The sequence below is a fragment of the Semicossyphus pulcher genome, unplaced genomic scaffold (genome assembly GCF_022749685.1).
Source record: "Semicossyphus pulcher isolate SPU_LCO1_2020_fin unplaced genomic scaffold, fSemPul1.0.p SCAF_25, whole genome shotgun sequence".
Lineage (NCBI taxonomy): Eukaryota > Metazoa > Chordata > Actinopteri > Labriformes > Labridae > Semicossyphus > Semicossyphus pulcher.
In genome coordinates this window covers 90,926-328,660 of record NW_027211699.1, presented here as the reverse complement: position 1 = coordinate 328,660, position 237,735 = coordinate 90,926, and the positions used below count along the sequence as shown (strand labels likewise).

At 43.5% G+C, this 237,735-nt stretch overlaps 13 protein-coding genes across 16 annotated transcripts; 3 read left to right on the top strand and 10 right to left on the bottom strand.

The window, feature by feature from the left end:
* Nucleotides 1-2,155: 2,155 nt before the first annotated feature.
* Nucleotides 2,156-19,888, top strand: LOC138604478 (disintegrin and metalloproteinase domain-containing protein 11-like). The gene is made up of 26 exons (XM_069676425.1): nt 2,156-2,328; nt 3,032-3,222; nt 6,284-6,360; nt 7,055-7,121; nt 8,851-8,933; nt 9,052-9,115; nt 9,251-9,311; nt 9,715-9,896; nt 11,118-11,189; nt 11,398-11,564; nt 11,671-11,755; nt 13,113-13,203; nt 13,647-13,698; nt 14,292-14,391; nt 14,637-14,708; nt 14,836-14,928; nt 15,014-15,094; nt 15,179-15,229; nt 15,310-15,373; nt 15,454-15,559; nt 16,121-16,240; nt 16,340-16,508; nt 17,282-17,393; nt 18,208-18,298; nt 19,460-19,477; nt 19,782-19,888. The coding sequence occupies exons 1-26, from the start codon at nt 2,268-2,270 to the stop codon at nt 19,795-19,797; spliced, it is 2,346 nt and encodes a 781-aa protein (XP_069532526.1). The 5' UTR covers nt 2,156-2,267; the 3' UTR covers nt 19,798-19,888.
* Nucleotides 19,889-22,116: 2,228 nt separating this feature from the next.
* Nucleotides 22,117-27,960, bottom strand: p3h4 (prolyl 3-hydroxylase family member 4 (inactive)). Its single transcript, XM_069676426.1, has 7 exons — nt 27,463-27,960; nt 26,248-26,397; nt 25,987-26,158; nt 25,774-25,902; nt 25,541-25,686; nt 25,040-25,123; nt 22,117-23,390 (listed from the first exon to the last, which is right to left on the bottom strand). The coding sequence occupies exons 1-7, from the start codon at nt 27,904-27,906 to the stop codon at nt 23,241-23,243; spliced, it is 1,275 nt and encodes a 424-aa protein (XP_069532527.1). The 5' UTR covers nt 27,907-27,960; the 3' UTR covers nt 22,117-23,240.
* A 1,821-nt stretch (nt 27,961-29,781) lies between these two features.
* Nucleotides 29,782-33,523, top strand: fkbp10a (FKBP prolyl isomerase 10a). The gene is made up of 10 exons (XM_069676107.1): nt 29,782-29,979; nt 30,560-30,705; nt 30,795-30,984; nt 31,074-31,219; nt 31,379-31,568; nt 31,651-31,796; nt 31,888-32,077; nt 32,312-32,454; nt 32,548-32,711; nt 32,809-33,523. The coding sequence occupies exons 1-10, from the start codon at nt 29,783-29,785 to the stop codon at nt 32,992-32,994; spliced, it is 1,698 nt and encodes a 565-aa protein (XP_069532208.1). The 5' UTR covers nt 29,782; the 3' UTR covers nt 32,995-33,523.
* Nucleotides 33,516-36,839, bottom strand: LOC138604230 (cytosolic 5'-nucleotidase 3-like). The gene is made up of 9 exons (XM_069676108.1): nt 36,727-36,839; nt 36,226-36,324; nt 36,062-36,131; nt 35,896-35,942; nt 35,419-35,504; nt 35,239-35,328; nt 34,966-35,128; nt 34,682-34,882; nt 33,516-34,575 (listed from the first exon to the last, which is right to left on the bottom strand). The coding sequence occupies exons 1-9, from the start codon at nt 36,727-36,729 to the stop codon at nt 34,465-34,467; spliced, it is 870 nt and encodes a 289-aa protein (XP_069532209.1). The 5' UTR covers nt 36,730-36,839; the 3' UTR covers nt 33,516-34,464.
* A 587-nt stretch (nt 36,840-37,426) lies between these two features.
* Nucleotides 37,427-41,460, bottom strand: LOC138604126 (kelch-like protein 11). Its single transcript, XM_069675978.1, has 2 exons — nt 40,948-41,460; nt 37,427-40,612 (listed from the first exon to the last, which is right to left on the bottom strand). The coding sequence occupies exons 1-2, from the start codon at nt 41,409-41,411 to the stop codon at nt 39,028-39,030; spliced, it is 2,049 nt and encodes a 682-aa protein (XP_069532079.1). The 5' UTR covers nt 41,412-41,460; the 3' UTR covers nt 37,427-39,027.
* A 1,075-nt stretch (nt 41,461-42,535) lies between these two features.
* On the bottom strand, nt 42,536-59,514 carry aclya (ATP citrate lyase a). Of its 2 annotated transcripts, XM_069675898.1 has the most exons (28): nt 59,395-59,514; nt 56,988-57,167; nt 55,933-56,055; nt 53,675-53,737; nt 53,363-53,553; nt 51,294-51,373; nt 50,670-50,800; nt 49,715-49,833; nt 49,199-49,335; nt 49,046-49,107; nt 48,836-48,953; nt 48,462-48,616; nt 47,619-47,712; nt 47,051-47,192; nt 46,778-46,946; nt 46,588-46,692; nt 46,305-46,501; nt 46,147-46,228; nt 45,949-46,059; nt 45,705-45,832; nt 45,517-45,610; nt 45,201-45,355; nt 44,960-45,110; nt 44,719-44,862; nt 44,372-44,485; nt 44,190-44,272; nt 44,005-44,081; nt 42,536-43,925 (listed from the first exon to the last, which is right to left on the bottom strand). In XM_069675898.1, exons 2-28 carry the CDS (start codon nt 57,144-57,146, stop codon nt 43,831-43,833), a joined length of 3,279 nt encoding a protein of 1,092 aa, XP_069531999.1. In that variant the 5' UTR covers nt 57,147-57,167; nt 59,395-59,514; the 3' UTR covers nt 42,536-43,830. The 2 variants fall into 2 exon arrangements, with proteins under 2 accessions (XP_069531999.1, XP_069532000.1); XM_069675899.1 differs by lacking the exons at nt 55,933-56,055; nt 56,988-57,167; nt 59,395-59,514 and adding an exon at nt 54,046-54,091.
* A 1,789-nt stretch (nt 59,515-61,303) lies between these two features.
* Nucleotides 61,304-66,429, bottom strand: cnp (2',3'-cyclic nucleotide 3' phosphodiesterase). Its single transcript, XM_069676000.1, has 4 exons — nt 66,385-66,429; nt 62,971-64,765; nt 62,770-62,897; nt 61,304-62,680 (listed from the first exon to the last, which is right to left on the bottom strand). Exons 2-4 carry the CDS (start codon nt 64,727-64,729, stop codon nt 62,222-62,224), a joined length of 2,346 nt encoding a protein of 781 aa, XP_069532101.1. The 5' UTR covers nt 64,730-64,765; nt 66,385-66,429; the 3' UTR covers nt 61,304-62,221.
* Nucleotides 66,430-67,538: 1,109 nt separating this feature from the next.
* LOC138604289 (outer dynein arm-docking complex subunit 4-like) lies at nt 67,539-70,121 on the bottom strand. The gene is made up of 10 exons (XM_069676184.1): nt 70,019-70,121; nt 69,734-69,896; nt 69,573-69,631; nt 69,241-69,394; nt 68,823-69,038; nt 68,539-68,746; nt 68,367-68,453; nt 68,076-68,272; nt 67,868-67,968; nt 67,539-67,777 (listed from the first exon to the last, which is right to left on the bottom strand). The coding sequence occupies exons 1-10, from the start codon at nt 70,085-70,087 to the stop codon at nt 67,742-67,744; spliced, it is 1,290 nt and encodes a 429-aa protein (XP_069532285.1). The 5' UTR covers nt 70,088-70,121; the 3' UTR covers nt 67,539-67,741.
* A 573-nt stretch (nt 70,122-70,694) lies between these two features.
* Nucleotides 70,695-73,866, bottom strand: LOC138604004 (dnaJ homolog subfamily C member 7-like). 2 transcript variants are annotated; one of them, XM_069675799.1, is made up of 6 exons: nt 73,797-73,866; nt 72,667-72,740; nt 72,410-72,556; nt 72,144-72,296; nt 71,902-71,976; nt 70,695-71,812 (listed from the first exon to the last, which is right to left on the bottom strand). In XM_069675799.1, exons 2-6 carry the CDS (start codon nt 72,734-72,736, stop codon nt 71,775-71,777), a joined length of 483 nt encoding a protein of 160 aa, XP_069531900.1. In that variant the 5' UTR covers nt 72,737-72,740; nt 73,797-73,866; the 3' UTR covers nt 70,695-71,774. The 2 variants fall into 2 exon arrangements, with proteins under 2 accessions (XP_069531900.1, XP_069531901.1); XM_069675800.1 differs by having other exon boundaries at nt 71,914-71,976.
* A 1,596-nt stretch (nt 73,867-75,462) lies between these two features.
* LOC138603942 (outer dynein arm-docking complex subunit 4-like) lies at nt 75,463-78,350 on the bottom strand. Its single transcript, XM_069675722.1, has 11 exons — nt 78,246-78,350; nt 77,943-78,074; nt 77,658-77,820; nt 77,497-77,555; nt 77,165-77,318; nt 76,747-76,962; nt 76,463-76,670; nt 76,291-76,377; nt 76,000-76,196; nt 75,792-75,892; nt 75,463-75,701 (listed from the first exon to the last, which is right to left on the bottom strand). The coding sequence occupies exons 1-11, from the start codon at nt 78,348-78,350 to the stop codon at nt 75,666-75,668; spliced, it is 1,458 nt and encodes a 485-aa protein (XP_069531823.1). The 3' UTR covers nt 75,463-75,665.
* A 247-nt stretch (nt 78,351-78,597) lies between these two features.
* Nucleotides 78,598-84,917, bottom strand: dnajc7 (DnaJ (Hsp40) homolog, subfamily C, member 7). Its single transcript, XM_069675802.1, has 14 exons — nt 84,844-84,917; nt 83,781-83,869; nt 83,537-83,661; nt 83,196-83,309; nt 82,925-82,999; nt 82,690-82,808; nt 81,951-82,104; nt 81,615-81,779; nt 81,034-81,125; nt 80,808-80,881; nt 80,551-80,697; nt 80,285-80,437; nt 80,055-80,117; nt 78,598-79,953 (listed from the first exon to the last, which is right to left on the bottom strand). The coding sequence occupies exons 1-14, from the start codon at nt 84,915-84,917 to the stop codon at nt 79,916-79,918; spliced, it is 1,482 nt and encodes a 493-aa protein (XP_069531903.1). The 3' UTR covers nt 78,598-79,915.
* A 10-nt stretch (nt 84,918-84,927) lies between these two features.
* On the top strand, nt 84,928-87,938 carry nkiras2 (NFKB inhibitor interacting Ras-like 2). Of its 2 annotated transcripts, none has more exons than XM_069675797.1 (4): nt 84,928-84,994; nt 85,415-85,531; nt 86,105-86,346; nt 86,504-87,938. In XM_069675797.1, the coding sequence occupies exons 2-4, from the start codon at nt 85,438-85,440 to the stop codon at nt 86,744-86,746; spliced, it is 579 nt and encodes a 192-aa protein (XP_069531898.1). In that variant the 5' UTR covers nt 84,928-84,994; nt 85,415-85,437; the 3' UTR covers nt 86,747-87,938. The 2 variants fall into 2 exon arrangements, with proteins under 2 accessions (XP_069531898.1, XP_069531899.1); XM_069675798.1 differs by lacking the exon at nt 84,928-84,994 and adding an exon at nt 85,050-85,093.
* Nucleotides 87,939-92,750: 4,812 nt separating this feature from the next.
* On the bottom strand, nt 92,751-144,215 carry znf385c (zinc finger protein 385C). Its single transcript, XM_069676258.1, has 9 exons — nt 143,801-144,215; nt 117,371-117,513; nt 110,709-110,819; nt 106,013-106,226; nt 100,207-100,584; nt 99,915-100,102; nt 98,608-98,706; nt 97,998-98,087; nt 92,751-95,883 (listed from the first exon to the last, which is right to left on the bottom strand). The coding sequence occupies exons 1-9, from the start codon at nt 143,808-143,810 to the stop codon at nt 95,653-95,655; spliced, it is 1,464 nt and encodes a 487-aa protein (XP_069532359.1). The 5' UTR covers nt 143,811-144,215; the 3' UTR covers nt 92,751-95,652.
* Nucleotides 144,216-237,735: the final 93,520 nt, after the last annotated feature.

Sequence of the window (237,735 nt, the reverse complement as noted above, 5' to 3'; positions counted from 1 at the left end):
TGTTAAAAGGATTTTACAGTTTTTAGTGCAATGATACGTTGTACATTTTGAGCGTTTACAGAGATGTTCTCCTGTCTGACTAAAAGCAGGGTTACACCTGTCCTTAAGACTATGGGGACTGTAGCTTAAACACTGATAAGTACAGTTGAAAAGGGACATTTACTCAGACTGACGTGACACAGTTGCAAATCATTAACCTTTGTTAGTGTGATACGGTGTTTTGTACAGCAGAGGGCAGTGTGTCTCTGCCTCACAAGGGCATTTAGAGCTGGCTGTAGCCGAGTCTGTTCACATTTAGCAGACATAATAACAAGCTAGTGTCTTAATTTTAAATACAGGATTTAAAAGGTAATGGTTGAGACGTCCTCAGTGTTTCCTTTACATTTAAAAGTGCAGATGTCAAACCTCTGTGGTTTCTCTCAGGGAACAAGGGACATGAAGGGACAGGCTGCTGTAAATGGAGAAAGTGGATTAAAGTCTTCATTATAAATTCCCACATTCATTTTGTAACACTCCTCAGGGTTCCCTGGAATTCCTGCGCCCTCACAAGAACTACTTATCCTAATATATTTCTTAAGTGAGTCACAGACAGCTTTTCTGTGAAGCCTTCACTCCTCACAGTTCTCTTTGTAGTTTTTGTTTCTTAGCTGTACCATCTGCTGAATTCTTGATTTAATGCTTTAGCGCTGATCAGCAGCCATTCTATGTGTATAAGATGAGAACCAAATAAAGGGACAGAGGAGATGATGCGCATGTTTAAACTCAGATTACCAGTAGAAAGACTAGTTTGTACTGACTAATGTATTTGAGAGCTGTTTTCTTCCTGTTTTTTAGGGGACATGAGAAGCACATATTTGAGCCCTGGATGCTGCCCTGCTCCTGCTGCTCTCCCCTCCATCTCTTCCCAGCTGACTCCTACTTCCTGCTAGTCTCAAACGGATGTAGATGAAATATTCAGAGGGGGCTGTCAGTGCACGATGTGCCTCCATTAGAGGGATGTGTTGCAGGATGGCTGCTGGAAGACTACAGCGTCACGGTGCAGGTCACAGGCTGAGACAGCAACACATGAAACGCTCCAGTTTCGATGTTTGATTGTAGCCAATGGTTTGTAAGATGGTTGAGCTTAATCACAGTTGACTATATGTTTCACCGGTGTAGACACAGTAATGTGGTTTTATTGGAGCTTACATTCTTACATGGATATCTACAGTATTTCTATTATGAATGGCTATTCATTTTAGTCAATACAAGTATTTTTCATTTCATTTCACAGCCAAGTGTCTGGTATTTGGCAGTGTTTTTGAATTCACGCATGAATAGCACAATAGACCTCAGGAGCTGCTCAACAGACACCAAGACACATTTATTTTTCCCAAGATGTCGTATACAAAACACTTGCATTTGTTTTTCTCCAGCTAGGACCCGTAAAAGCCCCCATGTAAGAGCAGTTACATGTCACACTGTTGTTAAAATATGAATTTTATCCTAAACTGTTTGAGTTGGTAACCACAGAAACAGAGTATCTGTAGCAACATCAGCCCTCTGGTGTTTTTATCAGGATGTTTTTGCGCTTAGCTCAGATCTCTCCCCGGTCAGGACACACCTTCATCCTCTGCTCATACATAGCTACATTCATACTTAGCTACATTGACAAAATAACTGCACTGACAATAATCTCGTATTCCCTTTAAGGCTTTTCTTCGGCAGCTCAGCAGCAGCCGCGCTGTCGCAGCCTCTCCCTACGCAGAGCTGCATGGCAACGGTGGAAGGAGGCTACCCGGGATGAGGGAGGGTACCACGGTCCCACGTGTCCTCCTCGCCGCAAACCCAACGCTGTTCTCTTCGCTTTCCCATCCCTCCGTTTCCGCATACCGCAGATTCGCAAATACACACACACTCGCACAACATTCATCCATACGCACCCGCGCAGCCCTGCGGAGCTATGCGCGCTCTCCCGTCCCTCACTATTTCCTCACTGATCAATCTCTAGGCCTGTATTGATCATCTTGGTTATGATTCATTTTTCATCATTCTAATATGCAAATTATGATTCTCAGCCGCGGTGTTGTCCGGAGCTGAGAGGGCGACACAGAGAGAGAGAGGCGTAGAGAGGGGGAGAGATGAGAGGAGGCGCAGCATCAGATGTTTAGCAGATTCACGCTCGATCTTCGCTATCGTTTCTGCTGCGCGCTTTTTGCTCTTTTTCCTCTCTTCCGTCGGCCGGGTTCGTGACTCGATGCTGTAATCCGGGGGAATATGTGAAGATCATGCTGGCGGTGTGGTGCTTCATGGTCTTTGCTGCAGTGGGCGAGAGGCTTGCAGTGTCAGGTAAGAGAGAGAGAGAGGAGAGAGGGGAGATTTGGATACCAGCCGGAGCACCCTTTCTGTTTTCTGTGCATCCACAATTTTTCCCCTTGCACCAGCACTTTTGTAACCCCGGTGCGGGCTGCGATTTTATTGTAGCGGATTCTCGGTGGCAAGCAGCCCAGTGGCCTGACAGCTCCCTCCGCTGCGGTACAATTGCTGCATCAACACATTTCCATCGCTGCCCAACAGTGTATACAACGCACCCAGAACCATCTCAAGCGTCGTTTTATCCTGTAAACATCCAAAAGCACTATAATCTAACTTGTCAATCAACAAGGGATGTGTTTTACAGCCGGATTGACGATTGCTGAGATTTTAAGCTACATAGGCCCTGTTATATGGGCGTCAGTCTATTATAATACACAGCCTATGAGCTCTGACAAATTAGTACATTATTTTCCTTTAAAACTTGAAAATGACCAATTATGTTAATTTCTTCAAATAGATCAGAGATCTGATAAAATGTTATTAACTGGTAAGCGTGATAAATTAGGTCACAAACAGTTTACAGAATTCTCACTCTAAACAACTTCTGCCTTCCCTTTGCTTTCTTCACCACAACCAAGTGCAAGTGAGGCAGGCTCAGGTGTGCTCCCATACCTGGCCAAGCCCTCTGCTCACTTATGAGCCTTTACTGAGTGTCCCTCTTTTTTTCTACATGCAGGTGAGGACAGGAGTCCGGAGCAGGATGGAGGAATGTGGAACTGGTTCACCCCGGCAGGGTGGCAGGACGGCGGGGACTCTGCATCCGAGATCATCTATCCGAAGCGGCTGGTGCAGCAGATCGAGTCGGAGGAGGAAATGGCTCATGAGCAACTGGATACCAGGGTGAAGAACAGCACAGGGGACAACTTGGTGAGTCGTTACAAGAATTAAACCACTAATTTAACTCTCATATGCCAAGTTCTGTTTGTTTTCACATTGGATCTCTCTGTTATGTGTGATTCCCGGCTCAGTGGTCTCAATTTTGGGGTCCAGAGGTGCTTGAAAAAGTTTTAGGAATTCCCAAGCAATATCAGGAATAGATTAATCTCACTGACGTTTTAGGTTCAAATGAACCTATGCCTTGTGAAGTAGAACAATTTCTGGATGAAATTGGGGTCTTAAACTTAACATGCAGACCATCAGCTTTAGGAAACATTGGGATATTTTAAGTCTAGAACTCAGCAGGCATTATACAGAAGATCCACTATTAATGTCATTGTAGCAGGTCTGTGTGGGCATATACGGGCGTAACGGAAACAAGGCTGTTTTTCTGCTTGTGGAAAACTAATTTTTCCAGCGTCTGTACCTCTCTGCTCCTCACGCTTCTCCTGCTTCACATGCATGACAGTGCAGGGTTGGGATCTTTGCAGCAGTCGCCACTCCTTTGGATTTTGACCCACTTGCGCACTGAAAATCCCCTCATATGTCCACACTGACGTAATGTCAGCTGGATGAAACCAAGCCGAACAAGTTGTTGTTTTCCGGCCACTTACTCCTGCTTAAAAGTTGCGTAACACCTGGCTACAAGTTCTGAACCTTGTGACCTGCTGTTTGTGCTGTGTGAGCTCTGTAGTAAATAGCTGTTACAGTGGTAGCGTGCGTGTTTGTGGCGGTCCTCTTATTCACATGACAAAGCTAAGCCCCGTCCTGAAATATTCAGTCATCATGTCCGATCATTCGGCTGCCTTGATGAGCCCCCTACTTCTTCATTATTCAGTGGTGTGTTGAAGTGTGTCCCCATTAATTATGAAGCAGGCCTGTGTGAGAAGTGCTGCATGGTCCAAGAGGCTGAGCACTCCCCATCCCTGCCCCCAACCTCTCGTTCTCTGTCATGCATTTATTACGTATATAGATCATGTAACTGTTATGACAGAGTACATTAAGCTACTTAAACACAGAGTTGCAGAGCATAGTTAAGTTGTTGTCCCTGGTGGGGAAGCTTTCTCAACCATACAGTTAACATAATGTACTTTCGTAACATTAAAATGCTGACACCGTTGAGGCAGAAGAGGTTTCAGAAGTCCCTCTTCCTGCTCCTGCTGTGTTTTGTTGTTTGAAATATTTAAGATGATGGACATCATAAATTTAGAAGCAGCTGGCGATGAGCTGAACTTTGTCTTTCTCTTCTGCCGCGTCGTGCTGCTTTGAAACGAGGTGATGCGTGTTTATGCCTCGCTGAGTGTGTGATTTTGTTTGATCTGTTGTCATCATTTTGTTGTGTTCAGGCGACACTGGAAGACAAATTGCAAGATGAAAGTTTTAAATGCTTTGGTATGAAGACTATATTTTTGAACACAGGTTGGATTACAGTAATTCAAAGATTTCAGGCTGAGGTTGATATTTCTATTTCAGGATATTGATTGGTTGGCAGATGAATTCTCCCAACCTCAAGTTCTAAATTGTTATTGTGATAGTGTTTACTATAAAAGAAACATGTAGAAGGACATCCTGGGGATTTAGGCATACATTATTGACACATATCGGGGCATACTTAATCTTTTTTCTTGCATACTCAATAGCATGGAAGTATTGATAATGGAATACAGCCCTGGTATGTAGGTGAATCTTTGAGAGAGGAAATGGATGATGTGATATGATTAAAGCTTCAGAACAGCTATTAGAGGAAGATTTTTTTGAGCTGGACTGATTTTAATAGACAAGAAGTTGTTAAAGTGGTAATCTCAAAGATCTCAGTTTCGTTCTCTTTGGCGGCACCTATGGCGATAAACGGTAATTGCGGGATCCCAGATATCCACACAGTGTCGCATGTGTGACGGCCACGGTTGGCTCCGGTTGTAACTCTTGATTTTCCTCGCTGACGGTCCGGTTTGCCTTCACCTGAGCGTCCAGTTTGTTTCTTTTTCTTTGGATTTTCACTTATTTTTGAAGTTGTATCTGTAGTCATCGATCATTTCTTTGTTTGTTCAGCCATAGTAGATTACTGTTTACGTGCAACACTTGCAGAGACTGGAAAAGCAGCCGCTTAGCTCCGCCTACCCTCACTGGCAGACCAACCACTGCTGGGTGATGGGAAACGCATCACTAACTGGGCGCCGCTTGTGATTGTTTCCGGGAATGTCGCCACAGACACCCAGTCCTTAATAATACCATATACTGCAAATGCAAAGGCCATAGGTTAAATCACCATTGTGTTACCTCCGGCGATAGATGGTGACTTAACAGACATTTATATACATGAAAATCTTGCAGCTACATAATGAGCAGAACACACATGCTACTAACGTATAGCTTTGGAACAATGTTATTGTACAGTCATAGCGCTGATGGACACCATGCATCAGCCTCTCCAAGACTGTAGTAAGAAATCTGTTGTCCATAGTCACAGGAGGAAACGATTCCTGGATGGTGATGCATTTATTGTAAAAGCCCAGTGATTCACTGCAGCCTGGTTCCTCCAGACTGAGATCAAAGCCACGCTGGCACAGCCGGAGCTGCTGAGGAGACGCGCTGTTTAGTCTGCAGCTATTCTCTCTCTCTCTCCCTCCTGGCCCTGCTGTGTCCTCACCTCTTCTGGCAGCCGTCCGTTGGGAACATTGGCACAGCATGGCTGATTATCGACGATACAAATCAAGTTCTCTTCTCCTCCTCTCCTCCTTCTTTCAACCCCCTGTCTATCCATCACCATCACCAAATTCCAGCTCAGCTCTTAAACAGCCATATCTCTCTGTTGTCATGGTGCCTGAATGCTGGCTGCCAATGTCGATCAATGCAGACTTTATCAATCACAGCATTTCAGCTGCTTATGCTTTTAGAGCATACACACTATTGATTGTGTTGAATTATTCATGCCACTTTCATCACTCTTGTGGCTTTTACAGAGAGGCAATCTTAACTACAACTGTTTTGTTACACTTGAATTCATCATCTATCTAATCTGTCTCTGTCAATGTGTGTGCGTTTTTTCTTTCAGCCCGTCCACTTGGCACAGAGCTGCTTCCAAGTGGAAGCCTTCGGACACACCTTCACCCTGGACCTGGAGCTCAACCAGTGAGTGTAACCGTCAAAAATCATCAGATCTGCCTCTCTGTGCGCGCTCGTATCAGTAGGTGCTCTTAATTTACTGCAGCTGTTCTCATTAGCATTTCCCCCGCACTCAAGCTAATGCACTTAGCTCCTTTATTGTGTTACATCACAACATGGGGAATACCAATGAGTCACACGCACACACACATACTACAGCTTTTTTATGAGGTTCCACTGATTTTATTAACACTATATAACATGTTCACTCACTCTTTGTGAAACACATTTTAGGCGAGAGCGAGAGGTGGAAAATATCCCTGAAGAAACCATTACATATGACATAGTTTTGATTACATAGCGATTGAGATAATCATAGATATATTACATCTAATATTTATTATATTCATAGAGATTAAGTTTTTAGAGATATTGTTGGGGCGGCTGTGACTCAGAGGTAGAGTCGGTCATATTTCTATCTGAAGGTTGGTGGTTCGATCCCCAGCTCCCTCAGTCTACATGAAGTGTCCCCGGGCAAGACACTGAACCCCAAACTGCCATCGGTGTTTGCATGTGACGACTGATTCACAGCTGGGCACTTTACGTTGCAGCCTCTACCATCAGTGTGTGAATGGGTTAATGTGACATGTAGTGTAAAAGTGTAAAATGTAGTGCTATAAGTACAGTCCAACTATTGATGGTCTCTCTCTTCTCTTTGCAGTAACCTCCTGTCTTCGGAGTACGTGGAACGGCACTTTAACAAGGACGGCAGACCCTCACAGTCAGTGGTAAGAGTGCGCGCGTGGGGCGGAGACGTGCGCTGACAGGATTTTACTAAGTGAACTTGTGTTTTCGCACACAGAAGGCAGCATATTAATGAGATGACCAGAGCGGCGTTCAGTTTTTTTAGCTGTTGAAACTGAGACTTTGTCACATTTTACACTACTGCTGTTGCCAGAGAATCTGAGAACAATTATAAAGTTTATTTTGTCAGAAGCAAGCATAGTCTAGAGCTCATTACGTCTCATAATTCCTGCGACTCATATATATTTAAAGGTCGTGTTGTTGAGATCTGTTTGGTTGAAGTCCCATTTTAGAAACAAGGACATTCTTTTGTTTGTTTTTATCTTTGACGGCATATTTTTTTGTTGTCGTGACGCTTTATTGAAACTTTTCCAGTTTGATCTCGTCCGTCCTCCTTTTTTGCTCACTGCTTAAAAAGTATGCTGCCATGTAACTATTATTATGTTTGTTACTGTGCTCAGCATGCATGGGTTTTCCTGTCAGTATGCATGCCCCTCTGTGCTGGCCTTTCTCAGACAGTCAAGAAAAAAGACATTCAATGCCTTTAGTAAAGCCACAAGCACGGAGACAGACACAAGAGATTACAGGGAAATGGATGAAAGCCTTGACATCGACTGTGATGTTCGCTTGTCAGGTCGGACCAGAGGAATGTCACTGCATTCTGCTAGCCAAGAGGGATGACTAATGGGTTTTTTTTCTGTACGATTGTGCCGCTCACTACCAGCACCAACCCACCCGCCCACCTACCCCAACCAGCACTGCATGTCCCCACCCACAATCGCTCCAAACTCTCTCTCTGTCCTCCCTGACCAATCGTGAGCCTGTTTCCATAGCAACCAGTTAGCTCAGCGGTGTCATTAAGTTCTTGGCAGCGATGAGAATGAAAGAAGAGCGAGAGGGGAGGGAAGAGCCGAGCCGGCGTGAGAGGCGGAGGAAGAGGGAACATGAAGAGTAAAATGCCGGTTATTACAAAGGCACCATGAGCTCCGACAGAGGGGAGGAGCTATTCTGGGTGTGTGTACATAGACAATCAGTTTGTTCCTACAGTAGCAGGAGGGAGACGAAGCTTGCAGGGCCGGGAATGGAGGCCTGTAGTCAGGACAGATTGTCGCTCAGCTGGATAGAGGCATCACGTAATGCTTGTGATGCTGCGTCTGGACATGGCAGGTGTGATGCATCAAAGCAGCACGTCAGCAGAGTAAGCTCTGTCGTCACACCCAAGACACCTGCTGAACTGCAAGTGAATCAGGGTTTCTCACCTTGTTCAGTAAAGCAGTGAATCTACTTTTGAGGGAGTGTTGGCAAAAGAAGAAAGCTGTGGCTCTGTTCTAGTTGTCAAGGTTGATTTAAGGGCAAGAAAGAGCAGCGCACTCTCTCTTTTTACTCTCAGCTTGTGATATTCAGTCACAGCCTTCCTACTGTTCATATGTTCCATGTGTGGGCAACATGAGTGTTGATTTATTGAAGAGATACTTGTCGAGGTTCCACCTGCAGCGCTATTATCAGTAAAGCAGAGTAGGGTGGAGTAAAATACAGGACACAAGTAGGTCACAAACTGTGCCATAAACGCAGTCGTGGGGAAAGATGGAGGCAGGGAGGGGAGGAGGGGGGGTGCATTTGCAGAGGTGGTGAGAGGGTTTTCCTCAGAGCTGTGTGCCTGTTACGCCTGAAGTGTGTCAGTAGAGGTTGTTTCATGAGACATTGTGTCCACAGGGAGGGGAGCACTGCTACTACCAGGGAAGGTTGAGAGGTTTACCAGAGTCCTGGGCCGCTCTCTCCACCTGCCACGGCCTGTGGTGAGCCTCACGTCAAACCTCACGTCAAAGCTTTATTTATAAATTCTGCACTCGTAATTTCCGCCTCATTTGTAATTTGTGTTTCTGCTGTGTGTCTCTTTGTGTTGTTTGTTCATAGCGGCATGTTCTCTGACGGATTCTTCTCCTACGGGATTGAGCCGGTTAACAATCGGAGCAATCAGGTAAATAATCAGTGGAGTGATAATTGAATTTAGTTGACCAGCATGATAAACAATGAAGTGCATTTTGGAGGGCGATTTAGCTGTCTTTTAAGGTTGTAAATTAACATGATGTCCTCTGGTTGTATTTTCTCTTAGGATGATGGTGCTCACTTGATCCGCAGGATGCCTGATGTCAGGCTTTCTCCCCGCTGCCCAGGTACATGAGTGCATTGGAAGAATAAACTATTAACACACATTAGAATACTGTTAATCTCTTACATTCTCATTATCGTCACATTCTAACATAATCTTCCAGTTAGTTAAAACTCGTATCCACTGTTGCAATCATTCCAAAATAAAAGTTACTTATTATTCTATGATTTATTTTTATGTTACGGCCCAATTAAACCCCAACACTCTTCACACCAGTGAGAGAGGACAGTTTGGAAAACACAAATGTGATAATTGAACAGGATGTAATGTGTTGATGTGTAATGTCTGAAGTTACACAATTCACAACTGATATTAAGTTAGAAGCATTTTGCACTGCACCTTGCAGTCTAAGACTAAAAAGTCGTACTGCTTTAAGTGCCTGCAGCTCTGCTCCTCTGTGTGTCCAGACTGTACAGAGGACAGTGAGTGGGAGAGCAGAGGAGGTGATGGTGATGATGACAGACCGAACCAAATGAGGGAGCAGCAGGAGTCTGGGGTGCTGAGACGATCTAAGAGATTTGTCCGTAAGCCCTCAGTGCAGACTGAGACCAAATATATTGAGTTGATGGTGGTCAACGACAATGAAATGGTGAGTCTGAAGTACATTTTGCTTATATTTATATGGACATCAGATGCCAGCATAGTTTACTTTAACATTGTTTGTACGCTTGAGTGATGCACAAATGTCCAAACACAAAAATAAAGCAGGCAGAGGCTGCACAGGCAGATTGATAACTTCCCGATACATCCACTGACATAAGACTGAACAAATGCCCTCAAATTTATAAATAAAAACTTGTTGACTCCAAGCTGTCTTAAAGGAATACACACCAAATATAGCTTAAAATAAAGAAATCAGGCAATTGACAAACATGATCTCAACATTAACAGCCTAAATGTTCAAGTTTTCGGGTGCAAAACTTTCAACCATGAAGTAAAACAGTGAAACACAATTTTATTACTGTGGTTAAGTTTTCCTTTTAACATGCAGATATATTGGCAGTCGAGAAAAATAGGGTATTGTCATTTAAAGACCTACTTCAGTCATGTTTCAATGCTCTACTTGATATGTTTTTTCTGCAAAATACGTTTTGTATCTTGTAAAAATCCTCCTAATGCATCTCCTCCTTTTCCCTCATTAAAAATTCCTGAATCTGCATAGGCCCCGCCCACTATGCAAATTACCAACCGCCAAACAAAACCCGTCTCTGCCATCGTTTAGTGGCAACTTGTTGAAACTTAGCTAGCTTGAAATTTACTAATTAGAAGTAGTAACGTTTGGCGGGCATTGCCGAAGTGGTTGCCATAGGTTACACATAATGATATGCATAGCGTCACCCATACGTTTCTTTCTTTTTTTCCATTCAAGTTATTCTCTTATTACTCTAAAAATAATCTATTTAAGCTTTACTTTTTGAATCCAAAGCTGATACTTTACCTTCTAGTATGTTGATGCTTATTGCCTCATTTTTACTTCACTGTAGGTTTAACTTTTGTTAGAGGACAGAGATGCATGATGTAGATGCAAAGATGCATACAGTACAGTACGTAGGTTCCATAATGTGATACTGTTTAAACTGAAATAAAGAAAATTGCCTCATGAGTTATCACTGTCATCATTGTGGGATGCTAAAAGATGTTATTTATAGAAGTAGAAGCAGTTAAACATTCCTATAAATGTATTCCTTATGTCTGGCTCCTTACAAGTATACAAGTACAAAAATGTGTGTGTGTGTGTGTGTGTGTTGTGTGTGAGCCAGTGAACGTGATCCATCCCTCACACCATCTGTGTATCTCTGTGTCTCCACAGTTTGTACAGCTGCGTCGCTCTAGCAGCCAAACCAAGAACTTTGCCAAAGCAGTGGTCAACATGGCAGATGCGGTAAGAGCTTTGTTTGTAGGATTTATCCTCCTACTCCTAAACTCTGCATACACACACCACCACCTGCCAGGAGGTTTGTGTGTGCCTATTTCAGCATTAGGAAATATTTTAGCTCAGATAGCACACAGTCCTCCATCCACAGAGAATTCACAGCGCAGGTGTCACGCCAAAACAAAGCATTTGATTGATGGGTGTTTTTGGTCCCCAGATCTACAAGGAACAGCTAAACACGAGGATTGTTCTGGTTGCCATGGAGACCTGGACCTCTAAAAATATGATGCCAGTAGTGGAAGATCCATTGATAACGCTGCAGAACTTCATGAAATACAGGAAGGACAACATCAGAGAGCAGAGTGATGTCGTTCATCTTTTCTCGTAAGCAGAAAAATATGTTGTATATTAAGAATTAAGGCTTATTACATGTTTGGATTCTGCTTAAAGTTATATTTGAAACTATGCTTTTCTTGCCTGTGCACATCAGAGGGCGAACGTTTCACAGTAGCCGCAGTGGGACGGCCTACACAGGAGGGGTGTGCTCTCTGACAAGGGGAGGAGGAATCAACGAGGTGAGGAAAATCTTAAATGTCTGTTACACCAAGTGGGATTAATTTAAATTAAGGAGTAGAATTAACCCCTGTCTTCTTAATGTAGATTAAATAGGAGTTTTGACAACTTAAAAATAAAAAAAGTTAAAGGATTTAAGTTTTGATTCTAGTTTAATTACTACAGTAACTGTAGTTACTACACAAGTATTTGTGTATGTGTCTTTTCTGTCATTTTAACTTTGAACTTGTTGGAGCAACATGGCTGGTTTTAATCTAGTGTTTGAGACTACTAGACCAAGATAAGAAGAATCATTCAATTCAAGGGAATTTTTAAGGAATATTTAGATGTCTTTATTTTTTTAATTTGCCTTCTTGTAGAGATTTAGATATGATTTTCACCACTCCCATGTTTGTTCAGTAAAAATGTAGCTCAACATAAACTCAGAAAATGGTTAGAGAGCAGCTCCAGTCATGTTTACAGACATATAAAATTCTCTGCTTGAAATAATAAATTGTGTCTGATGTGTTTTTTCTGCAAAATAAATTAAATTACCTTGTAAAAATCCTCCCAAAGCATCTCCTCCTTCTTCCCCTTTAGAAATTCCCAAATCTGCATAGTCCCCGCCCACTATGCAAAGCTTTTCCAACCGCCCCCCTCCGCCACAAACACAAAACAATTCTCTGCCATCATTTAGTGGCAACTTGTTGAAACTTAGCTAGCTTGAAATGTAGTAATTAGTAGTAGTAACGCTAACGTTAGTAGTCAGTAGTGAGTTTGCAAAAGTTGATGACGGTTACAGCTGGCTCGCGCATCGTGGTTGCCATAGGTTGCACATAATGATATGCGTAGCGTCACCCCGTCCATTAACGGGATTGGCTCCTTAGGTTTGTGATGTCTCAAACCTGCCAATCTGAAAACGTGTTGTTCAGCCTGTCCTTGGTACACTGCAGTTTAAAAGCAGACAGGCCCAGCCATGGAGATGACTGCTTGTCCCTGATATGTCTTGTAGCACATGAAAAACACCACATGGAGATGTTTACAAGGTCAAACACTGGATTTTCATTGGAGGGGGTCTTTAGAAACTTAGCCCGGCTCTTTACAAGGGTAAATATTTTATTGTAAACATGTTAATTGGTTTGCTTCAGAGGTGCTGAGGACAGAGCCTGTCTAGCTGTTGCGCTAAGCCAACTGGCAGCTGGCTTTAGCTTTTTATTTATTATGAAAACAAGAGAATAATATCAATCCTCTTGTCTAATTCTTGACAATTCTAACGATATAAACTCTTCCTTTACTTTTACCTGTAGGATTTTTATAGCAATGTTTTCCTCGTCATATAATAAAGCTCTCCTGTGTGGTTTCCATTTGTTTTCTTTCTAGTACGGGAATGTGGGTGCAATGGCCGTCACTTTGTGCCAGAGTCTCGGCCAGAACATCGGCATGAGGTGGAACAACGCTCGCAATTCTGCAGGTAATAACAAAAGGAAAGCCTGACAATGCAGGGGGGATGTGTGTGTGTGTGTGGGGGGGGGTTGTTAAAGAGAGTGATGGGTGTTGGTATCCCCGTCCAGCAGTTCTCTTCTGTAATTAGACTTCTCCATTAGGTGATTAGTCACCTGCGTCTGAGAAAGATGGGGGGTGGTTAGAACTTTGCTGCCACTGAACAATGGGCTCAATGATTAATGTTGAGGAGACATCAGGTCTATTATTCAATGCCAGGACGAGAGCTCAGTGCGCACACTGTTGGCTCCATACTTCTGTCACGAGCGATCAGATCTATGAAAGTCTCTTCTTGTGGATTCCAAATCGTTCTCTCTAGACTTGCCGCAGCTTGTGAAGTATCACAGCTTAATTTGTCCCTTTTATTTATTTACGTCACCTTCCCCTTCTCATCCCTCTGTATCTTCATCACAGGAGACTGCAGGTGTCCAGATGCCTGGCTGGGTTGCATCATGGAAGACACCGGGTAAAGATCACAAGCGCTCAAACCTGTAAAATGCACCTCTCTCAATTTGTAGACACGATTCAAAAGAAGACAGCAGGAGTGTTTTCTTGCAGCGCTCCCTCCAAGCTGTGATTTGTTCCATTCATTTCACTCAATTAGACAATTAAACACCTGGAACAGAGGGATGCTCTGACTTTTACATAAGTCTTTAATGAGCCGAGCCGGTGATAATCACAGCTTGTATTTGACGCTTTAAGCAAATTTGTTTAAACATTCGACATCAGCGTGACGACCAATGTGTATGAATCAGGACTGGAATAAAGAGTATTTACTGTACAGTATTTGGATTAGGCTCTCCTTACCAGATGGAACAATACAGATTTTAATTATTCATTTCAGTAATATCTTACTACAGATGGTAACATTTCTGTCAGATTGCAAATTGGTGGCGCAGACACCCACAGTGGATCTGGCATTCCTTACTGGCAGAAAAGAGATGTACTGTTTTTTATTTTTCATTTTATTGTTGTGTCCTGGTCTCGATCTTTGTGTGTCTCTGCGTGCGTGTGTGTGTGTGTGTGTGTGTGTGTGTGTGTGTGTGTGTGTAAAAACAGATATTATCTGCCCAGAAAGTTTTCTCGCTGCAGTGTCGATGAGTACATCCAGTTCTTGCTCCAGGGGGGAGGGAGCTGCCTCTTCAACAAGCCCAACAAGGTGAGTGCTGTGTGGTCACTTTATAAATTGGGGAGAGGGATTAGCATCATTTATGGACTACTTAATTATTCTTATAGTTTAAACTCCATAGGGGAACGTGTTTACTTACAGGACTAGTTTCCTCCTTTAAGTAAAGCCTCTATCTTTGTATCTGTACTCAGCCAACAGTCTCCTATAGAACTGTCACTTGTAATCACTCGTCCATCTGTCGTCCACTCATATTTACTCATATATGTCCCTCTCAGCTGTTGGACCCTCCAGAGTGTGGGAATGGCTTTGTGGAGCCAGGAGAGGAGTGTGATTGTGGATCGCAAGTGGTGAGAATCCAGTTTGACAGCTGTTCTGCCGACTTCTGTCACCTTTAGTCTCCTGATGAGCACCGTGTGAGTGTGTGTTGTTTGTTGGAACGTAGCTGAAGGCTTCTTTTCATGTCTGTGTCTGCAGGAGTGTGCCCGTAGTGGAGGAGCCTGCTGTAAAAAGTGCACACTCACTCACGATGCCATGTGCAGTAATGGGCTCTGCTGCAGTGGCTGCAAGGTGAGTCCACCGCTGTATAAAACAGTGATTTAACAATGAAAGAGTGCAGAGCCGAAACATCTGTGCCTTTTGTGCTGTGCCTCAGTATGAGCGGAGAGGCGTGGTTTGTCGAGACGCCGTGAACGACTGTGATATCCCAGAGACCTGCACCGGCGACTCCAGCCAGGTAGAGACGACTCGAATTAACTCGGAACAAAACTGCAAGATCAAGCAGAGCATCTACAACATTATGTTCTTTCTTCTTCTGCAGTGCCCTCATAATGTCCACAAGCTGGATGGCTACATCTGTGATAGCAGTCAGGTAAGGGCTCTTTTGTGGCATGCTTTCTAGTTTGCAGCTTCACTGATGTATACTTGATTATTGTTGTCTCGTTTCTTCAGGGCCGCTGTTACGGTGGACGGTGCAGGACTCGCGATGGACAGTGTAGGGGGCTCTGGGGTTATAGTAAGTACAGAAAACATGCCCTCAGAATGCTGTATACTTTGACATTTGTAGTCTCAACTTTGTCTTTGTTCTTCTCCCAGATTCAGCGGACAGGTTTTGCTATGAGAAGCTGAACGCTGAGGGAACAGAGAAAGGCAACTGTGGCCCGGGTCCTGAGGGCCAGGGCTGGCTGCAGTGCAACAAGCCGTGAGTCACTTTGTCACACCACCATGATTCTCCCTGGCCCTGACATTCTGTAAGAAAAAGTGTGTTCAGTCTAATCTGCAGTTTCTTACAAAAAAGTAGCACCTCACTTTTAAACTTTTTGGACAACTAAACCAACAACGAAACAAGTTTATTGAAGTCCTGTGTGTCTGCCAAGCCAAAGCAAAGCTTTTACCATAAAATGTCATCGGCGATAACAATCAAACATTTTTATACAACACATAAAAGAACCTGCTGGCGCATTGCAGTGACATATTCCTTTACATAATGCATGTGTGAGTACAGGGAATTTGGCTGATCTTCTGAGAGAAAACAGGACAACCGGAGTCATGTTGTTGTGAACAGCTTTTGTTGCATAAAAATCCTGAAATAATTTGTCAGAACTGAATCACTCTAATAATGATCCAAATCGTGCTTCATTTAAAAAGTTCAACTTTTTAAAACAGCACTGTCTCGTTTGCATTTAACCAAAACACTTTACATATAATATATTTCACTGATATTTGAGTTGTTGTTTTGTATTACTCACTTTTTCCTGCGTAGGGATGTTCTATGCGGCTTCCTCTTCTGTGCCAATGTGACGATGAAGCCAAAGTTTGGAGACCTGCAGGGTGAGGTCACCAGCTTCACCCTCTACCACCAGAACAAGTACCTTGACTGCAGGTAAGAGAGCCACATCAATCTGATCTGCAAACACTAGCCTAAATGAAGCTGACCCTTTCCCTTTCCCGCCTGTCTGACGTGTTTGGATTCTTTCCTCAGAGGTGGCCACGCTCTGCTGGAGGACGGCTCAGACCTTGGATATGTGGAGGACGGCACTCCCTGTGGGCCCAACATGATGTGTCTGGAGCGACGCTGCCTCCCTGTGGCCGCGTTCAACCTCAGCTCCTGCTCGGGATCCAACTTTGGTCACATCTGTTCTGACCACGGGGTAAAAATCTCCTGAGCGCAGTGATTTTCCAGATAGCATTGGTTTGGTGATTTTTGTTAAAAATACATTTAGAGATTGTAAAGTGAAAGTTTAGGAGACATATGAGATAGAAGCACTTAGTGGACCATTCATGTGTACTCTAATGTAATCCAATGCAACTATCTTCCTGGGACATCCAAACTCACAAGGCTCATGAGCTTCCGTTTTTGGTGACATATTGATAACATGTAAATTCAGTGTAATTTTATGTCCGTCCTATTTATATACCTTAGTGGAAAATATTAGAACCCCTTTTACCTACTGTAAATGTTATTTCATCAGCATAGGAAGTGGACAGAGCCACCGTGACATCATCTCTTGGTTTTCGGACTACAGGTTTGAGGCTTTGGGTTTCGCATTTTTGCCGTCACAATCTTTTTTTCTCTGGAGCAAGAAGTGACAATATTTGGACTTTAGGGTGGATACTATAATAGCTGTGCCTCTTTTCCGGTTGACAGGCTGCCTCAATAGCTATTTGGCAATTACAGGAAGCCATGCCCTAAAACATGCTGTACTGAAGAATATTTAAAACATACGAGCCGTGAGAAATAATGCACTTCCTGATTGGTTTAACTTTTGAAACCAAACGGCTAGATTTGCTCCTTACTTTTTTCATTCAAATTCAGCCCAGCTTTTGCTTGTCTTAAGATCAAAATCCTCGCGTACTTGCTTCAGTTTGTCTCTTTTTTTAGCAGCTACAGTCTTTGATTCTCTTTTCTCTGTCTCTCTTGTAGACCTGCAGTAATGAGGTGAAGTGTATCTGCGACAGGGACTACACGGGGAAGGACTGCAGCGTCTTTGATCCGATCCCTGAGCCAACAGTCCCGACGGGCCCGGAGAAGAAAGGTCCATAGCACCTCTCAACCTGCCCACATCTCTCTTTCTGTCTGCCTCTCATACCCCCCTCCTCATAGTCTCCACCCATCATCACTGTAACTTCTCTGTGTACTGATGTAGAGCACTGTATCTCCAAACACAAAGAGTAGTTCACCTTATTACTGTGAGAACATCAATATTGAGAGCACACAGTGTTTCCTTCCTGCTGAGTTTTGGTCTCAATGCTGGAGGAGTGTGGGTGTGTGTTGAGACACGTTCATTCATTAGAGCATATGTGCGTGTACAGATTGTTAGTGTGTGTGTGTGTGTGTGTGTGTGTGCGTGTGTGTGTGTGTGGTGGTTACTGTATATATGTTGCAGGCGCTGCCATCCTCAAGTGTCTCCCTTACTTTCTTGCAGTCTGCCAATGACACAGAGCAATAGAGCAGCTGCTCTCATAGGGCCAAAAGAGCCAAAGCCACCCTGAGCAGGAGGGTGTCCAGCTGAAAGAGCAGGAGAGGGGAAATGAGAACAAAGTAATACAACTCTCTCTCCTTTGTTTTTGTTTTGTATCTGTTGTCTCCCTGACTCCCCCTCGCTCACCCGCCCGTTCTCCCACCTTCACCCCACGTGCTGGTCTCCTCCTTTCTCTCTTCATCTCTCTCTCTCTCTGTCAGCAGGTATCTTACCATCTGCCTTTCTCTACCTCTAATTGATGTCGTTGATGTACGTGTTGATGCTGTCCTCTGACGTGTGTTTTTTAGTGGTGTTGTTTTGTTTCTGCCCCCTCCTCCTCCCCTTCCTCCTCCGCACCCTTACTCCCCCCCCTCCTTCCTCTGCGCAGGTCCCAGTGGCACCAATATCATAATAGGGTCCATCGCAGGTGCTATTCTCCTGGCAGCTATAGTCCTAGGGGGAACAGGATGGGGATTTAAGTAAGAGTTCTGGCATGCCTTTGTGTACCTGTCTGCTTCTACCTCAAGGAACCCCCGCCCCTTCCACTCTCACCCCTCTGAGATAGACGCCCGTTTGCAACCGCCTGCCTGGTTGAGGGGAAAACGGGGAGTTTAAGCTCGACCGTGCTGATTCTTGACTGACTTTTTTTGCGTTGAATCTTTACATAAAATCACACTGCTGTTGTTTATTTTTCTCTGATAAAACATTGAGCGACCCTGAGCTCCATCCTTCACCTTTCCTCCCTCTCCCTTGAAAAGACAGGGCAGGACTGAGATTTGAATCTGCCAGGAACCTCTGCAGCATTTCTCTCACATCCGATAGGATTGTTAGCCTTTAAAAAAGTGTAATAGTTACCCCTTTTTGAATACGTTTTACTATTGGTGCTCTTTTAGCCTGCGGTATTCTGTACGTCTCCTATAGGCAGCATCCTAACCCCTAATGCCCCTGCCGCAGCGCCTCTTCTGCGCTGATTCACCTGTGCATGCTTGCTATTGTTCACTCCTTATACTCTGACCTAAAAGGACTGCTCCTACACTGCTCACAGGTCCATTCATACCACAATTGTGGCTGGTGAAAATCCACAATTTGAAAAGCAACATTTGAATGAGCATTTAGCATGTAGTCAGTCCTTCTAGGGCCGAAGGTAAGTGTCTGTGCATGTGTGCATGAGCTGTAAGCAGGAAGTGTCTCCGCCTCAGAGGGTGGAAGTTACAGATCCTGGTGGCGTGCCTTGTTAGACTCGATGGGGCTGAGAGGGACAGTGCCGTGGCTACTGTAGACCTGCTGCATGTGATGTCATCACTATGAGCTGGCAAGAATGACTTTTTAGAGGATTGCTGGCTGATTCATGATGTCATCTTTGGATTTCTGTTCTTAAATCTGACAGTGTTTAATCTCAGCAGAGTAAAGCCAGTTTAATATTGATTCAGATTTTGTGTTTTATCGAAGTTTAAACTATGCTAACTCTTAATGATCTTTCTATCGTGCTGTTGTTGCATATTTGTCTGTTAAATCTTCTAATGCAATATGATCAGCTTCACAACATGCTTCGAAAACATCGTTTACAGTGTTAGTCATGATCTTTCTTTCTGAGTCTTAACATTTTCTCTTTTCTCTCGATGTGTGCTCCTGGGATGCAGGAACATTCGAAGAGGAAGGTAAAACCTTGCAGGACTACGACCATGAGATATCCAGCATAATATCCCATCTCATCCCAAATCCCCTCGGCATGGCTGCTAACTCCTTCATCCCCTATCTGAAGTTCATCCCTCGACTCATCCCCGCAGAGCAGCGTGTATCGCACTGCTCCTTTTGCTATAATGCTTCATCCTATTTCAGTTCAAGCACATCTCTCCATCCCAATCCCCAATCCCATTAAATTCATCGCTATAAAGTGGAATGCCTACCCCCCCCAACAGTTTGATTTTCTGTTAACCATCTTTGTTTTCCTTTTCCTTTCAGATCTGGCGGAGGATAAGACGCCTGTTTGTCTTTTTGTCTCTATGTCCTGTCTACTCCCGTCTTCCTCCTCGCACTGTGTCGTTTCCACATCGGAGAAGAGGGGAACAAAAAAAAAAAAATAAGTCTTCCACTCCTGTCCCAAAATCTCTCCAAACCTCTTCCCACTGTCGTCTCCTCCACGCTCCCTGTTTGCCCTGTCCGTTCGTCCTCCTGCCTGCACCGTTCCTCCTCCGGGCCTGTGGAGCTCCTCTCATCACACCAGCCCGATCGTTCTCGTGTGCCAGCGGGGCCGCTGAGGACTGTGCCCTGGCCACACCTGGAGCGAGCAGGTGGCTCTCCCTCTTAGAATGTGCTTCAGTGTACGTCCTTTTTTCACAACTTGGACAGTCTGATAAAGAACATATCAACGGTGGACCAATTTCATATGAGACTTGTCTTTTCAATGCCTGCACACAAACTAACTGGCCGCTAACTGAGTCCACAGGTAGATGTTGGACTAGCACACAGACTGTCTAAGTTAAGACTCAAAACATGAAAAAGGACAAAAAAAGTTACCTTTTTTCTTAAAGGAGAAGGACCAGAGGATCCACTAAGCCTGGCAACATGGATACACAGCTGAATGAAACTGGGGGCTGTTGGCATGTTTTCCAAAGAGAGAGTGAGGAAGAACTAATGATCATACTGAAGGAGCCCGGACTGATTACAGAGTTTATGTTCATTGTTAACTGTTCTTTCCACTTTTGGCATCCTACCTGCCCTCCCCTCTCCCACACAAGTTTTCAGGTACAAAAAAAAGGAAGCTAGGTGAAATGGTTTTGGGATCATTTTAAACCACTGAACTTTTGAAGCAGCAGAGACCGTAACCTAGTGTTTTCAACTACTGACCGACCAACATACATTCCACGATCTGTGTCCGTGCGTGTGCTCACTTCTTTCAGGCCCAAAGTTTGTACGGCTAGGAGGTTTAATCCGTGTGTGTGTCATGTGTGAATGTACCAGATTTTTAAAGGGAAGAAGAATGTATGCGTGTTTACATTAGTGTTAGGGGCAGTTGGGTTTGTGTACACCTTAACACTCGTCCTATCACCGGTAGATAGGCTGGTTTTTACCTCTAGATGATCATCTCTTTCTATGAAGTGTTGTGCGCTGCAGCCGTGGCACCATAAAGGCAGCACATTAATAAACAATTCAACAGTTTTTATGTCATAAAAAATGAGCACTAGCCAACTGTATGCACACCTATTTGTAAATATGTGCAAGATATACTGAATGTTAAATGCACTGTATGAAGATTTATTTGAAAGATATGTTAAATAATGAGTTATATCTGTTTCAGCTGTCAGTCTCTTGACTGTATCTGCAAATCTCTGCTGTAGTTGACGCTCTCCATGCATCTCTACATGTGGCGTAGCGGCTAAGCTAGCTGTCCGGCATCTCTCTTATCATTCCAGCTATCACTGAAATGTCCTGAATCTTTTGTACATTTGTTGATAGCCCCGAGCCCTGGGTGAACGCCTCAGCCCGGAGGCTTTGTAATGATCCCCGCCCTGTAAATAAGATTAAAGAGATCTGGTCTGGGGTCCAGGAGGCAGCTCGTCTGAAACTGTAAGCGTGTACGAGGTCAGTTTGGTTCATTTGAGCTTTGCACTATGGCAGATGCACTATTGTTATTATTACAATATGTACAGAGTTGGTATCAAATACAATCTGTTTGATTTGGAGTTCTGGGGAAGAAAGGAGAAAATAAGATGCATCCTATCCCATATTTTTAGACACAATCCTTTGAACCAAGACAGACAGACAGAATGAACTAAGGCTTGTAGTTAAACTGAAATGGAAGGAAAATAAAATACTAAAACATGAAACCATAACTCGCTCACACTCACATCTCGCTGACAAATGCTCCTGTTTAAGTATTTATTTTAATGGTTTTAATAGATGGTTAAATCTGGGAGTTTTATGCTTTGGTTTTCTGCTTCTGAAATTTTAATGTCAGTGAGCATGGGAAAACAGTAATCAAGTCCAAAAATATAAAACTATAAATCAATATTGTTTCTTTTAATTATATACAACTAGTATAGTGCAACTGTAATTTTTATGTAAAATAATTGATTTAGTTATTTTTGGTGCATAAGACTATAAAATCCAAGTACAGCAAAAAAAATCCCCATCATACTTCGTCAAAGCCACAAATGACATCTTCAAATTGCTTGTTGTCTGTTATAAACAAGCAATTCAGATAATTAACTATTGTTATTAATCTAATGATATAAACAGAAAATGCATCAAACCCTTGAACATTTGAAAAAGAGATTTTTTAATTCACTGTGAAATACTTAAAGCTCCTGTGAGGAGTTTTTTGCAGGTTATGAAACAGACTGAAATTAATTCTGATGCCTCTATATGAGCTACAAAAGCAAACCAGACCCTCAGCGACAAGATTGATTATTTCTATGTAGTTATTATTAATGCCTGAAACCACTGCCGGGGGGGGGGTAGGTGTCAGATGAAGCGATTAACTGCACACTGCCTTTGTTTACATTTTCCAGGGCAGAAATTTAAAGTGAGTGAAACATATGAGCAGGATGAGATTTTTTGTTAAAAACCACCACTTAAGCATGCACAGGACAAAATCAGCAAAGAGATAAGAGGTACTGCTTTGTCCACAGGGGGCGCCAAAATCAACACAAACAGAAAGTTCCTCACAGGAGCTTTAAATGATTAATTAATGGTATTCTATCGCTATTTATTAATAAAAACGTGTATACACATTATTTCAACACTATTTATATTCATTTTCATTTAACAAATTATTGCCTACCATCTGTTTTCTCCATGTCGAGTTTGCAATCCGCCTAGCTACTGGTGTGGTAGCTAGCTTTAGCCGGAGGGTAGGTGTCAGACGAGGCAAAGAGATAAGAGGTATCACTTTGTCCGCCAAAATCAACACAAACTTAAAGTTCCTCACAGGAGCTTTAAAGGGATTACTGCTTCTTCTGCATTTCTGATGATCTTATTGTGAAGAAAATAAACCAAAGAGATTAAAAGTATATTAAAAAATTACTTTAATTACGATCAAATTATTATAACAACAATAACCCAGGAGGTGGTTGAAAAAAAGTATAGTGTAAGAAAAGCTACATGACACCCTCCTCACAGAGGCATTCAGCTTTCATTAAATAAAGACTGTAGAAAAGTCAGTAACAAGTTTGGGCACTCAGGCCAACGACTGATTATAAACAGAAGAGTTTTAAAAGGCTGATGACAGCCAAGACAGAATATGTCAATCTCTGATCGTGATCAACATGATGAATTGGTCCTTTAATTCTCCAGCTGGGTGAAAGTTGTGCTTTTCCTCCTAAACACTGTCGGGGATGGAGGTTTCTGTCTGCATGGAGGTCAGCATGCTTTGGTGTGTTGGGAGTCGGATGAGTTCTGGACAGGAGACGAGCACAGATGTCAGTCTGCCACTTCTCCGGTGTCCCACTTGGTTTTGGGTTCTTGCCACCACTCAGCCAGGAAGGACTCCTCGTAGTCACCCATCCCCTCAAACTCTGTGTCAGGATGCTCTGAGTAAGAGGTGGCCATTTCTTCTGGACTCACTACGCCCTAAAAGGTAACACAAAACACTCACAGTCAACTGTTTACTGCTTTACTATCTAACTTCCTCTCTATCTGCCAAACTGAAATTTTTTCCTGTCTATAAATCTGTCATTTGTGCTCCCTATAATTCAGCCTAAACTCCCTCTCAGTCCTCCTCCCCTACACTCAGGTCCAGGCAGCGTGTTGAGATGGGAGGGACTGACCTGAGTTAAGTGGATGTGGCACAGTCTCAGTGGCCAACACCTCCCAGCCACATACCACACGCTGCTGGCGGAAAACACAGCCCCCCTCCTGCTCTCTCTTCCGCAGCCTTCATCCCCTCTTTCTTTCTCTCCCTTTCATCCTGGAAGACTTTTTTTTTCTTCTGCTGCTTTTTCCCCATAACTTCAGCAACAGCCGGCACTTAGTCTGCTAGTTTACTCCTTCAAAATAAAAGTTTATTTCACCAAATGTACTAAAACAGAAGAATGAAAATTGTTGTTCAGCCAAGTTAAAGTGTGAGTTCACAGCTGACATATTTTCCTTCTCTTATATCCTCAGGGATATCTGGTCATGCCGGCGGTTTGGGTGTTATCTTGAGGTTTTGAGATGTTTGTCTCTGAAACCTCTGCCGCCGGCCCTGCACAATCAAGGATGGTGGAATTTTGTTTGTGCTTTTGAAAAAATCTCAGTAATGAATATCTAAAAACGGCATCAGGTTAAAACAGCATAGCTAGATAGCACTCCTTAGAGTAAGAAAAACATGTCTGTTATTTGGATGAAATGATCTTTAAGCCGTTTTTTAACGTACTCTTAATTAATTCAATGCACGCAACAGTTTTTCTGCTAAAGCATGATTTGTCTGGTATGACCAGTAGCTTATTGTGGCTAACATTAGCTGCTGTTAGCAGACTTTAGGTAAAAATGAAGTATGTATAACAGAAATTACATGACGAGTTAATGATTTTAAGATTTTTCTATACTGATGCTACATGTTTTAACATTTAATGTTTAGTCATGATCGTCACTTGTAGCACAATTGTGCTGTTCAGGAAAAAAGCTAAACAGGCTGCTTTAAAGTCCAACTGAAAGTACATTCATTTTAATTTCTGATACAGCTTATATATCTGCTCTTTTTTCTTCTTTAAAGAAAATGTAATTTTTATATTAACCCTATATTTCATATTGCTCGTGTTAAGTAGCCAATCAAAGGCCTCCAACAGCCGCTTGGACCTCAAATGGCTTAAATGAAAAAGAGCATTTCTAATATTTCCCCCCAAAAACTCACTTTTTTCCCTAATGAAAAAAATTGAATATATTGAAAAAAAATTATTTGTCTTCTTATAGGTGCGCTGCTCAGTTGCACACTGCGTCTTAATTAAATATTTAAAGAGTTAAATCCCAGATCTAAAGAACGCTAAAGGGCCTTGAATACCGTCTTCTGTGTTGTTGTTGATGTTATGTCAAATGTATGTTTTTTGTTTCCTGTCCTTTTTATCTTGCAAATGGAGCTGCTGTGATGCAAAACAAATCTCTGACTTGGTCTGACAATAAAGTATTATCTACCTACTGTATTTCTGACAACAAAAGACTACATGTGATTTAAACCGATGTGATTTCTGTGCTCACTCTGCTGCCTATAAACAACGCCCCTGGCGACAACAGTAGCAACATACCTCCTCGTCTGTTTGTAGGTAGTTCAGTGCAAACTCCAGCATCTCTTTCTGCTTGTTCGTCTCGTTAAAATACTTCAGCGCCTCCTGGAAAACAAAAGTCACATCAGCTGTTGGGTTGACTCGAGCTGCTGGTGAGAACAAACCAACTTCTGACTGTTTTATAGTTTTATTGCTGCCTGTTATCCTTTTGCTTGCTTCTTACAGCTTTAAAGTACAGCAGCACCACGTTTATTTAGAAACTCGGGCAACTTCAGATGGCAAAGATGTTTATGGATCAGGTCGGAACCATACAGAGCTGGTATACTGCAGCTGCTGCTCTGCCTTTACGAGGGTATACGGGTTTCTAATTGCCACCCTTAGATTGTGCTAATGTGCACGCCAAAACCGCTTTCTGCAACAGTTCTCCTGCTTCGGTTGATACGGCCAGTGTGAACTTTGCAACACTCCTTGTTACTTCTAAACAACCCAAACAACATCCTACAAAGTCTTTGCTTCACTCACAGGCCGAGGCTGGAAGTCGTTTTCCTCGAGTCCCCACTGCTCCCTATAGAAGCGATAGTACGCTACATTCTGCTGCATCACTTGGTCTTTATTGTCAAACAGCATGTAGCTGGCTGCACAGGGAGCAGCGTTCTTCACATCGTTCACTGTGAAGGATCGCAAAATAAAACATGTTAAACAGTAGTGCACAGATTGCTGTAAAAGAGCCTGACTTCATGTCTCATCGCTCTTACATTTATAATAGGAAAACTGGAGGTAGTGATACATGGTGGCTACAAACTTCTCCACAAAGAAGCCCCCCACGCTGGGTGTCAGGTGCTCTTCACACTTCACTTTACATTTCAGCACATCAGTGTAGAGATCTGACGGAGACAGGAGAACATAACATACTCAGTTATCTAATAACATACTTTGGTTAAAGTGTTCTTGGATTGTTCTCCTCTTACCTGCCAGCGAGGGATAGAAGTCTTTGAACTCTAAGATCTCATATGAGCCCTCACAGCCTGCCAAGCAGGTACTGTAAATTTCAAAGTACTGCGTGATGGCCTGCTCCATGTTTCGGGCGCTGCTGCTGAAGTCTCCGCTGTTGTAAAGCGTTACACTCTTCAGGAAAACACTCTGCACGAAAGAAAGAGATGTTTCTGTAAAGTTTGAACAGCTTAGCAGACATTTGATTCGGTTGGGGACGACAGTGTTAGTCTACCAACTTCATACGGCTGCTCCTCATGGTCGATGAGATATTCCTCCACCTCAAACAGCGTCTTGTAGTAGTTCATGTTCTTGGTCAGGTGGGGATCAGTGGGGTTCTTCTTTAGGAAGGTGTGGGCCGCTGCCACTGCCTTCTCCAGGTTGTCAAGCTGTAGAAGAAATGATATAGCAGAGGCTATTTTGATGTTTTTAAAATATGAAACAGTCTCTCACTGGCACACAGGGCTTTTGAGCAGCTCCTGTCCTTAATCCAGTTTGCTTGATACATGACCTTTGACCCCGTCTTACAACTACTAACAGATGTAGATCACCAAATTCTTCTTGAGTCGATGAATGGAAAACTGATTTGCTGTATGCACAGACAAGGAGAGATCCAGCTTCTGCTGCTGATAGTTGCTCTTATTCGTGGTTCAGAGTCATAAAACAAACAGGAAGTTAAATCAAAGCACGTTTGTTGATTTGGGCGTCAGTTTGAGCATGATAGAGAGCTGTAATTCACCTTTTCATTCACCAGACAAAACAACAGACTATCCAATTTAAAGGTTTCTGACTGAGCCCTCTGATGTGGCATCTAACTTCTAAAGGTGTGTCTGGTGGTGGCTAATCTTTTATTGAATGAACAATAACATTAGGGGTTACCTGGGGGTCATATAACCCCTAATGAGAGTAAATCTGATTCAAATTAAGCTCAGTGTTTTTGCCTTGTGAGCAGACCTGGCCCCCAGACAGAGAAGAATACGGGGATTGTTTAAGGGGAACACTGGGGAGAGACGTGGCACAAGCTCAACTCCTGCTCCGCGGCAGGAGGGCGCAACAAAGCAGCAGGGAGATTATAGTGCAAAATTTCCCTGCCTACAAATTTCCTATCGGTGAGTCAAACCAAGTGGATCTGCCTCCGGGGACTGACTGCAGACACTTTTGTGAAGTGTTGGGCCGTTACGCACAGTTATGGCAATGCTAAATATGCTGCTGAGCTATATTTTCCAATCAGTTTCGAACAGTCAAACTGCAATTGGAGGTCATCCAATAACTTCACATCACATTTCTATAACATTCACCTTAATGTCCTTGAGATGGCTTTGACTTTAGAGCCGCAGAGTCATATTTAATTGTATTTTTGCAATAAAAGTTCCGCATTTAAAAGTACAGGCCTGTTTTTATTATGCACCCCACTTTGTCCTCCAACACTCAGCATATGAAGCCCTCTGCCTCACCTGGTAGTACGCATATTGTATGTATCGATACGGCGTCCTTTTCTCGAAAGTTTCCAGCATATCCCTGCGGGGGTACGCAAGTTTAAACACTGGAAAATCCGTCTTGCACTTTTTAAGGCACGCAGCCCTCAGCAGGATGTGGCGCACGACGCGGAGGGTGCTGTCGGCGAACAGAGTGTCGTTGTCCCGGCTGACGGAGCTGCAGTTGCGGCTGCAGAAAGCCTCGCTGTCCCGCAGCAGCCGGTGGAGCCGTAGGCTGAGCTCCAGGAACTTGATGCTCTCTGCCCAGTTCTGAGCCGCGTACTGCTCCAGCGCGTAGCTGTACGCAGAATCCAGCGGCATGATGTCCTTCTGAGGGAAACTTTTAAAGCTGTACTTCTCATACTGAGCCTCCACCAGGACCAGGAGCAGAGAGACCAGACACAAGCTTCTCAGGAGCACCATCACCTCCACCCGCTCCAGCAGGACACTTTTCTTGTTTTGAATGGATCAGGAAACTTCCTCTTTCTTTACCAGGGATTGCTCATGTCTGTCTGCACGTAGGCTGCGAGAGCTGCGTCCAAGCAGATGCTGAACTCAGGTATTTCTGGTCAGAACTTTCAAAATAAAAGCACTGGTAATTTGCACAATGCCTCCACTTGATTTTTTGTTGTTGTGCCCGTTTACTTTTAATTTAAAATATAGTAAGTACAAAGGCTAGCCACCATATAAGCATATTTTGCTACTTTAGATTTTGAATGTGTTTTTCTTCCTCCTGTATCATATGCTATAACTTTGGAGAAGTCACAGGGGAAACATCATGCCTGTGTTAATTTTGTTTAAGTAATGGTTTATTTGACAAAAAAACATACATATTCTGGCTCTGGTCATTTTAAGCATTTCATTTCTCGGGAATTTAAAATTATATAGATTTATGAACTGTACCTAACCTTGAAAGTCCCACACTTCCGGTAACTCTTGCAAGCTTGACACAAACGTCACAGTCTGGAACATAAGACGTACGAAAGGGTCCAGCTTCCCTCAGTGTTTTCCAGGGTCATAACACCCAACAGACCATGAGTGAACCAAATGTAACATGTTAACAGGGCTCTTTTGTTCTCTTTAGTAGTTTAATCAATTTTGCTTCCAGTTCTCAAACTGCAGGTAGAGTTGTAAAAAAAGAGCTCTTGTGTTTAAAGTCTGTTAACAATTTGTACCTACATTCCAAGAAAACAGACAAGCTGAGACATGGGTTGTGAGCTTCATGATCTATATGCATAGCCTAGTTGACACATCACATATTGGCAAATCTAAATGAATCTGAGATATCTGTAATCTTTCACAAATAATGTTAGCAGCCCTGCAGGCTTTTAGATCTCTGACTCTGATGCTTATTAGGACCCAGAGTCCATTTTTAATGAGGTAGACAGATGTGCCCGTGTATAATAACTGTTTAAAAAAGTAGAATAGAATAAAAAAAACTCCAGATTTTGGGGAGGCACATTATAATTCTCGGCTCATCTCATACGTGAGTGAAATCAGGGGGCCGGGCCTCTGAGCCAGGCATTACACGTTTGCAGAATTCCATTAAAAGTGGGTGGGGGCCCAGGGCCACTCCTCCAGCTGCTCGGTGGAGTACATGACCCCAAACATGCGTTAAGCAGGGAAGAGAGAGACTGCACAGGGCCGGAAGTTGTGTAAATTTTGTATACAGAATAAAAGCACGGAGTACATTTACCTAAATAGAAAGGTATACAACTTAGAGAGAACGTTTCCTCATAAGTCACTATTAGTTTAATAAAATTAACAATCAGTCCAGTGTCGTATTTGTTCTGCATCAGCTGGCTGTTTATTAAAGCTTCAATTTGCTTGAAAGTTAGGCCGACTCTCAAAATAAATAACTTGTCATTTGCACAACGCCTCTATTTGATTATTTTTGTTGTTGAAGTGAAATATTCAAACAGAGGACCCATATATATAATTTTTTTAACAAAGCTTATATAGCTACCCAGCATGGTTGAAGAGGCTTCACATGCTGCTTTCCTCAGTGAGTTAATAAGATTTTTAGCTAAATTAATACATATATGTATGTATTATTGGTTTATTTGATTATTTAGATGTTAAAAGTTGTCATACACAATGCAAATGTCAACTTATCCTTCACATCCCATTTTCATAAGGAATTTATTTTGTAATCCCTACCGGAAATAGTTTATCTTATTTCCAACCTCTTCATAGCACTTTTTGCGGTTCCCCTCTCCTCACTTCAGCCGCATCTCCCCGCTGGCAGACGGGTTCTCTGCTCAGCGAGCTTCCGTAGTTATTGTCACAACTTTCCCAAATGGATTTTACTATTTCTTTGGTGTTATTTTTCCTTCATGCAGTCACTGTGAATAGCAGCCCTGGGCCGATAGTGGATGTTGTTGTCGACCGGTACGAGATACCGAGAGTTTGTCCGCGAGAAGTGCAAACAGAAGATTTTATCCGCTATCATTTTAAAGGTAGCTTATATGCAGACGGGAAAAAGTTTGGCTCCAGGTGATGTAACTGCGAAATACACATTCATTGTCAGTTAATATATATACTAATTCTTTCATAGTCGTTCTACTTGCTCTCTCTCGCTCTCTCTCTCTCTCTCTCTCTCTCTGTGTGGGTATTTATATACATACAGAGATGATGACAGGGATGATTATGACAGGGATGATGACAGTAGGGCTGCAACAATTAATCAATTAAATCGATGAAAATCGCTGATTAAAATAGTTGGCAACGAATTTCATCATCTATTAGTTGGGTCTCTGTTATGATGCACGACATGTGCTGTGAAAACGTCACTGGGGGCAGCCAGCCAGTGCCACGGCTTGTGTATCTCACGTGATAAATTACAGAAAGTTAGATTAGTGTAGATTATATGTATGTGTATATAAGCATAATTTAGTGCTGTGGTGTTACACAGAGAAAGTATAGGAATTTACTATACACAAATAATCGAATGTAGAAAAAGGTTTGAGTTTTCTGGGGTTAGGGTGGTGGTTAATTGTTGCCATTTGCTAGCTTTAATTCTGACATTTCTACCTACATTGACACACTCTCTCTTCCACCTCTCTCTTGTCTACAGTTATGACCAGGGCAAAGCCGCCATCAGCCAGGTGGGTCTGGGCAGACTCATCACAGGGATGGACCGCGGTGTTCAGGGCATGTGTGTCAATGAACACAGGCGGATCACAATCCCCCCACACCTGGCATATGGAAGCATTGGAACAGGTTCAAAAAAACATGACACTTGGCACAGCAGCATGTTGGTTACATTACTTGGCTGGCTTTATTCCATCTGTGATTTTTTTCTCTGACAGGTGATGTAATCCCTCCTGATGCTGTGTTGGTGTACGATGTTCTGCTGCTGGACATTTGGAACAAAGAGGACAAGGTCGAAATCCGCACGCTCAGCAAACCTGCAGCCTGCAACCGCTCCTGTGTGGCATCAGATTTTGTGCGCTACCACTATAACGGCACCCTGCTGTCGGGTGAAGCCTTCGACTCCAGGTGAGGCTGCGGGCAGTGTGGTGCTGTAAGCTAAGAGATTAGACTTTAATATTTTACATTTTGAAGAACTTGTATTGTGTTTGATCTAGCTATTCGAGGAATGTGACCTATGACACCTACTTGGGACAAGGCGACCTCATCAAAGGCATGGACGAGGGCCTTCTGGGAATGTGTGTCGGGGAGAGAAGGGTCATCATCGTCCCACCATTTCTGGCATATGGAGAGACTGGCTCTGGTAATAATGTTCAACATATGACTAGTATATCTAGTAAGTTAACAAACCATAATATAACTACATAATAAAAAAAAGCCAGCCTGGGAGGTCAAGTAAATGTTTCTGTATCTCAAACTGTGTTAATAAGGCCCGCTGAAACTCTGACCTTTCTCCGAACAGGAACTAAGGTCCCTCCTCAGGCCACGCTGGTGTTCGAGGTGCTGATGGTCGATATGTTCAACCCTAAGGACGATCTGATCGTGGAGGTGAAGGAGGTGCCTGAAGGCTGCACCCGCAAGACGGTGACTGGAGATTACATCCGCTACCACTACAATGGCACCTTCCAGGACGGCACAGCCTTCGACTCAAGGTAAACTCTCCCTCCTTCCAATCTTAGAGTTCATTTCTGTTCACATTTTATTCTTTTCTGAGTTAAACACCTCTCCTGACAGCTACCAGCGAAACAGCACCTACAACACATACATCGGGATGGGAACCGTGATCCGAGGGATGGACAAAGCCCTGCAGGGGCTGTGTGTGGGAGAGAAGAGGAGGATTACTGTCCCTCCTCACATGGCCTATGGTGGAGACGGAGTCGGTGAGTTTGGCACTTTGCATTCAGGACAACCAACAGACCAATAGGATTATATTTATAACCCTGCCCTGTTCCCTTTTCTCTCCTTCTTTAGGAGACCTCATTCCTGGCTCTGCTGTGCTGGTCTTTGACATCCACGTCATCGACTTCCACAACCCTAAAGACCCGGTCCATATCGAAGTTACCCACAAGCCTCAGGAATGCAGCGCGACCAGTGAAGCTGACGATTTGATTCAGTATCATTATAACTGCTCCTTGATGGACGGCACCCTGCTGTACTCCTCGTGAGCGCGCTCTACTGTGCACTCTGCTACACTGCATCCTCCTCCTCCTGATTCATGCATGTAATCACTGCTTGCTCCTTGTCTGACAGATTTCAGTGGGCTTTCAACTGCATATATCATACTATTTATGTATCCAAGGCAACAGCACATAGCCTGCATGGCTCGAGGTTTTAGTACTCTATAAATTTAGCTTTGTCACTTTAAGATTAGTAATTTAACCATTTGCATTTGCAGGGACCAGTTCAACTCACCTTCTGTTACGACTCTCGGAGCAAACAAGGTGATTCCGGGTATGGAGGAAGGTTTGAGTGGCATGTGTGTAGGCGAGAGGAGGGAGGTGGTAGTTCCGCCACACTGGGGACATGGTGAAAATGGAGGTCAGTCATCTTTATCCTCCCCCCTCTGCACACTCTTTCTTTTCAGACCCTGGAATGACTCATGTTTTTCCTCCTCTGTGTTGGTGTCTCCAGCGGGAGAAGTTCCCAGCAGCGCTGTGCTCTTCTTCGAGCTGGAGCTGGTGGAACTGCAGAAGGGGGTGCCGGAGGGCTACATGTTTGTGTGGCTGGGAGACGGCCCCGATCCCCTCTTTCCTGCTATGGATCTCAACAATGACAAAAAGGTCCCTCTAGAGGAGGTAAGCAAATGTTTCTTGTAAAGCAGGTCAAACAGCGTGAGTACAAGCAGTGAAAATGTGATATAACAGTGCAAACCTATCACCTGTTGTCTTTCAGTTTTCCACCTTCATCATGCTCCAGGTTAAGGAGGGCAAAGGTCGTCTTCGGCCGGGGCTTGACGCCAAAGCCATCATTAAGGACATGTTCAATAACCAGGACACAAATAAAGATGGGAAGATTGTAGAAGATGAACTGATAGTTGAAGATAAAGAGTCTGAACAAGTGAGACGAGACGAGTTGTAAATAGGACACGTTCAGTATTTCAGTGGTGGGAAGAAGCAGGCGTGCTTGGCTGCGGTTACAATTTCATCTCAGCGATTTTTTTGTTTCTGAGATTGAAATTTGTCGTTTGTTCTTAAAATGAAGGCTGATTCCAATGGAGCTGAACGACAACCACAGCAGAAGAAGAAACCTGTATTTGAGGGTCAGTGTGTTGTTTACAGGAATCTGGTGTTTAAAATGTGACAGGAAGACACAGTGGTTGGTGTTTGTGTTCTGTTAAAAAAAGGGCACATTTGATTCAACCAAGAACTACTTAGAAAGCATGTGGGCTGGGCCCTTCTTCCAGAATAATTAATTTAATATAAATTAGTATCCCACACAGTGCCTCATAAATAATGAAAACCACTCACTGGTTGTACAGTATGTTTGGGAATGACTAGTTTGCAGAAATGCTATTGTACAAAATTATAGTAGGAGTGATGTACAGTGAAATGTCCATGTACAATCAACACAACATTCTTCATTAATAAAAACATCCAAACTTCTGAAACCGTCTTTTATTTTAGAAAAGTTGGAACATATGAAGAGTTAATGAGTTTGGACAAAATGAAACAACTACACTTGACTATGTGGCACATTGTGGACACGACAGATGAAAAATACCAAGCTTTCCCTTTGTTAGAAAGTGTTTTAACTCTTGTTTGTGGCAGTGCAGAAATAAGTCGTTTAAATGTATATTTAATTAAACTAAAATGTTAAAATGACTGAAGGTAAAAACATGTAAAACACTACAAAAGTGAAACTGTGTTTTGTTTCCTGTGTAATACTGTGACACTCCTGAGGTAGAGTTTAGTTTTTACAGGTTATTTAGTTCCAATTTTCTCAGTATAGTTATCCTAGTTTACAACGCCTTGATGTTACACAAGAGCATAGTTTCCATACGAAAATACAGCCTGTGCATGTTTGAAATCACAACCAGAAACTTAGCGGTAATAAAACAAACATATTTCATGTATCAGGTTAAAATTAGCTGTAAAAAAGTTATATTGTAACAAGCTGGAGATCCGCTTCAAACCTCATGTTCAGACAAGTGCTGCCATTTGAGATGTGCGTTTACTTTCCCTTTATCATTACATCCTATATGACAACCAAAACTTTCAACATAAAACCAACTTCCCCAACACTAACTTAAAAAAACACCCATAACCACACAGAGACTTCACATGCTGCACAGTAGGTGGCCTCCGTCACACAGTGTTGTCCAAAGCAGTCTCACCATACAACTGAGAACGAAAGCAATGGACAGAGATTTTAAAGGGTGACATGATGTACGTGAGGGGCAACTGTCGTTTGGACTTTTTGTAAAATAAAGAGAAAGGATCATGAACATTCTTAGTTGGGTGTAGCTAAGCCATCAACCGGCCCTTCTTGAACAGGGGCCTCCTTCAGCTGACGGCACTGGAGTATCACCTGGCCTGTGGTATTCTCAGTTCACTTGTTGCCAGTGAGGTAGAGCATTACAGCGTTAGGGACTTCCAAGGTCTCATCTTTTACCAACACAATATCATACGAGTCCAAGTAAGACTGCTTCCTCTCCTCCACCTGAGAGCAAAAAAATCAGATAGGTGAGGATATTAAAATGCGTTGAACTTTTTTCTCAGGGCGGCAGTCACTTTCATGAAAATGAGAGGGTGGGCTTTTTATTCACCTTGTCATTGAGGAACCCAATCTTGAGGATGTTTTCCATGTCCTGCACCCCATCAGCCATGGTCAGATCTCCCAGAGAGTCTCCCATTAGTAGCACGTTCGGCCGCGTTCGCAGCTCCTGGAAATGGCCGGTGTTGAGCAGCGCTCCTTCCCTTTTATTGTAGATGTGGATCAGCTCTCCCTTGAAAGCCTTCAACACTCCCTGTACCAGCAGACCAGGTCAGATACATTAGTCCAGACCCAGGACAGGGGATCAAAAAAGGAGTTTGTGGTGAGGCTACTCACGGATTCATCAAAGTCCATGTAGTTGGAGAAAACTTTGACGTTGGAGTGGAAGACCCCGGCCTGGTTAATAACCTCTTCCAGGATGTCTCCTATTCCAGCAGAGAAGATGAGCAGAGGGATGCTGTGCTCATGGAGGTGGTTAAAGAAGAGCTCGTAACCGTCCCTGCCAAAATATATCATTATAGAAATTAGAAAACCCATATTGACAACTGTTCTCACAACTGAAACGATCAAATACATTTTCCGGTCTTTGGATAAAGCATGCTTTCTGACCTCAGCATGGCTTCAGACTCCTGCACCGCCACGGCCAGCAGGTCTTTCCTAATCTGCTGCTGAACCAGTATTTCATGGGCTTTAGTCCACCTGTGAGGTTAAGGTACAACACAGTTCTATGAACACATAACAGTGCGAAATATCATATTAAAAAACAAAAAAGCTGTATTAGATACTCACCAGTCCACCATAAGTGGCAGCTTTTCCTCTATTGACCGTGAAGAGTCAATTTCTATAGGGTAGTATGTGTTGAGCAGCTCCTTCAGCTGACAGATACAAGACAATACTCAGTAAACTAACAGATAACTGCCTAGTAAACATGTAGAAAACTGTAGCATATTATCAAATTAGACTTGATTAGAGTGATCTATCAAATAATGCTTATGCAAGATAATTACACAACAGGAGGACTGTAACGAGTCTGAAGTCTAACCAGGTCTGAACACCAGGTTAAGGCTTACCATCCGGCATTGCTACTGAATCGTTTATCTGTTTGTTTTATTTCTTCCTATTGCCCACTAGAGGGCAGATGGACTACATATGAGAGAATGAATGAACTATAAATACATGTGGAGAATATATTAGATACCAAATATATTTGAAATGTATTTATTAATGACTTATTATGTTTACAGAAAACCTGTTTTACATTCTTACCTGTTCTTTGCACTCAGCGGAAATAAGTTTGCTGTTGTCAAGAATATCTGCAAATAAAATACATGGACATAATGATATATCCACAAATAAAAAAAGTTTGCCAATACCAACATTTACATGCATGGCCACCTCAAACTACAGCTTACTTGTTGGCTTGCTTACTTACTGTGACAGGTAGGGCACCTTTTACCATTGTGTGCAAACCTCGTTAGGGTCATGTCAAAATCTGAGATCACCTGGATGAAAATTAGAAAAATAATAATTAAATGTAGGGCACTTACTTTAGATGGAAATATGACACCTGTCGTAGATTTGTATACGTTATTATACCTGCACGGTGTTGGAGCCAGCCTTCACCATGGACTGCATGATCTCCTGTACCCTCTGAGGGTCCCTCATGCACACTGACGGGTTGGACAACTCTGGAATCTTAGCATTGAAAAGACTTGTTATTAATACAACAATTAGACTGTAATACTAACAACATGTCATGTTGGAGCTTTGAATAACACTTCGTCCAATTACACATCACTTAGGAATCTGGATGGACAGAACATGTTAGCTAGCCGTTCAGGTGTTAGCACCAAAATAATTAACACATTACTATAAAGCTAGCTCAAGTTTCCTGCATAATATTTTCCAGTTATAAAACAGCGACGCAAAAGACATTATAGTATGCAATTTACCGCACTACAATTTACTGAAACGATTTAGATACCAGACACCACACTACATTGGTAACATACATAGCTCGGCTAGGTATGTTTAGCTAGCAAGTGTGCAAGTTCGTTTGTGTTGGCATTCTCCTAAAATTTTGCTGAATAGGATTACCATTTTCTTGAATTACGTTGTTGGTCTGTTGATGATCTTTTGACAAAAGGCGTTTCGTCAGTTAAAGTCTCCGTTGACATGTAACGTTACTGTTGCTACTGTGCTAGCTTGAGTGGTTTCGCTGCCTTCCAGTACTGTCGAAAGTGTCGGGATTTTCAGTATCGCATTTTAAAAGTAGTAGAGAGTGCATTTTACAGAGGCGTCTACAAAAAAAACACTAAAGAAACCCAACCAGATAAGCTATGAAAAGTGAGGATAGTTAGATCTAATTTAGTCCATGCACTGCCACTTAACATTTATTTAAGTTTGATTTTGATTTCATTTTGTCAGAAATACGAGTGTATCAAATACACGTAAATGCAGCACCAATACTTGTATAACTTGAGGTGGGACGGTATGTATTGTTCCCCGGGCAAAGGCGCTGATGAAAGGTTCCCACCCCTTCTCTCCTCCGAGGTTTCTCTACGGTACCCTACAGTGATTATGGAGATGGTGATTTTTTAAATAAGCCATTACGACTGATAATGTTGCAGAGCGTAGACTAACTTTAAGACAAGTGATCACTGGAGCGTGATGTAACTTTGTAGCTTTTTATTATAACCGTCTTAAATAATTGCATATTACATCTAAACTGCTTGGAACTAAATCCTTTAATAAGTAAAGACCAAAAAAGCAGTAACACACCATGTATGCAACAAGCTGTCTTACAAAACAACTTTAATTGCAAGTGATGATATTAGCATTTGTTACATCCAATATTAGGACACAATGTCAGACTATCACATGCAAAGCAATTTACATAGCTTATTCCACTTAGTATTCGCAGTGCTTTACACCTTGGTCATAAAGTGAAATGAATATCATTTCTGCACCCTGTAACCTTTATTCTGGGATAGGTGCTGCAAGGACAGTGGGCATTTCTGAATGTCAGTCACAAAAACATTCATATAACAATCCTTTGCCTATTAGTCTGATTCCTTTAATCTCATTTCTAAGACATGTTGGAGGATGAAATAAGACCACAGAACATAGAAGATATCTTATATACACCCAGATGAAGTGAAGTGCATAACCCAAGGTTTTATGAGACATTTAATGTTGGAAACAAATCTGCAAATAATGATGATCTGTTTTATCTGGCTGAAAGCTAAAACAAAACATTTCCAAATACAATCACCATGTCTGATATGAAACAAATGAAATAAGCAAAGTGCAGTGGCAAATTATATTCCTGTTTTACAAACAATTAAAAAGGTCAAAAAGTGCAGATATGGAGAAGCTCTGCTTAACACAAATCATACACAACCCTTGACTCACACATTTCCAAAGGATTTTTCTTGAGTAAGTGGGAATACACCGAGCCATAGACTGCCAAAGTGCAAAAGAAAGGAATGATTGAGTCACTGCCAATGATTGGTGCTTAATGCAGTGGCTACATAGAATGTTTCAATGTTAAGATAACTTAAAGGAATTATTTCATTACATTACATTACATCATCTCATAACATCACAGTTCTCTCTTTGTTTCCCCTCTCCAGGAACCTGGAGAAAGAATACAAGTTTTCAAGTATTACATGAGCAAAAAAATATATATACTAAGTACGACTGTTGAAGGGAAACTGCAATCTAGAGCAAACTAGTCTACAGGGTTTTAAGACTAACAGCCTTTCTGAATAAATTATTTACTTGTTGAAGCTGCACAGCAACAAGCAGAGCTGTTCTAATAGATCTGTTATGATACTAAGTTCTTTGTGAGTGTTAGACTTTTGTACAGATGCTACACTTGCATGGAGAGATTGTCACAGTGTTACGATGGAATAAGACTTAATTTAGCGAGCTGGGTTGAATGTAGGAATGCAGCTATTAGTAATGTCACATTGCCGTTTAAGGACAGGCATACATTAAGGAATGTAAAATATCCATATAAATGTTTACATATACAGTTTTATACTATTTATGTACAAACAGATAAACAGAATCTACACCAACATATTTGACAAAAGGATATTTAGTTGTTGGCTGCTATATAACACTCTTATTCACATGTTTACATTCGCCAGATCCCTCCACACAGACCTCGCCTGCCTACACATTTCATGGCTTTCAACAAATCAGCCGTTAACACAACACATCATGAGAGTCGATGGCACAGAGTTCAGTTCAATGAAATCCAGAATGAAAGCAACACAAGACCTGCTGCAGCACGTTGTGTTATCAATGGAGGGGTTGATGAAAGTGGCTGCAATGTTATGTCCTCGGACAGAGCCGTGTAGTTCTTAGACAGAGTGGACCCCGACTTGCTCAGCACTCTATCTGCGACTGAAGCTGCCGGCGCAGGGTGAGCGTGCGCCGGTGAAGCTGCTGCATCTGCTGCATGCGGTCTCGCTGGCGGGCCAGGTTCTGGGGCATAGGGTAGCGCTGGCAGCCATACAGGAAACGGTAGGGGATCCGGACATGGCAGGCGGTGGCCCGGCAGCGAGGCTGAGGCATGGGCGGCAGAAGCATCCAGCGCTTCCTCTCAGCGCAGTAGCGGTACGCCTCTTTCCGGTACTGCTTGTCCACGTCATCGCTGTTCTTCCAGCCTCCGATGATGAAGACATCCTCATCGAAGTGGCAGATGGCAGCGCCCTCGATGCTGGTTACCTCTGGAGGCAGGCTCTCCAGGATTTCATCAGAGATACGCACGCTGATCTTTTGCTTGGCCACCTCATCCCTCACTGTGTAGCTCTTGGGGCAGCAGGAGGCTGTGTGGTAGAAGTTAGTGGAGGCCACAGCCATCTGGAAGATGCAATAGTTGTCAATAAGAGGCAGGGAGTCGACATCTTGCCACTGGCGGCTCTCTGTGTCATAGCGTGTGGTCACCGTCTTCAGTCCATCTTCATTGTCTGTATCGACAGGTGTGCGTGCTGTGACGTACACATAACGGTCCTCTACACTCACCGCCTTCACATCACGCAGAATTTTGGGGGCAGATTCCAGATTATGCCACTTGTCCTGCTCAGGCTCATACACACTGACATCTTTGAAACCTGGACTGAAGTTTCCATGGCCACCAATGCTGTACAGTATATCCTTAATGCAGGTGAGTCCAAAGGAGTGTTTGCGTGTGGTTAGGTTGCTCACCTGCTCCCAGGTGTTGCGATTTGGATTGTAACGTTCCACCGTCTTAGCAAAGCCTGGCTCCATAGAGCCGGCTACGTAGACGTGGGACTCTGTGGCAGCGATGGCGTGGCCGTCGAGGTGGTTGTGGATGTGCGGCAAGTTGACCCATCGGTCCTCGTAAATAAAGTAGCCCACGCACTCGCTCAGGTAGTCCCCTCCCTCTGACACTCCACCGACCACCATAATAACGTCCATGTTCTGGCCAAAGCGAGGCTGAAAGGAGGCCATGTGAGAAGACCAGAACTCCATGTCAGCTGACTTTAAGTTTTCAAAGCGGATGGCATGGCCCTCTACTGCCTCTGACACCAGCCGGAGACAGGCCTCGTTGGCGGCCACCAGCCGCTCATTTTTCACCACCCTGGTCAGGTAGGTGGGCTTGATTTGGGGTAGCCTCAGGAGACGGAACAGCTCCTCAAAGTAGCGGCCTCGCTCCTCTGGGTTTTTCTGCACCCACTTCACCACGGCCTCAAACAGCACCTCCTCAGAATCCACTGTGATCTCTGCATCAGACAGCCAGTCACGGACCAGGTGAAAGGGCAGCGTGTAGAACTCCTCATCCTGGATTACCTTGTGGAAGTTGCGGCGAATCATGTCTGCAGCACGTAGGGCCAGCTGGTCCAAGGTGTACATGTGGGCTAGACTGTGCACAGCCACACAGTTGGTCAGGCTCAGCTTTTTCTTAAGGAACTCACCACAGAAATCCTTCAGCTGCAGCAGCAGAAACCTATTATGGAGAAAAGAGAGAAAATACAGTTCAAGATATCAGAGAAAAACGAGCAGTTCATGCTAACTATACAATAATATTGTGTTTGGACTGGTGACGCTGTTTTCTGCAAGCAGAGCACAAAATCAACTATTTCAGACAACAGAGCAGCCATTGAAGGCCTCATGCTTTGACTATCAAAATCTCTCTCTCTCTCACTCTCACTCACACACACACTCTCTCTCTCTCTCTCACACACACACACACACACACACACACACACACACACACACACACACACACACACACACACACACACACACACACACACGAATGTGATTGTAAACAGATCATACCTGTCAGCTAGCTCCAGTACTTCATGTACGTTGCAGGTGCTAACGCGTATTTCCCCAGTGTACATGTACTGGATGACACTCTCCACCGTATCCGGGTCTGGCCCCAGTTCTGAGCTCCATTCCTTCATTTCTACCCGTCCGGACAAGGACTCAGAAAACTGTCCTCCCAGCAGGGGGGTGAAATAATCGGTGGCCGCAGCCAAGACAGACCTGTGGGCTGAAAACTCACAGCTCTGGACGCTCCCGGTAGCTACTCCGCTGCTGAAGGCCAGCGTCACGTCGCAGAACAAGCCCTGCTTCCTTTGCTCGTTCTGCCGCCGAGACAGCTCCGAGCAGTGGGAGGAGGAGGTGAAGTCCTCCGTTTCTTCCGCGTCCCCGTCTCCTGCAAGGGCGCTGGGTGTGCCGGTGCCGCCGCTACCGCTGCTCCTGGCGGAGTCCTCCGGGTTGGGAGCCGCCGCTGCCATTCTGCTGCCAGCGCTGGAGGTGCGCAGTGTTGGAAAATCAAGTAAACTAGTGAAGGAAAGGAGGCGACATACGCAGCCACACATACATGGAGTCAAAACAGAGCACCACAGTGAAGTGCGTTTCGTAATCGTAGCGTAATACCCGCGTCTTAAAGGGGCAACATGTTAAGCTTTTAAGTAATCTGAAATTACTCATTGTTAGGTTTTAAACGCATTATTTAGGGTAAATCATACATACGGTGGATGTTCATATCAATTTAGTTTTATAATGGCTTTGTCAGATAGAAAACACAAGTGTTATACATTAGATAAATAACAGCATCTACATAATAATAAAATAAAAATGACTAAGGTACTATTTTACATAGGCTATCATTCATAGTCAAGCTAAAACTCACCGTTTATCACCGTTTCGTGTGCCAAATTGATTAAAAAGATACAGTACGAATGGGGAACCGACTTCTGCTTGGTAAACAGACACAACTGCTGACCTGCGCAGTGGCAGAAAGGCGTCACCGCGTCGTTGACGTCGGTTGCAGTTCCCTCTGCTGAGCTCTGCACATGGGAAGGAACTTATACTGTCATGCATGTAGTTTGCTCTGCAGGCTCAGGGACGGTTGAACCACTCGAGCCTGAAGTAAATGCTCAGCCTCTTACCCCTTTGTATATGCCCTGTGACCTGAAATAAAAACCCCGTTAACTCACTTCATTTTATGTTAATTTGCATATTGTATTTGGTAATTAATATATAATATTGTGCTTTACATAGAAGGAAAAAAGAAGGAAACACAGGAGACAGGAAAAGAAAAGGCATAATAAACAGGTATAATTCCACCTGTGTGATTAGGTTTGCTTGTAAGGTGTGTAATTGAGGTCAGGTGCATAATAGCATGGCATACAGATTATTTTTTCTGTCTAAAGCATGTTTACATTTACTTAAAACAACTGGAATGTTTTTTGAGTCATAAAGGGTGTGCAGAGTTGTAAATCTTGGAAGCAATATAAAAGTGTCAAGGTCCTTAAATGTAGAAAGTAACCTAACTAACACATGCACTGAGTAAACAATGTAATCTGTGCAGAGGTTAACTTTATGTAGAGGAGATAACGTCGCACACAAGTTATTACATTATATTTTATTTGACTCAATTACACAGTTGTCAACAACAGATCCATATAGAGGCACCTTTAGTTCACACTGAAACAGTTAAAAACATTAACATTGTGGCAACACTGGTGAGGTTTCTGGTGATCCACAGAATTTTTCTAGTTTTGTAGCATTGACATAAATGGTGACACTAGTGATGGCTGCCGTATATTTCCGTTTAGACTGCATTAGTTGTGGAAAAAGGAATGATTCAAAGAGAATTGAGGAAAAGAGTTTTATCCTGTAGACTTTCCATGTAAAGGTTCTCTCAATCTGAAACGTGTCAAAGGAGTGTGTCATGGCATTTAACAGTTAAAATTATTTGCTACATTTGTTATAGAGCTGAAGCAGGTATATTCTGATTTAAATGATGTTTGTTGCAATTGTTTCATCTATGTTAACAATATCAAGACAGCGGACCTTTGATTAATGTTGAAAAACCAGATGTTTTGTAGCTAATTTTAAAAGTCGATGGAACTATAACTGCATCTTGGGGCTCATGGCCAAAAGGCCCTTATTCATTGAAATGACTGAGAAAAACATTAAAATGTACCTTTTATTTTTTTGTTCCTAAGACTAACAACACTCCCCTTCTAATTAAGAAATTCTCCAACGTTTTCTTACAGCTTTGAGAAAGGATATTTCAGGGGCACAGCAGCACCTGCACAAAATATGTGCCACGTTAAGCAGACTCATGTTTCAAAGACCAAAACATTCTTGTACCAGGTATTTTTACTATGAATACGACTATACATAAATAAACTCTGATCTACAGTATGTTCTCATATTATTAGCATTATTGCACTACATGTTTTGTCCCGTGTATCAAGCTCATGATTCTTAATTGGCACAATGTTGAGAGCTGCACAAAGACACCACAGTCTGTGATATTGACATACATGCTCGGTTAATACGACAATGGAGTATTATTTGTGGTAGTGGCTAACAGTTGAAAAATCCACTCTCAGTCCCTTAACCATATAACTTATATGATTTATCTCAAGATCCCCCTCACACATCATCCGACCCTGACTTTTTCTGACTGGAGCTTCACAGTTTAGCAGGTTTTACACACACACAGATTTGCAGCACTGACAGGTTTGCAAAACTAAAAACATACTCTTAAACTCTTCTTTTCAATATTTGCAATTTACAGCTATATTAATAGTAACGTCTTCTATTTTTTGCCACAGCGCTGAGGTGACAGATCACAGTATGGGCGGGGAAATAGGTATTTGGGGATAGTTGGCTGACATTCCAGTTGATTCCCTCTGATTACATGGACATGTGCTCTGGGAGCACGTAGGAGATGTCATCCCAGGGGTGGCGATACAGACCCTGCCTGAGCCTCTTCTGGTCCAGGTAGTGTCCTGAGGAAAAAGGAAAACCTGATGAAGTTTTGCCATCTTGCAGACAGACACTTCTTACTATGCATACAACATGACTCACCAATGAATCCCATGCTGCGACCCAGGACAAAGATGCCATTCAGAGCTCCAATTTCCACAAACTCATCAGCCTCATCCCTGTTGGTGAGTTGGAGTTGATGAATTTAAAATGTAGCTGACAATGAAGGCATAATAATCCTTATTTTGTAGATAAATTTAGACATAAATTTAGATTTATCAGCTCACCGTGTGAAACCACCACAAGTCCTGAGCAAGTCCACAAAGGCAACACCGATGAAGCCATCCACGTTCAGGATCAAGTTGGGTTTCTAACACAAAAAATAAACACAGGGAAAAGACGATTATATTTTTTTTAATATACAGGGCCACTATTTAGTAACGTCTTTGATTAATAGGGTGAATGTTACCTTGGACGTGGTGATCTTCTCTACATCCAGAGCATAGTCTAGCAGCTGGGTGGAGGGGAAGTGCTGCTTCACAAAATCTTTCAAGATCTGGACTCTCATGTCTGGATTGTTAATCTGGAGAAGCAAAGATAATTCACTTATATTTTAAATCTTACTTTTCCAACCCACTTGGACCCACCTCTATTTCTAGTACTTGTCCTTTACATTATATTTCTGGCCATAAAGCTACATTGGCAGTGCAGTACAGCTCTGTTTTTTTAAAGATTAGTCTTAGAATCACAGATCAGCTGTTTTACTAAGATCATCCTGCTGCTGTTACACACAGGCTAGGTAGCCATGGTACTCACAGACTTCACTCTGTGTCCAATGCCCATGATCAGCTTTCCATCTTTCTTCATCTTGTTGACAAACTCCATGGGCAAAATGCCGCTGTCAAATGCCTTGCTGAACTGCTTTGCTGCAGCATCAAGAGCACCTCCAAAGCGGTCACCCTGAAACATGACAAAAACAAACAAAAAAGATATGCTTATGGTGGGCTTTTGCAGGTCAGTAAATCCAGTATAAGAATTAAAGGTTTAAGTGTCGTACGATGGTGAGCAGGCCGGAGGTGAGGCTTGAGATGAGGTCTTTGCCTGCTCGAGCGCAGACGATGGTGTTGTGGGCACCGGAGACAGCAGGGCCGTGATCAGCAGTCACCATCAGGCACATCTCAATGAACTGACAGGCATATCTCGGCAACCTGCACACAAAGAAGCAAAAAACAATGGTTATGTTCCTGAAGGTTTTCTCAGGAGTTTGTCGATCACAGCTGCAGGGTTAAGAGGCCGACCTCCTCTGGAACCAGAGAAGCCCCAGAGTTCCTCCCAGGCCGATCTCTGACTTGAAGACCTCGGTGATTGGCATGCCTGCGTAGATGAGCTCCTGACCCCTCTCATCACAGATGCTGGTCATGAAGGAGGCGGGCTTACGGATCAGACCAAGCTCCTGCAGGGGAAGCAAAGGAAAGAAAGGAAAGATTTAAGTCCATGTACACGCTGTGATCCATCCGCCTCATTTTAAAAGAATACTTTAATTTGTTTCGCATTTGTTTGCCAGCTAAAGCGTGATACTGATCTTGTTCAAGGTGTGTTTAGAGGCATACTCACTCGGGCCCAGGAGTAATCCATCGGCACGGTGGGTGGAGGCATCTCTTCAGCTGGCTGGATAACTCCTTTGGCAACAAGGTCATCATAAACAGTTCTGCATGGATAACACAGAAGAGTGTAAGATGAGCTCACAAACATTTCTGCCCGCATGATGAACTAAAAGAATGAATGTGAGAATGTGCACAGACTTGATGATCTCTCCCAGCTCATCAAAGCTCTTGGGGACGAAGGCACCGGCCTCCTTCAGAGCCTTGTTCTTAGCTACGGCCGTCTCAGAGGCCTGGTTGGCACAGGCGCCTGCATGGCCGAACTGAACCTGAAGGAGGAACAATAGATGCAACACGGTTCAGAAATGTCATTTCCTTAAATCAACCATTATGCAGCAGCCTCATGGCGCATGAACTGCACCTGACTCTACATGTGCCCTCTCACCTCTGAGGAGAACATGGTGGCACAGGTGCCGATACACCAGCACACCACAGGCTTTGTGATCCTGCCCTGTTTAATAGCCTGGCAGATCTTGTACTCCTCTGTGCCTCCGATCTGTAACAAGCAGAGACAGATACAGGAAGTAGGAAAACAATACCTATTTAAAGCTGCAGGTGCTAGCCTGTGTTGATTATTCCTCACCTCTCCAAGCACAACAATCATCTTTACTCCAGGAGAGTCTTGGTAGCGCAGCACGTGGTCGGTAAACACCGAGCCAGGGTATCTGCAGAAGAATCCACAGTTACACACCAATCTAAACCAACATGCACACATACTGCAGGTAACAGAGAGTTACATACCTGTCCCCGCCAATGGCCACACCTTCAAAAACACCATCGGTGGTGCGGGAGATTATGTTGTTGAGTTCGTTGGACATGCCGCCTGAGCGGGAAACGTAGGCCACACTGCCAGGACGATAGAGCTTGGAGGCGAGGATGTTATCCAGCATCCCTCCCGTGTTTCCGATCTTGAAACAGCCGGGCTTGATTCCTCCAACCTGCACAAAAACAAACCAGAGATTTGCTGGTTTCCTCAGATAAAAGAAACTGTGGTAACTCTATAAAGAAGTGAAGCAGGACTCACGGTTGCTGGCCCGATGATCGTAACACCCTTCTCATCTGCTGTCTTGATGATCTTCCTGGTATGCGCTTCAGGGATTCCCTCAGCAATGATGGCAATGGTGTGAATCTAAAAGCAATTTAAAAAAAAACTTTAGACCCATTTCTGTATTTATCAGCTGTTAAAGACCGTGCAGATGGTGCAGGATGATTACCTGTGGGTACTGCATGGTCTCCATAGTGCTATCAAAGGCTGAACGCAAAGAGGCAAAGCTGATGAGCACGTCCACATCTGGGTGCTTCTTCATGGCATCGCCCATGTTCTTATACACAGGGATGAGGATCTCTTTATGGCCCCAGTAAAACTTCTGTTTGTGGTCTCCACTGAAAATGACATGACATTTTTATCACGTTAAATGACCAATAAACACTGATTACACTGACAGCAGTAGAGCAAAGATAACAAACTAAAGAGGAAGTGCACTTACGTGAAGGGGTAGACCATGGCTGCGACAGATGGCTCATCTCTGGAGCACACGTAGTCAAAGTCCAGCATGCCCTGCACCGCTCGAGTCTGCATGCCCCACACTATGGACTTGGTTTGTTTGCTGAAGAGGGTGGTTGCCTTGGCTACAGAGAAAGAAAAGCTGTTTGAATATCTGGTCAGTAGTATTTATTCTGTTTCTTGCTCTTTTTTTTTCTAAAAAAGACATCATACTTTTGAGGGGTTTTTTGGTATCGTAAACATAGTATAGTTAAAAATGTTTTATTGATTTTAAACATGTATTGGATTAAGTGTATTTTAGAAAGTGAATTGAGTGATAACTGAGTTTTCCTGCTTTGTGAAACAGGCCCCAGTATACGCTGAACAACCATGTTACTGAGTTTGGATTGCAGGGTCCTCCTGCTATCTGAAGGGGGAGCTACAACACCTGAACTCAACCGTGCATGATCACAAGGCTTCTACCAACATGCTTCCCAGCAGTGTACCCATGTATGAAAACACATCAAAGCGTCTGCACTGGTTTGTGTGTGTATGCGCGTGTGTATTCTCACCAACTGGTCCGCCAGTTTTGGCCTTCTTGGCTGGTGAGCTCTCAACAGTTGTTCTGTTTTCAGAGAAAGACGCAGTTCTGCTGGATGCCGGGGTCTGGAAATAAAAAATACATCCATTTTTAATTTTGCTGAGCACATCTAAAAAAAAACAAAAAAACAATTGATCTGCTCTAAACAATGAAGCAGTGCTCCTTTGTATTGTAGACAGAAGTGCATGGTAGCCCCAAGCCTGCAGGTTATATAAGACATCACCTCACACATTACACAGTTTACACAGAGTTCTACTTGTCTGGCCAACAATTGTAAACATCTAGGACACTGACCAGATTGTAGGTCTTTAAGTTTCAGAGTGAACAGTTCCAATCAATGATTTAAAAATCTGGCCATATTATGACATAAAAATGAACACTAACTATCTGTTCCATTTTGCAGCATACTACTTCACAGGATGACGACATGAGAGATGGAACAGCCGATATATTATGTCATAACTACCTTGACATTTGAAGCAAATAGGCAAATTCATGCCTCTATGTGCACACATGTTCAGGCACGCACACCCACTTTGTTTAAAGCACAGCTTTAATGGATACCTCGCGGCAGTTGCGGTGCAATGCTGACTCAAGACTACTTGAGTGAGAGCATTCCACAATCTCCCAATGCTCTTACACAAAAGAGCCATCGGGCTACTGATAATGTGGTTCAACAAAAGGACAAGACAGTTATAACTGAAACAGAGGCTGTGGCATGGAAGTCTTGTTGATGTGGTTTTGGCTCACTGTGCGAAGAATTTATATCATCATGACAGCCAATTTGTCTCTGTGGAGTGAGAAAGTGTCATACCGATGTGCTGCCGCTGGAGTTGAGGAGGAAGTTGGCAGTGTGGGCAGCAACAGGAGGCTGGTTGGGGATTGGCCGATGGCCCAGTGCCATGCCAACAATAGCAGTCATGTGAGTTTCTGTGCCAAAGACATGGATGGGAATCCCAGTCGTCTTTCCTGAGAAAAGCAGGCAGAAGTAAACAAAGATAAAAATTCAGATAAAAATGTGCTCAAGACATGCTTCATACTAAAGATATAGCGGCATAAACCAGTATAAAGTTTCCTGCACAGGGACTACAGATGCAAATTAGCTTATAGCTAACTCTGGTACAGCTAAGAAGCTGTGCATTGTCCCTGTCAAATAAACAAATAAAATAAAATAAAGTAAGAACATACCAACTTCTCCCATCACTCTGAGACCTTCCTGGTAGTTTGGCCCTCCACGGCGGACAAAAATGGTGACCTCATGCTCCTTCAGCGGCCCCTGATAGTCTCTCATAGCTCGCACAATCCCCTTTCAAAGGCAAGAATATTTTAATGGATAAGTCAAAATGAAATAAGTGATCTTACAGAAGCAACGTGAACAAAAAGCATGTGATTACATACCTTAAATGTTGCAGCAACATTAGTGAAGTTCGCAATGCTTCCGCCAATGATCAAAACTTTTCCTGGAAAACATGAAGATGGAAATAACATGTTCAGAACAGAAAAACACTTCATTGAGTACATTTAAAGAGTATCTGACAGGAGTTTTCCTACCATCAGGGTGCTTTTCTCTGGTCATTAGAGACAGGATGGTCTTAGCGTAATCATAGGTCTGCTGTTCACTTGGTGCTCCTGAATACTCCCCGTAATTGGCCAGCTCGTCGACGCCACCCAGGTCGCAGATTGTGTCACTGTGAGAGTTTAAGATGAGTCACCCACACAGTGGAAAGAACGTCAACATGGACAAATGGTTTAGAAAAAAAGATGATGCATTTTTTTTCCATCTGTACGCAGACAACTACCTAAGAGTGCACAGAGGGAATAATTAGTCACGGCTGATGCGTCTGCATGTCACGCTTTACACTCCGACAGACGGAGACTTGCGGGAGACGCCGCTGATTCCTCCAGACTCTCACTAAAATGGCAACATCTTAAAATCTAATTTAGCAGGCAGCTGAACAGACAGAGTCCTTTCTGCTGCACCATCAGTCTCACTGCTGCATCGCTGGCTCCTAATGCTAAACACAATTAGGTGTAGTCTGATCAATGTATCGAGGATAAAGCCTGTACCTGTAAACCACTGAGGCCCCTCCTCCTGCTACCATGGTCCAGATCCTGCCTCTGGGGTTGAGCAGGGTCAGTTTGAGGCTGGCGCCACTCTTGGCATCAAGGTCAGCAATGTAGGCCTCCTGTAAAAGACAAAGAGGAGGTGAAGAAAGAGGTGAGCATGATTGCTAAAGAGGGGTGGGGGATACGTGTGTGATTGCAGCCCTAATCAGAGCAGGACTTTCACAAGCACCATCTGGCCACATGTCATTCCCTGTGCTCACATTGATTTTTATAAAGCTATTAATAGGAAACATTGTACAAATATTAACAGATATAGTGGATATGATGTGCATCAGTTGTTGTTTTTGACAGTCAGGGCCACAGCTGGTGGCTGGGAGTAAAAAAGCTCCCAATCAAAGGCACCCGCTGTCCCTCACGCACTCTCCAGACTCACAGCAGCCCAATTAGAGAGACCCGTCTGCTCCACAGACAGCCTGTCTCAAATGAGCTCCTGCATGCAGCTGTCAATACTCGGAAAACACCCGGAATACACAAACACTTTATGGAATAGTCTTTTAATTTTCACCTACAATACATTAACTATTGAGCTCTGTCATGCAGCTGAGTTAGATCACATTATCCCTCTGAGAGTCTTCATCTTATGGAGGGCGCTGCATGCAGCCTAGGTTATAGATTACCTCATCAGTACATTGTCAATAATCAAATCCAAATGTCATTATTCATAGTAGATCGAGGAGATAGTTGGGCTATAACACTGACATTTTCTACACTATATGTAATTTGAAATGAGAGGAAACAGTCCTAAATAACCTCTAACACCAGTAATTTGCTTTACGTACTTCCTCTGAACACCTCCAGTAAGCTTTTTCCCCTTTAAGGAATAACACCAGCGATTAAGTGCTGATGGATTGAAATCTGATACACTTCTAGCTCCGTCTCTCCAGTCCTGCCTCACCTCCGGATAGGCCTCTCTGCCGAAGGGTGGAGGGAACTCCACGTCGCCCCACTTGGCCTTACAGATATAGTCAGCTGTGGCATCGATCTTGGCTGCCATGTCCAGCACGAAAACTCCATCTTTTGTAACCACTGAGAGAGAGAAAAAAAAAGAGCATTAACATCTGTACTCCAACAAGGCTCACAAACATGTCAAGGCACAGGTTGACCGCAGCCCTCTTGAAGTCCCTGCAGGAGGTGGAAGGAAAGTGAAGACGGGGAGGAGGACATCAAAGCAGGGAGAGCTGGTCTCAGCAGCCATGTTACATCCACAGGAACAGCTGCCAGAGGGCATGTGCTGGTGCCCAATTACTCCAGAATAAACACACGCTGCCTTCATCAAACAGCAAGAGCATTAACTATTTAATGTTTCCTCCCAAAGTGTTAAAAATGTGAAAGAATCAACTTATTGGATGCAGGATGATGCTTTATTATGCACTGATGTTTTCATTTCCAATTTCCTTTTGATGTCCCCTTTCCCATTACATAATCTAATAACATATTCATGAATCTGTGTTGGAATTCATTTGATATGGCATCAGGATTGCTGGTTTCAGGGATTTGAGAAAAGAAAAGACAAACGTACCCACTGGGTTGATCTCTAGATATGTGAAGAACAGGTCCTCATACAGGTTGAAGAGCCCGACGATGAAGCTGGCCAGAACCCTGCAGAGAGAGGATTCAACGCATTTTAATCATTTTGGTCTTTTGTTGCAGCTCCTGAATTGACTGTGCATGTCGGTTCAATCATATTACAATACCAGGAGTTCATAAATGACTGATAATTTGAGCTATTAGTGCAAGAAGCAGCAGCTTAAGTGCACTAAAGTAATAATCTCAGATTTTCATGTAAATAAATGTCTGTTAAGTCACTATCTATCGCCGAATGAGGCAACACAAATTGAGCCTATGGCCCACTGATGAACGATTTGCATTTGCAGTATATAGTATTATTATGGACTGGGGCAACATTCGGGGGAAAAAAAATCACAAGCGGCGCCCAGTTAGTGACGCGCTTTCAATCACCCAGCAGTGGTTGGTCTGCCAGAGAGGGTAGGCGGAGCTAGATCGACGACGTATACACCTGAAATTCCGTTTTAAATCGCCAAAGGTGCCGCCAACTACAACAAAACTAAGAACTTTGAGATTTAATCTTTAAGTTTCTTTTCTCCATTTTATATAAATGTAATATCTTTTTGTTTAAATATGTTACCTTGGGCTTTAGCGAAAGGTAAAAGGCATTTTCTGATATTTTGTAGACAAGCCAATGAATTAATCAAGAAAAGAATTAGGAGATTAAACAATATAGTCAACTGAATACACAAATACCCATTTATTTATCTACTAAATTGCTAAAGATTCGAGGGATAAAGGGGATAGTTGTTTGTTGTTACCCTTGGTTTTGTTTTGTTCTTTGCTCAGGTTTTTTTATTTTGCTTGCCGACTTGTGAGTTTTTGCTTGTTGTTTTCTTGAAATGAGGACAAATCTGTAATATTGAATGTTTTATCACTGCTTCCTCAATATAACACATTTAAACTAGCATTGTAATAAGAAACTCTTAAAAAGATAAACTGTTTTTATGACGCATTTGATTTCATGTGTATTTTTGCGTGCCTATTGATTTAAAAAATGTGATAAAATAAAAAGCTTGGCTATAATTCAAACCACGATGAACTACAGGCTTATCATCGAAAAAATTGGGTGAGCTGGAAAGGAAGCAGCCCACCTGTAAATGAGCTGTGGAAAAAGAAAAATCTAATTTACTTCCCCCTTCAAATAAAAACAGAGCAGTGATTGATGGGAGGTTGCTGGAGAAGGAGGGGGAGGAGAAGGTGGATGGGGCAATATTTTGTTCTCCTCTCCTGCCTGTCAGTTACCCAGGCAGCTCGGAGCCTTTGTAACCACGTCGGCCTGTTGTCAGGACTCCGACTGGCCCTTAGGGAGGAAAACTGTGACCCAAACCCTCGAGTGACTCAGCTCTCCCATGTCTGCTCCTGACGGGAGGGCAGGAAAACGGGCCAAGCGCAGCTCTTGTTTTGAATCCAAAGTGTGAGAGGAGGGTGAGGAGAAGAGCGTAAGGGGTGAGGAGCTGGCAGAGTGATTTCTGGGGCAGCTTCTTCAATGTCAGCCAAGACAGTGAGGAGGGGTTAGAGGGGGTGGGCGGCTGTATCAAACCCATCAAAATAAACGGACGTGCTCTGAATGTGGCTGCACTGTAAAAACTAAAATAAAGGGTGGGGGTGGGGGCTGATCGAAGAAAGGCGAGGCAGAGGAGGGAGTTTGTCATTTGTCTAATGGAAGCCCTCGGCCCATCTCCTCCTGCTCCCCCCACATTTACTGTCAATATCAAAGTGCGACACTTTTTTCCCTCTGTAGGCCAAGAATTTAATTATAGACAGGGAAAGTGCTCATTTTTTCTATGCGTCTTTCTTTGGGTATTCTTGATAGTTTATTGTTGCACTATCACAATATATTTAAATTCATAAAATGGATCATTATTTATAAGTATCACAGATCACTGTCACTATTTTTCGTAGGCCAAAAATGCACCAGGTCGACAACTGAAACACTCAGTATTATATTCAATGTTAACTTTGTAGACCGAGGTTAAAGCTGGAGTTCAGTACACAAAAAAACATTCAAGTCTAACTCACGATTTCCTTTCGTTGGAGACGTGGGTCAGCAGCTCTTTCTTCACAGAGTCCTCACTAATCTTTTCATCCACCCCAATTAGCAGCTTCTTTGCCTTGGCATCCACGTCTCCCACATCCACCCCGCCTTCATGGTGAAACAGCACGTGGTCGCCTTCCCGGGTAGCGTAGATGCACACGTAGAATTCCTCCTCCTGAACAATGGACAGTAAATTGTCAATGCAACTGTCTGTTTCTAGTGTTTGTATGAATGTGTCATCTTAAAACTGAAGGATGAACCAGATATCAGAGACAAGATGTGTTGGAGTGCTTTACCTGCTTATGGGGGACAAATGGTTCGATGAGGAAGTTCTTGAGAATGCCCTTAGCTTTTCCCACCTGAGGATGAAGAAAATAAATCTCTTGAGATAATGAAATGCTTGGTCAGTAAGAGAAACAGCCATGAACTCCTATGGGATGAAAAAAAAGCACCATAACATTAGAGTGATCATTATATTGTGGGTGTTTGTAATTAATACATACAACTTAACCTTTCTAAATTGCTAGGAGGACACAAAAGGTATATTAAATTACAATGATAGCAATAGTGACTAAAAAACAAAACAAGAAGACCACTTGGCACAAGTTAATGACGTTTCAAACCAAAAGAAAAAGGCTGTTGTGAAGAGAGCAATAGAAAACGTCACCATGTATTACTCCAGGAAAAGCCCCGCACAGCCACAGCTCATTTAGAAAGGCTGTCATCGTTCCTCTGTTAAAGGCCAACAGGCACAAAGTAACCAGGGACTGTCTGAGAGCAGCCAGCCGGAGAGAGAACAGAACAAAAAGAGGGAGGGAGGGAGTTGCCATTTCGAAGAGCGCTAATAAAAAGGAGGTGGAAGACGGGTGGAAATAAACTGAATGCCTATCACGAAGCCACAAGAGGCTCAGGCTAAACTAGATAAATGAACCGACACTTCCGTTGTGAATGCAATTTGTAAGTGAATGATTAAATTTAACCCCTTTAAATAACATGATTACACAAAATATGAAATACTCATTTCATTAAGTGAATCATGTTAGAAAACTGCAGCATAGAACAACACTGAGCAATGTGTGAATAACATAATAAGGAAGGAAGTTGCAGGATAAGTAAAGGTACAAGTTTTTTACAGCTGCAGGTTATAAATAAGACTTGTTCCCCTAAAACGTGCTACTCTGATGATCTCTCCAAGATAAGCTTACAGGCTAGCTAACCGAAAAGAAGCAGTACAGTAACAGCAGCAACTGGGAGTCAGACAATTGGCCATAAATGAAACAGTCTTTTTACCTATTAAAGGCTAAGACTGTACATTAAGTTAAAGGTGTCTTACACTTTAATGCACTTGTACATTTTAAGGAGCCGGAGTAAAGAAAAACACAGAGTCTACAGCGCATGCTAGCTATGAGCTGAGAGATGCAATACTTACATTGCTTTGAGCATGCCTAAATGCCAATGTTAGCACGCTAACATCATTTTGAACAGGTTCACTTTTCTCATTATCTTAGTTTAGTGTGTTAGCTGCTTAAATTTGCTCATTAGCACCAAATAAAGTACAGCTGAGGCTGATGGGAAAGTAATCTAGCTATAAAACAAAGTTCTGCACTGATTAGCTACTAGCATAGCTAAAACATAAGCAGGCTAGCAGTATGCTAGTGAGACAAACATTTTTTACTATGCAATTACATTCAATTTAACTATTATTTATAAATAATTAACTATCATAAAACAAAGAGGGGTACATTAAGTAACTGATCTATTCTAAATGAATACACTGATCAAATTTAAAGTAATTAAAAATAGCCTACATATATTTTTCCACAACTGTACATAGGGCTGTCACGGTAACCACATGACCGCGGTTATGTGACGCCAACCGCGGGGTAGCGTTGGTGTTTTACCATGTTAGAAAAATTCAAATAACTTGTATATTGTTGTTATTGTCCTCTAAAAGTATAAGTTTAAATGCTGCCTTTGACTTTTCCCCAGTGATACAGCTGCACCTTCATTTATTCTTATTTACTGCCACTGGCAGCTGCAGACAGTTTCAGCTCATCTGTGAAGAGATACATCCACGCAATTTTAGTGCTGCAACACACACAGTGACACTCTTCTTCAACGCTTCATGAACCATCCTGGTCTCTCCATAACTTGCTGTCTGGTTTATGAGGCACGGCAGCATCACAGTGGCACAGCGATGGATCTTTTGTGCTGTGGTTCTGCTGACTGGATTTGATAGACTGGTTGTTTATTCACGAGCAGCAAGCGCTTCAGCTGACTGGACTGATTTACTACCAGTGGACTAATACTGAACCCCCCCCAGCAATCCAAGCAGCTGTTTAGGCAAACATACATCAGACTAGAAACACACAAACAAAAAGCATCAGTGTGAAACAGGGCATGAGGGTGAAGGAAAGGGCAGCAGGAGGAGTGTCCGAATTAGGCTCTGGGATAATATTGATTGAGCGTTCAGCAAAGTGCACACGCTCAAACAGAAGGGTGGGTGGAGGTATTGGCTGAGAAACGGGAGAGAAGGAGAGGGTGGATGACGTACTGTCGTCTCTCTCATGAGGCGGGTCTTCAGCCAGTCCCTGACGCCGTTCAGGTCCAGGTTGACGCCCACTAGGCCCAGCTTCCCTCGCCTCTTGATCAGCTGGTCTGGTTTCACCACCAGCCTCTGGAGGAGGAGAAGAAGAATTGTTCATTTAATTATTTTTTTATTGTTTAAAAGAGCAATGACAAATAAAACTTACAAGTCCCAAGTACACTAAATACTTGAAAGTTGACTAAGTTAAGTACAGTTCTCTAAAAATCATCTCCTTCTGACACAAAAGCAAAATAACCGCAACCCCCCCCCCCCCCCCCCCCCCCCCCGCCCGTAACAGAGCCCGCCTTCTCTCGCTTGCACAGATAAAGAGAATGACTTATGACAGTGGAGCCATTAGTATCTGGGTGCTCGCCAGTGAGCCAAGAAAGAGAGGGTGCAGGGTGAAAGTTAATGCAATTTCCTAATCAATTCTACCGGAGCACATATCTCCATGTATCTGCCCTCCACATCCTCCTCGTACCTTCCAGATTAAAAGCTTCAGATGTGAGGGAGAGACAGGGGCAATGACATTTTATCCTGCAAGATGAGTCACAGACTAATTCAATTAAGTTCCATTACAGCCCGTCTACCTGCTACTGCTGCGTTTTGAGGAGCAGTGGGAGCTGATTCGAAAGTGTGGCTGTTTACCTGGAGAACAATTAAAAACAAAGAAACCACACATTGGCTGAGCTCTGACCTCCCTGTTACCAATTAAAACTGATTCTCAGGGGCATCTTTCTTGTTTTATCTTCTGCATTTCCACCTCAGTTCCACCAAGAATGTGACAGAGCTGCTGGATCACTTTGCTGTCTGCGACATTGCTAACAGCCGCCAGGAGACCACTCTGTAGCCAGCCTAAGTAATTGTCTCCATAAAGAGGAGCTCATTTTTCAGGGACATCGTGCTTCAGGCATTTATGGGCGATACATTTGTGACGTAACAACTAAACGTTCACTCAGCTTAAGAACATCTTACTTCTTCATCCACATTCAATCTTTGTCACACTGGTTCTCCTGCCTCACCTCTGTGAGCAGCCACGGGTGCTCTTGTGCCAGTCGCTCAAAGTCGGTCTCGGGCGTCACATTGGCAAAGCGGAATCTGTTCTGCACAGCTGCAGACGTGCAGATGTACTTGTAGAGGAACTCCTTTCCCGTCTGCTCTGAGATGGCTTTGGCCGACATGACTGCTTCGGCTAGACTGGCCTGCGAGGAGGGACAGAGAGAGATAGATTGGGAGATATACAGATGAGAGTGAGATGGATGAATGCAGGGCAGATATAGAGATGTGGAGAGATGGAGGATCCCAGAAAAGCAGACATGCACGATGGATTTAAAGGGAAGGTTTTTACTGGTTTCTAAATGTATGCAAGAAAAAAAAACACCATGTCCTGCTGTCAGAACAGTCAAGAAACGGTCTGGTAATCGGATGATGGAAAGAGAGCTTTGAGGGTTGTGTTTGCCATGAATTATATCAAAAACTGAGGAAAGAAGTCCCGAACTTAATGCAGTTTAACCGATCATTCCCACTAGCTGTGAGTCATATCACAAACATAACATCTGCCATAGAATCCCAATAAGATTTTTCCATATTTCACAGCTAGTAGGGAATCAGATTTTCGAGATGAGTCAGACCTCTTCTCCTTCTGCACGGTCAGATTTTATTTTGTTTGTCTCGTGCTGAACCAAGCAAGACTGAGACAGTGCAGCCAGTAAAGCTAAATCCAACGCGATTACCCTCTGTTTGTTTGACCTGCACACTAATGCGGTAATTGGCACTTGTTATTCACTCAAATAATCAGATTCCTTCTGAAGAGCGTGCAGAGTGGAGTAATTTGCCTGTAGCCCCCAGCCTTCAACTGCAGGTCAATGCAATCTGCATGAATGACTAATAGATTGATGTGATCAGTTATTAGCAAAATTAGAAAGTAGCATGGACACAGGGAGTGAAAGGAAATAGATCTTTTAAAGTGATTGGAGTCCTTTCCGTAAGTAGCAGAACGTGACAGAAGTCTAGCAAGAAGACTGTAATAGCGTCAATAAATTTTACAGCTAAAGTGGCGAGGCGTGACCTTTACACATGGGCAATAAGATTCATTAAAATAGGTCACTAGCAAACACAGCTCGCAACACAACATCAAGGTATAAAAAAACGACAACACTGATATTCAATTATAAAACATCTTTGCACCTATTTTCTGCCTTTTACTGCACTGAGGCTCCTCTATCTTGGATGAGACACAGACGACACCAAGTGTAATAATTTATCTATCAGGAAAAAGTCCTACATCAGGAAGGACAGGAAGATAATGACACTGTAGTTTTGGAATTTCACTCGCAAAAACAAAATGAGCAGTGGGATTGCCTCGTCGCTGAAACTATACAGTACATGTTGCAGAAACAAGGATTTTGCACGATGAAAATATTAATGAATTAAACAACGTAATATATTTGAAGTGTCCCGTTATACTTCTAATTTTTCTGGCTGGGGGATAATACTTCAACAGCTGATTGTTCCAGCAGATCCTTCACATCATTAAGGCAAATTGTATTCCTGCTTCTACCTCTAATCAAGTGAAATAAGGTTTCAAATGCTGCAAAATACCAAGGCTTTCACACGGATTGTGTGACATGTAACCTTGCAGGGATGGCGTACCCGCTCTCTATGCTTCTTTTATGCGCTTCATTAGGCTGAAAGCCCTGATGTCGACTCGAACAGGACTCCTGGCTCCACACTGCAGCCCACGCAATTTCTTCAATAGATTAATGGGACTGTTGTGGACCTTTCTAACTATTGATCATAGATGTCCCTGAGTCACTACAGTGCTGCACAGTGCTGGTTCCAGGCCAGGAGAACATCCAAAGCTCATCCAGGTACCATAAATCACCCACTTTCCTGTCAGAGGTATTAAATATCACTGCTTCACAACAGCAATTACACCGGTTCAGATGAAGCACAACAGCATTTCAAAACAAGGGGTGATGGATGACTGAGGGGTGAGCCACAAATCTAAATCAGCAAATTCAATCAAATGATTAAAGTCATCAAAAGTACCTAAAGAGAGTAAGTCATATTCACTATTAACTATGGGCTACTAATTCTGACCTACTTACTTATACAACAAAGCCTGCCTTGCCGAAGGTACTGAGTCACAGATCAGGATTCAGCCAACTGTTTCATTCATTTACAAACCGGTCAGACAGCATTATCATTCCTGGTACATATCCACATTAAAAGAGGAACTTTGGAAGAATAACTCAAACTTCACAACAGACATGATACAGATTTAAAAGGCTATTGGTTGTTGAAAACTGAGCAGTACAACTTGTTTTTATTTTTTTTGTCAGGGAGAAAGAGACAGAAAGAGACGGATTTAGAGGAAGTAGCAAAGACGCTTTAGTTTATTTAAAAACAAAACAATGAGTTATTTACCTTGTCTTAGTGTTTTTCTTTCTTCTACGGCTCTGGAAAAACGTGACGGATGGATGTGTGGCTTTTCTCGTCAGTGCTGCTTCACTCTCGCCGTCCGTGCTGACCAGAGGTGCCGGAGTGGAGAGAAGCGCTTCCTGTGAGTTTTGTCTCCATCGCCCATCTGCTGATAGTCTTGGCTGATGTTTCCTGGCCTCTGATTGGTTCATTCCATACCGTGCTCTATTGCTGCCTTCAAGGACATCTGGAAATTATCGGAAACAAGCGGTGGGACGCACAAGAACCAAAGGAACCGATGGGAAAATAGCATAATTCAACTGGCAAATAAAACATTGTGGATGTGTGGTGTATTTTCATACTATTTAAAATACTATATTGATATGAAACGCAGTGCTTTGACATATCATAGTTTGGAAAATTAAAACTTACTGGAAAATTAGGCTATGTGAGTTTTGTTAAGTTCATAATCAAATACAATTAAAACATTAAACCGCAAGCACATTGTTGTTGAACATAACTTGGAAAATTTGTACTTGCACTTTATTTAGGCCCTTCTCTTGGATCTTTATATTTCTACTCCAGTATCATGCAGGGGGAAATACTTTTTACTCCACTTCATGCATTTGATTGCTAGAGTAAATTCAAAATAAATATTTAATTAATGAAACAGGTGGTAGACTTATACAATAGAATATATTGTTATAGATTAACAGAATATAAAATACTTAGGCTATTAGCCTAAATAGCAACTAACTAAAGCAGTAAAATACTGCTTACGTCATATAAAATAAAATACAAAAAAAATAACTCAAAGAGGGCATTGGTCTTCATTTAGTTGCTACCTATACTTACTTCACTCCTTGAAAAAAGACTAGATTTCTATTCTTAGAAAAATGGCATCGATCGTTTGCCCCCTCCCAAGTGCTCTCACACGCACCACTCATGGAGAGAAAAGGTCAATTATCCGACGCTCATGTTGATTGGTTGACAGTGCTCTGCATGCACACAGCAGCCAATGAGAAAAGGACTTGATTTGCACACAAGTAACACTCCAAGCATCCCGTAATTACAGGTCAACGCAACCAGGTCCGACTGCTGCCCCAATTACACCGGTTCATGGTCTTCAACCTGTCCTTGGCCTATGGTGTTGGGTAGATAAACCAACCCCGTTGCCTATTTGTTTCTTGTTTCTTGAATTTTAAAAAAGACCCCAAATTTCAGTTAAACAAGCCGTTTATACTATAGTACAATATGAGTATAAAATATAACTCATTCCATCTTTTCAGACAGCAGCATTTCTTGTAAATATATCCTACTGGCACCTGTGGCTGTAACCCTCAATTGCAAAAGTATCATTGCAATAACCAACAACAACTATTACATAGAGAACAGATGCAAGTTCAGTGTATTTTGAAACAAATAAGGATGGGAGCATCACAATAGGCGTAGTGCACCACTTATGGGTCAGAAATGGAATGTGGGTTTAACAGTGTGACAGCTACGTCACAAGCTATACTCTGAACGGTTATCACTTTTTCACCGATGAAGTGTACAATACCCAATACCCTTTTACTATGCCAGGCAAACTAAGGGAGATGCAACAAATGATTCAATGCAGTCTGTGATGCAATGTTTGGAAATACAGTATTTGAACAGTAAATATCCGTATTTAACCCAATCTACACAAGGAACAGGAAACTGCAAGTAGAAAGCCCTGAGCAACTTGTTTTACCAGCCACGTCTTTACCAACGGAGCACAAGGGATAGTGCCCTCTCCTGGTTTACACCGTGTACTACAAGCGTATGCTGTGAAAGAATGACCATGTGCAAGTAACCTGTCCTGGTTGTCAGCCTGCATACAAAGACACCAAACTACTTTAATAGCACGTAACAGACAACAAATTTTGTTCCTGGCGCAAAGCATGTTCTTTTTTATTAAGTGTACAAAACAAGTGCAAAAATAGTGATTCATAAGAGCTACACAAAGTAGGACTTGCCCTTCAAAAAGGTACAGACAGAAGATACAAATAGAAATGCAATACATGAAGTGCTGTTCAAAGAGGATAAAAGGGATAAATGATGCGGTCTTGCGCAGTAGAAAAGATTGCAAAACATGAACTTGGATTCACAGCATTAGATTAGTACTAAGTGCAAGCGGCTGAAACAAATGTCAAACTCATCAGAATTCTCCTTTCAAACTATGCACAGTGCAAAGGTTTTACAAGAAGGACCTCTATAAATGACATTCATTCTAATACACTTAAACAAATAGATAACTTTGGCCCATGCTTTTTTTTTCTAGGCTGCGTACACAGTTAAATGGAAATGACAGCTAAGACAAGAAGACACGAGACGAAGAGTGTTGAAGCGGTAGAGGTGGTTTTTGCAGGTCAAATGTGTGAATATAGTGATATCGTTATCCTGCAATGCATGCAATGAAAGTAACTAGTATTTCACCTGTATACTGAGAAACACTGACGTGTGTAATAGAGTACCATAAATGTAGGTTTTAGATAACCGTGGAGCTGTGGGAGAAGGCTATACTACCTTAGTCTACAACTGCAGCTAATAACACCTAAGTAAACAGCCAGGTTGTGAAACTCTGGCACGGATATGTGAAACAAGATACTGAACGCTAACAGCAAGCCTAACTGGATTGAAGGCATCTTGGGTTGTGGTGCAAAACAACGGTAAAAAGGCACACAGCTTGTGGATTTAGGGTGGCTATATCTGAAACCCTAAATGCTGCACAAACACACAAACCATTCATAGAGTAAGCCTAAGTTTTAACCCACCAGTCACCCCATCCACACATCCCCACATTTGCCATTTACAGTATGGTGCACTTTTGCCTCTTTTTCCTCTCGGGTTCTTTTTTGGTCGGCTCAGGCTCCTTGGTCTTGTAGAGGCTTGAGAAGCAGGCTGGGGCGCAGATAGGCTCTCTCAGACTGAGCAGCCACCTTCCATTGCCATAGTAGGTGAGCGAGCCGAGCTCCATTTCCTCTACGATCTCCCCCTGCTGGCCTTCCTGCTGCAGGGCCAGGATTTCCAGCAGATCGAGACCTGTTTGAACCGGCTTTACACCCTCTGCACAGCCCAGGGTAACATGGGCGCGGCTCCCCCGGGGCAAGGAGGCAGCTGCAGGGACATCTGCCTCCTTCTCGGCATCTGCTGGCCACAGCAGAAGCTGCTCCTCGGTCAGGGACACTCTGGCACCGAAAGTGCGCGGAGTGACAAAAAGAGCACTCAGTGAGAGCTCCGACACAGAACCATAGAGATCTGAAACAGCCTGCAGAGGAGAAAAATGAAAATGATTAGAAAATATCAATCAGTGCTAGGATGTTTACTTAAAAATGCATTACATTAAGAGATACTTACTTGATTCTCCGCATACTCTTTGGCACCCTCTGCTTTTCCATAGTCACAGAATTTTGTAGTGCAATGGAGGGTTCCTTTGGCTTGAAAGTACTGCTCCAAATCTACCTCCTTCTCTGCTTTCCCAGTGACTGTAAACATAAGAAAAGATTAGCTGCATGTCACTCATGCCCAAGATTTTAGATACACGTTAAGAATACTCACAGTCAATGAGGCGTTTCTTGAATGCATCCAAGGTATCCAGCGTTTTCAGGAAGTCCATCGACGTGCACCTCACCTTCTCCTGGACGGAGGAGAGAAGAAACCAGCCGAAGTAAAGAGGAAGGGACATTTCCGCGAGTGGACCTTTCATGGCATCCAGCTGGGCCTCCTCGAGTCCTCGTCTGGTCTTCTTGGTCAGCTGTGCGGGATCTCTGCTCCATTCAGTACGCGGCTCCAAGAAAATGGCAACAAGGTGGTGCTGCTTTGCAATCTCCCCCAGGCGGGCCAGCCGTTCCTGGGTGTGGTTGGTGTCATCCACCACCACCAGCACAGAGGAGGCTGCTCCTGCACTGCAGCACGCCACCACAGCCTCATCCAGAGCCTTGAATCCATCAGAGGATGTTTCCGGACTCTCAGGTTTTACACCATGGTCATCGGCAGAAAAGATAGAGCAGTGGTCTTTGTAGGCTTCAGATATGGCACGCGCCAAGAAGCTTTTACCGCTTCCTGGAAGGCCTCGCAGTACGACAAGGGTACGTGAGGTTCGCAGGGCGTCTTTGGTCTGCTCTTGTTCCAGGATGGCAAAGGAGAGGGAGCCAGATGCAGGGACTGTATCCTCTTCCTTCTGAAGTTCAGCATCATTGGTCTCAGATTTAACACCGTCAGCTGTTGCCTCAGCTCCCTTCAGAGTGTCAGACTCAACTGATTTTTCTTGCTCCTTTTTGTCCTCTGCAGGTTTCACATTTTCAATTTCAGCTGCTGCCTCCGCTTTTACTGTCATAGCTTCTGCTGGTTTCTCTGAGGGAACGTCGGCCACCAACACAGTCTCCGCCAATTTTCCTGCTTCTGCTGGCTTTTCTGGGGAAACTTCCTCCACCAAAACTGTCTCAACTAATTTCTTTACTTCTGCTGGTTTCTCTGGGGAAACTTCTGTCACCGACACGGTCTCCACCAATTTTTCTGCTTCTGCTGGCTTTTCTGGGGAAACTTCCGGCACCAAAACAGTCTCCACTAAAATTTCTGTTTCTGCCGGTTTCTCTTCTTCCGCCTCCTTTGTAGGCTCGGCTGCAACATCACTTACTGCCACGCTCTCTTTGGCAACTTCTTCAGCCCCAGTGTCCATTGTAGTCAGCAATTCTGTTTCAGTTTCCACTGGATCAGTCAGCTTCTCTTCCCAGCTGGGTGGTTGTGTATCTAGTGGCTGCTGTAGTGTGCCTGGTTCAGGTGATGTTTGCTCTTGTAGCTCTGCTTCAGGGACTGATTCTGACAGTTTCTCTGGCTCAGGTTCAGGGGCACTGTCTGCCAGAGGTGTTTGCACAAGCAAAGGTTCTGGGTCGTTCTCTGGCACTGACTGCTGTTCAGGCTCAGTGTTTTCTGGTTCTGTCTCTACAGCTACCACTGGGTCAGAGATCTTTTCAGATGACTCATCTGGATCTGGTGGTGCCACCGCAACAGGCACTGACTCCATTTCTGATTTTTCTAGGGACAAGCCGTCTTCGATTTCCATGTCAGTTTTTTCCTCGGACAGAGTCACATTTTCTGTCACAATCATCTCTTCTGTTTCTTTCAACTTTATGACTTCTGTATCATGCCCGTTCACAGGCAGCTGCTCAGTTTCGTCATCAGCAGCTGGTGACTTCTCAGGCTCTGAGGTTTCCTCTGGTGTCTCCAATTTTGACACAACCTCTTTTTCCATTACAGCCTCCTCTTGCTGTGGAGTCTCTGAGACATCTAAAACCTCACCGCTCTTTTCAGAATCCATGTTTGGTTTAAAGTCTGACTTCACACCACCATGTACCTTAATAAAAGAAAGAAAAATTAAATCTAACTTAATTGCATTTTGAAGGACCCATTTATCTTTATAAGTGAAGTGATAGAGGGTAGTGTTGAAATGATGTGCCTTATATCAATGTAATGTATAATATTCCACCCCTCATAAAATGTAAATTCTGTTGAAAAAATATTAGTAACACCTTTCAATATACTGCAGTCCTGCAAACTTGAACTACTACTATTAAGATTAATTTAAATGAATACCTTTCTGATAGTGTCAATAAACACTGATCATATTGGTAAAGGTAGAATCCTTGGAACAGCTGTTCCAGTAGATTGTACAACTATTTAATTAAGAGGGCATGATTACAAATGTGCCAGAAAACTGTCACTGTTTAAAAAGTGAAATTGATGTTTGTGAGAAAAAAAAACTTTGAATATGCTGCTTCATGCCTTCTAAACCACATACTGTGCTGCAGGGCAAAATCAAACAGTTTTATGAGGATTGCAGTCATGATGTCGAAAACAGGAAGTTACCCAATATCCAGGAAAGAGAGTGAAGTTATGGTGGGTAGATAATTTTTTATACAGTACGCATCATCATCAATCAACACCGAGAATATTAAGGCGGTTGGATAAATATCATAGGGGATGTAATTCAATAGAATGACAATGCAATAACCCTGGATAAATTGTGTATTTTGGATCAGTAGGCTGCCACCATATAACGGGGTCGTAGGGACATTTTGGCACAGTTAATCCAAATTTCAGTTTCAACTTTGCAAAAACACACTCAAGCATGACTTCAGTAAGTATACCGTGTTCACTCTTTGCTCTACTAAACTAACTGCGTCAAACCTGCCAGTAAACACAGACAAAGGGGGAGTTAAGACAATGGGATACGCCGCAAAGAAAATCCGATATAATAGCGACTTAACCAGTGTGGCAAGTGATTTTAAATGTCAGTATGATGATTACTGTAAATGCAGGATGAAACAGACGTGTGAAATTACGTCGTGTCATGAGGCAGAAAGGGAAACTCAACCCACTGAAGAAACAAAGACATGCTTACATTAAGATACAGTATTTTTTTTTACAGCAATGAACCACAATAACCTAAAAACACAAATGGAAAAGTTTAACACTTTAAGATATATTCAACATAATCGTATTCTTCACACAAACTAAGTACGGTAGCAGTCAATGACGCATTAAGTGAAGGGACATTATCTTTTTGTCTAACGCTAGTTTGAAGTCAATATATTACCCTTCGCTTCACTTAGGCCTACTTTATGATTTTTTCATAAGAACCAAACATCGCAACCAAGTCACTTCAAATGTTTTAAACAGAGAAACCCATAGAGCGTTTTAACATTTTACTTTATTAACATAACAATGTGGCGAGGCGGGGAGTGGCGTGCACCTCACGTTAGCACGCCAGACAAAAACAATTACGCCTGGCAATGGCTGTATTCAGACAATACATCACTTAATACTAAATAACTTTGGTGTTTTTTTCTGGCGTATTCATATCAGTGCAGGATATCGGAACAAAATAATTTCAGGCAGCTTGAGTAAAAGAAAATAAGTACGAGATATAGCATTCTGTACGAAGGGCTTTTGTTAACCGAAATGCCAGCTTACCAGTAAGGCTGCAGAGGAGCTGTCGGTGGTGCCGCTGACCACGCGTTTCTCTCAGAATACAATGACAAGGCAATCCTTGGCACAGAAACACGCCCGCTTCAAAAGGAAATCTTCTTCTTTTTTTTTTTCTTTTTTTTTTTTTACGTCTGTTGGCGTTAAGCTATATTGTGCACTACCGCCACCTTCTGCTCCGGAGTATAGATAAGAAAATAGGCTTGTAAGGAAATCCCCTCAAAAGCAAGTTGATAAGAATTATAAAAGAAAACTGGAAAGACTGGCTCACACAAACATACCCTAAATTTAACTGTAATCTACAATCCCTCATTTGCTCCGAGCATTTTCCTAACTGCATGATCCATGTTGCTTCTCCTTTTCCACATGGCCCCATCATTTGCAAATAGTGACCTACCTATATTGGTACAAGACGTCAGTGATGATAATGGTAAAAGTGTTGGGCTGATAACAAGTACATAACTTTAGGTGTGCCATTTCCAACTGTGCACTGATTAGATAATTCTGATCTAATTGGACTTTACAACAGAACATCCTTTACCCAGTTAAAAACCCTCTATACATTGCATATATTTAAAGTTAATGAGAGCTCTGTAAGGGGAACTTGTGGTTATTTAAAGGCAAAAGTACTTAGACTGGTAGATTGCAGTGTGTGATAACATTCCTCTGTATTTTGCATGCTAAGTGACTCATCTTCTTGATGATAGACATTCAGTTTTTCATAGAATTCTGCAATGAAATGCAGCCTCACAAATCTCTAACAGTGTAACTAACAATATTAGCAATACTGAAAATGGCAGCATCTGTTCTTTTAAGGGCATTCTGTGAATGACATTATCTAGATATGGAGCTTTTCAAATCTTAACCTTATATATATCTTTAGTGCTCAAGGAAAAGTTTACTTGTTTGCACAATTCAGTACTGTCTTTAAGACTGCAAGACTAATTCTTCAGTATGAGCTCACAAATAATCCCCCAAAGATCCAGTGCCTGACTTATAACTGTGTTTCATACAGGACTGTTTATATTTTGACCTTTAGGAAATTTCCACCATTAACTATTAGCGGATAATGTGTCTTATTTATGAGCCACTTTTTAAATGTGTAAACTCAAGTTTATTAAGCAATTTTATAGAACTCAGACACTTAAAAATTCAAGTACAATATGTGACCATAAAGCTCTTCAATGTTTTTTAAATTATAATTTAAAGCTCAAATGCATTTTAAGCTCTTTTTTTGCATTAATACAAACTTTAATATCTCAGATACACATTTAAGGGAAGTGGACTTTTATCAATCTCTTATTCCAAAAACGTTCATCTGATGATTGTGTCTTGTAGGACATCCTCACTGCGACAGGCGGTGCTTTGCCTCATCAAGAACCTAAAAGCAGAATGATAAGTGTTAGCGATCAAAGATGTCTTTAAATGGAACTAAATAGATGGCAAAATGAAACAGACAACATAAAGTAACCTTCTGAATGGCATTCAGGGCATCTTGATCTTCTTGCAGTTTGGCCATGGCCAAGGCTCTCTCAAAGTGGGAGACACAGGTTTCAAAGTTTCCAAGTGGAACTGAGAGGAAACAGAATGAAAATTACTTTCAGGTGGTTTGAAATATGACAACAGCAATGCAGCAAAAAAAGCAGACCAAATTCAGTAGACATTAGTCATTGTCTCACATTCTGATTGTGCCACCAAAACATTGGCCCTTATCTGCCATTTTCCATGAGCTATTTCATTAGCCGCAGCGAGTGAACGGAGGCCATAGTCTCTGGCTTCTTTGAAGCGATGAAGCTCCAGGTAACACCGACCAATCTCATGGAACAACCAGGTCTCCTCCAATCCACCACAGACCAGGGGAATCTTTTTCTCCAAGCTGTTGTGAAAACAAAGAGAGAAAGGAAAATATAGTAACCGAACGCAAAATTCTGTATAACACAATCGCAGCTGTTACTTCATTATTAACTCACAACTCTATGGCCTGTGTGTACTGTCCAATCTCGGCATAAACCCGCCCAATGTTTTCCAGCGCTCTCGACATTGCATCTGGGAGTTTGCTGTGGACAAGAAAGATGACTGAACATTTCATCTAAAGCTGTAAAATACATCGACTTCTATTGTGTATTCTCTTCAAATAATCACCACTGTTTAGCCAACTCCAAGTCTTTTTGATGATGCTCTAATGCTTTGTCCATCTCTCCAAGGTGGATCAAGGCATTCCCGATACAGCTGTGCAGGCTGCCCAAAACCTCTTTCTTATTAGGCACGTCTTTCTCTGACCATCCCTGCACGTTCTTCAAGACTTCTTTAGCCTTCTTGAGACTTCCCTCTGCGTTTCCAGATGTCAAATCTATAACAAAACACACACAATAAGCATTTTCAAGGCTAAAAGAGAAGCAAAAAGTTTAGGCAGGAGCCTGCCTTACCTGCATCAATCTCATCCAGGCTTTTCATTAGAAACTGAGCAGGATCAGAGGGTGGGCTGCGATGGGGCTTGCTACATTTTTGCTTATTCTCCCTTTCCAGTGTGCAGGTTGGGTTCCTCTGGTTCAAGAACTCGGCGCAGGCGTCAATTGATGTGATGCTGCTCTGAATGATGTCCTGCAATCGTTCCCCATGCTTTGTCTTACCTTTGCACCAGCCTGCAGATCATTGTGAAACATTACTTAAAAAAGGGATAACATAATTGTAGGTGGGTTAAAACAGAGATATTAAACAGAGAGGCCTGGATGAGAAACTAAAAGTTAACATTTGAAGCTACTGTGTGCTAAATCAGCAAGTAGACTGAAAGATGCAGAGAAACAAAAACAAAAGGAAAAATAGCCCAAGTGAAAGAAAATTCACCTTCATCACTGAGCATTTCTTCTAGGAATTTCCTGTCATCGTAAAACTCTCCCAGCCATTGTTTGGCTGTCTTCTCACTCTTTAGGATCCTCTGGGCCTGCCTTTTTTTTTTCACCGCAAGATGCTGAATAGCAATAGTGAATGGATCTGCCATCTGTCCCAGTCAGTCATTCAGAAACATAATAATTTGCATCAGATGGGAGGTCAGGTGTGAACTTCACATTAAATAACTCAAAAATCTATAGAAAGGTATGCCTTTAGATAAGTGGAAAGTGATCACAGTACCAGGTCTTTATCCTGGATTATTTAAGGTGAAAACGATAAAGACTCACCTCATCCTGTCTTTGGAGAAATGTTAGGTCTCCCTTTTTCTCAAGTTTTAAGGAAGGATCTAGAGGGGCAACACATGGTTTGGATTTTATGTGTGTGGAGGATTTTTATTTGCTGTGACTACAGTTAAGTGTAAGCCACAAAATAGTATTGAATCACTTACTGGCAACAGAATTTAAAATGGCCACTGTTGCTTTCTCGATACCCTCTTGGAACTCTGGTTGGAACTGTTTTAATGGACGTAGCTTTAGTCCTCTGTGGTAAAACATCAGCGCAAATTCAAATTCTCCCATGTAGTAAAATGCTTCAGCCTTCTGGTACACTCCCTGAAAGATCATAATAAATGAATGGTTGTAGGCTTGATTTTCAAAAATGCTTCCATATTTACACTGGGTGCTGAATTGAGAGGGGTTGGTTGTTAAAGAGAAGACAGGCAACCTGCTGTTACCTTGGAAAAGGTCTTGTCTTCTTTGAGTGAAGCCTCGGCATCTTTCAAGGCGTTTTCAAAACAGCACATGTTCAGGTAACATTTGGATCTGCCAACAAGGCAACGCTTGTCATCGGGCTTCAAAGACAGTGCCTAAAAGACCAAAAACATCTCATTCTTACAGGCTTTTAAAAAATTTGCGCGGACAACCTCGGTTTAAGTATTGCAATTCCATTATCTTTTGTTGTTATCGCCCTAGTATCATCACATACGCTCCAGTTATCAGGGTATCATGTTGAGCTAGCTAATTAGCTAAAAACTTACCTCTGTGTAGCGGTCCATAGCCTTTTCATACGCTCCTTTACGGCACAGCCAGTCCCCAACGGCCAGTGAACTGGAGAAAACGCGCTTTAGCTTTTGACTATCGTCGTCTACCTTTGTGTCTGACATTTTTAGCCAAACTTTTTTGTTATAGCACCTGAACGCAGTTAAACTCGGTACTTGTCAACACGTTAGCGTCTCCAGGCAAGTGGTATCATAGCAACCAACAAACCGACAGCGGGAAACAGCGCCATCCTCTGCTCGACCCACGTAAATCATATCCATAACTATTGTTAAAAACAACCTTTCATGAAATATTAATTTTGATAGAATTATGAAGTCTAACAAAATGACACTAAAACAAACAAACCAAGAATTTTGGGTAAACCCAGAGGAGGCCAACTTTATTGACATGGCTGGTACTTTCAAGGGTAAAGAGAGGATGGTTTCACCAAAGGGGAAAAACAATGACCAAAGATGAGGACGCTTTTCTTTTCTTCATTAAGTGCACCAGGAGAACAACACACTCACCAGGAAGTAACTGACCTTTACAAGGTTCCATCATCACACCTTCTTTGACAAAAGCAAACGCATATCCTATGTCATATTTGTTCTATTCTTATACCCATCTGTTGCATTGAGTAAAATTAGATAGCTGGCATCACAGTCACACACATACAGAGCATAATCTATTTCTGTGCAATATATCATGCAGACCAAGAAAAACAATTATCTTCATTAATTTGTGTCAAAGGGATGCTCATCGTCGGTGCAGTTTTAAACTTACATTACAGAAAAGAGTCCTCATCTTACACCGATGGTTCTATCAGACAGCAAATTTACAATAAATATACATATCAAAATAAAAAAAAATGGAAAAAATATTCAACTATCATCACAGATCAACACTTTACATTCCAGTAAAATGTACAATGCAGCAATCTGTGAATGGCAACATCAAACATAAAAACTTGTGACAACATGAGGGAAGTGGAAGTTATAAACTTTCATGCAGAGAAAACCTCCTCCGCAGTAAGTTGAGACGAGCTGCGTAATAGCTTGCTAAGTTGCATCTCAAGAGTTTCCCAAGGATGTCACTTCCTGCATGGATCCCTAAAAGCTCGGATACAATAGCTGCACAATCTCTCCTATCTCAGAAAGAAGAGAATATTTGGACCAGTTGCTAGCCATTACTGACTTTCAAGTTTGTTTTATCCGGCGAGGAATAAAACCAAATCCAAAACCAGTAACACTACCAACATAGTCAGAGCCGGCCAGTGCCTTTGCTTTACGGGATTAGTTGCATGTGGTCATTGGGTTGCATTCATTCAGTCGATGGCATAGACAAGAATCTGACTTGCAGTCAGTCAGTCATTAAATATGGATGGTGGGTCAGGGGGTTGACATTGTTGAAAAGTCCTGATGTAGTAACTGTTTAGGTAGTTGAATGAGCAAATTAGCCAAACTGGAAGAAGAAATTTCCTGGTCCAGATGCTGAAAAAAACAACAAACAAATAAATCACTGATGTTTACTTAAAATGTGGTTTTAAATCCAACTGGTTGAGAAAAGAAAAGTGTACAACCTTTTGTATTACCTTCAAAACTGAAACCTCCAGGGCCTCCAAAGAAGGCCTTGAAAATGTTGTTGGCATCAAAATCTGGTGAACACAGAAAACAGGTATGTCAACATCAACACAGAGAACTTTCTTAACAGGTTCACAATATAAAACAGCGTTTTTTTAATTAAATGGGTCAACTAGCTCAGAGATTACATGTACTTTAAACCCTTTAGACCTCCCACCCCAAGGCGTGCCCAGCTCCTGACCTCCCATGTTCATGCCGTCATCCTCCAGATCCTGACCACTGTCATAGCGAGACTTCTTCTTTGGGTCTGAGAGCACGCTGAAGGCTTCGCCCACCTCCTTAAACTTCTTCTCCTCTTCCTTCTGCACCTCAGGACTTGCTCCGCTGTGACGGTCTGAAAGTAAGGAGAGGGAAACATTTGGACTAAAGGACAACTGTAACGGTATTAGACAGAATTGCACAATGGTTTTGTTATTGTGAGAGGAAGTACTCTGTTCAGTAAAGCACCTGGGTGATGTAACAGCGCCCGTTTGCAGTACGCTTTTTTGATCTCATCTTCTGTGGCGTTCTTATCTACACCCAGCACTTTGTAGTAATCTTTCCGTTTGCTTTTCTTTAACTCCAGCTGGGCATTTTTCAGGAGGTGCTTGTGTTCTGGTGAATAAAAAGGCAGAAAAAAACCCACAATAAAATCAGAATAAAGGGGTAATATCTGCAGCGTAATCTCTGTCAGCTCAACCGCAGTAAAACATTCCGATTGTCACCTTTTGTCTTCTCTGTCTGGTAAACCTTCTCATAGTCTCGCACTGCCTCTTCATATTGCTCTGTGTCCATGTAGCTGCAGCAAAGTATGCACAAGTCTGTCATTGTCTTTTTTCCCAGCGTGAGCAATAAAATATACGATGCAATTCAATAGAATGACAATGCAATAACCCTGGATAAATTGTGTATTTTGGATCAGTAGGCTGCCACCATATAACGGGGTCGTAGGGACATTTTGGCACAGTTAATCCAAATTTCAGTTTCAACTTTGCAAAAACACACTCAAGCATGACTTCAGTAAGTATACCGTGTTCACTCTTTGCTCTGCTAAACTAACTGCGTCAAACCTGCCAGTAAACACAGACAAAGGGGGAGTTAAGACAATGGGATACGCCGCAAAGAAAATCCGATATAATAGCGACTTAACCAGTGTGGCAAGTGATTTTAAATGTCAGTATGATGATTACTGTAAATGCAGGATGAAACAGACGTGTGAAATTACGTCGTGTCATGAGGCAGAAAGGGAAACTCAACCCACTGAAGAAACAAAGACATGCTTACATTAAGATACAGTATTTTTTTTACAGCAATGAACCACAATAACCTAAAAACACAAATGGAAATGTTTAACACTTTAAGATATATTCAACATAATCGTATTCTTCACACAAACTAAGTACGGTAGCAGTCAATGACGCATTAAGTGAAGGGACATTATCTTTTTGTCTAACGCTAGTTTGAAGTCAATATATTACCCTTCGCTTCACTTAGGCCTACTTTATGATTTTTTCATAAGAACCAAAAATCGCAACCAAGTCACTTCAAATGTTTTAAACAGAGAAACCCATAGAGCGTTTTAACACTTTACTTTATTAACATAACAATGTGGCGAGGCGGGGAGTGGCGTGCACCTCACGTTAGCACGCCAGACAAAAACAATTACGCCTGGCAATGGCTGTATTCAGACAATACATCACTTAATACTAAATAACTTTGGTGTTTTTTTCTGGCGTATTCATATCAGTGCAGGATATCGGAACAAAATAATTTCAGGCAGCTTGAGTAAAAGAAAATAAGTACGAGATATAGCATTCTGTACGAAGGGCTTTTGTTAACCGAAATGCCAGCTTACCAGTAAGGCTGCAGAGGAGCTGTCGGTGGTGCCGCTGACCACGTGTTTCTCTCTCAATACAATAACAAGGCAATCCTTGGCACAGAAACACGCCCGCGTCAAAAGGAAATCTTCTTCTTCCTTTTTTTTTAATTTTTTTTACGTCTGTTGGCGTTAAGCTTTATTGTGCACTACCGCCACCTTCTGCTCCGGAGTATGGATAAGAAAATAGGCTTGTAAGGAAATCCCCTCAAAAGCAAGTTGATAAGAATTATAAAAGAAAACTGGAAAGACTGGCTCACACAAACATACCCTGAATTTAACTGTAATCTACAATCCCTCATTTGCTCCGAGCATTTTCCTAACTGCATGATCCATGTTGCTTCTCCTTTTCCACATGGCCCCATCATTTGCAAATAGTGACCTACCTATATTGGTACAAGACGTCAGTGATGATAATGGTAAAAGTGTTGGGCTGATAACAAGTACATAACTTTAGGTGTGCCATTTCCAACTGTGCACTGATTAGATAATTCTGATCTAATTGGACTTGGATTTTTCTTTACAACAGAACATCCTTTACCCAGTTAAAACCCCTCTATACATTGCATATATTTAAAGTTAATGCAATTGGCCTGTAGCTAGTGGGTTTTGATGGATATTTGCCAGATTTCGTAATTGGAATCACCCTTGCTTTTTTTTCTCTTCGTACTTAACGTCCCAGTTCCAACACTCTTTTATAAAGTAGAAGCAATTGCAAAACTGCTACTTCCCCTTTATGATTTTGAATAACAGCAAATCAGAGCTTTCCCTTGAGATGTTACTTTTGATCTATTTACTGCTTTCACCATCTCTGCAGCTGTAAATGTTTGTGAATTATACCATATATATATATATATATATATATGTATATCTTATATCCCCCTTGTCTAAAACACCTGGGTGCTCATTCATTGTTCTTTCTCTTCTCCTCCACCATGTGTTTTACTGTCTCCAATCTATGCGAAAACAATAAACAGATAAAAGTGTTAACCCTGCAGGAAGCAGTCATCTGTGAATACATCACACCATGCGTGCCTGGTGGCAGATGTAATAAAGGTGTGATAAAGGGGATGTTCCCTGCAGCTAGCAGAGCTCTGTAAGGGGAACTTGTGGTTATTTAAAGGCAAAAGTACTTAGACTGGTAGATTGCAGTGTGTAATAACATTCCTCTGTATTTTGCATGCTAAGTGACTCATCTTCTTGATGATAGACATTCAGTTTTTCATAGAATTCTGCAATGAAATGCAGCCTCACAAATCTCTAACAGTGTAACTAACAATATTAGCAATACTGAAAATGGCAGCATCTGTTCTTTTAAGGGCATTCTGTGAATGACATTATCTAGATATGGAGCTTTTCAACTCTTAACCTTATATATATCTTTAGTGCTCAAGGAAAAGTTTACTTGTTTGCACAATTCAGTACTGTCTTTAAGACTGCAAGACTAATTCTTCAGTATGAGCTCACAAATAATCCCCCAAAGATCCAGTGCCTGACTTATAACTGTGTTTCATACAGGACTGTTTATATTTTGACCTTTAGGAAATTTCCACCATTAACTATTAGCGGATAATGTGTCTTATTTATGAGCCACTTTTTAAATGTGTAAACTCAAGTTTATTAAGCAATTTTATAGAACTCAGACACTTAAAAATTCAAGTACAATATGTGACCATAAAGCTCTTCAATGTTTTTTAAATTATAATTTAAAGCTCAAATGCATTTTAAGCTCTTTTTTTGCATTAATACAAACTTTAATATCTCAGATACACATTTAAGGGAAGTGGACTTTTATCAATCTCTTATTCCAAAAACGTTCATCTGATGATTGTGTCTTGTAGGACATCCTCACTGCGACAGGCGGTGCTTTGCCTCATCAAGAACCTAAAAGCAGAATGATAAGTGTTAGCGATCAAAGATATCTTTAAATGGAACTAAATAGATGGCAAAATGAAACAGACAACATAAAGTAACCTTCTGAATGGCATTCAGGGCATCTTGATCTTCTTGCAGTTTGGCCATGGCCAAGGCTCTCTCAAAGTGGGAGACACAGGTTTCAAAGTTTCCAAGTGGAACTGAGAGGAAACAGAATGAAAATTACTTTCAGGCGGTTTGAAATATGACAACAGCAATGCAGCAAAAAAAGCAGACCAAATTCAGTAGACATTAGTCATTGTCTCACATTCTGATTGTGCCACCAAAACATTGGCCCTTATCTGCCATTTTCCATGAGCTATTTCATTAGCCGCAGCGAGTGAATGGAGGCCATAGTCTCTGGCTTCTTTGAAGCGATGAAGCTCCAGGTAACACCGACCAATCTCATGGAACAACCAGGTCTCCTCCAATCCACCACAGACCAGGGGAATCTTTTTCTCCAAGCTGTTGTGAAAACAAAGAGAGAAAGGAAAATATAGTAACCGAACGCACAATTCTGTATAACACAATCGCAGCTGTTACTTCATTATTAACTCACAACTCTATGGCCTGTGTGTACTGTCCAATCTCGGCATAAACCCGCCCAATGTTTTCCAGCGCTCTCGACATTGCATCTGGGAGTTTGCTGTGGACAAGAAAGATGACTGAACATTTCATCTAAAGCTGTAAAATACATCGACTTCTATTGTGTATTCTCTTCAAATAATCACCACTGTTTAGCCAACTCCAAGTCTTTTTGATGATGCTCTAATGCTTTGTCCATCTCTCCAAGGTGGATCAAGGCATTCCCGATACAGCTGTGCAGGCTGCCCAAAACCTCTTTCTTATTAGGCACGTCTTTCTCTGACCATCCCTGCACGTTCTTCAAGACTTCTTTAGCCTTCTTGAGACTTCCCTCTGCGTTTCCAGATGTCAAATCTATAACAAAACACACACAATAAGCATTTTCAAGGCTAAAAGAGAAGCAAAAAGTTTAGGCAGGAGCCTGCCTTACCTGCATCAATCTCATCCAGGCTTTTCATTAGAAACTGAGCAGGATCAGAGGGTGGGCTGCGATGGGGCTTGCTACATTTTTGCTTATGCTCCCTTTCCAGTGTGCAGATTGGGTTCCCCTGGTTCAAGAACTCGGCGCAGGCGTCAATTGATGTGATGCTGCTCTGAATGATGTCCTGCAATCGTTCCCCATGCTTTGTCTTACCTTTGCACCAGCCTGCAGATCATTGTGAAACATTACTTAAAAAAGGGATAACATAATTGTAGGTGGGTTAAAACAGAGATATTAAACAGAGAGGCCTGGATGAGAAACTAAAAGTTAACATTTGAAGCTACTGTGTGCTAAATCAGCAAGTAGACTGAAAGATGCAGAGAAGCAAAAACAAAAGGAAAAATAGCCCAAGTGAAAGAAAATTCACCTTCATCACTGAGCATTTCTTCTAGGAATTTCCTGTCATCGTAAAACTCTCCCAGCCATTGTTTGGCTGTCTTCTCACTCTTTGGGATCTTCTGGGCCTGCCTTTTTTTTTTCACCGCAAGATGCTGAATAGCAATAGTGAATGGATCTGCCATCTGTCCCAGTCAGTCATTCAGAAACATAATAATTTGCATCAGATGGGAGGTCAGGTGTGAACTTCACATTAAATAACTCAAAAATCTATAGAAAGGTATGCCTTTAGATAAGTGGAAAGTGATCACAGTACCAGGTCTTTATCCTGGATTATTTAAGGTGAAAACGATAAAGACTCACCTCATCCTGTCTTTGGAGAAATGTTAGGTCTCCCTTTTTCTCAAGTTTTAAGGAAGGATCTAGAGGGGCAACACATGGTTTGGATTTTATGTGTGTGGAGGATTTTTATTTGCTGTGACTACAGTTAAGTGTAAGCCACAAAATAGTATTGAATCACTTACTGGCAACAGAATTTAAAATGGCCACTGTTGCTTTCTCGATACCCTCTTGGAACTCTGGTTGGAACTGTTTTAATGGACGTAGCTTTAGTCCTCTGTGGTAAAACATCAGCGCAAATTCAAATTCTCCCATGTAGTAAAATGCTTCAGCCTTCTGGTACACTCCCTGAAAGATCATAATAAATGAATGGTTGTAGGCTTGATTTTCAAAAATGCTTCCATATTTACACTGGGTGCTGAATTGAGAGGGGTTGGTTGTTAAAGAGAAGACAGGCAACCTGCTGTTACCTTGGAAAAGGTCTTGTCTTCTTTGAGTGAAGCCTCGGCATCTTTCAAGGCGTTTTCAAAACAGCACATGTTCAGGTAACATTTGGATCTGCCAACAAGGCAACGCTTGTCATCGGGCTTCAAAGACAGTGCCTAAAAGACCAAAAACATCTCATTCTTACAGGCTTTTAAAAAATTTGCGCGGACAACCTCGGTTTAAGTATTGCAATTCCATTATCTTTTGTTGTTATCGCCCTGGTATCATCACATACGCTCCAGTTATCAGGGTATCATGTTGAGCTAGCTAATTAGCTAAAAACTTACCTCTGTGTAGCGGCCTATAGCCCTTTCATACGCTCCTTTACGGCACAGCCAGTCCCCAACGCGCTTTAGCTTTTGACTATCGTTGTCTACCTTTGTGTCTGACATTTTTAGCCAAACTTTTTTGTTATAGCACCTGAACGCAGTTAAACTCGGTATTTGTCAACACGTTAGCGTCTCCAGGCAAGTGGTATCATAGCAACCAACAAACCGACAGCGGGAAACAGCGCCATCCTCTGCTCGACCCACGTAAATCATATCCATAACTATTGTTAAAAACAACCTTTCATGAAATATTAATTTTGATAGAATTATGAAGTCTAACAAAATGACACTAAAACAAACAAACCAAGAATTTTGGGTAAACCCAGAGGAGGCCAACTTTATTGACATGGCTGGTACTTTCAAGGGTAAAGAGAGGATGGTTTCACCAAAGGGGAAAAACAATGACCAAAGATGAGGACGCTTTTCTTTTCTTCATTAAGTGCACCAGGAGAACAACACACTCACCAGGAAGTAACTGACCTTTACAAGGTTCCATCATCACACCTTCTTTGACAAAAGCAAACGCATATCCTATGTCATATTTGTTCTATTCTTATACCCATCTGTTGCATTGAGTAAAATTAGATAGCTGGCATCACAGTCACACACATACAGAGCATAATCTATTTCTGTGCAATATATCATGCAGACCAAGAAAAACAATTATCTTCATTAATTTGTGTCAAAGGGATGCTCATCCTCGGTGCAGTTTTAAACTTACATTACAGAAAAGAGTCCTCATCTTACACCGATGGTTCTATCAGACAGCAAATTTACAATAAATATACATATCAAAATAAAAAAAAATGGAAAAAATATTCAACTATCATCACAGATCAACACTTTACATTCCAGTAAAATGTACATTGCAGCAATCTGTGAATGGCAACATCAAACATAAAAACTTGTGACAACATGAGGGAAGTGGACTCTGCTGGCTATAAAGCCAGCACAGAGGTCTCCACTGCCGTCTTTCTACTGTGCTTCAGCTGTACTCATTGTGTAGGTTTAGGCTCCAGATGTCAATTTAAAAAATGCTCCATTTTGCTTATGCCAAGGATGCAGTTTTCAGTGCGAATTCATAGCAGCCAACTGTCTGTCTGACAGGCTCTCCAAAAAGAGGGGGATGCTCCTTGCTCAATGATTTTCTTCAGAAATCATTAAGCAAGTTATAAACTTTCATGCAGAGAAAACCTCCTCAGCAGTAAGTTGAGACGAGCTGCGTAATAGCTTGCTAAGTTGCATCTCAAGAGTTTCCCAAGGATGTCACTTCCTGCATGGATCCCTAAAAGCTCGGATACAATAGCTGCACAATCTCTCCTATCTCAGAAAGAAGAGAATATTTGGACCAGTTGCTAGCCATTACTGACTTTCAAGTTTGTTTTATCCGGTGAGGAATAAAACCAAATCCAAAACCAGTAACACTACCAACATAGTCAGAGCCGGCCAGTGCCTTTGCTTTACGGGATTAGTTGCATGTGGTCATTGGGTTGCATTCATTCAGTCGATGGCATAGACAAGAATCTGACTTGCAGTCAGTCAGTCATTAAATATGGATGGTGGGTCAGGGGTTTGACATTGTTGAAAAGTCCTGATGTAGTAACTGTTTAGGTAGTTGAATGAGCAAATTAGCCAAACTGGAAGAAGAAATTTCCTGGTCCAGATGCTGAAAAAAACAACAAACAAATAAATCACTGATGTTTACTTAAAATGTGGTTTTAAATCCAACTGGTTGAGAAAAGAAAAGTGTACAACCTTTTGTATTACCTTCAAAACTGAAACCTCCAGGGCCTCCAAAGAAGGCCTTGAAAATGTTGTTGGCATCAAAATCTGGTGAACACAGAAAACAGGTATGTCAACATCAACACAGAGAACTTTCTAAACAGGTTCACAATATAAAACAGCGTTTTTTTAATTAAATGGGTCAACTAGCTCAGAGATTACATGTACTTTAAACCCTTTAGACCTCCCACCCCAAGGCGTGCCCAGCTCCTGACCTCCCATGTTCATGCCGTCATCCTCCAGATCCTGACCACTGTCATAGCGAGACTTCTTCTTTGGGTCTGAGAGCACGCTGAAGGCTTCGCCCACCTCCTTAAACTTCTTCTCCTCTTCCTTCTGCACCTCAGGACTTGCTCCGCTGTGACGGTCTGAAAGTAAGGAGAGGGAAACATTTGGACTAAAGGACAACTGTAACGGTATTAGACAGAATTGCACAATGGTTTTGTTATTGTGAGAGGAAGTACTCTGTTCAGTAAGGCACCTGGGTGATGTAACAGCGCCCGTTTGCGGTACGCTTTTTTGATCTCATCTTCTGTGGCGTTCTTATCTACACCCAGCACTTTGTAGTAATCTTTCCGTTTGCTTTTCTTTAACTCCAGCTGGGCATTTTTCAGGAGGTGCTTGTGTTCTGGTGAATAAAAAGGCAGAAAAAAACCCACAATAAAATCAGAAAAAAGGGGTAATATCTGCAGCGTAATCTCTGTCAGCTCAACCGCAGTAAAACATTCCGATTGTCACCTTTTGTCTTCTCTGTCTGGTAAACCTTCTCATAGTCTCGCACTGCCTCTTCATATTGCTCTGTGTCCATGTAGCTGCAGCAAAGTATGCACAAGTCTGTCATTGTCTTTTTTCCCAGCGTGAGCAATAAAATATACGTGCAGATAATGATAATGTCCACTGTTTACCATAATACAAAGTAACTTACTGTCTCTGTTAAGAGCCATGTTAGAAAACCTGGACTTACCACTGTGCTCTCCGTAAATAGGCCTTGATGTAGGTCTCATCCAGTTTAATGGCCTTTGTGCAGTCTTCAATGGCCTGCTCTAGTTTCTTCAGCTTTCAAGGAAAAAGGGAAAAAAAAGTGTTTCTATGCAATGTGGGTTAGAGAGACGAGTTGTGGCCTATTTTTCTTGATATGGCAGGAAGAGGTAAAACATGGCAAAGATACCCAAAGACTTTAGGCTATTAGAGGGACGGAAGGAGCACCTTACAGTCTGTGCCTCTGCAAACTTAGGCATAACTAAGTGAGTGTGTGTGTGTGTGTGTGTGTGTGTGTGTGTAATGCATGAAGATGCAATTTTTACTTTTTAAAAAATGTTTACTTCTTCCCTTCTCTGTATTTTGTTAGAGTAGTTGTTCTTGCGATATATACTAATGTTTAGTCAAATATGCATAATAATGAACAACTATTCCATTGTGTAAACTCATGACGCAGTAAATTATCCCTCAGGGGTTTTAACAAATAGTCATGTTGGATGATAAAATCAATTTTACAGTTGAACATCCAGAAAAAGTCGTCATATCTCTCCTGTGCATGCTCCTCACCTTAGATCCAACAGTGGCCCGATTACAATACAGCTTGGCATTAGTCTTGATGTTGTTGGGGTCTATTGTCAGTGCCTCGGAGTAGAGCTCATAAGCAGAATCATAGTTTCCTTCCTTGAACGCCTTGTTCCCCTCCTCCTTCTTTGCCTTTAGTGCTTTGGCATTCTGGAGAGACAATGTAATGGGAAACATCAGGAGTTACTCTGGCTTGCAGTGACAGCAAGATTGAAGAGATTTGACATGGAAGACAGACACCACAGCGTTACCATTAAAGTTCACATCTAATTTAGAGGACAAAGCTCCCAATCAGACATCAATGTAATCTTTATTACTCACTCTGCACGCGAGCCGAGCCTTGTCATGGTCAGGAGCCATTCGCAAAGCCTGCACAAAGAACTGGACCGCCTTGTCAATGCAATCCTCATAGTAAAGGCAGAGACCACGCACATACAGTGCATCTGCATTAGTGGAGTCCATTCGCAGAATATCACTAAACAGGAGAAAATAATTCATATTAATGCAAATGTAGCTACATACTTCAGGAGAGCAAACTTAAAAAGAATATAATCTTTAAAGGTTATCTTTGTTTTACATATTGTGTTGTTGTTTTTTTTATTGTTGTTGCTTTGTTTTTTTTCTATTTTAATGTTATTTTATTTCATGTATTCACGTATTTTTTAATGTGGTTTTTGTCATTTGTCTTTTTCTGCTGTAATTTTCCTTTAAATTCTAAAAACTAATAAACATGTTTTAAAAAAACAACCACAACTGTGTCTTCTTAGCTTCCCTGCAGTGATGATGACACTGTGCAAGGATGTAGTGGTGTACCAACTGATTAATGGAGTAACTGACATATCCATAATGGAAGGACGGCAACTGCCAAAGTTATTAATTCCTGCTTTAAATTGAGACAATGACTCAATACTCATATGTCATTATGGGAGCTGTAATGAGTTGTAATAGCAAATGCACACCCCCACCTTTAGTCTGCTTTCACCATGCACTCATTGTGACAAATTCCACTAATATTAAATAAGTACATGATTTAAAGTATTTGCCAAAGCCGCTGTCCTACCTGGCGACAGACTGAGCCTCAGGGTAGCGTCCCAGCAGGGCTAAGCACTCTGCCTTCAGTATCTTGAACCTGTGACAGGCTGGGGCAGACTCCAAGGCACGGTCCATGCAGAAAACAACCTAGGAGACAACAACAGCACACTTGCAGTCTGTGTTGTTGACATGTTTGTTATTAGTGACATAAATACTACACAAGTGACAAAAGTGAGTAAGATTGTAACGGATGCGAGGCTTACCATTCTGAAGTCTCTCTTCTCAAAGCCAATCTCTGCCATTCTCTCATACTCAAGGATTGATTCTGCGTTCTTCAGCTGATAAAAGAATTGGAGGTTTTGGAGAGTCAATGTGACAGAAATGAAGGAGTCAGTCTTTTTTTTTTTTAAAACTACCTCCAGTTCATCTCCTCTAAAGCCACTCAGTGTCAGACCTTCTCACTTTATTAGCGGCCAAAGCTAATCTGATAATCATGTCTAAGTTGTCATATCTGTAAAACTGATGCCATCATACCTCCTGCTGGACTTGGCTGTTGTCAGGCTCCAGCTCCAGAACTCTATGGAAACAGCGGCTGGCGGCCATTGCATTACCAAGGGACAGGTGGCACTTGCCCTCACGCAGATGGCCCTGTGTATAAAACAGTTATAGTTAACTAACAGAAGTTATAATGCACCTCAATTCCAGCCCTCGCTGTAATTGGCACCTACTAGATGAGATCAAGGCTGTTAAATAAAGCAATGAGCGGTTTTCTCATGCTTGGCATAAAGTTAACAGAATGTATAAAAATAATTCTAAAACCAAGTACCCACATTTTCCCTCTAATAGAGAATACCGGTTTGTTTCCCACAACCTGCCTTCATGAAGGTGTTATCTAGTCGCACTGCTTGCTGGGAATCTTCTAAAGCCTCTCTGTACCGACACAACATCATAAGCGTGGCTGCCCGGTTTCCATAGTAACTTGCATTCTTCGGAGACATGTCTGTATAAAAAACAAGTTTATGGACAGACAGAAGTCAAACTTCCAACTCTTATCAAAACACATAATCAAAATGATACCACTAGCATGAAGAATGACCCAAATTCTTTGGGGACAATTACCTATGGCCTTGGTGTAATAGTTGTAGGCTTCTGCGTAATCCTTCTTGATATAAAAGGCATTGCCTTGCTCTTTGAAGCCCTCTGCTTCCCTGTGTAAAAGTGGGCAGAGAGAGCAAAAAGGTTAAAGTCATATTAGTAGACAAACATCAGATGAGTGTGCTTATTGGCTCAGCATGACGATGCTTGTTAATTGACTTTTTTCACAGCGGACATTTTGACTTCTAACAGGAGGAAAAGCACAGGGATTAATGAAAACTTTAACAATGGTTCTGATCTATTCAGGTGTCTGAGAAAGCCTGCACACAACCAGAACCATGAAATTGAGGCAGCTAAATGGAATACAGCCATCATTAATGCTACTATAAACACCTGCTGTTTGCTAAAAAAGTCGTCTTTGGAAAAAGGCATATTGGGGGCTAAGATGCTGTTGTTTTTTTTACATTACTGAACACTGTATGTGCAAACTCTGTGTTAACTCTGAGCATCACATCATAATCATGCAAGGAAGCAATGTCCAAGATTGTGACTGACAATGTGCAACAGAGTGCTTCCTGGCCTGAGTTGGCTAAACATAGAAAGAGCCAAACCAGCAGAGCAGAAGTGTCTACTCCAATCAAACACGGAGCTATTTTGTGAAGCAGACAGGGGGCAGAGCCTGGAACATATGACACCATGCTGTGGGCTATTGCCATTACTTTTTTTGGAAGGCTTTCATGTTTTACATCACGACCACACAGTGAGGGAGTTTTGTCAGCTACTTAGTTACCATACTTGGAATATCACAATAATGTGAAAGCAGTACTCATGGCCCGAGCAACTATAACACTTCACAACCAATTAAAATAAACTGCAATATTACTGATTTCTATCCAGCAATCCTGCACAGGAGCTAGCTAAGTGGAGGACAACCAAGCTAAACGCAGGGGCAGAATTTAGCTTCACAGTTAGCGGCTCGCGCGACGAGAAATTTAAGACAGGAAAGACCTCTGAGTAAACATATCAGTATAAGACTATGTTATACATGTATTACTGCCGCTGACAACACAGCCTTCATTTGTCGTACCTTTCTAATTCTTCGTCACTGAGCAGGTCCATATCAGGGTCCATATTCACAGCATCACAGTTCTCCGTCGCCATTTTGCCGTCAAGGGGGAGGGGGCGGGGCCTCATGCTGCAGCAGTGACGTAGACTGTAAACAGGAAGTGGTCTGCTCGGTGAGTACAGCGAAGTTAAAATCATAGTTAATCAAACTCGACCCACATGCAGCTAATACCAGCGTGTATATTTTTAAAGACACATGTTTATTTCAGTCTGTAAGTTTCATTTTAATTAAGCTACTTGTGTGATAATTGCGTCTGTATCTCTACGGAAGCTAATGCTAAGCTTCACTGTAGAGACGTTAGCATACAAATTTAGCTACCTAACATTATTGCTATCAGCGTTGCAAACGTATTTCTTTAAAAACGTGTTATAGCTTCTTATTCGTGCTAGATTTTTTTTAGTATTTAATAGATTCGGCATTAATTTTGCAACGCTGCTACCCAGAACCCGTTTATATATTGCTATGCACTGGTACTGTGACATCAGTAAAGTGTTTGACTCAACAGCTTCCCACTTGTGTATTCCCAAAACAGATTTTCTGACCTGAGAGTGCATCATGGTCAAAAGCTGCAAAGTGGTTGTGTGTGGCCAGGCTGCAGTTGGCAAAACGGCTGTACTGGAACAGCTACTGTATGCCAATCATGTTGCAGGTATGCTTTTTGCCGTGTGACAGCACTATTTCAGATGTGACCATACATTCATTTACATAACACTATTGGTCTGTTTTGGGTGCACTGTACATACGGCTGTTTATTGTCATTGTTCCATTGATAGCTATGAAATCTTAGACTGGCACATTTGTTATCTAATGCATTATTGCACAGTAATTATTTGGCAATAGAAATGAGAGAGCTTTCCACACCAGCATTATACAAGATGGCACACATTTCATTCCTTTCATATGCATTTTTCATTTCAAAACTTTATTTATTCTCGAGAGGACATTGAGGATTCCCTCATTTCCAATGCTGTTGAGATAACAGGCACATTAAAACAGCAAAAAACAGCGCCTCTCTTCAAAGAAGAAGGCCAACTTTTTCCATTGAAAATCAAGTTTCAGAAACTCCACACCGACCTTCTAATGTTTTCTTTACTGACATCCTGTCATACAATGTGTAGTACTAAATATTTCAAGTAAGGAAATGTATACATTTTCAGTTTTATACATTACAAACCAAGCATTGTCACAACACATGTGTCTGTGCTTGTATGTCCACTGTTAGGTTCAGAGCCCATGGAGACCCTGGAGGACATCTACATTGGCTCCATAGAAACTGACCGTGGTACACGGGAGCAGGTGCGCTTCTATGACACCCGCGGGCTCCGAGATGGGATGGAGTTTCCTCGACATTACTTTACCTTTGCAGAAGGCTTTGTGCTTGTCTACAGCATTGACAGTAAAGAATCTTTTAAGCGGATGGAGGCCCTCAAGAAAGAAATCGACCGTCACAGAGACAAGAAAGAGGTGAGAACTGAACCTAATTATATGAGATCTTTTAATTGTTAAGTTGAATGTTTGTTTGAATGATTCTCTTTATGTCTTGCTTAGTTGTATTGTACCGATGTGGACAGAACTAGAGATAACACTGATGTGGCGCTAACCTGATGATCCTGATCCATAGGTGACCATCGTTGTATTGGGTAACAAGCTGGACAGACAGGACGAGAGGAGAGTTGATGCTAACATGGCCCAGAACTGGGCCAAGAATGAGAAGGTGCGTCTGTGGGAGGTGTCGGTGGTGGATCGGCGCACGCTGATTGAACCATTTGTCTATCTGGCCAGCAAAATGACCCAGCCTCAGAGCAAGTCCACATTCCCTCTCAGTCGCAACAAGAACAAGGGAAGCGGTTCTACAGACAGCTGAATGACCAGACGGAGGGAGGAGAGGGGTGCTGAAGGGAAGGTTTGCTAAAAGCTGTCTTGATATTATGAAGGATTGAGGTAGTAGGAGGCGGTTATCATGCAGGATGATTGTATGGATATGTAGTTAAAGCGAGTGCTGTTTGGTGGTATGATGTTTTGGTGAAATACTTAATCATAACTGAGTGAAAATGTGGATCTTTTGGCATTTTATCTAAGAAATCGAAAAACACAAGGTGTTTTTGTCAGTAGTTCCCATTTTATAAGGTTGTTTTATGGTCCAACCTTTCGTCCACATTCTTTGTGATTACCATTGTTGACATCACCCTTTTTGAAATATGATAATGATGTTCTTGAACCACTATCAACATGTTGATTTCAGTTTATACTTAGATGTAAGAGTTTTAAGATGTCAGATTAATTGCGCTCACTGCACAGCTGTATCAGGAACTCACATGTACACTGGCTACTATGTTATTTACATGAACACTACATGTATGAACAGACTCATGTCGCCTAATTATTGCATCACACAAATGCTGAATTTTGTTAAAAGACAGGTGAAGGGATTTTAATGATACATTATGTTGTAAAGTAACTGTGCTGTTGTTGATCAGGAGATTTGTTACATTTCATATGTTCTTTACTGAGATTCACTGTTAGACATCGAAGAGTGAATAAATGACATTCCTTCAAACATATTGCCCTCTGTACAGGCTTTAAAGTTAAAGTTATGAGATAAAAGATGAACAGCGGTTTCTGCAGGCACAGGGGCTACTTTCTCTGGTTGAGTCACATGAAACGCATCGAACCCGCTATATAATAACATGTGTTCTCATGAACAAGGCGACTCATTGAATAATTTGATTTGGTTACACCAGTTGAAGCTGGCTGTTTTTTTTTTTTTTACTAAGATGTAAAATAAAACACAAATGTAGCGACTAGCGGACTACTGAACTGTTTCTTCAGGGTGCAACACAAATCAAAGTCTGAGCAGCTTTTAAACTTTGTTTGATTTAAAGGGAAATAATTTCCTATTGTCTTGAATATCACACATTTGTTGCAGAGTCTATCAACATGTTTCAAACTTGCAACTTCTTCGTTGTAAAAATCAAGCTTTTATGCATTCATATCCATAAAATGTGTTCACTTGATATTTGTTTGCATGTTTTTTAAGCAAATAAAATGATATTTTCTGTCCCTAACAAGTATGAATGTTTTTGTCAAATTCTATTCAAGTAATTAAATACAAAAATACCTTTCTGTTAGATAGAAAATAGTTTTTTGCTTGTAACAGTTTTCAGGCAAGTCCCTCAGAGTTGAGCCCTGACATGGGGGGACTTGTCTCTGTGACTGCTAAATTTATTTAATGTGAAAGGCAAGGAGCAGTTGAATTTTAATGACAGAAAAACTCATACCGAGTTTAAAAAAGTAAAAAAGCCAACGCCAATCACTGACTCTCTTAATAGCGTACATGTTGTAGTTGGTTTACTGGCCAGTAGGTGTCTCTGAATTTCCGGTACAAAAATGTTTCATTTTAATGGAAATATCCGTGTGAACTTCTTACTTAACTTATTTTTTATACGTTTTTTCATCTTAATTATTTTCTACTTTTTTTTGTTTTTTTACTGAGGACTACTTACTGAAAGTATTTACCGGAAGCCTGAGTATGCTATCAAGCCTGCATTGACATTGCTCTGAACGTCAGTAGCGGAGCAGACCGGGCTCTAACTGAAGAAATTGTTAAAACGATTATCACAAATACTGTTAATATTATTTGTTAAAATCACTCCAACGATGAGCAGCAAGAACGGAAACGAAAGAGTAGTGGGAACAGTGAGGCTAGATACAGTTTTCATCGACTTGGATGTAATAAGGATCGCGTGTTTGTTGCCCTCTTGTGGCCACAGGGAGGAACTACAACAGGAATTTCAAACAATACTTCTGGTAAAACACTTCAAAATAAACCAATAAGTAAGTTCGTAATTCAAGGCGGCAGCACAGTTTAAAAGATATTACACAGCTGTGTGTTGTTATTCATTACATAATTAAGTGGCTCCTATTACGTGATAGAAAAGGGTCCAAGCCGACAAATATTATTTAAAACCTAAATATTGTCACTATGTTCTTATCCACATTTTAAGTATTTAGCTCCATGAAACTCTGAATAAAAACATGAATACTGAAAAATTATTTGCTTTTATAGTCTAGCCTTATATTGAGCACACTCTTGTGTCTTTATAATGGATACATTGCTAATAAAAGCTAGCGCAGGCAAGGTCCTTTGAAAATTGAATGCATTTGTATATTTCTCTGGACCAAAGCCTCTGCCAAATTAATCTCACTGTCATAAGTACATGTGGTATATTATATTAACATATGAGAGGAAAAGTTTTCAAGGAGTAACTGAAACATTATTTACTTCAGCTTTCTGTTTACATTAAAAGGTCAAATTGATCGGTTAATGCAGGATCCAGATTTAGGCAGAGGAATAGATGTGCTGGCTCCATGGGGGCACGTTGACTTGAGAGGTTAATGTAAGATAATGAGAAAACCTCAAGTGGAACATAAAGGAAATGATAGCACTCACCTTGGTTTCCCCAGAGGGTGCTATCATGTAGCATCCCATTTCAATCATGTTCTTTTTAATGAGCAGAAACTGAGCGATTTCATTTCACTCAGTTATTGTATCACACAGCTGGACTATGACAGCACACAGTGGTAGTTTTATGTCCTGAACAGTGAGGAAGAGACTGCAGAAAGTTGTCAATACTTTGTTTCTGTATTGATCCACACAAGAAACAAGATCCACATCACAAAATGTGAAATACAGAGCGCGAGCAGGCCGGAGCCTGGGGTCGATTTGTCACTTTGTCTGTGTGATTTATGAACCTTCTTCTTCCTTCAGACTACACTGACCACAAAGAGAAATTCACACTTGCTAGTCACAGTCATGGGCCAACAGGGTGATGCCCTTGTGTTGCAACCAGTAATGCTCTTTTACTGTAGCATGACAGCGTGTCTCATGACTGCAGCAGAGCATCCAGCTCTCACAGGGGACACATAAAGTAGATAACACTTGTTTTTTTCTTTGCAGAGAGAGAATAGAGGAGAAGCTGCTGCACTGACCCTCTTTTCACAGTCATGACGCGTCAGATTAACAAAACTATTCCACACAGGAGTGAACTCATGCAGTCTGAACAGCAGTGCCACCTTTATTCTGTGGGCTGGAATTACCAGCTGCCCTTAAGCCATCTATTATGTCAATTGTTCGTTGTCATGCTGACTTCCTACGAGCCTGTGACTCAGATCATTTTGTCCTGAAAGTTGAGGATGATTTCATCTGGGTTAAATCAAGCTGAAGGAGTCTGAACCATGCACAAATCAGATCTTCCTTATAGTTTGTGCATCCAGCGAGTGTGCTGAATGAGTTTGACACCTTTGACGTTATCCACGGGGACGTGTTGACACATTGTGTCCCACCACTCAATAAAAAGACAATTGAAGGACTAAATAAAGACTCTGTGGAGGCTGAAAAACAAATTGATTTATTCCACTGCTCAGCTAACTAAAACCTCCATCTCCTTCTCTCATCCTCTTTGCCTTTTTTTAACCTCAATTTGCAGCATGAGAGCAGAAATATTGATGGCTCTGTATTTACAGCACAGTAGCTGCTCGGTGTTTTCTGTGTAATTAAAACTGTGTGAATATAAATACCGTCGCAGCGCACACAGTATTTTCCTTACAATGCTGCAGTAATTGTGTTTACAAATGTATAATTATCTGTGATGGTAAACAGATATATAGAGAAGAAAACAAAAGTGAAAATGTATATATTTAATAGTAATTGTACCGTCCACAGTGCTACTATTATGTTATAATTTATAATACAACAGGTAGTTCCTACCAAGTAATCTAATTGGATTAGCTCCATGAGTGCTAATATAGAGAACAACATCACTCCGCCTCAGCCACTTCAACAGGCCGTCTACGTCTACCATGATAAAGCTGGTACCTCTGAATCACACAGCAGACTCTTATTTCACTGGTTGATGATAAATGAAAACAAACAGATAAATGTGCATGATAAAAACAGCTGATCTGTGGTAACCTGGAAACACAGAGTGCAGGAGAATGTTTGGGTTGCTTGGCAACAAAAGTCCTGTTTCAGTTAAGTTGTGTAGCTAGTTCAGTTGGTGGAGAATAAAATAATCTGTTGATTATTACTGTTTACTACTATTTGCCGTTTGTATAACTGTTGTATAAAAGCAATATCACACCCGAGGCTGTGATGTTATCCTGAATATCAGCACAGCTGTGATTATCTTCAGCATAACCAACAACAACCGAATCACAGCCGTGCTGATATTCAGTATAACATCACAGGCTCGAGTGTGATATTGCTTAAATACATTATTTTTCACATACCAGCTAATGCTAAGCTAAATGAGGCCTTCTAAAAGTGGCCATGCCTCGATGGTGGACTTTGAAGTAAGCATTGGTGAGGCCTTTAAACGTTTGAATTACAATGTTATTATGTGTTAATCATACTTTATTGTGGTAAAATTAGCTACTAAATTTATTTATATCAGCATAAAAACTAAGACTAAACTTCATATAACTTACGTTTACTAAATGTTTTTTTTGCTTTATTAAGATTACAAATGACTTTATTAAGCCTTTATTAGGAGTTAACTGCTGTTTGGTAGCAAGCAGAGCTAACTGGGGTTAATCTATCCTTTATTATGTTTTATAATCTAATCATAAACATGCTTATCATAAATAGTAATTAACAGTATTGGCTCATTCAGGGTTATAATAGTCTTATTACCTGATTATTTGGCGTTATCCATCCATTTGCTTTCACTTTAACAGAGGCCTCAACACATACACACACTGAAGCTACGTGTGTAAGGGGTCACCCCCGAGTGGAGGAGCAGGGGTCGACCACCACAGCCGGAGATAAGGGTGTCACTCAGCCAGATAAGATGATGGATCAATACAGCGGATACACCGGTGTCACAGCTCAGCAAGGTCATCGTGTCCTTCTGCCACATTACACACTTCACTGACTGCTGCAGGATCCGATGGCTTTCCTTTGATTGGCACCGCAGGAGGGGCAGGACTTGATGCTGTGCTTATCTGCTGTTTCCACAAAGGACAGGCTGGTGTGACGGCCTGAGGCGCAGAGGACAATAAATAATCCAAATAACAGGGAAATTATTACAGTGCTAACTGAGATAAATACATGATTATCCAGAGAGGTAGACAAGAGTCAGTTTATCACACAGGAAGACGCTTCTCTGATTGCTTTCACTGTGCTGAAGCTGCTTTAGACAATCAAGGAGGAGTCATTGTTTAGTGCAAAATCTGTCTGCAGAAGCAAGATCCAATCCGGAGTACAATGCACGCAGGGGATGTCTCTCTGTGGAGAATTAGTGCAGATATAGGAGATTAGCCTGTCTCAGCCACTCAGGTGTATTATTCTACCGGTCCTCTGTGTGCCACACATGCAACAGTGCTCGCACACAGCAGCTTCAGCTTGTTCCCGTTTGCTTTCTCCATTGTATCCTGGCTGAGCTCCAGTCCTGCTGTCACATGTTGTTTCCTGAAATGTCTGCAGGATGAGCAGCTGCAAACACAGCGTCACGTTTAGAGCAGCTTTAATGTGGTCATGCTTTTTGACTAGTATGATGTAGTGATTTTTTTTAATGTGATTTGCAAGCAAACAGGATTTAATCAAAGAATTAGTGCGAGTGCAAATCTGAGCATCTTTGTAAATGTGAGCATTCATGTTGTCACTGTTTATTCATAAGCAATCATCTGCCTGAGTTCTTTTTTTTTTTTCACACACCCACTCGCATATTGTTGCTGCGCAAATGTCAACCTGAATCAAAGCAATGCCTTCTGAGACGTTGCTGTTTTTCTTTTTCACTCGTGATGCAGGAAAAACACACACACGTCATTAAAACCTTTTTTTTTTTTTACAAGTTCTAAAAGCTTTATTTTCCAAACTCCATCACTTTGACTCTCTATGGTACAGCACTGTAAGTTTGATTTTTTTTTGTCTCTCCATCCATGCGTACAGTGTTTCCTGCTCTCTCGAGCTGCGGAGGGATACCCTGAATGGATGGTCATGTTAGCGTCTGCTCAACCTGTCACCCCTGAGAAGGCCTGGCTAATGTGACTTTAGGATATTGTCTTTAAAAAAGGCCTTTAATTAGATTATTAATTCAGTCAAGGACAGAAAAAAAAAGCTTTTAAATATTTTTCTCTTGTACTTAAAAAAAAACATGTTTGTAAAACCACGTAAATAAACAAAGAAAGAAATAAAAGAGCCTATTATAACATAATCTACCCTCCTCTATAATAGCAGTTCTTTATGATACAGATAACAACTCTGATAAAATCTCTATAGTTACTCTATGGTTTCTACATATAGTTTGCCTTCTCTAGATTCTTTATGTTTCACGTCTTCATGTCCGAGTTCCCACTGAGCGATAAACAAACAAACAGTGAAGATTAAAGGCTGGCTGGTTCACTGAGTAGTGCGACTGGGGGGAATCACATCAGTATGGCTGGGGCGGGGGGGGCTTCGATTACCCAGAAAACACTTGGGGGTCCTTAAACAGAAATATAGATATGATGAGATGTTTGGTAGAAGCACTAGCACTGGATGGCAATTACAGGGTTAGTACGACAGATGGCACTGCTGCATCACACACGACTATACATATTGCACAATGAGAAATGCATAGGGTCGGCTCCATCGCTGTAATTTAAGAGAACATGATTTGGTATGAAGGGAGGATGATGTGTAACGCCTCGAGTCCTTATGAGACCTTGCCAACAGTCCGTTTTGGCAGAGGGAGGGCTGCGTGTCAGAAGATATCCTGCGTGGGGAGACAGCACACGGGCGATATGACAGTCGATGTGACACTTATCCCAAACACTTGTCTCTGACGTAACAATGTTTTGCTCAGTGGAAGTCATACAAAAGTTTTTGCCCTGCTCCGCTAAGAAAGTGAAACAGCAATGTCACACGGGGCTGGAGCACCCTCGCTGCGGCGCGTGAAACGTCTCGGGCCTGGAGTCCCGACGTGCGTGAGCGTCGAGGGCAGCACCGTCACACACACACACACACACACACACACACACACACACACACACACACACACGCGCGCACCCTCATTCCTCACATGACTCCCGGCTGACTGCTCAGAATGGCCCTTGGCTTGTTGGAGTACATCATACATTGTTACAGGTGTGTACAGTATAGAATAGATAAAGCCATCGACACACTGAAAACACATTATAAATAAACATATTGAATGTATTGCTTTAAATGTGAGATTTACCGTAAAGTGATCATTTTCACCTGATTGTTTTTTTGTTTTCTCGAAGCTAATCTCTCACTGAATCGACATGGGGTTGTAAAAAAACACACACCTAGAGCAAAAGAAGGTGAATATCAACACAATAATCATTGCTTTTGTAAGTAAATCAGTTTTAAGGTGCTTTTAATGTGGTTGCCATGGCACTGTGCTTTGTTCCCTCCCACGCTGTGCGCAGACACTGCAACAGGATGTCAATCAAGTACCAGCTGAGCAGCCTCCCCACCCACTGGCACCCAAACTTTCACTGAGCTCTGAAATCCCATCAAGGCTTCAAGTCATCCATTGAGTGTTTATAATGTGTGTGCGACTGTATGTTAGGGAGGGGAGGAGGGGGGGGTCCTGCTCCTCATCATCATCTCATGCTGAGGTAACGCCACAGAAAATCAAGCGCAACAGCGAGGTGATGACAGCGGGGTGAAGGAGGATGGAGAAGAAAAAGAGCAGTCATGGAGGGTCAGAAAATGCGCCATTTATGCAACGTAAGACCTCCAAAGCTGCAAACATGTTTTCATGCCGCCAGCTTGGCAGGAACATAACGTTCAAGCTGCATTGCACAAATGATGCACTGAAGCAAAAAGGGGAAAAAAAAGTCATTCCAAAGAGAAGACAGATCTGCAAATTGAAACAAAGTGGAGTTGACAAGCTGACCTTTTCTGGACCTTAATGAGTGTTTAATCCTGAGGATACAGGGGCGCAAAAATAATCTAGAAGGCTCTGACTGAGGCTGTGACTCAGACATAAAGAGAGGAGGAATGGTTTTAATTGTACGAGTCAGGGGCTGAGGAAACTTGAGGGGCTGGAGGTGCAAAATGGCACAACAAGGGTTTAATATATGGAGATGTGTGTGTCTGTAGTTAGTGTATGTAGTAATCCAAATACAGCCAACAGTGAGGACTCAAGTTCGTCTTTCATTTCCATATCCAACCTGATATGTGACAGCGATTGACCTCAGCTGGTCCCTTACGCTTGTTGAAACACTGATCAGTGACGCCGCTCGTCACACACAGGAGGATGCTGCCAGTTCAGCTGCTTTAATGATCTCTGATCCTCCCACCTTCCATCAAAACCCCCCGGCCAATAAGTTAAAAACATTTTAAAAGAGCATCAAGTAAAGGGACCTTATTTTGTGGCAACCACACTAAACATACATCTACACTTGTCTATATTTGTTCTCTAATAAATTACACAATAATATCCAGAATCCGAACCATGTTGACCCATGAATGGCTATAAAAGCGGCCTCTGTGCACCAGTCTCTGTCTGGAGGCCGGTCCTGCTCCTGAGGTCATGGTAAGAGGAGCAGAAAGAAGGCATGATGGGGATCTTGGCCTTTAGGATAAGAACAGCTCTCAGGCCAAACGGCCTACGGAGCGTCAGGACTTGTGCACTGTTTCCTCGGTAGGTGGCTGCATAGTTTGCGTGTGGCCTTTGTCATGTGGGTCACACTTGAGGAGGGCCTGGGGTTTGGTAAAGGGACGGGGGTGGAGCTCACACAGGAAGGGGGGTCGAGTCTTTAGTAAGGGGAGAAGATGATGGGTGTGTGTGTGGCCCGCAGCGGCCCCGGGGCGGGCCGGAACAGTGCGGGGCCCAGGAAGGGGGTCTGGATGAAGGTGGTGGTGCCCACTGGGTGGCGCAAAGCCAGCGGGTTAGTCGCCACTGTGCACAGAGTTGGCGGGGTGAGGGGGCTGGGCAGGAAGCCAGTTGTCAAGCTCTTGGTCAGCTGCTTCTGCAAGGCCAGTTTGGTCTGGAGAAGACAGGAGGGGGAGCGGTGAGAACGAGAGAAGATCACAGTGAGGGCAGAGCAAGCAGGTTCCCCAAACTCAGGGGCCTGTTTGCACACACAGAGGAATGCATGTTATACATTACTCCATAAATACCATCCACAACTGGTTTCCTGATAGACAGATATACACAGGTTAATGCAAGGTCTACAGTAAGGACATATTACAAGATTTAGATGGCTGACATTTATTCTGAGAAAGCTTCAGATTTTATTACCTGCTTTACTCACTGGCCTTGATATTGATGCATGGATATTAGCTTAGATGAGGTTTGCTAAGATGCATGTCTCCCACATGCTGCCATAAATCTTTGACAAGAACATGTCAAACCGTAATGAAGCTTTGTAACGAGAGGTTTACAAAGTCTTTAGTTTGCCCTTTTACAGCAGCAGCTTCCCTGATGAATATTTAGCAATTTATTGGCAAAGCAACAACTGCTGGAAGATACTGAATATACGATGAAAGGAGACTTTGCTGCAAAGGTTTTTCTGGGTCCGATCTGACTACAGCTGCTGTCTTCTGTGAATAAACGAACTACAAACCTTTTTAAACCGACAGAGGGTCAGAATTTGATTCACAAAGATGCAGACCTCTCCAGCATGAAACCTTTAAAGAACTCATAGTTTCATGCCACAAAGAGGTCAGAGAGGGGATCATGCATTAAACAGGAATTCGCTCAGGATGATGTTTATTCCTGGAGATGATTTTCAAGTGTTGAAAATAGTTTAGCAAATTTCACACAGACCTCAACAAATTGTTTAAAGTACAAACAGACTGAGCTAATGTTAGTACACAGAGTTGCAAAGTGGGAGGGATGTGTTTTTCCATTGACTGTATATAGATGGACAACGCGATCTGCTCTCATTGTATGAAATTGAAGCCAAAATACCCCCTGTGGCAGGCGCTGCCATCTTGCAATGGTGACGTCATTTGGAGCCAGTAGAGATCGGCGATTGGAGCTGCTGTAGCCACTTCCGCTAACCTAAACACACACTTAACTTATCAAAAAAAACCAGCAAAGATCCTGCACGCCTGCATGTTTAAGAGCAGAACAGCTTCTTGTGTTGGTCTGAAGCAGACGTTCACAGATATACACTGTAGTGATTGTCTTCGTCGGCTGCAGGAGCCGTATGTCAACAGAGCTGTCAATCATAATTTTTACACGAAATAACTAATTAAAAATAAACTTGTCAGAAAAATGCACACTTGAACGTAAATCAGCATGATAAGAACTAACTATAATGACATGTTTGACATTTGACTCATCCCATCTGTTAACATGGAGGAGGCGGGCTTTGTGACCTATACTGGAGCCAGTCAGCAGGGGGCGATAGAGATGTTTTGGCTTCACTTTTAGGGAGCTGTCATGTCTTCCATCTTTTTATACAGTCTGTGGTTTTTCCCTGTTCTGTATTCCCATCTTAAATCATTCTTCACGCACTATCTTAGACATCACTTAACATGGAAACACGTGATTCTTCTGTAGATACAGTACCCATAAGCCTTAGCGGTCACTGCTGTAAGAAGAAGCTGGTCAGAGGCACAAATATTTAGCAAAATACAAAACACTTCGTCCTTGAATTTGTGAACAAAGCGCGACGCCAAATTAAGCAAAATTGGACTGAAATCTAAAAGTCCTTATAAGAAGCTTTAAGCTCTATGATCGGATGTCTCTTGCTGAGTCTACCTCGGGAGTCATTGTTACTGCCCCCCCTCAAATATTTACGTCTGCAGCCTCATATTTTTGTTTTTTAATGGGAGCGTTACATGCCCAACAAAGCTGCTCCAATTGTAAGTGATCTAAGTGTTATAACTGAATGAAAAAAAAAATGAATGTGATATCTTCTGCCAGAAACAACAGGTACCAGAAATCTCTCCTCCCACATCACAACTCTATTGACATCGCCCACAGAGCGTAAAACGAGTAGCACCTCTTTTTAAAGAAAAAAAAGAAACAAAAACAGAAAAATCAATCATTAGTTCATTTCCCCTGCTCGGTCCCCTGCCCGCGTGGCCAGGCCTAAAGTTCAGCCATCTCTTAAATCCAACCCCAGACTCGGCCTCTCCTGCCACTGACCTGCGAGGAGAGGGAGGTGAGATTGTACTGGCTGAATGCTTTCTTCATGGCAGACACAGCCACGCCTGCATAGCCACTCCATCTCACGTTCTGTATAGGAAGGAGGAGGAGGAGGAGGAGGAGGAGGAGTGTGGGGAGAGGGAGAGATGGGGAGGTGTGTATATGACAGGAGCAGAGAAGTGATTAATCTGGAGTGCTGATTCAGGCTGCTGTTGTCAGAGCTGGTCAGGGGAGGGAGAAGGACTATTTTAGACCTGTCTCAGGGGGAGGGGACTCACTGAGTACAACAGTGTGCTTAACCTCTATGACAGTGCAGGCACACAGGAGCAAGACACAGAAGCCCCTGAGCGCCGTGTAACAAGATCTCTGAGTGTGTTGTAACAGTGTGTCTGTTGGGGCTGGGGTCAAATCAGTTAACTGTAACAGAAACTGCTTAAACATGCATTAGTTTACAAGCTCGACTGGATTTATTCCAACATGTGTGCAGCATGTTCAAGCGTATTTGCTGTAAGAGAAAAGCAATTATGACTTGTTTGTCCCCCTCGAGTGTGTGTGCATGCAGGCACATTTGCAGTGTTTTGTTTGTCTGTGTCTTCATGCTGAGACTTACCGCTAAGCTGGAGCTCGGCTGGCTCTTGCTGTGGGGGGTAAATTTGGGTTTGGGTGGTTTTCCGGCCAGCCTATCCTTGTGCCTTCTGCTATTCATGTGCTGCCGAGACCAGCAGAGAAACCATCAGAGAGCTAACAAGCATCTGTTGTACCACAGAGGAACAACTTCAAATGCTATATTCTGAATAAATAATGGGTACATATCGAGTATGAGTGAAGTGCACAGAAATTACATCACATTACTTTCTACCGCTGCTGCACTGTCTATTTCTGCGGCTGCAGCCCTAACAGGCTTATGTCCTCCTGGGAACGGGGATGTTTGTATAAGACCGGTGGAGTGCGTCTAAAGCTGAAGCAGCCCGGGTGCTCGCACATCCCAGCATATCCTGCATCATTTCCACACTCCACTCCAGCGTATGCAAAGCCTCCAAGACAATCCCTTCACTCAGATGTAGCATTTAATGAACATCAAAGGGGGGAGAAATTACTTCCCCAACCTGGTTTGATGCCAATGTAACCAGAAAATTAAATACGGGAGGCATTAGCAGCTTGGAATAATGAGCGGTAAATACATGCCTGCCTCACTGAAGAGCTTTGCGGTTAGTTACAGCATCAGATAATATCCGTCTAATGCGGAAAAATAGCTGCAGCTTAGATTTACAGCTTTCATGTGGCTGTAAATTAAACAGCTGCTTTGATTAAAGCCATCAACAACCAAGGTGAGGTCAAAACGGTCTTTAGGATTAAGTGAGGTCTTTAAATTTCCATCATTTATATTCATCGTTTCAATACACATCGTTTGCGATCGCTTTTATGATTGCAACATTAGAGGTCAGTGCGCTCCGAGTTCAATGTGTAACATCAGTCTCTTGATGTGGATGCTAATTGCTAACTATGTTTTCTGATTAATTCTTTTGCCACATCATCCGTCTGCGGAGGCGAGGTAATTACATGCAGCATTTTCTCCAGTGCTTGATGTGATTGGGCAAGAGTGCGTTTCCCTGCAGAGTCTCCAGTACTTCTATTATTTCCCTTTGAACAAAATCCTATCAGGTTAGCAGCTCTCACTTAGAATGCCTTGACAAATCTGCAGGACTTCAAGCTCCCACTTGCCGCCTAATCTTTCAATTCATACAGCTCAGGATGTCTTTTGCGGTGCTAAAAGTTCAATAAGTTTAAAATGTAATAAGTTCAGTCTGTTGCTACTGTTTCACATACACTGTTTGTCAGAAAACAGCTTTCATAGGCCCATATGGTCGACTAAAACTGCAGTATAATCTGAACATTCATACTTATTTTGATCCTTACCTGGCTAAGCTGGGTCTCGGAGTTCACAAAAATCTCACACACTTCACACTGAAAGTTCTTGCTGGGCACCCCGACGCTGCCTTTGCTGGCCAGCCGCTTGCTCTTGCAGCCAGCTCGAGCTGCAACCACTTTCCCTCTGCGTCGAGGCTGAACGCTGTGACCCTCCAGCATCAGTTTGTGCTTTGTACCTGAAGGATACAGTACAGCATTTGCATTAATAATATTACAAGCTTTAATTTGCTTCTCATATTACCAAAATTTAGTTTTCAAGCCTTTAAAAAAAGCCTTATACCGCTGTTGTGTGCTTCCAGTTGGGAGACGGAGTTGACCGTGACTTTACAGACAGGACAGTGGAGGTGGGCCTTGCTCTTCTTCGGGTCCTTGTCCTCGTCTGAGCGCGACTCCCCGTTTGTGCTGGATGAGTCTGCGTGGCTGCCTGACTCAGGGGTCTGTTCCGCAGTTTCTGAGGCCTCGGCTGCCTCCGGGGCTTCAGGGGAGCTGGTGTCTGAGGCCGTCTCTGAGAGCTGGGAGGAAGGTGAAATCTGAGGAGGGGACATGGTGACCAGCTCCACAGAGGAGACCTCGGACACTGGCGTCAGCATGACGGAGCTCCTGGGACTCTTCTCCAGCTTTGCCTCCAGGTTGGCCGTTTCTGGATCGGACTGAAGACCTGAATAAAAAAGTACATAAAGGATAACATCAGGAAACTTTGGTTCAGTGAAAAGTTAATAACTGATCTGAAACAAATTGTAGCATGGTACAACATATCATCACCTTTTTTCTTTGATATAGGGAGCCTGTTTGCAAATAGTTTCTAAGTTACACATTCATCCATTTAGTAGCAGCATTATCATTCATTTGGAGTGGTATGTCTGTCTACATGCTAAATGTAAGCCCAATATACCCTCCCTTTAAGCTCAGTTTTTGGTCTCCACCAACTCCTGTGGAAGATATCTGACTCTTGAGCTGATAAATGCTGCACTTTGCTCACTAGCTTTATGCTAACTGTGTCGTTCTGCTGGGCACAATGAGTTTTTAAAGCCTTATGGTTGAAAATAACTGCCATCAACAACTTGATACATAGTTATAGTAAGAATATGGAATAAAGCTACTTTAAAATCACTGAACACTTATTAAAGACAGCTGCAATGTATTGCTAATAATGAGTGAAAACAAGTCTATAATTTCCTCCACCAAAAGAGAAGAAATCCCATTCCTGACTTCTTGAATGCTACAGTCATGATGCTAACGTTAAGCTAGCTCCAAACCGCAGGTTGAAAGGGCTGCTTGTAACACCATTAAGTCATGATTTTTATTACCATTTTTGTTGAGTAATTAGCAGTAGTGCAGGCCTTGTTGCTTTTTTCAATTTGTAAACACAAGTTGACTACATTTTTTCATAGCAACAAAGTGGCTCAGACCATGTAGCGCTTAACTAGCAAAACACATTTTAGATTAGCTTACATTTCTGAGTGCAAATATAACGTCAACTAAATTAATCTCCAAATAACATTTTGCTCTTTTAATAAGATATTAAAGCCAACATTAAGAGTGAAGTATCAGCACAGCGGAACAGCACAGATTAGACCTGGTTTAGGCAGGTAAATGCCATCAGCCTCCTCCCTCCCTCCTTTCTCCTCCTCTCTCCCTTTTCCTTCACTATTCAAATATCAAGTGAACCCAGAGTCTCAGTCAATATAAACAAACCAATCGACTGCCAGACCCCGCCGATAAGTCACTAGAGTTCCATTACATCTCCCCTTCACCTCATTGCCCCCCCGAGGGAGTCACACACACTTCACCCCAGAGCACTGTGCGCTACGCTCGCTGAATATCTCCATTTCATTGAGTGCACACACACACACACACACACACACACTTAACCCTCCACAATGCAACCGTGCTCCATTGATTTTTCCCTTTAACATCTCAGAGTAAATTCATCATTGGAGATAAGGGTCTTCCTCTTTCATTCCCCGCCAAAGTAAAAGAACCCATATAGCACCAAGATTAGACAGTCGCCTCGCTGTAATGAGAGTGACCCCAGAGGGATTTGAGCTCCCCTGTAGGGGACCTGGGGTGGGTATGATCTGGAGCTTATGTGAAAGACACAGCCACCTGAGAGGCCTCTGGAGGGGACTGATACTGATCAAGGATTTAGCAGGAACCTTACAGAGGAACACGGAGCCGGAAAATACAAAGACTTAGATCATGATGGATCTCAGTCAGCAATGAATCATTTCAGCTTACCCTGCTGAGGTTAAGGTTTCTTTATTTTTTAAAAAGCCTACTCTTAAACAGCCAAGAAATTACACCTGTGAATTTTAAATTAATTTGAAAAAGTGTTGAGATGATTGGCTCATTGGTTACTTTCCCTGGCACAAATGGGCTTTAATAGGTACTGGATTCTCAGATGTGCTACATTTCTCGTTCTGATATTTTTGTGAATTTATTTTACTCTTTCAACTCAGAGAAATGTTTTATGTGTCGCATTTGAGGCATTTTACACACCAGTTTTCCTCTTCCCTGATGGGAAGCTGCGAAAAGAGCTGTTTTTTGCTGCACACTGAGGTCAAACATCCTGTGAAACTGATAAAAATTCAGATAAACACAAGTCTCTGCTGCTCTCTTCTCTCAAAAATTGCTTTCTGTCTGCTTTTTTAGTTGTCCCATTTGCTCTGCGACCATCCACATGATGAGAGAAAACTGCCACCAGCATTGGCAAACTGTCAGACCAAAGGCCAGCATATTGGCAGCAGCAGCGCCAAAAGCAGGGCCTCTGTTGAGTAGAACCACCGAGCAGCAGATTATGGATATTTGGATCAATGTTATGCTGGCAGTCATCAGTTTTCTGTAACATGAAAAGAATTTAATCCACATTTTAACACTCCAATTAAATCCGACAGGCTTTAAGAGTGTAAACACATCACGAGAGAACTCAATTCAGCAGATTGATCTGCTGTGAACTCTATCCACAGCCAAAGTAAATGAATATAGGGCTCATTATGCACACACACACACACACACACACACAGAGCTCCCAGTTTAGCAGGCGAGCGTGATCCAAAGGCAGCCTCAGAACGTAAACAGCTTCCCTGGGGAAAAGTCCTTGCTTTAAATCATCATTACAGCCGTGACAGACAGAGTCCCCGCGTAGAAGGTTTCAGCAACAGAGTCAATCAAAGCTGAGGGTGATTGATGCTTGTCACGACTGATGCAGGCCCTCTGTCTCTGAGCTCCGGCCCGCAGCTCTCTCATTTACTCGCTGTGTGCTCTCTCCCTCCGTCGGTCTGCGACAGGGTATATAACCATCGATTAGTCCCTTCATACAATTGAAACAGTTTCCTCTGCTCTTCCCTATTCCCTTCTTGCATTTATGAATTGTTGTAGCATCCTTAATGATAGAAGACCTGCAAAAAGATTGCAATGTTGAAAATATACCACTATATAACTTTATAACTTTTTGTAAGAGGCAATAAAGTATGGCAACATGGGACAAGGTGTGGGACCTTCCCATTGGTGTGGAGGTGGTGTTGCAAAAGGTCCTGTAATAATACTGATATTAAATGTTTCTAAGTGTTCTCAGGGCCGGCTCTAACCTTTTTGCATCCATACTTTATCTACTTGGTTTCCCGATAACGAGTCATTTACGGTTGAGATCTTGACTTATTATTCTTGTTATGTTGGGAAATCAGGGCTGTTTTTCCCATTATAACAGAAAAATGTATCCAATTATCTCGAGAGCTTGTTTTCTCGTCATAACGGGATCATTTTCTGGCGATCTAAAACACAAAACAACAGGCTGGTCACTGTGATATTAGAGACCACGACATGTCATGCTGCCATTGCAAGCACTCAGTGGTGTCCTCAGGAGAGGGGCCCTCATGGGATGCCTAGTTGACCCTAGTTGCCCCTGTTGTTGTTTCGCATAACAACTTCCTGCGCACTAGTGCCCCATGGCATACAACTGGTGCCCTTTTTATTTACTTTTTGCCCCTGACCCTCAAACAGCCTGAGTAAGCCACTGCAAACACTAATGAGGTAAGTTAAACCTGTTTCTATGTTCGTTTTGTGCTTCGTTATGTGCTTCGTTATGATCATCTGGCGGTGGTGTGGCGTTGTAATCTCGAGATGACCAAATAAATAAGCCGAGATCTCGAGAAAACAACCGGAAATGACTCGTTATGACGGGAAAACAGAGAGAATAAAATGTATGGATGCATGTCTGCTTAGGGCTTCAATAAACAACAGCTTTTTTGGGGGGATTGACCCTGGCCTCCTTTTGTTATTTATACACAAGCTCTATTTTGATGCTATATAATGCACTAGCTAAACAACAGAACCTAATTGAATCATGGTGGCATCGCTACAAATACTCTTTAATACTTGTGACTGATCATTTGATCTTGTGTATCTTAGACGTGCACTCTGACCTGCAGCCCGTCACAGTGAAAAGCCGGTATTAGAACGTTAGCGACCTCCTGTGTCTACACGTGCATTAGCAGCCAATGTGTCTGACCTTGTTGGTTTAGACTGTTTATTCAGAGCCAGACAGAGTGCTTAGAGGAAGAGCCAGCAGATGTGTTATTGGTTCCTGATGGCAGACAATGTGGACATTACCCCGAGACAGCTTCATGGCAGACATAACTCATCTCACAGAGTGTTCATTTGGAGTGCTATTCCATTCAGGTCGGCATTGTGGCGCATGCCAGCGCTGGCTCGCTTTGCTGCATTTCAATTTCACATTAGGCCAATCACACAATTGGGCTTATTAAAGACTGTTCCTTCTCACAAAACTGCCTTGGAACTGTACAATATTCACAGCATAAAAAGCAGCTCTGACTTATCTGCTTTCTCTCTCCAGTGACCCCCCCCTCCCTTTCATTCCTCCCTCTCTCTTTCTGTCCCCTTCATTCATTTCATCTTATCTTGCATTTTCCCCTCATCATCTCGTTTCGTCTCCGCGGCTGCTTCCCTCTTTCGGCGCTCCCTTTGCAACTTTGGAATATTAAAATGAGATTTGATGAGAGCGTTATCAGGCTCCCAGTCTTTTGTCCACTTTCTCCTCTCCGAAGGGGACTTTTAGTGCTCGAGGCAGAATGTGTGTGTGTGTATCCATGTGCATAAGCATGTCTAAATGTGGGGGGGTGAAAGTACAAGCTGTTTCCCTCTTCTCTCAGTACCTTCATATCTCTCTTCTGATTTTCCATCTAGCATCAAAATGCATTTTGAAATTCCGCTCAGATAGTGATCTTCTGCAGGAGCGGGGGAAGTGGAGGGGAAGATGAAGTAGAATAGAGAGAGGGAAAAGTGCTCCACCTCCCGCTCCTCCACTCCCATCACCTCGGATGGATAAATGAAAAGTGTGGACCCAGACGAGTGCAACATGAGAAGGTAATGGGCTTGCTGTGCAGTCACAACGCCATCAGAGCAATTCACGCTCTCCGAGCTAACGCCGCTGTGTGGAAGAGTCAACATTCATTCTCTGCTGAGAGAAAACCAATGCACTCCTTTCTTTCTTAAAAAGTTAAAATATCTATATTTAACCCACCCATGTGAAAACATTTGAACTCTCTGTAAAAGAAGATGCCTTTGATTTCTCACAGGTTTATTTTCTACTTGACAGCCCCTCGAATGAAAACTCTCACCACTATTTTGCTCCCTCTCAACTCAGATGGCAAGATGTGTCGTTCTTTTCATGCTGCACAAATACACCAATTCTGGCTCCTCAGCTACCCTATGTATCTAACAGAGACGGATGGGAGGGAGCAGGAGGGAGGGAAGGGGAGTCAAGCAGTGGAAATTAAGAGGCGAAGGGGGTAAAAACGACCCCAGCGAGGCTACGATCGATCTAAGCTAGCCCCTTTACTTTAACATTTCTTGCTCGAGGACGGCCCACAATCCCACAGCTTCTTAGCCCTCCATCCATCACCAGGCAAAGGGACAGAGGCCAGGTCAGAGAGGATATAGCGGGATAGCAGGGGTTGAAGTTGCTGAGGTGAAGAGAAGATGCAATCTCAAAGTGTAACACAAGGATGGAAAAGAAGAAGGGAGATTTAGAGGGAGAAAAGCATTATAGTGCAATCATGTTTAGGTACCTGTTGCATCCGCTAAGCTCGTATCCATTAGCGCGGGAAGTGTTGCCTCGGCTGTGGACGTCTTGCTCCGCTCCCGATCTCGTTCCCTGTCTCGCTCTCTCTCCCTCCCCGCGGACGAGGCCTCCCCGGTTCGTCGCTGCCTGTTCTTCTGGGCCTCCATGGCTTTGAGCTTGCGGGCGTGCTTGTGGCCCTTGTAGTGCGCCTCCGCTTGGTTCTGCAGGAAAATAAGAGGAAACCAGGTTTGGGGAGGGAGAAGCAGACAGGAGTGTGATTTTATGCATTATCTGCTGGAGAGAGAACGGAGCCCACGCACATTAAATGTTAAAAATTCATGCCTGTTCGCTCTCTTGCAGGCATACACAGCCAGAAAAGAGGAGTCTGTTTCCACCTGATAACAGCGATGGCACATTGGGAGGCCAGAGGTATAATTGCATGTGTAATATGCAACAAGAGAGCGGATCCCATCTCCACAACTACCCTATTAATGTGCGCTACGAGAGTCAGCCTGTGCAAGTCCTGGACACGTGACAATCGTACTAATGTCACACACACGAACACAAATCAGACCAAAAACACACACAGATCTCTCTCCGGGTGGTGGATCACGATTTACCTTCACATTCTCATCATTCTCACGGCCTCATTCAATCCCAGAACAAAGCCGCTGTTGTCAGAGCAAGCGTGGATACATAAGAATAGCAGAGGAATCAATACAGAGATCACTCATTAAAAGCTAGAACAACCTCCGGGGATCAGCGCTCATCAGCGCCTGGCCTGGATAGGACGTATTTATAGAGGGAAGGAGCAGAACAAGAGCCCAGACACCTGATAGAAACACATTATAACACGACTGATTCAGTACAACCGGCTCGATATCGGATAAATGTGGAGTTATGCTCCAAATTAAATCCAAAAACTTAAACGTCCCCAGGAGGGAACTAAGTAATGTGGACTTTCTTACCCTCAATATTTAAGAGATAGATGGATTAAGGATGAAAGGATTAAGTATAAAAAAGCATTTCTTCCCTGAATGGTGTATGTTTTGACACGCGAAGCAAGGTAAGGCTCTCATCCAGTTTTACTTCCTCAGGAAATAAGTGACGCTAATCCTCAGACACCAAACACGCTGAGCGGAGAGGACAGACTTTACTTTGAAGTCCTAAGTGAGGAGTAATGAATACACGCAGTGACTTGCGAACACTAAAGACTTGGAGCTCTCTGATCACCTGAGCATCAACAATACATTAAGTCCTATAAGCAATAAACAAGATTACTGCACATAAGGTTACAGACACACACACACACCACCAGCCTCATGTGTTAGATCTGTGTAAACACCAGCACTCTGGGGATGAAGCTAAACATGCACACTTCACATTAGCGAGCCTAATGGTGTGATATAGTAGACGGCTATAAATAATGCGGCTGTCAAAGCGTCCGCTGAAACAACTCAGAGACTTCAGCGCATCGTGTGACTGATCTGCTGTGAAAAGGCTTCAGAGATTAGCGTGATGTGACAAATTCAGCCAGCGCCTTCTCCTGCACCCGTCTCCACGTCCAGCTGAGTCTCAGCGGAGGCGGAGGGACAAGGTGTGAAATGAGCTTTGGTTTTCACATCGGCGGCTCGGCCAGCAGGATGCAGAACACTTTCTAAAAGGAGCCTCGGCCATCCGGTGATTAAGCAATGCTACAGCTAAAAGAAAACACTGGACTATATCTAGACTCGGACATATGTTAGGTGGGCGGGGAACATCTCCCAGAATCCTCTCGCCCTGTAATAACTCGCCTGTAGCCAAAAATAACAAAGACATAAAAATAAACCGCCTGTTGGTTTGCTTAATTTAACATTTGCTGAGCTGCATGGAATTGAACACTTTCCCCCTTTAGTCACTAAATATGTTGGATGGTGAACAATGTTGCTTTTAGCAGATTTATCAAACACAGAGGTTTCCGTGGTATGTTCCTGCACTCTGCTATAAATATATATGTACTATAATTATGTTTGATTATGCTATGACAATGTAAAAGCTGAAATATGAAGAGGAAAAACAGTTCACCATTAACGAGGCATCTATGAGCTCTATTAAACTTAATGAGAAACAACGTTCAAACTACTTTCTTAAAAAGCCACTGACAGAAAAAACACTCCTCCCATCTCCTCGACAGGTAATTAAAATAAACAACAAAAACAAGAATAAAACAGAAATGTCACATTTACATGCAAAACACTGGAAAAGTAACATTGCTTTAATTAACTTTGTTTCCTTTCTTGGATTCATTTAACAGCAGAAAAGGCCCGAGGGTAAGAAGGCTGCACAGAGATGCAGTTGGACAACCGAAGTGTGCTCGGGCTGCTTACGTGATCCTCTTTTGTGACATCAAAGGAAAAGTTCACATATGAAGTAAGCATAAAGCTACCACCAGCAGTTGGGTTGGTTAGCTTGGATTAGCTTAGGTTAGCGCAAAGACTGTTAACAGGGAAGACAGCGCGCCTGGTCCAAAGCTAACAAAACCCGCCTACTGCATCCTCTTATACCCCTTTCCCACCAAACTTAGCGTGTTGATACGGGTTTTTCAGACCCGGGAAGACCCACTAGTAAATGCAGATTGTCTCTTTTCCCATTGCCAGTGAAGTATACTCCCTTTCCTGCTGCGTCACTGTCTGACGTCACAAACACACTGGAAACAGGGGCGAACAACACACTTCCCCTCGGATCAGGAGAAGCTCTCTCACCTCGCTGTTTTGGCAGTGCTGCTGCATCTTGCACGATACAAAGAACAAATTTGCTGTTGTAAGTTCAATTCTTCTTTACTTAAGCAACAGCGGCAGGAACTTTAATGCGCGACACCATCACCATCACGCATTAAAGTGGGGTGGAGATTAGTGTGTCGACACGGGTTTTGTGTTCCCATCAATGCCCATCGGCGCCGAGGCGATAATTACCCGGGTCTACTGCAGAGTCATTTGACCCGGGTCTAAATGCCGATTGTATGCTTTCCCACTAAGCAAATAGCCGGGTGTTAGCGTGTTTTTTGACCAGTGGGAAGGCAGCTTTAATCTCATGAATGACCACATTTTATCTTGTCACTTAACCTGTATAAAGAAAAGTGACACGCTATGGTTTTAAGGGGGGTTATGCGCTTGGCCAGGTGCCGTTACATCCTGGACTCTCCACTAGTTGCATGGCAACCTTATCTTTAATGTGCAGTTGGGAATATTTAGTTACCTTTGGACGGAGCCAGGCTAGCTGTTTCCCCCCTTTTTAAGCCTTCATGCTAAGCTAAGCTTATGCAACATTATAATGGTATTGATTTTCTCATCCAATTTTTGAAGGAAGCGAAGAGTTCCTCGCAACATGTCCTCAGGGTACACATGTGATGTCAGAGCTGCTCTTTTGCACCTGTAACCCCCTACAGTGATGTCACAGTGTACCAACCCTCCCCTGAGTGCACCTTTGCATCACTGCAGGGAGGTGAAAAGTTGAACCGCGGGAGGTCGGCAAAAACAAGATTTGCTGTTAAGTTACTCTTTGCGGTAATTTTGTGCTAAAGTGAGCAGCAGATGAAGCTTGCATATTTCCCCTTTGAGTGTTATGTAAAAGGATAACTGGGTTTAATATCTGAGCAAACTGTGAGGAGGGTGCATGGAAGTGTTAGGAAAGTATTCATGCTCTCAGAGAGACAGATAAAGCTACAGTCAGACCTGACACTCCTCTTTAAGTCGCTGTGCGGAGGCAGGGAATGGGATTTGCTCTAGTGTGTGAAGAGCACGTCTGAGCCTCCGCTCCCCGCTCCGCTCCCCGTCTCCTGTGCCTCAGCGCTTCTTTGAAGATGAAGTCCAAAAAAAAGTGTGTGTGTGAGCGTGTGTGTGTTTATTATACGGTGCCCGGATGAGAGATGTCTTAAGGCTTTCTGGACTATTATCTATTTGTTTATGTGAATATGCATGAAATGTCAAGCGATGTTCTCTTGAGTGTCTGTTTGGATGTGTGTGTACGTGTGTGCATATTTGAAAGAGTACAGCTGTGTGTGTGTGTGTGTGTGTGTGTGTGTGTGTGTGTGTGTGTGTGTGTGTGAGTGTGTGAGTGTGTGCGCTAGAGGTGGCAGGGAGGGGAGAAATGGAACGAGGAGTCGAGAATGCCGCTTCCTGCTGTGGCTGCTGATTGTTTCTGCTCTTTGCTGATAAACGCCAGCTCTCCCTGCTGTCTAATCCCTCCAACACAACAACACACAGACACACACGTACAGATTTCACACAGAGGGAAACCAAACTAACTTTTCAGTCTGCTTTACTACTTAAAAAAAGACTAACTTTATAGTTAAGGTACATACATTTGTAAAAAGTGATCGACTTTTTGTTCTTTTCTTGTTCGCACACAAACACGCATTAGCTTAGTCACCCATTCACAAACTCCAACCTACACAGCTGCACGTACTCATACATTATACACAAACACAAAGAGTCAGTGGGGATGATAAGAGCCGAGGTAATTTAGGAACAATCATACTTTGAAAAACAACATTACAGAAGAGAGCAGCAGCACAAAACAAAGAGATGCTGTTCTCTGAGGCTACTCTCCCTCTTTAAAATGGATTGCTGTAAATAACACAGTCTGGCATGAAGTCTATTTCTCCTCTTTTATTGTCCCTCAAACTCTCCGTCTCTCTCATAAAACCCCGCAAGAACATTTCTTACCGTGGAGTTAAAGCGCAGGTGGCAAATGTTGCAGGAGATGATCTGTTTCTTCTTGAGGGGCTGAGGGACACCGAACGTGTGGTTGATCACTGCCTTCTGGACTGGGTCCATCTGAGGGACGGAAAAGACAACATGTAATTCAGTAAGACTTTAATTTAAATGAAATTTATGTATGTTTTGATTTCGGTCCCTTAAGAATGACTGTTAAAGGTGAAAGTTGGCTAACTCAGACTATTACAGTCTAAAGGAACAGCCCTGCATTAAATCCTGCCTAACAAAAGTTAAAGGGGGGTATTATGCCAATTTCAAGCTTCATATTTTAACTCTGTGATACCTGTGGAGTAGCTTAGCATAACTTACACTGGTGCTCTGTGCAGGCCCTCATACAGCCTCTGCCTGAAACGACTCAGTCTGCTCTGTCCCTTTTAGAAACCCCGCCCCTACAAGCCCGCTTTCTTCTGATTGGCCAGCTCTCCAAAGCCTGCTGAGGCTGCACTTTGTGATGTCACAAGGTGCAGCGTGTAGACAAAACTGTGCGAAACCTGGCGTTCACAGCAGCCTCAATATACTTTTACCTACAGATTTCAAATTTCACACACCTGTAGGTACACCTGTACAATCGAATGCAATTCAATACACCAGCACTGCCATGGATTCTGCTTTTATGAAGTTTAGTTTTTGTTGACTTTTGTTTTGTTGAGAGTCGGAAGCGTGTAAATTCAATGATGTTTATTACTGAGGGCATAGTTAAAGGTGGTGCTATACTGAACTAAATTATATTGAGATGTGTCTAATTTTATGTCCTCCCTATTTACATACAAACACCAATTCCAAAAAAGTTGGGACTTTGTGTAAAATGTGAATAAAAGCAGAATACAGTGATTTGCAAATCCTTGAATAGAGCACAAAGACAAAGATATTTAATATTCAAACTGATAAACTTTGTTTATTTGGAAATATACACACATTCTGAATTTGATGCCTGCAACACGTTTCAAAAAAGTCAGGACAGGAGCAAGAAAAGGCTTGGAAAGTTGTGGAATGCTCAAAAAACACCTGGAACATTCCACAGGTAAGCAGATTAATTGCTAACAGGTGAAGGTACCATTTGCAAATCATTGTATTCTGTTTTTATTCACGTTTTACACAACTTTTTTTATAATTGGGGTTTGTACATGAGGGGGCCAGAGTATTAGAAACACCTCTGAATATAATGCAGCTCAGTACAGCACCTCTAGGACTGCTTAGAAAAAGGCCTGCACATTACAGGCAACATAAAAGCAAATCTCATGGCTGAGCTGATGTATTGGATTACATTAGATTTTTCAGGTGTACCTAATGGAGTGAGTGTATGTCTTAAAATGTGAGACAGCATAATACCCCCTCTTTAAAATGACATGTTGAAAGTGTTTCGGAGAGATGTTAGTTCAGCTTATGATCGGTTTGGAGGCTGCAGATTGTGGCGCTGCCAAAATCTGAATCTGTCCAAACAGAGGGCATGAAGCGTGCAATCTGCATACCAGCTAAATATGGTGCTTGTGTTGCCAGGGCACCGTCACCTGCAAAACTAGGCTCATTGCAATGCTTTAAACAAAAGATGGCTGCTTTAAAACTACTTTGCAGCAGAACAAAGACATAAGAAAAACAAATTCTTCTTCAGGCTTTTAGAAAACTGTAGAGTCGATGAATCAAGGTGGTTGGATGCATCACAAAAACAAAATGCAAGGGTGGAACTGAAAAGGTTAGGCGCACAAAAGGAGTCAGAATCACAGCCGAAAATATGCTCATGCAGCCGAGATCAAAGTCAAACAGTGATGCACAAACAGTGAGTCAAAATAAGGGGTGAAACATTTCAGTCCCACAAAGTGGCACAGGAATAATCAATAAGCCATCAGTTCATTAAGCAGCGAGGAAAATACAACATTAGAGATAGTATTTCAGCACTTAACTCAGAGAAACATCCTTGTCCAGTAAAGTATTTAAAAAGGAATAAAAACAGAGTGATACATGCTGCTGAAAGATGATCTAAGAGCTTCCACATATCTTTGTGGTAACACTTCACATCGCCACATGCACTCCACAAAGAGACGGCCTTGCTTCTAACACTCACGTTCTTTCATGACACATGAGAAAACATTACACGTACACTCATTCTGAATGTGTCCAACACTTTTTTCTATCTGACAAACATTTGCTGTTTTCCATTCAAATTTCAAGGTGAAGCTTCCAAACATGCAAACCTGCTCGTGGGTTTTACTCACTCACGTTTTACTCCGAACGTTACGATGATGAAACTGGTCAATCATCAATGTTCTGCACAGAAACACGTGCCTTTGTGCTCCTTTGTGTTATTAGTAAAAGCTGAATTATTCGTCTTTCTGTGTCAGTTTGCTCTTAATTTCCGACACATTCGAGACAGGACCGATTCTGCTGTTGCGGAGTCTTTTTGCTGTACGTGACTGATCACTGTTTAGAGATCATAATTAAGATGTCTGTCTCTTTCACTCTTAATGCACTGCAGGCTAAACTAATCATTAGGGCGGCCCTGTCTCACAGAATATATTAATGGGACAACTTCCCCACCCTCTCCACACCACCAGTAACCTTTTAACTCAACATCGAGATGTCAAAATCGATGATGTATCGAGAGAGCATGACGCGCAGAGATTTTTCATCCATAAAGAACGCAGCACCTTCTGGAAGTTAAAGGAGCATTCAGAACAGCAGGATGCCGATGATCTCTGCTGCGTTAATATGCCGTGACTGTCGCTGGCATTATCTTGTAATCAGTAGAGCTGGATTTATGCTTCAGTGTTAAAAAGGTTTTGCTGCACCTCGGGCTGTCACGGTTCTGAATTTTTCTAACTGCGGTGAAACTTTATCGCCCCCTTGCGTTTGGCGGTTAGTGTGTTGGTGTGTGTTGTTTATTTAACTACAGTGCGTCCCCGAGACAGTTAAACATCATCGACATGAGTGAACACAGCATGAGCGGTGGAAACACGAGTTAAGTTCATATCCTGATTTGTTGAAATGAAATCCGTGGTGAGACAGCCAGGTTTCTTTGGCTGATTGACAGGCAGATCGGTGCAGCATCAGCAGTTATGCGGGCGTTGTACCGGGACCGCTGTGGTGAAGAGGGAGCTGAGCCTGAAGCCTAAAGCTTTTGGTTTACCAGTCGATCTACGTTCCATCCCTCACCTATGGAGGAACTGGAACACATTGCTGGGGAGAGGGACGCCTGGGTCACCTTGCTTAGCCTGCTGGTCATGTGGTTACCGTGACAGCCCTAGCTGCACCTCATGTGGTGTGTAAGCTAAACAAAAATGTTACGTAGGTGTGCATAAGTTCCTCATGGTTGTATAGATTCTTAAGAGTGAAGAAACACTGATCATGAAAGACTCCCTGGTCTTCTCCTCTTTAGTAACCTACATCTAGCAAAGAAACGGGCTGATTGTGCAGCCATAGTCCTCTATCGAGTACTGAGACACGGCAAAATGACTGTATAAGTAACCTTGGAGTAACGCCAGCTCTGTAAGTGGCTGTGTACCCCACCATCGCTCTGTATCAAACACTGCGGGGAGTATAGCTGAAGCAGCCTGATCGTGTGCAATAAATGCATCTGGTGAAATCAGTGGGTGCAATCAAAAGCTATGTTTCTCTAAACCAACTGTACTGCCTTGTTGTTTAAAGCCTCGCTGCAGCTTGTATTTTATGCAGTTAGACTTTATTGTAATCTCAGAAAATGTGTCTGTCTAATACATTATGAGTCATTGCAGCCCACAGGGAAGTGTTTGAGCCGATTGTCTTGGGCCGATTAATTCCGTTTTAACTGTCTGTGAAAAGACTGCAGAGTCCCAGAACGGCGTGCTATAAACAGCAGAGTGAAAGCGGAGGCTTCATTAGAAGGTCTGCGTTCTATGATGACAGCTGAATTCATCGCGCACATCCATCGGCACGGGATCACATAACAATCACCTTGGATCCTTCCCCAGGCTGGCACGGGGCCTGGCCGGGTCCGGGGAAGACACAAGCCTGAACATCAGATCCATCCTCACACAAAGAGCCGCTACTTCTGCAAGAGTGGAAACCTTTTACTATAGATTCCTCAAGGCCAGGTGTGAGAGCGAATACAAACATACCTAACAGTGAAACCTCCACACTGAAGGTGTACCTCTCCCTCCGGACTATCTTTGCCTTTGTTGCTTTATTTCAGCCTCCTCTACATGACTCAAAACCACCTCAGGGACCAACTGACTTTTCCCTTCACCGGCCGAAGCCTGACCATGAAACCGAGCTCTCCCACTCCTGTCCACCTCTGCGGGGCAGGCTGCACACAGCTATTTGTTTTAGCGACTGAAGAATGTGCCCATTGTCCATCCGCAGTCATCCTGAACCTGCTGCTATAAATGCGTCTTTTGTCCGAGCCCGCTGTCCTCCCCCACCGCGCTGGTGCAGACAGAAGTTATCCTGCGCCGGAGCGGCTGTGTCCGTGATGGGGTTTCAAGGTAGGCAGAGAGAAGGAGACACACATAAATGAGGAGAAGGGGAGGAGGGGGGAGGATGTAAGAAGGGGACACCAGGGGAACCGGAGGATATTTAGTTTTGGAGACAGGTGCATTCATCTTCCCCCCCCTCCCTCCTGCACACGCCTGGGACAACATGTGCCTTATCAGAGCTAAGAGAACCCGGGGCTCCCCGTTGAATGGACTTTGTGATTAATGCCACAGCTGCACCGTCAGACTGTGTGTTATGGAGGCTAATCATCTCCTCCCGGGACTGAAGCGACACTGATTTGATGTTATTTCCACGGTTATCATAATTTCTGCATTCTGGTTGTGGTAGATTCCACTTCCTACTGCGAGTTGTTTTCTATTTAACAAAGGCTGACTGAATATCATTGCAACTCTGTAAATATGATTTCCTGTGCACCAGCTTACTCAGTCATTAATAATCCACGGCTTTTTTCTTCTTCTGACATGACTACTGAAGCCGTACGCCCAAAACTAAAACACTGCTTTAAACTGTGAAATATGTTTCTGTGGTTTCCGTAAATTATTTTCTATCAGGTGCCATAAATGCTCGAGCCACAGACGTGGGTTTGAGGAATAGAAAAAGCAATTTCCCATCTGAAACATAAGCAAAACGCTGACCAGAGACCTGCCCTGCTGCCTACCACTAATATAAATACACGAGGGTGTCAGAGGAATGACTGTTTCCAGCACACTCAACCCCTCCATACGTGGGTATAGGAGACGCCACCACCCGAAGCAGTGGGTGGCAGAGCAAACGAACAAACTGCACTTTTCACATCGCAGGTTGAAGACCCCCCACTTGTACGTATACATATCATACAGCGCTCGTTTATGTCTCATCCACCCCCTCACACATGTCCTCCAGTGTAACAAGCAACCAGCCAGACGTCTGTGTGGCCCCACTCCCCCTCTCTCTCTCCCTCTCATCCTACTTTTATCCGCTTGGTTTGAAAAAGGTGTAAAGTGCGTGCTGGATAGAAAGCGCTGGCTTATGTTTCATTTACACACCACAGAACTGGAGATGGTTTCACAGTGTGCACACACACACACACACACACACACACAGAATGTAAAACTAGGATCAAAGACGGCTGAAGTGCTTGCACACATACACACACACCCACACAACACGACAATGGGTGTAGTGCTGGTAGGTAAAGGATCAAAGAAACAGGCTTTTAATTCCAGGCACTGAGGCAAGGTAAGCATACAGAGCCAAGGGGGGAGAAATACCTGACAGGTTGGTGCTGACGTTTGAGACAAATTAATAAGGGTGTCATCTGCAAAGGTGCTGATTCTGAGGTGGCATCAGCCAATCTGAGAGGTGCAGCACTGCTTGAATTAAGATTAGCAGGCCAAATGTAAGGTAAGGCCTCTACTGAAAGGAGCAATCCACTGTCAGTCAAAGCTGGTGTTCTCTGTAATTGACAGAAGCAATAACACTTGAAATTGGCGCCATAGCTGTGGAGAAAGTTGTACAAACAGCTCGTGGTTTCGCCCGTTCTACATTCCTACAACACCCAGCGTGCATTGCGCCCCTTCCTCTGGAAGGAACGGCCCAGCGAGAGACGCTGGAGTGAAATACTACCGCTTACATTGCAGGCAATGGCTCAGAGCGGTACCAAAACACGACGAGAATATACCGGTGGATCGTCTAACAGATCTTCAGGTCTGCAGTCTACATTTCAAACCTGACGTTTTTGAATGAGACATGACATCGGAGGCGGGCGTCCTAGATTGAGGGAGTGTAGTCTAGCAAGCTCCCTGGCCTCCGCAAGATGACACGTTTTACTTAGTCTAGGTCCCATTAGAGAAGCACATTTCGTCCTCCAAAGGCACAGAGCCAAATTTAATTTCTTGCTGCCATAATGGCATGATAGGTCTGAGGTTGAAAATCGGCGAACTGGCCCTTTAAAGCTAAGGTAAAGACAAGACAAACTGTAAAATGACATTTTGTTCTAGAGCTTAAAAAAAGGTTCCAAAGAGTGAACAGAATATTTCTCTGCTTTGATATGACTCATCTCTTCACATGATATTTCTAATGGATCTAATAAGGCACTGTACTAGTTACAGGCTACCTCAGCTCTGCTAGAGACATCTATTGTTGTTGAAATTGCTTGTTGCACTCACCGTGTTAAAGTTGGGGAAGAGGCTGAGCGGAGACGACCCATTAAGTCTGAAGGGCAGGAGGTGTTTGAGGTTGAGCTGAGGCTGCAGAGGCCGTCCTGGGACAGGGAGGGAAGCCAGGAGGGGGCTGCCCTGGGCCGACGTACCTGGACGACACAAAGAGATAGATGTTACAAGTCAGGAAACGACAGGAAGTGTTCACATGAGGGGATCATTTCTGTCCCAGCGTGATTGTAGGAGTAAAACTGCACTTATGGTTTCCAGGAGGTCAGGCGCTCGCTCAGAGGAGGCCTGACTTTGATTTATGTGTTACCTGAGGCAGAGTTACACCTCCACCACACCGTACACTCAAATGTGTGTGCAGCATTTAGATTACGAGTCTGTGCTTCTATCTGGGACATTACTGTGTTTGTAAGTGCGTGTTTCTGTGTTTATGCACACAATAGAAGGTGAGCATGTGCGTTTGGGGGATGGGCAGTTCTGCAGGAGACTGAATACTCCCATCACCCCAATTGCCCGCGCTGATCCCCCAAGGACATGCACCTGCCCTCATGTACATACACACACACACATACAAAGAAACACATCATTTAATTACTGATTTATTGGCTGGGAGAAGGTGCCAGTGCGAGGGGAAGATGGGAGATATCGGATTTCAAATGGACCAGGGATGAAGAGATTTCTAATTTTCCGCCTGGCTGCGTTTCAGTGGACCGGTGTGCTCACCGGTGCGCAGGCACTTATCCCAGCACCAGGATCAATCATCGGTGTCAGCTGCAGGTCACCGTGGCCACCACAGAGTCTGCCTATCATGGCAACACATTCCTACTCTGTGGAGCGATTATATTTCTGCGTGAAAACAGACACCAAAGACTGCTGAACAAAAGCTATAACCGACCTTGTAGTAACAAAAGCATTTAGAAATAGAAAATATTGTTCATAAAACAGCTTCCTCTGAAGGTGGATGATGAATACAAGATTCCAGAGACGGAGGACGGGATACAAAAAGAGCAGAAAAAATGATGTTGAAATGTTGAAAATCAGATAACCAGTTGCGTACACATCGGGTTCTGTAGCTTAAATAAAGACAAAGGACTTGAAAGAACTACATTTTCCTCCTGTCAGTGCAAGATTCAATCCAGCTCCAAACATGGAAACAGTCTCAAAATGTTTGACTGGTGTTTGAATGGTGTAAACAAACACACACACCAGCTCCACTGTTTACATAGACGGCGTTTCGCCTCTGTGCCTCCGATGCCGGCTCAGAGGCGGAACGACTTCGCCCCACCGTTGCGCCTCTGTGCGTTCTACAAAGAAGACGGAACGTAACGGAGGCGTAATAATCCCGCCTTGATCTGGCAGTGTAAAAAGCCCTTATGTGTCAGCCCTGTGATAGACAGGCGATCAGTCCAGGGTGTATCCCGCCTCTCGCCCAATGACAGCTGGGATAGGCTCCAGCCCCCCCGCGACCTTGAACAGGCTAAGCGGTATAGAAAATGGATGGATGGACTTGATACCTTTGATTTTCTATTAATCATAAGCTTAATTAATTTAAAAATGCACACAGTGGTCGTGGTTAAAAAAAGCCAACTTTAATTATTGTAAGTTTGCAACAGAACACAAACTCTCTACAGCATGAACACCGATTATTCACCAATCCACTATCTCAGCTCACACTCCTTTCTCTGACTATGAATCCTAATAATGCACAGACGGATTAGATCAAGCGCTGCTGCACTTATTGTTCTCCAGAAGGGCTGCAAAGCAGACACGGCCGACAAATAACAGTTGTGAGTTATTGCATAAGTAGTATTTTATTCTCAGCTTTGGTTCAAGGTCGGCCATGATGCTGCTGCCGCTGTTTGGCCTGTGTTAAGTACAGAACAGAGCGAAAAATGTATCTGTCAGTCGTGTGGCCTGTGGCTTTCTACGCCTTGGCAGGATTGGCAGCCGATGACGCAGTGTGTGTGTTTGTGTGTGTGTGTTTGCTTGGAAGCTTTGAGCATATGCTCCTCAGTGCTGGGCTCGGCTCTGCCTTTGCCATGTGTGGGCTCTCCTCTGCTGTCTGTCTGACACCCAGAGAGATGCAGCACAGGACGGACGTAGCCTACAGACACGTGGGCAGCAGCCGGCGGGGGATTGCTCGCACACACAAACACACTGAGAGGAGAAAAAAAAACGGAGAGAAGCTGAGTCTTCTCTTGGCAGGGCTATCAGAGGAGGACAGTTATCAGCTGATAGTGCTTCCCCACCTCTCTGTGGCTCCCTAGGCAGCTTATTAAATCAGGGGCTGGCTGTTTGCCTCTTTGGATGATAACGCTGCCACGGACGCACAGACTGGATCCAGGCGTGTACGACAGCGAGCGAAGGAGTGTGTGTGTGTGTGTGTTTGGCTCACATGTATTAGACAAGTATCACAGGGAAGCACACAAACTATACAAACAGAAGTGCCTATGAACGTCTGATAACAAATAGCTCCCGGCGAGAGGGGGAAGTCGATGGACACTTTAAAGCAAACATACTTTTTTGAGTGTTCAAGCACATTTCTTTCTATGTGTTTGCGTGTGTGTGTGTGTGTGTGTGTGTGTGTGTGTGTGTGTGAGGCTGTCTCACTCCAGCCTGCAGCCCCTGATAACCTCCTTCTATCACACTGCGTCATTTTCCACTCATTTAATGTTGCGTGTGTGCGCGTGTGTCTGCACATATGTACATGTTTGCTTGTGTGCACATATGTTCTCTCTGTCCACAGTTCAGTCTGCGTCCATGCTCATGTTTATTTCCGCCTCGCTTGTGGTCCGAGGTCCAGACAGCCAGATGAGCGGAGGCCTGAAACCAAATGTCCGGCCTCTTCCTCTCTCTCCCAGATGACTGTGCTAACGGATGTGACTGTCTCTGCCAGTCCTTCCCCGGGCTGGCCTCCTCCTCCTCCAACCATCACAACAACGCATTCCTCCCTCTCATGACTCACTGGGCTTGGTTACACAACAGCCACAGTCACATCGCATCTACTCCGCCATGTGTATGTTTGTGCGCTGCTCCCGAGCCGTGCAATCTTTACGTCTATTTTTCAATTATTTTCTTCTCGCTCATCTGAGAAAATAATGGATTCCAACGAACGCATGCAAACATACAGAGCCATCCCTCCTCATTCCTCTTCTGCTATCACAGAATTAACTGTTCAACCCTTTAGTCCTTTTGCTGCTATTCTCTTGTCATCACTCCAGTGCTCCCCAAGGTTTTTGACAAATTGCCTTTTCTCACATCTAAATACCCCCGCTCCGCCCCCGTGCTCTGCGCCTCCCTGCAAACTGCTGCTGAGCGGCACAGGAAAGAGAAAAGGAGAGAGAAAACTGCCTTTCTATTTGTGTCCCGGTGTAATTATGTGGGATAGATGCTGGCACAGCGGGGTCTCGGAGTTGGGGTGAGTGGATCTCAACCTTCTTTTTCCTTCTGCCTGTAGCTGTCTCGCCTCTCAAAGGCAGCCTGTAATTTTGTCTTGGATGAACCTGCTTAAAACAGGTGCTGTTTCAAGAGTCTCTTACCAAGAAGAACAACAAGAAAGCAGCCGAAATCAACATGTCTATGTTCAAGTGAGAAAGTCCCGCAGCGGCCTGAGACACAGTGAGAGAAAGGTGGAGGGTGGATGACTTTTATATGGGAGATGGATGTTTGCAACCACAAGTCAACATTGTGTTCTTTTAACCTTCACCACCATCGTTCCCGTTTCTTACCCATGAGTTTATTATAGTAACCATGGTTACAAAGTACTCATTTTATCCCAAATTACCTCATCTTTGTGACTGACTAAACCTTAAGCTAGCATTGTCACATTGTAAAATTTAATATTTTTTAACAGTGTTTTTAAAAATGGCACAGATCTACGGTGGCTGACAAGGGCAAACACGCTGCCAAGGCCTTAACGATTTCCACTGGGACAATCTTGGAACCAATCAGCTAAAGTCTGACGACGATACAGCCTCTTGGGACAACAATAAACATGTCGGGCTTGTCTGGTTTAGCCAGCAGTTAGCGCTAAACGACTTCCAGCCAAGACTTCCTTTTCCGCATACTGCATTGTTCACAGTCCAGTTAGCAACTTGAGAAGCGACCGTGTGTTCAGATTAAAAGTGGAGCAATACGATAAACGGTGTCATTCAAGGTTCATTAAATCGAGGTTTGTGGTGAGTCTCAGTTTCACTAGCTAACTTACACAGAGACTGCACTCTGGCTAACTTACACAGAGGTTGCACTCTGGCTAACTTACACAGAGGTTGCACTCGGGCTAACTTACACAGAGACTGCACTCTGGCTAACTTACACAGAGGTTGCACTCTGGCTAACTTACACAGAGGTTGCACTCGGGCTAACTTACACAGAGGCTGCACTCTGGCTAACTTACACAGAGGCTGCACTCTGGCTAACTTACACGGAGGTTGCACTCGGGCTAACTTACACAGAGGCTGCACTCGGGCTAACTTACACAGAGGCTGCACTCTGGCTAACTTACACGGAGGTTGCACTCGGGCTAACTTGCACAGAGGCTGCGCTCTGCTAAACATGCAGATTTGTAAAAAGTAAAAATGAAGCTTGTCAGGTCTGTCCTCAAGGAGAAGTAAACTTTTACTTGTTTGTTCTGGTGTCCGTTTCTGCACGCTTGTAGTCCGAGTCATATTGACCAATCACATATCAACAGGCTGCGGTGTATGCAGGAAGAACAGGCCGGATGGATAATTTGTGATGCATTTGAGGAAGTCAGGATATCTAAACTCTGATGATGACACAGCATCAAAGGAATTTGACTCAAGTTGAATTTTAGATCTAGAACAGATTGTTAGCTGTTAGCATGCAGATGTCTGTTTATAGAGATTATTAAGAAGCTAAATTGTTGTCAGATGACGCTGATGGGAGTCGGGATGTCATTACGCCGCATTACGTTCTGCCTGCTTTTGCTCTCCTCACGGACTGTTTCTCCTGCTGTCGTAAAAGTCCACGTCCCTGCCTACAGACTCCAATTCAGTATTCAGATACAAAAAAATCTGGGTTTGTGTGTTTCTGCCTTTGCATCATGCCTGCATTTGCAGCGTGTCTGCAGTTTATGTAACACAATTTTTAATTCTCCTCATGGAAAACGTTTGGTCTGTTGATTTTCGTTTGCCCTTGTCAGCCACCGTAGAGATCAGATCCAAAGACTTCTCCTTCAGTCATTCTGGAGGGAATAGAAAAATAACAAATCTAACTTGGAGGACTTTTTGGCCTTTTCAGGTCGGCTGCACACGCTGTGATTGTCTCCAGTATGAGCAAACACTCAGCCCACAGAGACTGAAAACAAAGGACACTGTACTGCTGCTAGCACTGCTCCCCGTTAACCCCCGAGGACGCTCTTGACTTTGCAAACTGCTGCATATTGAGGGAAAATAATGTACAAGACTGTCCTGCTTCTGCGTCCTTCATCGACCGCAGCAGAGAAAGAATGACTTTTATGATGCAGTTTCCCTGTCAGACAGAAAGCATGATGAAACCCTTTGAGTAAAAACAGTTTAAGAGAACAGACCAGAGATGGATGAGCTCTTCGTCTCTGGTTTATTTCTCTTTGAGCTATTGTCTTTGTTGATTTGTGCAGAGTTTAGGGGCATTAAGCAGCACATCTCTGCCGCGCAGCCACGACCGCCTGCTGGGTAACAGTTGGACTGTCACTTAGACCTTCGCCACCGGGCCTCTGATCTTATTACCCAGCTGTGATAATGAATGTCTTCACGTCTCAACTTGAACGTGTTGAACGGGGGATTTGCGAGGGAAATTGCTGACCAGTGAAATGATGAGCGCTAAGTGGCGGCTAAATGACTCCGCACCAAGTGGACCGTTCTTTTGTCAGCTGCCAGGAACACATTACAGCCTCTCTTTGTGATGATGTTTAGCACAGTGCTCATATGTTAGCACGAGTCCCGGCACGCACACGCTCAGCCCGTAACACGATGCTTATTGTGAATCTGACACACTGTTGCCACACTGTTTCACCATTCCCCTGCCGCCAATCAATCCAACCCAAGGCCGATGGGAGCCGATCTGACAGGACAGGAAGAGTTTACAACAAGTCTCTTTATAAACATTAAACCAGAGCTGTTTCTTCACAATAAGCCGACCAACAGAGTCTTCCTTTCAAGCGAGGTATGAAACAACCGAGACTTGCTATGCATACAAATGGCTTCCCCACATGCGCCGTGCCTGGAAACTGTAAATTGGCCTCATGGTGTATTAGAGTCTCACGGCCATTCGAGGGCATGAAATGACATTGCGCTGCCTCTGGATGTCCAAATGTACTCCACCGAGAGAGACAAAGAGTAAGGGAGGGAGAGAGGGAGGGAGGGAGAGAAAAGTGACTCTTAACAGCCAATTAGCTCCCGCTTGATCAGGAGGTGGTGTGAGGGCCACCGTGGGAACCATTATAGCCTGGACGGAGAACATTAACCACAATCAGTTTTAATTAAAGACAAGACACTTTTAAGTCCTCTTCGTCCCCAGCCGTTCCTCCCCCCTCGTCTATTCTCCACTCCCCCTGCAAGTATGATGATAATCTGCACACCCGGGTTTCAGATTGGATGTTACTGTGCTGATTAGACGAACCAGAGCAGAGATGTGAGAACTCAAATTAGCCCTCAATTAAGCCATATTTGATTAGTTCGGTTGCATGAAACGGGCACGAATGATGTCATCGTGATGCATTCAGATTTATTCGAGACCTGGAAAGTGGCAAAAATAAAATGCATGATTTTTTTTTTTTTACGTCTGAAAGCCAATTTTCTGTTTCAGCCGAGAAATGTAAACTCTTCGGGCATGCAATACAACATTTTCCACCCCCCTCTGATGTTATCCTCTCTCCTCTCCGTCTGCCATTACCTCACCTTACCCCGAAGCCTTTAAAGTCGCTCATTTGAATCACATTTTCGTTCTTTTTTTTCTGGGTCGCTGCCATGTCGGCTGCACTGCGACTAAAATTGTGTAGTGGAGTGTGGACGTTGATGACTGCGTGCGCACACGACGGTTTGTTTTTCCCGATGTGTGTGCAGCAGGCGGATACAGTTTGTGCTGTAAATATGTGGAGAGCAGGACAGAGCTCCAGCGTTTGTGTGTCCACGTGACGGGAGAAGAGTTAGCAGGGATGATGAAACATATTGTATAATAAAGGTTATGAAGATTTTCCTTATTAGGATTATATCTAATCTCAGCGCTTCCTCTCCTACTTTAAGCCAATCTGCTCCTTAAATCTCTCACATGTTCTGCCCTCCTTTCCCTTCTTCTCCCTGGATCGCAGGAGGTGGCAGGCTGCTCCATGTGGCCTGATTATATGCAAGGCTAAGCACAGTTTGACCCACCACTGAAAATAGACTCTCAGGAAGCGAGATGACTTCATAACTTTTCTGTCTCATGCAACTTTAGTGGAATTATACAACATCAGACACTGAAGCCGCTACTCCTCTGTGGACGTAATCTGTCCTCGGTGGAGCTTCTGCTCTGCAGCTGCCTCGGATAGAACTGACATCACTCGGGTTGTTTGAGTGCTTCATAAGTCACATAATGAGGAGAAGTATGAGATAAGTATGCAGGAGATTTATAAGCAGGTTCAGACCTCAGGCAGGTCATGATAAAGGTATACAGAGGGTAATCTACAGCCGATGAATAAAAAACGACCTGACATTGAAGTTTAAGTAAGATCAATAAACAGCCTCTGGCTTCTGCAGCGACTCTGCCTCATCACAGAGAGATATCCACCTCTGTGCGTTACCGACAAACATCAAGGTTAAGGATCAATTTGAATTATGAAGAGAAGCGAACGACGAGAGTGGTGACGTCAGTGCGACCCTGAAATCACTATTACACTACTGCTGTTATCCTTTTAAATGATCAGATTAAAAGCAGCTTTTTAGATATGAAAATATAAGAAACATGAGAAACTACTGGATTCTCAGAGTTCTGAATGAATAATTCCTAAATATTTGACCTCGAACCAGCAGTCTTCAGCAGCATGTTTGGCTCAGCAGTGAGTCGTGGCAGTCTGACGCCGGTAACAGGACCTCGTGGAGATGCTTCTTCTCCCGGCGAGAGTCTATAATGAGTTCTGTCAGGCGAGCAGCGAGTGGCGCGTCGCTACCCGAACCCAACCTGAGCAGAGGCGAGGCCCATCTGTCAAGCGGAGACGATAAGCCCGGAGCCATCCAGAAACAAATTGCTCAGCTCCCCCTCTGCGAGGCCCTGCGAGGCCCTGCGAGGCAGCGAGGGCCACGGGCAGGCAGCAGAGATACCGCTGAGCCCTGATGCTGCACAGGAAGGAGGAGGCGGAGGAGGGAAATATCAAACACATCCATCTGTGCAGATGATGCCGATGGTCAGCCATCGCTCTGAAACTGTACTCAGAACTTCAACGATATGATAAACAGCAAAGAAAGAAAGAAAAACCTGAGAGGAAGTATTATTTTTGGCCTGTGTGTGAGCAGCTTTCCTAATCCTGCCTGTTTGCTTAGCAGAGATAATGACGGCTGTTGGGCCTCTCCCTCGAGGTAAAAACATAATGAACTTCTATACGACAGACAATGCAGAGAAAGTGGGAAATGATTGAAGATAAAATATGACAAACAGATTAAACATCTGCCTCATCACTGGAATTATCATCTTGCTGTGCATATCAAAAAGTGCTGCAAGCTGTGATGAGCGGGCCCTCGCATCTTTGCACGTCTGGGTGTGATGCAGCGAGAAAATAAAACCAAAATGGCCGACTTCCTGTTGGGTTTGGGGTGTGGATGTAAGAGGCTTTTTTGTAGGTCTTAACATGATGCATACGCCTACCAAATTTCATACATCTAGGTGAGAGTAACTGAATGCAGAGGGTGAGCTGTTTTGCCACAGCCATTCATGGGAAATTTCCACCAATACGGATACGCACCCTGAGTTTGATGAGTTTTGGAGCACCTTTAGGCCGCCTGATGTGCATTTCAATAGGTCCTTGCACCATTTAGTGCTTGGGCCCTAAATATAAACTAATTCAAAGCTGGTCAATGCACACACACACACACACACACACAAGCAAAAAGCCGGGCTTGGGAATTCTGCAGGATTGACAGGAACTCAGATGAGGTTCATTTCCTCAGCAAATTGAGTCATTTGTGGAAGTGGCATTAAGTGCGACATGGTTTTTTTACATGAATAAATATCAGGCTGGTCAACCAAGCGTCACTCAGACATCACGCCAACTGTGACATCTCATTATAAATTGATTAGATATGCCGGGCGAGCCGGGCCCGGTTGGATCCTCAAAGACTTTTGCGGGACGTGGTGAACAGGAGAGAGAAAACAAGCGGCAGACAGAGGTTGCTTTCTAATTTTAACTCGTCAGCTGATGAGATGAGAGGAGCGCGAGATGAAAACACTCCTGCAGACGCCGAGAGGATGACATAAAAGGTGGTTACGAGGCTGTGACGGATGTGAAATGAAAGTGAAGTCGTAGCCGCGTAGTGGAACTACTTCTCCGTCCTTGCTCAGCGGTGAAAAGCTCTTTACAATTAATGGTTCATTTACCCAGCTGCAACTATTCTCCGAGATGCTGAGGAGAACATTCCCTTTATTTATATAAGCGGCACTTGCTCGCAGAGAGGATGGTACTGTACATCACTTGTGTATTATTACAGTCATTGTTATGCAAAGGAGCGCCTGGTAAGCGAGTTGTATTCACAGCGATCCAGTGAACTGCCTTCTAGAGCAGATTCTTGTCTTCATCGTCTGCTTCCAATTCCACCTGATTTTTTAATTTCCTCTTTTTAAGATCTTTGTTTTACACTTTTCTTATTACACACTTAATTTGAATCCCACTTTCAGGCGTGTGTCTACAGCCAATTAAAACTTCTTAATGGAAATGTGTTCTGGATATAAAAAGGCGACGCTTTCCTGTTCTTTTTAAGTCCTAGCTGTAGGGCCATTTTTTTTTCGGTGGACTTTTTAACACATAGCAGGGAATTGGGAGACAGCTCTTAAATTATTTGAGCAACAGAAACGCAGTTAGAAGAGAGCTCCGGCTCTGTGGTAATAAAAGTCCCCCAGCTGTGAAGGCTGGCGCAGTGAGAAAGCATAAATCACAATCTGTAATATACACAGCAAAAGAAAGGACATTTTAATTAGCTACATATGCTAACAAAATCCTCGCTAATATCAGCAAAACGATATTTAACCCTGTGAGGTCCACGTGGAGGTGGAAAGGTTAGCTGAAGGTTGCGGTGGTGTTAAAAACCAATTACCCCTTGCGCCGCTTTTTAAAACCGGCCTCGGTCTCGATCAGCGGCGGCCGCGGGAAAATGAACGAGCTAATTTCGTCCAACCTGGGCTGTAATTGTTTCAAATCAGCCTCGTGCCACAGCGACGCAGCGAGAATAATTGCCCATGAGCGTGATGATTAATCTACAGAAGCACATCTGTGGGACTTAATTTACGGGTCGCAGTGGCATGCCTCGCGGATCCATTAGACTCATTTAGTTTCCAATCCTGTGCAGCATATGCAGCGAAAAGTCTGGAATAATGGAGGGGAAATGAGGAGACAAGCAAACACAAACTGCCCAATATTTGTACACAGGAACATGCACCTAGCTTCTAACACTTGTGTCAATACATGCAGAGATAGACCCCTGTGCAATGACAGCAGTTGTGTGCGAGTGTGTGTACAGCTAGTACACCTGTCCTCCCTAAGTAATCGGTCTCTTATCATCTCCGCCTAAACACCTGCTGATGGAGGACAAGCTCAGACACAGTCAACACATTTTAACCACGAGGAAAAAGTGCCATCGTTTGCCAAAACGGGGCTCCAATCAGCGCCGCAAAGAAATCAGCGCTTTGGATTGTGAAACACTTTCAGCGATCTCTCTGAAGAGAAACAGCTGCGAGCCACAAATTGGAAAGCCTTTGTGAGGAGCTGCCCTTTGTTGTCTCCTTCCCTCTCTCCTCAAAGTGCTGGCACGCAGATGTCTCCTCTCATTCCTCATGTGTAATTACAAAGATGGGACGACGATGCAAAGGGATGATTCTTCATTGGAGGCGTTGCAGTGCAGGCGGCGCGCCCGAGCCGGGCAGCCGGCGCGATTTTAAAATAGAAAAAGTTCAGTCCAGCAGAGGATTTAACACCTCGCTCACAGCTGCCTCCATCCGTGTGATCCTAAACCCTCTCTGACATGACACACCACGCCCGATAATGTGGTTGGAAAACAATCAACATGACCACCCAGGATGGTGTTTTACACCCTCCACTCCAGCTTTAGGGCCCTCCTGCTCTGCCTAGGTGCAGAGAGGAGACAGATAAGGATTCTTATCAGAGGCGGTGCAGGTGTTTGGGGCAGCGTAACAGGATTCCTAAGTTACTGTTGGTCGGCGTGATTTCACTCGATGTGAAAAGAGTAAGACGAGAAGCGAGGAAAGATGGATGGGTGGAGGCGGGGGATGGTGTGTGCCTGTGGCCGGGGTGTTATAATTGTGAATCCCCTCAGAGTGCCGCAGTACAGCGCGTCTTAGACACCTGCTGGTGTGGCGATAAGGAGCGAAAAAGCAATCACTCCAGCTAGCCGGCAGCCTCCGCTGGCATCTTGCTGCCTCTCAAGCTGCTACTCGGGTATTTCTCTCGAATATAACCGGCTTTCTGTTGTAGGTCAGCTCCCTCTGTGTGCTGTTACCTTAGGGAGGAGAGGAGAGGAAATAAGGCCAAGACACGCGCTCTTTCACTCATCAAATTAAGAGCGCACGTGCTCTTACTGTATGCGCACAATCCCTCTTAAAATGCGAAGTGGTGTGTGTGTGGCAGAAGTTTTGCGTGCCAGCACAAGCTGCCATTTCAAACTAACTTTATCACCCACAGAGGTCAAGGACAGGCGGTCGGGCTGTGAGTGGGTCCTCAGACTCTCGGGAGAGCGTTTCTCATTAGTGTGATTCCAGCTGAGGATTAGAACGCGAATCCTTGGGATAAATCTTTGCTCGTCACGGAGAGAGACCATCAGCTGTTGCAGTCAACCAGCGCCGACTCCTGAATTATTCATTTCCTGTTTACAGCAGGCGACAGGTACGTGACCTCTGTGATGAGTGCCCAGGGCGCATGGAAGAAGTGGTGACAAGGGAAGAAGCGTGGAGGGAGGAGGAGGGGAGGATTTAGAGGAAACTGCCAATTTGTCAGGCTCAGGTACTCGGCGAGGTTTGGGGCTGATTTTGCTTTTCATGCTTTTAATTGTAATTCCGAGGCAGGGAACACAGCTTCCAGCAGACTTTAAGGAATGGAAGGATTTTACAGCGGGAGTGGGGATGCAGCAGGAGAGAAAAAGCGAGTGCGATAGAATTACCGTTCCCCTAAATGTGAGAGTGAAACTCAGGGTGGCAGGGGAGGGGAGATTCTGCCAGGCTGGAGCTGCCCATCAGCTGAGTGGCATTTGCTGTAACCTTTCCCCTGGCTTTTAATAACCGGCGCAGGAACAGCAGAAACACGGATCACTGCGATTCACTGGGGAGCACCGGGAATTGCAAACGGATCTCCCACCGCGCGCCGCCACACAGAGCCCGCACACGTCATGCAAGCCTGGTTTCAGCCATTTGAAAACTTTGATATCAGAGCGAGAGCAGAATGAGACGTAATAAGAAGGAGAGAGGAGCACTAAACCAGAAGGAACAGGGAGAGATCGATAGAGAAAGTAGAGGCTGGTGATGGGTTTATGTTGTCAAAATAAAAACAGGCAACCCGTCGGGTTTGTTTAGTTTAACACCAAGAAAAACCAAAGTGAATCACAGGAATTCAATCAGCCTGAACAACAGACTCTGACACCTGATAAGCCTCTCATTTCTGCACACATATCGACGTGGACATCTGCATGAACACACACACAAACACACACACAAGTACGCATGCAAAGGCAAACAGACGCACACACTCCGTGCAGAGTGATGCATGGCTTTCACCTTCAGGCAACAGACATTTCTCCCCTTCGGCCAACTCCTGCTTCAGACGAAATAACAAACGGCTGAATGATGTAGTGAGCTGTCCCCTCTGGTTGCAAAGTGGGAATGGAAGCACAGCTCTGAGACAGCAGCTACAAATGGCCCGTCGGTGTAACCGCCCTCTCTTTCTATCAGCGGCGCATCCACAGAGACCTTGGCAGATCTCAAAGACAGATTAATCTCGATTGAAAGTTGCTGAAGTGTCCTCAAGCGTCAAAGCGTTACTACTTATCGCAGGAGAGCGCACTGGAGACGAGCCAATGAAAAGACAGAAAAGTAAGCTCTGGGGTCATATAGGATGGGCGAACACCCAGCGAGCGGGCAGCACTGTAAGTGCACACTCACAGTAGATTAAGCCCTCGTCATGTGAAATCTTGATTTAACAGACTTCTTCCAGTCTGCAGGTGGGGAACCTCGGACTGCTGCTGTCGGAGCTGCACGAGTGTGGTGTGTCCAACGCTCGTACCAGCACGAGTTTCAGAGCTTTACCGCAGAATGAAACTTTTTCACTCACAAGATCACAGGGGAGTACTTGTTTATAAGTTAAACCAGCTTAAATATCATATTTTGTACGGCAAAATCACATCTATTGACAGGTGATCAGTCCGGGATATACCCGTCTCTTGCCCTATGACAGCTGGGATAGGCTCCAGCCTTCCCGCGACCCTGATCAGGATAAGCGGTACAGATAATGGATGGAAAATCACATAAAATAACCACCACAAAACACTACATTGCTTCACATTACATTTCTTTCTCAGTGCTCTGTTTAAATATTTAGTTTGGTTTAAGTGTGTCAGTTTAAACATGACACAATCCTTTATATGTAATGCCTACAATCAAAGTCATTATACGTTAAATACCCTAAAAACTTACCCTAAAACATATTCTTAACATAAATCAGCAGAAAGTTAAAAAGCGTCATTCGATGTTATTTATAGTTCAGATTAACCCTCAAAAACACAGCTAATCTGCTCCCTCAGGACTGTTTGGTGTTTAATCCTTATGTGCAAAAAAGTTCATAAAATAACCTTTTTCCACTTCAGACCAGTGAGACAGTAACAGATATCTCTTATGTAAAAACGAGAGTTATGCAAATAATGTGTTCATGCAGGACCTTATCACTCACAGTAAGAAAAGACAAAAAAAATGTTTTCAGATTCACATCAAAAATCCTTAACGACGAAATAGTAATGTTTTTAATCCTGATACTATGAATACTATGGTTGAATTAAATGTTTATCATGTTGGACAATGCCTGCTCTTTTTTATTTCTCCCTGACAACTCTTATTTATTTGTATTGTTGATGGTAAAGATTCTGTTTGTAATAATTAGCGTAAAATTCAGTGTGTAAGATGCACTTTTAATACATTTTTTCCATCTAAAAAGTGGGCTGCGTCCTTTATACCAGTGCGACCAATATACCAGTGTAAAATGCAGAGAGAGGTATTTTATTATTAAGGATGCACCGATGCATCGGCTGAACATCGGAATCAGCCGATATCGGCCATGTTGACAGACATTGGCACATCGGCAAATAAGGTGGCAGTCGCCGATGTTTTTATTATTTAACTGCTTTAATCGTGTCTATTTAATTGTAACATAATTAACTGTTTTCAGAAGTCAAACAGGCTTGATTACAAAACAGGCTAAAGAGGCTTTCAGGCAGGTATTTTTTGAAAAAAGATTATTTTTATGTGAAAAAAATGTAAATAAAAAGATGTTTTGGGAATTTTAAAGATTGAATTCATAAATGAATAAATGTATTTTTTATAATTAAAGTAAGTTTTGGTCCCTTATCCAGATGAGGGCATTAATATTTACAAAAACTACAGTTATTGAAAAAGTTATTCAGTTATTCATTATGTTACGTTATTTTACAGATGATGGCGCTATAATGTAGCTAAAGCTTCGTCACGGACATGCCCCGTCATGACCGCCAGTGCAGCCGCCACCCTCACAATAATCAGCGTTAACGTAGGCTGCCAGCTGAGGACTGCAAAACAAACAGATGGTAGGCTGTAATTTGTGTGTTGTGAATGTGTTTTAAATGAAAACATTTTGAATAAGTGTTGAAATATACACATTTTTATTAATAAATATATAGAAAACCTTTTTCCCTCTGGCATACCCCCAAATACAGACTGCGTCTTATATTCCGGTGCGACTTATATTCTGGATTTTACGGTAACTAGTGACTTGCTTTAGCCACTTTACTCTTTAATTTTAGCCTTAGATAATTTTTAATGTCTGGAGCAATTCAATTAAAGTGGAATCATCACTCCTAAGTTTATAGTGTCAACTTAAGTTTCTTGAATCGACTCTTTTTTAAAATTTGTATCATGAAATGTTTCAACAAAATCACTGCTGCAAAATCAGATTAGTGAATTTTGCATGTACTGTACTTGTACTTCGATCATGTTTCTTTTAGACTATCATTGTAATGTGTGTGTATTTAAAACTCTTGAACTGAAATGAATGATGGGATGTAACATTCAGCAGGGGGTGGTACACTGTGGGCTCACAAGGTGCAGAACGTCCCATATTCATCATTGTAGCATGCATCCTATCGCTGACAAAACTGTGGTGTATGTGGAGCTTTGTTGACCTTTGGCTAACATACTGTAACCCCTTGTGCCTGTGCCGGCCTCAGTTAACCCTCTCCAGTCTGTCTGCTGCTGCTGTCTGCTGAGACAAAGAGGATTAAAGTTAATCTGGCCTCAGCAAAAGCAGGACAGCTTCTCCGCAACAACACTCAGGAGAATAGGACTAATCAAGATGTCATGAACATCAAACAGGAACAATTACCTCTAATAAAATCAATTCTGCTGATTGACTGAGAGAAGGAGAAGTAGAGCCGACACGGTTATTTGATTGGACGTGATTAGGTTTGAGTGTTTTCTGTAGGATCACGCAGAAAATCACCTAAACAAATGGTTTAAAACGGCTTGGAGCGGAAATACACGACGCAGTTTCTTTGGAACGCCGTGTGACTGCTTTGCGCAGCGGTGTTGGTTGTTGTGCGGTTTGATTTGTTCCAAGATAATTGCATTTGTATCCGAACATGTCCCCAAACAACAGAAATCAGTGAAATGTTTCACCGTGAGACGAGGTGACACAAATTCCGCTGCTGAATTAGCCCCTGAAGGCAGCTCGCGGCCCGACACGAGCCATGAAAACCAGCAGCTCTGAAACGAGCACAAAGGCGTCTGATGAGGTGACAAAAAGGGGTTTGATTGTAACAGAGAACAAACGTCGGATTTGATTGCGCTAATAAGCAAATGGTTTTAACAGGTGGAGACGTAGCAGGGGAAGTGTACAACTCGCAATCCCTCCTCATTAGTATGCAAACGAATTCAATCACCTCTCTTTGGTAAGCGGCTTGATGAATCCCTTCAAAGTGGTGTCTGCTTCAACCACAGCAAGCCCGCTTTAATAGAAGCGGAGCGGCTAATGCATCATTCTCATTGACTCCGCGCTCGCCACGCCGCCAAGATCACAACACAGTCGTCGGCCTCAAGCAAACAAACCGGAGTCAATGAGGTTGGGGGTCTGCGGGGAGCGCTGAGGAGTATTTTTCCTGCGCTGGCTCCAATTGCTTTACAAATTTATTCATAAGTCCCCCGAGAGAGCCGACTGCAGAGTGCTCACGCCTGAGGGGAGGGCAGGAAAATGCAGATCTAAGAGGACAAGCTGTGTCTTCCACTGAGGCTAAAAGAGAGCGGGGGCAGCACCTCGGGCCCCAAACTATTACAGGAGGAGAGATTTTTTGATCAGATCAGAGAAAGCAGCGTAACGCCTCAAATATCACCTGCAGCACCTTCTGTGGCCTTGCAGCACAATGTCCACGACACAGCAGGATGCAGCCACTCGGGCCAGAGTGAGCAGAAAGGACGCAAAAAGAATGACTTTACGTTGTTAAATTTGTGGCATCAAAGGCCAGTCGATGTATTTGTTGTTCAGCGCGAGTCAAACGCAGACTAACAGTGTCTCTCAGCGCCTCGCAACAAATCCACTCCACAGCTCCAATCAATTCATCACACAGCCTCCTCTTGAACACGCACACACACACACACACGTGAGCTCCACACTACGATGATTAGCTTGTCCCACTTAATCACTTCCTATTAAGAGACACCTGCAAGGTTGCTGCAGTCTTGTGTGATTATGTGCAATCATAAAAATGTCACATCTGAATGATGAGCAGCATGAGAAGATGCACACTTACACCCGAGACAAACAGCCGCTCTCTTACATTAAAAAACATGCAAGTCTCACGAACACGTATTTAAAAAACATTCACATAAGACTCACTATAATCGCTCACATAATTTTGCATATGCTGTGCAGGCGTATAAATACACACAAGCACCCACACTGGAGCCTATCTGCTGTGGATAAAAGACATCCCTTATCAGCTTCCTCATAGAGGAGCCGGGAATGAAGGCATTTACTCAAATGAAAGAGGCAGCTTTTGGAGATAAGCCGAGAGAGACGGAGCTCAACTAAGCTTTCAGATTGGACTGGGCCTTCAGAGGGAACAGAGGAGGACGGGAAAAACAGAGAGGGGGAGAACGGACGGATGGATGGATGGATGAAAGATAGGTGGATTGTTGATGAAGCGATGCGAGGACTGTGCCGGCTGTGTTGTGCTTTGAGGCAGATGCATACTGAGGAGGAGTTTGTGGCTTTTGTCTGCGATGCAAGTGCTTATATAAAGCCTGTTTAGAGGATGTGGGAGTGAAAGGTATTGTGTTGACCCCGCTACTTTGTCTGCGCAGGCGTGCACGTGCCCGTCCATACCTTCTGTCTATCCGTGCGCTCGTAGCTGGCCCCGTCTGCGCACAGAGCTGGCACGTCTTCCGCGCCGCGCTGGGCTGTGAGCCGAGCCAGAATAACCCACTTCAAAGAGAGCCATTGTCACACACTAATGTGGCGAACGGCAGCTAGCGCCGCACAAATCAGCACACGCTGAGACTGGATATTCCCTCTGAGTCCCTCTGAGACGGGGGAGAAAGGGAGGTGTGGGAGGGGATGAAGAGCAGAGAGAGAGGGGTTTGTTCACAAACACACCGCTGTGCCAACATTAATCATGTAGACTCTCATAAAATCATTAGAGCTGATCATTCCCAGTCAGGCTCTCTCCTCTGACGGAAAGAAGAATGCCAATTTTTGTCAGAGCTGCACACACACACACATACACGCACTGAGACAACACACACCTTTGTAGTGCAAAGCATCAACACGAGGCGCGAGACATCTGAACTGAACAGCAGGCTTTAGATGATGTGAGATGTATTTATGATCACAGCTTGAACATAAACTACACGTTTTATACAGAATTATGTTCACAGGCCAAAACACCCACGTTACGTACCTGCAGGTTATCAGCTCATTTACGTACAGTATATTCATATACTGCTGCTGTGTACTCGCGGCAGGCCCATTACACAACAACTGTACACTATGAACTGCATTTAAATGTGTGTGTGTGAGTGTTTGTGCCTGTTTGAATGCATTCATTTAAAGTTGTGGTTTCTAATTTGTCCTTTTAGGGGGTGTTAAAACCAGTTAAATAAAACTCACACTGGTGCTCTGTGCAGGCCCTCATAAAGCCTCTGCCTGAAACGACTCAAGCCCCTTTCACATTGATCAAAAAACCAGCTAACACTTGCTAACACCCGGCTGTTTTGTTAAGCGGGAAAGGTTACAATCGGTATTCAGACCCGGGTCAAATGACTCTGCAGTAGACCCGGGTAATTATCGCCTCGGCTCCGCTCAGCATTGATGGGAACACAAAACATGTGTCGACACGCTAATCTCCGCCCCCTTTCTGGTGGGATGCTATGCTCCGGTAACTTCTGCGACTCTTTTTTATCCTTTTTCAGCTATAAATTCCGCCCGTCTCCGTCCGAGCAGCGCTCGAACATTGTTCCAACTTTGTCGACACTGAGTTTGATACACAGACTGAATGAGTAATAGATACATTAAAGACCTAACCACCGTAACATCTTCACTGTTTACTAACCCTGTTTCTGGCGTGTTTGTGACGTCAGACGGTGACGCAGCAGAAAAGAGACGGACAGGAGTATACTTCACTGGCAATGGGAAAAGAGACAATTGGCACCTATAAGCGGGTCTTCCCAGGTTTGTAACACCCATGTCAACACGCTAATTTCGGTGGGAAAGGGGCATCAATCAGTTGTGTCCCTTTAAGAAACCCCGCCCCTACAAGCCCGCTTTCTTCTGATTGGCCAACACTCCGAAGCCTGCTGTAGAAAAAACTGTGTGAAACCTGGCGTTCACAGCAGCCTGAGAAGCCTGGGGATTACTCCAACATGCTTTTACCTACAGATTTGAAACTTCACCCACGTTTAGTCTGAACATCCAACATTGTAACATTATACATGTGTCGGTGTGAAACAGCATAATACCCCCTCTTTAAGCACAAGCTCTGTCAGTGGGTTTGTGTATAGAAAACGCTTACTGTTTATATTGAGGAATGCATCTTGCGTGTGTGCAAAGGAAATGCAAACCATATGTTTTGGTGATTGCACTTCATCCATTGATTTATGTATATTCATTTGTTGTTGAGGCGCAGCTATTCAGAGCCGAGTCCGACGACTTGGGTGCTTTTGTGTGTCTGTACGCTATAATTTATGTAATGTGATGCATTCTCCCAATTAATTATACATTTCTGTGAAGCACAACCCTTCATTTTGTGACCACATTAATGCAAACTGTAATCACATATTTTGTTTAACAGTTAGGGGAGTTTAAGTTCAGTGTTTGTTTGGTTTTATTCTCTGTTTTGTGTGAGATTTTAAGACACTTTTTTTGAGTCTGCTGTGAGCGCCGAGTGCTAAAATCATTTGTTTTTCTGTGCATGTTTGCATTTAGAACAAGCATTGGACATTATTTTCTAACCACTGTAATTAATCGGGCGAGCAGCGGGCTGTTAAACGCTCCGGAGATGGTGTGCAGAGCAAGGCGGGGGTCGGGATCTGACCGCTAACAAAGAGCTGGAGCAAAGACAGCCATTAGAGCTGGATCACGGCTTCTTCTGTTTACACTCTCCACGTTTACACACTAGCTGCACTCTATTATGTGCGTTGGACCCTGGAGGATTGCGGATCGGTGGTAAGGGCAGCAGGTTCTGATGGCTGGAGCTGACTGTAAAATCGATGGCCTTTGTTACCTTCGCCCCGTGTGTTTGGAAAGCTGGGGCGCTTTTATAGACAGTCTGCTTCGACGTCTTAGAAATGCACTTGAGACAGAGTGAGAGCCGAGCACCACAGGGGTGAAAAGGTGGGAGATCTCCCTTTTAGGTTATATTCCCTTTATGCTTCAATCCTCTCTATTTCCACCCGTCTCCGTTTCTAGCTGTCTCTCTCTTTGTCTTCTCTCTTCTTTATGCTTCTTCTCGTCCTTCAGGGTGCCGCTCTTAGAGTCCTTTAACTCGCCCATTTCAGTCAAGGTCAGAGCATCAAGTGGAGGACCAGGTCAGCCACTTGAATTGAAGGCTGCATCACAAACACACAAACACGCAGCGATGGGAGGTGATGTTTTTCTGCTTCCCGTCATGGCCTCCATCTTTAGCCTCAGCACCCGGGGAACGCGAGGCTAAGTGGCGAGGTTTCGGTGCCGAGTGCGACGTGGGACCATTTCTCATGTTGTCAGAGCTCCCGCTGGGCCTCACATATGCCTGCAGCTCTCAGCATCCAGAAGCCATCAGTTCAGCAGGCAGGCCAATCAAACCCACGCTGTCACTTCAGTGAAATAACTCGAACTGTCACTCACACACGGATATTTCCCCCGCGGGGGGCCTGAGGGCGGGAAGGGGCACATACGATCCTTGCATGCAAAAGCTGTGTGTGCCAAAGCAGACACATAGTTTCTGTCACTATACAAATCACACACTTACATATGAACAGTCTGCACTTTAAAGAGCACACAAGTGTGTGTATATTCAAAGAGAATATCTCATATTCATAATCATATTCATGGGGGTTGTGGAAACTAGCATGGAAAAGGTAATGTTTCTGTCTCTTCGTTGGCTTTGTGACCTCTGCTCTTTGACCCTGACCTGTCTGAAAGGGGCCTGCAGGTCCGAGTAGACAGGTCTACTTATTGTTACTGCAGCGGTCCACCCACTAACGCTGCTCTAGTTATAATGCATTCAGAAAATTACACACTGAGCACTCAGACACATTTACATAGAAATGTGCATTTCACTTTGATTTATAAAGTGTTAGACTCTGTGTGTTAACGCCTTCAAGGCAAAACGTTGGAAAGACTTTTATTTTGAAAGATTTTGATGTGTGTTTAAGTAACCTGTGTAAGTCAGTTAAATTAAGCCAGTTGAATCTGCCAACACGGCTCCAATCCACATGGTAAATAGCACAGAGGCAATGTGGGAAGTAAATATATAATGTTCTAACTGAAAACTGTTTTATGTTCTTAAACTGTGAAAACCAATAAAATAGTGACAGTTTGAATTTTGTCTGTTACAGTTGGTGTATAAAGATGTAAAGAGCAACATGAAACAGTGAGTAAAGCTCACTTCCAGTTAAGTCATCTTTTTGCATGCAAGAGTTCAGCTAGCTGGAAAGCCGCAGCTCCTCTGCTGTAGTGAAGACTACTGTATATATACAGCTCCAGACAAAATGAAGAGGCCACTCCAAATGTTCCTTAAATCAGAGTCTCTCTCTGTATGTCATGGTTAGCCCAGTCCAGATCTGAACCCCACTGAAAACAACAGCTGCATGAACGCTGTGATTAAAAACCAGCTTTTTCCACCAAACATTGATTTGTGAAATAAAACATGAATATTCTGTTGTTTAAAAATGAACATGAACTTGTTTTCTTTGCTTTATTCGAGGTCTGAAAAACACCATTTGGTTTTCTTAACCAGTCGTCAGTTCCTACAAATAAAAGACCTAAATGAGATTTGGGGGTAATGAGAAATGTTGTTTACCATAAAACAACAACACAAGCCTTTAAATAGTCGGACCAGAGAAGAACTTATTTTCAGCAGTGATCTCTTAATTCTTTCTGGAGCTGTGCTTAACATCAACATTGGTGTTATTCAGGTCACTTTCCCTGTTATTTGAATGCAGGAATAAAACCCGAACACAAAAATAATTGAGTAAATAAAAGATAAATGTCTGTCGGGGTCAGTTCTGTCTCTGGAGTCAGATCGAGGCCTTCATCTATATTTATCAGAGTCCTCCACCTTGGACCATAGACTGTATGAAAAGATGGACGACATGACAGCTCTCTAAAAGTGAAACCAAAACATTTCGGGCGCCCCCTGCTGACTGGCTGCAGTATAGGTCATAAAGCCCGCCTCCTCCATGTTAACAGATGGGACATGAGTCAAACTATAAAATCAAAATACACGTCCGAAAATTGTTTCTCAAACATGGTTTCTGTCATTATAGCTAGTTATTGTCATGCTGATTAACGTCCAAGTCCTCATTTTCCTGACAAGTTTATTTTTAATTAGTTATTTGATGCTGTCAAAATGATGATTGACAGCTCTGTTGACAAATTCGGCTCCTGCAGCCGATCAGTTCCGGGTGAGCAGAGCGGAGGACGATCCGCGAATGGAAACATCACTAAAACAATCACTACAGTCATTGAAGTTTCCATACCTGTGAACGTTAACCTCAGACCAACACAGAGAAGCTGTTCTGCTGTTAAACACGCCGGTGTGCGGGATCCTTGCGTTTTTTTTCGGTAAGTTAAGTGTGTGTTTGGCTATGACCGCGTCACTCACCGATCTCTACTGTACAGACTCTGGCTCCATATGAGTCACCATCGCAAGATGGCAGCACCTATCACAGGGGGTATTTTGGCATCAATTTCATACAATGGGAGCGGATGGAGACGCGTTGTCCATCTATATATACAGTCATTGGGTGGGACTCACAAAGAACAGGTAAAAAAGGACCAAGTCCAAGCAGTGTTCTTCTTTGTCAAAATCGGGCACCTTCATTACCCACAATGCAACTCTTACAGTCCGGTTGGAGATCCTGGTGTTAATGTAGCCTAGCTAGCTTTGTGATTCGAAGCTGGTTAAAGAAACCTGGTTAACTCACTTCTTTAAGTCCACAACTCTACATCCTTTAAATGTTCTTCTTCCCAGAAATGCATCAGACTTTTTCTCTCCCCAAGACCTGAGCTCTGCTTTAACGTGACGAAATCCTGCAGAGAGAAATCCATCAGGGACGAGTCAGATGTTCATATTTTCCCACTATATCCTCAAAACGAGAGCGTGCACGCTGTATTATAAACAGAAGGTGTGACTCATGCTCGATTACCGGCTCTTCTTCACAAAACGTCTCCTGAACAGCTCCGAACATCAGGAGGTAGACGACAAAATACAACATCAGAATCCTTCTTTAAACTCGTATCAGCTCCCGGGCTGATCTCTTCAGGGAAACATAAAAAGAGATCAAGACTAGTTGCCAGAGCAAGGCCAGAAAGAAAGTGGAGTGCTCACACGTCCCATTGTTACCTGAAAGCAACGGCTGACTGGCACATTAAGGTGAAAGAGAGGCACACGCACAGATCGACTGCAGCTGGACAGAGCTTTAAACCACAGGGACGACATATAAAATGCAGCTGGATGAGAAACAATAAATGTGAAATAATATGTGGTACAGTTTGTGGTGGCAGCAGACATTCCTTTCATACTCACAGGAGCCTTTAAGAGATGACACGGAGTAATAGAAGCTGAGGTAATGAAAAATAAAAAAGCCAGCTTGACTACAGATTTGTCATTTGAGGTGGGGAGTTTGTTGAGCTAATAGAGCAGTGGGTTATTTGTCTCAGCTGTGTGTGTGTGTGTGTGTGTGTGTGAGAGAGAGAGAGCAGGTAGGGAAGGGCTGAGCAGGAGCTGGAGGGCTGCCACCTTCATCCCTGTGGCCCACGAGGGATGAAGAAAGAGACAGGAGGCTCAGGGAGTCCATCCATCATAATGTCTCTCACGCTCTGCTTATGCACACACACACACACGCACTCACGCACGCACACACACATTCCGTCAGTCCAGACCGAAGCCCACAGCTGCTTTAACTAAAAACACAAAAAGCAAAAACACACACAGGAGGAGAGAAGAGGACGGCTCGATGGGAAGTTGACCAAAGCCTTCAGTTAAAAAGCGCTGCCTTTAACTAACCCCATCATTTATGCCCCCTCCACCTGCACGACCACTTCAAACACACATGCGCTCCGGCCCCCCCGCTGCTCGGGAACCCCGCCGGCCTCAACACATTAAAGCGGGAGCCAAGGCCAAGTGGACGCACACATCTCAAGGTCAAGTCCTGCCCGTACGTTAAGCTCTATCTTTGGGAACGGAAACAAACCGTACCTCTAATTTTCCAGTCAATCTCTCCCAGCCCCTCCTTTAAGGAGTGCCCCCACCCGATTAAATGGCCAGACTGTAACCCTTACCCCCCGTAATTAGCCCTGATCAAGCTAGGGACCCTGTTTAGCTCAGATTAGCCCTGCTTCCCATGCATTCCCAACCCCCCCAACAAAGATCCCGCAGATAAAAAAGCAGTAGAAGAGGAAGAATGGCACCCACTCCCAGAGGGCCAGGCCTGTAATCAGGCCTCCCACAGCCCCGCAACCTGTCTCCTGCCTGCGGGGGACAGCAGGGGAGGCGGGGGGGTTGTGGATGGATGGGTGAAGTGAGGCAAGGTCGAAAAACCAACCACAAGCTATTTTTCCTCCTCGACTCTTTCCCGGTAATACTGATAAGAAACTGAGCTGCGTCTAAGAAGGCATCATGGTCGTCAAGTACCAGCGTCAAGAGGAGGACATTTTGGTCAAAGCTGAATTCTTTGGTGCCGTGTGATCATCACCGGTGGAAGCATCAGGAGGTGGCGTTTGTGAGGAGAAGTAAATATCTGGAGAAATGCTAATGTGGCATCCATTTGCATGAGTCATTGGCCTGTGCGCCGAAGCCATTTTAAGAGCAGCGAGATCTCAAATAACCCCACACTTACAGCAAGATCCATCAAATCCAGAGGCCCGGCGTGCCCGTGTGCGTGAGTGTATAACCTTTACAAATCAGTAAACAAGACTAGCAGTGTATCCTCTTTGCTTCTGTGTAATAATCTCATCCTTTCACGTTCACGCGCTCCTCCGACTTCCATCTTTTCGCCTGTGAAATGGAATAAACGGCTCAGAGCTCAAAGCGCCCGGAGGAACGCTGATGTGGAGGAATAGTTGCATTTTGGTCGGAGAGAGGAAGGGAAGGTTAAGCAACGGCTATAAATCAGTGTTTAAGGGTTAAGCATGGGAGCAGAGCAGGGCAGGTCCATCACTCAGCTCAGCCCACACATGAAATCTGAACCTTTATTCTCCCGTAGAATCAGAGTGAAGACGGAGCTCAATGTGCAAGTGAAGCACAGAAGTTCTCTAATCTGGATTCATTAGGTTGTTTTTTTTCCATCAGCAGCTTTAATACCAAATCTAATCAAATAAAGTCAAGAACATGTTTCCATTCTACTCTTATAAGTCAAGGAAAGGTCAGACATTTTAATCATAACAACAAATGAGCAATTAATCATCTGAATCATCAAGGGGGGAATCTGACATTAAATGTTAACTGATTATTTTAAGCAGATCTTTTATATTATAAAGATAAATCCTACAAAAAACACTGCACGAGACGTTCCTGATCAGTGATCCTGCGCGCGTAACCTCCCATAACCCCCCTCTTCACACCGTCAAATCAATTCCGCCTTACAAATAGCCAATCATTCCAGCGAAATCAATTTATATCAAAAATCTATTCGCTGTTTTTTTCTGATCAAGATGATCGTTCATTTTCATTAAGACGCTGACAGACTCACAGTTTGAGGGGCATGCAGGTCAGACCTCTGTGGGCCTGGATATTTCCTCACTCTTTCAGACTTTCAAAATAAAAGAAAAAACACATTTTTATCATTATTAATCTACCGTAGCATTTTATTTCTCTTCCTTAATATAAGAACAAAGTTCCAGCTGTGGATCGTAAGGAATGAGGAATTTGAGGTGTCCGTAACTCCGCACCAGTCATGTTTGCATTCGGGGATCTATTTGAAGCTCCATATAACTTGATCGAGACACTTCCAATCCTGCTGCCATTACAGTGACCATAAACGTGTTAACGACAATATGATCGAGGCTGCTGATAAATTCCACATGAAACTCCACCATAAAACACAAATCAGCGCGCGCGCGCGTTTATTTACTCCATCAGTTTCAGCAGATTCATTCTAATATTTCTCACTCAAAGATCATTTTATATCACAGCCCTTCAACGTCAGTCGTCACATTTCTGGCACCTTCCACAAATTAGTGACACGTTTTCCTCCCGACAGCGCAGCCACATCATCACCCTTAAAGTGCTGAAGGTGTTTAACACTCACCGATCAACATGGTGAGTCCAGGACCGAATCCGCGTCTCTCCAGCTCGGCTCGTTTCCCCGTGCGTAAAAACGCTACAATTTTACGCACTTTTATCCCCACGGAGAGATCACATACGCCACGCACATGCAGGTGCGATCCGGATTCACGTCCTGTAGTTTGAAAAAGCCTCGAAATGTGTCAGAACCGACCCCGACTGACTTATCCCCTCCTCTCTCTTGTCTCTGTGATGATGACAACTCTTTATTTACTGTATCCTTTTTTCCTCCTCCGTCTTTGGTGACCGATCCCCGAGAAATCTCAGATCCGACTGATGCGCGTTATCCTCAGTTAAAATCCTCTTGCTCGTGCTGCTGCTCCGCATGGCCTGAAGGAGGCGAGGAATTGGGCTGTTGGAGAGGGGCTGGGTGTAATTGCCTGTTCCTTCTCTCTCTCTCTCTCTCCCTCTCGCTCTCTCCTTTCTGCTCTCTAGCTCTCTCAGTTTGTCATCTTCCTCTCTGTAGTCCTACCTCTTTCTCTCTCCTCCTCCTCTCCGTGAACACCTTTTAACTTGACAGGCATGCACAGATGGGGAGATCTTTCATAGATTTGTACAGCTTCCTGTCAAAGTTAGTCTTTCAGGTCAGCACTGTAACTACTTTGTTTGAACCCAATCTGTCCATGCAGCCGTAGAGGAGAGTGGAAGGAGAAAAAAACACGGGCAGGAGGAGGCACTGAGAAGATGTGAGTGGCAGAAGTACTGTAAACATAAAGACAAAAAGAAGAATATTGTCTGAGACAGGTTTCCATTCGTGCTCTCGTAAGGATGATTTGTGTGCACTTGTCACGGCAGCTGCCTCGTGTGCGCGCCACAGTGTGAGCGAGAGCGACGTGAGAGCGGCTGCGAGTGATGCTTTCTCACAGCCATCTCTCTCGCCAGTCTGCTCCTCCTTTGTGTCTCTTCTTGTCGATGCATCATTTGGTGAAGCTGACACATATTCGGGGACTCGGAATTGGCTCGAGAGCACAGAGAGCCTGCTCGTATTAAATTTCTGTTTGTTGGAATGGTGTGTGTGTGTGTGTGTGTGTGTGTGTGTGTGTGTGGAAGCATAGATTGTGTGTTGAAGAGCCTTAGTGCAATGCTAAGCTGTCCTGGAGCGACGCCAAAGCTCATCTCCCAGGGTGCTATCAGGAACTTAATTACAGCATTAAATTGCTCCCTCTCCGCCTTTTCTCCCGCTCTCAGTTCACTTCCCCTTCTTTTCTTTTCCCTGCTCTCTCTCTTTCTCCATGTGTATCCATCTTATCTTACAATAGCTTCTCTCTCTCTCTCTCTTCCCATCACTTTTTTCCTCCTTCTTGCACTTGCCGGTTTGGCAGAAACGTCTGCTGGGGCTGCATGTGATCGTTGCAGTAAGTCCTTCAAAATGTGTCTTAATTGTTCCTGACATCCACTCTTCAACTCAAAATAATAGAGGGTTAATCTGATGTCTCTATTAAGCATTTAGACTTCCATATTTCTGCTGTTATTAATCAGTTCATAAGGCTGTTTCTCAGTCAGTTCCACAGTGTGAAAACAGAGCATGCAGCGGTAGAGATCACATCCCGAATGGAGACTTTCCTTTAAACATGAAGTATTGCCTCTGACAGGGTGCTATGTGGGGTGTGAACTACCTTTCCCCTCTGATACAGCTTTCCGTTTCCTTACAACTCGCTGTGGCAGCAGTGGACCCAGAGACTTTCCCCCGGGGGCAGAGAGGAGGACACAGGGGCAGCTGGGTTCTCCCGCTGCCTCATGCCAACCATCAGCTCGGCTGGCTGGCAGGCCGGAGCGGCGGCTAATTAGAAACGCGGGAACGTTTCCAAGCTTTACATCAGTCAGCTGCAGCCAACATGATTTGTGTGAAGCCTGTGTGTTGTTTATGTTAAAAGATGGTAACTGTGTGGAAATGGTTACATCTCTCAGTAGGGGAAGTTTACGGTCCATATTAGCGCTCAGCATGGTTAATTTAAGAACACTTACCACTTACTAATGCTGGCTTGTTTTCTTTAAACATAACAAGGAAACCTTAAAGGGCCAGTTCGCCGATTTCAACCTCAGTCCTTTCATGCTATTATGGGGAGCTAATGCCATTATGGTAGGAAAAAAATGCATTTTCTCTCTGTGTCTTTGGAGGACGCTATTCGCTTCTCCAATGGGCGCTGGAAAACCTCCAGGGAGCTCGCTAAACCACACTTCCTCAATCTAGGACCCCCGCCTCCAATGTCATGCCCCTTTAAAAATCGTCAGGTTTGAAATGTAGACTGCAGACCTGAATGGGCGAAACCACGAGCTGTTTGTACAACTTTCTCCACAGCTATGGCGCCAATTTGAAATATTATTGCTTCTATCGATTAGAACACCAGCTCTGGCTGACAGTGGCTTTTTCCAGGGGAGAATTGCTCCTTTAATCGATATATTTGCAAAATGTGATGCTGAATAAATACAGAAACTGATTTTCCCTACAATATCTTGCTCTTGCAATACCACATGTGTAGCAGCTAGAGTGTGGCTGAACCCTTTATGGATATACACTGAACAAAAATATAAACGCAACACTTTTGTTTTTGCTCCCATTTTTCACGAGCTGAACTCAAAGATCTAAGACTTTTTCTATGTACACAAAAGGCCTATTTCTCTCAAATATTGTTCACAAATTTGTCTAAATCTGTGTTAGTGAGCACTTCTCCTTTGCCGAGATAATCCATCCACCTCACAGGCGTGGCATATCAAGATGCTAATTAGACAGCATGATTATTGCACAGGTGTGCCTTAGGCTGGCCACAATAAAAGGCCACTCTAAAATGTGCAGTTTTATCACACAGCACAATGCCACAGATGTCGCTAGTTTTGAGGGAGCGTGCAATTGGCATTCTGACTGCAGGAATGTCCACCAGAGCTGTTGCCCGTGAATTGAATGTTCATTTCTCTACCATAAGCCGCCTCCAAAGGCGTTTCAGAGAATTTGGCAGTACATCCAACCGGCCTCACAACCGCAGACCACGTGTAACCACACCAGCCCAGGACCTCCACATCCAGCATCTTCACCTCCAAGATCGTCTGAGACCAGCCACCCAGACAGCTGCTGCAACAATTGGTTTGCATAACCAAAGAATTTCTGCACAAACTGTCAGAAACCGTCTCAGGGAAGCTCATCTGCATGCTCGTCGTCCTCATCGGGGTCTCGACCTGACTGCAGTTCGTTGTCGTAACCGACTTGAGTGGGCAAATGCTCACATTCGATGGCGTCTGGCACTTTGGAGAGGTGTTCTCTTCACGGATGAATCCCGGGTTTCACTGTACAGGGCAGATGGCAGACAGCGTGTATGGCGCCGTGTGGGTGAGCGGTTTGCTGATGTCAACGCTGTGAATCGAGTGGCCCATGGTGGCGGTGGGGTTATGGTATGGGCAGGCGTATGTTATGGACAACGAACACAGGTGCATTTTATTGATGGCATTTTGAATGCACAGAGATCCCGTGACGAGATCCTGAGGCCCATTGTTGTGCCCTTCATCCACGACCATCACCTCATGTTGCAGCATGATAATGCAAGGCCCCATGTTGCAAGGACCTGTACACAATTCCTGGAAGCTGAAAACATCCCAGTTCTTGCATGGCCAGCATACTCACCGGACATGTCACCCATTGAGCATGTTTGGGATGCTCTGGATCGGCGTGTACGACAGCGTGTTCCAGTTCCTGCCAATATCCAGCAGCTTCGCAGCCATTGAAGAGGAGTGGACCAACATCCCACAGGCCACAATCAACAACCTGATCAACTCTATGGGAAGGAGATGTGTTGCACTGCGTGAGGCAAATGGTGGTCGCACCAGATACTGACTGGTTTTCTGACCCCCCCCGGACCCCCCCAATACAGTAAAACTGCACATTTTAGAGTGGCCTTTTATTGTGGCCAGCCTAAGGCACACCTGTGCAATAATCATGCTGTCTAATCAGCATCTTGATATGCCACACCTGTGAGGTGGATGGATTATCTCTGCAAAGGAGAAGTGCTCACTAACACAGATTTAGACAAATTTGTGAACAATATTTGAGAGAAATAGGCCTTTTGTGTACATAGAAAAAGTCTCAGATCTTTGAGTTCAGCTGATGAAAAATGGGAGCAAAAACAAAAGTGTTGCGTTTATATTTTTGTTCAGTGTATTTATGAGCCCTTTGCGTTGGTTAATGTTTGGAAAATATCAAGCTCTTGTTTTATGCTTAAAAAGTATCTTAAAGGACAAGCCGCAACATTTTCACTCCATTAACATTAAACCCAAACCACAATCTTCCTTTAACCTTAAACCCAAAGTACTTTTGCCGTTTAAACTCGGCCCCTCGTGGAACTCAAGATGCAGATGCCAGTCTCCTCTCAGGGATCTACGACTCATGTGTAGTGCACAAATGTAGAGGAGAAAATGCTTCCCGGGCAGCCATTGCTGTCGTACTGAATCTTAAAATTGTATTCCTTTTAAAACAACTACAGCAAGTTATTGGTTATTATATGTCTTCACCAAATGGCTCCCCCTCCAGTGAATAAGTAACCTTTAGTTTTTTTTCAGGTGTCAAGGATTGGAATAACTGAATATCTCTGACTCATTCTGGCTACCACTTCAAATGTTTATCAAAATGAATTATGATGAAAAATCTCAGCAACTCTGGGAGAATTTTAGTTTCTGAGAAACATGCCTTCTCACTGTGAATAAGTATTATTTCATAAAATGTGATTGTCCCTGGTGGTATCTGTTTTGACCTTAAATACTACTACAACTAATAAATGCTTCTACGTGATATTTGTCCTCATGTGAATCTGGAGTTCACACTGTTGGACTTTGTTAATACATACTAATGATATTTACCGAGTTGCCCAGAGCCCAGTCTCTATGGTGCTGAGTGACGGACCCTGGAGAGAAGAGAAGGTCAAGCTGTCACACTCGAGTCTAATGAAACTGTGTTGTCTTAGGAAAACTCTCTCTGCACTTTCCAGGCTTGCTGTAGTTCCGTCTTGTTGAGAATCAGCCTCCGAGGCTGGAAAAAACACAGACATTTCTGGGTGTGTTTGTGGGCATGCAAGACTAAATTAAATTTAAACGATCATATGGGGAATTGTGGTGATTATGTCTGCAAACATAAACATGATTCAGCGCTGAATTTCAACACTAGGATTTTGTACAGAGGTGTTGAATCTGTACTGATGTCTGTTTACACTGTCTAAAGAAGCTACAGAAGAGGTGATTATTATGCAGTGTGTGTTCGCTGTTGCATGCCGGCGCTGTCACCGAGGTGGGCCGGGTTGATTCAGGGTGGACCTGCTGTGGTAGAGAGCGGCGGTGGGTGGTGGGTGCTCCGGGACAGTGTGACAGCGAGGGTACGACACCTGAGCGGAGGGAGGAAGAGGAGTCATAAAATATGGAGATGGCTGCTGTCAACGGAGAAGACGACAAAGTTAAGCAACATCTGGGAGTTCTCCCGCCGACAGCCCCTCCCTTCTTTTTTTGCATTAGTCATTAAGAGATGGCAACACACCCAGTGAAAGCTGGAACTGATGTGAAGTTAATCTTTCTGTCTCTCAGGAGCAGCTTGATCAATACCTTTCAAGTTGGACAGCCCCCATAATGTCCACCTTTTTGTTTTCCAATATGCGGCGGGCAAACGAGAGCGCGGTGAGAGTCACACAGCTGTTTTTAGGAGTCGTTTGGTTTGCTGAACATGACACTCCTCTGAGTTAATAGATATTGATGCAAAGCAGTAGATTATCTTCTTTATTCTGGTGGTAAACATTATACAGATGTGACAGTTCACAGAATTGTACGGCTGCTCCCTAAATCTTGATGATTCAAATAGTAAGTCAAGACCAGGAGTCGACTTACATTTTACATTAAATATATCTGGGAATATCTGTAGCTACTTTTTGTACAGAAGCAACAGCATGACAGGGTGTTAACTTCAAGGATTCTCAAAATTATCTTTCAGTGTAGCTACGTCATTCACAAGATTTTTACTGGTAGCCGAATTATCCACAGAGGTGTGCTTCTCTCTAAAGCTAAGCTAACCGGTGGTTAAAATAGCCTAAAACACTGAATAAAGCTCTTACGTTAAAAATCAGTGTTACTCAGATGCTCTTTGGTGGCTACCTCACGTCACAACGGGCTATGAGCTGAGCTGCCTCTAGCTTGTTTCTACCCTTCAGCGTACATCATTCACAAGATTTTTACCGGTGGCCGAATTATCCGCAGAGGTGTCCTTCTCTCTAAAACTAAGCTAACCGGTGGTTAAAATGAGTTAAAACACTGAATAAAGCTCTTACGTTAAAAATCAGTGTTACTTAGATGCTCTTTGGTGGCTACATCGCGCCACAATGGGCTATGAGCTGAGCTGCTGCTAGCTTGTTTTGCGTAGCTTTTACTGGGATTCTAAATAACAAAGAGGTCTACCCCTCTCATAAACATATGGACAAGGTACTGCAAAGTGGAAAAAAACTATGAATAAAGCAATTTAATGTGAAAATATATTTTTCAGACACCATTTTCGATGGGCTTTGGGGGATGCGCACCAAACTGCAGCTAACTTTAGCTTTGTAGCTACCTAAAATCCTTCACCCAGGTGAATGGCTGCACTGACATGATATGAAAGATTAAAGTAATTAAAAAGTAATTGACTTTTTTTAATGACCGGATGCCAGAAAAAAACTCAAATAAACAAGCATCTTACAAACATTCTGGGTTAGGTGCAGCCGTAGCGCCCGGTTTTCATCACAAATACACAGAAACATGCACACAGCCAGGCTTTATAAGCTTAGGCTTTATAGTATAGGAACTTGTGACAAATGCAAATGTGTTTGAAAGTGGTGTTTTCTGATCCCAGCTACATGCGACAGCGTAATGACTGGCAGGCTAATTTATGAACAAGCAAAGATGGAAGCTAGCCGGGCCTCGCACTCCGCCGTTCCGAGCCAGCGGCCTCCTCAATTAGAGCTCGCTCTGCCAACCTGCTGCCGAGGACGACGAGGTAATGACTGACAGCAGCAAACAGCCATCTCTCTCTCTCTCTCGCTCTCTCTCTCTCTCTTTCTCTGTACAAACAATTTTCATTTCTCGAACCCTCAGTCTCTCTCTAAACTAAAAGCTTAGTCTCTCTAACCCAGCAGCTCTCTCTTTCTTTCTCTTTTGCTGATAATATCTTAGTCTGAATAAACTTTGGACTCTTTAACTTCTTTTCTTTTCATGAAAGTCTGACACGAAGCACTCACTATCTAAAATGACATCTCTCCTTCTCCCTCTCTCTCCCCTCCATCAATTTGCATTTCACTTTGGCATATTTCTTTACACTTCACTATCTCTCTCTCTTTCTGCCTCCAAACACCTTTTTCGGCTTCCTCCTCTGAAAAACAAACAAATGAATTGAAGAGCATTGGCAGGGAACACCCTCGGAGCGTAGCGGCTCGGCCGGCTACCTGACTGACTGACTGACTGACGGAGACGCTAACTAACTAAGTGACAGAGAGACTGACAGGAGGTTGGAGGAGCACTGAGGGGGCTGACGGTGAGGAGCTGAAGTAATTTGAAGATGGGCGGACAAGAAAGACAGAAGCTGATGGGTGGCGGCGTAAGAAGACTTGTCATAGCGGTCCCTGAAGGCAACACTGAGCATGTGTGGGATAAGACCAGGCTTTGGGTGATTAGCTTCATGGTCAACATGCACGAGGATAGTAAAAGTTGATGTTTGTTGATCAACATGCCATCGTGCGGGACAGCTTAATTAAAAAAATCTTTAATAAATCCTGTTTTAAAAATGCATTTGGCTTGTTTTCTTCAGCTTGTCTTTACCTTTCCCTTTAACTCATCATTACATAAAAGATCCGTAGAGCATCCACAGATCATTTATTAACAGGATATTAGAGCTAAATTTAGAACATTTTTAGAAAGCTCACTCTAATAATCCATCACATCTGGGCTGTATTTCTTAATCTATTTCGCTCCGACGCTCTACAGTTCTTTTACAGAAGGTAAGTGTTTGTTTGACTGATGAATCAAAGCGTTCTGCTGGAGGAGGTCGTCTGCTATTTAAATAACTTGGCATCCCCGACGTTGCTCTCACAAATGGCTTAATCCATAAAAGATTTATGAGGCATTAATAAAACCATTAGTTACAACTTATTAAACTCCTTGTAAAGTGTGCTTACTAGAACATGGAGCCTTATTACAGCGAGTAACTTGAGATGAAACATGACCCGGCCTGTCCGTTTGCTTTATGAGTAATATTTAACATGCACAGATAACAGAAGGGTGTGATTCGCCAGACTTCCCCTCTTAATGTCAGATGGGCGAGACTGCATGCACCTTACAGTCACTGTGCAGGGAGCTAATACACACATGAGCACTCTAATAATAAAGATGTGTTGAGCTGATAATATCTCACCTACAATCTGCTGTGAAATATATTTAAAGCACAAACATCTGTCAGCTACAGTGTGAAAAAAAAAGAGCCAATAGAGTCAAATACCAAGATCATGTGAGTTAACCCCAGAGGAGGGAAGTGCTGTCATCTCAGCATGACACGGCAAAGGAGGTGTGTGTGTGTGTGTGTGTGTGTGTGTGTGTGTGTGTGTGAGCTCTGCCACCTGCACATTCCATCTCATCACAACAGGAGTGGGGACGCCCCATTTAGCATCACTGTCACATATGGTTTCACAGACAGACAGACAGGAGGAGAGACAGAGCGAAAATGTGTGTGTTTGTGTGTGTGTGTGTCAGGGAGAGAGAGAGAGAGAGAGAGAGAGTTGTAAGGGAAGAGGTGAAGACGGGTTCCCCAACATAAATAAATCATCAATGTGTTTCGTTGCCTCGGCTGGGTTCACAAGTGGAAGATGAAGGAGAGGAGGAGGAGGAGGAGGAGGTGAAACAGATCAGGAGGAGAGGGAAACGACGGGCAGGTGGGAATCCTAATGTCTGCTACGTGTTCAAGAAGAAAACACAAGTGCGTCTGCAGTCAAAGTGACGCAACTGCTGCCGAGAACAACCGGACTGAACGGCGGAGTCGTGTGAAAACACACGCACACGTTATAATGCGAACATCTCCTGCACACATTTAATGTGACGCTGAACTTGACCCCCTCCTGTGCTTTGCCATCTCTGCGTCTCACTGCTGTGGTTTCTTTTCTTGGAAGTGTTTAATAGCTGTAACATATCACAAGTATACTGCTACAATCATTAAGGAACAGTTATAGCAGCATTTCATTTGCTCATTTAGCTGCTGTTAGTCCTGCTACCATGCCATCTCAATGACCAACACTTTAGCCTTCAACTAAATACCTGCCGTTTTGTTCCCAACTGGGTGAATAAAAAGTTGGTGGTGACCCCTGACCTTTTGTCTGGTGTTTCAGTTGTGGAAAAATGTCAGCTTCGCATACATTTAACATTTCTTTTTAGAGCAGATTTCATGCTCCAAAAAAGGATAACCTATTTTGAGTTTAATGATCCAAAGGCCTGTCCTCTGTCCACTCAGAGGGGGAAATGTTATCTGCCAAAATAGCATCAACTCTCACAAGGTTGATTCAAGATACAGATACATTCGAATAGACTGCATGTTTGTGTAGTTTCAACTTTTAAGGTCAAACAGGAAGTCCTCAGCAGATATGTCAGTGGTACTTATATTGCACTACATGTCACATTCAACCTTTCACACACTGATGGCAGAGGCTGCTACAAAAAGTGCCCGACAGTCCTCACATTCACACACCGTTGGCTATGCCACCGGGAGCAATTTGGGGGTCAGTGTCTTGCCAAAGGACACTTCGACATGTAGACTGAGGGAGCCGGGGATCGAACCTTCAGATTGAAAGACGACCAACTCTACCACTGGGCTTATGTACAGCATCGTTTTTGAGTAATAGCTCATTCTCTTATTCCACTTGTTGATATTACAATTACAACATGGACTTACTACACATGATGAGTTTGAATTGAAACGATTTTCATTTAAATAAATGTCTGTTAAGTCTCTATTTGTCGCCGAATGAGGTAACACATTGGCGACTGAGTTTATGACCCACTAATGAAAGCCTTTGCATTTACAGTGTAGTATTATTATGGACTGGGTGTCACAAGCGGCACAGTTAGTGACGCATTTTCCATCACCCAGCAGTGGTTGGTCTGCCAGAGAGAGTAGGCGGAGCTAAGCGGCTGCTTTTCCGGTCTCTGCAAGTGTTGCGAGTAAACAGAAATCTACTATGGCTGAACAAACAAAGGAAAGATCAAAAATAAGTGAAAATCCAATAAAAAGAAACAAATTCGACGCTCAGATGAAGGCAAACAGTCTAAAAAGGAAAGCGATCGTCAGCGAGGAAAATCATGAGTTACAACCGGAGCCAACCGTGGACGTCGCACATGCAACACTGTCTGGATATCTGGGAAGTGTGCTCCCGCAATTACCGATTACTGCCAGACCAAAATATGTCTGAATCTGCAGAGTCTTGCTGCAAAAGGGATCTCTATCACAGTGTAGGAGACTGCTAGGAGATATCTACTCACTCCGACTTAACCCTTTAATGCACAGCTATAAAGAAACCCTAATGATTATAATGATTTCATTTTAAAGAGAGTGAGCTCGACTGTAACTCCGCTCTGCAGGCCAGTGAGAGGGACAAATGCTGCACAATGAAATTAATAATGCTGGATTGTACTTTTATTCCTTAATTGCTGCCTTGGCACTCCAAACTGTAATTAAAGGCGGTTATACATTCAGAGTGAGTTCAGCTGTGTCGCTGCCACATATGGAAGAATTTGAAGGAATGAATGTTAGTGCGTTATGGGTGTAGCTTTGTGTTTTTGGCTGTTTTAGCATCACGTTCATGAGTGTTTCTCAGAGGGCATAAAATTAGAGCTGCTCTGTGACTCATTTGGAAAATAAGGGGAAGATTATTATAACGGCAGCCAGGTTGACTGATGTTGAATAAAAGATCTTCTGCTGTAGTGCTCTGCTATCAGGAAAAGCATTACATGAGGCTAAAAATCAATCTCTTATTCATTATCAGAGGAGACGCTCCAGGCTGTACATTATCACATATTAGACTCTTGCCTTCTTGTTTTGCAGGTTGGCTCACGTTCACACATACAGATGAGAGTTCTGTCGTGTATTAAGAATATAACAAACCTACATAAATGTGTACGCATGCTTTCAAATATTCCAGCTTTTATTGCCTAAAGGTTGCAAATAAAAACATCATAAATATACATAGAATTCAGATGGTTATCAATAAATAAGGTGAAAACAAAGGGCTTATAATTTCCAGTAATAAACATGTGTGGGAATAAATATGTAAAGTGAACAGAGAGAGGCACAGAACTCAAAAATACATGCACATTTTGGCGCTTTCACCTTGAAAGAGCTCGTCTTTGGGTTCAATAAATAATACAATAGAGCAGCGAGTGGATGCGAGTGTGCTCGCTGACTCAGATAAAGGGAAGCAGAGTCATCGCGGTGGCAGAATGCTGCTTTGTACACGGACGATAAGGCCATTCAGAGTTGAAAGCGAGGGCTTCCACATGAAAAATGCGGTTAGTAGCCGTCCTCACAATCAGTAAGGTCAATTCTGCATTCACGGAGGGAAGATGAAAGTAAGGACGGGGGCATGCGAGGTATCTTAGACACTTAACTATAAAAGCTGAACCATTTGTGCGTGCATGTGTTTACCATTTGGATCTGTTATGCGCTTGTCATTGAAATGCTGTGAGGTTTGTTGAACAAGGCTTTGAGCTCGGGAGGAGAATCTGTGCAAATATTCGACACTTGAAGCCACCGTGGAGAGACATTGTGGTGTGGTTACCGTGTGCCACGTATTAAACTGCAGAAGTAAAAACAGAATACTAGAAGAAAAGATGCCATTCAGATTAACACAATGTGACAGTGCTGAAACAGACCATCATACAGGAGGCGGAAAGAGAGAAGATTTGAGATGCGGTTCAACCCAAAGGGATGAGGGAGGATATTGGAGGGGAGAGGGGAAAGGAGAAGAGACAGTGGAAACATGGAGGATTCACCCTGCTCTGGAAATACGACTGCGTCTGACGCACCTGATGGTCGGCCTGGAAAACCTGTAAAAAGGGTCCATAAATATGAAAGGGTATAAGGTTAGGGCCTCGGAAAAACCCTGTATATGCATCTCCCTGTCCTCTCCCTTCACACCAAGGCCGAGTTACAGCCCCACCCGGCTCATAACCTCCCTCTGCCCGGTGTGTGGAGGCCTGCTGGGAGGAGTAACTGCATGACATATAGAGTGAAAAAGAAACCTTCTTAACAAGTCACTTAATCCTCCTTTAAGGAAAGGTTTCTGACTCACTGAACAAATGAATGAAAGACAAAACATGTGGTTATTATGGTTTTTAGAGTAATGAGGTCTCAACCATTAATAATCAACTGAAAGACGCAGTAGAGGCCGCTTCCTCTCTTGGCGCCATAATCAGGTTGGACCCACCTGTGTGTGTTCGTGCTCGTAGCAGCTGAAGCATGTAGAGCTGAGACAATGGCACGATCCTAAAGGTCTAGAGCCAGGCATGCTGAGATTCATTTCACCGCCACTCGAGCGGATAAAATATCACAGCAGTCGTGGCCCGCACCCAATGTCGCTGTGCGTGTGTTTGTGCGCACATTTGTCTGTGCGTGTGCGTGTGCTTGCCAAGGTGTTGTGCGTTTTGTCTGAAGCGGGCCGCGCTACATTTTCTGCCTCTCTTTGCGACACATCACCTCGCTGCCTTCCTGTTTTCCACCCCCCAACCCCGACCTCCTGTCTGCCTGCCCGCCCCCCCTCTCCCCGCGCGCCGGGTCACATGGGTGCTGTGGGCTGTTTCACGTCCCATCATTTCCTGTGGCTGACTGTCGGGGTGGATCAGTGTGCCACGCGAGGCTAATGCTGACGAGTTGAGACAGCTCCGCTCTGACTGGGAGGGGTCTACTGGACCGAGCACAATCTGCATCCACCCCCTCCTCCTCCTCCTCCTCCTCGGCGCACAAACATACACAAATAAACACATACTGGACGGAAAAAACCCATGGCAACAGTGTGTGAGCAAATGCAGTGTGTATGCATGCGTAAGTGTGTCACTACAGTACAATTATGAGTCATAGCAGAGGGCATTATGCTGCATTATGAAGCTAGCTGTAATTTATAAGCATGTTAAAAATGTAATCACAAAACCAGTGAAAGGACTGTGTTTAATTTAAAGCGGTTTGATGGTGCACACTGTCTGTTTGCTCGGCTATCGGTCAACTGAAACAGCACAAGGCCCACCAGCACACAGACACAAATCAAGTACATCCGAGGAAGGACAAGGTGGAAAAAATAGAGCCACGGAGGTGAGTGAGAGGATAGCTGTGTCACTGAAGCCTCTGATGTTTCACATTGCAATACGGACTACAGGAAGCGATGTCCTGTTAGCTGGACTATGTCACATCTCACACCTGTGCACCATCTGTGGTGCGCATGCTGACGTGGCCCCCTCTGCGTGTGCATCATCAGAAAAGACCCAGCACGGACACACGCACACACACAGATGTGCTTATATGTGATAAGATGCCTGTTTAAAGAGACAGAGCAAATGTCAGGATTAAAGCGCGGGGGCCGACGAGAAGAAACAGAAAGCAAAAAGTGTCTGACAGAAACGGGCTAACTGTGGGGAGGAAGAGAGCGCGGCGGGGAGCGACAGAGAGAAGAGTTTGAATAATAGATAGAGGCAGTGACAGAGAGTCGATGTAACGGGGAGACAATAGACGGAAAGGTTGTATCTGTTGCAAAACGGAGCGTCTGAAGCCCTCTGCGTGCCCTCACAGCACCTCCTCTCAGAGAGGGGGAGATTCTTTACAATCCTGTCAACCTCTCACAATCATAATTCACCATTATTGATTATTGATTCATCGGCTTGAAGAGAGGGCAGTAAGAGAATGATGTTGGAGTTTCAATATTGATTCGTTTTCACCTCAGAGCCTCTCGTGCCCTCAGTTCTTCCTTACTGGGCAGGCAACTACCACGACCCTAACTCTATCCATGCATCCAACGATCGCTGAAAATCCTGTTTGAATTACATTTGCTCATAAACTTAGACACAGGATTTCCAAAGCTAAAACCCACAGTATTTATAATAGCATGAAAAAAGGCAACATCTGCCCTGAGTTGGGCGTCAACACTGTACAAATACATACAACTCCATGGGAAGGATTCACATATAACGATATGAAAACTGAACGTTCATGATTACATGACTCATCTCTTGCAGCAAGTTTACTTTACTGTTATGTAGATGCACCCTGAGTTACTGAGCTTTTAGCTCTGAGAGGTCTCACTGTGTGAATGAGCACTAAAGGAGTCTATTATTAATTAGCTGATAGAAAAGTGTAGACGGTTTAAGGGAGTGAAGCCTTTCAAATCAGATCAATAGAGCAGAAAAGCAACTTATAATGAATGTTTCTGCTGATTCTGCTGATATTGCGCCAATGATTATTATCGTTCAATGCCAATGTTTATAGACCATATTTTTTCTTGAGAGGAAAAACTGGCAAACAAAGTCAGTCAGGGCGAGGGAAACTAGGAGGAAAGTTTTCAAAAAGCTATTGAATTAGGCATAGGCGTAGTTTGAACTTTAAGGTTGGGGGCTCACAAAAAATAGAGGAAATGCAAAGCGTACAGCAGAGGCAGAGTGATGAAATATTGTGAGAATCAGGCCGACCGCAGAAACCGAACTCGCACAAACCGTAAAACCTGACAGTAAAGCAGATACAGACCGTCCGCTGTTCGTGTTTCTGCAGAGATGAGCCTTGCAGGCTCATCATAGACCGACCCTGTGGCTTCTAATATAAACCTCAGCGTATATTCGTTAGTATTTCTTCCCCCACTTCCTGGCTGAAAGGAACCAATGCGGTTCGGCGCTGTTGCCATCAGCAATGACAACGCTGCACAATAACAGCAGTGAAATTTTCACCATAGCTGCTTAAATCTCTGTGCTGTCAGTCTCTTCTTTGGCCTGATCTGGTGAACAAACAGAGTATATGTATTCAAAAACTCTTTTTAAAGGCAGGAGTAATGCAGTGTGTTGACAGAATGTTGACCGCTAACCTCTCCTTCTTTGCCTGTCATGAGTGCGTGTGTGAGGTCACACAATTAGTTTGCTCTTTGTATCTATTATAATAAAGGCATTTACAATAAATTATTAATTCTGTGTTATAAAAAAATATGATTCTGAGCTACTTTTGCATTTTTGTTGAAGGCCGCAAGAGGAACTCCCTGAACTCCCCCAAACTACGCCGACAGAATTAGGCGACTGCAACCAGTTAAGGTTGGGTGAAAGAGGTTGTGGGACACGTTCAAAAAGCTAATTTGCAAGTATGGAAGGAGCCGTGAAATCTCCATGAAGGTCGGATACATTCGTCATTGGCACTGAATGTTGGCACTGGACATAAACCATGACATGACAACTTTTCTGTTATAAACATGATTGGTAAAAGTGATGGCTAAACGCATAGCCAAAACAAAGACAATGACAGGGTCATTTTTTGTGTGTCACTTGGACTGTATGACTACAACTGTCTCAGACAGAGTCATCAGACAGAAACGTATCAATGATCAGTGGTCTAATATGTTTATTTGGGTGACCTTGACCTGAACATGTTTGAGTGTCAAACAGTGGACCTTCTATTAAACCAAGGATTAATGCTTCATCAATTATTATCAGTATTAATTTTGTTACTGAAAATTAGGACGAAAAATGTTCGGCAACGATCATTTTTCCATGACAAAGGAAGGACGTTGATGAGCTAAAAATAGATTGTTCATAAGAAAAACTCTGACGACACGAGACAATACTAAAATGGTGTTGGGCTGTCAGAATCCCTGATATTGTAAAGCCTCAAGCACCAGTTAGAGATATCAGGTATCACAAAGGTGTTACGCGTCATTTGACGCTTCTTCCACACAAAACGGAGCGATCACCGGCCGTCTGCTTCAGTCAGACGATCATCAGCGATGACGAAAAGTGTTCTTTAGATGATAACATATGTCAACTATAAATGTGACTTGAACTAATAAGCATTTTCTTCTACAAAATAAGACTATAGACAAAATGAACACTGTTAATTATACAGTCCGTTCTGTACATTGTGCCGGCTGTGTGCTGAGAATGTGTGTTAGCCTGAGGGGGACTCTGAGGCCAGGAGAGATGAAACCTGCTCCCGCTCCTCAGCCCGTCCCGCGGCTCAGCTTCTGCTAGAAAGCATTAGAGGGAGGCGGGGTGACCAGCGGCCTCTTCTGTAGAGTGTCTGATTAATCTGACTGGTGGGAAATGAACGGTGCAGCCTGACACAGCGAGTCACAGTGACACACTGTACATGCCAGCAATCACCGCACAGCAGCGTGGCATCTGCCAGCCTTTTTTAAACGCAGGCCGGGATGGAAGAGGAAATGAGAAAAAATGCTTTTCAGTGAAACGTCTCGGGTAATTTTCATGACAACGTGCACGTCAGCTCCAGCAGGGAGAGAAATGGTGGTAGTGGATGGCAAAAACTGTGGGTATGATTGTGTGTCATGACATGAAGCCACACAATAGCTTCATCTTTTAAGCAGCTGGAAGTCCTTTCCATGATTACCGCTCTGCAAGGAGAGCGGGACGGAGATTAGAGAGGCAGTGCGGAGAAGAGAGGATGGGGAGTGATATCCGACTGACAACTCGTTTATTTACTCTCCTCCTCGGCTCCTCTTCCACACTCACCGCTCTCTGCAAAGATCACATATTTTTCCTCGCTCGCCAAAGGTCTCACCTGTTTGTTTGACACGGAAACACACACAGACGTGGGAAAAACACACACGGCAAAAGCAGGGCTCGCACGCAGCGGCGAACCGTTCCTCCTCTTTTCATCCAAAACGCTGTCAAAATTCCCGGATCGAGCGGAACCAAACAGATCAGCCTGGTGCCGGGCTTGGCAGGAATGTCGCAGGAGCCTGAGCACTCTGGCAGGGCTTGGGGAGGGGGGGAAGTGGGATTCATTTATGCCAGGGGGATGTTGAGGAGGGTGGAGACGATGTTGCCATGTTGCTGTGAAATTTCCAAGGTGTACTCTGGGTGTGTGCCCTTCCTGTGTGCCTCGCATATCCCTAACAGAACCATCGACCTGTGTGTGTGTGTGTGTGTGTGTGTGTGTCTCCCAGACTTTTAGAGCAATTTCTCTCCTGTCTTTGACCTCATTCGCTGATAAATGGCTCTGGAAGGCCACACGACAAACAAGATAATGGTTTTCAGGGATTATCATCATACTGCTCTGCTTTCCTGGGATTCTAATCCAGGCATTTATTCCAACATCTGCCCCTCTGACCCTGGAAAACCAGGGCCGTGTGAAATGAAGTTGGAGAGAAGCGCGTGTTATTCATGATCAACAAGCTCCTGGACCTTGACATGACCTTCAATCCATTGGTTGGGATAATAAGTCCTGATTTACCTCGCCTTTAAGGGCCCATTCTTAATACAGATGTCCATCCCTGCAGTGAACCCATAAAGTGAAGGCTCTCTGTGTTATATCAGTTCAGTTTAGATGGAGGAAAAATGTGGAATCAGGCTTTATCTGCTGGATGACAGAAAGGATGAGAGCGGCGGAGAACGATCCCTGACAGGATAGAAGGGATTGACTCGGAGTTAAAATTACATTCACACACACACCAACACAGACGCTCACATGTATGAAATCATAGGCCTTTCTGGCTAATCCAGGCTAGCTCCAGCCAGCCTATAGGGGCCTGGTCTAATCCTTTTATCGGGCCCAACAGATGCTGTTGACAGAACAATACACGGGCGGCCAATATGGCAGCGCGGCCCCGAGGAGGTCATGAGCCAAACTCATCACAGCAGCAGCAGGATCGCTGGCTGGCTGCATGCGAGCTGGACTACGCGCCGGTCACACACACTGGCTCTCGCAGGCCGTTTGCAGGGATTTCTTTCCTGGTATGCAAATCCAATTTTGTCTGCAGAGTCAGAGGGCGGAGCGTCTAAAGCCGGGAAGTGAGGTGAATAATATCAAAAAAAAAAAAACATGCACACAGAGCTCACAATCCCACTCATCAGCATTCACACCCACGAAAACAGTTTCAGTCTCAAGGGTCAGAAAGGGAGACACATTCGGCAGCACAGTTAGCAAAAGATTACAATTAGAGATCTGAGTCTTTGCTATAAGTAGACATTTGGCAGATAACAATTTGCATTGCTAATTTACCTGCAATTTGTGCAGAAAAAGTGTGAAACAGAAGACTTTTCTCCCAACCAGCTCAGACCATTTTTGAGCATCAACAATCTCAGCTTTTTTGGCAAAGTTTTTATGCTAGTTTGGGTCCCTCAGTGCTTTGATAAACCTGTGGCTGTGCTCTGTGTGTGTGTGTGTGTGTGTGTGTGTGTGTGTGTGTGTGTGTGTTTGTGTCCTTCACATCATAGAAGGTAAAGACTGCCTCAGGCTGCAAGTTTTGTGTCCTAACTTCCAGAACAAAGCTCCTTCTTCTGCACAAGTACAATCTACTACACAACAAAATGCCTCCATTTAAAATAGATACATTATTGTTCGGCAAACAAGCTCTAACACACACACACACACACACACACACACACACACATACACACACATACACACACAATGGCTGCATTCATACTGCAGCTAAAAGTGTCGCAATTTTTTCCACCTATGTGACACAGATCTGTTTTTTTCAAAATCAGTGTGAACAGCAACAAGTTGCATGATGTCACATTTCTTAAATTCAGAACTGGGCTACTTGAATGTGTGCTACTGAATTAGAATCCAAAACATGCGACCTGCATGCGACTTGTATTTGAACACTCAAATCGGAGTCCCGCCCCCCTTGGTTACTGTTGCTACTCCTGTCAAGCTTTCGCACCGGCATGTAAATATTAGGCCGTTTCAACTATAACAGAGGGAGATGTAATGAGGGAAATATTAACAAATTATTGGAAAAATAGACGACAACACGCTTTTGTCCAGAATATAATAAAGTCAGCGGAGTGTTGAGAATGAAGAGGAGATAAAAATGGAGGCAAAAGCTCACCGCTCCCAATGCAAGCGTCAGGCACCCCACGTCTTGAAAATTCATATTAAGGGAAATCATATACAGGAACAGCAATGTTCTTGCACAGCAGGGTAGGTCAATATATTGTTTTATTTTAAGCTAATGTTTAGTTATGACTCCCTATGACTTTCATTTTCTAATATGTTTCAGCACATTGCCATCAAAACTAAATTATCCCACCTTTTCATTTTGTTTAAAGCGCGTCAGGATATTGCTCGCATATCGTGGGCTTGATCCAAACACACAGCTTATAATTAATGTTCAACCGTCTTTGTTTGCTAACATGCTAACCTAGCCGGTTAGCGTCTTAACTTGGAGCATTAACGAGGGAGAACAAAGCTCCGAGTGAGGTTGTAGACAATTTTTAATCCATGTCTGACATCTCTCCTCTCGAGTTTTTGACTGAGGAAAAGCTAAAAATATCACCCCCCCCTCAAAGCTTTGGACTTGCAGATTCAATTTGCACACCGTTACGGCATCTGAAAGCTTGACAGGCCTCCCCTGCCAAGTTACGGTTGCTAACATAGGACTGGACACTGGCTGTTCAAGGGAGGGGCTTAGCGAAGGGTCAATTGGTCCGCGTTGCCTTGGTGATATGCACATTTCCAGGAATGATTCTAAAGAAGAAGACGTCCTTTTTCCGCTTGACCATGGAGGACAACGACACGCAGCAGCGGAGAGAAGGCAAAATGGCAGATTTAATTGCTATTTGGGGAGACGCCTCTATTCAATCAAAACTAGAAGGCTCATACCGCGTTGGAAAATATTTCAAGATAAATTTGCCGCTCTTGTCCGTTTTGCCCGTCTCTGATGGAGATGTCGCTTACTTGCACAAAAGTGTTACACATCTTAAGTCCCAACGCCCGAGAGCCATCCATGATTTACAGAATGTCAGCGGATGTGACGTCTTTTGTTATTGTTGTTTGCGCATGCGTGTCTTTTTAAATCATTTCTGTTCACATTGACATTGAACAGTATTTAAAAACACACACTGGGGCGGCTTTATGCCGGCGTCACTTGGTCCAAAGTAAAATGACAAAGGTGGCAAAAGAGGAGATCTGTGATTGACATTCGTCACAGCCAATAGGGAGAGAGCTGACACACACATTCATTAAATAATCACAACATGCAGCTCGTCTTACACAGGATCCAAAGCTGCGATGATGGGGAAGTGTTTTCCCCCCCTGCTCTCCCTGACTTTGTGGTTTGTGTCCCAGTTTAACTAAATCCCATTAAAAAGGCTTTCATCTCACTGCACTTCATTACTGGCATAAATGCTGCAGCTCGCCCCAGAGAGACGCAGGGATTAGACGAGACAAGCTAATCTAAAGCGCTACGCTCTCCAACCCCGGCAGCTTTTTTTTTAATAAAGACACTCACTTTAAATTCTCCATATTGGATTATCCAAATAGACCCTCCAGCGCAGAAGGTGTCATGAAGGTCAGGCTTGTTGTGTTATGTATAGGCTTGTGTCCTCGTGCTCTTGGCAAACTGGTTCTCAGCAGCAGCAGCAGAGATTTTCTTTAAAAACAAGGACTGGTGGATGAGCATTGCAGGAAAATGTTAACAAACGCAGCAAGGAGACAGGAGAAGAGAGAGGGGGAAGTACAGAGGAGCTTTACAGACATGAGAGAGAGGAGAGAGGACAGCAGGGAGGGAGCTCGGTATTGTGTGTGTATGATTGGATGCGATGGGTCACAGGCTTTCACACGCATTTATGAATGCTTATTTTAAGCAGAGCGCAAGCTGGGCTAATCTTTACTGCTCGCCTGAATGAGGGTGCTGATTAAAAGCTAATTATACGCTACAGATTTGGCCTCTGGTGAAGACTCCGCTGATTTGACACAGCTTGGACTCCGGCCTGGGCGCATGCCTGTGGGCTGCAGCTCCAGATAGCCACGCGTGTGTCTACAAATCACAGGGGAACAAGACGTCAGCATGCATGATGGATGATGTGAGCTTTGTGTTTATAGCGGCTGTGCAATGCAGCTACGTACATTTACAAGGACTGTTTTTTATAGTATGATTTTAGGGTACTTATGTTTGTATTTTCTGCTACTGTACAGATTGTACTTTCCTCTTCCACAACATTTATCTGACAGCTTCATCCTCCTCTTTCTTCCTGTTTAATTCTAAACACATTCCACATCACTCTTACACCACACTGAGATTGTCTTTGACTCTAATCTATCGCCATAGGAACTCTCCCGGCGCCTCTTTCCTCTTCCTCTCCTCTGGCTGCCATCCCAGCACTCAATCACAGAGACAGGAGGGGGTTAATATCTCCTATTAATGCAGCGGGGGAAGAGAAAATAGAGTGAGTCCTTCGCTGCCTGTTAGCATCTTCACTTTGACATCCGTTACACCTCCCGGCACGGCGGTGACCCTCCCGCAGGAGCTAACCCCGGTGCAACACACGCAGAAAACAACATGTCTCACAGCCATTCGCCCGAAGGGTGCCTTACAGTTCTTGTCTATTTACGTCCCGGGCAGTGACACAGTCAGTTCGCTTTACTGCTGATTTTCTTACCATGCCTGCATCACCCACAGCAGCGCAATAATACGCACCAGATTTTCAGCAAATGTTATTTTCCCTATGAGAAATAAGGCGGGTGTTAATGTGGGTCGAAAATCTGCTTCTTTGAGTCGTTTTTTAAGCCTAATTTAAGCCAAATCTTTTAATCATCCCGTGGGAGACCGGTTTACAAAAAAAGTGTTTGCCTCGTATCTTAATGGGTTGTTATGTTTTTACAGCATTAGACGGTTTAAAATCAGTCTCTGCTGCTGATCTAAAGACAGAGGAGCAACAGCCTGCAGCCTCTCAGACGTCTTGTCAACAATGGAGAGAGGACAAGTCTACACGCTCACCTTCATGTCAAGGACAAGATATTTCACAGCGAGATCACACCTGGTCACTGCCTGCATTAGTGTGTGTGCGCGTGTGGGTGTGTGGAGAAAACGTAGAGGGGGATTTGTTTGAGAGCTGGTGTATGACCAGAGGCGTCTTGACAACTCCAACCTTCCCTCTCTAACTCTCTCTCTCTCTCTCTCTCTCAGTCTGCCCCCTCCCCTCTCCTCCCCCCTCCTCCCTTGCCTGTCTTTATTATTAGTGGCAGCTAGAGGCAGTGGACCGGAAAATTCCCATCGAGAAACAAACCCACATCTGCATATTACAGCCCTGTTTCACGACTGCCATGAGCGAATAAATTAATACATGAATAACAATGAAAATCAGCCATGAACTGCCTCGCTCGCTCTCTAAATGGCACGATGTGTGTGTTTGTGTGTGTGTGTGTGTGTTTGCATGTTCGTGTGTGAGAGGAGCTGTAGTTGTCTCTCGTGGCTGTGCTCACCGGGGAACTGTGAGCGTATTTGCATAAAACCTCTAAGAACTGACACACCTACAGGAAAGATCACAAGTCAGGCTGCAGCGAGTGTTTGGACACACACAGGTTCAGGTTCAGTCCTGTCCTGTGGTGATTTAGATCATCATCATCATCATCATCATATGAAACGACTTGAGCCGTGCAAATATGTACGATTATTTTATGTCAACTTGGAAAACTATACTCTCCGATTAAATCTGTATTTGATCATGTGACTAGATGAAAGCAAGCAGTCAGGCCTAAACGCTAAAGACAAGATATTAGGGAACACAAAGAGGATGTAGCAAAGCTTCCTGAATAAGATTCCCTCAGGGCTCAAATGAAAAGTCGCCAGCTAACGGACAACCCCCCTACTAGCAGGAATGCAACATTTTCAACACGTGTCAACAACCTACTGACTGACTTGAGTGACGGTACTTTCACAGCCGTGGAGAGAGAGAGTTGAGACATCGCAATGGCGGATCATGGAGCATATAGGACCTCCACTGACACAGCTCTCTGTCTATACGGCTCTGGAGACTTTGTTCGGGGAGTAGGCCGGGCTTCTCATCCGCTGTCCTCACCTACATCCGCAGCGCGCACCTGCTTTCAAACAGGTTGTCATCGGCCTCATAAGGACGGTCCTTGTAACACATTGCACACAAAAGCGCACATTGACCTCATGCTAGGTTTTGACCTAGTCTTGTTTTCATCTAAAAAGTGGTCTGCATCCTCTATACCAGTGCGACCAATATTCCAGTACAAAATGCAGAGAGAGGTATTTTATTGTGTTATGGTATTTAACGCAGACAATTATGCTATCTGGTTGTCAAGTGAAAACAGATGGTAGGCTGTAGTTTTCTTGTGTTTTGAATGTGTTTTAAATGAAAATAAATTGAAATAGTGTTGAAATAACTTGTATACATTTTTTATTAATAAATATATAGAAAACCTTTTTCCCTCTGGGATACCCCCAAAAACAGACTGTGTCTTATATTCAGGAATTGTGTGCTCATACTGTGACTACAGAATTAGATAGAGTGAACTTCCAATGACTGTATATATAGATGGACAACGCGTCTCCATCTGCTCCCATTGTACGAAATCGATGCCAAAATACCCCCTGTGATAGGCGCTGCCATCTTGCGATAGCGACGTCATATGGAGCCAGAGTCAGTGCAGTAGAGATCGGCGAGTGAAGCGGCCGTAGCCACTTCCGCTAACCCAAACACACACTTAACTTACCGAAAAAACAGCAAGGATCCCACACACCGGCGTGTTTAACAGCAGAACAGCTTCTCTGTGTTGGTCTGAGGTTAACGTTCACAGGTATGGAAACTTCAATGACTGTAGTGATTGTTTTAGTGACGTTTCCACTCGCGGATCGTCTTCCGCTCTGCTCACCCGGAACAGATCGGCTGCAGGAGCCGAATTTCTCAACAGAGCTGTCAATCATCATTTTGACAGCATCAAATAACTAATTAAAAATAAACTTGTCAGAAAAATGAACACTTGGACGTAAATCACCATGATAAGAACTAACTATAATGACAGAAATCATGTTTGAGAAAAAATTATCGGGCGTGTATTTTGATTTTATAGTTTGACTCATGTCCCATCTGTTAACATGGAGAAGGCGGGCTTTATGACCTATACTGCAGCCAGTCAGCAGGGGGCGCCCGAAATGTTTTGGCTTCACTTTTAGGGAGCTGTCATGTCGTCCATCTTTTTATACAGTCTATGCTCCTAACGTTGAGAAGAATACAGTCAGGTATGTCTGTTTCCAGACAGCCAATGAAATCACTTCATTTAAAACAATTCTTTGTTAAAGCAGTAGCATTAGCGTTCTACCACAGGCAGACAGTCAAACTGACATGCAGCAGCTTGGTACCCAACACAAGAGCCACAGACTTTGGACAACAGCCCACGTTGGCTTCCCTGCTAAAGGCTACTTCTTTTTCACTTTTCACTAAGAAAGGTGCACACATTTAAGTGCTTTCAGTATATAAATATCAATACTTTAGTCCACTTCAGATGCTTGTATTGTCCTTACTCTACAACATAACTTACAACAAACGTGTCTGCCCTGGACATGTACGCTAAAACGCGAGTTAGCTAGCTTAGTCTCCACTCCCCTGCCGGAGCTCTGCCTGCCAGCTGCTGTCAAACAAACACAGACAGGAACATGACCCTCCAGCCCACTGAAAGGGAAAAATACTGAAATTTCCCTAAAGACCTTTTTATTTTTCTTGTTAACAATTAAAACCATTAATGGTAATTTCAACAGCACACGGATGTGAGTGTGTGCGAATGTATCAAGAGAAAAGCTCCTGTGATCTACTAGTGAGATGTCTCTTTCTATTCCTGAGTTTGTTCGTGCATCATACGTGCCCTCCTCCCACTCTCACTCTCGCCCCGGTACACCTAGTTTACATGTGTTTACCAAAGCTTGTCCCCTTCAGTTTTGTGCACAACACAGCGAGGGTCTCTGGAGGTCGACCCCGCACAAGCAAACACACCAACACTGTCGGACTACTTTACTGTTATTCCGCTCATTTAATGCGAAACAAGGGTCCTCATGAGGTCCATTTGCATTCCAAAAAATGATGCTTAAACATCTGATCGCTGCCAGGGAACATTGTAATGACCCTCTGCAGAGCAGGCTCCGGCGTCCCAGAGTACATTGCTTCCGTTGGCAGGGAGCTGGTTTAGAAGGATGGGGAGTACGTGTGAACTCTGGGAACTGTAAGTCGGAGCAAACTTCACGGGTCCATATATCATGTGTCCATTAGCAGACAGCTCTGCCTCACTCGATAAATGACAGTGTTTGTCTTTGTCTGCTTCTCTCTCCCTGTCTCTCTCTCTCTCTTTCAATCTCCTTTCTAATCTCTCCCCCATCCCTCCATCACAGTCACCCTGATGTGATCCCTCTCATCTTAGACCCTCCATCTACCTTGTTCCTGTCCCTCATCTGCCTTATCACTCTCTGTCTCCCCTCTCCCTCTCTAACCTCCATCCCCGGCCCTGGATGCAGCTGGTAATAAGTCACTCTGCTGTAATTTGGCCCTTCTAAAGGCCTGTAATGATGAGGCTCAGAGGATGGCCAAGGTGGAGGCGAGATGAGGGGGGTTAAAGGACTCTTCTCTGCAAGGAAAGAAAGCCTTTTTATGGGCCTTTTTGCAATGAACCACCGGGGAGAGATTGAAAGGGGAGAGAAAGAGACGGAGTCAGAGAGGAAGACGAGAGCGTCATCAGCAAACAGTGACTTTGTTGTTCCTATCAAACGTCAAATAGATCCACTGCTTCTCAGTGATTGTTGGAGGAGCTGAAATTCTCCATGACACAAACAATAAGGCAAAACTTTTGTGCCAATACAAAAGCCCCATGAGGAAAATGTTTTTACACGCAAGGGAAGAGGAGAAAGAGAGGGTCGAGCGAGGTGACAGAATTGACAAATAACCGCTCAAATTGACTGATATTTTCTGACATTTAGCAAACTGGCACACAGTTCAATTCATTTAACAGATACGTGCGCAGCTGCTGTGGCAGTATGTGTTTGTGTATGAGTCGAGCCAGATAAGAGCTCACAGCGAGCGTGGCCTTCTCCGCAGACAGAGCCGGTCGACCTGTCAGCGCTCCGGGTAAACACAGACATCGGATGATTTCTGAGAGATGCGCCCCTCTCTCTCCCCGTGGCCTTATAAGCCCCGCTCCGTGTGTTTCTCGCTCCGCTAGGCCCCCGTGTGTCGACCCCGGTGTGCCTGTCGACCTTTTTCCAGAGTTTGAACTGCCGTCAGACGGAGGGGTACACCCCGGGGCGAAGCGGAGGGGAGGGAGAGAGGAGGGCGGCGGGCTTGGGGGATCGGAGGTGGAGGGGTTGGTATAAAGTACAGGACTCAGTATACACATTGTGTTTCAGGAGATTTACATAACATACAAAACAAGAAGAGACACTGAGGACGCTCACTGTATACGCATGTGCAGCATGTCTAAAGTCGTGTGTGTGAGGAGGTGGATGTTTTACTCTGCTGGGGAAACATACAGCAACATGGCAACACCAAAATAAAACGCAGATGCACAAATGCACTCGAGCAGAAAATCCCGCCTTTAATCCAATTCCTCACGCTTTATTAAAACAGAGCCGGAGAGATGGAGTCAGACGGGGGCCACGGTGAAGAGACTAACCATGAAGAGGAGGCTCACGTAACACAAACATACACTAAACACGCACACGGTGAAAGACAAGAATCAAAGGGAAATGAAAGATGGAGGATCGTGAAATAAATGCAAATCCTGTCTCTCGCATCCATACATGACACATTTATGCTCCTCACAAAGCTAAGGAAGATTAAAGCAAGCGTAAATACAAACACCACACACAGGCACACAGTGTGCCGTCAGACTCTTAGATTTATGCTGGGTTATATCAGGCCAGCCCCTGTCCACTCTCTCCTCCTCTCTCCCACCCTTCCACCTTCATCTGCTCTGAAATGTAGGTTTATTTATAGTACTGACAATTAAGCCACATGTGTATATCGTGACGGGGAGCATAAGTGCGTGAGTGCACATGTATAAGGCGTTTCTGTCAGCGGTGCGGCATGTCTTAATTGTTTGTATTTTGGTGCACCTGTCTGCGCGTCCTCAGACAAACTTAATAGGATGCTAAATATAAAGTATTACGTCTCGTCTCCCTCTGAGGACCAGACTCTTTCTGCTCGTTGGCGAGTCAGAGGAAGTCAGAGGATGTCAAACCTGCAGGAGAGAAAGAAGATGGGTGTTCATGCTCATGTGCTCCAACACACACTACTTTATAGCAAACACTGAAACACAAGAAAGAGTGTTTAATAAAAGAAATGTCAGTTGTTTATGACTTGACTCCCTTAAAGGTGCTTTGTGCAGCATGATTGGTATTGTGGAGGCCATACAACATGCACTTCCTCACTAAACATTTGCAAAGACAGTTTCTTTATTCTTGCAAGCGTGCATTGTTTACATCCCTGGTTGCTACTTTAAAATTTACTTTTCCACTGTTGTGCGCAAATGCTTCTGCAAAGCGTTAAAGCAAACTTGTGCACCTGAGACAAAGAAAACAGGGATTCATTTGTAAAAATGTAAGCACTTAAAAGAAAGACACATAAGCACTAACACGGAAGCTTTGCACAGCCAAAACTTCCATCCATCCATCCATTCATTTCTCTCCGCTAATCCGGGGGTGGGACTAAGCAGCAGACTAAGCAAGTTAGTCCAGACGTCTCTCTCCCTAGCAACACTTTCCAGATCCTCCTGGGGGATCCCGAGGCGTTCCCAGGCCAAGTGGGATATGTAATCCATCCAGCAGGCTCTGGGTCTACCCTGGGGTCTCCCAGTTGGACATGCCCGGAAAACCTCCACAGGGAGGCACCAAGGAGGCATCCTAATCAGATGCCCGAACCACCTCAACTGGCTCTTTTTGATGCAAAGAAGTAACAACTCTAATCGAGATCCCTCCACATGTCTGAGGTCCTTATCCTCTCTTTGATACCATTTTCCCACTGAAATTAGCCGTTGACACAGGTTTTTCAGACCCGGGAAGACCTGCTTATAGATGCCGATTGTCTCTTTTCCCATTGCCAGCGAAGTATACTCCTGTTGGTCTCTTTCCGACTGACGTCATAAACGCGCCCGAAACAGGATTGGTAAACAGTGAGGATGTTACTGTGGTTAGGTCTTTATTGTATCTATTTCTCATTCAGTCTGTTTCTCAAACTCGGCACCAACACATTTGTTGCATCGCGCCGGAGAGGGGGCGGAGAATAGCGTGTCGACACGAGTTTTATGTTCCCATCAATGCCGATGAGAGCCGAGGCGATAATTACTCAGTCTACTGCAAAGTCATTTGACCCGGGTCTGAATGCCGAATGTAGCCTTTCCCACTAAGCAAAAAAGCCGTGTGTTAGCGGGTTTTTTGACCAGTGTGAAAGCGGCTTAAGGCTCAGCCATTTCGGCTGCTTGTATGTGCGACCTCATTATTTCGGTCACTACCTAAAGCTCATGACCACAGGTGAGGGTTGGAACGTAAATCGACTGGCCTTACGGGTCAGCTCCTTCTTCACCCAGACGTTCCGGTGCGATGGCTGCAATACTGCTGACGCTGTATTTAATAATCTGGCCTTTGTGTTGAAATGACTTGACGTCAGCTATTTAGAAAACACTATTAAAAAAGAATTGGGGGAAATGCTTAAAAGTCATTTTTCATGGCACGCATTTAAAGACCTGATGGAACCGCACCTGACTTACAAAGACTTCCAATTAAACTACGATGACACTTAGAGATGCCCGTTTTTGCAGACTTTGACTTCAGGCTTAACTTGGACTTTAACATTCATTTTTCAGCCTAAACGGAAGCTGTCCAGATATTTTTTTTAGCAACGAGGAAATGATGCAGGAGGTCTGCACACATTAAACATAAATAAACAGTGACATGTGTAAAATATCTCTCCACCACCGGGTTTTGTTCTGGAAAAAAAGTAAAATCTCTGTGGCATTGAAATATTGCGAGCATTGTGATTGCTTTTCTGTTGGGACAGGATGAAATATAGCCGGCATTAGCAGCCATAAAAGAGCCGTGACAGGGTAAAAAATATCTTTTGGATTTGTTTGGGTTTTTCTCGATACTATTTTAAGAAGCCCAGTTTGAGGAAAACGATTCATTTGTCTTGGTTTTTGGCCACATTTTTAACATTCCCTTAAAGGGACAACGTGTTTTTATCATCAATAAATCACTAAGTACAATCGCACTGAATTTTTAATATCACTCATAAAAAATTAAAATATAATTGGCAATAAACTGCAGAAGTTAACTCCCTAACCCAAACATCTGGACCGCTGCTCTCCATCCAGATCTGTCAGCCGCAGACTATTCTCCCTGATAACGGAGTGAAATGACTCAATCACTGGCACATTCCTCTTTCACGAGAATGGGCTGCACCACATGTCCAGCGACCACGCCAGGAGGAGGGACAGATGAGGAAGAGGAGAGAGGAAGAGGAGAGAGGAAGGGGAGACAGGAGAGGGAGAAAAAAGAGCCTGAACCCACTGTCAGCTCAGTGAAGCAGAGAGGGAGGGAAACACACGCCGACATGGAGACCATTCGCTGGGTAACACACACACACGCAGGCACACACACACATTTATTTACCAGAAAAACATGTTCTATTCTTTATTCATGAGGTCTATAAACACATAAACATCCATATCAGCCACGGAGGCCTTACTGTACATATGTGGGCTGACACAAACACAGATGCACCCGCGCTCGTGTTTATGTTTTCTGCAGCACAAGTTACAGACTCTGCAGCATTTAAGGATTCTAAAAATATCCAAAGCAGACATGCAGGATGCGCACATACGTACACGGACGCAGACACACGCGTACACACAGAGTTGGACACGCGCGCACACACACACAGCGAGCAGAGAAGCTGTGGGGGAGCTGAGGACGCAGCGGGGCGGGCTGCCTCGGGGAGTCAGCAGAAGGTGAGCAGAGATAAGGCTGTGTGATTGTGACTGCATGTCAGAGAGAATCTGCACACAACAACAGTTCAGCTTTCCCTCCCTGCGACACACACACATACAGACACACACACAGACACACAAACCAACACACAAACACAAACTTTTTGTTATGCAGTCTGCATCACCTGCAGCAGTGTACCAAAACAGGGAGTGAAGACATCACATGGCTTGTGTGTATGACAGAGTTCTGCTGTATTATAGAGCGGAGAAACTTTATTCCATGCTTGTCAGTCTGCTGCATCTGGTAGACTTCAAAGCGCTTGTGTGGACAAAGGCAGAATGATTAAACTCTTTGCATCTACTTTTGTCCTCTTAAAATTTGCACTTGAACACATCACGGAGACGAGAGTTGAAGAATAGCTAAATGCTCACATGGCCCTGTGCTCCGAGATTCAGTGCAAAGATCTGATCAGTTTGTAATGCATCAAGAACACAGTAGCTTATTTCCCCACCATTATACTGTATAGCTGCTTTACTGGTGCGCTAACACCCGGCAATATACTTAGTGGGACAGGTTACAATCGCCATTCAGACCGGGTAAATTAACGCCTTGGCTCCGATCGGCATTGATGGGAACACAAAACCCAGGTTGACACGCTAATCTCCGCCCCCTCTCCGCCGCGATGCTATGGTCCCTCGGTAACTTCTGTGACTCCTTGTCATCTCAGCTACAAATTCCGTCTCCGTCTGAGCAGCGCTCAAACATTGTTCCAAATTTGCCGGCGCTGAGTTTGATAAACAGACTGAATGAGGTATAGTTTACTGAACCTGTCCCCGGCGCATTTGTGATGTCAGACGGTGACGCAGCAGTGAAAGTCGAGGTGAAATGAAAAATGTCATTTTAATCCTTTTAGATCACATCCCCGGTAATATTGTGCATCTATTTGACAATATAAGCCAAAGAAAATACAGAAAAGACATTTCTTCGTATTCTTATATCAAAATCCGATCATTTTTTCTTCCTGTAAAAAAAAAATAACCCATGTGCTAACGTAAGCTAGAACCAACCAATTTCAACCAATCAATCTGCAACATTTAGCCGCAGAGCACCAAGAACGTTCGGTCAGTTAGCTAGCTACTGCGCTGTGGAGAACGTCTGTCTACGCCCACTTCTCAACGATCAAATCAAATCCCTCCAATGATATGTCCCACGTGTACGTCCTGTTTCACTCAGAAATACGTCACGATACGGAAGCTAGATACTCTCGAAATGCTGTTTCAGCTCGACTTGAAGAGACCGACAGGAGTATACTTCACTGGCAATGGGAAAAGAGACAGTCAGCATTTATTAGCGGGTCTTCCCGGATCTGAAAAACCTGCGTTAATGCGTTAATTTCAGTTGGAAAGGGGTATATGTCTGACAATAAAAAAGTTTCACCCTGCTTCTATCTGCTGTGGTCTTTTATTTTGGCGGGGATGATAATTAAGAAGTTCTTTTGTGAAATTTGTAAGACCACTGACATTTTGTGTGTTTTTATGAACAATTTTGTGTTGTGATCAGGTGTGGGACAAAATATCGATACAGCGATATATCTTCGTCCTGACTCATGGAAGACAATCATTGATAGGCTGGCGCCAAACAGCGATATTTTAATTCACAAATACGGCACTTTAAACAGATTTCCCCGCGATTTTGACTCACCGCGTCACTACTTCATGACTCCTCGTGGTGGCGCTTATGACATGAATGAGAGTACTGTGAACGGAAATGAATTGGCCGAAGAAGAAGTTAATCAGATATCGTGATGTAATATATCAATTATCGCTGCATCGTTGTATTGTGATATTATTGTTATCGTGGGCCATGTATCGCGTATCGTATCGGGCGTTACCCTGCAATTCCCACCCCTAGTTGTGACTACACCTTTTCATGTGGTCTGTGTCTATTTTAGTCTGTATTTGAACCCAAGACATGCAATCTGAAACACTTGCATATATAAGACAAACATGAATATGTACATATTGTAAAAAAACAAACATATTTTATGGATCCAGCAGACTACAGACCCTCAGAGTACTGCTGCGTGTCTTGTGGGTGAAGTGTGGACCTAAGCACTTTGTGTATAAATGCATAAACTGAGTTTCAGCCCATCTTGGTTTTCTTATTTGCTGATCTCAGGCCTTGACAGCGCTAATGGAGATTAATCTTAAAAGACTGTTTTCTGTGAACGCTGTTTTTTTTTATTTTTAAAAGTTTTCCTTTTCCACAAACATATTGTCTTTTTCTTCTTCTTCTAGCTTTGCAAACAACACAGAGCTACAGTTACACTATTGACAATCACTGCTTCTGACTGCTCCTCTGTGATCATTAACTTTCTACATGAATAGAGCAACGTGTTGTCATTGACATATTCTCCTGTCATCTATTGTCAGCTGCAGCACAGCTGAAATAAAACATTAAAGAGATTTGATTGGCTGCCATGTCGGCTGCATTCCTTACCTCCTGTATACAGCTCCTGAATTCAATCAATATTTCATACTCATGCAGACTTCTGACAAATAAACCAGAGACATACATCAATGACAAAACCTTCATAAAGTAACCACAGAGTCACAGGCAGAGGACGGCTTTTTAACATTACTGCCAAGTTGATGTATGTGAGCATGTTCATCATATTGCAATCACATTTCAGCATGTTCAACATCTCTGTTTTTATGTCTGCACAGCTATTTAGCCTCCATGGAGCCTGATGTGAAAGGCTCGAGTAAATGGAGGCCAAAGTGTGCCGCTTAAATATCTGAATTAGTCCCTCTTATTAAATAAATCATAGTTTGAATTACAAACTATCCTTAAGTTATTACAGTCTATCAGAGAGAGAAGATGAAGAAAACTTGACCTTAACTGAACTCCAAGAAGACACTGTGAGTGTAAACACAGTGAACGACAGCGTTCTTTTCTCTTACAGTTCAGTGGAACAGAAAGACAACCATATTCCATCCATCTCTTATAAGAACGTAGCAGAGACTCCTGGTTTTAAACATCAATAAAAATCAGAAATGGTTTCCTGATGTAAATAAAGAGTTTGGAAATCCAATAAAAGCTATAAAAATACAAAAAAACCCACTTATCAAATACATTTACTTCATGTGCCGTCTTCAGTTTTGTAGATCTCTCAGTCATTACAGTTTTTGCATCGTTTAACCTCTATTGTTTTCTCTCCACTGTTTTCATCTCTTTCTTTTTTCCCCTCTGTAAACGACATCAAATTTACCGGACTTCTTTCGGCAGATTGATATGATTACAGTTAGTCCTCCTGATTATGTGATTCGAGCCACATCCCTAGCAATGGTCTGTTCTTCAAAACAACGGTCTGTTATCGAGAAATAACGGACCATCAGAATGAAATATTTAACACAGCTGTGTCATAAAAGGTGATAACAAAATGTTATCCAAATAAGTTATCCACCTTTTTTAATATTATTTATTACATATTCAGAAGACTGATAACTGATAGTCACTATTGATTTTGTGTACGGTCTATAAAATAATAGCTCACAGGATGATCCTCTGATGAAAATAATCCTCTACAGTAATCTCATTGATACAAACAATGTTGCATTATTAATATGAGCTGTCCTTTTCTATTAAATGAAACATTCCTGCTCTTTTAAGACGTCCTACGCAGTCATAAATAAACATGAGCAGCATAGAAAGTGCCTCCTACTGTTGTCCACTCTGCAGCTATGTTGAAGCAGTCATTGGTTAAGTGCCTTGCTCAAGGGAATATAGACTACACATTGATCTCTGTGTGTATCTTAGAAACTAAACTATTGAAGAAGGCTATATCCTTCAGCATCAGGCCACTGCTGCTTTGTAAATACAAACCTTTCCAGGGCTTGACTTAACTTGGATTAGAGTCTTTATGTCCTGATGTTACCACTTCTTAATGCATGTGTTAATATGTCATTGTTTTTATGAGATGATGTGAATGTGCACTCTTTTGCTGAAGCCGAACACAAAGAATCAGAGGCACCCACACGATGGAGTCCTGATCGAGGCTGTGACTGGAATGACAAAAAGTCAGACTTAACTCCCGCCGCATCACTCCCAGGAACACAAGCATCAAACACAACCGCCACTTAATTAGCTCCTCTCTCGCCGGCTTCGCTCAGCCCTGCTCCTCGTGTGCGCGTGCGTGTGTGTGTGTGTGTGGGTGTGTTTGTGTGTGTCCGCACAGCCTAAGGCTCTGTCTGAACACATTTCAGCAAATAGAATCCAATTTGTTTAACTTCCATTGAATACAACTAGTGAGGATTGGCACACGGAGGCGGGTGACGGTGCGCTGTGAACACTGTGTGGGATTGTGTGAATCTGCATGTCCTTGTTGTGCCACACAGGGTTATGAAATCCAGCAGCGGGGCACTTTATGCAATGTTCAGCATTTATATCTGATGTTACCCTATAAACAAACAGAGCGGTCCAGCGCTCCACGCCTACCTGTGCTACTCGCCATCTTGCCATTGCTGATCTGCTTGAGTCTCTTCTGGTGGGATTTGCCGTTGTAGTGGATCTGGGCCTGAGCGGCTGAGTTCAGCTGGATGTTGCAGACCTCACACAGAGTGTAGCTGCGATGCTTCCTCTCCCTTTTGGCTCTGCAGAGCGCAGAAGGCAGGGCACCCCCTGGTGATTGCTCATCCGGTACTGCACCCTCATCCTGGATGTCGCAGCACGGCTCGCCGTCCATCTGGATCAACCTGGATCCGAACCCCCTCCTGTCCAGCTCGGTGTCGGGCAGAGCTGAGGGGCTGAACGGACGCTTCATACCTGAGATAGAAGCAGAGGGCAGGATTAAACCTAAAGGAAGGACAACATGGCTTTGAGGTTCACTTTAAAACCCTTTCATGATCCAAATGTTTTTCAGAGTACACATGTCTGATGCTCCCTCCCGCACGAAAGCATGTGCACCACAGCCTGGTACAAGTCAGGGATTGAGGTATCATTTTCCAAAGGCTCACCCAGCATACAAAGCCAGCCTGTTTGAACCTGATAGCCGCAGCGCACACACGCAAAAAAATACCCCTCATTCCCAAAGCTTTGTCGGGAGCGTGTGGAATCTAACTCCGTCTTTGCCTCATGCAAGTCATGCTTGTCAGCACCCTCCAAACAAGGCGACGCCTGCATTGCACAGACACACTCATGAAGACATTAGGAAACAAGAGACAGACTGGGCACCAATGAGGCTGTGATGGTGGTGGTCCTGGGGTGCAGTGACGCGCCACTTGGGGGAGACAGAGTGCTGCAGCGTGGCTCTCTGAGGACCAGCGAGGCCCCTCTGTCAAGCTGCTTGATGACTCCATGCCTGCTCGCTGTCTGCAAAACCCCTGCAGAAGCCAGAATGCTGCAGCAGTATCTGCGCCGCCTCTGTGGGGGATCTCATCCAAGAGATGCCTGAATCGAGTAGACAAACAGGAAAACAAGTGGGAGTCTGATGACGACATCAAGGTTCAAATTAGGACGACGGAGTTACAGACAGCGACTGCAGAAGATGTACAAGTATGCGGGAGCTTAAGCTGACACGCTTCTCCCATGTGCCGTGTTTGTGCAACAAACTGGAAGGACTCGGAAACATGACAGCCCAGCCTGACCTGGATACACGAGGGTTAACTGGAAAGCAGGGCAGTAATATCAAAAGATACAAACAAGCAAAGTGACATTTGTGTCAGAAAAGGCCGCCATGGAGTGTTCTGTGGTCAGAGAAGAAGACGTCCCGGGAGAGACAGTCAGGGAGAAGGGCTGTTTGCTTTGCAGCTACTGTCGTCATGAATAAATGAAAAGGCAGAACTACAGTAGCTCTGTGAAGGATTGAGACATCACTAGTGAAGAAAAAGACCCAGAAATACACCCAGCTGTGCATCTCTGCTGCTGGCTTTCTGCCTCCGCCTTGAGTTATTTACGCAAACCGCTCAGACACACGCACGCACGCACACACACACACACGCACAGAGGGACCAAAGTAAAGTGGAGTCTATGATGCATACATACCTATGTGTATGAAAATACTCGAACACACACACACACACACTGCTTGAAAACACATTAGGGCGAGCAGCCTCCATGAAAGCTGCTATTCACGTTGCCAATCTGGGAGCACTCAAGAGGCTCCATCAGATGTTTTCTCAAAAGCTTTGAGCGATGCTGCTCCCTGGCACCGAATGAAAAAAATCTCTGTGGTCCTTAACCACGCAACCTCCTCACACCGCTGCCAAGCTACGGAGCTAGCCGCCCCCAAATTAGCATGGCTGTAAAAACACAACCCTCAATGAAGACCCAGAACATACAGAGCATATATTACATCCCTCTGTCCTCCATCACGGCCCCGCAGTGAGAGGAAGGCACCCACGGAGCATGAAAGAGTCCTATAGAACACATCGTATTAGAGACTGCTTGTGTGTTTGAAGGTTTAAAATGCAGGTCAATGTCTGTGAGAGGGTCTTAACTCCATGTTTTCTATTTTCTGATACAGTTTAAATGTCAGAGGCATGAGCAGTAACATAGAGAGCAGTCTGGTACAGAGTACAGGTACACTTAGCTTTGGATGCTAACAGGGATTCTGTTTGATGTTTGGGGTAAGAAAAGCTTTCCTTAGAGATTCACTGGATATTAATGTAGCATGATGCACACGGGACACGTGCAGTGAGGACAGAACTTCTGCATGCAAGATGTTTTTATAGGATAGCTGAAGAGAGACAGGACAATGTGGGGAGTGGAGAGTGGGGGATGACATGCACCAAGTGATCAGCAGACCGGGAGTCAATCCTGCGATCAGTGCGACGAGGACTGCCTCACATGGGGCGCCTGCTATACCAACCGAGCTAAACCAGCACCCCGTGAAATGTGTTGTTATAGAGCGACAGGATTTTTTTTTTCAAAATGATTTCATATTTTCAATCCATTGGGATGTAAAATATATTTTTTAACTCAAATAAACATTTGAGATTTCTGTTTTTGTCTGTGTTCACCTTTGAAGCAGGCAGGACACTCTTGGAAAGAGGGATTTGTAAGACTCCAATCTCGGATCCCATCGGCTATAGTGTGACGACGATGTAGCCTCTGGGGACAACGGTGAACATGTCGGGGCGTGTAGCAGGCAGTTAGCAATCAACGACTTCCAGTCAAGACTTCCTTTTCCGCGTGCTGCGTTGCTGCAAGCTTTGTCAGGTCTGTCCTCAAGAGGAGAAGAACACTACTTTTAAAATGCTCGCTCGTTGACCGGAGGTCGGATCGATCTGATGCATTCAAGGATATCGGGAAACCTGAACTCTGAACAGCTTTCATGACACAGCGTCAAGGGAATTCATCTCAAATTGAATTTTTGATCTTGAACGGATTGTTGGCTGTTTATAGAGATTAATAAGAAGCTAAATCGTCGTCAGATAGCCACTGATGGGAGCCGGGATGGTGTTATGGCGGATTACGTTCCGCCTGCGTTTGCTCTCCACTGGACTGTTATTCCTGCATACGCCGCAGCCTGCTGATACGTGATTGGTCAATATTACTCGGACTACATGCGTGCTACAAACGGAAACTAGACGACTTGCCATCCCTTAAATCTGTCTCCCTGTCTACAGATTCTACATTTGAATGTCAGTGTGATCAAACCGCTCTCACTGAAGCCTGTGGAAGCATATTAGGTGAGATTTTGGATGTTTATAAAAAACACACAAAGTGGTTTTGATCTTTGATTTTGGCTTTAAAGACCATCGGGCTCTAAGTAGAGGTGGTGTGCTTTGATTGCACACACAGACCTCTGACACACACACACACACGGACCCTGCAGGGTAAGACACACAGACACAGACCTGCAGCCTGACACGCACACACACAGAGCTGTAGGGTGTCACACGCACACACAAACCTGCAGGCTGACACGGGGCAGGAGATTGTCAGAGGGGAACCCTGAGGGGGGCTGGGGAGGTTGGGAGGCTCTGCCAGCTTTGCCATGTCCGCTGCTTCCGCTGTCTGATGTTCCCCTCGGCCCACAGCGCACACCCGCCTCCCCCGGCACATGGGAACCATCAATCACTGCTGTGATCTCGCTGAAAGAGCCCCGGCTCACGCAGCATAGCAGCTCAGCAATAAAACTCTATTTATGATCCTGTGTCTGCTGCTCACTGATCCTGAAATACTACAGCACTTTCCTCAGCTCAAACCAGCTCTAACCACGGGAGCCCACCGCGACGGGCACCCCCCACCCATCCACTGCAGCCACAGTGGGCATTGGAGAATCCGTTCTTCCAGGTGCAGTAAGAAAGCGGCCTCTGGATGGACCAGTGTAAACACTGCAGGCATGTAAGAAGACACACACATGCAAGAGTACAGTTACAGGCTCCAATGCAAACATAAGTTACCCTCAGACGGTGTAAACAAGGAGGAAGCAATTCAGCAAACACGCACAAATACACAGAGGCATTTAGACTCCACTAAATGTATCCTCTGCTGCCCGGAGCACGCGGACTGACCTCCATAATTTAAACAAACACAATCAACAAAAAATGGAATCCAATCAGGCGAACACGCAGCGCAGCAGCCTGAACACACATATTTATTCTGTGCATGCTGCCTCGGGAGATGAACGGATACACACGCAGGAAGGGAGAGGAAAAAACACAGCCAGAGGACGCATGCGGAAAAGTCAATCTGAAGCATTTCTCACCTTTAAAAAGTGTGGACAGTCAGGCCTGTAAATAACATGATGTCTGACATATCAGGCGGGAAAGGATCCAAACTGTCCTGCCAATCAAGCAGGCCTCAGAGCACCTCACTACATCAGGTCAGTGACAGCAGAGGAGGGAAGTGAAGGCAGCACAAAGGCGCTCGTATAATTGCTCCTATCAAAGTAGAATTACTGTCATCACCGCTGAATTCTCATTACTGCAACTAGAAGAGTCCCGAGCTCTTTGAAGTCGCATGTCTTTGTGTCCAGTGCATCACTGTTGATTACGTAGAGTCCAGGCTACAGTTCTTTAATGAGTGCAATAATACAGGAGTCAGTTCTGTGCTCATTGACAGAGGAGGGACAGTGCGGCTGGCTTTGCAGAAAGCCAGGGCCGAGTGTTTGCAGTCCCCGTCAGCCTCAGCCCGGGAGTAAATAAAAAGCAGTGGCACATAAATTGATGTATTTTCTCTAATCTTTGTTTGCAGCAGCTCTCTGCCAGCGCACAGGGAGGGCATTTGTTCACAGCGTGTGTGTTTGTGCGTGCATGTGTTTGTTTGTGTGTCCTAGCAAAAAAAAAAAAAAAAGTTTCACCGGGGGGAAATTTATACACATCACACTGATGCTATCACTCGGCCTGTTTGTGTGTGTGTGTGTTTACGCCTGTTTAGCTTATTACTCACGTCGGACAGAGAGTATTAGAAAAGATAAAAGAACAAGAATTTATAAAAAAGAAAAGGGAGGGAGATATGTGAGATAGAAGTGTGACTGATTACAGAGGAAGGCTAATAAAGAAAGGGGAAGCTAACTGTGTTTAAGAGGTAAACAAACCTGCAGGGTTCCTGTAGGGTGAGAAAACAGGAACACTGAAAGCCATTTCTGCGCCATCAGGTACAAAAGTGTTTCAAGTAATCTCTATTTACAGATTCTACATAGAAATGTAGAATCTGTACGCAGAGATGTGGTATGCCGAGTAATATTGACCAATCATGTATCAGCAGGCTGCGGTGTATGCAGGAAAAAAAGTCCACGTGGAAAGCAAAATCAGGCAGAACGTAATCCGCCGTACTGAAAACCCGGCTCCCATCAGCAACGATTTAGCTTCTTATTAGTCTCTATAAACAGACATCTGCATGCTAACAGCAAACACATCACTCTGGATCTAAAATACAACTTGAGAGGAATTCCCTTGACACTGTGTCACAAAAGCCATTCTGGGTTCAGATTTCCCGACTTCCTCAAATGCACCAGAAATGATCGATCCGACCTCTGTTCAACAAACGAGCATTTTAAAAGTAGTTTTCTTTTCCTCTTGAGGACAGACCTGACAAAGCTTCATTTTTACTTTTTACAAATCTGCGTCATGAGTTTCAGCAAAGGTAAGACCAGTTAATGAAAGTAAATCACAAGAAAAACTGGTTCTTTTTCTGTGAACAATGCAGCACACGGAAAAGGAAGTCTTGACTGGAAGTCGTTTATCGCTAACCGCTGGCTACGCGCCCGGCATGTTCAACGTTGTCCTCAGAGGCTACATCAATGTCAGACTATAGTCGATGGGATCCGAGATTGCTGCGGAATTTTGAGGAGAGTTTGGTTCCTGTTGAAGCATGGATTGTGAGTGCTATTTTTGACCTTTATTATTGCTAAATGACAGACAGAGGAGAAGACACCATCCTTGCTTTACGCAGATATAGAGTTTACATGCAGCTTCATCACCCCCCCTCTTCAGTGTTGGCCTCATGATATACATATTCTCCTCCTCTCTTTCTAAAGAAACATCCTCTTCTGTTGTCTCTTATTACACAAACGAAAAGACACAATCAAGCATTACAAATATGCAAACGTCTGGCACAGTGTTCTCCGGAGTGCATTATTCTCTTTCCTTGAAGCTCTGTTAAAAAGTGCTGCTCACCACTTATGAGCTAGTTAGCGCAATGACAAGAGGAGGGCATGAATGTGGCTTTATAGATGTGGTGTGTGAGTCATTGAAAAGTACATCAAAGGATGAGGAGAACAACTGCTCATCTGCGGGTAATCTAAGCATATCTCAATTTTCATTTAACTTTTACAATTTTTTTAAAGGCAAATATCTTCGACTATAAGTTAACGCTTTTATTATTATATAAATAGTGCGTTTGCAATGCCCGCTATCTGGCCTAGCTAGAGACAGATGACAAAATGTGCTTTCACGATTCCAAAAATGCTCACAACCACTGCAGTGAATTACCGACTCGATCCAGTGTGACCACAAAAAACAGAACAGTCCAGTTTTTGCACTCTTATTCAAACATCCGCCGGCCTGAAGCGCGCTAAAGTTAGCCCGTGCAGGAAAAACAGGCCCATATTCGTCTTGTTCACATTTTTACCACAAACCTAACTGGGGAACTGCCCAACAGGAGTAACCACAGACACTGGGAGCGGTTCCATACAACACTGGATATACTTAGACACGGACAAACCCAGAATCAGCCACAGTCAAAACACACACACACAGGCAGAGACACACAATCTTTATATTCCATCCGGCATTTTCGATCAGCAATTGTCCAAAGGCCGTTCTTAGAGGTGTTTATTTTACAATGTGCTTCGACCGGTGCCTTTAACCTCGTGTCAGCAATCATCACACATAATCTGCAGCAACACAACACACAGTCTCAAGACAGTTGTGTGGTTTGGTCATAGTAGGACCAATATTTGGAAGCAGGGACGGGTATGTTTTGGTACCGGTACGTGATTGCCCCTATCGGTATTTAACATTCCGTCATATTTTATCTCGTTGTCATTCAATGGTTTCATCCTAACGTAGCTGGCATCTGTTCACTAGTGATGACGAAGCCGCCGGCGTCAGGCAACGATGTTGCTTTGTTTTGGTCCGTGGGTCTATCTATGGTTTTGGTTTCATGCTGGAGAAAGTCTAGAAGGTCCATATGGCAGACAGAGCAAAGTCTCTTCATGCAGTTTATGTAAAAAAGGTAGTTGCATTATGTGGGTAACACCAGAAACCTTACGAAACACAAAAAAGTTCAACAACAACAACAAGTTCAAGTCTACAAATCTGAAGCAGTGCAGCATGACTGCTTTAGCAAAGCGGCTAATGCTAACGTCGATGCTAATGTTACTGTTAGTATGTCCACAGTGCAGTCTCCGAGAAAGTGGCTCTGATGGCGATGCGGCAGAAGGGAGTAGCCAAACTAAAAATGCAGTTAAAACGCATGGTGCTTATAAATAAGCCTGTAGTTATTCAGTCACTGTTAGTTAGCTACGGTTGTTAGCACTTCTAAGTTATGTTCCAATTTAATCCAATGACAGCGTCAGTCAAGCAGCAGCCCTGATTAGCGGGTAACGTTAGCAGAAGTTAAATCCATTCTCCATCACTAAACAAGGGAAAATGAGGACAAAAAAGGCAGAATGTCACAGAGCTGTCGCCATGGTTACTGTAAAAGAATTACTTCACTACAGCGGAGTCCGGTTGGTTTAGGTACGCTAGTAACTGATAGCTCGCTTAAGTGTGAATTTTAAGTTGCCATGACGGCCAGAAAACTGTTTTTGTATTGCCTATGATTGTTACTGTTAATGTGAACTGTTGTTACTGTAGGATGAAGATGACCACAGCGCTTAACATGTTACAACCCCCTTTTCATCAGACACCCTTATATAAACATGTCTTAATTTTTTGCACCAAATTATGGAGAGTAGTATCGATAAGAGTATCATTAAGTATCAGTATCAGTATGATACCGGCATCGATAAAATCCTAACGATACCCGTGCCTGTTTGGAAGACAAAAAGTCAGTCCACCATTACTGAGGAAAATTGTGACGCTAATATTTCTTCAACTTAAAGCATATATTTACAACCAGCTAGTTACAGAAGCTGTTGTGGCTCGTGTGACGTCTGAGAAATGGGATTAGTTCAGATTTGATTGGACGTAGATTATGCAGAGAGGGGAGACGCATCTTTGCTGTTAGATAAGAGACTATAATCCTGCATATATTTAAAACTGATAACAAAGCTAAGTAAGAATGTTGTGCTGCTATCCACTCATCATCTTCTAAACACCGATGCAATTAATGTCGGATGCGCTCAGATAGTCATCTGCAGAGCTCGCACACTCCAGTGAAAAAATCATAGAATTTTCCCTCGCGGTTTGTGTGACAGAAAAGCTATCGCATGCACTCTGCAGACAACAGGGAGGCAGCTGCAGGCTGGGTAGCATGACGGATGGAGATGGGAGGACACAGATAACCTTCAGGCGAGGAAGAGGGATGGAAGTTGCACCTGTGTGCAGCGATGTTTTTCATGCTGTTCAGCTTTAGCACGGAAACTGGCTCTCTTTTCTATTTGCACATTCCTGCATGCACAACACACACCAGCACACACTCCTCCCTCCATGTCAACATGTTTTTACTCTAATATGTCCTACAGTGGGTGGATGATTCCCACTCTCTGAATAAAAAGTACACCACAGTGAATCTGATGGCTTCTGTGGTCACAAACTGCTTCTGGTTTTGCTTCTCAGAGGGCAGCAGATGTTCCTCAGGCAGCCTCTTATTAACCATGTAGGACTGAGGGCTCCCGTGGTGTTTAGACCAAACAGGTTCAGACACCTCGGCTAAGCAGAGGGAGGGACGGAGAGTTAAGGGCTCCGGCTGTCATGACATGAAAGTCGTCATGTTCGTCTCTTACGGCAACACATCAGAGCAACAGTCTGAGTTTAAATCTGTCAGCGCAGGTTTAAAACTGTCACTGTGATGCTTTTATCGTGAAAACTCTGGAGACAGCTTTATCTTAAAGGCTCAGTAAGTGTTTCTGTGCGTGTGCTGGTTGGGAATTTTTTGTGCAGATATTTTGTTAAACTTTATAAAATATCTTGCAAGATTTGTGAAGGAAAAGTTAGCAGTGAAAATAAGTTGAGAACAAAATGTTGAACACTGTTAGCTCTGATTTTGGTCTTGACAAACTCCTGAGGGGCATTTCTGGCTCTATAGCTGCTAAATGCTCCATCCATCCATCCATCCATCCAGACGGACAGACAGACAGACAGACAGACATATATGCACTGCCAGTGTCCGATCGCACTTGAAGCTGTCTGTTGGCACTAACTGACTTCGTTCCCTCCTGTCTCGATCGTTACTTGTGTTCTATTAACTCTCACATGTCCGTCACTTTAGACAAAAGCGTCTGCTACATGAAATTGTAACATTGTAATTTTCAAGACATTTGAATCATAGAATTTAAACTGAACAGATCTTTATGTTTGGTTTCTAGAATGTTTCCATGTCATCAAACCTGCCAGCCTTTTCTCCTGTGAAAGGTCAGAGAGCAGCTCACAGACACGGCTTCCCCCTCACTGCCTCCCCTTCCGCCTCCTTTCACCCTGACATGCTGCGAACACACTGTAAACACACCTTAGGGATAAGAGAGAAAGGCTGAATCCAAATGTCTGCCCTCTGGACCTGGGTCATACATTCTGTGATGTGTTCACTGTCATCATGTCAAGTGAAGCCTGCATTGATAAAATGCATTTTGATTACGTGTCGTGTAAAGCCCTTTCAGAGGTCGGAAGACGAAACAAGCTCTATATAAGTGAGTCCATGTATCATGATTTGATTTCATGTTTAAGGTATTTTTTACACATGAAAAATAAATATGATTGGGCTTTTTTGTAGTAAATTGAAAAACTACAACGTAACGTCTGTGTTGCAGTGGATTGTGGACTTCATTTCCCAGACTTGGGCCTGCAAACTCAACGAGTATGCTAGAGCGGCATTTGGATTTAGCCTAACATGTTGCACAATAACACGAATAGTTTCCCTTATGTGTCCCGCCAAATTTAAATGCCCCAAAGTTCCAGTCGATTTTCCGCTGCCAGATTCAATCCACCTCCGTGTTTCTCCTCATCGGCGTGGCATATCTGGGCCCGGCCGGGGAGAGCCGTAATCACTGTGAGGATTTGATTGCATTAGCGCCACTCCTACCTGTCCTTAATGACATTACTTCTGTAGGAGGAAATTCATTAGACATAGATAGCTGAGTCTCTCCCTCACACACTCTACACACACTGACAAAATGCTCCATCGTAAACAAATGTTATTAAGAAAGGAGTTAAAAAACATGCAAACCTAAATACGAGCAACTTTGACTCAAAACATCCGGCAGCAGATTTATAGGAAAGGAGGCGGCTGCTCTGACATGATGAGCTGTGATTCTAAACTTTACATACACACATTCTCACAGGCGAATGGACATGCACCATCAGCGCTGCAGGAAGTGTCTCACAGGCAGAGCTGTCCCAGCGAAGGGAGATAAAGACTGCTGCTGCTGAAATGCTGCATCAGCAGAGTGTGATTCAGCTGCACATGTCTATCTGTGTGTGTGTGTGTGTGTGTGTGTGTGTGTGTGTGTGTGTGTGTGTTGTGGTATCTAAGACTGAGTATCCAACTGTTTTATCCAGGGATCAACTTTGGTGTTGATGCTGGCATCCAAGCTGTCCTGTCCCCTGCATCCATCAGTGTCGTCGTACACGCAGTGCCAGCTCAGACAAGAGGGAGGATTATCTGCCCGCAGCTTCAAGCACTCGTTTTTTACACTGCCATGTCACTCACAGGGAGACAGACGGGAGAAGGGGACATGATTAGAAGGATGGATATATTTAGATGGGAAGATGAACAAAGTGATTGAAGGTAGTCTAAGAAGGAGGTAAAGAGAGTGGGCTAAACATATGCTGTGTATAAACACTGTTAAAAAGTCCCTTCTTTACAAAAGAAAAATATTATATAACCAAACAAACCGCTAAGCCTGGCAACTTTGTGTAATGGAACATTTGCTTATGATCTCTTAGCACTGTTAGCCTTCATGTGGAGTCACGTTTCAGGCCACCTGATGAATAGTAGTCCAAACATTTAAACTAATTTTAGCTCCGTTTAGTTCCACTAAATGCTGAAATAATATCAGGCTCTTAAGCTGCCCAATGTTCGCCTATGTTAAGGAGCAGTTTGTGAGTCTCCCATTTGGTGCTGGATGGGAAGTGAACAGTGTTTTAGAGCAGAGCTGCAGAGGGAACACCACAACAACAAGTGGAAAGACACTAATAACGCAAATCATTCACTGTTGTAAGACTGTAAAAATTCTGATACCTGCAACTTTAATGTCTTGGAAATACATTAGAAATTGTCACTGCTTCACTGGCATGTATTTTGGGAGTGAACAGTAATAAGGCCTTTCTGGACTGAGGCACTAGAAAGCATCGTAAACACCGGTCTGCCTTTGCAATTTTTCACACTATTTTTAGGAAGTGCTGATTTTCAGGCAGTGTGACATGATAAATATGTGTTTGGTATTTTGATCTCTGCTGGTAACAAAAAGTGATCACAAGGTGCTGGTTGCTTCCAGACCCCCAAAAACTGTGATTTATTTTTCTGAAAGCCTCACTGATTATATTTTTAGTTGGTTTTTGCTTTTGTCTTTTCTTTTTATCTTTCTTTTAAGTCTCCCCCTGATCTACTACTTATTGCATCTATATGCACACTGAACCTCTCCCAAACTGTAGAAAGTTATTGAAAAAATGTGTGGATGGCAGGGGATTAAAACTGCTTTTTACTGACGTACTGTAATATATATATATACTGTCCCAAAATAAAGAATAAAACAAGAATAAGAATCGTTCTACAAACTAGATTATTTGGTGTAAAATTCACAATCTATGACCACTACACCACTACAAAGAAAGACCTTGAAACCTAAAAACAAGGGTTATTTTTTCTGCTTCTTCACACCTGCTGGTGAGGAGCTTCACACGACAACACACACCTTCATCACACACCCTTCCATGCAGGTATGAGTCTTGAGAGTCTAATGACTCTAGGACTAAATATCTGTTTCAAGTAAAATGCACTTTAAAGATAAAAAAAATAATATTAATCTTATATACAGTACCAGTCAAAAGTTTGGACACATTTTCTCATACAAGTGAATGGGAAAGTGTGTCCAAACTTTTGACTGGTAGTGTATTTCAAAACAAAGACTGTGGCTTTAACAAGTTTAATCAACGCAGAGTTATTAATGTCTTTCATCCTTTTACCTTGAAGTAAGTTTAAGTTAAGAAAATACTCTCAACCATTGATAAGGACATTATGATTTCATTGTGGTTAAATAAAATAATTAAGGTTGCTTTGGTCGCCTTTTTTGCAGTGGAACTAGGAGAGAGGAAATCAGGTGAAAGGAGAACAAAGATATAAAAAGACTGACGCTGAATAAACGGTAGTGACGCATTCCGTCCCCGCTGACTCCATTTCAGTTGGACCTATAAACACATTAACACTGGCCATTGCCATAGAGCTCCCTGAGCACACACGACTGTATATCACCACGCAACTCACCTAACAGAGACACACAAACGGCTCTCAGGCCGTTCATACGCCACTCGCAGCTGTTTGTCGCTCTCAATAGTGTTCCTCTGTTCGGCTCTTTGATCACCAGGCTTTACAGCGTCTGCATCCCTCATTTCATCTAATCCAATAATCTAATTTAATCTAATCAAGGGTTCCCTAATCCAGATCTTTTTGTCAACAAGTCCTTAGCGAGGGGATTTATTAGAGTTCAAGTGTGAAGGCTGAGCTGCTGGCAGCTACAAAGCTGTGCAAGCTGGAGAAAGCTTCACAGATTCAAAGCAAGAATCACTCTATTAGCTTAAAATTACCTTCAAAAACTTTTAGATTTTAATCTTAGAGAAGAACACAGCTATTGTTACAAACAGCTGACTTATTTAGTAGAAGTTTTTCACTTGTTTAATGACCGGATATTCTTTCAAAAACACAATACTTAGTTGTATTTCTGTGCCATCGAGAGTAGGCGTCACACATTTTGGAGCTGCACATGCTGCCTTTTGTGTCTGCTGCAAATGTATGCCACAGAGATTATAATCAGGTCGTGTGTGCTCCTAATGTGGCATCCTGGCTGTGATCGGCATAGTCGGAGCAATCAGAGCGAGGCTGCACCCAGCAGAGACCTGGAGAGTAAAGTGGGAGTGATGTTGGAGGGTGGCTGGCGCTGGGCGCGCTCCTGTGATCTGAGCAGCATCCATTCCAAGTCTTTGACGAGGAAGTGACTGTGCTTTATTAACCCTCTGCCGCTCCGACGGAAAGACTACAGACTCATTCTGTGTTTGGATGCTTTCCAAAAGAGCCGTAAGCCATCCAGAGACAGCAGACAAAACACACATTCAGAGCCATAAATCAGCTGTGTGTGGTTTCTGGGTCGCATGAGATGAGGTTAGTGTGGGAGACACTGTGGTTTTAGGATGATTGATTAAGTGCAATTACAGTTAGTGAAGACGCCACACACACTTTTTCCAGTCCTTCTTGTGTCATCTACAAAAACAAAACTTCATTGTTGTCATACAGAAAAACTAGCCTGACCTTTGACCTCTGGAGGCCAATTAAGCCATCCTTGCACTGCTTACAGATCCCTCTCTGCACACTCAATCGGGGCCTGTTTGTGTGTGCGCGCATGTTGTAAGAAGGCCGAGGGACCTGTTAAGGCCGCAGTCAGAGTAGGCTCGTGAGGAAAACACACTGTGTGTAATGAAATGATGTAGCGCTAAAAGTACCAGCTGTATTTCCACATAACGACACACACCTACACGCCGCAGCGCGCACACACTCACACCCCTCCCCCGCCCTCCTCAGAAACGCTGGCACATCTTCTCCACTTTTTTCTATCAGCATGTAAAAGACCCCGAGGAACCTATTAACACTGCTAAACTAGGCTAATTACATAGCAGACTCTTTTAACACATCGAAAGAGTGTGTGAGAGAGCGCGCACATTTGCATGGTTGTGTATGACGTGTGATAATGTGTGTGCTCTCACAGGAAGTGAAGTGAATCAATCAAGTTGCCACTCACAATTACCGAGCTATTAATAACAAAACCCTCGGCTGTGCCTCCACAACAGCCTCCGCTGACGGAACGACTCCAGGAGGAAAATAGTTTTATCACCGTATCAATTATTCAGCACCTGGCAGTAAACAGAATTTGCATGCTCTTTATGGCTGTTAAGACAATTCTCTGCTGGTTATTAATCTGTTACCTAATGTATTTGGGGATAACAGCCAGCATTAAAGGCCCCCTCCATCACGGTCTTAGTGTAAATGACGGAGCCGACGGATGCTCGCCGATCACACGATAACACACTGAAGAGGATTAAAACATGCGAACAGCTACTTAGAGGCAGAGCATCGACCTAAAGTAGCTGAAGCCCAGGAGCAGGTTTATAGTTAGGGTTTCCTCCTTGACTCGAACAGCCCTGCCTTTCCTGAAAACTGTACATGTAAGAAAACCACAAAAATATACAATATGAAATCTTTGGTTCAGTAAATTAAATTATACGCGGTTGTACAGAAGGAAATAATGCACTTCTAAAACCTCACTGAACGTCTAATTTCAATGAGAGCGAGAGTGGTGAGTGTGAACCAGAACTGTAGCCTTGAATCTTGTTATAATGCTCCGGGGAGCTGCAATTTTTGGACAATTTCTCTCTGTTGGTTTATAGTTACTTAAATACATTCAGTTTTTTGTTTATTTTTAAACCTCGGTCTTATTTAGAACCGTCGCATGGGCTGTGCAAAGTGTGCAACCGCACAAGGCCTCGCGCCTATAAGGGGCCTCTCACAGGGTCCGCAGCAATACTTCAAAAGTAGCACAATTTTGCAGAAAACCACAGACCTGCAGTCCTGGCATTATCCTTTTACTATATATAATATTTTCAAGACTGTTGTTGACCCACCATGATTCTGAAATGAAATTCCTGTTTGTCAGTTTCATTAAGCATACTCAAAAATCTAACCTAACAAATGATTCATGTTTTTTTTGTGTCGTTACGCGTGCTCCATCTCGCTGCTCGCTGCTAGGACGAAGGAGATGGGGAAACAATGTTGGCCGCACGAGAGCGCAACAGAGTTCATAATCACGAGTCGAGTGCTGAGAAAAGGATTTTAAAAAGAGGAAGAATTTAATAAGTCACTGCGAGGATCGCTGGATACATTTGTCAACACTTCCAGAGACGTGGTGGCTGAGCAGGTGTGCGAAGCTAGCGGGTATGCATGTCAATGAGCAGAGCCTCAAACCAGATAACAACTGTATTATGGAACAAGCGAGCCTCCTTAAGCTCTACAAGTACGTACTTAAGGAGGCAAATGAGTTAAAGTTAAGTCAGTTAACACACCAGTGGGTCAGTGTGACTCAGTGATCAGTTGTTGTTGTTATTGTTTTCCCACGCCAGCTATCATACAGGCTACACTCTCAGAATAGTGTGATGGATCAGTGGATACAGTGGTGACAAGTGAGAATGTCACTGGGTGTTACAGCAGCTCTATACTTAGGTGCTGTGTGATGGATGGCGAGACTGTCAGTGTAAAAAATTGGCTTTGGTTTGAATGCTGTTGCTTCAATCACCAACGAGAGCGACCTAAAAATCAGCAGCAGACACGGGTTAAAGTCTGACTTAACTCACACTGGTAGACTGTCACTGCTGCTGTCCAGCTTGTTTTCAGCGATTTCTGGGTTTTGCTTCAGCTGTTTGATCTCAGTCTGACTGCACAGGCTTCACGCCCTGATGGTCACAGAGAGATACAGACAGACAGTTCAATCTCTCTCTGGGACAACACGCAATTCAAACCAAAACTTGTTGGGATTTGTTACAGAAAAAGTCGCTATCGTCCATCCTACGAGCTTTCTGTTTTGACAGGAATATGACAGCGTCTTACCCGCCAGCATGTGTGGGCAGATAGTTTTGAAATCCGATAAAAAAGTCCAAAAATTTGGCTCTCCAGATGTGAGCACAGAAAATTCAGCAGGAGTACGAAGGCATTTTTTTAATGAGCTTCCCTGTTGACAAAGATGTCTGTGATTAGCCAGGGGCAGATTCTTTCTATCCAGGGCCCATTTCCAAAACTGCTGCCGCCGTGTGGTGAAACATGCCACTGAGCGTCTCTGCAAACAACACATTTCTGCCTCTGACTCTCTTTCTTTAACAAAGAACAACAGTGCTATTCTGTTTCTGGCAAACAAAATCTATACTGCATTTCTTTTTAACAATTTCTAATCAATAAAAGTCACAGTGCAGCTTTAATGACCACAAATGTAAACTTTTGATTGCACACGATATCTGATTTATTAAGCTAGCTTAATAACAGATTCAACACTGGTAGTCTTCAGAAAGTCTTGTTCTGTATTAAAGTCACTCCACAAAGTGGCACAGTGAAATTATTCAGTGCATCTTTGTGAAATATTTAGCTCCAAAAGCATGGTGGCATTCTCAGAGGACTAGTTGTAGCTGGCGTGCTAACCGCTAACACGCTAGCCAGCTGGGACATGGTGGCACTGGTTAGTCATACATATCTAGTCTCTCTCTGCCCGTATATTGTTAGCAACCGGAACACATCTCCTGCCAGCACATTCTCTCTCTCTCTCTCTTATAATTTCTGCCACTTATTAAGCTGAGTATGTCCTCAGTCTGTTAGCATGCAGTGAAGTCTTAAGTGTCATAATCACGCACATTTGCAATGCAGGCTAAGTCATGAAAAGGAAATGGAAAAACAGACTCAAACTTCTCACTGAGTAGGGGGTTAAATGTTTTTAGTGTCTCACTTCATAATATGTGGTCTAAGATGCTGTAATGGCCTGATGTATTGTCTCTCCCTTTCTCTTACACGTTTAGAAACAACAATGCAATGGTAACTGTGGTCATTTACAATGCTATCATTACAGTGGAAGAAGAAACGTCTGACATCAGAAGAACCCTTTGAATTGCCGCTTTAATTAGAGAGTGTGTATAAGAAGTGGAAAGCCCCCAATGACCCATTGTTGTTGAAGCCCCACGTTTGGCATGTCTTCTGCCATCTTGTTTTTTTTTTTTTTTAGGCGGAGGTGACCATATTTGGACAACAGGGGGGATACTCAGTCTCTACTCTTGATAGGTTGCTGTGGTACAATCAGAGGTGGCCACTCCTTGTAGCATATTTGGACTTATTCGCAATTTCACTCTTTGGCCATGTCCACACGTACATGTGTATTTTTCAAAACGTAGCTTTTTTTCTGCGTTTTGACCTCGTCCACACAAATGCAGTTTGAGGTCACTGAAAACTGATCTTTTGTAAAACTCCGGCCAGGGTGAAGACTTTTAGAAACTCTGTTTCCGCGGAGACGTGTAGATAGGGTAAACGGCATTTTTGGCTCGTGACGTCAGGCTGTGCGCCATTATCTCTGTGGTGACGCGTCCCTAATGAGTCGACATTCCTTGCATGGACGTGACATAAACAGTGATGCTTAACAGGACTTTTAACGTGTTTACGCATATATGTACAGTTACTCATCTACTATATTAAGGAACAAAGGCGTCGGGATAGATTTTTGACTGGCCGCGATTCTTCTTCTTCTTTGAATGACCGAGTTATTTCGCCGCCTGTTGGTGTGGCACTCTCATGACAGCGTTTCTGTTGTGTTTTTACATTTTCATTTGGACAGGGATTTTTTGTAACCTTGCTTGTGTGGACGGGATTTTTTTGGGAAATGAAGGAGGCAAAAACTCAGTTTTCAATAATACCCGTGTACGTGTGGACATGGCCTTAATTTAGCCATAATTCACAAAAAACAAGTAATGCTGTATTGAAGAGTTGAAACAAAGGATTAAGACCATAAACTCATTAGAAAAGTGTTTACTGGGGAAATAAAGCAACTGAGTAGTAGGGTCATTTTCTTATCTGGTTTCATACAATCTGACTCCTTTTTTCTGGCCCTGCTGGCCGTTAGAAAGACTACAGGTTTAAGGAACTTCCAGATTAGCTTCTAGTTAGAAACACAGAAGCTACCTCGTCTTATGTAATGTATGCTGTTCTCTACAGTCCATATAAATAAATATGACTAAATATATTGATTCTGACTAGATATGTTTTAGCCAGCTGGCTCTCATCCTTCGCTCCATTTATTGGCGTCTTTAATTATAAAAATATCAGTGTTTTAATCCATAAAAAAGGTAAAGGGCAAAGGTCACAGAGTGTGACTATTGACACACTGCTAACACAGTGATGATGGCTGTAACAGTAATCACTAACATGATGATGATTCATGGGACAGCAGTGAGACGGGTTCGCTCTGCACCTTTACAGACCAATGGAAGTGAAAAGACGTCCACATGCTCACCTTAAATACCTGGTTCACAAACAGTCCGTCCACACACACAGGAAGCACACACTAATTCTTCCGCCAATTATGCCATTATCAGCCCATTACTCATGAACTCATTCAGTTATTATCACAGGTAGGAGAATGGAAGCGTGCGGCCATTACGACCTATTTTACACCACAAATGATAACGGCAGCAGAGGTTGCTGAATGGAGGGAGTAATACGGAAAAAAATCACCTTTTCCAACAGCAAATGGACTGTCAGCTTAAAACAAGAGCGGCTCTGATTGTGTCTCTCCATCACTGAGAGGAAGAGAAGGTGAGAGGAAAGGAGAGAAGGACATAAAGAGGGGGAGAAAAATGAAGAAACGAGGCCTTGTCCCGACAGAAATGATATGCCATCGTACTGTGATGTGGAGCTGGAGTGGTACTGGACTGATGAACAGCTCTGATTGGGTGCTCCAGGTGCTGAATACACACACACACACACACACAGAAGGAGATGAGGAGAGCTAATGATGCATGAAAGAGAATTACCCCTCTCCCCCACAGAGGACAGTCTCTCTGCTAGTCGCATGGTCAACACTTATTTCAAATGACCCTACTATCTATTCATGAGGCATCTGCGCGTGTGCGTGTGTGTTCAGGTCCCTTTGTGCTCATATCTGCCTTGATGCACACACCAAACACTACACACACACACTGTGTGAACACTGCGGTGAGATGAGTATCTGGTGTTGTGAAAATACATCTTTTAGATCTTTATTTATCCATGAAAGTCAAATTTGCACAGTTGCTCTTTTCCAACGACACCCTGCTGCACGCGTGTATATCTGCACACATTCTTATTAACTAGTCATTTCACGCAAAATACAAAAACACATTTGCCTTACAAGCCCACGCCTTTAATATTACACCTATCAAGTTGAGTTTTTGGGACATCTGTTGGTGAGATTTCTGCCTTGAACTTAGAAAATAGAGGCGGATGACATTGGATTTGTGAGGCTAACAGCTTTAAAAATATTACAAGATTCAAGGGCAACATCTCGATACAGAAACACAGGGCTTCATGCAAGAACAACTCGTTTAAATAGATTATTTATAAATAGTGTTTTCTTGAAGGTAATTAAATAGTACAAATCATTTACATAGAGTCTGGTTTTCTTTTACTGAGAGGTTTTATGATCAAGCAATATCACACGAGAGGTCATGATGTTGTACTGGATATCAGCACTGCTGTCGTAGGCACGAGGCCGCAGTTCTGATATTCACTATAACAGCACGGCCTCCAGTGGGATATTGCTTTTAAACAATAATTATAAAAGTGGCAAATAGTAGTTAAATAATAATCACATACAGGTTATTATTTTTGCTCCACCAACTCACAAATTAACTGCAACTGGACTGTTGCCAAGCAACCCAAACATTCTCCTGCACTCTGCTACTTTAATGAATCATTAGGGGTGGGACAAAATATCAATACAGCAATATATCGTGCAATGCAGTTATTAACGGACTGGCGCCAAATATCTATATTTTCATTTACAGATATACAGGCGGTCCACAAAGGATTCGTAGCCTGTGTAGACTGTTAAAGAAATTATATGTTCTGGTCCACGGAGGATTTCCTCATTGCATCACCAGCTGTTCCCGCCCTTACCCTTACGTCACCAAACGCTGCTCCTGTGACCTAGCAACAGGTAGCTAGCGGGCTAACTACCTAGCACAACTAACATCTCGTAACTTAAGATAATTTGTTTCAAGGGCCCTTGTTTATTTAAACATGTGTAACACTTGCTATTCGATTGAGTTGAAACCATTTAAAAGCATATTCCTCGGATGCGTAAGAGTCCGCCATTTCGTTTGAATTGGCGTGCAATGAATCTCGGGATATGTTGGGCTGCGAAGGATGCACCCAATGGATCCTTTGCGTCCGGGGAAAAGGAGGACGCATTTGTCGGCCGCATCTGAAGGAGCCTTTGAATTGGGACAGCCTTCGACATGCGGTTTGGCCTTCAAATACGTCCTTCGAAGTCTGCAGCCCCTGGATTGGGACGCAGCTTATATGCGCACTCATGGACTGCCTCTTGTCCAATCAGATTACCTGGTTGAAACTAACTGTTGTATAAATTATATATTTGTTTATTTGTTATTTCATCTTTTTGCTAAGCAGCTTTGAGACTTCAGAGGACTTTAGCAGAGTTGTGTCTCTTCAACAGCTGCTTGAAGGACTCACTGCCAAGGATCATCCACCTTTGACCCCTTAAGTGTGATATTCTCTCATTTGCTTTGAGACCGTCTGTTCTCCTCGACCTTCTCCCATCTTAGCTGTTGACCGCTTTGCATCAGTAAGATGTTTTTTAGCATCAAACTTTCACTCATCATAATTGCCCTTTATAAGCAGCTGTACTATTAACACTGTCGGGTTCTGATGATGTTGAATTTGCTTTTTCTTCTGCTCCAGCGCTCTGATCAAAGGCACCTCAGTAACAGTTGCTCACATAGAACACGGATACATCTTCAAGGCACAAACCCAAAGTCGGAAACGTTTCACCTCTCCCCATCCACTGAAGGGATTCTCGTCCTCTCTGTGCAGACTGTTTCCCATCTGTTGACCATGATGATAATGTAACCTCCACCACCTGTCTGAGGCAATAAGCAACACTGGGGGGGAAGTGTCGGAGGGCTTTTTAAAGTATGCCGTGTTTGTGGAGGGTTAAAAGGTGGAATGAGGACTGAGTGATGGCAAAAGGGTAAAAACATCCCTCCTGAAGCTTGTGCTCTGCTGATGGGTTTGGGGGTAAACTGTCCTTGAGATACTGATCTATTACTTTGCAGAGGGAGACTATCTCCATCCAGGCCGTCTGTAGCTCAGAGGGGATGAATATAACTGATTAGATGTCGCTCAAACAATGCCAAGAGGAGCCTGGCAGACCCTCCCTGTGTCTGTCTTTGCCTTATTTCCTACTGCGTCCATCCCTACACACACTTTGACAACAGATGTTGCAAAGGAGGGTTAGCTGTTCGGATTCGGTTCATGTGTGGGCACAGACTCGGGCTCCGTCTAAGACACACTCTGGACAAAAACAAACACACTTCACCCCGCGGCTGAAGTGAAGGGCGGTGGATTACAGACCAGCGGAGGCTTAGCATGAAATTCAAACCATTTTCCATCACATTTGTACTCACTTGAGGCCTAATCCCTCGTGATTAACATGCCAGTCAATGGGGAGGGCACCTGCTGCACTGACTGGGCCATCAGTGTGGAGGGATGCGGTCATACACACGCATGCAGGTGTAAATCACAGTGGATTAGCTTCATTATGGCTGCAATAAAAGAGGTTTACGTATAATTTTCCCCTTTCAGTCTTTCCTTAGCCACAAATATTCTTCCTGGGGTCAACCGTCTTTTAACACATTGACACATATTGAAGTTCAAAGTAAAAGATAAAATACTGAGCTGTTATTTAAGACACTTTTTCATGTCCCACCTACATCCAAACATCTGTGCCTCATGGATGCTTAACTCCTCCACACTGTCAAACCGCAGCCCTGCAGCTACGCATTTTCTGCTGGATTATTGTGGTTTTGGTTTGCGCATACACACACACACTCACAGACACACACAGACACAAGGGATTAAATAAGGAGTATGTCACTCCAATCATACATTTTACAGTCTGAGAATGTGGCAGCATCAGGAATCACAGCAGCATGTCAGACTTACATTCCTGGATGAGACCTGACAGTATTTCAGGAAGCGGGTTTTCTGGTTGTATTATATAAACGGTTTCTATTTATATAAACACATACGAGAGCCGGTGATTATCTTTGGAAGATTGGAAAGACTTTGTGGGAATTTGGTCGCAGCTTCCCGGGCAGAGCCCACTCCAATACGTCTCTGTGGGCTGTGCTTACTTTTCATGTTTAGTACGGAGGCTTAGGGCGTCAGCTGGGGCAGCGTGACCCCGTTAGCTGATGGTTCTTTCATATAATAGAAGACGACAACAATAAAAAAGGTCAAAAGGCAATTGACTGTATAATGGCAGGAATTTGGAGTGGCACTAGATGATACAAAAGCACGACAGCGATCAGCATTCAGACATGAATGTGCTTGAAAGACGAGGTGTAGAAAATGACACGATGAATAGCTGCCAATAAGGTAGAGAATGTAGGCAACGAATTCCTGCATTAACGCTATAGCAGTTCATTTACAACTCGTGCTACATTAATGTTAATCCTTGAGATTTTCTTAACAAGGAATTCACAGGTAACTATGCGTGTTCTGATTGGCCAGCTCTGTGTGAAACCTGGCGTTCACAGCACCCTGCAGACTGAGAAGCCTGGGGATTACTCCAACATACTTTTACCTACAGATTTGAAACTTCACCCACGTTTAGTCTGAACATCCAACATTGTAACATCATATATATGTCTGTGTGAAACAGCATAATACCCCCTCTTTAAGTATAATAACTGAAATAAGTGAGAGCAACAACTGTACATACAGTGTCAGCCGTGGTCTTCAGATAATCAGTGCGTTCAGTCTGAGGACAGTCCGAGCTGTCATGTTCAGTTCAGTACAAGACTAGCCAATTAAAGTTCCAAGGTTGGTAGCGTAGCAGCCGATAATCACAAGATGATCTTTCTGTGGCTTTTGCTGTCATGTAATACGTCTACGTAACGTACAACGAGCGAACTGTAGCAGATGGACCGTAAATGATTTTTCAGATATACTACTAGTTATGCTCCTGAAGAGGGGATCAGATTGTGTGTTTTGGTGTGACTTTTCTCCCTCTGCAAATTTAAAACTATTGTGCAAAACTTGAAAGACTTGAACTTGAAAAAAAGAAGTTGGGTGAGCAACTTTTTCCAACAACAACATACGCCTGTTTGCTGACACACAGAGCAGGTTAAGAAATTTGTGTGAAAAAAAAAAAACCTACCATATAATGCAGAATATAAGACGCACGGGAATATAAGAGGCAGTCTGTTTTATTAATAACAATGTGTATACGAGTGTTGTCCCACTGTCAAATCACAAAGTGTGTGAGGGCTTTTCAACGCCAAATTGGCAACTTTCCGTGAGTCTCCATTTCTGCAGACTTTCTTTTGGTAGTTACCCAGAGTCCACCCGTCTGGGTAGAATACTGTAACACAATAACATACCTCTCTCTGCATTTTACCCTGGTATATTGCTCACACAGGTATAGGATACAGCCCACTTTATAGATGAAAAATATATATATATTACAAGTGAAAAATTTTACGGTACATGATGCTCGTTTGCATCGCTTCCAGTTCGGAGTCATAGTAGCAGACCATTAACGAGGAAGTTACATGATGTGTATCACAGCTGAGATGACGAGAGATCCACTGCTAAAAGATACTGACAGAGACAGTGACAAAGGTGCGTCAGTAGTCAGTTCACTTTGTGCATTAGTTGTACTAAGTTACTGCTAATGCTAACATACCATATTATCACCTACAGCTGCTCCTTCAAAGTAAAAGCATCTAGCTGTAAAAAAAAACATGACGGCATCCAAATGTCCTCCAGGACTAAACTCTTTAATTGTATGAGGAAGAAATTATTTACGACAATATTCATCACACGTTTATTGTTTTATCTGTGATCAACCACACACCTGACCGGTGAAAAACAAACACAATTGAAAAAACAAAATTAGATTTCTATACAAGCAGATTACAGACTAAAGAATTCAAAAGGTCTCTGCCCCTGAGAAATATCTGAGTCATATATAAATGTGTCATACAGAGTCTTATTGTGGACAGTGCTGGCACATTCAGAGCTCTCTCACATTATTTTTTCCGTCTTTGTCAGTGACGAGAGCAGCTCGCTGCATCACGCTCGCTGCAGGCTGAAGAGCTGATGTGACTGGAGATTGGCCTTGAGCACAAGAGGAGGAGAGCGGAGCGAGGAAGAGGTGAAGTGCAGCGGTGGGCGGAGGGGGTTGACATTTCTTGTCCTTAAGTAAACATATAATAGTGAAGTCGCGCTGGAATGAGTCAGGCTCGTTTTCTAAGTGCTGGAGGGTGAAGGGTCGCAAGGTCACAAAGTTACAGCTGGAAGACGGTAAAAAAGTGAAGTTTGGGAAAGAATGAAAGGTAGTAGTGTGTTCATCGTAACGTGGATCCATGTGACCTGAGCGGGGCTAAGAGAGACTCCATTTCCATCTCAGGTTTCACGTTACTCTCCCTCTGACTGATATCTGAGGGGAAGGGAGATTTTCTCTAACCAATCACTAGTGAACATATCTGTTAATCTAACATCATATTAGGTCGACACTGAACCATAGCCCGGGCCAAGATACTGGTTTAAGCGCAGAGTTTAGAGTAGAGAAGGGGATATTGAGAAGACGTGCCGTCAAAGTAAAATATATTGTAAATCAATAGGTTAGGGAACAGCTATACACAGGCTTTAGTATCATCCATGCCACTGATTTGCTGATCATAAGCCCCCCGGTGTTGCTACTTTTTCAACATTTTTTAACAGAGCATTGCCATCATGTCATGATGTCAGACGAATCAGTCACTTGAGTGGTGGGGTGTATTCAAAGGACCACACCCAACATTAGGTGTGGTGTAATCTCCTTTTACATTAGGTCAGGGACCAGATCTTGGTATCTGTTCTGGTATCCATTTGTAGCGTGTTTGTAGTCCAAGTAGTATAGACCAATCACAGATCAGCAAGGTTATGGTTGGAAGCAGGAAAAACAGTCTGTGTGGAGAGCACAGGGGGCAATCAACCAAATGCAACCGGCTCCTAACAATCTGTTCTGGGACGTATCTCACTCTAACTCCATTCTCGCTTCTCAGGTTTCTAGCTGAACTGTAGAAGAAGAATGCCGCGTACAGAAAAAGGAAGCACTGGCATGAAGTCCTAACCGCTGGCTACACTGGAGGCCCGGAAAGTTGGCCTCCTCTCCCAGAGGCTATGATGTCGTCAGACGATAGCCGATGGGTTCCGGGATTAGGGGTTGTTAGATCCAGAAAAATATATAAACACTGTCTGTTGAATCTGTAATTTGCTGACAGGTATGAGACTGCAACTGTGCTACTTTGGGTGGAAAAGTTTTTTAGACATATGTACCTCTTTCCCACCTAAATTTAGTGTGTTGACATTGGCTTTTCAGACCCGGGAAGACCCACAATCCTCGACCCACTGCTACAAATTCTGTGAAATCTCTGCTGGCTTGGTTACTAAGCTAACAATTACCTACAGTTGTTAACTAAACTATGGTTGCCAGGAACACTGACAAAAACTTATTGGGATAAATTTACAGTAAGTTTCTGTTGCACAGGGAAGCTGTCCTGTCTCATAGGAACTACTTTAAGTGCATAAAAGGCCGTAAAAAGAATCATGATTGTATTTGCCAGTAGCTAAAGGTGTGGGCAGAACATGTAAGGACACAGAGGCGGATGATGCCCACGCCTCCTCACACAGCAGGTCTCTGTCCCGGGGAGAGCTCAGGTCAGACCTGAGAGCTTCTTCTGCTCCTCCCACACTAATTGTCCTCCTGACCCCCTGCTCCTTTAAAATTAGACTGAAACACTCAGACGTATCAACCCACGCTCGGCTGACAAAAGAAAGTGCTCGAAAGACCATTTTCAATACACAAAGTGGTTACCAACCCGAGGGAGTCAGAGGCAGAGTGGGCAAGATCCTGTGCACTGTTCTGCTAGAGGGGCGTACCAGCAAGAACAATTCATAGACACGAAGAGAGAGCTGTCATAAGAAAATATAGGTACTAACATATCAACGATCAACTGTTTCTCTGTTGATGAATTACTTACAGCAAACAAACCTCTGCAGCTACATCCTCTGAGCCTAGCCCTCATGATCAAACGACTTCTCGCACGGAGCACTATCTTCTCTCCACACACAGGAACCGGGACGCATTAAGTGCAAAACATCAGCAGCAATCAGCTACTTAGGAAACGCTCGTACTTTTGTCAGGATTCAAACTCAATCAGGCCAAACAGGAGCCGCTTTCCCCTGCGTGAGGCAAAGCTTCGCCTCCGCCTTCGTTACTCTCCGCTTAATGAAACAAACAGATGAAGATGAAGACAGAAAGCACACAAACAAATGCACAACACTTAGTGTATATGCATCATGTTGAATCACTCGAGCAGCACTTTAATGCACATTGGTGTTAGATCAGGTCACTATCAGAGAATGGACGTAATTTAGGGGACGGTGGCGCGCAGCCCCTCCCTGTTGTGTTTGTTGTTTCGCTGGAGGTGGAGCGCAGAGGGCTCTGGCGGTCACCCATGCATGCAGGGCCAGTCTGTTAGAATTTAAAGGCTCACTTGTTTAATAAGCTAGGTCTTAATTTGTTCACGCTGCCTGTATTCAAAAAGGCAGAGCAGGCAGGGGGAACATTTGGCAAAAAAACAAAAAAAGGAGGAGGATAAAACCTCGAGGCAGAGAAGATTTTAACAAGATTCTTTCGCTAGGCTGGTGTGAAACTCCTGTTCTGCTTTTGACTGTATAAACGAAGATCCGGGAAGGGATTAAATAAAGTTTAAATGTGACTTTTATGGCATACGTTCTGCTGGAACATAAGCCTTTACAAATCTCTCTGGATCGAGCCATTTCCTCAGAGAATTATTCCCAAATTACTGAAGTGCAATTTCAGTGGACACAATCTGTGATTTCCTGAGCCAACATTTTTTATATTTCAGGCGCCAACAGACTGTTAAGAACAAAGAAATGGCTTGTCCGGTGGTAATTTGGCAGAAGGAATAAACACGAGGTCAAAGGCGGCACAGTCAGGTTGTGGGTGGGAGTACAGAGGGAGGGGACCTTGTTACCGTAATAGAAACTCTCTGTTCGCCTCCCTCCGCCTCTTTAACCAGAAATCACAGACCTAATTAGCTAGTTAGCACTCTACACAGCAATGACACCTGACTAATATTAGAAGTGCTAAACAGAGAGAGAGCGAGAGAACATTTCACATGAAACATGGCTGGAGTCGACACGTCGTCACAGCGTGGATGGAGCAGGAGATCCAGCAGAGCCCGAGTCCCGCCGTGTAAATGGCTCGGCAGACCACAGAGATAATGGTTTCACTCATTAGGATTTCACTGCGCTCTCTCTTCAAATCGTTGGGCTTCCCGTGCCGTTAAAGCAAAACTGTCATGCTGGAGGCACGGTCAAGCTTTTTGGGCCACCCAGTCGGGACAAATGTCTTTACACGGCAGAGAAGTGTCTTTTTATCGACACAAAAACTGAACCCGAGGGGAGAATCCAGCTTTCTTTACAACCTCTACTTTGTTTTTCCCATCCTAGAGGCTGTAGGGATGTCAGGCCTGATCTGTCGGTCAGTCTGCAACGCGCCATTTTCCTTTAGAATAAAACATCACAAAGATGGTAGAAGTGTTGTGCAGACATTATTGGAAGAATCTTAATGAGCAGTAGCAGGTCAAAGGTTCACTTTACTTTGTTTGGTTCCCCGAGGATGAACCCTGATGACTTTGGTGATCCCCTGGCTCTAGTGTCACCAGAGGGTTGACATGTGTGACGTGTTTTTGGTGAAAAATCTGAACAGCTATTGGCTGGATTGCCAGTAAATTTGAAAACATACATACAATTCAGCCTCAAGATTTATTGTAATAACTTGTAATAAGTCCAAATACCTCCAAACTAATGACACATTCATCTACCTCAGTTATAGTTTGTGTTAGGTGCTAATTAGCATGCTAACAAACTAAATCAGATGGAAGATTGAAAACAATACACAGGTGTTAGCATGATAAAGTTAACACTGACTCAAAGCACCACAGTGCAGAAGTAAAAGCTCAAACAGTCTTCTGTTGCTAATATTAACAATTTGGAGATTAAACAAGCAACATGATTAAAACATATATTATTTGTAAATATTATTTATCCTAATTTAATTACTGGGATCTGAAATTCTAGGTGAACTGACCCAGTAGTCTAAGGGATGAATTTGTCTCTGTGCCCAGTAGTATAAAGGTCAAGGGTCATCCATGAAGTAGGGCAGCAAATTTGAATTAACAATTTACTTGGTGCATTTTTAAAATTCACTTTTAATTCAGTTCCAAAACATGTTTAAAAGTGGGGTGTTATGCTAATCTCAAGCTTCTTTCAGCCTCTGCCTGAAACGACTCAGTCAGCCCTGTCCCTTTAAGATACCCCACCCCTACAAGCCCACTTTCCCCCAATTGGCCAGCTCTCCGAAGCCTGCTGAGGCTGCAAGTTGTGATGTCACAAAGTGCAGTGTGTAGAAACAACTGTGCGAAACCTGTCGTTCACAGCAGCCTGCAGTTTGAGCTGAGAAGCCTGGGGATTACTCCAACATACTTTTACCGAAAGATTTGAAACTTCACCAACGTTTAGTCTGGACATCCAACATTTTAACATTATATATATGTCTTATAATGTGTAACAGCATAATACCCCCTCTTTAAGGTGAGTTTTGGACAGTCTGACTGCTCCCTGCCCAGAACTTTATTCGATTGGTTCACAGTATTTTATAGTTTCATCATCCAGACAAATCCCTGAGATAAAACACAAACAATATAGACATAGCAGCCACTTTAAAGGTGTCTTAGCTTGATGTAATGCAAATACAAGACATATTTGGGGCGAGTGGAGTCTTACAGTTTTCTTTACTTACTTTATTCTGGATTTGAATGTGAATATTAAACAGCAACACCTTCCTCATTTCCATAATCCTGCTGATAAGGGAGGTAGCAGGAAACCTCCCTGAGAAGAACCTTAAAGTATCCACATCCTGACTGAATACTGTAGCAAAAGCAGCTTTAATAATAATCGCTCAACGAATGTGCTGAATGGTGTCCCGCCTGCAGCTTTTAGCTCTTCGAATGGGAGTAAACTCTTGTTCTTTTTAGACCCTTTCTGACCATGGAAGAGCAATCCAATGGAAACTACCAATCTGTGCGTTCAACGGGCAAGCTAGCATTGCTGAGCACTTCACAATAAAAACTACAACACAATCAAGTGAGCCGGAGATAAGGCGGGAGGCCGACAAAATGAATGACCCCTCAGAGGTGCTGAAATAGCACTGCAGGCTGAGTGATGGCAGCGCCCGACACAAAAGAAGAAGGATGGAGAGTGAAAGAGACAAATAATGCAGTGTGTTCTGTGCTCTTTTTGTTGTTTGGCTTTGCCCCTGAAAGCTCTCTGCATGATAATAAACATAGCGGCACCCACTTTTCTATGTTTTTTTGTGTACAAATCAACTGTGCGCTTTGTCTGGGTCTGTTTTTCTAGCTTTTCGCCGTTCCCCTCTGCCTTCATTTCCCTCCTCTCTTACTCACTCAATCCTCGTTTCTGTCTCTGGGTGATGAGTCAGGGAGCAGCGAGGGGTCCAAGATATTTGCATCGGTACCTCGCCTCATTTCCTTTCCTAATAGGAGACATGGGAGCATGGCAGGAGACAGAAATAGGAGCTGTGGGACCGGGGAGTAATATGTGGGTAGAGGGGTTGACAAAGAAAGAGAGATGCTATAATAGAAAGACTGAATGATGAAGTGTGTAAACGTAGGCTGGTGGGCGCTGGAGAACACATTAGCATTAAAAAAGCAAACAACCAGCAATGCAAATGATGCGCGTTTCTACAAGTGAGTCATTTGTAGCCTAAGTGTGTTGATTAAAACCGAGTCACACTGTGATTCATGTGACTAGATCAACCTAGACAACCCTTCTCCTCCTCCTCCTCCTTTTTGAGATGCTCGAGAGCTCACTGATTCATCCACTCTGCCAGCTCCGCGATGTGGCCACTTCTACATGTGTACTTGTGTGTGCAAGCATTTGTGTGGTGATGTTTTTGCACCTTTTGGTGGTGGGCCGTCAAGCACCGCTTACTGGTTCACTCCAGTCGAGGAGGAGAGGCCCACTCATCATCCCCATGACAACACTATGCTTGCCTGCCAATAAGAGCACCTCTACCTATCTGAGTCATTAGGCAGGCAGCCACCGATGCATTACCCGTTATCAGATGGTGCATAACAAGCAGCTCACAGAAAAAAAGAAGCACCAAAAAACACAAAGCAATACAAGCACACCTTGAGACACACAGAGAAGGTGGTGACTGCTTGAAGGCCTACACTGCACATACAGACACTATAGGTTCCACTCCCTGCCTTCTCCTCGCTGTGGGACTCTATCACCCAGCTGCAGGAGGTGATTTGGACCTGCGAGCGTCCGTGTTTGCCATCCATCTGGTACTGCAGTGCTGGGAAAGGATTCAGTGAATAAGGGGGATTGCATGCCAGGCCCCTGGGCTGGCACCATTCTGTGCACAACCCTAATGCAAGAGCATTATTGCTCCTCAGGGGAAATGGGGTTTGTGTCCCGGCACAGCTGAGCAGGGCTACATGCTGGATGAGGGGTGGGGGTGGGACGTTGGGTTTGCCAGCTCTGGAGGTTTTCACTGAGGGTGAGGCTGAGGGCGACAGTGAGAGGAAGGAAGGGAGGAACTGTACACACCAGGAAACAAACATCCGTCTCAGCCTTCAGCTCTGTCACTGCATCATCTTTTTTCCCCAGTGCTGAACACTGCAGCAGCATACACAAAAAAAGTCCTGCATAGAAACCTGCACTAGACGATGTCTGTGAAGGTTCTCAGTCATCCAGGCCATGGTAATTCAAAGCTTCATCCAAATGGCAACTGGACTTGGTGGAATTTCTGTCAGAACTGAAGAAGCCGGTCGGATGAGAGGTCTCAAGAACTTCAACCAAGTCCAGTTGGCTTTTGGATGAAGCTTTGAACTACACTAGACTACCTTTTAATGAGCATATTGTGACTCCATAAATTTAGACTACACTTAGCAGACAAACTCTAATGGTGGAAAGAGATGCAGGGATGTCCCTGACTTTCAGGTATTGCCGGGAACTCCACCTCAGTATTGGGCCAATAATACCTCTAAACTTTCCAAAATAGGCAATCAAAACATAACACACACTTCACACTTTCACACGTCTTTACACGACTCCTTCTGCCCCTTTTAATTTAGCGAGTGGCACGCTACAAAGGCCTTACAGCTGAGAATGTCTGAAACGACGATCCCGTCTCGCCCCTTTCTGTGATGGCTGGCATGGCATCCAAAATGCCATCCAATATGGTTGGCTTACGCTGCAACCGGTTCTTTTAAAGCATGCTTTGAGTTCACTTGTAATAGGCTCCATTTTAATGTCCTAAATCCCCAGCGATGATAACCCTGGTGACAGTTATTTGCAATTATATGCACAAGAAGACATTTGACACCTGTTTTACCAGCTGACTAGTTCTACCCAGGATTAGGAGATGGATCTTGAAGTGTAGAAACAGTGGAGTTCCCCTTTATTACTCTATATCACAACTGGTCCCCCTGAGGAATCTGTCAGTCATCAGGTAAAACATCCTTAAAATCTGATAATGGCGATAGTGGTTGCAGCACCACGCTTGTTCCCGGTTAAAACAACCGTCTCCTCGGCCCTTCTTTAATTGGGATTGACATTTAAACGAAGTAGTTAATGTGTGCCAAGGACAGGGTATGCCGTGTTAACAATTAAAATGCTGCTTAATGGGGCATGCCGGAGCTATTTTGCGTGCATGTTGTGGGAGAGAGAATAGGGCATACGCTATTAGTCAGAAACCAGAGCGTTTCCCTGAAGTGGGCCAAGGTCAGAGCCACTTCTCCGTTTCTAGGCTAGCTGCTCATCATCCAAGCACTTCAAACCCCTGACTAGAGTCATTAACATAAACACCAACCTGGGAGAAGGCTTTTAGAATACAAAAAGTGGCCATCGAGGATATTCTGCCATTTATGTAACACCTCTCTAGGCATGCAGAAAAGCAAGGGCTTACATGGGAGCTGAGAAGTGCCCTCAGGGCCCATTACTCGTCTCTTTGAAAGATAGGCTTCCTCTCACTTCTCGCTTTTTCTCTCCGTGCTACAAAGCTCTACATGTTAACACTGTTGGGAAGACTTGAGCTCACTGTTATCGAGGATGTTTAGATCAACTTGGCCGGAGCTTTGGGTCTCAGGTGATCACAGAGCAGACAAGAAAAACAGGCAGGAAAGCGGGAGGTATAAAGGAGCTGTAAAAAATCAGACACAACTTTGAGCTAGGTGTCTCAAAGGCGTGTGTGTGGACACGAACGCAGCGGAGAGAGGGGGGCTGTGCCAGAGGAGGGTGGAGGAGGAAGTCAAACACAGAAATACAGAGCTCCAATGTGTGTCGTTTCCACCAAACCTGTCCTTCTGCCGTCATCCCAGTGAAGGCTCCAGTGTGCCCGTGTGTCCGGGGCCAGGAGGGGAACAGGGCTGCTCTGTGTGTGAGTCGAACCTTGCGAGGGGTCAGTCTCCCTGCAGGCTGTTTCTCTGTGTGTTTTTTGGGTTAGATGTGAGTCCAGGCCCGAGGAGGCCTGTGTGTTCATGTGCCACAGAGCAGTTTACAGTGAAGGAGGGGTGCCTTGATACGGGCTGTGAAGTGGCCAGGGTTTCCAGATCGAGCAGAGGTTATGACTGAGTACAGTGTTCAGAAAGCGACACAACATGGTTCCATCTCGCTGTCGAAAGAATTTCAAGCGAGAAAATCAACGTTTCTGTTCGCTGAAAAATTACTATATGGGGGAGAAGAAAAATTAAAAGGGCCTGAGAAAAAATAAAAGCTTGATATTACACTGCGGTTTCAAAATATATGATCAAATCATGCCACATACACATCACAGGCTGCCATCCAAACGTTCCTCTAAAAGGCTTTCAAAATAAAATGCGAACTTATGTGTTTTAACACCAGCTGGCTTTATGCAAACGAACACCTGTAACTCTGCTATAACACAGCTTTTCAATCCTGCTTCCCACCTCAGATGGTATTTACTGTCGTTTATTTGAACAAATTAATGTCTCCTCTGTCAACAGATGCCATGTTTTGCAGCTACCAAGAGCTGTTTCCCCTCTTCCTGGGCTTCAAAGATGTTTTATATTTCACAGACAGATAATAAGACAGATTTGATCCTGTCTTCAAATGTCAGTGTAATCCTTTACAAACTGGTTTGTACCGATGACTATATATAAAGATGGATGACGCATCTCCATCTGCCCTCATTGTACTAAAAAGTAGAACCAAAATACCCCCGAGACGGGCGCTGCCATCTTGCGCTGGTGACGTCTTTTGGAGCCAGAGTCTGCGCAGTAGAAATCGGCGGGTGGAGCCGTGGTAATGATGTCCCGCCCCTTACGCTAACCAAAACGCGGCAAAGATCCTGCATGTCGGCGTATTCCACAGCTTGTGTTGGTTTGAAGCAGACGCACAGATATGGAAGCTTCAATGACTGTACTTATTGTTTTAGTTACGTTTCCTCTCGCCGTTCCTCCTCTAAGATCGGCTGCTGAAGCCGTATTTGTCAACAGAGCTGTCAATCATCCTTTAAACAGGATCCAATAACTAATTGAAACTAAACTTGTCAGAAAATTGAACACTTGGACGTAAATCAGCATGATAAGAACTAACAATAATGACAGAAACCATGTTTGGGAAAAATGTATTTGTCGTGTATTTTGATTTTATAGTTTGACTCATGTCCCATCTGTTAACATGGAGGAGGCGGGCCTTATGACCTGTACTGCAGCCAGTCAGCAGCGGGAGCTAGAGATGTTTTGCCTTCACTTTTAGGGAGCTGTCATGTCCTCCTTTATTCATAGCATTTAACATTTGTTACACTTTGCTTTCATGGATCAAGCTACTAAAAATATTGCTCAATGTTTGTGTGAGTAATCAGGCCTGTGTGCGCTCCAGTAACTCTGAGGAAAGCTTAAATAAAACACTGTAATTTGTCAATGCCACAAAGGAAATCTATGAATGAAAGATTGACATGGGCATTGTTTCTCCTAATGTAATTTCTTACACCAATTTGTGCTACATGAGGTTTAAAGAGAAAATAACAAAGCGCGATGATCAACACCCCTCAGGTTCTCTTGTTGAGGTGTTTTCTCTCCAAGTTTTCAATCTAAAAACATTCTCTGAGCGCAGACAGAGTGTGTTCTCGTTCATGACAGTGATCCAGCTATTGATTTCCTGCAGACTCTTGTGGTTCAATTTTGAAGGAGGAGAGTGCCTTGTTTTGATTCTCGCCTTGTTTCTTAGATGAGAGTCACTGAAGCGACACTGGGCTGCAGATCCTGAACCACCGTGTTCGTACCTCTGGGAGAGACGAGACACGATAAGGTTCCTCTTTTTGTCTTTTTTTTTGGGAGGGGGGGTCTTTCTGTCAACTGCAGCAACAAAAAGAAGAAAAAGGTTGAACATAAAGTCTTAAAACTTCAAAGATGGGGTCACTGAAACATCTCAAATACACTGACAATAAAAAGCCTCTGATCAAAGCCAGTATAGTTTGAGCTTTCCAGATCATATCCTCTATTGTAAAGAAACATGTCCTTGAAAAGAGTGACTGTTTTAACATTTATCCAGCAGTGCACCTGCATTCCTTCTCTGTCCTCTCTCTAAGTGTTGGCTCTTCCAGAGCGCAGGTGCATCCAATCCTCCCCTTCATCTTTGCCGCCCCCCCCCTCTCTGACAGCCGTGTCGTTACGATTGTTAACCCAACCCCAGCAGCCCCTGTTTTGTCAGCAGAAACGCTCCCAGGAGTGGTGCGCTGAAAGATGCCCCCTTCCTCTCTGTACTGAGAGGAAGCCAAAATATATGGTTCAATTATAGCGCCTGTCAGGCCGGTATGAGTCTGTGATGGCCTGCACTGAGCTGGAGGGGAATAAAGTCAACTAATGTAGAACAAGTGGAGTTCAGTTCGGCTGCCTCATTAGCTTTGTTTAAAACTCAAACTGACAAACACAAAGAGGAAAAATTATGCTCAAATCTGTAAAAGAAAAAGTGGAATGAATCACTTCTAAAAGCACTTTTTAGTCAACTTTATCAACTCAGAATAAGTCCGATGTACCTTCGAGGCACTGACTCACAGAGCAGGTAAGAAACGCAGAGAGACACAGCGGATCAATGCAGTTAACAGAAGTGATTTAGCGGATCAGCGAGTCGATGTGTGCGTCAGCCGGGTGAGTTAAGAGCTGAAGTCTCGGCTGCTGCTGCTGCTGCAGGGCTGAGAGGGGTTTTAAACGGGAGGAAGTGGAGTTAATGTGGGATCTTGAGGAGCGGAGAGCTGGCCTTGCTTCGTTCAGCTGCTCTTAGCCCACCAGTTTGACACTGATGATAAGAGGCCTCAGGTACAGTGCAAAGGCACATCACCCACACACGCAGACAGAAAGGAAAAGCATCTTGCTATGGAGGAGAGAGGGGAGGGAGAAAACACAAACATGTCAGAAGAGCTGCTTAGGCGACATATGGTATGAGCGTGATAATCTGACTTTTAATCAAAGGCTCGGCCGCTGCTGATTGGTTCGCTAAGCCCCAGTTCATTGTGAGGCTGAATAAAAGAGGATAGCTGAATGATATCAGAAATTCTGAGTCACCCGCTACGTCAATAGTCGCATCACAGGCCCATCTTTAGTATCACCGTCGCTCTAAGGCTATCTGGGGTGAGCCGAGTCGCACCCATCGATATCCGGCCTCCTCTGCTCACAGCGTGCTCGGTTCAATAAGAGACACAGTCAAACAAGCGTGTGTGCCTCCCATCCAGCCCTCCAGACGGCGGAGGTTACTGTGATCAGCATGGATTAGTTGTCTGATCAATGAGAGATGGGCGTGGGCGGGGGGGGTCGGTGTCACAGTGGGGCAGAGGAAGCTTTGGTGCCACCTCCTGCGAGCTGTAATGACTCTGATGGCTGATATCTGGAGCTGCGGGAGGCGGGAGAGGAGCTGCGCAGGAGATAAAACAGATGCATAAGTAGAACGCAGGAGAGCGATATAATGAATTTTCTATGATGGAGTTGCGGTGAAACAGATTTGTTAGTCGCCGTCTCCTCCTGAGACTCGGGTCAAGTGCGAGACAAGTGCGACTGTTGAGAAAATTACCCATCTTGTGTGTTGACACAGGTTTGAAGCACTTCTGCTAAAAACACGCTGCTCTAACTTGTTAAATATGGAGTTTCAAAGCAAATACTTCAGAATGAGGCGGTTAGCATTTTACGCTAGGAAGAATAAGACAGCATTTAATGAATAACTCACAGGTACGAACAGAAACAAGTGCACCTCAGGCCCCTGATGATAAAACAGATGACACCCAGCTGATTCAAACATCTGCGGGGAGCCTGTCGTCCACATGTTCACTATGTGCTTCAGCAGAATGAATTCACATCTTTGTATTTCCTCTAAAACGCTCCCACAGAAAACCACAATGCTTCAGTGATACTCTCCATCATATCCGACTTGACAGGAGAAAACTACTACACCACTGTTCCCCTTCACTGCAGCAGAAATACTGCACAACACACGGGCCGCAGCTAAAGCCAAAGCGAGGGCAATTTGTGCTCAAACACAATATCATTGAAAAGCTTTTAGAGTGCAGCGTGATTCTGAAATGTAGCCCCAGAATAATCCTTCTCAGCTGAGGATCTTTTACTTAAACTAATGCATTTCATTCAGATTTAGTCAACAACTACAAAAAAAAAGCCTGCGATAAGATTTCACATTAAACAGCTGTGAAAGGTGTCCTTAAAGTGTCTTACTGCATGACCTGCTGCATGAATATTTCTCATAATCCTGCATGTGCAGAAATAAAAAGCTCAACACACCATCAAGAGCGAAAAAGTAGTCCCCTCAGCGATGAATAATCTTGACACAGAGAAGCTAAATGAGTAACGCTCTCCCCTTCTGTCAATATTGATGACTGGGATGCCCTTGAGCAACGCAATTAACCCCCGACAGCTCTGGCGGAGCTCCACTGAAAGGCTGCGGTTGTGCTGGGCGGCTACCAGGTGTGAACGAGAGGAGCTGAATGGACGACTGTGTGTGAAGGAGGGCGTTGTGGAAAAAAAACACGCATCAAACCAGCGTAAATAAATCTTTTTTAAGATACCACACACACACAGAGGAACACACCATATATCTGCATATTCATTACAGCCATCGCTAACAGCATGTTTCTGATCAAACGCGTTCAGAAGGAGCAGTTGGACCCAAACAAGCCGTCTACTGAGTGTTTGTTGTTGTTGTGCGGAGAGGTGGAGGGCTTTACCTGCCGAACACACTGAGCCAGTGTTTAACCCCAGAGCGCCGTCATTCTCCCAGCAGCTCGGCAGCATGAACGCACCACTGTGTGCGCGCGTGTTTGTGTAAATGAATGCACAGCTCTAACACTGGGGCCACTGTTGGTGTGAGTCAGTACACAGAAGTGTGTGTGTGTAAATCTACAGCTCATGGCAGCGAGGCCGGCTTCTAGTGCGTTCTGTTAATGAAGCTGATGATTTCCCAACAATGAATCAAAATGAGATCAAATGAAGCGAAATGAATTCCTTCTCTGCTCTACTTCTTGCTGCTGGATCACTTCCTGTTTTGGCGGAGTTGTAAAAAGTGTCATGGGAGGACGGGAGGGGGGGAGAAAGTGAAACCTAAACCTGACCTCACCAGCGTCACTTCTCCAGCTCCCCCCTGAGACACAGGCAGCCTTGGCCGAGTCTAACCCGGGGCTGTGCACCTCCGCTCAGGCATGCCAGTCTGCCAGGCAGGGGGCACGAGGGGGGGCTCAGGACAGGAAAAGGGCAGGCTGCGTGCCCTGAGGCAAGCTCCGTGCAGCTGTCAGAATCCCTGACCCCCACCCACTACACCCCGCACCCTGTCTCTGCCACCTCCAGCCTCACATAGGTCACCGACTCCGGGCAGTGAAGGGCACAGGAGTGGAAGGGCACAATCACTCTGTCGCTCCTCCAGGGCGAGAGAGAGGGAGAGAGAGGGCATGATAGAAGCGCCGTGTCTTTTTATGTTGATTTTACCTTCTTCATGCACAGCTTTCTTGCCACGTCGCTCCTCAGACATCTCCCGGAGTGAGGCAGGGGAATTTATAATTAATCAAGCCTGCTTGTTTAACTAATTTGTGACACAACATCTAAATAAATATGAAGCGTGGGAGTTATATCTCAAAGGGCACGTACAAAAATACAAAGATGATGAGGAGATAACCGAATGTTGAAGCAGAAATCATGTTGAAACTGTGATATCACACAGCGCCGCACACACATGAATGTTAAATGCATGAGCGTTTTAGTCTCATTTAAATTTAATTTCTTGTGTACTTCACATTAAGCTTTCAATGTGACATTGTGGCTCTGCTCAGCCTGACAGCACAGCGATGTCCCCCGGCTAATTGGGAATTAACTGTGTGTTTGTACTGGCGACGGGAGAAGTGACCAGCACGTCCGTCACCGTTTTAGCACAAAAACATTTCACAGAATCCAACTGAAGGTCGCCGTGCTGCTCCGATGGTACGATTACAGCAAGGTTAGCGCTCACACAGAGAGCAAGACAGAGAGGGGAGAGAACAAGAGAGGTCAGCAAACATCCTCAAAGTGAAGAGGTTCAGTCTGGGGCCCTCGCCAGCTCCAGCTGTGTGAGCCGCTCAGTGTGAGCAAGGCCGGTCACCTTGGCTCAGCAGGTGATGATAGCGAACATAACAGCAGTAAGGAGAAGGATCTAAAGAAGGTCGGAGGAAAGTAGCGAGAGGCCACTTGAGAGAAATCACAGAGACAATTATATGACGAGAAATATACGAGAAGCTGCTGACAGAGAAATATGGAAAAGTGAAAAAGCTAGCAGCTAAATGTGCAGATGTGTATTCATTTGTGTGTTCGCATGACATTATGTGTGTGAGCTTTGGGCAGATCTGGTGAGGACGAGGCTGGAGGCCGTGCAGCTGAGATGGCAAAAGTACACATATTATTTTCTATACTTAAACTCAAGTAGAAGTTTATGTGATTTTAAAAACCCTGCTAAAGGAAGAAGTACTGATTCAACATCTTCACTGAAGTAAAAGTGAAACTACAATCATTCAAACTTTAATGAACATTTACTCAAATGATTGTGAATATCTGCTCTGAATCTCCAAAGACGTCGGCCATGTTTGCTTCTTCACCTCAACCCATGTCACTACAGTTTCTCCCTGTTCATCACAGACACCTCATTCACTAGTTTAATTTCTTTCGTCACATGTCTGTAAAGCCTGAGATGCCCTTATGGACACGCAAAGGAATCTTTTTTTCTTTGAGTTCGTGTCCCATCCAATTAGGTTGAGATCAATGACTGTCTATATAGATGGACGGCGCATCTCCATCTGCTCTCATTGTACGGAAGTGATGCCAAAAAAGCCCCTGTGATAGGCGCTGCCATCATGCGGTGGTGACGTCATTTGGAGCCAGGTGGAGCCGTCGTAGCCACTTCCACTAACCAAAACACACATTTAACTTTAACAAAAAAACCCAGCAAGGATCTTGCACGCCGACGTGTTTAACAGCAGAACAGCTTCTTGTGTTGGTCTGAAGCAGACGTTCACAGATATGGAAACTTCAGTGACTGTAGTGATTATTTTAGTTACGTCTCCTCTCGCCGTTCCTCCTCTACTCTGCTAATCAGGAACAGATCGACTGCAGGAGCCGGATTTGTCAACAGAGCTGTCAATCATTCTTTTTACAGCATCAAATAACTAATTAAAAACTTGTCAGAAAAATGAACACTTTGACTTAAATCAAGCATGATAAGAATTAACTATAATGACAGAAACCATGTTTGAGAGAAATGTATTTGACGTGTATTTTGACTTTATAGTTTGACTCATGTCCCACCTGTTAACATGGAGGAGGCGGGCCTTATGACCTATACTGCAGCCACTCAGCAGGGGGCGATAGAGATGATTTGGCTTCACTTTTAGAGTGCCGTCATGTCGTCCATCTTTTTATACAGTCTGTGGTTGAGATCAGTCTTTATGTTAGAGAAGCAGCAAAGAATGATAGAAAAATAATCGACCATTCCACTCAAATGCTCTGAACATTTTTGGAAATGTGAGTAGAAGAAAGTACAGATATTTGTGATTAAATATAGAAAAGTAAAAGTTTTAATACCTGGAAACTCCACTTAAGTACAGCTTTTAAGTATTTGTCCTTCTTTACTTGACACTTCTGCCTAGCAGTCATGAAACAAATAGAGTAAGAGGCAGGCTTCAACCTGTTCTGTGGTCATAATGACAAAATCACTGTTCAACACTCAGAGTTTAGTCTGTGAGGACTGTAATGTTGTGCCCACTGAAAACAGTTTACACTAACCTCCATTCAGATATGTGGGCTGGGATATGGATGCTTTCTTTCTCGCTCTCTTTGTTTATATCTCACCTTTTCCTTCCTCCATTTTTTTTTTTTCTATTTTAACCATTTAAATGTGTCTTTTGTAACCTGTCTAAGTAAAGGATGGAGTTAATGTTTACATGTCCTCCTTCCTGTGAGGTGCACTCTTCCCCACTAACAGTCTCAGATGAACATCTCCAAAAAAGACCTCATCCATCAAACTCCCCAGGTGGACACAATATGGCGTGCAGCCGCAGAGTGACCCCTTTTTACATCTAATATTGATGCTTTCTGTCAAATGACCGTGTGAGATGAGCAAGTGTTTCCAGCTCTGTGCGAAACTCAGAGCATAAAACCTCTGGGTTCGTTTCACCACAGGCTTCATGACGAGGATGTTAACGCGAGTCTTCACCTCTATAAAAACAGAGTGACAGACTGTTTGTCTCCTGCCACTCTGCATCAGCTCTGCATGCCATCAAAGGTACAAAGTGGCTCTGGTGTAACATTTCAATACTTTTCTATACAGTACAACTGAAGTGTGAATAATGATAACCATTTTAAGCACCTGTTATGTGGCCGTTTACGTGGATTGAATCAATAAATTCCTCAGTGGGAGCTATAATGCCCGAGAAAGCCAAGTTCTCATGCTCACAGAGCTGTGCATACATTTACCAGGATGCATTGCGCACAAGCAGCCGCGACGACGCCTCTCTGCACTGCATTTCTTCAGCTGTATGCTGTAGCTCAAATACTCCTCCTTTACATCCTTTGTAGCCATATTTCTAGATGCCATTTTTACAGTTTGTAGCAGAGTTTTGTAGTTTTCAATACAAGTAAACGCAAAGACCTTTAGAAATAGCCTGTAGTTCTTCCGCGCAAACAGCTACGTTGAAGGGTGGCACAGTTGCCAGAGGATGTTCAAATATAGCAGCTACGTCTTGGAGACTCAGAGAACAACAACATCAGCTTTGGTTTAGCTCTGCAGGTTAAATTGTGCGTCCCGTATACAGACGCTACAGTCCTCCATGCGGCGGCCCTATCGACTCCCATACTCGGCCCTCGCAGCGTGTCATCCCCACTCTCGCTTCCCCTGTTTCTGACACCATCGACTGTCGTCTCTAACAATAAAGGCATAACATTTCAAGTTATAAACCTAACTTTTGGATAGAAAGAGACACGGTTAAAGATCTGAAAAGTGTCCCGGTGCCTTAAAAAAAGCACTGGATTGTTGACACAAAAACTACATATGTATGAAAAAAACATTTCATGTATTTTAGTGTGTGCATGGAGTCATCTAAAATGAGCAGGAGGCTGTTGTTGTTAGAATAAAGAGTTGAACATGAGGTGATGAGAAATGATCAAAACACAGATGTTCTTCTGTCGGTGTTCTGCTACATGTGGTTGCAGGCTGCATCGGCAGCTATAATTAGGGTCTTTGCTAAATATTTCTGTTTACATAATAATCCCCTTCACCTCCTCTTCAGTCTATTGTGTGCCAACATTTGATTTTCTCTGAAAGGCAAACTAAATTTAGGGGGACTGAAATTGTTCCCTCGTCAAACAGCACTAAATGTACACTATTATAAGATGGCACTGAAAGGAGCTTTCAGAGAATACCTATAATTAATATGCAAAGTAGAGTAAGAGCATTATGGAACTGTTGAAACACTCCTACCAGGATTTGAATGTATATCATTCAACCTCATGTCACACTTTGAGTCGTGCTTGGTGTAGTGCGAGAGAGACGCCACAGTGAGCTGGACGCAGGGAGCCTCTTCTGTTGAGTATTTGTTTTCCCCTGTGGCGGCAAAACACGCGCAAGGTTTTTTGTGTACAGTAAATCTAATTAGTGTCTGCAAACATTACAAATGTGCGGCTGGTTCTTATTCACGCTCATGCTAATGATGAATGCAAACAAATCCTTGATAGCCAAACTGAGAGCTCCTGCTTGTGAAGAATCTGCACTCTGCTTGTGAGTCAGTTAAGCTCGTTCCACGTGTTCTGCACCTAAAATGAGGGCGCTTACACATTTTCATATTCGATGTAAATTACAGGAACTGTTCTTTGCACATGCAAGGGAACAACAGAGTGTGACTTAAGATCTTCATGCTTGCTGTTCAATGTCTACAAGCTGTTTACAACCGAACCATGACTCTGCGTTGTTCTGCGAAACCACAACACTCCCAAACAGCGACCTAAATGAAAAGGGACGTTTTGGCTGCCTTAACCTACCAGTCTGGTTTTTTGGTAGCAGCCAGACACAAGTCCTCCAAGAGGAATTTACACATTAAATTTATGCTGCTCGTGTCCACCAAGGCTGTAATTACTGCCTTGTATTCCTGAAACCATAAGTCCCGCACCAAACAGCTCATGACGAACATGTGTACCATTAAACACCAGCTCTTCTTGCTCTACCTCCTCCACTCTGTGTATAAACTCTCTAATGCCCTTTGGCATAACATAAAACAACAATACAACACAGACGACTGAGAGGAACTTACTGCACACTTTGTCATAAGAGCACAACAGATTGTAACATTCATCAGGCGGGGCCATTCAGCAGCTCGAAAAGGTGCTGCCCATAAATAAAGTGTGTACATACAGAGCAGTCGCACTCTGTCATGGTCTCTAAATCAAAGATGTGATCTCTTGATTTATCAGACCTGTAACTTGTCACAACGATTGCTGAGCATCAAGACTTCAGCAGCAAAGGAGGTGCTCAGGAGGAAATCAAATAAAATCTTGTGACACTTTCACAAGCTCTACTACGAGCCGCTTTACGAAGACAGACTGACTCCAACCCCAACATAGTTTTCTCTCTGTGCAGTCGTGACAATAACATTTATTACACTGTTTTTTGTCATGAGAGCACGGCCGGTCAAACAGAAGTCAAACTTCTGAGCAGAAGGATGTTAAAATGTCTCATAGTCGCTCCCAGTGCATCGTATTCAGTGTGTGTAGAATCAGAGCGCGTCATGACAGCACATCCATGTCCCGGGGTCTTGCATGCAAAGTCAAATTTTTGCCCCCTTCAAATGGGCAATGAACCCTGAATATCCAGTCAGTTATGATACGTAGCTTTATGCCCGCTAGCAGGACATGCAGATTTAATAGGACACAGTGTTATGTAAACACTTTATGAAGCTTTTCGTTGCAAAGATACAAACTAGAAAGAATATCTTCATATGATTCCATCTCCTGAATACTTGTAATCAAAAGTGACAGAAACAAAGTTAGACATTAAATCAATAAGTTCAAGTTTGCACAAGTAAACGAAAGAGATTTGCCTATACAGCAAAGTGGATACTTTATTTTCTATCACTAAGCTGAATGTTATATCAATGGGCTGCAGTGCAGTGCAGAGTGCACTTGGAGGGAACTTATTGACAATTTTCTGTGGAAAATACTATTAAGTGGGATCATTAAGGCGGGATGGGGAATAATGTTAGGTACGGAGGAGGATACGTGAGGGAAGCAACTGCAGCAAATATCGACCTGCAGCTGATTATGTATGAAAGAGTAACTTTAATAGTTGTTTTAGGATATCATAGCTCAGTTTTAGTTTGAAGAAACAAACGACTTCCCAAAAAACACAGCATAGTGATATTCGTGTTTTCTCCTCCCGTCACAGGGCAATATTGTGGTTTATTTTATTCATTTATTGGGTGATTTTCCATCAATAGTAAAACAGTTTAACAGTTTTATCTCCAACAGGTCGACAAGTACAGAAAAGAGGGATTAGATATCTGGTAATGCTGAAGCACAATTACGCATAACCTCTGAAAATCATAATCTTAATCGACTCTTCACGCGCAGTTACTCCACCAATCAGGCGACAGCGATGAGCGACATAAAACTTTACAACACCACGTTTTAATTCACTCCTTTCAGCCAGTCAGCTTTCACAACTCAGCCAACGTGCACACCTGAAACTATCTCATCCGGATCAATTAAAGCCAAATGAAAACTTTTTCTCAGACACAGCTCTCTCCTTCACGTGTCACAATACAACAAGACAAAACAAAGCGGTTGTTCTTACCGGTCCCGTTCCGTTTCCGACTTTCCCGGTGCTCGTCCGTGCCCAGCAACAGTGGAAACAGATTGGTAACGTCTGGCTGCCAACGCAAAAAGCAGAGCTGTCCAGTGCAGCGGTTTGGTGAAGCCACGCGCAGTGGTGCAAACTGAGACCGGAAGTGTCGTTAAGCAATAAAGGACTACATATTTTCCTCGTTTAAAAATCGGCTGGCAGACATTATGGGTGAACCTGAATGGTATTCAGACTCGATTCAGATTCACTTGTGATGACAGGAACGAAAAACTGCTCCGTAGCAATTTCAGTCTCTCGAGTACATTTAAATAAATGTTTAGCATTATGAATTAAACCTTCTTTATAAAAGGCCTATCATTTTAAGTACTTAAAGAGACACGTTTAAAAAGTTTACAGTTTGTATCATTTATCGTTGGCATATTTTACTTTACTTTTAAATATTTAAGAATATAACTGAAGGACCATAAATCAAATTGTTTTATTTTGAAAATCCTGGCGAGATGCCTTCACTGTTTTAACGAGCGTCGCTTGACTCACTTTCACACCGACCCACCGCTTGCATCCACACCACAGATCTAAATTGCTCTTTACGCTAATGACTGTTAGCATCAAGACAATATCACTATTGCAGCCATATCGATTTATTTAACAGTCTCTCTCTTTCACTCTCTCCAAACATATTTTACACTCAATTTGATGTAAACTTAATTAAATGCTCAACAAACAGAGCCATGGGGATTTAGTAAGTGTGATTTATGAATACAAAACAATAGATAAGGCTAATTGTCTTTGTTTATGGTCATACATGTGGCTTCAACTCACAGACACTTTGGCTGATAAGCATTATAACATTAAACCCTGAGTTAGTGACATTTTAACCTGCCTTGAAAGTGAATAATATTGTGAAAATACAATGTGACAGAGTGTATAGTCTACTCAATGAGGTATTTATGTTTGCAGATTTGAACCATTTCCCAGACTCCAAAATAGTAACTGCAGGAACAATAAACATCCGTCAGTGCCAGCCTTGTTCTTGTCATCCAAGAAAAACATTGTTTAGCATGCCGAGTTTGCTGATGATGGTATTTAAATATTCCCCACATCTAGGGCCTTTTATTTTTTATTTATTATTCATTTGTTCCATTAAATTCCATTTTCCTGTTGGCTTGCATACTAATTTAAATGCGGCATGATCAACACAGAGGCTTATTGCCCTGATTACAATGTGCTGGGCCTCTTTACAGTAGCGTGACGAACCGACGGAAATGCAAAGAACAGGTTGTCACCAGTGAGGTGATGGATGCTCCTGGCTCTCCTATTTCTGAGCACTAGATGCGTCCTCCTTCATGCAAATGTGCTGGCACTCCAACAGGCAGTGATCATAAAAATAACCCACAGTCAAGAACATGGGGACCACAGCAAATGAAACATAACACCATCATCTCTCCCCACAAGCACCAGCCATTAGCATCTCTGCCCAGGATGCTTGAAATGTCCTCAAAGCATTAATGTACATTTTTATCATTTGGATGGTGTCGTTAGGCCATTGAAGAATAGAAACATGTCAGAAACATGGCTCCTATCTCTACTTTACCCATTATTTACTTTCCCAAGCCCAAGTATGAGTCATCTCTGCCTGCATACAGAGCCAATGTAAGCAAGACTGAGAGCCCTGAGAGGTATCTGCCTGGTCACTGTCCAAACCTTACACCCCATCAAACCAGCGTGCACCTGCCTCGTATAAGGTTCCAGGCAACACTGTGGAGGCAACTTGCCCTTTTAGTGCTGACAGTGCTGATTATAGATTGCTAATAGTGGTTTAAAAAGAGGTGAGGAAACGGTGACCTTTGTCCTGACCTTTGTCCTTTGCCCGTTTTTCCTTAAAGGTAGAGTTTGACATTTTGGCCAATTTGCTCAAAGTTAAATAAGTAGAATTCTCTGTGTGTGGACTTTGGCAATCATGGTGTCACCTAATAGTGTGTGGACCTCCACTTTCATGCCTTGAGTTTGGCAGTCGCTATCTTGGTTTCTCCTTGGGGGCAGAAATGATGATGAGAAATGAAATGATATGGATGAGACGTCTAGCAGACAGCTAGCAGCACCAACCTTTCACTCAAAGTGGCTACGTGCTGAAGTGGTAGTAACTTTAAGCCTAACTATCAGTTAAACTGCTAAGTTACATGTAAGGAAAAGTAAAATCACCTATGGAGACCAAAAAACGTTTTTTGTATTTACCTGTAAAACAGCTCATTCTCTGTGGGACTGACTTGCTTTTGGAGCTGGTCTCTGGTGGAAAAACAGTAACTGCAGTTTTTTTTATTCCGCTTTTTCTAAGCTTTTCAGCCCTGGATGTTGCTGGCTGATCAGATGATTAATACTTTTGTCATGTCCGTATAATAAATATAAAGTTACATCACAACCAGAAGCCAGCTAACTTAGCTTAGCACAAAGACTGGAAACAAGGCAAATCAGGTACATGTAAAACTCGTGACTTAACATGTTTTATATTTGTACAAAATAATGTAAAAACTTCTTGGCTGGGACTAGGAACTTCCCGGGCTTTCTTCTTGATTCAGCACATTAAAGTGGTACTCTTGAAGATCTCAGTTTCATTCTCTTTGGCGGCACCTATGGCGATAAACGGTAATTGTGGGAGCACACTTCCCACATATCCAGACAGTGTTGCATGTGTGACGTCCACGGTTGGCTCCGGTTGTAACTGTTGATTTTCCTCGCTGACGGTCGATTTCCTTTTTAGACTGTTTGTCTTCATCTGAGCGTCGAATTTGTTTCTTTTTCTTTGGATTTTCGCTTATTTTTGAAGTTGTATCTGTAGTCATCGATCTTTTCTTTGTTTGTTCAGCCATAGTAGATTACTGTTTACTCGCAACACTTGCAGAGACCAGAAAACAGCCGCTTAGCTCCGCCTACCCTCTCTGGCAGACCAACCGCTGCTGGCTGATGGAAAACGTGTCACTAACTGGGCGCCGCTTGTGATTTTTTCCGCAAAAGTCGCACCAGACACCCAGTTCATAATACTGGAAATGCAAAGGCTTTCATCAGTGGGCCATAGGCTCAATCACCATTGTGTTACCTCATTCAGTGACAGATAGTGACTTAACAGACATTTATTTAGATTAAAATTCCATGATTATCAATTTAAAGCTCCAGTGAGGATTTTTTTTGCTGGTTATGAAACAGACTGAAATTAACTCTAATTACTCTCTATGAGCTACAAAAGCAAACCAGACCATCAGCGACAAGATTGATTATTTCTATATAGTTATTTTTAATGCCTGAAACTGCTGGCGGGGGGGTATGTGTCAGGCGAAGCGATTTACGGCACGCTGCCTTTGTTTACATTTTCCAGGGAAAAAATTTAAAGTGAGTGATACATATGACTGTTAAAAGAAAGCAGTGAAAGATGTTAAGCACTTAAGCGCGTACAGGGCAAAATCAGCAAAGAGATAAGAGGTACAACTTTGTCCACAGGGGGCGCCAAAATCAACACAAACTGAAAGTTTCTCACAGCATTTTTTACACTTTAGTATCTCTACAGAATAAAAAAACAAGAGAAACATCTTGATTTGTGATCTGCATAGTTCCACAGACCGAGCAAGTTCTGCTGTTTCACCTGGTTTCAGTCTTTGTGCTGAGCAAAATGATCGACCGCCGGCTGTAGCTTCAGATTCACTATACAGGGATAAGTCACTCTGCTTCCCTAAAGTAGTTAAATGCTTATTCTAAAATTAATAACCTAGTGATGTCAAAACATTGCTTTATGATTCCATTATATCTTATGTTAATTATACATATTTTAAATCTGCATAAAAAGGGGAACTAACTGTGAGCTATAAAGCTGTCATACAGACGTACATGTGTTCCCCTCCTGCCGGGTAAATCCAGATTAGGTCTGTAGAGCTGTACAGTAAAATCCATAAATCTCGACAGACCTCTATAGCCTCTCAAACGCCCACTCCCACTGTTCTCAACAACCTGACCATGCGTCAACCTGGTTTCCACGGCAACCTAAGTGGCGAGCTGTGTCAATCCAACATGAACTTTAAAATCCATCTTTAAATGGAGCGTCTGATGGACCCGAGTGAGTAGAGCCCGGAAAGGAGCAAAACAAAAGGAGGACGGGCGAAGGAAAGAAGGCACTTCAGGCAAGATAATTCACTTCAGCATGAGTGCAGACAAAGTGGCCTTTTATCAAGAAAAAAAAACACGGGATTTGGAAATGTTAAGTTAAAAGACGGGCTGAAAAGAGAGAAATGCATGGAAACAATTTAGAATCACTTATTCCATAGACACACAGAACCATGCTCAGCATCCAAGTCTGTCTTTTACACAGCATGCAGCTCTCAAAAGCGCTAAGAGCTAATTTTATCTTTCATGCATCTTAAAGTCCACTCTGACATAATTTCACGCTGTCTCATGCGCTTCCTTTTGAAGGTGTATCTTCAGAATAAAATGTCCTTGCTTTTACAGAACGGCAACAATTGACTAAAAGTAGAAATTTCTTTGATTCAACCACAACCTGTACCTTCTGAATGAAAGCTCTCAATAACGGTATTTCAGGGTATAAAGTGCCACTTCAATGTGGCTGCTGCGGTGTATTTACACAGCTCCCTGGGAAATAAGCAGTGGATTTAATATGCTCCTGTGTAAAAGAAATATCAGGTCGCCTAAAATCCCAATTTGAAGTTATATTTCACTAATGCTGCTTCTCCAAAATAGGTGCACGCTGCTACCCCATTCTGTATGTGGCCACTCGCCTTTGGCGTTGGTTTTAATTTGAAAGGTCCAGATCAGAGCTAATCATGTTTGCTGGCTGGTACAAAGAGAAGGCAGCACGCTGACTTTGGAAAGAGTATAAAAGGCAAAGACACACATCGAAACAAACAAGCAGAGGAGACAGTACATTACCGTTTCCCTCAGACACTTATTGACTTCCTGGAAGAGAAATTGCTTGATAATCTGCACCACAGACACTGTCATTCAGACCTCGGTTGTCCATCAAGGCTCAATCAATTTTCTAGATGCCTGCAGTGGGACAGATTCATGCGTGAGTGACAGTTACTAAATGAAGAATCACTGCTGAAGACGGAGAGGGGAAGAAGGAGGGTGAGCTGCCTCTTTGATATGAAAGAGGTGCAGCGTATGGAAACGAACATTAACATATAACATAGATGAATTAATCACATATTGGTCGGCCCGTGTCAATTTTTCAAAGTTTCATTTATTTGACGTTCAAAATTGACCATTCAACTGATGTTTTAACAAATTAAGATGGAATTTCTACTTTCTTCCTAACATGTGCAGACTCTGTTGGTTAAAGATGTCTCCTCAGAGACACATGATTAGCAACATGCCACCCAGTGTGGATAATTAGAGTAAATGCATGATGTATTTATGGTTATTGTTGCATTGATTGAATAAGTACAGCCCCATCCTGACTGAATTGACGTGTTGTATGTTTCTTAATAAGGTTTTGTTCACCTGCAATAAGGCGAATCACGGCCATGTTAATATTATGACATTGTCATAATAAACGACAAAGTCAAACTGCTGCAGAAGAAGCCGTGCCATGACCTGAGTAAGAGCTGCCATATGCTAACAGCACCCGTTAGCCTCACTGTCGTGTGTGATTTATACCTGAGCCATTAACCTCCCTGTGCTGCTGCTGCTGCTGCTGCTGACTTTCACTGCGTTTTCCCCTGTGAGGGAGACACAGCACCGGCAGATACAAAGCCCCCCCACCACTCTTACACTACATACACACAGATTGTAATCCCACTGGGAGGACGAGGAAGCGACAGCTATACATATTAATACGTCAGATGTCTTGTCCCACACCCTTTACACAGAGGTGGCCGTTTACCCAGAAGCCCTCACTCCTGCAGGTATAGCTTATGTGAAATAGTTCACTGTGCAAAGTCTGCAGAGAATTACAGTCTTTGCAATGACCCTGCGTGAGGGTCCAGTAACACACTTCACTCTGTAGAGGCTTTTTTACTCTTGAGCTACATTATAGATGATTGCCTACCTGCTCTCAACGGGATTCATCGTCAAAGTGACACACAGGAGCCATCTTCACACCTCTTCTCTGCTGCTTCCTGTAGCGAGACATTTCAAAAAGTTAAGAGACAGGAAATAGAAACGCTTGATATTATATATTCCGCCAAAGTTGGTCCTCAACATACGGGAGTGAATCACCAAGTTAATATAATGTTTAATATATATGTATATTTAATATTTTTCATCCCTGATTCGCCTCGGGAGGATACTAAATGAGAACAAGTTGTTAATTGCAGAGTAAAAATTAATATAGACTCAAGTAATAGCGGATATATTGATATCTCATTTTCATATCAGCACATCTCGGCCCATTCAAAAGTAATGAAGCAGTCAGAGCTCACGGACCCGCAGCCTCGCTTCATTACAGGACGGAGACAGAGGGTCAGATTTACAGGAAAGAAAAGCAAAGATAAGTAACATTTGCGTTCTTACCAACTTTCTCATTATGCAGACATTGTCAGGCTGTGAAAGAAACAGCGCATACAAGGAAAATAATTTTGCCACTCTCCTCACGGCTCGGAAAAGGAGCCATTTGTCGGAAATGAGGCCGCTCATAATCAGCGTCTATTAGCTGAATCTGCTGATATAATCAGTCCTCCTCTGGCTACACACACACACGAAGATCTTTTATTTTCTCACAGTGTTTCTCCTGATTTCTGCCTCACGATCACCTGATAAGTTCGCCCAGCAAAATATTAACATTTTCATCAGGAAACTGGGTGATTTGCACAATTATATCAGCAGAGGAGAGGTGATGCAGATTAAAAAGCAAGCCGAGAACGCGCAGAGTACCCCCCACAGGCTGTCTGTAATTACAATTGCAAACATTTGACTGAATTATAATATTTTGTTCTGATGTCTTGTTTTATTTGCTTTCTTTATGCTTGTATGAGTTTGTGCTTTGATTCCCTCCCACAGTCTGAAGACATGAAGGTGCAATGAGGTGGAAAGTAAACTGCCTGTAGGTGAGAGTTGTTGTTTTGTCACTGGTGGTCCTGTGATGTACAAGCAACCTGCCCAGGGTGATGTCCTGCCTCTCTGGCCATGCTAGCAGCATCAATCTAGAGACGGTTATGTAAGTCAGTCTGGCAGACGGTTTGTCCACCGCTTGGTTCACTTGATTTGTTATTCATGAATAGATTGCAACCAAACTAAAAACATTTGGGATTCATTCTCTGGAGATAAACCACAAGGACTTTGGTGATCCTGTTTCCTCATCATGCGCCATCATCAACATCTACATGGATAAAAAGATGAATGACATGACAGCTCCCTAAAAGTGAAGCCAAAAAATCTCTATCGCCCCCTGCTGACTGGCTGCAGTATAGGTCATAAAGCCCGCCTCCTCCATGTTAACAGATGGGACATGAGTCAAACTATAAAATCAAAATACACGCCAAATAAATGTTTCTCAAACATGGACATTAATCAGCATGATGAGAATTAACTATAACGACCGAAACCAAGTGTTCATTTTTCTGACAGGTTTATTTTTAATTAGTGTTTTGATGCTGTAAAAAGGATGATTGACAGCTCTGTTGACAAATACCGGATGAATCTCTTTTTACAGATTCTACGTAGAAATGTAGAATCTGTAGGCAGGGACGTGGAACTCCAGGAAGGCAAGTGTTCTGTTTGAACTACCCTCGTAGTCCGAGTAATACTGACCAATCACGCATCAGCAGGCTGCGGTGGATGCAGGAAAAACAGTCCATGTGGAGAGCAAAAGTAAGCGGAACGTAATCCGCCGTAATGACATCCCGGCTCCCATCAGCGTGATCTGACAACGCTTCTTATTAATCTCTATAAACAGACATCTGCATGGTAACAGCTAACAATCTATGTATATGTATGTATATATAAATGTTCTAGATCTAAAATTTTACTTGAACCTGTGTCATGAAAGCCGTTCAGCATTCAGATTTCCCAACTTCCTCAAATGCATCAGATCGATCTGACCTCTGTTCAACAAACAAGCATTTTAAAAGTTTTCTTCTCTTGAGGACAGACCTGACAAAGCTTGAATTTTTACTTCTTACAAATCTGAAACATAAGACCTGTTAAAGTAAATCACAAGAAAACGGTTTCTCTTTCTGTAACAATGCAGCATGCGGAAAAGGAAGCCTTGAGTCTTGACGGGAAGTCGTTTATCACTTACCACCGTGAACGTCTGCTTCAGACCAACACAAGAAGCTGTTCTGCTGTTAAATACGGCAACATGTGGGATCTTTGCTGGGTTTTCTTGTTAAGTTAAGTGTGTGTTTTGGTTAGCAGAAGTGGCTCCACCCACCAATCTCTACTGCAAATGACATCAGCATTGCAAGATGGCAGCGTCTATCACGGGGGCTATTTTGGCTTAAATTTCGTACAATGGAGAACAAATGGAGACGCATTATCCATCTCTATATAGTCATTGATTTGCACTACTGAGTTTCTGAGCAAATTCTTGCAAAACTAATACCATTCCCGCCATTTGCTAATTAGCAAATGTTAGCATCCTAAGTGATCAAGCTGAATATTACACCTGCTTCACATCATGTTAACTTTTTCACAGAGTATGTTTGATAACGATTTAAGCATTTATCTAGAAGTATCTCTGTACCGATGCACAACTACAGAATATAGAATATAAGTTTTGTGAATGATCAGATTCTTCAGTGGCTCTGTGGTACAAACGAAGGGAATCGAGACGTACATGAAGTCGTTCTTTTTGTTACTTTTCCTGCCGTAAATCCACTCTCCTTGTTCCACTCCAACCCGACTGTTTGGCAGTAATTTACCCTTAAGCTGGTTTGCTTTCTGCCAATAAAAACTTTACACAAAGATCTGCTTCCCTTTCTTTAACAGTAAAAATAGCCAGTCATAAGACGTAACTTTAAAACCAACTAAACACAACAAAATTAAAAAGAAAGATGAGCTTCCTCTCGTAAAGGAACAGAGACATGAGATTTGACTCCCTTGGAAAAGCCATTATTCCAAATACTAGAACATGATAATCATGGTGAACATAATACCAGCTTAAAGTACCCATGTTGCCATTATGCCCCTGAGTGGTAATAAGTATTTGTGACTCATGCATAAAAGGATCTGAACATGCTTTTCCACAATGAGCAGTCATTAAATATAAAGCATGGCTTAAAATAAATACAGGTTATTTCACCTCAGAATAATTCAAGCTGTATAAGGTTGAGTGGTTTGCATGGTTTGATTGCAGGGAGTAAATATGTGAGGAAAAGGCTGAAATATGTTGTTTCTGAACTTTGTTCCTGAAGATGACATGTGAGTATTTTGCTGTTGTCCATCATCGCCTTCCATTATTGCCTCTATTTGTCTGTCTGTCTGTGGAAGTTAGTGATTCTCCTCTCACACCCCTGCACGACCTCCAAATCATTTTTGTCTCTTTCTGTCCGTCTGTATTTCTCCGTCTCCAGAACTACGTTTCCAATCATTTTTAACTCTCTTCCGCGCAGTCACTTCCCCCGCTTTCTGCCCCACCTCTCTCTCTCCGCCTCTCCTCCTCCCGTATCTTTAATCGTTCTGTTTTCTGCTGAAGGTTACTCTTGCCTGCAGGGCTATGAAAATGTCAGAAAGGCCCACTCCATTTTCAGCTACGTAAATAGCCATTTCCCGCCAGAGCAAACCCACTTTCGCAGGTCTGACCTGCCACGCTGCATTCACACTTCCCACCTCTCTGTCTGCACTACCTGAGCACAATGCGAGGAAAATGAGCAGCTCTCATTCACTGCTTATCTGTCATGCTGCTGTCATCGTCCTCTGTATTCATCTCCCCCTTGTTCTCCATTCAAACTATACTCACAAGGGAAAAGCACAGCAACGTTAATTCATATATAATTGCTCCTTTTCCTGTAGGGATTAGCCTGCTTGCTATAAATACCCATACATGTTGTGATTAAAAGCTTGTTTTCAGGAGAAGCTTTAATACTAACAGTTGAAGGACAGGCTAATGGAATATAGGAGCTATAATAACAACAAGAACACTGTGCGACTGGTTATTGTCAGTATTTAAAGCCTCTAATGGACAAGTAAAGTTCACTTTTAATCACATCTTTAAATATGGTGGAACATATTCACAAAAATGTGCAAAAGCCATGTAGAAATGAAACGCTAATTCCACTTTGCAGCACTCACAAAGGAGCAGAAATGGACTTATTAACAAAGTCGGAAAAAACTCTTTGTATTCTCCTTCGCACTGTCATAATTAATCAGCACAGGAGGAAATATGGGAAAGTTTGCGTTCACTGAAAGGAGCGGGGAAAGCACTCAGAGAGAAAGGAAGCTCCTTTTTAAGCCACCAAAATCAAATTTTCCACGAAAGCTTTACTCTTTTAACATTCAAGGGGCAAATGTTCTTATAAAGGAGCAACTCGCCCCTGGAAAAAGCCCCAGTCAGTCAAAGCTGGTGTCCTCTGTAATAGATAGAAGCAATTATATTTGAAATTGGCGCCATTGCTGTGGAGAAAGTTGTACAAACAGCTTGTGGTTTCGCCTTTTCTACATTCCTACAACACCCAGCATGCATTGCGCCCCTCCTTCTGACAGGAACGGCCCAGCGAGAGACGCTGGAGTGAAATACTACCGTTTTCACTACAGGCAATGGGTCAGAGCGGAACAGAATCCGAAATACGACGAGAATATACCGGTGGATCGTCTAATGAATCTTCAGGTCTTCAGTCTACATTTCAAACCTGACGACATCGGGCGGGCGTCCTAGGTTGAGGAAGTGTAGTTTAGCTAGCTCCCTGGAATTTTAGGTTTTCCAGCGGATAGCGTCCTCCAAAGGCACAGAGCAATTGCATTTTTTTTCTACCATAATGGCATTAGCTCCCCATGATAGCATGATAGGACTCACTGGTCCTTTTACAATTCTCCAAAGGTTTACTGTTTTCTGTGTGAGAGTGGAGGCAATGTGGGCTTGGAGGGATGCTGCAGAAATATTAAACGAGGAGTCTTTCTAGTAAAAAAAACAATCGCTTACTTCATCTCTCTCTTATATTTCTTTAAAACAACTGTTCTCCCTTCTCTGCCCGGTGTATCTTCACGCTGTGAGAGCGGGCGCCCACCCGCAGGTCATGCAAGGCTTGTTCATTTCCGTGTGCCGTGTCCCAGAAACACCCCGACATGCTGCGCGTCCACCTCGTCTCTCTCCTTCGCTAACGCTCCCCTGATCTTCCCTTTCAATTTCCTGCAGCTCTGCAAGACAATGGAGAGCGACATCAAAGGCCTGCGTGAGGAGTGAGATAGCTCACATCAGCAAAAAAAAAATAAAGGAAAATTATTTCATACACGCTTCTTGGACAGCTCATCATCTCTCCATGCACCTGTGACAGAGGATGCCTTTTAGAAAGTCAAAGAAAACTGTTAAGAGAGCGGAAGGAGAGTGAGGGATACAGTAAGAGTGTGACAGCTGAATATCGACGCACTGCAGGAGGCTACAGGAGTGAAAGGAAGCGTCGAGGCCACACAACAGACTGAAGACATAACTTTGTCACGCTCTCTCGCAGCCTCAGCTCAGGTTTACACTGACTACAACAGTACACACCCACACACCTGCACACACACTGCGTGATGGAGCAGAAATAAGAGGGAAATGATGCACACAAAAACATAATTGAAAGGTCTTGATATAAAATTACTCCTGGATCCATCCGGGCTGATGTACTTCGGTTTACACAGTGTTGTTCCTGTCTTCACAATGGCTTCAGTGAGTCAGCGCTGTCAGTCTGCCTCTACCCTCCCACTGCGACTAAAAATGACTTTGAACAGCTTGATCGAATTAATTGGCCTGACTGTTGGGCGAAGGGGGACAGATAGACCATTAGCTATTGAAAGGGAAAAGATTGACAAGCTCGTTGTTTCTCAGGAATAATTGAGAGGGAGGAGTGCGGCTGGAGGGAGACTGAAGGGTGCACAAAGAAAGCAGACCATAGTGGAGGACAAAAGATTTTGCAGAAATGAGCCCGCTTTGTTTCCCGTCCTTGGCAGGAGTCAGATGTTTTGCTGTGCTGCGTCTTGTGAAGCATGACTCGCTCTTCTGCTTAGACACAAAACCTATCATTTGAAACATTTGTGGAGAGACGAGAGAAAAGTGGCTCTACCAAAGACAGGAATAGACACTTTGAGGGATGTGGAAAAAGGGGGTGGGTGAAAAGATGAAAAGTACTCAGTGTGGGAACATGAGTTTGGAGTAACACAACATTCAGTGCATTTAGAGTACGACTGACCGAAGAGGAACAAAGATCACAGCAGATCAGTGTTGCTAATTGCTATCTCTTTATGAGCTGGAGTTTAGAGGCCATGCTGGTTTGCTGTGTGAGGGTTGCTTGGAGGGCAGGGCGGTGCTGGCAGAGGTATGGAGCTCTTTCTAATTGGATCTGTCAGAAGTCTCCTACAGTTAATGTAGTGCCTCTATTAGGCAAAGCTGCAGCCCGTGACCTGCAGCTCTCCTCCTTTGATTGATGGCTCTATTTGTTATGTTGCTGCGGTTGTTTTTGTTGGTGGTGGTGATGTTGGTGATGATGATGATGTTTTTCCAGGTGACTCCTGTAAAAAAGGCTTTTTACTATTGTCTTAAATGCTGGTGGATGATATTGTGCTTAACCGCTGAGGGTTTGAACATAACCCTATTTGGCTGCTTAGCTAACGCGTAGGGACAGTCATGACAGAGGTTGGATTTATGTCTTATTGTTTGAATGTTTCTCCTTTAACCATTTAAAGGGAAAACGATCTTGTAGGACACAGACTCAGTCAGAGGGAGCAGGGAATCATAACTAGGGCTGGCTTTAAAAAAAATGATTTTTCCAATTCTAATCGATTCTCATTTGAATGGCCCAAAATCCATTAATAAATCCTAAGATCGATCTTTAAAAATATGTGTAAAAATGTGTCCGATTACTCACGTTTCTGAGCGCCCCTGAATGCAGCACGAGTCAGTGCATCCCTTTTAGTACTGTACGAGCTGACACATACACCGGTCTTCTGTGTGTACCAAATGCCAGACTGAAAACTTAGGGGGACAGAGCTTTTGCTGTGAGGGCTCCGAAGCTCTGGAACGACCTGCTCGAGGAGGTCAGCTCAGCTGAATCTGTAATCTCTTTTAGGTCCCTTCTTATCGGCGAGCCTTTCCGGATTAGAGTTCTTTTAAATGAATTTTATATATTTGTAAAATGAATTGTAATTTTAATATCTGCCTTTACCTTGACCTGTATGTTTTACTTCATGTTTGTTTTGCTTTGCTGCCTCTTTAAAGCACTTTGTTACTTTGATTTTGAAAAGGTTATCCCCCCGAAACACGGCAGTGCGGGAGACATGCCCGGACTCGTTTACTGCACCAACTACGGAGACGTCAGTGATCGCTGACAGACTCTTGTTATCGTGTGTGCGTCCATGAATATGTAAGTTAGTTTTGCACTGATGTTTATGTTACACTCTGTTAGCGTCGGCACAATAATATTGGCCAAATCTCGCCCAAGTTGAACCCAAGTTTGTTTCATCAAAACCATGAGCCCGATGTAAAAACTGGAACTGGAAAAAAAAAGTTTCATAAGCTGTCTAATTCATAAAATTGTTCATATTGTGTTGACTGCTGTGCGTTTGTCATATTAAAAAGTACATGATGTAATTTATTTGGGGTCAATTCTTATTGTAAACATTAAAAATTTGCAGCATTATAATGCACCAGGTTAAAGGTGCATTGATATTTTAACTGAAATACCCCGAACCATAGCGAATCGAATCTGATTTTTCGAATTGTGGACCTTGTGAATCGGAATCGAATTGAGAAATCCTTATCGATACCCAGCCCTAATCATAATGCTGTTTATCAACTGCCTTTGTTAAGCCTGGCTCTCTTTCGAGGGCGGCTGGGTCTCAGTGGTAGTCGGCCTCAATCGTAAGGTTGGGGGTTCGATCCCTGGCTGCTACAGTCTTAATGTCGAAGCGACCTTGGGCAAGACACCGAACCCCAAATTGCTCATGAACCGATAGCCTTTAGTGTCTGAATGTGCATAAATCCTGTTTGGAGATTGGCACTTAGGCCTTTGCCATCAGTGTGTGAATGTGAGTGTGAATGGGTGAATGTGACGTATAGTGTTAAAGCTCTATGAGTGGCTGGGAGACTAGAAAAGTGCTGAGCAAGTACAGTCCATTTACTATTCTTGTGACGCTACTTTAACACTAAATAGACCAATTGCGGGATGTCTACTTCAGTCAGATAATATATATATATATATATACATATATATTCTAGCTGAGAGAGCAAGCAAGAGAAAAATGCGAGTAGAAAATGAAATGTAAATGTTTATAGAAGTTAATAGATTTATTTATAACTGGATGCTCTCTAATGTCCCCAGTTTATTTCGGACACTACAACTCGTACTGTAGAGCCTTGAAACTTTATACATGATACAACAGTATTGCCATACAGGTCTGACACTCATTAATGCTGGATAACTGGAAAATGTTATTTGTCTTGTTTAATTGAAAGTGACATGAATTGTATTGATTAAATACGATCTGTGATAAATATCAATAAATTAATCAATTTTCTAATATGCGTTATAGCTGCAGTACCAGCAGTGTAAATTAGGACTAAGCTTAAAAACATAATCCAAAGTGGAGCGTTACAGGGTCTCATACTCGCCCCCTACAGGCCTGGACCACGTCTGTTGTGTGGACTGGGTTTGCA

What these genes read in the sequence shown, in the direction of transcription:
- LOC138604126 (XM_069675978.1), bottom strand. Translation starts at nt 41,411, where the DNA reads ATGGCAGCGGCGGCTCCCAACCCGGAGGACTCCGCCAGGAGCAGCGGT. An exon ending in GTACTGGAGCTAGCTGACAG is followed by an intron (nt 40,613 to 40,947) that starts GTATGATCTGTT and finishes TCTCCATAATAG; the next exon opens with GTTTCTGCTGCTGCAGCTGA.
- fkbp10a (XM_069676107.1), top strand. Translation starts at nt 29,783, where the DNA reads ATGGATTTTACTATTTCTTTGGTGTTATTTTTCCTTCATGCAGTCACT. An exon ending in CTATGGTGGAGACGGAGTCG is followed by an intron (nt 31,797 to 31,887) that starts GTGAGTTTGGCA and finishes CTCCTTCTTTAG; the next exon opens with GAGACCTCATTCCTGGCTCT. An exon ending in AAAAGGTCCCTCTAGAGGAG is followed by an intron (nt 32,712 to 32,808) that starts GTAAGCAAATGT and finishes GTTGTCTTTCAG; the next exon opens with TTTTCCACCTTCATCATGCT.
- aclya (XM_069675898.1), bottom strand. Translation starts at nt 57,146, where the DNA reads ATGTCGGCCAAAGCCATCTCAGAGCAGACGGGAAAGGAGTTCCTCTAC. An exon ending in GTCTCCAACGAAAGGAAATC is followed by an intron (nt 51,374 to 53,362) that starts GTGAGTTAGACT and finishes CTCTCTCTGCAG; the next exon opens with GGTTCTGGCCAGCTTCATCG. An exon ending in CAGAGAAAAGCACCCTGATG is followed by an intron (nt 49,108 to 49,198) that starts GTAGGAAAACTC and finishes CATGTTTTCCAG; the next exon opens with GAAAAGTTTTGATCATTGGC.
- nkiras2 (XM_069675797.1), top strand. Translation starts at nt 85,438, where the DNA reads ATGGTCAAAAGCTGCAAAGTGGTTGTGTGTGGCCAGGCTGCAGTTGGC. An exon ending in GTATGCCAATCATGTTGCAG is followed by an intron (nt 85,532 to 86,104) that starts GTATGCTTTTTG and finishes GTCCACTGTTAG; the next exon opens with GTTCAGAGCCCATGGAGACC. An exon ending in GTCACAGAGACAAGAAAGAG is followed by an intron (nt 86,347 to 86,503) that starts GTGAGAACTGAA and finishes CCTGATCCATAG; the next exon opens with GTGACCATCGTTGTATTGGG.
- cnp (XM_069676000.1), bottom strand. Translation starts at nt 64,729, where the DNA reads ATGGATTCTGAAAAGAGCGGTGAGGTTTTAGATGTCTCAGAGACTCCA. An exon ending in CAAGAAACGCCTCATTGACT is followed by an intron (nt 62,898 to 62,970) that starts GTGAGTATTCTT and finishes TTATGTTTACAG; the next exon opens with TCACTGGGAAAGCAGAGAAG. An exon ending in AAGAGTATGCGGAGAATCAA is followed by an intron (nt 62,681 to 62,769) that starts GTAAGTATCTCT and finishes TCTCCTCTGCAG; the next exon opens with GCTGTTTCAGATCTCTATGG.
- LOC138604478 (XM_069676425.1), top strand. Translation starts at nt 2,268, where the DNA reads ATGCTGGCGGTGTGGTGCTTCATGGTCTTTGCTGCAGTGGGCGAGAGG. An exon ending in TCCACCTGCCACGGCCTGTG is followed by an intron (nt 8,934 to 9,051) that starts GTGAGCCTCACG and finishes GTTTGTTCATAG; the next exon opens with CGGCATGTTCTCTGACGGAT. An exon ending in ACATCTGTTCTGACCACGGG is followed by an intron (nt 16,509 to 17,281) that starts GTAAAAATCTCC and finishes TCTCTCTTGTAG; the next exon opens with ACCTGCAGTAATGAGGTGAA.
- dnajc7 (XM_069675802.1), bottom strand. Translation starts at nt 84,917, where the DNA reads ATGGCGACGGAGAACTGTGATGCTGTGAATATGGACCCTGATATGGAC. An exon ending in CTATTACACCAAGGCCATAG is followed by an intron (nt 83,662 to 83,780) that starts GTAATTGTCCCC and finishes TTTTTTATACAG; the next exon opens with ACATGTCTCCGAAGAATGCA. An exon ending in GAGGCTCAGTCTGTCGCCAG is followed by an intron (nt 82,105 to 82,689) that starts GTAGGACAGCGG and finishes TCTCCTGTTTAG; the next exon opens with TGATATTCTGCGAATGGACT.
- LOC138603942 (XM_069675722.1), bottom strand. Translation starts at nt 78,350, where the DNA reads ATGTCAGACACAAAGGTAGACAACGATAGTCAAAAGCTAAAGCGCGTT. An exon ending in CTATAGGCCGCTACACAGAG is followed by an intron (nt 78,075 to 78,245) that starts GTAAGTTTTTAG and finishes TTGGTCTTTTAG; the next exon opens with GCACTGTCTTTGAAGCCCGA. An exon ending in CATTTTAAATTCTGTTGCCA is followed by an intron (nt 77,556 to 77,657) that starts GTAAGTGATTCA and finishes TTGCCCCTCTAG; the next exon opens with ATCCTTCCTTAAAACTTGAG.
- LOC138604004 (XM_069675799.1), bottom strand. Translation starts at nt 72,736, where the DNA reads ATGGACACAGAGCAATATGAAGAGGCAGTGCGAGACTATGAGAAGGTT. An exon ending in TGACGGCATGAACATGGGAG is followed by an intron (nt 71,977 to 72,143) that starts GTCAGGAGCTGG and finishes TGTGTTCACCAG; the next exon opens with ATTTTGATGCCAACAACATT. An exon ending in TTTTGAAGGTAATACAAAAG is followed by an intron (nt 71,813 to 71,901) that starts GTTGTACACTTT and finishes TGTTTTTTTCAG; the next exon opens with CATCTGGACCAGGAAATTTC.
- LOC138604289 (XM_069676184.1), bottom strand. Translation starts at nt 70,087, where the DNA reads ATGTGCTGTTTTGAAAACGCCTTGAAAGATGCCGAGGCTTCACTCAAA. An exon ending in AAGACAAGACCTTTTCCAAG is followed by an intron (nt 69,897 to 70,018) that starts GTAACAGCAGGT and finishes ATGATCTTTCAG; the next exon opens with GGAGTGTACCAGAAGGCTGA. An exon ending in CCTGGATGAGATTGATGCAG is followed by an intron (nt 68,747 to 68,822) that starts GTAAGGCAGGCT and finishes GTTTTGTTATAG; the next exon opens with ATTTGACATCTGGAAACGCA.
- LOC138604230 (XM_069676108.1), bottom strand. An exon ending in CTGCCACTTATGGTGGACTG is followed by an intron (nt 35,329 to 35,418) that starts GTGAGTATCTAA and finishes TTAACCTCACAG; the next exon opens with GTGGACTAAAGCCCATGAAA. An exon ending in TTGGGTTCCTCAATGACAAG is followed by an intron (nt 34,576 to 34,681) that starts GTGAATAAAAAG and finishes TTTTGCTCTCAG; the next exon opens with GTGGAGGAGAGGAAGCAGTC.
- znf385c (XM_069676258.1), bottom strand. An exon ending in ACCTGCGCTTTAACTCCACG is followed by an intron (nt 106,227 to 110,708) that starts GTAAGAAATGTT and finishes ATTTTCCTGCAG; the next exon opens with AACCAAGCGGAGGCGCACTA. An exon ending in TCACCTCCCTCTCCTCGCAG is followed by an intron (nt 95,884 to 97,997) that starts GTCAGTGGCAGG and finishes TGTCTTCTCCAG; the next exon opens with ACCAAACTGGCCTTGCAGAA.
- p3h4 (XM_069676426.1), bottom strand. Translation starts at nt 27,906, where the DNA reads ATGGTGCTCCTGAGAAGCTTGTGTCTGGTCTCTCTGCTCCTGGTCCTG. An exon ending in ATGAGGAGCAGCCGTATGAA is followed by an intron (nt 26,159 to 26,247) that starts GTTGGTAGACTA and finishes TCTTTCGTGCAG; the next exon opens with AGTGTTTTCCTGAAGAGTGT. An exon ending in CCAGTTTTCCTATTATAAAT is followed by an intron (nt 25,687 to 25,773) that starts GTAAGAGCGATG and finishes GATCCTTCACAG; the next exon opens with TGAACGATGTGAAGAACGCT.